Source organism: Megascapheus bottae, chromosome 19 (genome assembly GCF_031878675.1).
Source record: "Megascapheus bottae isolate mThoBot1 chromosome 19, mThoBot2.hap1, whole genome shotgun sequence".
Classification (NCBI taxonomy): Eukaryota; Metazoa; Chordata; class Mammalia; order Rodentia; family Geomyidae; genus Megascapheus; species Megascapheus bottae.
The window spans coordinates 8,793,827-9,057,374 of NC_143527.1; the positions used below are offsets into that span (position 1 = coordinate 8,793,827).

At 39.1% G+C, this 263,548-nt stretch overlaps 1 protein-coding gene and 1 long non-coding RNA gene across 3 annotated transcripts; both read right to left on the reverse strand.

Annotated features, from left to right (window-relative positions):
• Nucleotides 1-45,355: 45,355 nt before the first annotated feature.
• Phlpp1 (PH domain and leucine rich repeat protein phosphatase 1) lies at nt 45,356-213,444 on the reverse strand. Of its 2 annotated transcripts, XM_090352998.1 has the most exons (18): nt 211,734-213,444; nt 139,987-140,183; nt 134,636-134,761; nt 109,153-109,319; nt 89,419-89,565; nt 88,095-88,325; nt 81,138-81,340; nt 79,582-79,642; nt 77,926-78,021; nt 75,490-75,645; nt 63,541-63,741; nt 60,071-60,233; nt 56,697-56,827; nt 54,777-54,881; nt 51,783-51,977; nt 49,160-49,388; nt 46,930-47,412; nt 45,356-46,806 (listed from the first exon to the last, which is right to left on the reverse strand). In XM_090352998.1, the coding sequence occupies exons 1-18, from the start codon at nt 213,238-213,240 to the stop codon at nt 46,243-46,245; spliced, it is 4,962 nt and encodes a 1,653-aa protein (XP_090209124.1). In that variant the 5' UTR covers nt 213,241-213,444; the 3' UTR covers nt 45,356-46,242. The 2 variants fall into 2 exon arrangements, with proteins under 2 accessions (XP_090209124.1, XP_090209123.1); XM_090352997.1 differs by having other exon boundaries at nt 45,356-47,412.
• Nucleotides 213,445-224,746: 11,302 nt separating this feature from the next.
• Nucleotides 224,747-237,795, reverse strand: LOC150049606 (uncharacterized). Its single transcript, XR_016538810.1, has 3 exons — nt 237,694-237,795; nt 235,423-235,609; nt 224,747-224,875 (listed from the first exon to the last, which is right to left on the reverse strand). It is a non-coding gene; the product is annotated as an uncharacterized LOC150049606 (long non-coding RNA).
• Nucleotides 237,796-263,548: the final 25,753 nt, after the last annotated feature.

The window sequence follows — 263,548 nt, forward strand, 5'->3', positions numbered from 1 at the left end:
TGTAGACACACACCTGTCATTCACAGCTGTGCCACAGGGTGCCACTCTTGTGGCTTTGCTATAATACACTTTTACTCCAACTGAGGTGAAAAAAAGAGTAAAAGGCAATCTATTTTTTTAATAGTCTCATGTAATTAGTTAAGGCTTAGTATCAATTCTTATCTAGTTATATATGACTAATTTTGAATATTAAATATTGAAATTATCTGAGTCTTTTATTAGTGACATTCTAGTACCAAAACAAAGCAGTATTTGGAGATAGTTTTAAAAGTCTGAGTTTAAGATGTTCAAAACAAAGTCCACTGCCAGTTAAATTCTCACACGAACACTCTGTGTCTCTGTGTGAAGCTACTTTCTATATTTATAGAGTCATGAGAAGTCTGTAAGGAAGCTTTTGCTGAGACTGATAAATAATGTATTCATGACTATTTGTACCTCTTTAAAATGATGTGTTTTTAATGGTGACATTCTATTTTTGAAATGAGAGTGTTGGGTAAATCACGTTTTACTTCATCTTTGATTTACCCGAAGACACTTAATTTGTATTTCTAATTGAATCACAACTGAGAATTATCCTTGGCACTTGAATGTTTCTAACCATTCCTAGAATACCCTCCCCCAGCAAGTAATTACATTTTTATAAATGAACAACTATGGATTTTTAAAAATCTGCTATGAAAAGGATAGCATTCTGTCTTTTGAATAAATATGATAGAAAAACATCTCAAAGGGATAAAATATTTAAAAAGTGACCATGTTCTTGACTTCCTAGTGTATGCAAACAGGAAACGAATAAATGATAAGATCTCAACAGGACTGCACTGCAGTTAGGGACACACAGCACATTCACATGAAAAAGACAACACTTCAGTGAAGACTGTGAGGAACAAAACATGCAGAAATACTTAGATCTATGGAGGGCCTACCAGGAAGGCCAGGTGCCTTTGGAGGAGGCAGGAAGTGTGTCCTGAAGGCCTCTGTCAGCTCCTCCATGGTTCACCTGTCCTCCCTAAACTCAATCAGCTGTCTCTTTCCACTCGGCCAAAAGACTTCCATAGTTTCAAGCAGATTTTTAGCTATGAGCCTCAGAAACTGTTCATTCATATACTTATCCAACAGAGACTGGCAGCTGGCAAATGCTAGCAAATAAGACCAGCATGGCCTACTAAATACATTATATTTACGGGTTCACTCTCCGGCCTCCCCCAGACATGAACTACTCACTCAGAGCACAGGCCTAACATTGTGAACAAAGGTTGCATGAATAAATGATGTGCCATGGGGGAGGGGGAGGCAGGAAGGCCAGAAATGCACACTCTTGTCTCCCGTTGTCACCTCCAGTTGTTGTGCTGAGACCGAGGAGAGAGTGATGGGAGCACTGATGGGAGGCAAGGGACACTAAATAAGATCAAAGGTCAACAGGACCTCAAGTTCCAGCAAGAAGCTGGCGAGTCCCCAGCCAAAAACAATTCCAAGGATGGCTTCATGAAGTGAGTTTGCTTTCCTTCCTAACTTGTGTACTGTTAGCTGAATGTTTATGCTCCCATACCCTAGAATTCCTAGGGTGGCATTATTAAGATTAATGTTATAAAGAGAATCAAGGTTCAAAGGCACCCTGGGAAGACAAATCTGAGGGATTCTTATCTCCAGTTGGTCAGAAAAAAAAAGCTGGAAATGGAGGTGTGACTTAAATAGCAGAGCCGAGCCCCAGTTATAAATGAAAAATGACAAAAACCCTGAAATTAAGCCTCAGTATCTGCCAAATAAAAATAGAAAGAAGGAAGGAAGGGAGGGAAGAAAGAAAGGAAAGAAAAGAAAAAAAGAGGTAGGGCCTTTGGGAAATGACCAAGTCTCATGAGGACCTAATGAGACGACGATGTCTGTGAACCAGAAAGTGGGCCCTCACCACATGCAGAATCTCCCTTAGTCTTGAACTCTTCTAAACTTTGTAAAATAGATGCCTATTGTTCTATACACTCATGCTATTAGCTATATTTTGCTTCCTAATAATCCAGAGGAACCCGAGAACATACAGGGATGGGATATTCACCAAATAGACAAGGTCTCTTGGCACTGACACACCTTTTCTGCTGCATTTATTAGCCTGTTTCTGCAGTTACTGAGACAAAACTCACATATTCTCTAGCAAATAATGAGTGGCAAATAATGAGCAGGGTTCATCATGAGGCCCACATGGGGTGAAAGGAAGACCCCCAAACCATTCTACCTGCAAGGAAACAAGCACTGTGAGCTTCTGACTCTCAGTACCCCTGCCCCAGCGCTTGACGTTCAACCCAGGGCCCAGGTCAGCATCTGAGTGAGGTCAACTCACGGGAAGATGGACTAAGTGGTTAAGAGGTCATCTGCAAACTTAACTAAAACAACCAGAGTCTTAATTCAGGATATTGGTTTCCTAAGCAACAGAGAGATTAAAACCACAATAAATTATGGTCAGTCTTATCAAAACAGAGCAGTTACTGTTTTACAACAGGGAATTAGCACCCTCGTTGTGGGCTGCCAAACACAAGTTAGCATGGAAAAACCATCAAGCCTTTATCAAAGGAAAACAGAAAACCTCAACCAGAGTCCAAGGTCCAAGAAGACTGGGGTCCCAATTTCTGAGTGCAGAGAACAGGAGACCTCACATCCCCACCTCAGCTCAAATCTGTCTTCCAGGCAGCTCACTTTACCACTGCACCTTGGATTGAACCCTTCGTAAGGGAAACGTGAGGCTCTCCCAACAACATGCCAGGATGCATCGCTACTGGGTTCTTTGTCTGCCTTTAGTTAGACTCCTAGATCTTTGCAGAAGGCCAAGGAGTTTATTGCTATTCACCTCCCAAGATCAGAGACTCCACCAACACTGGCTAGAAAAGGAAGAGGCCGATTAAGAAGATGGTAAAAGGCTGGGTGCGGTGGCTCACGCCTGTAATCCTAGCTACTCAGGAGACTGAGACTGAGGATCATGGTTCAAAGCCAGCTTAGACACTAAAAGACCATGAGACTTATCTCCAATTAACCTCTAGGAAATGGGAAGTGGGGTGTGGTTCCTGGGTTAGGGTGGTAGCTTTGAGCTGAAGAGCTCAGGGACAGTGTCCAGGCCCAGATTTTAAGCTCTATGACCAACAACACCAGAAACAACAAAAATGATGGTAAAAAAGAAAATGGAGACCCTGAGCTCTTGAACTCCTGATATACTCCCCCAGAACTAGCACAGTACTAATCCCCAGACATGCCTTTTGATATAAACACATGAAGTGTGTGTGTGTGTGTGTGTGTGTGTGTTTTAAATTTGGTCTATCATGAAGAAGAGCTGATGTTGCAATCATGCATACATCTTACATGTATGGATTAATACACAGGAAAAAAAATGCCTGCATCTGGGCCAGGAGTTTGGCCTAGTGGTACAGTGCTTGCCTAGCATGCACAAAGACCTGGGTTCGATTCCTCAGTACCATATACATAGAAAAAAGCCAGAAGTGGTGCTGAGGCTCGAGTGGTAGAGCTCTAGACTTGAGAAAGTCCAAGGACAGTGCTCAGGCCCTGAGCTCAAGCCAAGGACTGGCAAAAAAAAAAAATGCCTGCATCTGATGTTACATGAATGTTTAACTTTCTAAGAAATTGTCAACTGGTTTCCCCAAAACTTTCATACATTCTCAATAGCAAAACTGAGAGCTCTGACTACCATCCATTGTGAAAATCTAGGGCTGTCTCTTTTATAGGGTTGTTCTGCTTTTAGCTTGCTTGTTCTTGCTATTTAAAGCCAGTCTGGCAGGTATGATGGCATCTCTGTGGTTTTTATTTGTGTGACAACTGATAGTGACAAAGGATGCTTTTCTCTTGGTTTTCATGGCCTCCAACAACCCTTGGTGTCCCTTGGCTTATAGATACATGGTTCTAATCTCTGCTCCTTCACTTGGTCCTCTTCCATTTATGCCTCTGTGTATATTCATCTGCACTTCATGTAAAGATATCAATTGCTGAATCGGAGACATACTGCAATCCAGAATGACTTCATCTTAACTAATTATCCATGTGAAAGTCCTATTTCCAAAGAGTGTCATGTTTTTCTTTTTGTCAGTGGTGGGACTTAAACTCTGGGCCCAGCTGGGCGCTGTCCCTGAGCTCTTCAGCTCAGGGCTACTGCTCTACCACATTGAGCCACAGCACCACTTCTAGTTTTCTGATAGTTAATTGGAGATAAGAGTCTCATGGACTTCTGTGCCCGGGCTAGCTTTGAACCATGATCCTCAGATCTCAGCCACCTGAGTAGCTAGGATTACAGGTGTGAGGCACCAGTGTCCAGCCAAGTGTCATATTTTATAGTTCTAAGTTGACATGAATTTTGGAGAGAGGACAATATTTAACTCAGTACATCACCTCCCAACAAATAATATTTTGTACTTACTTTACTTATTTTCTAGACCCTCTCTCCATGCAAATGCTCTGCTATAAAGTATGTGAAAACTGGGGTATTCCATCTTTCTTTCTTTCCCTTCTTTTTCTTTTGTCTTTCTTGTTTTTTTTCTAGAAAGAAATATGGAATCATCTGGAATATGTTAAGGTTCACCTTTTATATCAATTTTATTTAACTTATTTGGCTTATCTACTAATTCATTCATGAACTTAATCCTGGGCAAAGTTGAATATCACAAATTACTACTTTATAGTAAAGCAACTCAGAGCAATGTCTGGCACTTAGGAGTCACTCAGCATATATTCATTTAACTTATATGTAAGTAGAACATGGAATAAGTGAGAGGTGAAGACACAATCTGGTGTGAGGGTATCTGGAAGTGGGTGAAGGGAGAGCATAACTAGATTGGAACTCTGGAATATGCCAAGCTGGGAAAGAAGGAGACAGGGCAGAGTATGTAAAGAGAATGAGCAGTCTAGCAAGCAAGCAGGGAACTGAGAACTAATGCTGTTCTAGAAACTGAGCAAGGGATGTATTTCAAGGGGGAAAAGGTTGTCTTGTGTCTGCTGGATACACCAAGTGGAACAAGACTGACACTTCGGCCACATGAAATCCAGAACCAAACTGACGGAGTTTGGGGCATGAAAGTTAGATCTAACGTACAAAATTCCTCATCTGGCTGGAAATACACTAAGACAAATACAGTGGCTCCTGCTGGGTGGCTGGAAACCCTGGTACTTTCTACCACTGCTTCTTCTACAGTTCATCTTTTAGGAAAGGAATAGATGCCATTTTAATTTAAAAGAAAAATACCTGTCATCATAAACCATATGTAAATCAAGTAGGAAAAAATCATCTGGACTTTGTTAAGGTTCACCTTTTTTTCAAATTTATTTTTAACTTTTTTCGGTTATCTGCTAATTCATTCATGATGATTTAATATTGGGCAAAGTTGAATATCGCAAATTACTACTTCAAATTTTTTCTTTACTTTTTAGGTATAGGATTGTTTTTACTATGCGTGGAACCAACTCCTTTTTATTCACTTCAGGTTTTTTTTCCAACTGAACTATTGTGGAATAGTTTGACTCATTTCCATTTGGCCCTAACAAGCCAACACCAGAGCACTGATAAAACCAAGCACTGGGTGAAATGAACTGGTAGAGCTAGAATGATTGGATAAAAATAGATTATACACAGAGAGTAGGAGGGAAAACAGAGGGAAATAACTGAGGAAATTCTTGGAAACTGCACAAAAAATGTAAAGGAACTATTTCTTAAAACATTTCTTCATACACAATCTTGGGCATCTATCTGGAACATCATAACCCACGATATGATAAGGTCATCTGCTCAGCCATGCTCATCAACCCAGATGCCCTACTGCAGATGAATGGATACAAAACTTGTGATATATATATATATATATATATACATAAAATGGAATTCTACATAGCCAACAGACAAGACAAAATAATGGCATTCACTGGGAGTGGATGAATCTAGAGCAAATCATGTTGCGTAAGATAAGTCAAGACCAAAGGACAAAAGGCGCATGGTATCCTTAATTTGTGGATATTAGATCCAAACAGTACAAGAGCGATGACTCAATATTTGGGTACCCAATGTTATGGACATGGTCTTGGAGATATAAACATAACTACATACACATAAAAATCTATGATGGGCTGTATACTCTATAGACATAATGTTTTATTACATAAATTAATACGTATCTATGACATACAAACCCTCAGCTTAATTTTAATTATGTTCTAAAACCTAAGTGCCAGTGATTGTATATAGAGATTCCCTTCTTGAATACTTGTTTGTTAAACATGACATTTGAAATATGATGTAAAAATCAGTGTTAATAAATTCTTTAATAAAAAACCATTTCTTCATACAAAAAATTATCAGTGTTTGCAATACAAAAACCAACAGCTAGAGGCTATTCATTTTCATTTAGTTGGTTTTGTTTTTAAAACTCAGTGGTTAATAACTCAGTTGTTTCAATGAAATTGTGAGTACTTCCTTTCTACCTGGGAGCAACCTGGGATGTATATCCATCCAGTTGTATGAATTAAGCACTTTCAAAACTTTAATGCTTGCATTAAACTTTTATCCAACCCAGCGCGTTTTCCTCAAACCTCAGGTCTGGCAAAAATTCTGGTATAATCAATCTTGAAGTAAATCACCAGTGGTGCAACCAAAGAGTTTCGATTCACACTCATCACTCAAATTCAGCATCTGAGAGAGAAAGTTCTGTCCTTTCACCTCCATATTAATCCCACCAGGATTCAGAGTGGTCTGTGCAGAGAGAGAAGTCCCAGGGAATCTGGGCCATTGCAGTCCACAAATGCCTAGAACACAACAGAAATGGAGAACCACTTCAAAACCAATTTGTTTCCTGCCTCTCCAGTCCCATCCTCGAATACTAAGAGAGCTCTTCATTATCTTCAAATGGATATGAGTTTCAATGGCCAAGGCTCTTGTCAAAGCCTCTGTCCCATTGGTTTTCCCTTTGATTAGACTTAACCCTATTTCTTCTGGTGCTCAGAAACACGAGCAGTTCTTGTTTCTGATGGGGGGGGGGGAACACAAGGCCCAGGCACACACTTGTCATAAAGCCACAATTCAAGTTCTCATTTCTAGGGAGGGCAAACCCCCTTCTGGCACATAAAGTTGCTGGTCTGATTCTTTAGAGTCACAGCATTAAGTTTATTCTGAGGTATGAAGAAAACCTCAAGCAGTTCTTTTCTATCCAGAAAACAAGGTGAGAATTCAATCCAGGCAAGTACTTTAAAACACACTCTTTTCTGTAAGAAAGTGTAGCCTGCTTTATTTCTTCCTGATTACCAGTGTGTGTGTGTGCGTGTGTGTGTGTGTGTGTGTGTGTGTGTGTGTGTGTGTGTGTGTTGGTTGAAGCACAACATTAACTTCATAAGATCTAATGTAAGAGCCCAATATTCACATTTACGCAAGAGTCTTCAAAGTATGGAGTTAAACATTTTAATATGAAGTTGAAGTTGGGGCTGATATATTTTCTGATTTTTGTTTCTTCTAATGTAGAAGAATTCCCTGACTGTTTTATTTTGTACACATCTTGAAGGGTTTTTGTTTTTCATCTTTAAGTCTTTCCCAATTGCCTTTTTGATTCTCTCCTTCATCCTCGATTTGTCTGCTTATTTGGTGTAGATAAGACCAAGGTTAAGCATTTGGCATGTGAATATCACACAGATGACGGCAGGTATTTACAGCATCGTATCAGAGTATGTTACATGTCCATATGTTATAATTGATCATTCTGTAGCCAATTTTTCTTGATGGCAGTACTGCAACTTGAATCCAGGTCTGGATGCTGTCTACTAGCTTTTTCACTCGAGGCTAGAACTCTACTACTTGAGCGATACTTCCACTTCTGGCATTTTAGTAATAATTGGAAATAAGATCTCCAAGACATTCCCTCCTGAGCTGGTGTCAGATCAAGATCCCCAGATCTCAGACTCCTCTGTATGCCTCTAGTACTTGGTCATTACCCTTTTAAATAAAATTAACAAATCAGTGACCAAATCTGTATTTTCAAATTGCTTCCATGTGTTCAAGCACAAAAGCTTTTGTAATTTCTTAGTTTTGTTATAAGCAACATCCCGGGGAAGAGAATACTTTAAAAAGCCTGTTCTGAAATCACTTGCAAAGAAAAAAAAAAAAAACCTCAGCCTTCACAAACTCTGAGTTTACAAACTGTGAGAGGAGGCAGCAAGGTTGCAAGGAAAGGCCTCTTTCCTTATTTGGAAGTCATTAGAGCCCTGGTTCAAGTACAAGTCACGCAAGTGAAGATTGAATTTTGCCTCACTACAGATCAGGCCCAACCAGAAGTCTTAAGGTTGGGGGCAGGGCAGGGGGGTTTGTGGCGGGGGAGAAGTTGCTGTTTATATTTAGGAATCACATCAACACCTCTGAACAGGGAATGTCATATTGCATAACCCCAGTGGAGCAGAATGAGGGACGAGCCCCTTGGGTTGGGAACAAGTGAGTTTTCAACTAGTTGGGAAGATTAAGGGACGGAAAGGAGAAAGGGATCTCCTGAATGTAACTCATAACGGTTATAATCGCTTCCATGTTGACATTTTAGATCGACAGAATACTTTTCATGGAAAAGTACTAACTTGTCTGAGTAAATCTTAAGCTTGTCAAGTGGATCAGGCATTGTTATGATCAGCTGTTAAGTATGGGCTGCTTTTGCCTGTGAGCCATTTCCAGCCTCCTGAAGTTTTCCTACATGGAGTCTCAGTTCTTTCCAGCTTTATGGATATGTCAGTGAACATGGCTCCTTATCACTATGTCCGGGTTGCTGATAAACAAGTGAGATGAGTATTCAATCGATGTGAGTTACATAGGTAATTATGAGTTATATAAGTAAAACTGCTCTTAAGTGAACTGTATTATCAGCCTCTGGCAATAGCAAACAGAGCAAATACTTCTTAGGGGAAAGACCCTAACCAGTATTAAATGCGAAAAGTTTTGTGAATTTGAGGGATGACAAGAAATCATGAAAGATTGACCTTAATGAAAATCTGTTTCTCAGCTGCCATTTTTGTTTGCCAAGGAATAAACTGTCCTCATCACTGAATCTGAGATTCATCCCTTGATGATACATGCAGGTGGGTAAATGTGATCTGATAAGTGGTTGGATTCAAAGAAAGACACACATGGTTCCAGTGTCTGTAGATGTAAAAATCTGCCCTTTCTATGAAAATCTCCATGGCAGTGGCCAAGAACATACCAGTCTCCAAGCAGGTCATGGCTGTGCCTAGGAAGGGAGAACGAGTAGGGTAAAGGGAGGAGGTCCCCTTTGATTTAAGAAAACACCCCTGGTGTTTTGCACTACATGGTCTTTATGTGACAAAGCAAATTAAAGGGAAGGCCTGTGTTCTTTCTCCTCAGCTTTGACTCTGAGGGACAATCCATTGAGTGGTCTAAATAACGATGTAATTGAGATTGTCTTGCTGTGGACTACCTTACCAGGGGCTTGCTTTGTAGAGGCTTCAGATTTATTGAGACAGATTACACCCCAGTGTGTAAATCACTTTGTGAAAGTAAATCAGACAGTTTTCTATAATTCTTTCAGGCCTCTAGGGTACAATTTAATACACTAAAACAATAATTTACTATTAAGTGAGGCCCTTGGGGTGGCTTTTTCGTAAGAAATCGTCTTCTCATTGGGAGACTGATTCATTATGCTACAATAAAAGAAACCTCCTTATTTTTCTGTCTGCTCTTGTCATTCCTTGTTTATACACCCAAAGGAAAATGTTCAGGCTTCAGGTTCAGGAGGTTGAAGGTCAATTCCTGCGTTCCTGGCGGAGAGAAGGAGTTATCTGCTCTGAGGATAATGAGCACACACAGTCCCGCTGCTTCAGCGAAGTTCTCCCCCTTCTGCCATCCAAGCTTCATCCGATGCTTTGAAGAAGTCAGCCTTGTATCCTGGTACCCCACTTCCTGACAGCCTTGTGAATACCAAACCTTGCTTCTCTAAAACATATAGCTTGCATCCTCCTTTGATTTATAATGTGGCCATCTTTTAAATGTTCTCAGATTTCCCCTTTGCAAAAAAAAAATCATCATAACCCAGAAGGGACTTAATCTCCAAGATGAAGAACTGGGACTTGGAAGGATAATATTTCAATATTTACAAAAGTGTATTGAAATAAAGGAGACCCGTTTGAGAATGAGTAGCTTACATTTATTGAAAAAATTAATTGCTTTTAGCCTTTGTAATTTTGTTCCTCTTTCATAGATAAGGCAAGAATTTCACCCACAATGCCTCTCCATGGAACTTAATATTTAAGAGAAGATTTTAGATGGTTTGAGATGGAATTAAATCTCATCCTTTGGTAGGCTGCATTATTAGTGACCTCCAAGCTACATTCTTGGATTTCCCAGTTTCTAGTTTCCTTTTGTGTCATGATGCTAACCTGTCCTTTCCTGCCCCGCTGAAGGCCTGAGAGCTCTGTAACCTCTCTTTCACACTCCTCTACACATTTCTATTTCATGATCAAGTGAACAGGATTTAGATAATCTTTCTCCTTGCGCCTCTTTTTCCCTTTTCATGGCTCTTGGGTTCTGCTTTCAGATTTAATTTCTTTTTTTTTTTCTTGAGCAGTTTCTCATCAGGGGCAATAAGAAAGGGCTGCGGAGTACAGTATGCCATGTTTATACATAACCAGAATTCAGAGTCTCCTTAAATAGCCTAGATGAATGCCATAATACAGAAGTAACTTCCTAGGACTTATTGTCCTGTGTTGCTTTAGAAAATTGGTTTGATGATAATAGAGATCTTTTAAAAGTAGATAAAGTCAAACCATATGTAAATTAAGATTTGATTTTAAAATTTCCCCAAGTATTTTTTCTGCCTAGTGATATATAAAAATTTAGATCCAACCTATCCCTTCTTTTTTCTGAAAAACTGAATGTTCTGTATATACTATTGATAGCTGGCTTTAAAAAAGACTTACCGGTATACTGTCAACATTTCTGCACATTATTATAAATGCTTTATAACACCTTTTCAGGGTTACCTATTATTCCATTTTATAGATGGCCTGTCATTTTTTTTTCAGGTCTTCTTATTTGGACCTAGGAATACTGTGATATATGTATTTGTGTGCTTACATAAGCACTTTCTTTCCTGGCTTTCTGATTTCTTTCTGTATTTTGTAAGGTGAAGGTGTCATCTGAAAGACATGTTGCTTAGATGAGCCAACTATGTGGTTTCTTTCACCAACGGATGACTCAGCCACAGACATACTCTCAGGAATCCTCAAGCATTAAGGTCACTTATTTTTCAGATGCAACCAAACTCAAGAAGTTTGCAAAAAGCCTCCTAGGGAGTTCACAAGCACAGGGTAAAACCAGAATGCCTGCACCCCGGATCCATGTTCTTCCTGTCCTGCTCCCTCGGCTCTGTGCACCCTGAAAACTCCCTTTGAAACCACGCAGAAACAAGGCACATGTTTTGACTGTAAACTCTCTCTCTCATTGTTATTCTAATTTATGATGAATTAATAAAATATACAAGTATATTGTTAGTTACTTGAAAAAACAACCTCATCATAATATTTTACAGATCTGACTGCAATGTTCCATATAATGCGACATAATTCTAGGCTTATCATTCATGTCCTTGAAAAGTTTCCAGATGAGTCAGACAGAGGTACAGGCTGGAAAGTAAATCCCCATGTCTCCAGGGGGCTGAGGTCATGCAGGGAGCCGTCTTGCCCCATGTTAAATGCAGTGGAGGTACCTGGATCTGGTGTCCAAGTGCTCACTTGTATTTCCTCCTTTCCCTTCTCACATCAGTCCTTGAAGGATGTTCGTCGGAAACCAGTGAAGCCATGAAGCCATCGAGTCATCCCGTCTTTTCCCAAGTGCTTCTTCTGTCCCAGGCACACAGCCAGATACTAAAATGATAATCGCATCACTGCCATGCTACTGGTGCTTCAGACCCAGAAAGGCCAAGACCCAAGCAAGCTGCTGGAGACCAGGCTTCTGCGAGGGCATCTTAGAGCCCTTCCAGTGATTCTGAACAGTGAGGGGCCTTGGCTCGAGCATTTCCCAAGTCATTCCACTTGCCTTTATATCCCCTTTTGGCTCTGTGTGATGGATAACCAGTATCAACATGTGTTCTATGAGACAGAATCACTTGATGATATCACTTGGTTGGTGTCAGTTAGAGATTTGTCATGTTGCTGCTTTGGGAAAATAAATGAGCACTTACCAACTTAGAGTAGACAGAGTCATGAAAGTCTGTGTTGCTTTTAGATCCCGGCAAATAGTTGTTGTAAGCCTGGTATATTTCAAAACCCTAATAATACAGTTGTACTTTACATAATTGCCTTCCCTACCATTTGTAGAAAACTATAAATAGCCCTCTTAATATGCAGAGAAGCGCTTATCCTCCAGATGTTCCCATGGTGAGGGGACTCGAGCTATAATTTCCACCTATTTCCTTAGAGCTCTGAGACATGGAAACTTGACAAGTACATTCTTTCCTATTCCCTCCTACAGCTTCTCACCAGCCCGGTCCCCAAGCCATGCTCAAGACAACTCCATGGATAACACAGGATACCCACAGATATATTCCTGGGCATTTCTAGCCCCTCCACTAGAACTCTCAGGAGAAACGGAGATTTTTGCTCTATCTTGTGTCCCATATAAAGGCTTATGGCTGGGAGTTGAAACAGTGGCTTCCTGGGTTTATTGTTAGGGTGTACTTCTCAGGTGACTGTGCTTTTATGCTGACTTAAAAAACAAAACAGGACAGTTTCCATCCTTTGGATTTGAATCTTGACCAAATAATTAGTTTTGCTGTTTTAGGCTGAACTAAAATTAGCACTGTTTCCATAGACTCATTGTTTCCCCCGATCGGAATCCGATTTTATTTAAAGCATTTTAGTCCTGAATTGCACCTTCATTCCCAAAGATCATCTTCAGAGCACCCATGGAAGTCATTCCTTCTAATCCTAAGCCTGTGTAAGAGAGGGAATACACTCTTACATATTTGAACTTGCTCTTACACATTTTTACACACAACAGATACATGAAAACTCAAAAATGAAGCACTTTAATACACTATTACACACTTGCACATGCCCTTACATACTTATACATCCCCACACACTCATGCATGTGCCTACACGCACACTCAAATGCATCACGACATACAAACACAATCTTTCATGCTTGCATATCTTTTGCACACTCATGCATTTTTACACACTTAAACATACTGTTACATAGTCTTACATATTCATATACATGCCAAGCATAAAATGCCAAGATTCCCCCACAAAAGTTAGGGGTATGGGAATGGATTTATGTTAGCTCAGATCTCTGTACCTCTCCTGGAAGATTTTGGATCTTTGTACCATCAGGCACTCTAGAGCTAGGTTTGTGCAAATGGATTTCCAAGGTCTATAACTTACTTGGGAGTCCTTTGTGAAGTTCTTGGGCTAAGTTTCACCAAGACCCCTTCCCTCCTCCCTTTCAGACATACCCTTCTTTCTCCTTACAAAAGGAAAATGCACTTGTGCCCTAGAATAAGAAAATGAGAGTACTACGCAAACAGCTAAGAGTCAGAAAATTGCTGTCCTACATAATTCATGAAAGGAAAGCCCCTTTTTGTAAGTTGGGCTCTTTAGACCAAGATAGGTACTGAACTATTTTAATCATCTTTTGCCTCCCAATTACTAATAGTCTTTGCCTCTCAAGAAAAAGCAAGTCAAGCTGTATGGTGTGCCAGCCTCTATGCCTTGTGTCCACTGTTCTCTGGAGGTAGATGTGGCCCAGGGACCATGCTGGTTAAGTCCAGGATGCAAAGCAGATTTTTTTTCAAATACAGAGCCCAAATCCAGTTCAGTTGAATGTTATGACAACAATGATTGGCTTCTTATTTTTTTATCAATTTGTTTACATAAAAGATATTTTCCATTAGTTAACTGAACTTAATCAGTAGCCCCAATGTCATCCTAAGGATATAAGAGCCTTCGTTAGGTAATGCCAAAAAGAAAACGAAACGCTATTGCCAAAGGTATACTGAAATGAAAAGTATTTAAATTTTCTCATTCTTCTTGGTAATATTGGGTGAAATAGCATGCCTAAATGAAATAATAAGTCAGTATAACTAATCATCATTTATACTTTGATACAAATTGTTTGTGTCATATTATCCCCAAACAGAATTTCAGTGACTGTGGTAACTGAAAAACACATCCTTTTCTGTTTCAGGAGGTTGGCATGGCTGTTGATGAATATGAATGAGGACCTAATTAACTTCAGTTGTCAGCTCTCTATAATTTTTCATTATGGATTGTTGAGTAATTTGCGAGATATTCATTGGGAGAGATGGAAGAATTGAGTATCATGATTGTGATAAAATGCCTGCAAGAATAGAACTAGAAATAAAACTAAGCTGAACTTTTTCTGTTCTAGCAATAAGCAATAATCAATTATGGACAAATTTTTCCTTTTATGAGAATCGATTTCAACAGTGTTTACTTTTGTCCAAAACAGTTATGTAAGAACATTTGAAATACATTTATGTTATTTTGATCAACTGTGAAATCATAATAATTACAGTGATTAATCAACCCAGATAAAAATCAACGCCTCGCCTTTGTGGTCACTGGCTAGTTAAACAGTTTAAAAATTCTAATTTATATGCATATTTTTGTGGCAGAGAAACACATGGGTAACCAAAGATTACTTTGAAGCTTGAGATATTATAATGGGAAAATGTTCCGTGGGAAAAGTAGAATGGAAATGTGGGTTCTCAAAGGAGAAGGAACAACACAGAAGTTCTGAGACTTTAGCAAAAGCACAGTTCACATCCTTTATAAATGAACAACAGTGGTTTTCAACTCTTGTGGTATTTTCAACTTCATTATTTATACTTGAAAGAGTTCAATTTATAACGTTTATTTTTTAAATGTCAATATTTACAGCACATTAAAAAGAATACTTTTTGTGACTATCTCAACTCATGATGAAAAATTTAAATGTCAACTGAAAAGCATGGGGAGAGGTGTCTTGCTTTGTTTTGTTTTAATTGTATATAAGCCACAAGAGAAAAACTTGAAGTTCACTACTTGGGATGCTTCTGGTTTTCTAATTCTAGATAGTGTGGTTTTCCCCCTCACCTGCATATCTCCCCCACGGACATTTGGATGGTCTCTTTCCTGTTGTTACGCTTACATACGTATGGTCCCTTTAAAAGGAAAGTGTCTTATGGACCCCAACTATTGATTTAAATTATTTCTATAGGAATGCTAGAGCCAGGTGTAGTAGGCTATTCTCCTGCAATCCCAGCACTTAGGAGGTTGAGACAGGAGAATTGCAAAGTTCCAGACCAGTCTTATGTACAGAGTGAGTCCCTGGCTAAAAACAAACTAAAACAAACAACAAATACATGCTCCTTTAAAAGTACAAAGCTCTATATTTAACCCATTATAGTTAGAGATTTTATAGACTGAATTATAACAACAAATTTCCAAATAAAAAATAAACAATAAAACCCATGAAATTAATTCTGTTTATCTAACACTGCCATGGATATTGCTTGCTGATTCTATATGGCTACTTTCCATGAAGATGAGTATTTCAGCAGCCAGGTTTGCATTCTGCTTGAGTGAATAGGCCTAGGTTCGCTGGAGGAGGGAGGACAATGACTTAATAATTCCCTCACCTTTACTTGAATCAAATACCCCTGAACCTTTGTGGACAGTGGTCTTAGTTGTTGTACTGGATTTCACTCAGTGGCATCTCCTGTTTTAGACCCCACTGTGTTTATCTCAGTTGCCTGAAACAATTATCTGCCTCTTGGTGATAAAAAGATTATAAACACACAGTCATGCACCTTAATGCTGGAGGAGGAGTCTGTTTTTTTCTTTTAAGTTTTTTTTTAGTTTTTTATTGTCAGGGTAATGTATAGAGAACAGTTATATTCGCCAGATAGTAGATGCATTAGTTCTCACACATTAATACCCCTTCTCATGTTTTTGTCTTCATTTCCCTCCAATTACCCCCTCATAGGAGTTACTTTTAGAGTCATCTACAAATTATCTCAGACGCATTTTGTCCTGTAGGCTTTTTGCTCAAGGCAAAAAAGGCTCTACTACTTGAGCCACAACTCCTCTTAGGGCTTTTTGGTGGTGAATTGGAGATAAGAGTCTCCTGGATCTTTCTGCACTGATTGGCTCTGAAGCATGATCTTCAGATATCATTCTCCAGATCAGCTAGGATTACAGTCATGAGCCACCGGCACTGACTTTTTTTGTTCTGCTGTGTTTAAGATCCTTCATGTATGCAGTTTGTAAAGCATTTCATACTTAAAATATATGCTGTAAATGGACATATTTATTTCTAAACTCCTCCCTTCTGTACAAATTGTACATTTGTAATAAATAATATATAATAGAATAAGAAATAAAAGTTTTATATGCCATCTGTGAACATAATAAGAAAATCATATGATGTCTAAGAAATTTGAATGGAAGTGTAAAGGATGTAATTCATTCTCTGTAACTTCAAGTCCACTTGGCTCTTTCTCAGACACAAGACAGGGCCATACACACACATCCATACAGTGTCTCCAGAAACCAGAGCAGTAGGCGTGGGTCCTGCCATTCATCCAGGAAACTCTTACCCGATGATGTCTACTCTTCACCTGAGAATGCCTTGAAATAAAACACAGCTTCTTGTGTGGGACTCAAGCTTGCTTGCTCAACTTGCTCACTTGAGTCTTAAAAATTACAAATAGGCAAAAGCTGAAGTTATCTCCTGATTTTCTAATTTTAAAATTACAGAATACCCACAAGATTCTGGACTGGAACCTCTATATTCTAGGAGGACAAACTGGGGGGAGCACTAGATGCAGGCTTCAGCACCACCACGGCCTGGCTGGCTGATCTAAAACTCACTGTGCCACGCTGAGCCTATATTCCTATCAAATAAGAGGGTTTTCTACATAAAAGTCCACAGTTCTAAGGTCTCACTGTATGATTTATCATATCATATTATTATTTTTAATGTTGAGAAGGAACGCAGAAAGAAAGGTATGCAGCTTCTGATCCAGGACCTCTGATTAGAAGAGAAATTTCATACTGTGGACCCATAAAATTCTCAGTCCTATTTCATGACTACTTTCTGATTCATGTGGCTATGAATTTTTGTTGGCATCACTCATTTATTCATTCATTCATTCACTCCCAGGACTGATGGGCCCTGCCAGCCCAGTCTCTTTTTTGAAGAGCTATGTGGGGGCATAAGAGATGCACACAGATGCTTTCCAAAAGCAGGTCTCTGCTCACTGAGAGAAGATCCACCCCACAACAGTTTGGAGCTTAGTGCACCAGAGAAGGAGTGAATGACTCAAATGGCCAACAGGATCAACTGTGTGGTTGCATGATCATGACCATACTTCTCTTCTAGGGAGACTTCCCCCTTGAACACATCACCCCAGATTCGGCTGCATCTCCTCCCCTCCACCCCCGTAGCTTTTACTACACTGCAGACATCTTCCTTCAGCTTTTTCTTCTTTAAATCAAAGTCATATATACACAGAGTTACAAACCAGATTGTATCTGAAGGCTAGCAATAAATTACAGCAATCCCTTCCCTATATTCTCATCTTTATTCTTCTAAGGGAAGCCACCTTGAACTCTCAGATATTGCCTTTGGCCAATGCCTTCCGTTATTATGTAATGTGCTTATGTGACTAGTTCTGGATTCATGCCTTTAAGATAGCATCTACTGCCTGCCAGGATGGGTCACTATTTTAGATTATAATATTTTGACTAGGAATATATTACTCTTTTATTTCAAACACTTTGACAGCTCTGCCATTCTTTATCTTGGCCAGATTTTGAACTCCTGCAGATCATTAGTAATCTACCCCCCCCCCAACCCTCTCTCTGAGCCGTGCTTCTATTTGACCTGCTGTTCTTTGTGCCTCTGAAATGTCTCTTCTGGTTCCAAGTTTCCCTCCATTCTTTCTTTCACCCTAGTGTTGTCCCTTTCATGGATTGTGTCTTGACAAAATCCAGAATGTAGACCCTTTTATTTTCTGGGATGGAACGAATGACAGCAGAGTATCAGAGTCCTGGTATATCTAAATCAGTTCTGCCTAGTGTTTGAGTTCAGCTGAATGTCAAATCCAGAGTGAATTCTTTTCTCTCAGCATACAGAAGACATGGCTCCACTATCTTTGGCTGCCCACATGGAGTTACCAGGTGCCAAGCTATGTTCTTTCTGTTCTGGAGCTTTTTGGAACGTTTCTTTCTTTCTGTTGGCCACAGTAATGTAATCTGATGTGGATCTTTCGCTGTTGTCATGATAGTTTCTCAACATGGGATTTGTGTTTCAGTTTGGTGAATTTCTTTCTCTGTCCATATTCTCTGTTTTCTCATTCTGAAACTCCTAATAATCTGGACCTTCAGACGAAACTTCCCATGCCTTTTAGCCACGAATGGTGACTGATACCTGTAATCCTAGCTACTCAGGAGGCTGCAATCAGAGGACTATAGTTTGAGGCCAGCCAGGTACAAGAGTTCACAAGACCTCCTTCTCAATCCATAACTGATAGTTAAATGTGCCTTTCATCCATCCTCATCAAGAGGAACCCAGTTTTAGAGCAGTATAGGCAGCAAACTGTTACAACCCCCCACCCCACACATCTCAACAAAAGAAGCTCGGTATGGAGGTGCATAGGTATATGCAATTAAATATGCATATTTAATTTTATCATTCAGATTTTCACTGGACTCTCTTCTTCTCTGATGTTCTTTAAATTTGTTGTCCTTAGAGTTTGGTTTCTTTTTTTTTTTTTTTTTTTTTTTTTGCCAGTCCTGGGGCATTTGGATTTTCTTAAGGCTAGAGCTCTACCAGAGCTACTGTACCACTTCGAGCTTTTTTCTATGTATGTGGTACCCAGGGCTTCTTGCACACTATGCAAGCACTCTACCACTAGGCCGAACTCCCAGCCTAGAGTGTGGTTTATTATTCCTTCTTTACTGCCAATTATAGTTTGAATATGAAATGTCTTCTCACAGGCCCATGTATTAAATGCTTGGCTGTCCACACATAGTGCTATTTCAGGAAGTTCTGGAAACTGTAGGAGATGGGGAAGGAATGGGGCAGAGTTTGGAAGGCTGTATCTGGTTTCCCTTCTATTCCTCTCCCTACTTCCTGTCTACCAGGAAAGCTCCACCAAACACACATTCACACACACACTCAGCTTCCTATCCACCAGGTGGTGAACAGGCTCCTCCACACACTCATACTCTGACTTCCCATCTACCATGATTTGAGCAGGCTCCTCCACACATTGAGAGTTTTGCTTCCCGTTCATCATGAGATAAAGCATCTCTTCCACACACGCAAACTGCTACTTTTCTCTGAACAAGGTCCTTTACACACTCACACTCCGGTGGCTGTGTCATTGTGAGGCTAGACTCAAGAGTTGAGAACTTTGGACTAAAATCATGAGCCAAAAGAAATACATTTTTTTCTCTTAGGGCAAAAATGTTACTAACAAACCATAATTTTATGCGCAATGTGACAAAGAAGATGTGATGGATACTTGTGTTGATGGAGCCAGCTCAGCCTCTGATTTCCTTACAGCAAATCTTGCTAATGAATGACAGACCCTACTGCGTCTTTGAGGAAGGCCTTTCTTGGTGGCTTTCTGGTTTCCATTTAGGGATAAATCCTCCCAGCTATTTGTATTGTGACTCTTTTCTTTGATTCTATTGTCTTTTGTCACTTATATTCTGAGTTCAATTTGCACAGTTTTCCTGCACAGGCATTTGCTTTCCTTCCTCTGCATGTTCCAGGGAAGCCCCCTAAAGAGCATAGATTGCACCCAGGACTCACACTGGGCTTGCTCAGGGCCATCTTCTGGGACATCAGACTTCAAGTCTGACAACATTGTGCAACTGAGATCTAGAGCTTGCCTCTTCCCCCACCCCAGGGAAACTGAGTGTTTCTTACTGCAGTATTGCTGTGGAGCAGAAAATGAGCCCAGTAGATTGGTTTACAGGCTCTTCTATTTCCTTGCATCCATGGAAAGTCATTTCCCATGTGAAAGGAATCTACTCACACCATCATAAGTGACCACTGGGGTTCCATGACCAAGGAGAAATTTCCAGAAAACTGTTCTCAGTAGCTGAGTACTTTGAGTACTGGCTCTGAGACTCTCTATGGGGCTTGTTGTACTAAGGTCTTGTGTAGCTTCTTGTCTTGAGTGTTTACATTCTGAATGTATGGAATGCTTTCACTCTAGATGTGTTCTAATATTTGACAATTAGTCCATATATGTGCATAAATACATTTCCCTCTCTATCCCTGGGCTTAACTATTAAAGATGACAACCCCTATTACTGTTAGGAATTGTAAATGAAAGAAAATTCTCATTTTGTGCACTCAAGCAAATTCATTTAATCAAGTTCTCCCTGACTTACACAAAGGGAGTTTGAAGTTCAAGTTCATGCTGAAGAAGACTTTCTGTAGGACTTTTTTCTCCCACACTGCACATCAAACTGACTTTTTATTCAACTGCTAATGATGTTGGGATAATTAAGATAAGGCTCTGAAAGATTGCATGAAGACAAATAGAATTCCACTTATACAGTTGAAAGAGAAATTGTCAGAGTGGTTATTTCAAGGAATGCATTAAGTAATCACATATCATCCTAAGTCAATTATTGGATCTCACTGTGTCAATATCGCAGTTTTAATCCACACATTTTCCATAATGTAGTGTAGAGTGGCTCATCCAAACAGAACAAAACAAAAAACTAAAGAAAGCAAAAGGAACCTTAATTGTAGGTGTTCTCTTTGGGGAATGATGTCTTTTTAAGTTGCAGCCCTGTAGTAAAATTAGAGGGTGCTGGGCTTGTTTTCTGTTATTTCCTTTGTGCTGAAAGGTTATTTAAGGTTTTAGCTCTACTGAATCTTAGCTTTACTATATCTGGGTGCCGTGGGAAGTAATTTAGAAATAGGAGTGAGTGGGAAAAAAAGCAGCATAGAATACAGGACAGATCTGCATAACAGACAGCCACCTGGGGCAGCCTATCGGCCCTGTCCCTCAAATGTGGGCAGCTTCCCCATCAATGTTGGAGATGCAGATTCCCAGGTCCCACCTCAGAACCTGTGGATGAAATCCCCATTTCAGCACTTGTGAGACATATTGCTTTAAGGGCCATTTGGAGATTAGAGTTGAAATAACTACTTTACGAAGGAGAAAATGGCTGCTGGGTACCAGTGGCATGTCTGTGTTTGTCTACTCAGGAAGCTAGGATGGTGGTTCAAAACCAGCCCAGGCAGAACAGTCTGTGAGACTCTTATCTCACTTGCCTATAAAAATCCAGAAGTAGATCTGTGGCTCAAGTAGTATAGCACCAGCCTTGAATGCAAAAGCTAAGGGATAGTACATAGGCTCTGAGTTCAAGCCCCCAAACAAAAACAAACAAACAAAACAAACAAATAAATAATGAGACAATGGACTTCTTTGTCACTGAATGGCAATCTTAGTAGGCCCTCTTATTCATCTGTCTAATCTCTGTAGCAGCTGTAGTTTCAATTTGCCTGTGATGAAATTCCTATATTTTTAATTAAAAACATTTTTTGTTTGACATTACCAGATGACTTTTTTGGCTTCTTTTCTTAAAAAAAAAGAATAATGCTTGGTTTTTTTCTATTCTCTAATAGATAAACATTTCATATTAGCAATTGCTTTGACCTTTACTGGTTTTCTTTTTATCTTTGAGCTTGCTCTGTTCTTTTTTTCCGATTCAGTTAGCTCTCTAATTTTAGTTTAACTCTTTTAGCTTCTTACTATGAATATCTAAGGCTATAAATTGTTCTCTAGGTATACTTTTAGCTGTAACTGACACTTTTTATACCTAATTTTCAGTTACTGTTTATTTCTATTACGATTTCATGTAGAGTATATCCACAAAATTAGTATATATATAAAATTTATTAAATTATAGATGTATATTTGTTAGTTATCCTTTTTATTTGGAGTTTGATTGAATTATGGTAAAACATTTTAGCATATTACAATTGATATTATTCAGAGGCTGAGAATCATGCTTTGAAGCCAGCCTAAACAGGCAAGTCCATAGGACTCTTATTTCCAATTAATTACCAAAGTGGGGCGGGTCTGAAAGTGGAGCTATGGTTCAAGTGGTACAGCACTAACTTAGAGTAAAAAGCGAGAGTGTTCAAAACCTGAGGTCAATCCCCAGAACCAACATAAAAAAATTTCCATGCATTTGGATAAGTTGGTAGTTTCTCATGTAATGCTGTTAATTTTTGTTCTGTATATATTTGACACATTGTAATCAGTCAATCAATCAATCAGTTTAATACAACTTATTCTTCATCCTTCTTATTTTCTACTTTTGGACTCTGATTACACACATTAAAATTCTTATTCCAAACATTATGACTATAAATCTTGCTACACATGCTCTACTTGCTTTTCAGATCCATCATCCACTTAATTTTCCAGTTCAGGTGTGCCTAATCAGTGTGTCAACCCATTTAAAAATGTATATTTGTTGCAATTTCTATTTATTGAAATTCTCTTGAGTTTGATTCAGTCTCAAAGAATATTCTCTGCTGATGTTTTTAGACTTCCCTGCCAGGTTGAAAAACATTAGATGCAGTCAATATATCCTCAGTATCTGAAAATGTCAACTTTTAAAAGAATGTCTATCATTTGGGCAAATGCATCCATCTCTACTCATTTTGCAGCCAAATTCTTTCATCATTTGTTTGGAATCTAGTAACACCGCAACTAGCTAATTGAATGCTGTATACTACTGTTTGTGTGTTTTTAATTTCACTTCTCAGACACCATTCTATTTTTATTCACAAGGATGGCACTTCATCTGACCAATGCCAGTCAGAGAAGGATTACAAGAGAGAACACAGTCAAAGCTGAAATCTGAGGGCCTCATTATACAATAACAAATCCTTGTTGAAAAATTACCCTGTGTAAACACTGGATTGGTATCTATTGACTACTCACCATATGTAAATGATAATGGTCTATGAAACTGACATTCTAATGGAGAAACACTGACAGAAATATGTTAAGAAATGGATACAGTGCAAGGGGGAGAAGGGGCCTGTAAGCCTACTGTGAGCATGATGCAATAGTGGACCATGGAAACATGTAGGGAGACAAATGAGGCCACAAAAAATAATATATAGTTGGGTTCTTAGCTCCTTCTGGCTCCACATCACCTTTGTGCAGAAATAAACATTTTGTAATAACCCCTTTGAAATTTCAAGATGGAAGTCTTATGTAAAATATTTGCCCAAGTGCATGATCTCTTAAAACTGTATATATTGGGCCTACTTATAATATGAATATAGATAATAAAATTCTAAGCATTGTTTATCAATCTATGTCCCATCAAGAAAAAAAAAAAAACACTTTAGGGACCTCAACAGAGGTTACCGGAAATGGGGAAATGATGACACAGGTTTTGGAAAGGCTGGAAGAGCAAGCTGAGGAAGCTGAGGATTTTCCAGGATTTAGAACTACCTCCAGATACTGAAGAAGCAAAGGGGAAATTTGTATCGCCTAGAGCCCCTGATGGCCAGTCTACTGTGACTGCCATTTACACCAGGAGGAACTTAGAAGTTGGAGGAAATGTTTCCTGTAATCCTCTGCAACCCCCACCCCAGGACATCCTCTTGGCAGATCACCAAAGGAAGACAGATGGGGAGGAATCTGGAAACTGGAATTCAGAAGTTTCCAGCCCCAAAGGTATAGAGTTTAGAAGGAGTGCACTGAGCCAAGAGATAATTGTTTCAATTTGCAATTCTTAAGCATAACACTTTGAAGATATAATAAAGAAGCCAGATGATCGAATCTGCATTCAAATAAATTGGGCTTTTGTAGAAGGAAGACAGTGTTCCAGTAAATATTGTAGATACTTTTTTTCATCTGACATTTGGCAACTAAAAGGCGAAATAGCTGTCACTGAATTGTCTTTGCTGGTGAGATTTTCCAAATGGTTCAGTCAACATTTCAGAGTAAAATGTCTGAACAAACTCAAGTAAGCTGTTAGAAAATGCAGTAGATGTTAAAAACAGGTCAAAAGGCTTTGTGCTTGCATGTAAAATGGAGTTTGACGTTTAGGCTCAAATCATTGTCAACAGCTTTATTTCTTCCTTGTAAGTATCCAGCAGAATGTTCAAAATCGAAGCTACACTGACTGGGGCTACATCTAAATTCCTGGTCCCATTATTTCCGTAATTTGCATACCTCACACATCATCATTTCCACCCAGTTTAATTATGACAACCAATAATATCCTCACACATCTTTAATCTCCCCACAATGGGCAGTGCTGCTCTATGTTAAGCTTACTGAAATAGTCACATACTGTGAAAAGGAAATTTATATGATGTGTTAAATAAAAGCCAGGTGAAAAAGTAATATTACAGAATTATTGCCTTTATTACTAAAGAAAAAAATAATTTATAAGCCAGGTGCTAATGGCTCAGGCCTGTAATCTTATCTACTCAGGAAGCTTAGATCTGAGATCCCAGTTTGAAGCCAACCTGGGCAGATGATCCTGAGACACTCAGCTCCAATTAACCAGCAAAAGCTGGAAGTGGAGATGTGGCCCAAATGTTAGAATGCCAGCAGTGAGTGGAAAAACAATGCAAGAGAAGGTCCTAAGTTCAAACACTCCTGCTAACACACACATAGAAATGCTTACACACTCCTAAGAGAATAGCTTTTGCAGTTGTCTTCATCCATCCATGCTGCTATAACAGAATCTCATTGGCTGAGTAACTTACAAGCAACAGAAATTTATTTCTCATAGTAGAGGCCAAGATTTCCCTGTGATTAAGGCGCCAGCAGATCTGATGTCTGCTTAGGACCCATTGGTTTAAAGACAATGTTTTTTTCTCTGTAATTTTGATGGTAGAAGGGGCAAGAAAGACATCTAGCATATTTGTAGGGGGGGGTAATATTGGAGTTTGAACTCAGGGTCTTGCACTTTGCTAGATGCTCTACCACTTGAACTATTGTCTAGGCCTTATTTTGCCTTATTACTTTTTGGATAATGTCTTTTTTTTCTTTCAATTTTTGCCTCAAATCACAATCATTCTGTGTATAAGGTCTCCTATAGCTATGACTATAGACATGCATGACCACACCTAGTCTCTGAGAGCCAATCACATAACTGAGGTTCCTGCCTCATGACCCAATCACCTTCCTTGGGTCTACCTGCCATTATACTAGCAGTGTGGTTTAGGGCATAGGTGGATGAATTTGGAGATAGGAGACACACATGTTCTACCAGTTGTAGCACTATTCAAACTCAGGTTCACAGTGGGTATCTCTGAAGGTAGGTCTTTGAAAAATTATTTTTTTCCATTTTACCTGTTCCTTTAAAGCTATTTATTAGGGAAATTTTAAAGTTTATTCCTGGGAAAAGACAGCTATAACAGTAAGCACAGGATCTCTTCTACCTAGGGTTGGCTATTTGACACCAGATCTTGAGAAGCATTTTCTCAAAGCCTCTCTGGACAGGTGTTGCTGGACTGAAGTAAAAGATGCCGTATTTTTTCTCTTTGTGGCACAGATTTTTTTCCTTAAGATTAGGAGTCCTTAAAACTTTATGAGGTAAAAAATTTCATCAGTAAGCTTGTATATCAGCCGCACCCCTTCTCCTCTAAACAAGGTACCTGGTCCAGAGCAGAACAATCATTTCACATCCACAGGCCAAACCAAGAAGAAAGTACCAGCAAGATGGAGAGAGGAAAGGAGATGCTTGCGATCAAACAGGTATTGTCAGCCCTGCTAAGGAAAACTAAGGAGAAGGATACTGGCCGAAGTTCTCAGCCCTTGTCCAGTGACTGCCTACTGAGATTTACCCAACCCTGCTGTCTCCAAACCCATCAGAAGACTCCAAGACTTTGGCCCTTGGATAAACTAGTGAGGGTGTGGTTGTACCTGAATATACATCTCTTAAGTCTGAACCAAGCCTGGGCCAAGACCAGGGATCATTTCCAGATGTGGACTTCACATCTGGGCCAGCCATCAGAAGCTGGCTAATTCGAACAAAGACTGTAAGCACTCAAACAGCCCCAAGGTCCAAAAAAGGCTGCCAAGACCTGGTGAGCAGATGAGTGTAGAAGAGACCTAATTCATGGATTGAGGAGGGATAGATATTCCCAGGTCCACACATGCACACGTTATTTTTCTCTCCCAGGCCTGGGAGCTGCTTCACCCCACGGCTGAAGAAGCATGGCTCCAGGATGAGCAGAGCTCTGGCCTAGGCACTGCCATCTGCTTTTACCATCCCAGCTCCAGTGCTCTCCCCATCCATTGCTATTTTCTGGAATACAGCATTTTTATGACTGTATGGTTTAGCAGACCATGGTAGCCCATTTAACCCCAGAGTATTTTTCCTTTAGTACATGACAATGTTACTTGAGTACTTCCCCCACATAAAAAGAGACAAATGAAGAGGATTCATAAGCAGTCATCTTTGAAAGACGTCAAAACAGCTGAGACTGGGAGCAGAGTCCTGCTTGCCAACAAAAAGGAAACTGTGCTTCTCTGCTGAGCAGTTATAAGCCAAATTGAACCCCTCCTCCCTCATACCCGTGGGCTGAAGTCCTTCCCCTCAGTGCAATGTGGAGACAGGGAGAAGGCGGCCGTCTGCAAGCCAAGGGGCAGGCCTTGGAAGAAACCTAGCCTGCCAGCACCTTGACCTTGGACTTGCAGTCTCTTGAGAAAATCCATTTCTAACCTCTAAGCTACCCAGACCCTATTGCGGTGTTATAGCAACCCAAGGAGATCATCCAAGACCTGCTCAATCTGGGAGTCCTACCCTGGTGGGTACCAACCCAGATGGGTGCCTGGGCATGGTTGAGGCAGATCAGCTGCTCACCATATTGGAAAACTGGGGATCCAGCTGGTTGCAAGGCTGTGGTGGCCCCACAAGAAGCTCTGGCTGTGGGCTGCGCCCAAAGATAATTGTAATTTATGTTCTGTTTGTTTTCTTGTCTTCATGGCAGGTGAGTCACTACCAAATGTCACTGCCTGGCCTCTGCTCTGCCATGGTATCTTAAGGATGATGGTGTAGTCATGGAAGAACCACTGGCTTTCCTTCACATACAGAATAACCCAGTTATTCTACCCCTCTCCCAAATGCAGAGGGGAGCGGCCCACCTATCCTACCGCAGTACCCTGGCCTCATGAGTATAGCTGGTGGGAAGTGTGGGACTTCTAGTTTTCCTCCTGTGAAGCTGGGATGGTCTTACTTCATATAACTGGAGGGACATGTGGAATAAAAATTTTTCTAGCCATGTTACCTTAGAAAAGGTACTTAAACTCTTTAGTCCTAATCTTTCTTCTTGTTGTTATTTGTTTGTAAAATAAAGATGGTTGTTGTAAAGATTAAATGAACCAATTTATGAAAAGACTTTAGCACTTTGTGATTTATGAAGTATTTATTGAGCATCTACTATGTGTTGGTGTTACACTGTGAAGCTATAGAGAAGGAGGAAGAAGAGAGAGAGAAGGAAGGAGGGAGGAATATACAGAGAAAGTAAGGAAGAAGAAGGAAGAGAAGGAGAAGGAGGAAGGAAGGTAGGAAAGAAAGAAAGAGCCCATATTCTAGAGAGAAGATAATAAAGACAACAAAGTATGGCATTCTAGAAGGAAATAACAATTCACAGTGTCATATGCCACGTGTTTTACACATTCACAAGGCCAGACTTTGTATCTGAGTGAGGCAGAACTACAGGTGAACTCAGTACCTAGGAAGACACTGAAAAGACAACCAGGAGAGGAGGCTGGAAAGATCCTGCTCATTGGCCCTGAGAAAGGATTAGGAAGTTTGTTTACAGCCAGGATCCTGAGGAGGGAGTTGAGGGGGCGGGGATGGGGGAATCTACTTAAAAACAAAAGGAGTTTGGCAGTTCTTCAAGAAGTTAAGCATAGAACTACCAAATGATCTAGACTTCTACCCCAAGGCAGATAGATAGTCCAAACAATGCAAAGCAGGGCCCAAGCAGCCGCTATGCATGCACAGTCACAGCCAAAAGGTGGAAAGAACCCCTGCATCCATCACTGGCTGAATAGCAGATAAACACCACATGGTCCAACCTGTGTATCATGGAATATTGCTCAACTCTTGAAGGAATGGTACTCTGATACATGCCAGACCTGGCCATGGGATGCCAAATAAAGTAAGGCAGCCACAGAGGGACACACATTGGAGAATTCCACCCGTATGAGGTGGAAGCAAACTTGCAGAGACAACGTACAATGGGGTTTTCTGGGGTATGGGGAGTGGAGAGCTAGTTATTCTCCTAATCAGTACCCACTTTCTGCTTGGGGTGATGAAAAAGTCCTCAACGTGGAGAGTAGTGATGAGGGAAATATTATTGACCGTGTAGCATTTATTTTACCATGGGAAGGGAGAAAAGAAAAGGAAGGAAGAAGAAAGTAATTTAGCCACAATCTAGAGCAGGGAGCAAAGTGCTCTGGTTGGCCTTCCACTTCTCACATTGCTTTCCCCATCTCTGCCTCTTGCCTGTGTGTCCCATCTTGCTGTCAGCCTCCTTCTGCTTCTTTGCCTTCGAGCAGTAAAGAATGAGACCACACTAATGTCAGGAGCGGGGAGGGCTGGATGTGGGTATCCCACCCAGGACACGTGGTTCTGAAGCCCTCTGGTCCTGCTTTCCCTCCATGAGAGGGGATGGCAGGATTCATTTAGGAGATTGTGGTGAAGACAGAGTGAAGGGAAGGGCGACACCAAGTGATAGGTGGGTGTTGTATTGTTAGCCCTGGGGGACCAGAAAGCTGCATGGTGCCCAAACCTTCTAGAATGTTGTCTGGGCAGGTGAGAATGATAGGGCACAGTGAGACATGTGGCCTGGATGCAGCATTCCTTTCTCACTAGCATCAATGGCTCTCAGTTTCTCTATGACAAAGTCCTGTGCTGATTAATGTAAAACACATGAAGTTATTCTAACAGTCCATGCACAGATCTAAAGCCTTTGCCCATCACCCAGCAGCGTAGTCCACTCTGGTCAGCCATACACAGCGGCCCTGAGGGCTGGGGGAGGGAGGGGCAGGGTGACTCCTAAGCACTAGCCCATAGTTTCCTGACAAGTGCAATCGTAATTCTGGTCTCTCCGGAACAGATGTGTGGGGTCTGTGTTGTACTCTGTTCCCATGAAACAAGGCTTAGCAAAAGAAAAGCCAAGGCCAATCGGCTCTGCTAACCCAAGGCACAGCTGATTTCAGGAGCATCCCGAGGGCAGGTGTGCCAAAGCATCATCTTCCGGGGGAAAGAAAAAGCAAGGGAGGAAAGGGAGAAGGCAGAAGGAAAGAGGGTGGTTCCATTTGAGATGGATATAGATGAACCAAAGAGCAGGTGGGATAGAGATCAAGTGGTTATCTGGTCAAATATGATGGAACAATGGACAGATGAGCAAAAATATACATTAGTGGATAGACTAGGAAGGCAAGATAGATAGATGGTGCTGGAGTTTGAGTTCAGGTCCTTGCTTAGCCAGGCAAAACCACACCTCCAGGCCCAAAGCTGAAAATGGTATGAACGTATAATCCAACTCTTTCAGAAGTGGAGAAGCTACTGACACAATTCTCTTCTTTTCTAGGAAGGGAAGACTTACCACAGCTTCTCTTAAAGCAGTGTCATGAACAGCTGCCAAGACGGATGCAGGGCCTTCCTGAGGGCAGACGAAGCTGAAATGAAGAGGAGTCAGAGTTAGCATCTTTATTTTACAGATCAATAGACCATTCCTTGCAAATAAGGAATGCCTAAACTCTTGAAGACATTATAAAATACAACTGTGGACCCTCAAGAGGAACCAAAGAAGAGAAAGAATAGGCTTCTTAAAGTCATTCTTTGGGAAGAGACAGATTACATCACACCGCCTGCCAAGGCTAAATTACAGTGTGCGATGCCATCTGCCCCTGTGTTCTTCCTGTCACCCCCTAAATGTTTTATTCCCATTTATTTTAGGAATGCCAAAAGGTGTATTTCTAATTTTATACCTCTGTAGATCTTTTTATAGTAACTCAAATCTTGGAAAATATCAACACTATAAAAGTGCCGCTGCTGTCAGCACCACCACTGTCACCTCTGCTTCCGCCACCTCTGCCTCCGCCTCCTCTCCTCCTCCTCCTCCTCCTCTCCTCCTCCTCCTCCTCTCCTCCTCCTTCTCTCCTCCTCTCCTCCTCCTCCTCCTCCTTCTTCTTTCTTCTTCTTCTTCTTCTTCTTCTTCTTCTTCTTCTTCTTCTTCTTCTTCTTCTTCTTCTTCTTCTTCATGATTTTTTTCAGCAACAGGTTGAAGCCTCCCTATTTCCTGTTCTGAGTGCACCAGCTGGTATGTCAGTGCCAGCGACACCTGTGTGGTTTGAAGATGACTGTCCAGGTCTGAACTGCCCACCAGGCCATTAGTGGTGTTTTTCAAGTCTATCATTGAAATGACAGGGGAAAGTCCTCTCAATGTCTGCTACAGAACTGGAATTGAAGGTCAGGTGCCCTGTGAACAGAAGGCTCTAAACCATTCTTTATCTGTGAAGAAGACAGTTGGCATTGAGTTTGTTGGGGGTCATTTTTGTGAAAAGGAAATTCTTCTAAGGAACCAAAATAAAGTGGTCAGCAGATACTGCCAGCTCCTGGTCCACATGCTGAACCACCCTCTCTTCAATGCTCACCAGGTCCAGTGCCAACTGCCAGCTCTCCAAGTCTTGGTTTGTGGACATTTTCTTCCTCTGAAGCTCCCTTTGACATCTGGCACCGCTGACAGCAGCCTCCCGCTGATGTTGGACAGAAGTTTTGAGTCTACAACAATCAGTTCATTCTACGTTCTCTCTGGAAATTCCTGTTAGGAACAGGATAGGGGATAGCGGTTATTCTTTCCTCTGGGCTTCTTAAGCTCCCCTTAACATTCCCTATCTCTTCACTCTATCCTCAAGTCCTTTCTTTAGCTGTGTCTAAGAAGCTGCTTGGCTTCATCCACTGAGGGCTTGATTTAAATATTCAAATGATCCCCTTTTCCTTTCTATGAGGTCTATTTTATTCTTCATATCCACCTGGTCCTATTTATTAATTAGTCTCCCCCTCTCTCCCTCCCTCCCTCCCCCCTCTCTCTCTGTTTAAACATATATACTCTTTTTATCTGAGTGATACTGGTGTTTGAACTCAGGGCTTTGCACTTGCTAGGTAGACTTATCACTTCAGCCAGATTCTCTGCTCAAACATAAATACTCTTCTTTATGTATTTTACTATCTGAAAGCTACAACATTTGGTGTGACAGCTTATTTACAGTCAGTGTTGGGTAATTTTTGTTTTTGTAAGCTTGTGTTCCTTGGGGATGCCCTTGTTTTTCTCTGGTTTTCTCATGCAGCTTGAGTCGCATCACAGAAGTGTACGTACAGAAGCTCAATTTTGCTGTTGTTGTCAGACGCCTGTAGAGAGTCAAGGCAACTGAAAAGCTACCACCTCTGCAGCTTCCTCTGGTCTTTTTCTATCACCTGAGCCCTGGAACCTTTTCTCTGTATCACACAAACATGTGGTACCTCAGTCCACATTGTGTTCTGAAGCTTGTGTCTATTTCTATGAATCCCTTGTCAGTCTTCAAGTTTAGCACAGAGGTCATAACTATTTGCTGAAAGACTGAAGCTGAAGAATAAATTCTGAAACCTCAGCTTCTTTGAGAGGGATGCTGTCCTTGATCTTTATCCTGCAGGATATGGGCATATTCGTAAGTACTAGTCAAAGGGTGCACAGGTTCAGTGCACAGGAAAAGTACCTCAAATACTTAGTTCCCTAAGGAAAATGGCAGTGCTTTCCCACTGCACCTGGCAGCTAGATTACATGGAAAAAGATTACAAGATCACATGGAAAAATGCAATGGAGAAGACCCATCAGAGAGTAAACAGTTCAAACATTCCTGAGGCCAGAACAGGGGTGATTTCCTTGGGCATATACCCTGGACTTGATATTCTTCAACATCAAATGACACAACATTCTGTCATTTAAAGTCTGCTGTTTCTCACTGTCCCATCTTAATCAAGCACTATTGGAGAGCAATGAGTATAACATGTATTTGCATATTTGTCCACAAATTTACATATGTACTTACATGTTCATTTGCTTACTCCTATGGCCAAACAGCATAATGATAAGTAGTAGATTCTAATTAAATTTTAACCTTTAAGTTTCAAGTTAAAAGTAGAGCTACACTTGACACTCGGCACCCTCAATGTAAAATATAAGCTATTTTACAATACTAGAAAACTTTTAGATTAATAAAAGTAAAAGTTTTTACCCATTTTTTTGTTCAAGCATTGTGTGTGTGTGTGTGTGTGTGTGTGTGTGTGTGTGTGTGTGTGTGTGTGTGTAAATAAAGACTAGGTTTGCTATGCTTTTGGTGACTCTAAATAGCTATCTTCCCCTGCCCTCTAGTGGATTCATGACAAATGATCAGAACCTTCAATCTCAAAGGTGGTTTTCCTCTTTTCTCTACCTGTATTCTTCTCTGCTTTTACTGTTATTTCTGACAAAAGATTTTCTTAAGCTTACATAATTCATGATTTCCCCATGCTAAAAAATAAAATAAAGGATGCATTTCCCCTCATCCCAGATCACTAAGGAGACACCATGGTTTGATATTCTTCATGTACCAGGTGCTTATAGTAGCTCAATTCCTAATGAGAGAAAATAGAATTGTGAGAGAAGGGGGATGATAATTATTGTTTCCTCAACATAGTGTAATTTCAGTTTTGGAAGATGAAAAAGTTCTGGAGATAAAACAGTTTACAGTTTAGATGGCAAATGTTAATGCTTTATATACTTTACAATCTTTTCTTTTTTAAAAAATGACTTGTTATCAACTAAGATGGCATGAAAAAACATATAACTAAATTGACTAATCACCTGATTACTGATGACAGTGGGGACGAGGCAGTACAATTAGGAAAAGACTGATCTTTTTTTGCCAGACCTGGGGCTTATACTCAGGGCCTGAGCACTATTCTTGAGTTTTCTCAAGGCTAGAGCTCTACCACAGCATCACTTCCAACTTTCTCTCTATATGTGATACCAATGAATCAAACCCAGGTCTTCATGCATGCTAGGCAAGCATTCAATCACTAGACCAAACTCCTGGCCCTAGACTGGTCATTTTAATAAGTGATGATGAATCAATTGAGCAACCTCATGAGAAGGGGGAAAAAACTTTTACAACTAAGTGACACTTGTGATATATATATATATATGTCAATCCCAGATTAGTTATAATGTAAATGTCAAACTCAGATACTGAGTCATGGGGGCAGGGGAGGGAGAGAAGAGGGGAACCATTAAAGAAGGTTTAAAAAGTACTAACTCTAAGGAAACATAATGGTCAATACATCTTAGTCAAGAACTTTTGTCCAAAAGCTTAGTAAGAATGATAAATGAAAATGAAGAGGACATATATAAGCACTAGAATAAATTCAGAGAATAGAAATAAACTGCTGAATGAAATAAGAAAAACAGGCAGTATATTAAGGAAGGAATTCAAAGAAGATATAGGAATTCTGAAAAGAAACAAAAAAACCCTCCAGAAAATTCAAATTGAAATTTAATAAATGAAAAGCTCATTAACTCAAATAAAAATCTCAGTTGAAATCCTAATAGAACAAGTTGAAAGTAGAGTATCAAGGATTAAAGATAAAGTAAGGAAATTAGTTCAATCAGACAGAGACAAAGAAAAATACTAAGAAAATATGAGTGAAAAATGCAGAACCTCTGAGAAACAACCCAGACAAAGCCTACAAACCATAGGAGGAGGAAGAGGAGGAGGAGGAAACACAAGTTACAGGCATAAAAAACCATATTCAACAAAATAATAGCAGACAGCTTCCCCAATCTTAAGAAAAGGCTTTTTAGAACACCAACCAGTAAAAATTAGAAAATAAATACCCTCGGTACATTACAGTTACAACATTAATCAGAATGAGGAAAGAATATTGAGCACTGAAGGAGAGAAGCAACAAGTCACCCATGAAGGAAAACCCATCAGAATAGCAGCAACATTTTCAACAGAAACTCTAAAATCCAGGGAGGAACAGGATGATATATTCCAAATCCAGAAAAAAATAACTACAAAGGAGGGGGGTGGACAATTGTCAACCTAGATTCATATCTCCAAAAGAGCTTTTCTTTATCATTGAAAGAAATAAAAACTCTCACAATAAACAAAAATTAAAGAAAAGAATGATTGTTGAGCAGTGAAGAAGATACTAAAAGAATCCTATAAACAGAAGAGAAATATAAACACATCCAGGATCGTAGAGGAAAGAATAAATTCCACTAGATGAGTAGATCAGTAAATAAATCTTAGAAAAAAAAGTAAATATGTATTTTTTAAAATGGCAGGAAAAAGCCAGCACTGTGGTTCATGCCTGTAATCCTAGCTACCCAGGAGGCTGAGATATTAGGCTCAAGGTTCAAAACCAGGCTGGGTACAAAAGGACTGAGACTCTTATCTCCAGTTAACCTCTAGAAAACAGGATGTGGGGCGTGGCTCAAAGGTAGGGCAGTAGCCTTGAACTGAAGAGCTCAGGACAACACCCAGGCCAAGTTCAAGCCCCATCACACACACACACACACACACACACACACACACACACACACACACACACACACACACACGGCAGGAAATACTACATTCCCACATTTGCTTTTAAACATTAACATTGAATGGTAATAGCGTCAATTCTCTAATTTAAAAATATAGGATATTTTGGATTCAAAAGTATAACTTGGCCATTTGTTGCCTAAAGAAACACATCATACGGACAAAGACAAACATTGGTTTAGGCTGAAAAGACAGGAAAAGATTTTCTAAATAAATGGACTCCAGAGGCAGGCAAGAGTAGTTATCTGATAAAAATTGAAATAGCACCTATATTCTATCAGACAATAATAGAATTAAACTTGAAATTGTCAACTACAGAAATTATGGAAAAGGCTGGGAGTTTGGCCTACTGGTTAAAGTGCTTGCCTAGCATGCATGGAGACCCGGGTTTGATTCCTCGGAACCACATACATAGAAAAAAGCTGGAAGTGGTGCTGAGGCTCAAGTGGTAGAGCTCTAGCCTTGAGAAAGAGTCCAAGGACAGTGCTCAGGCCCTGAGCTCAAGCCCAGGACTGGCAAAAAAAAAAAAAAGAAATTATGGAAAATATTCAGTTATATAGAGATTAATCAATACATTGTTGAGTGATGAGTGAGTCATCCAAGAAATAAAAAAATGAAATTAATAAAAATATTAGAACCTAATGAAAATAAAAATACAACTTACCAGGACTTCTGAGGTACAGCAATAGCAGTACTGTGATGAAAGTTTGTAGTTGAGTGCTTCCATTAAAAAGAGATTTAAAAACTAGCCTAATGATGGACCTCAAACTTCTGGGGGAAAAAGAACAAGTTAAACCCCAAATTAGCAAATGGATAGAGGTAATAAAATTATGATAAAAATTTAAACAGACGGGGCCGGGAGTTTGGCCTAGTGGTAGAGTGCTTGCCTAGCATGCACAAAGACCTGGGTTCAATTCCTCAGTACCACATATACCAAAAATCCAGAAGTGGTGCTATGGCTCAAGTGGTAGAGCCCTAGCCTTGAGAAAATCCAGGGACAGTGCTCAATCCCTGAGCCCAAGCCCAGGACTGGGAAAAAAAAATTTAAACAGACTTAAAAAATACAAAGAATTGATGAACAAATGTTGATTCTTTCAAGAAAAACCTTAACCAAACTGATCAAAAGAAAGTAAAAGACACAAATTAACCAAATAGGAGATACCATAAAAATTTCAATGAAACTGATAAACATATATGTTAAGAAACTGGAAAACTCAATGGATGCATTTGTTCTCCCAAAATTAAACCAAAAGAATATAAACTACTTAGGCAGATCTGAAGAGCATGTGCAACAGTAACAAAAAACTCAAATGGATTCCCTGCCAAATTCTACCAGACCTTTAAGGGAGAACTAATACCATGTTCCTTAAACTATTCAGTGAAATAGACAGAAAAGGAATGCTACCAAATTCATTCTATGAAAGCCGTATCAATCTAGTACCCAAACCTAGACAAAGATACACAATAAAATAAACTTATAGACTGATTTTCACATGGACTGATGAGCATCCATATGTAAAATTTTCAAACAAAATATTCTCAGACCTATTTTGACCCTTGTCAGAGAGATGGGGTAATCTCAACTTTTTATTAGGGAAGAGGAACACATGTAGATGTACAAAGAAATGTAGATGACATTAATATATATTAAGCAGTTGGTGAAACCTCTAAGGAAAAGACTTTTAGTATCTTTTAAATGCAAACACAGGAGACCAGTCTCTTAAACATGACCAAAGAGAAAAGGACTAGGAACCATGAGAGACCAAAAGTCTCTCATGGCTGGTGAACTAGAGATGAGAAGCACTGGGAATCCAAGAGTACAAAAGTGGCTAGAGCTTCAGGTTCATTTGCATCTGTCTTCAGAATTGAATGATTTGATAAGATGGTACACAGGGGCATGCTTCATAAACTGCACAGCATGACACGTTGCCACTTCTACAGTGCCTCTATCTTTTAATTTGGTGAAAAAGAACCCCTTTGCTTTCCTATGGTATCACTCCAAGCCAATTGTGGCATTCTGAATGGCTCCTGCTCTTATGTTTGATCTAAATGCATAAGAAACTGTGCCCAAAGGAAGAATGTATGGTGTGGGGGGAGGGAGAGACAGCTGCGAGCTGAGAGACCTCAAGAAGGGCAGTGCCTGCCTGCACTCCGAGGTGGTAAAATGTGAAGTGATTAACCTTTGGGAAGTCTGTGAGAACCCTTGGTATTTTCTTACCAGCTGCAGCAGAAAGGTTAATTCGTTTGCCCCAGTAGAATTGACAGATTCAGGGACTGCTTGGGCACCCCGTCTTCCCATTTCTAAGCACAAGTCCCTCTCCATTTGGGTGTCACCTATTCAAGGAAACAGCCCATACCAGGCCTTCCCTCGTCCCTTAGTCCTCCTTGGGGTCCTCCCAAGGCCTTGTATTGCCCTAATGGAGGCACCTCTGCACTCTACCCTGGGCTACCACTTGCCCTTTTAGTGAGCTGCCCTTCTGACTCTGGTGACATTTTCAGGCTCTTGCCATGTCAGTGTCACTTCCTTCCTTGGCAGACACGTGCTGAGACCTCGATCTGGCCCATGCTCCTCTCCCTCAGGGCAGCTACCTCCAGACCTGGCAGCCCAACTTGGGAAGCACCAGAGGTAAGCATGTCAGTCAGAGCTGTGGCTGTTCTGTCCTGTTTTAGGTGCAGTGTTCAGCAGAGTGGCCAAGTCCTTTCCTTACCCCAAGTGATTTTCGCTGCTTGCCCCTCCATCCCCTGTGATTTTTCTACCCTGAGCAGCATCACGAAGGTCCCAGGGAGTCTGTACAGAATTGCATCTCTTTCTCCTGTGGCAAAGCCAGCTGTGGTTCTTCTCTGCAGCTCCTCTTCTGTCTCACCGTTCAGGATGACCAATGGTGCCTCTTCTTGAGTTCACAAAATCACACCTTTCCCCCTGCTTTCTGATCACATGGGCCTCTTCTGCCATCGAATGTTCTGGAAATGGCCTAGCCATTGTTGGTTGGAGGAACAAAACCCTGAAAAGGGTTGGGCCTTAGTTTCCTCTGCTCCACCAGTCCTGTGCCCTGTCCCCTTGCAGGTATCAACATCTTCTTCCTCAGGACACTCAATTTTCCAGGCTCCTCCATTGCTGCTAAAACCCAAGATAGTTCAACTATTTTTCTCTTGGATCTGCCCACCTCTGGGGCTTGTGAGAGCCCTGGACACTCCTTGTCCTCCTAGAGGAAAAGTGTGTGGAGTCCAAGCATCTCTGCAGGGGCCCGAGTGCCAGGGTAAGCTCTAGCAGATCCTACTCGGCATCTCCACTGCCAGTGCTTCCTAACTGTCCGTTTGGAGTCAATTCCCTAAAAAGCATATCCAAGGTTTTGCCACTGGAGACAAAAGATCTCGTAATAATTGTTAGGACCCGGTAAACTAATATAGTCTTATTCAACAAAAATAACCAAACTCCTAGAATGGAGTCTTAGCCAGGGCATCAGCTGTGTGTGTGTGTGTGTGTGTGTGTGTGTGTGTGTGTGTGTGTGTGTGTGTGTGTGTGTATGTTACAATCTAATGAGCCTTTGGTAAAATATCTGGAATCTTCCTTTGAACAGTAATTTTTCAATGTTTTTTTTTCCCAATTTATTCCCCTAGCATTGACCTCATAACTTATCCAGGTAGGAAAACATTGGAGTCAGAGCATCCCCTGACATGAGTTCATCACAGAACCAAAACAATGATTAGTTCTGGCCAATCACCTGGTGTACACACACACACACACACACACACACACACACACACACACACACACACACGCTCACATTCTGGGTAATTATTATGAGTCCAAAGAACCTAGGGATTTCCCAGATGTTGTTGCAGTGGGAACCATAGATTCTTCCTTGCTTCCTTCGCACATCTCCATCCCTGGACAACTAATGTCACAAGGTATCTTAGGTGTTTAGTTCAAGTCTACTGATGTGTGGTAGGTACATGTTTTCACAAGCTGGGAGTGTGCTGAGTAACTGTATGTCTATAAGGAAATCCTAACATGATGTGCTTTTATGTGACAGTCTTGAATCTCTGACATAAATTCTGCCAACAATGCCTTCATTCTTGTTCCTAATATTTACTTGAAATGCACTGTGGTTGCAGAGAGCCTATTGAGACTGAAAAACTGATATGTAAAAAAAAAATAAAGCGGAAAATCTATCCTTTGTGGTTAATAATAATCTTTCACAGGATTTTCTTCCCAAAGGGAAGCCTGCCAAGAGCCAAAGAGGAGGTGGCGATGAGGATGAAAGTGACTCACCGGATCAGCAGCCACAAGAGGTGGGAAGGAGACAGAAGTAGCCTTGGTGTTTGGCGTGGAGTAGATTCTGGAGTCTGGCTTAGGCTGGAGACCATTCCGAGACCATTTGTATCACAGGAGGGAGGGAGGGCAGGAAGTCTTTGAGGCCAGGCAGTGGTGCAAGGGCCATCCCTAGAAGGAAGGAACCCCACCCTCCCTGCAACACACACACACACTGGGGGGACATCAGGGTGCCTTCCTCCTTCTGGATTAGATTCCTGACCAGAAGTAACATTTCCAGGTTCCCTTGAATCAGTGACCTTTCTAAATCCAGACTATTCTGGGTTCTCTACAGACCTGGGCCTGTGGGGTCACTCACCTGGACCTCTCCCCTACCCCTACCCCCACAGTTCAACAGACTACAAAGGCTAAGGCTGAAAGACAATACCAAAAGGGAACGCCACAGGGGCCAGGAGTTTGGCCTAGTGGTAGAGTGCTTGCCTCTACACACACACACACACACACACACACACACACACACACACACACACGAATAACACACTCTCATCTGTCCTGGAGTCTCCGGATGCAGGCTCATCCTGAGGAAGGTGTTGTTAGGGGACTCCAGAACAGCATGAACAGCATACAATATATAACAGCATACAATATACAGTGTCCCTAGGCAATACTGTCTTCTGGAACCACCTTCTGTGACGGAAACGTCCTTCCCAAGCATGTTCCATGGCTGTGGTTATGTTCTGGAATAATGCCAAGCATTACTGTGATGTCCTCATCCCCCACTCCCTGACCTTTCAAAAACCCCTGTAAAGGAGAAGGAAGTTATTCATGTATACAATCCGTATTTGTTGTCACTATTTGTTGTTTTAGGGACCTGAGACAGACAAGGCTTTTAGAAAGCCCACGGCAAAGGGGGAGACAGTGGCCAAACAGATAAAGCCACTCATCTGGATTAGGAGGGAGGGATGTGCAGAGACTGAAGGAGTCCTTTGGTTAGGTACTTACCTCTGAGCCTAGGTGAGAAAAGAGGGGAGCCAGACAAGAGATAGCTTAAGCAGCAGCCTCAAGTGAGGAAAGCACAGACTCACAGCTCTAAACAGGAAAGAAATCTGGTTTGTTCAGCAGGAAGGAAGCCAGCGAGACTGATTGGTGGTGGTCATCTGGGAGTAACTTTTCAAACCAGGGGTTTTGGGTAATGTCTGGAGCCATCTTTGTTGTCACAAATCTGGAAGGATGCTACTGGAAGCTAGTGGGGAGCGACTAGGGATGGCTCTAAACATTCTCCAAGGCATAGGACAGCCACCACCACAGAGGATGATCTGGACTAAATTGTCACTTGTGCAAAGTCCAGAAATCCTGGGATAGAAGGTACGAGGCAGGGGTAGGAAATGATCTAGAGGTGGGGTGTGGGTGAGTTGTATGGAACCATGAAAGTTCTATGAGGAACTAAGTTTTCTATTGTGTGTGTGTGTGTGTGTGTGTGTGTGTGTGTGTGTGTGTATGTCTGTCTGTCTGTCTGTCTGTGTGGTTCATGGGCTGGAACTTGGTCTGGGCGCTATCCTTGAGCTCTTGAGTTCAAAGCTCCTGCCCTACCCCTGGACCTGGGCCTTGTCCCTGAGCATTTCAGCTCAAGACTACCATCCTACTCTTGAGTCAGGCCCCACTTCCCATTTTCTAGAGGTTAATTGGAGATAAGAGTCTCAAGTTCTTTTGTGCCTGGGCTGGCTTTGAACTTTGATCCTCAGATCTCAGCCTTCTGAGTAGCTAGGTTGTTTTACAGGTATGAGCCACCATGCCTGGCTTGTTTTCTATTTTTGTCCCAATACTAGGTCTCAAACTCAGGACCTAGGCACTGCCCCTTAGCTTATTCTGCCCAAGGTTGGCACTGTACTGTTCACTGGCTCTTTGGTGATTCATTGCAGGTAACAATCCCTTGGATTTTCCTGCCTAGGCTGGCTGTGAACCTAAGATCTCCCCTCCTCAGAGCTAGGGTTATAGGCATGAGCAACTGGTACCTGGCTGGAGTTTTACTTTTAATTTTTTGGGGCCTGAACTCAGGGCCTAGGTACTCTTCCTGAGCTGTCAAGCTCAAGGCTAGTGCTTGAGCCACAGTTTACTTCTGAGTTTTTGGCGGTCAATTGGAGATAAGAATGTCATAGACTTTCCCATCTTGCTGGCTTTGAATTGTGATCCTCAGATCTCAGTCTCCAAAGTAGCTAGAATTATAGGCATGAGGCATTGGGCCTGGCAGGGTCTAACCCATTGATATACTCTAATAAGGTATTATAAACCATGAGACAAATGAAAGGTTGATTTTTGTGTTTGATGTATTCTTGGCTTACATGGTAATTTCTATTAAAAGTGGTTTCAGAACCTCCAAAGAGGCTAACACCAGTGGCTCACACTTGTAATCTTAGCTACTTAGGAGGCTAAGATCCAAGAATCTCAGAAAAGACTCAGAAAAACAAGTGACTATGGATGAGCTTAGGGAAAACGAAGGTCTGGAGATGGCATAATATTCCGGAAAACCATCTCAGTTGACATTCTGACTTCCTATCAATAAGTTGGGCTGCTCATTAGAACAAAGCATAAGTTTATTGGAAAAAGATAAAAGTAGTAATGCCTAGAAAGAAATTTCAGTGCAAAAGAAATTTAGTTCATGTCCTTAGAAAACGACAGGAATAACACCAGGAGTAATTCTAGTCATAAGCAGATGGAAGAAAAATTCTCCAAGTGTTCTGCTGCACTCCCTCCCCATCCCCTTAAAACACAAGAACACCATGTTCTGATTTAAAATAAAATGAAGAGACGAATGAACCAAAGGCAAATAAACACAGTACTTCTTTATGGGTGAATGCAGGGCAGGAGATGTGGTAGCCACACAGCCCAGTACATGGAAGGTAGTCTTAGGGATCATTTCCTTTTGACAAGTGTTCAATCAGTCTTCTAGGAAGGAGCAGGCCTGCAAGAACTCTGCTGTATCTTTTGACATTTGTGTGTTCTATAGCTCACCAGCAGGCTGCCTCAGACCCTCAAGTCCTCTCAAGACCAGCCTAGCCACTGCCACATCCAGCCAAGCATTAAGGGCCCATGATAGTGACCACAGCTGGACAAGAAGTTTTCTTGGTCACTGCTGAGTTGACCCAGTGAATCAGGTGGTGTGGATGTCATAGCACCCCCATCATAAGCACAGAGCTCTGCTTACTAGAAGTAATGTCTACTTTCACTTACTGATTATGACAACAGATTTGCCAAACTAAGTACCAATCTTGGTACTGGGTGAGGTGAGCTCTATTAAAACAAAAACAAAAACTTGAGAGAGTTGGTTTTCAAACACACAGCAGTAATAATCAACACCTAACAGATGGTCAGTAATAACAAAAACAAAGTTTTCCTAGACTCATTTGCACAAAGTAAGTTAGGGTGGTGAATTAAAGAAGTGAAACGCAATGGCAAGGAAAGGGAAAAGCCCACTTTCTACCAGCACCTCATCTTCTCCAACAGCTGTTTCTCTTGACAGTTTGCCACATAACACAGGACTTTTGCTGTGTTCTCAAGCCACTCTCAGTTCTATAGCAATGATGCTTAAATATGCTTCACTGCTTAGGAATCATTTCAAATACACCCCTCCATTTGATCACTGGGAGGTGGGTAGATAGGGCAGACAGCACAGCCCCTATTTCTTATACAAACTTTGTCTTCTAATGTCTCAGGAATTAAAAATACCCATAAAAGAGCAGTCAGATGTAATTCAATGTAATTTAAGTAGTAATGATTCACTTTCTACCTACTGGTCAGTGCCAAGATTCAGGTGTATTTTTTTTTAAATCCTGGGGACAGGGGAGTTGGGAAATAGATGGATATTAGAGAGAAAATTTCTTACATTTTTAGTTAATATCTATAACATGCCAATGGGAAACAGTACTATCATAAGAACCAGTAATCAATTATACTTTCTTCTTCTTCTTCCTATTATTATTATTATTATTATTATTATTATTATTATTATTATTATGATGTGTTGATTCTGGGGCTTGAATCCACGGCCAGGGCACTATCCCTTTTTTTACTCAAGGGTAGTGGTGCACTACCACTTGAGCCACAGCTCCATTTTGGCCTTTTGGTAGTTAATTGGAGATAAAGGACTATGGACTTTCCTGCCCAAACTAGCCTCAAATCTTGATCCTTAGATTGCAGCTTCCTGAGTAGCTAGGATTATAGGAGTGAGCTACTAGCACTTGGTTTAAACACACCACCTTATAAAGCAGAACAAAACACATGTGCACTAACATAAATCCATATTCTCATTAAATGTAATATGGTCATATTTAACATCTGTCCCATTGCTTTTTATCTATTCTAGGAAACATTTTAGGAACACCATCAGAAAAATTGTTTCTTTGGAACGAGAGGAAACTTCACCAGCAGGTGGTGCTATGACAAAAGCAATTGAGAAACCAGAGGGTGGGGCTCTGGAACCCCTCACCAAAACCAGTACTGTGTGAACAGTGGCCAAGGGACACACATGGCACACACATGGCAGTATGTGGCTAATTCAAGTGGCAAATCCAACACCAATCAGTGTGTAGACAATCAGGATCTTTTATTCTATTAGGTTGTAAGCCTCACAAGAGGTTCTAAGCTTCTGCTCTTCTTCTCTCCTTGAACCCTTCTCTAGTTGTATAGATTTCCGTGTAGGAAACAAGAAATATAGAAAGGAGGGCGAAATACAACCCTTCTCCCCAGTACATGCCCTGTAAAGACCATGGCCACTCCTCAGCCATGCCTTTTGTGGGTTATTATGGAGGTGGATTCAACTTTTCTATTCAGATTGGATTCAGTTACATCATAGTTTTATATAGGCAGTTCCATAGTGACTGTAAGATACTATCTTGGTAAACAACAACAACAACAACAAACTCCTCAGAAAGTAACTGGGATGCTCATACACAAGAGCATGGAAACTTTACTACGTTTATTCTTTGATCATCAAACATGTGTTCAATGGAATCATTTGTCTATCTCAATGTCCTATGTACCCCAAGTTCCCAAAGGGAAAGTCTTATTGTCACCTTCACAGTGTGCTGTAGACAGTGTGCACACTTAGGATACAATGGACAAAGGCCAGCGCTCAGAATACCACCTTTCAGTCTCCTGTTCCTGTTTTCTTCAGCCACAGAAGCCAGGAAACAAATCTCCATGAGACCATGCTGTTCCTGAGGCTGCCCTTGGTACACTAGTGGCCATGGGATTACACCTACTGGCTTACACTGGCCACATTATACAGGTTCTAATCCCTCTAGGTGTTAGCAGCAGTAACAGCAGCACCACACTGCTGGTCTAGGTCTGCGCCAAAGGTAACAGGTAAACACTGCCCAGAGGGAGATCTAAGAGCTGAAGAAGTCTGTGTTTAGTTTACTTCTCCAAAGGGCATCATTGGGAAAGTACCTGAAGCCTTCCGTGTCTGCTCTGAGCCACGTGGAATGGGGCAGACTGAGGGGGGCAGAGCTCCTGACATGGCTCCATTTCCACTCTGAAGCTGATGCATCTGGGAAGGTCAGGGCCTTTGGTCATTGGGTCCTTCACTGGGTAGAATGAGTGAATTCTTCTGTGGCTGCAGTGGTACCTCAAGAATCCTGTGTGCATACTTGCATAGAAATGAAGCTATTCTCCTGGCCTATGAATGCCTACCATCCACCTACAAGTCATGATATGAACTGACATCACAGAGCTAGGCTGATTGTTGGGAGTAAACCTCAAGGTTGACATGGAAAGTTGGCTCATCCGAGACAGAGAAACCAAGAGTGTCTTCACTGTGTGGTGCAGTGTGGAGAGGGTGAGAGGCCTGGAGTCTGTGAAGGGCCTGCAGAGCCAGCTTGGAACCCACAGGCACCCACGACGCCCACACTTGTTTCTGCTAGTAGTGGAGCTTCTGATTTTCACGGCTCCTACGCAAGGAATGATGACCTGTTTATGTGATGATCTAGGGGATCCTGGGAGAACTGAAAACAAACTTGGCTTTATGAGATCAGAACACTTCTGGGGATCTCCTCTACCTATTTCCCCTTTTAACATCTACCCAACATAATAAAAGTAAGAATAAGAAAGGGTATAATACCAGCTATTAGTACTGTGAGCCATGTGGTCAATTTCAGTACTTTATCCATTGTAGCTTGCTAGGTGTATTTCTCTTAAGAAAACAACAGCAGCAGCACCACCATCAACACCAACAAAAATTCAAGACAATAAATATCTGACAGACCCCTAAGTTCCTACTATCTATTGCAAACCCAAGCTAGTGGGATCATCTGCAGGACATACCTGGCTGCTGAGACAAAAGCAGATGGATCTACTACTTGCAAATTTCATATTTATTACAATAAAAAATGATGACATGTCCATTTGTGCATTCTGCTTTAATATGACTCTGGGTATGTAAATGATCTACTAAGCTTTATACAGTCATGCTGATTGTGGCAGCAGTAAGGAACACAGTTAAAAAGTGTCTGCAAAGGTCAAGCGGCGTGGCTCAGGGGGAAAGGAAACAGGTTCCAGGGCCTAGGCAAAATGTTGCCCAGTAGCCTCAGAGCTGCCTTGTCTTATCCAAACAAAAATGGGCAGGGCAGGGGGGCTTCCCAGAGGAGGAATAAGAGAAGTCAGTAATTTAGGCTGTGTCCTTACACCAAGACTACAAAACATTTGAAGCATCACTATATAACACTAAGCTATTTACAATAGAAATGTCTCAATCAACTGTTCTCTCAGAGAAAATTAGTGAGTCCCAGTGACTTAAGTCACCTGACAAGAGTAAAGCAACTCCTAGGAGTTAGTCTCCATATTCTACAAATGTCTATCATTTTCATGACAAAAAAAGCCCCTCCCCTGCCAAGAAATACAGTATTACAATATTATTAAATCATTTAACAAAGGCAAGCTGCCTTCCAAACAAACAAGACGACAAAAAGCCATTTTAAAAAATATTACATTATCATTAACTGTTTTTCTGTAATATATTAAACCTTTTGTTCTTTGTCTTTACACATCTGATATGTTAGGGGAGAAAAGTTAACAAATTTAAATCATATTCATAAAGCATCACTAGAAGAAAAGTGGTAATTATTTTTCTTAAAAAAATAACCAACAGAAAGAGCCTACAGATTAGCTGCAGAGATAATGGGGCAGTGCCTGGAGGATGTGGCATAGAGCCCCTGGTTAACGCGAGCCTGGGAGACTGCTCGGTCTTTCTGGGTTAGTTTATTTTTATAGAGCAGTGCTTGGACCGGGTCATAGTGGTGTGTCGTAAAAGTCCGGCAGCTGGTCCATGTGGAACTGCCGCGGTGGTGGCGGCTGTGGCTGTGGCTGAGGCGGTGGTGGCTGCTGCTGCTGCTGCTCTTGGTGGTGTTTCATGATTTCCTTGACTTCCTCTTCCAGCTCTGGGGGGATTATAAACTGATCATCAGGGTCAGGCTGAGCCGGGGCAGCAAAGTAGCCCCCAGGCTTTCGGAGTGGGGCATCTGCGGCAACCTCTATCACGTTGTGGCTCCTTTCCTGGGGTGCCACAGAGCCATTTGCCCTGCGGCGCCCGATAGTCCCCACAGTAGAGAAGTCTGCCTTCCTAGACAGACCTGGCTCGTCCTCATTGGCACTGATGACGATGCCCTCGTCGCTAGCCTCGGCTGGCACATGAAGCAGGTGCTGCTGTCTCTCCTTCTCCTTGGCCCGGCTGCAGTGGATGTCTACTTCCACCTCTACCCGGCTGCCGTTGCTGAAGACCCCCTCGATGGGTTCTTCATCGTCACTGTCAAGGCCATTGTCAGAGAAGGCGCTGGAGAAAGTAGCGCTGGACAGCTGGCGTTGGAAGGAGTTGGAGAGGGAGACTGGGTGGAGCATGCAGCGGGGCTCACTGGGGTAGGCGGGGCTGCTCTCATTCAGGGTTCCCGATGGGGGCTCGTCAGAGGCGGTGGACCCTACCTCACTGCTCATCTCCGAGGTGGACAGCTCACTGCTGATCTCTGATGCCATGCCACTGCTGGAGGATGGCACACCCAGCCCATCGGAAGGTCGGTCCTTGATCACCATGTTGACAGAGGGAGGGAAGATGCCCGGGCTGGGTGGTGGCACGGTGCTGCTGGCACTGAGCTCACAGCAGCAGAAGCTGTCCTCCGTGACACTGAGCTGAACCACCACAGCGCTGATGCTGTCGTGGCAGCCGTAGCTCTGGGCTAGGGTGCAGAGCTTCTTAGCGGCGGCTCGGGCATCGGGCACATTGCGCACGGCCTCCACGGCCTCCCCCACGGACAGACTGTCCCACAGCCCCTTACTGCCCAGGATGAAAAACTCATCCTGCGGGGTAAGGAGGACAGACTGCACGTGGGGGCGAGGGACCACACTGGGGTGGAGGAAGGTGTAGCCCAAGATGCGCGTGGACTCTGTCACTCCATTCACCTTGCCGTCCTGGAAGAAGAAGGGTTTCCAAGAGATGAGTGAGCACAGAGCACCCCCGTCAACTGCATAACCACCCTCGGGTATCTGACTCCAGGGCCACAGGGAGGTGCTGGGAGGCCCATGATGGTGGACTGGTCACTCTCTAGGAAGTCTTTAGTACATAGGCCCGGGACGAGAGGAAAGTACTTCAGACATTCACTTTGCTGTGGTTGTGTTCATACTAAGCAGCAAGACCTATGTGTCTCCTAGGCAAGCCATCCATCCATCCATCCATCCTCTAGCTCAAGAAACACACAAACTGGGGATATTTCTACTCTCCCAACATAGGGAGCACCAGTGGACAGACAATGAAAGGTCTTAATTGGTGAAGAAAATACTATGTGATTAGCTGAGTCAGAATTCTCATGTTTAGAGAGGCAGATGCTAAAGGAGAAGTACTAATTCTTAAGATTTACTCAAACTTGATTTCTTAGGGCAAGTGGGGAAAGCAAACCTCCCAGATTTAGCTCAAATGAGATTATGCCTCTTATACAAGCAGCCAAAGTTCCAAACCATTTTCCAACAAACACTTTTTCAATACATATATCTGCTGGATTCTCTCCCAGTTCAATGATCTCAGGCCCACAAAATGCTTCTATGTGCTCCTCATTTGAACACTTCTTTCCACAGAAGGATCTGACTACTAGCATGTGTCTAGGTTGAGCAAGTCTCCCAGGGAACACCCCAATCTTCCCACTCCCTCCCTTGTCCTTGGGCTTTGCAAGGTGTTTGCTTGTTCTCAGGGTGCCTTCCCCTATTCCTCACACAATCTCACAGTGCCACCCTATGTGCAGGTAGCATTTTAGAAGATAAGGGAAATAGGACTTCTAGCATACTTTAAATGCTCTCTTTCTAGGGACATAAGCTATCCTTGCTATTTTGGCCACTCATTAGATTTTTCCCAGAAGAATCAATAGTGTTGTGTACTGTACGTATGTATGTGTGTTTTTAGGGTATGCCTTACAGTACCAAAATGGAAAACAAAACAAAATAAAACCCCTTTCCCCTATCAAGTGAGGAAGACGAAAGGCAAAGAAAACAACAGAAAAGGCCAATCTGCAAACTGTGATTCAGTTATATAGTAGAAAATCCTTAACCTTCAGACCATGTTGGGCATGTAGCAGTGATCACTTCAGTGCAATACATCCTGCATAATATCAGATTGTCTTTGCTTCCTAACATAGTCTTCAATCCATTTACATTCCCTTTGCTCCTAGAATAGACAGACTAAATTTACACACAAATGCATTTCCATGGGATCCCAGTGTATCTTCCATAGACACTCATAGTGCCCAGTCAAAGTAGCTTTGTAAGATGAGACAGATAGGATAGTATTCCTATTTATGGGTTAAAAAAGAAAATATGCAAAACCAGCACTAGGATTTCAGGAACAGAGCCTTCAACTATACAACCAGCACTGTGGACCAGTGGCTGTGGGGAATAAATGAGATGATGTCCATGAAGCACTCCTATATCTGAAAACTGGTAAGTATTAAATCGTCTTATATGCCATAATACCTTTACCATGAAACTGATAGGTATTTCACCATCCTACAGGTTATAATACTTTTATACACATCATGCAAGGAATTTACTGTGGAACACTATTGATTTGAAATACTAATTTTAAACCAATTAAAAAAATGTTCTTTGAAGGCAAATTTCTGCTAACTGGCTACTTGCTCTCTGCCATTTGAGGAAATCCCATTCTGCTCACCTCAGTGACAATGGCCTTGTGCTGCTTAATTCTCTTCAGCTCTTCTTCACAGCTCATGACGTAGGATCTGGACAGAGGCAATGGCTTCCCATTTCTACAGAGAACAGTTTGGCACTTGCCCACATTAGCTGAAGTCAAGGTAAAGGACCCTCCTGGGTCAACAGGGTCATGCTTGATATGACAAAGGACAGCAGCACCTCCAAGTTTCTGCCCTGCAGTTCCAAGTTTCCTGGAATTTAAAGAGATGGAGTGAGAAGTCAAGGAACCCATCATGTGTCAGCTCTGTGTCTCAATGGGAAGAGAGCCCCTAGAATCTGACATCACACATGTCTGCATTAGGAGGTATTGGAGAAAATGTCATTTTCCTCCTAAAATCCATGTGAGGTGGTCTGTAATGAAGGGGCCTTTGTTCTGCTGTGCCCAGCCTGCTGCTTGAAATTAATCGCACTGTCCTAGCAACACACTCCAAAGAGAGCAAGAAATTACCTCTTCGTGCTCCATCCACTTCTCCAAATCCTCTGTTCCTATGAGAGGAAAACTGAAGGGCCCACTTAAAACCAGAATAGGTGCAAATGCAGAATGGGTGCTCAGAGTAACCTGGCTGCCTCTTCTGAAGGATTGGACTGTGGCTATTTTTGACCTATAAAGTCAAGATTTTCTGGTAATCAAACACTGGGTGCTTATGATTTTATTCATGACCATTTTTCATAGCCTTACTATCTGAAGTACCTACAAATTCTTTTGGCCAAAAAGAAGCAAAGATGACTAACCACAATCTCCACAAATGACCATTTCTCTCAGGCCCCTGCAGTTTCTGGGTGGTACAAAGAGGAGGCAGTTATAGAAACAGCCTCCTTATCTCACAAGGGCAGGGAGACCCTCCAGCACTGCCAGCTCTTATCAGCTTCTAAGTCTAGCAACTGACAACAGCAGCAATGGCAACTGGGCACAAAGAACATGCAGACCCCATATCGACCAAAGTGCTCATCACGATCCTGTACCTTATTAACAGAGAAAGTAAAAGGTATGCCAAAGATCTTGGAGATGGGCCTATGCTTGGGGTCTCCAAATTTGAATTTCTAGATAGCCATGATCAGATTTGGCTTTAAGGCAGCAGTACTTTCTTTCAAATGCATAAAGATTTGTAAAGAGTACATATATCTACTAATCAGAGGAATCTGGAATTCTCAGACTTTGGTCTCTGGCCCCTTTTTGGGTGGTACTAGGTTAGAACTCAGGACTTCATACTTACTAGGGCTAGTACTTTACCATCTGCACTATGCAAAAGTCTAGCTCTTTTTTTTTTTTCTGTTTATGTTTAGAGATAGACTCTTGTGGACCTTTTTGTTCAGGCTGGCTTTAAAACAATGACTGTGAGTCTTCTGAGTAGGTAAGATTATAGGTGTGAGCAATGGGTATCCAGCCTTCATTTTGTAATTCTTACCTACTGCTTGAGGATAAAAAGTAGACCTCTTAGGAGGTTTTGAATTGTGAGTGTGTGTGTGTGTGTGTGTGTGTGTGTATGTGTGTGTACATGTTGCATCCATTTTTCTCTAGGAGAAAGTGGTAACTACGTGAGAAAAGCTAATATGACTGGTACTAAGTACAGAATCTAAAGTTGAAAGCTCACGGACAAACCCTGTTATATCACTTACCAGTTCCGAGGGCACTTTGTTTCACTTCTGTTTCATCTAAGAAATAATAGTACAATACCTGTCTCACTGGGGAAAATTTACAAGAGTGACTATACACAGGAAAAACTCACTATATATTAGTTAGCTCTTACAATTGTTCGATTGTAATGGTTCATGCCCCCTGACAGAGAGATCACGCTAGTTTCCAGGACTCCCACCAAATGACCTGCAAGACCACTTAAAGTCTCTGCAAGGGTAACAACTCATAGTACAGGCATGGCTCTGAAAACTGCAGAGGGCAGTACTGTAGCAGAAACTATGTACCCTGGTTACAAAACTAATTCCTCTGGCAGATTATCCAGACAGGAGAAGTAGATCGTCTCTGCTCCCATGACCCTTGGAGCCCAAGGTCATTCGTTACTATGGGTCCCTTACAGCAAGAGTTTGAAGTATGGTATTTATATACAGGTCAATTCTTTCAGTCCACAAAGCCCTTAAGATGGCAAAGGGATGAGCATACTTATTTTACCGAGGTGCTAGTAATAAATGCCAAATAATCCCAGATGACTCCCTAGTTCCTACAGTGAGTGGGGCTCTGTTGTGGGTGGAAGTGCCAGGCAGTAGCCTAGGAATCTGCTAGTGACACTGAATAAGGAAACACACATACAAAGAATGTTATAGGCTCTAGACTGAAATCTGACCATTTCAAAAAAGCTGACCAATTCCCAAAAGGTTTTTATAAGCTGGCCCTAATGGTTGAAGCCCTTAATCCTAGCTACTCAGGAGGGGCAGCAATCTAAGGAGTGGTTTTTAAGTAAGTATGGCAGAAAAGTCTAAGATTCTTATCTCTAATTAACCAACATGAGGATACTAGGGCCTTGAGTGCAAGCCCAGGTACATGTATACACACACACACACACACACACACACACACACACACACACACACAAGAGGGCAAGAAAACACACAGTAAGAGCTTCATGTTTTACCTTTGCATTACTATGAATGTGTTGACCATGTATTCTTCCTCGTTTTTGGTTTTCTGCAACTCTTCAGCTAAAATGTCACTCATGGTACATTGAAGAAGATAGGGAACCTCCACATTCCGGTCTCCATCAAAAACACCATACAGGGCCTCTCGGTTGTCACGGAAGTTATTCACAGACAGGGCTGCAACACACAGCCTGCAAAGGAAGAATTGTGATAAGTATACTCATCTTCACTTCCCTATGACCAACTCAACACTGTTTTCTCAAGGTTTGTCCCAGTGCTTCTTTCTTCAGGAATCTAGACAGATCAATAGGTAAACTGAGTCCAGACAACTTGTACTAACAAATTTCTATACACAGAGAAAAATGAATAACACTCATTATAATATGATTTACTACAATTAACAATGATTCCCTACCTTTCTCTTCTGATTTTTGTTGTTGTTGCTGTTGGTACCAGACTTTAAACACAGATCCTCATCTACTGCAATGAACCACACCCCAGTCATATATGGGTAATTTTCTAGAGGAGTTGTCTCATGAACTTTTCTGCCCAGAAAGGCATCAAACTGAAATTCTGTGGATTTCAGCCTCTTGACTAGCTGCAACAACAGGCCTGAGCCACTTGTGGCAGATACTTATTTTATTTAAGTAGTTTTAATTCAACAAGTCAGATTAACTGATTAAAAAACAAACAAACAAAAAAAAAACGAACAACAACAAACCCCAGAAAATAAAAACTAGAGGCCAACACAGGTTTCTGAACCAGTAAAAATAGTTTTAGAAAGTAAAGGTGAAATAATAAAGGCACTTCTACGAGGTGGAGATCTGGATCTCTTGGTAAGAATGTAGTCATCACAAATGACAGAGGGGTGGGGACAGGATGCAGAATGTTACTGTACCTGGTGAGTAGAGGCCTGGCGAGGCTGCAAAGCATCCTACAATCTACCTCCAAATTTCAATGGTACTTAAGAAACGCTATTTTAGAATACTAAAAGCACAACAACACTAAAAGCACAAGAAAAACACAGTAGTAATAGTAGTGATATTTGTAAGATGCTTATATTTGACATGATACAAAACTTCTTGGAGGTAAGCTGTGACAACTTAAACCCTAAGCAAGGATTTTTCCAAAAGAAAATCTTCCACTTCTTCTCTCTCAAACACATATAGAATGGAGAAGGAAAAAAAGAAATAACCAGCTCATGTAAAATATAAAAACTCTCCAAATTAAAAACAAAAATACCAAACATTCTCATTATTTCAGAAAATTCTGCTAGCAAAATAAAAGAAACCAGAGGAAATAAAGGACAAAGGTGGCTACAATCCTAGTGTGCTGTTCAGATTCTATTTCCCTGAGCAGATAGTGGTCTGCTATACACTACTAACACACTTCTCTAGATTCAGGTCATACTTTAATAAGACCTAAAAAGTTCAAGAAGTTAAAAAAGTAATTGTGCAAGAAGAATTATGCGGAACAAAACAAACTCAACTGATTAGTTGCTTAATCAGTACAGACAAGTAGGTAATGAAGTTTAATATCCAAACAGGTTCGGAACACTCATATTTCACCATAAGTGTTCTGAAATTGGAAAAATAAGTAGGGATTTATAAGATACGTGATCCTTTAGTCCAAAAGGTGATTGCCTCTAGAAAGGAAATTTGAGCACTGTAAAGAATACACAGCTAACCCAACAGTGTGCAGTGAAAACAACATGCTAATGAGGCAATACCTAGAACCATGGAGGAGCTGAGGCCAGCCTGCTTGGGTTTGCTGAGCAAAGGGAACAAAGGCTGAGATGCAGCCTGTCTCCCTCTAAGCAGCAGGATGCCAAATCACCCTGTAGGCAAAGTGGGAGGGATCACTGTGCCAGCTCCAGAACTAGAGTAGATGCTACTTCCTGTACCAAAGAAAAGCAGTCAGCATGGCAGCCACCTTTTACATTCTACAAGGGACTCAGCCAGTCAGCAATTCTCGTCCTAGACATTTTAGAATCACTTACTTGGGACTTGAAAACATTCAGATTCAATGAGTCTAGGCTGAATAATAGCTATATATGTTATATTGTACACAGTAAATAGATAATTTATATAAACATTAACATATATGCTTTGCTCCTTTAAGCCTGGGCCTCACTAAGTTCCACAAGCTGGCCTAATGCTGGAGTTACAGCATTAACTGCACTGCCACATCCAGTTGGGAATTTCTGTCAAGTTCTTTACTCAACTGGTTCTTTGTTTTTTTTCCAGTCAACTGGGTTCTAATGTGCACCTAATTGCTCCTGTGAGCTATTACTGGATCTCCCTCTACTTTCTGTTCTCCTACTCTCAATACTGTGCTGTTATACCTTAGCTAATAGAATTATTACTGCTAGATTCTTTACTTTCCTGGTATTGCTTATTAAAGGCATGTCCTCCTATAATGTAAGCATGCCTGTTAAGTTTGATTGCATTTCTCTGGGAAAAAAAATCAACATTTTTATCTAAGAGAGGGTTGGTTGGAGAAAGTATGCATAAAAAAGAAATTAAGGCAGAGAACTCTGTGACAACTGGTAGATACTATTACAAGGAGTTGCCAACCTAATTTAGATTGTAGAAATAGCTCTGGTCACCAATGTGAATTATCTTAAATATGGGCAATCAAAGCTACTTCTCCCTTAATGCTATCCCTGTTCTGCTTGGTAAACAAGCTTCAGAGAAAGATAAAGGGTCTTTTCAAAGGAGTAGGGATGCATTTCAATACTTATGCCTTTTCCAGACACTGGAGTCTTACATAGATATAGTGTGTCAGTTACACTGTATCCTAGCAACCTCTCTTACAAAAGGGGAATATGTGATGCCAAGCATTGCTCTAGCTTGGTGTACAAACAGATATCACAAGAGATCCTCACTCTGGAGAAACACACTCAAAGAAACTTTACAGGAGCCCTAGGTTTCTTTGTACCCTACTAAAGGAAGGGAACCGTTTTTGCTCCCAAGTTTCATTCAACTTACTTGTTTTTCACTCCTGAAGCTTCAGTGTAACCATGGCTCCACACTGCTGGGGCTCCAGATGCATCAACTGCTGAAGGCTGATCAATCTTGAAGCAGCGGATGTTACTAACAAGACAAAAAAGTAAAGAAGAATCAGTAAAAATCTGACAAAGTGTGAATTGCTACCTTTACCTGAGTAATCAAAAAAGTCTGCTAGGCAGTCTGTACTTAGAATTTTTTTCTTTCTTGTATTTATGATGTCTGAAATATTCACCAGCAACAAGAACTAGCAATGCTACTCATAATTAATATACAATATAAAATTTAGATTTTCTGGGCAGTATCATGCAGGTATTAGAGATTGTCATACTTTCCACACTAGTTATCAGCTCTTTCTTGGGAATGAACAGGACAGCTCTCACCCTTGGCATAAGAAAAACAAAATAAAGTATGAAGTTGGGTGTACTCAAATACCAGGCATACCTAGACTTGAAATGTATAAAGTGTATTGTTGTTAGGTGATACTGAAGAATTCTGAAAAATTCATCTTCTCTTCCAATTTCTGCCCATATCATCCTTTCAAATATTTAACAAACATTACTAAGGACCTGAATCATCCAGTTCTTTCCTTACTTGAGGAAGCTCTTTACATTAGGACTGTAAGCAGATTAAAAAGCAAATGTGGATAGCTTTAGTAAGTTACATGTTCACTGCATCTATTTAAACTAGGAGACTTAGATTCTTACCTGAGCTTTTAAATCGAGCCAATAGGACCAAAACAGAAATACTACTGTTTACAAATAACAATAAGCTTTCCAATGGAATTTTTTTTTAATGCAGCCCTTAGTGCCCCCATACAGAAGTCATGACAGTTGTGAAACATGTCTGTAGGGAGACTAGACACATGGGCAAGGCAGTCCTGCTATGTCTTGTAAACTGTCACTGAGTTTCCCCTCATCCTATTTAAACAAGAGAAAAAAATACATATCTCTTCATGTATAATGGAGGTACACACATACACACACACACACACACACACACACACACACACACACACACAATGTGGGCATAAAACTTCTACAGACCCCCACCTTAACCAATGGCTGGATACAATGCCAGACATCTGTCATCTCAAATTATAGACAGGTATGATATTGTGTGTTTGTCATTCCAGCTACGGAAATTGGGTCTTTCTGGGCTAGATTTGTATTTCAATCCTCCAAATCTCAGCCTTCTGAGAAGCAGTGGTATAAACCACTGGTGCTTGGCTTACATTTATTCTTGGTACATTTAATAAAAGGTATGTATAAAATATATGTATATATAGAAATAAATGTCAAAACTAATCTGTATATACTGATTTCTTGATACTTTCTTCCTTTCTTTTTAATAATAAAAAACCTATTTCTAGATTGTAAATATATTCAGATGATTTTATAGATATAAATTGGAAATAAGTATAAATAGCTAGTTTATAGATATAAATTGGAAACAACCATAAATAGCTAGTTTCATTCATCAACAACTTGACACAATTCTTAAACAATTCAGCTGGGTGGGGGTTAGTTTAATGGTAAAATGATTGCCTAGCATGCAAGAAGCCCTGGATTTGATTCCCTGGTACCAAATACACAGAAAAAGCCAGAAGTGGTGACTCAAGTGGTAGAGCACTAGACTTGAGCAAAAGAAAACAACTGGATACACACACACACACACACACACACACACACACACACACACACACACACATACATGTATCACTTCTTTTGTACTGATATCACCATAAGCAAACTTCAACATGATTCTGTTTGGAGCAGGAGTCATGCTAGCCAGGCAGGTACTATCTATTAGTTAAACCACAGCCCCAGAATTTTTGCTTTAGTTCTTTTGCAAAAGAACTGGTATGTGACCAGTAGTCCCGGTATTTTACAAAATACCTACTTGAGCAGCTCCAGGGTTTTGTGATCAAGGGTAAGGCGAGGGTTTCCAGTCAGATCTAGCTCTTGTAGTTTGGGAGGCAGGTTTTCAGGTAAGGTGACTTCGCTGAGCTCATTACAGCTCAGATCCACACACTGAGGGAAGAAAGGGAAATAGGAGATGATGAGTTCTTTCACACAGCTCTGGAGGCCAGTGAGCCTCACCGTTCACAGGTACACACAGGTCGGTACAGGAGAAGTAGCAAGTCTGCTGCAGATTTTCCCAAGGGTTTTTTTTTTATGATTATATTTGACTAATAGAAACTCCATGTTTAATTTTTCCATTTAAACTGAAAAAATCCTAAGGAGTTTTCCTTACTGCTTATAAATCTGTGTCTGTATGGCCACAAGAGCTACAGTTTCAACATTAGAATAAACTTTGGGAAGCATTATTAAAAAATTTTAAAACCATGTAAACTCGGGGAGAGGGGAAGGAGAGGAACATACACTGAAAGTGAGAAGCCACTTTAAAAGAAGATACATAAGAAAATGGCAAGACAGACTAGTAGGCTAGCCTGTCTACTAAGGAAAGAAAAGACGGCTGGGTCAAGTTTGGATCCTGTGCTCAAAGCAGCTAGCAAACATGTGGACTCTTCCCACAGGTATTGACTCATCTAACTTGGAAAGCAGCCACCAAAAGGGTCAGGTTAACAGAATCAGGGGCCAGGCATGGTAGTACATGCCTATAAATCTAGCTACTGGGGAAGCAAAGATAGGGAAGATCAAAGTTTAAGCAAAACAGAACAAAAAGTTAGTAGGACTATCTCAACAAACTGGGTATGGTGGTAAACACCTGTAATCCTAGAGTCAATGGTCTGAGGCAGCATAGGCAGAAAGTGTAGGGCCTTATGTAAAAAACAAAAAACCATTAAGAATAAAAAAAGAAGGGGGGGGGTGGGTGGGGAACTGAGCCCATAGCTTAAATCATAGTATGCCTGCCCAGTATGTGTTGGAGAGAAGAGATGCTTTCACTAAAAGGATAAACAAACAAACAGAGATTGATATACAATAAGACAATTGCTTATTGGATAGATAATTTTTTTTTTTTTTGGTTGTGGGGCTTGAACTCAGGGCCTGCGTACTATCCCCGAGCTCTTCAGCTTAAGGCTAACATTCTATCATGTGAGCCACAGTGCCACTTCTGGTTTTCTGGTAGTTCATTGGAGGTAAGAGTCTCATGGACTTTTTGTGCTTGAGCTGGCTTTGAACCAGGATCCTCAGATCTCAGCCACCAGTGCCTGCAGAGGAATAAATCTTATCTTATTATGAATCTGCAGGAATGGGAACTGAGATACAAGTACTTAGGCTCAGCCTGAAGTAAACAATATCACAAAACAGCGGATGCATTTTAGTTGTCACTGTTTAACTCGGCACGAGAATCCAGGAATTTTCACTAATGGCAGAGGACCATAGATGTTCCCTTTCACATTCCAGTACATGGAAGGCAGTTTGCACTTAAGAATTATAGCCCTCGCCTTACTCATAGTCACACAGCAAAGACATAGCTGAAAATCCGATACAAAATGCTTGGATCCAAAAGTGTTGCTGATTGTAGATTTGTTCTGAATCTAGAATATTTGATGAGACTTACTGAATATCTCTAAACTGAAAATCTAAAAATCTATTAATCTCACTACTGCTCAATCTATATTTCATATTATTTTTAATAGTCTTTAACACTAGCTATCAGTTATGGCATTCAAAATATTTGCTGGCTGACTAATAGCTACCACTAAAAAAAATATCTTCAAAATATTTGGGTGAAACAAGAGGGAAAAATAGTGCCACTAGATTTTATGTTGCATTTAATATGCATCTTTGTTGAATGAACTACAAGTTTCTAAAAACATGTTAAATATAATATGAAAGTTATCTTTTCCAAGTTTACTCTAGGACTCAGCTAATAACATTTGGTCTGCTACAAAAAAGTTGTTAAAAAATATCTCAAACAGAATTATTCAACCCTCAGAAAAAATTTGCTTCACAGTTTAAAAAGAAGTCATAGCCAGGTGTGGCTCATGCCTATAATCCTAGCTACTCAGAAGGCTGAGATCTGAGGACCAAGGTTCAAAGCCAGCCCGGGGAACAAAAGGACCTGAGACTCTTATCTCCAATTAACCTCTAGAAAATGGGAAGTAGGTCTTGGCTAAAGGGTAGAATGGTAGCCTAGAGCTGAACAGCTCAGGGATGATGCCCTTAGCTCACAGACAGCACCCAGGCCGAGTTCAAGATAAATAAATAAATAAAAGAAGTCACTATGTATAGGGAAAACTACTGAGATCATTTTCTGATGTATATTTTAAGTGTACTTATCCCAAAGTCCCAATGGGCCGCCCCCCACCCCTTTTTTTTGTAGCAGTCATGGACCTTAAACTCAGGGACTGGGTGCTGTCTCTGAGCTCTTCAGTTCAAAGCTAGCCAGCACTTTACCACTTCACTGTCAGCCACAACACCACTTCTGAGCAATTCATCATTATGGTATTTTGTCTACCATTACTGAAGCCAGACACGGTGGTACACACCTCTAATCCTAGCACTCCTGAGCCTGAGGCAGGAGGATTGTGAGTTTTGAGTTTGAGGCCAGGTTAGGATATATAACAAGGTAATACCTTTAAAAAATAAAAATGAAGGCACAATGTTGAAGCTTAAAAGTAAAATAAATTTCCAGTGTGTTTACTGCTCATGTTATTGTTTGCATTCTTGGCCACTCTAACTGGAGTGAAGTAGAGTCTTAGTGTTGTTTTGATTTACATTTTCTTTATGGTCAGAAATTTCTTTGTGTGTCTGTTAGCCATTTTTACTTCTTTTTCTGAGAAGTCTATTCAGCTCATTAGAACATTCATTAATTGTGTTGTTGATTCTTTGAGGGTTAGTCTTTTAAGCTCTCTGTATATTCTGGACATTAGGCCATTGTCTAGGCAACAATTTCCCGGTCAGGAATTTTATTTATGGGGAATTACCACTGGCTACTATGATAGTATATGTTATTTAAGCGCATGAGTTAGGGTAGGCAGTGGTACTATTAACTTTTTCAAACTGCTCACACTTGACTAGGCTGTCATTTGTGAATACCCTTGTGACTAAGGACTACTCGATAAGCAGAGCAGCAGTGGGTGACTAGAAGATTGTTATTCCAAGCCTTAGGAAAAAAGTCAAGGAATACAATTTCCTAAACATGTAATTCAGGGTTTTGTTTTTGTTTTGAACTCTATTGACCCAACAGGGTAGCCCTTTCAGGATGTAATACCTAGAGGCAGAAACATCTTGAGCTAATGAATTTGGAAAATGAACATTTTTTGCTGACTTTAAGCCTACAATGTATGGAGTCAACCCACATACCTTGATTTCTGGGAGCTGCATAACTTCTGGAAAGACTTCAAGGCAATTGGAGTGTGCAATCACAGTATGCATGCGTCTGCAATTCATGATAGTTGTTGGGATGGCTTTCAGCTTGTTCCCACTGATATCAATTTCTTCAAGTTCCTCCAGCTTTGCCATTTTACTAAAGAAAATCCATAGGGGGGGAGGGATATTAGAAACAAGATATTTTCCCCAGTTTTGAGTAGCAAAATATCTTAACCACCTCCTTCCTAATTACAGAACAAAAACTTGAAATGGACTCTTCAAACCACATCTCTGGTCATAAAAGAAATGCAAATCAAAACAACTCTAATATTCCACCTCACTCCAGTTAGAATGGCCAAGATCAAGAAAACTAATAACAACAGATGCTGGAGGGGATGTGGCCAGGAGAGATCACTACTACACTGTTAGTGGGAGTGCAAACTCGTTCAACCACTATGGAAAGCAGCATGGCAGTTCCTCAAAAGACTAAACATAGAGCTCTCTTATGACCCAGCAATTCCACTACTTGGCATTTACCCAATCATCCAGAAACAAAGACATACTAAATCCACCAGCACAACAATGTTCATTGCAGCACTATTTACCATAGCAAAGATATGGAACCAACCTAGATGTCCCTCAGTTGATGAGTGGATCAACAAGATGTAGTATTTGTACACAAAGGAATTCTATGCTGCTGTCAGAAAGAATGACATTGCCCCATTTGTTAGGAAATGGAAAGACTTAGAAAAAATCATATTGTGAAGTAAGCCAGACTCAAAGGAACATAGGCTCAATGGTTTCCCTCGTTTGTTATAATCAGTAGAAAGCTTGGGCTCTCCTAGCAGAGATTTGCAATAGAGCAAAACCTTGATACAAAAGTCCATACAGTAGGACGCTAAATGAAAGGATCTCTAGGATATAGAAACATAAGCCATACAATGAATGATTGTTGTTCTTAAGGTACTATGTTATTGCTCATCTCTTTTGCTGTCCCTTGGTTATCTCATATTGTTACAGTATCTCACTTTGTTACCTGATATAACGGATATATCTGTATTTGGTTATTTGAAATTGGATAGGGAAGGGGGGAAAACAAGATGAGGGGTGGGGGGGGAGGGAAATGGGGACCAAGACATGTGAAAGGGTATCAATGTATGGGAATTAATGCACCATCTATCTGCAAATATCATGTAACCCTTCTATTACAATAAAAATATATGAAAAAAATAGACAAGGAAAAAATGGTGGTTCTTTCACTCCTAAAATGTCTTTGTATCAATCAAGTTACTGGCAACAACCAGTTTATTAAGTAGTTAGTCTGAACTCCAACAGAAATCCTACTTAAATGGGTTAAAATCAGCATGAATCTAAAGCTTTAAGAGCATAGGATGAGCAGATGATTTCTTTGTACTGGCAACAAACTCTCAAGGTACACAGAAGACAAGTGGGCAATAGTTCCTATTATAATATGCTTTTCTCTAACTACATGCTCTAGGCTCCTCTGACACCACTTATGATTATGTGTATGTATGTGGCAAGGAGTAAGGATATCCTGAATCATTTGGTTCATTCTTTGGCTTTCTGGGAGAGCATGAACTCAAACTAAGCCCTGGTGATGTGGAACTCCAAGGAATAGAAGCATCCCAGTTAGTATAAGTCAAACTTATAACCTGAGTTAATATTTTTTCTGTTCATTGTAATTTCATTTACTGAAATATGCTTTTAAAAAGTCTGGTAGGCTAAGCATGTTAGCCTGCGTCTATAATCCCAACTATGTGAGAGGCAGAGGAGGAAAACAGAGGTCTTCAAGGAAAGTCTAGACAAGAGCATGATATGTTATCTAGCAAACTAAAATAGAAAGGACTGTGGATGTGGCTCAAATGACACAGTATTTGCCCAACAAACACAGGCCCTGAGTTCAATCCACAGTACTGCAAAAAAAAATTTAGCAAAAAGCTTATTTTACCTTGAAAATAAATATATGACTATCATATAACAAGACAAGTTTTTAAATCTGAAGCCAAAACAAAACTTTTTGTTATGTGAAAAATCCATGTTGTTGGATGTCAGGATACATTGTAAACATTATTCACATATTCACATACTGTGAAGAAATCCAAAATTCCTAAGATTATTTAAATATTGTGTTCTTCATATTTTCAAAGAAATATGGAGAAACTAATAGGTAATGGGGCACAAAAATGATGATAGGTATAGAAATCAGGCTCATAAAGAAACAAATTAAATGAAATTTCCATGTCTCAATACAGATGTGGCCAGATAATGAGTTGGTTGCTGGAGCATGTTTAAAATCATTTGTTGAGTGTCTACTTTGAAGGACCAAAAATTCCTGGGCAGCTCAGGTTTTCCAGGAGCCACTATATTATAATTCACAGGGAAATCACAACAAGATGAACAAAAACCTCTTCTCTAAGGCTACACAGTTATATCTCAGAGATAATGGATAGCTGCCATCGAAAACAGACAGGGAGCTATGTGACAGGGAGCATGTTTGTTTGCTGGTTAAGTATTATTTTTGCTTTCTTAAGTATTATTTCTACACTCCATAATGAAGTGTAAGTATATAGAAATGACAGTTTAACCATCAATACCAAATTAGGGGAAACACAGGGAGAAACTGTGGTAGCTAATTCAAAACAATGCCTCAAGCCAACACATACTTTTTCTGCAAGGGCTAAGACAGACTGGAAGGTAGTCCTGATGGCAACACAGAAAGGTTGGTCCCTATGCAAAGCTGCAGGTACTAGCAGAACACCAGAGGAGTCTGTATTTGCTTCACTGATGTATGAGTATGTGTTCCAAGTGTTAACTTATTAGTGATATGCATGCCAAATGAAATGGATATAGGAGACATTCTCAGCTCAGTGTGTGGTTCACACAAGGCTAGATACTATGCCACTTCCTCTTCCAAAATTAGAAATTCAAATAAAGACAAATTTTAAAAGAGATCTTTTGAAGGCATGATATGCAACAGATATAAACAGATAGATGCCTATCTGTTTGTATTTGGGGATAGAACCCAGGGCCTTGTGCAAGTAAGGAGGCTCTCTATCACTGAGTCTCATCCTTAGTGCTCCATTCCTTTCATATCATGAACATGAATACAATCAAGGCGCTGTACATTCTAATTCTCACACACCATATTAATTCTTTTTTAGTTTTGACTATATAGAAAAAAAAACATGTAACTAAAGTATTTCAAAATCCTAAGAATGTTCTAAGTGGCTGAGTCTCTAGATACATTCATGCTAAGAAAACCAATATGTTTCCCCTGAGGGGAACGTTTGCAGATCACAGCTTATACAAAAGACAACTATGAAAAAGAAAGCAAACAAGCTTTGTATTATCTGTGAAATAAACATTTTTAGCTTTGATCTTCCCTTCTACAAAATATATGTTTAGGAGTGCAACAATGATATCATTCTACAATCCTCCATTACCTTGCTGGAAAACTCTGAAGTCTGTTATAGGCCATATGAAGGATCTTCAGATGGGGGTGTCCAGTTAGTAAGGGCACACATTTATCAGTGAGGTTGTTATTTGTCAAATACAATTCCTGTAAGATACTGCTTGTCTCTTCTGAAAGCGTGGCTGGAGGAAGGCTTTCCAGTTTGTTTGCGGATGCATTCAAGAATCTGAGGCTACAATGAGAACATACAATAAATCACTACTAGTAGGCCATAGCTCTAATTCTGGACACTCAGCAAACTCAGAAGCTACCTGGCTGAATGCAGGCATATATGAAGTTGAGTTTAGAAACATGAGTGAAAAGACAGGTTCTGGCTTCAAGGAATTCCATGTAGCAGGCGCAAGGATCCCTGGCCCACTACCTGTGATTAATACAACAACTACTTACACCTATTACACATCAATAGCTATAAATTAACTTCCATGGAAGCACATAGGTAAGAAAATGATTTTTATAGCTGGCAGAATGGAAGGAAAGCAATAAAGTAAGGCTAATAATCTGATTTAAGGAAAAAAATAATTTGTTTGTCATTTTTTAGATGAAAAGGTTTTTATAGTCATACAACATTTAAGTACCAGATCACAATAAAAATAAATCATACAATGACCCAGTTTTCTGGATGATGTCTAAATCACATTTCACTGCCATATATTCACAGCTTCAAAATGTACTTCACTTTGCAGAAATTAATAGAACATGTAGCAATGAGAATGAAGAATTACAATATAGTACCAACAAGATAAACCTTAGCCAGGCACTGGTGGCTTACACTGTAGCTACTCTGGCTGGGATCTGGAGAATTGTGGTTCAAGGCCACCCTGTATAGAACTGTTCATTAGACTATTCAACATAGCTAGCAAAAAAAAAAAAACAGTGCTAGAAATGTGGCTCAAGTGGTACAACAGCAGCTTAGCAAGTGTAAGGCTCTAAGTTTAAAGTATAATGCCACTGCCAGGTGCTGGTGGTTCACACCTGTAATCCTAGCTCCTCAGACTGAGATCCAAGGATCACAGTTCAAAGCCACCCCAGCCAGGAAAGCCTCTGAATATCTTATCTTCAATTAACCATCCAAAAAAAAAATGCTGGAAATAGAGCTATAGTATAAGTGGTAGAGTGCTTAGCCTTGAGTACAGGGATAGCAGCTTAGCCTTGAGTACAGGGATAGCACCCACAACCCTAGGACAGGCACAAAACTATCAAACAAACAAACAAAGATGACTCTTACAAATATGTTGATATGCTAACTGAGAGAAATCAGGCATAATAGAATACACATCATGATTGTTTCACTAGTAAGTCCAAAAACAGAGCTGCAGTGATTTTTTTTTAATTAAAGAACTGTAGTGGTCAATCTTCAGTAGGGAGAAAGGCAGTATTTAATTTTATTATTTTGGTCTAAGCGCTGGTTACAGTATATCCACTTTGAGGAAATTATTCAGGTGTTACACTTATGATAGGCTACATTTCTGTATATTATACTTCAATAAAATTTAACCTAAAACCAACATGCTATAAAATATGTATTTTGACAGTTTTCAGATGACAGCGAATAATGGATAAAATTCAAAAAAGGAAAATTACAACTGTAAATGCACAAGTAAACTGCATAACTAGAGGCTTAAGGGATGCTTTGCTCAATCACTTTCCAAATCCAGAGGAATGGGAAGGCCAGGGCAGGAATGCACTGTGCCCAGTTCAGGAATCTCAGGTGACCTTCTTGTCATGAAAGCTGTGCAGCTGCAGCAGCTGGAAAGCTGGTGCTCAAATCATGGACTCACCAGTCCAGGGGCCAACTACTTACTATTCCAGTCACCCTTTTCACACACTACATTATTTTTTTGGTAGAATCCTCCATCTAGCAAAAATTAGCAGCTATCCTCTCATTGTTTAAGAAAAATATGGGGTTCTCTTTTTAAAAAATGCCAGTCTTGGGGCTTGAACTCAGGGATGGAATTTCATCTCACAGATTTTCTTTCCTGAGCTGGCTTCAACAGTGATCCTCAGATTTCAGCCTCCTAAGTAGCTAGTATAAGTGTGAGCCCCTGGTTCCCCGAAGGGAAAAAAATTTTTTTTTTCAGTTGGTCATGGGGTTTGAACTCTGGGCCTGGGTACTGTGCCTGAGCTCTTTATCTCAAGCTAGTGCTCTACCATTTTGAGTCATAGTACCACTTGTAGTTTTCTGGTGGTTAATGGAGATAAGAGTCTCATAGACTTTCATGCTCGGTCTGGCTTTTAACTGAAACCCTCAGATCTCAGCCTCCTGACTAGGTAGGATTACAGGTGTGAGAGCCACCAGCATCTGGCCAGAAAAAAGATTTCTAAAAGACTACAGTATGCCAGGTACAACTGGCACTTAATCCTGGGTTAAAAAGGCTTTCTGTTAGAGATCTTCCTGATAATTGTCATTTCAAGTTCTTAAATACTAATTTAATGCACTTCAATGTTGCATACTTCTTACACACTGACATCCCTCCCCCAACTCCATTATTTATTTGAAAAGCAGCTTCCTCAAAATAGAATATTTTCCATTAAAGAAACACGTATTCCTCTGACATTTAAAAAAAGGAAAAAAAGGAAGTTAGAGACAGGCTGTACAGACCATAAATAGTCATGGGAAATTATAGTCGTGTGTGCTATGAAGAAGAAAATAAAAGGTCATTCACGATGTTTCTGAAATGGTTTTGAATTAGGAAGAAAAGTAGTTTCAGCACTGTAATTCATTAAAGCATTTTTACAAGTCTGTTTCTTTATACTACCTAACTTAATATTCTTAATATCCTGATTAAGAATTTCTTCAGTGTGAAATAGAATAAAAATACAAAAAAATACACTTTTATTGCCCCCAAAATATTAAGGGTAAGGGCAGATGGAAAGCCATCTGATGATCTCATCTTATTCAGTTCTTTAGGAAATATGTAGTCAAAGATATATAAAAGAGAAGGATAGAAAGAATACCTGAACATTACTACATTTTTAGTTCAGCAGGAGAGTAAACGTTGTTTTGAAAACATTGATAAGTTACTGTTCACCTAGAAAGTCCCTCAAACATCTGAATAAAGGAAGAAATTATTTCCAAAAGGACTTCTTTCATTTGTTTTGAAAGTTGTCTGTACTTAAACTCCCTTACTCTTATTTTTGTGAAGAAATGTTCCATTTTTCAGGAGAAACTGTCAGGGGGAGGGAAAGTAGGAGAAAACCTGGGAAGGGGTAACAATGTTCAAGAAATATTGTACCCATTACTGTACGCATGTAACTGTAACTCCACTATACATCACTATGACAATAAAAGGATAACTTCAATAAATAAAGAATATGGATTTAAAAAGAGGCCATGAGGATTAACATGTGCCAGGCTGCCACAATGGGGCACAGAGCAGACATCAAGCTCAACGGCCTTACAGCTGACGCGCCAATGGGACAAGGTCCCCAGCATGCACGAGGAAATGCAGCCGTGCACAGCAATCCTAATGCTACACTGGAAATGACATGAGGCTCTGAGTAGTATAAATGAGGACGTGAGGACCCTCACAGAAGTTTCTTCCCACCTCCAACACACTGGGGAGATGATGCATTTACCTGGCAGAAAGTACCCAACATGACGATTCACCAGGACCTGCAGGACTCTGTAGACCCCACTTCCAATTCACAAACGCCCTGGGCCTGACAAATCCTTATCTGCAATGCCACCTCCATCTGGTACTTAAGTGTCAACATGGAGACTGAGTCCTGGGGAGACCTCTAGAACTGTATCCTAGGATGTGGCAGAAACTGGGCTCCACAGCTGGCAAGAACTCTCTGGTGCTACTACACAGAGGGACTGAGAAAACTTATGCTGCTCAGGAGCAGACAAGAACACTGTCACTGGGTGCCTTGTAGCTAGGATATCTGTCCATGCTGAAGCAGTTCGCAGCTGTGAGGGTGATCCTTGCTGTAGACTCTGGAAAGGAGATGTTAGGGCCCCAGGTGCCTGGTAAATCACTAGGCTCTTGCATTCTGACTCCTGCTTATTTTGATGCATAAACCTTAACTACTTTTTATGCAAAATTAAGAGGTGAAGAAAATTACAACATATTCACCAGGAAACACAATAAAGATAGTTGAAACCACACGAGCTGGTTCTAGAGGGCATCATTTTGACTGTCTTGTGATAAAATCATCTTGTTAATGGTCAAATGGCAAACAAGTGATTAAGACATTCACTGATAACAGCTTCAAAGAAATTAAATCCAAAACCCATCCTCTTAAAATAGTCTCTCCCCAACATCACAATCACATTATCTCTCCAGGAGACAAATTAAATTGTTTTAATGGTCTGGGTGTCATCTTTCCACTAGAATAGACAAAAATTCTCCAGTAGAGATAGCAGTGCACTCAAGAAATTGAATATAATAACCTCACTTTGTGCCTTCAGCCATGTAAGCAAGCTCCATTCCTGTAGCACTGAGCCCAATTGCAAATGATGTGGTAACCATTCTTAAGCTTCTTTCTTATACTTTTATAACTGTAAAAAAAGATGGTTTCACATGTTCACATATGTTTCATCCCTGTAATCCTCACTATGCAATCCTAATTAGAGAAAAAGCAGTAGAACAGTATCTCTGCTTTCTTTTCATTTGTAAGGTTCTTTGTAGAAGCCACAGCTCTTTCCCATTTTCTATCATCTCCTTTGATTTTACCATTGTCCCAGAGATTAGACACTAAAGTTAATAAAAACCAAATCACTTGGCAATGGTTAAATAGTAACTAGTGGTACAGTCAGAAATAAAACCTAGATCTCATTAGTCTCCACAGTCCAAACATATTTCTTGTTCTTTTTTTTTTTTTCCTTTTGGTCAGTTGAGAGGCTGGAACTCTGGGCCTGGGCACCATCCCTGAGCTCTTTAGCTGAAGGCTAGTGCTACCATTTGAGCCACAGCACCACTTCCCAAATGTATTTCTAACACATGTCTCCATAATTATACACTTACACACACACACACCCAAACAAAACTGGCTGAGTTTATAATCATGTTTATAAACTTGAGAGGCAGAGATTGGGAGAACTGTAATTTGAAACAACAACAACAAAAAAAGTTCTATCCAGGCCAGCCTGGACAAAAACTCAATATTCTATCTCACAAATAACTAGAGGAAGAAAGGTACGGTGTGTGGCTCAAGTACAGAGCACATGCCTCATAAGCAAGGCCTGATGACACAATCCCTGAGCTTTTTTTCCCTCAAGGCTAGTGCTCTACCACTCATGCCATAACTCTACTTCTGGCTTTTTGGGGAACTTCTCTACAGGCTGGCTTTGAGCCTTGATCCTGGGATCTCAGTCTCCTGAGGAGTTAGGATTATAGGAGTGAGCCACTGGCTGATGGTACAGGGCTCCGTATGATATGTTTCTTAGTTCATTGTGTCTTTACCTGGCTTTAACAGTAGTATCTATTTTCAAGGATTCCTGGCTCCTTTTCTGGAGAATAATATTCATATCAAGTTCCGGGTGTTAAGTTATACTCACCGGGACCAAACATTTCTATATCTAATTCATCTCAGCACAAAGAACAACAAAAATACTTGTTTAATTTGGTAAGATTTGGCTTCCCCTTGTCACTGTACTTTTTCAAGGTTTTCCTAGATATTCTTGTAAATTTCCTTTTTCCTAAGAACTGTAATATCAATTTGCAAAACTACACTACTGGGGCTTTTTTTTTAATTGTTGAATTTACAGAGTAACATAAAAAGCTTCTTACCTTAACATTACATCATTCTAGCCAAGAAAAATGGTCATCTTCTCATTTGTTCACTTTAGCGTTTACACATTTGCCAAGTTTATTCTTATCTTCCTTTATGTTGTTTTAAATGGGAAATGGGGGTAGGGTTGCTCTGAAGTAACATCCACCTTCTGTTTATTTCGAGGTGGGGTCTTATTTAGGCCCAGGGTGGCCTAAAACTCCCCCCCCCAAAAAAAGCTGCTGCATATAATTTTATAGCTTAATGAAGTGAAATGCTTTATTACTTGATTTTATCTCACTTCTATTGCACACTGCTTACCTTGCAGTGTATTATTTCTGATAGCTCAATTACCTCTTCTCACTACCTGTTTGTCCATTTTTATTCCTAGTATCTTTTTTATATTTCAAAATGTTATTTTGAGTATATTTAATTCTTTGGACTCAAAATAATTTGGAGAATATTTCAGGAGGTAAGCATGGCTGCAGAATCAGCAATAGATTTTTGTGTTTATTCTCTGTTCCATTTTTTTTTTTTGGTCAGTTGTGGGACTTGAACCCTGGGCCTGGACATTGTTCCTGAGCTTTTCAGCTCTAGGCTAGCACTCTACCACTTTAAGCCACAGTGTCACTTCAAGTTTTCTGGTGGGTTAATTGGAGATAAAGAGTCTCATGGACTTTGCTGCCCAGGCTGGCTTTGAACCATGATCCTCAGATCTCAAACTCCTGAGTAGTTAGGATTACAGTTGTGAGCCACTGGCGCCTGGCTTACCAAGTACTTTTTTTTTTGACAGTCCTGGGCTTGAGCTCAGGGCCTGAGTACTGTCCTTGGGTTTTCTCAAGGCTAGAGCTCTACCACTTGAGCCTCAGCACCACTTCCGGCTTTTTTCTATGTATGTGGTACAGAGGAATCGAACCCGGGTCTTCATGCATGCTAGGCAAGCACTTTAACCACTAGGCCAAACTCCCAGCCCTCAAGTACTTTTCATAAGACTCTTACATCAATGAGGCCACCTGTTAACAGCATCATAAAGATTAAATTTACTAAGAGAGTTCTATTTGGATTGAGTAAGAAAGGATTATCTCCCCTCCATGTTCTGGTTTACTACTATCTATCATGTATAACCTTTAGTTTTCCCACTCTGCATCTCTTTACTTATCCAAAGGCCAGGAGCTATGTTTTCTGCACGCTACCCTTCCAAACTACATGGTGGAGTAGAGGGCATTCAGCCTGTAGGCATATAAGGGTCATTAAATCATTCCAGTACATGATGAGTAAACACATGTTTCTCACCTGCCTTTATTGATAAGTTTGTAAGGCCGGAGAATGATGCTATAAATATCCAAATGGCCTTTGGCAGAAAAAAAGTTTTCTATCCCTGAATGGTAGCTGAAGACCGCCTTAGGCCAGTCTCTTCTCTTCCCTCAAGTCTCTCAGTCTGGTTGTATTTGACATACAGTCTCATTGTGAAGGGAGTGGAAGTATGTGAAATTGCTTGCTGAAATGTGGTGTCCGCTTCTCTTTTTATTCACTCTTTATTTAACTCTTGAGTTAAAGATTAAAGCCTGTCACACCCTGAGGCTGCCGAAGAAGAACGTGTCTCAGCCATCCACACTGTGACTGCCCCTTGGAATCAACTAGGGAGTGTTCATTAGTGAAATTTTTATGTCTAATTCTTAGTTTGTAAGTAGGTCATGGTAAGGCTTCAAAATGCATCTAAGAGAGTCATGGACAATCTTAGAATCATTACTATGAACAGCCACCTGTCCCAATACATTCTAATTTCCTGTGGACAGATAAGGGACTGCTACCAGTAGAATCAATTAGCCAATCTCTTTCATATTAAGAGCTTAGAGAAAAGCAGTGGGCAAAGATCATCAAGGCAGTCACTCTGCAGAGGCAGCACTATGGATGGTCCATTCCTGGCTCGATGTTCACAGCTGATCTAGTGCTTACAACCACTAGCTAAACAGCCTTGTTCTAGCTAACAATATATGCAGTCTGTCACTGCAACTCCAGCCCTGTCAAGGTCACATCATCAGCCACTCTCCAATGCTTCATACATCTTCTCCCAGAACCAAGGGGAATCTCAGGGAGCAGGAATAAAGGCAGTTGAAATTATCTTCATCATAGATTCTTACATCTCATTAAGTGATTTTTGGGGTCTTGAAACACTGACCAGTTAGTTACGGTGTTTAACAATCTTGAGTAACAACTGCTACTTTAAAGTATTTGAGAAACGCACTTACAAAAAGAAATGGAATATACTTAATATCCAGAAGTATTACTAGACCTGCACAATTTTCATATAAAGATTCTTTTATAAGAACATACTTGCCAGCAGTACCTGTGGTCACTGTTCACCTTCAGCACTGGAACTGGGGACAAAGTCTTGTTAAACATGTTCTACCAGGATCTCCCTCTAAAGTCTAAATGAGTAGCAATGAGACAATAGCTAGTAATCTACATGTTTGATAAGCTTTCTAGAGGATTCATATGATATGCTATAAGAAAACAGTCTTAAGTCTATCCTAGCCTAAAAAAAGAGCACTGTTCATTAAATATTTTCTCTCTTAAATATTCTCTCTCCCTCTCTCCCTGTTTCTCTCTCTTTCTCTCTCTCTCGTTCGCTCTCTCTCCTTTGTAAGCAATGTAGTTCTCCAAAATGCCAAAAATATCTGTCTTTGCCAAAAGGCACCAGTTGTCACAGTCAATTGATCACATGCTTCTAAAATTTTTGCTATCTTTTAAGTCTCTCTGATATTTACCATATTCTGTGCGAGTCATTAAAACTTATGGTCTATAATGTGACTAATACTTCTGGGGATATGTAACAAATACAAAGGAGTAATTATCATTAACCTCATTTGCACATATATATTGTTTTCTCACTCGTGACCTGAAAATGTCTTGTTATTCCAACCAGACATAAAAAACACATTTGGGTGGCCACCTAATCAGGGATCTGTAACTTTCTTCGCAAAGCAACCCTTTTGGTTGTATTAATCAGATTCATCCCATTGGGAGAAGCTGTCTGGCCATCAAACATATGTGCAGATGCAAGGTGGACAGGGAGTCAGTCACTAGAAGGAACAGAAGGATGGCAGTACCTCTGGCAGGCACTCATCCAGACTGCTGACCCATGGGAAATCACCTACCCTTCCCCTGCCCATCTGTTGATGACAAACAACTTTCTGAAACTTCTTAACCAAGAAAATCTGCAACTCAAGGAAATTCATCACCCAAAAAGTGGTGGAACGTGCCTGCAATTCCAGTACTAGGAAGTCAGAGGCAGGAGGGAGGATGCAAGAATTCAAGGCCAGCCTGGGCTAACAGGAAGACCTTATCCTCAACAAAACTCTCAACTCAAAGCAAAATCAAGTAATTGAGAAGTAAACTCCAGGTTAAAATATTTGCCAATTTAGCAAGGAGAACCAAATCTTCCCATATTTAAGATACAAAATTAGTCAATTTCATTACAATGTAACCACTAGTATGTTTCAGATCTGTCTGTAGTTCTGAGCTGCAAAGCTTATAACTTACTTTTATGTTTGAAACTTTTGTTTTGATCATATAAATGTGTATATTTATGTGATTACAGTATGACAATCCAGTGCATGTACACCCTGCTCAATCAGCTGCTGCTTTCTAAAAAGCAAGTCAAAATAAATAATACTCGAAAGATGAATATGTTAGAGTTAGGGTTAAAAGATGAATATGGAGAGTAATAGTAATAGGGTATAAAATTTTAGTAAATTGGCTCAAGTTTTCAAAGGAAAATTAAGAATTTACTAAAGTCATCTCACATTTGATTCATCTCTTATTTAATTACTACGTGCTTTCTGGCTAACAGGAACAGCAGATTAAGGCACACTATTCTAAAGCTGTAGTAGACAGTAGCATGTGATTAAAACTATGAGACTGTTTTTAGTGAGCAAGCTTCAGATAAAGTGAATACTCTCAAGACTGTACCCACTAGGATATTTTTGTTGTCAGTTCTCCCAAGAGACTTGTGCTTGAAAGAATGAAGTAAACCATTTTAACACTCAGGAACTTTCCTTTTAGTCCAAAGAAAACTGGTAACAGTAACTTATCACAAAAATATATGAAAAAGGAGCATTCTTTTTTTAAAGATTTATTTTATGGAGCAAACTCAGTGGAAGAAAATAAATTTGTTAAAGTCTGAAGATACTTACTGAGAAAACAGCATATTTTCTGTACTGTACAACAAAGGCTTTGTCATACCATTAACCTAGACTAACCTTATTTTCCAAGTCTTCTCTTTTATTTATTTATTTTATTTCAATGTACAGAGGAGGTACAGTTATATTAGCCAGTTAGAGGGTGCATTATTCACATATTGATATCCCTTCTTATGTTTTTGTCCCCATTTCCTCCCCCCACCTCCTCCCCTCATTATTCCCCTCCTATTTCAAATAAACAGGTAAACATCTATATAATAGTAACAAAGTGGGATACAGTATCAATATGAGATTAACCAAAAGGCAATACAAGAGAAGGGAGAAAAACATAAAACATAAAGAGAACCAAGTCTTCTCTTTTAAACCTATTTATTATGCCTTGAGTAGCTATTTCAAGCTCTGCATTACAGTGTAAGCTGGAGGGCAATAGCCATGTCACTCATCCTCAATGTTTTATTTCATCCAACAGATGACTTAACTAGATCAACAAGATGCTAGCTCTGCTGATGCATAAACTAACACAGATTACCACTGAAACCACTTGCAAGAAGCCATTTTCAAAGACTCTTTCCCTTAACGTTATTGTTAGTGTTATAAATGTCATATTTTCTGAGCCAACCTGCTTCAATTAAGGTCAGTACTATTTTATTCTTTCTCTAAAATTCATCAGATCAAATACATAATGACTGTACATTTTCTTGAATGTGAATTACGCCTAAATGAAAACTACACAATAAATTTTGGGTACATAAAACCTCCACTCCCAAGGTTGTTAAAAGAGATAAATAGACTCACTTTGTTATCTGATATATCAAATATAATTGTATTTGGTTATCTGAAATTGGATAGGGAACGGGGGAAAACAAGATGAGGGGTGGGGGAGGGGGGAAGGGAAATGGGGACCATGACATGTGAAAGGGTATCAATGTGTGGGAATTAAGGCACCATTTATCTGGCAAATATCATGTAACCCTTCTATTAATTACAATAAAAAATATATTTAAAAAAAGAGATAAATAGAAAAGCCATCCTCTTCAAGCATAAGTTTGGTAGAAATCCTTAGAAATGTCTGAGCTTTGTTGCTCTAGGCTAGTACTCTGCCACTTGAGGGACAGCTCCATTTCTGTGTTTGTTTGCTTTTGTTTTTGCCAGTCCTGGGGCTTGAACTTTGGGTCAGGGTATTGTCCCTGAACTCTTCAGCTCAAGGCTAGCGCTCTACCACTTGAGCCACAGCACCATTTTCGGTTTTCTGGTGATTAACTAGAGATAAGAGTCTCATAGACTTTTTGTGCCTGGGCTGGCTTTGAACTGTGATCCTCAGATCTCAGCCTCCTAAGTAGCTAGGATTATAGACATGAACCATCTGCTCCTGGCAAATGCAATGCTTTTTTCCCCCTTTTAGTAGTTCATGTTTTAATTTGTCTTTGTTGCATTACTAGAAATATTTCAGTTAATATAATCATTCTTTTTCTAATGTAAAGGTTCTATTTGAATAGTGTACAACATACACAAAATAAAATTACTCAAAAATGACAATTTTGAGAGGTAAAGGACTGGTGAAAGGACTGGTAAAAATAACTAAGCAAACAGGGAAATTCATCTCTGACACAGAGTCATAGTATGAGAAAAGAGGAATAGCAAGTACAAAGATAAGATAATTAATCTAAGCCTGGAATAGCCTATAAAGTTTCAACCAGAACTCCAGTCTACTTCTCATCCTTGTTGGTATACTAATATCCCATATAACACATACTTGTGCACAATGTAACCTCCTTTTCTGGCTAGAGAAGATTGAAACTGGTAAACAATATGCAATATGGCCCCAGTTTCATTTACTACAAATGGTAAGAGGAATGGCTGGCAAAACCACTTTCTTCATGGATCTAGGATAGGCAACTAAAACAGAAAATTCATACAAGTCGTCTTAGATTAGAGGAGACAAAAAATGGTAGGGACAACTCCTATAGAGATTCAAGATGACTACACCAGACAGACAAATCTCTTACCTGTCAGCCTTCATGAGCAGGTTAGGAGGTAGCTCAATGAGCTGGTTGTGTTGCACATCTAAGACCTCCACTGAGGTTCTTTCTAGTCTTTCAGGCAGCTTTGCCAATTGATTGTGCCCTGCTAGCAATTTCCGGAGACTGCTGTTACAAAATAAGCTGTACAAAGGACAAAAGACAGAAGGCAATTTACTTAAAACCAATTTGCGATTAAGATTTGAAAATGAATGGAATCCTTAAATTATTTCCTCTAAAATCATAGAGTCATTCAGAGCAACTAACAAATTTCATTTTAATATACGTTTGAGGATGTTTATATTTTAATATGTTCTACATTAAAATAAGAGGGTAGGATCCAAGAATTGGTAGCTCTAACTACCTGTATAACCTTAGCTACTCAGGAGGCTGAGATCTGAGGATCTCAATAGGTACAAGAAAGTCCAAGAGACTCTTATCTCAAACAACAACAACAACAAACAAACCAAAAAATGACTAACAAAGCCAAAAGTAGAGCTGTGGCTCAAATGGAAGGGCACCTAGAACAACAACAAAAAAAAACTGGCACAAAAGGAGGGGAGGGGAGAGAGGGGAGGATGAGGAAGAGAAAGTAAGTGTTGGGTGTATGACAGACACATACACACAGACACACAGACACACACACACACACAGGCATACACACACAGACACACACACACACACACTCACTCATACCAGTCCTCTCAATAATGATGACTACTTGCAAAGAAAAAAAAAAAAAACTTAGAAACTCAGAACATAGAATTCTAGGGCAGAAAACATTTCAAATTTACAAATACAACGTATGGCAAAAGAACAAAGAAAAGTTAATGGATCTTTTCAGGTACTGAAAAAGTAACCTGGATTTATTTCCTTTATGAGAACTATATTCTAATAATATTATTCAGCAGAAATATAATGCAAGCCACGTATGTAATTTTAAACTCTCTAGTAGCCTCATTAAAAAAGAAAAAAATTCTTATATTGCATTTTAGTTAACCCATTATATATAAAATAGTATTTTATGTGATTAATATATACCATTCATACATTGTAATGTAGTTGCATAGAGAACTAGTCACATTTCAGGTGCTCAATAGCTACTTGTAATGTATATTCTGTAATTATCAAGGAAGTATCATCATTCTTCCTTTCAGAAAACATGAGAGTAGTAATTGCATACCTGTAATGATTATGTAAAAGCAACCTAAAGTAAAAGTTCAGCTAAAGTAAAAAGGTTCAGCTAAGAAATTACAAAATGGTCACGTATGACTACCATATTTTTTTTTTTTTTTGCCAGTCCTGGGCTTGAGCTCAGGGCCTGAGCACTGTCCTTGGACTTTCTCAAGGCTAGAGCTCTACCACTTGAGCCTCAGCACCATTTCTGACTTTTTTCTATGTATGTGGTACTGAGGAATCGAACCCGGGTCTTCGTGCATGCTAGGCAAGCACTCTACCACTAGGCCAAACTCCCAGCCCCTGACTACCATATTTTCATTGAGATTTTTTGACTGTACACTGAAAAAATACCTGACTTTCTATTTTGCGACTGGCTAGAAATGTTCAAAAACGAAATCTGGATTAGGGAAGCCATTGCCATGCATGACCACCTAACATTGAACAAAGTTAAAATTCATATCCTTGATCACACCAGCTCTCTTTCTAATGCTCTCATGCTCAGTACCCACATGGGAATAAAGAACTTTAGTGAACATCACAGAGATGAACAATGAACAGTTTAGTCATCACTGAAGATGGCACAGGACAGCCGTGGTGGTTATTGACTGTTGGCTAGTTCAAGGGCCCAGTAATACTCTGTGCCACAACTAGTCAACCTGAAAATATGTTTTATACTGATGGGAACTAGAAGCCACCTTTCAGCTATTGCGAAATATTGCCATTAAAATGAAAATCATAAAGAGAAAATAACAAAGATTAAGAGAAAGAAGAGTAAAGAAAGTCTTGGATTTTCTACTCTAAATTTCAAAAACAAACTAAGGAGTATCTAGCTTGCTCTTTCAAAGACTGATGATCGAATGATCTCCCCATACCCCAACATCAAAGTTATACTCCAGGGAAAACCAAAATTACTTATGAGTAAATGAGGCATGTTAAATAAATAGAAGTAAAAGAAAGAACCTGGCAGTGAAACCATTTATATTGGTTGTTGAGTTTCTAAACATTTCTTTTGGCTTAAAATATTCCATCAAATAGCTTTGGCTGGCACAGTATTTAACCGTTTGTCTACCTGAAGTTAAGCTTCGCTGTACTCTTCACTCATGGAGACAAGACAACACAGAGTTAAAAAAAATACTAAACAAGTTTATAAATTGTGAATTCTTTTAGGGATTCATTATAACATTAAATTAGCATTTTTATTGTACATATATTTTCACATTTTCTCCCTTGATCTATAATACTCACCGGGCAGGAAGTTCACATATTTGATTATGGCCAATATCCAAAACTTCTAACTTTCGGCTTTCACATACCCACTCAGGCACATTTTCTAAGTGGTTCCTAAATGTAAGAAATATAAATTATTAATTAATTGTCTCAAGTATGGTCTTAAGCCCTAAATAATTACAAAAACCTAATAAAACTTTGAGTTCATGTATCAAAAATACATGCATTACTTTACAAACAAGATGAATTACAATAGGAAAAATAAACCAAGAAAAAAAAACCCATAACATACCATTTGCATCACCTTTCAAGCTTAAGAAAATTCTAGTTCCTAGAATGAGTTTGTAGACTCATGCAAGTTTAGAGAGTGATGTTCTCTATTGAAATAAATGGTCAAGCAAACAAAACCCACATATACTTCCAGCTAAGCTGAACAGTCACATGGGCTAAATGCAGTGGCTCAAGCCTATAATCTTAAGCTATGCTGTGACAGAGATCAAAGGTTGTGATTCAAGGTTACTCTTCCTCCACCCCCACAAGAGTTTCCAAGATCCCATTATGACTAATAAGTACTAAAAAAATAAATATAATTTATAATAAAATTAACCATAGTAGTAATTCTCCCAATAGTTAAATACTGTGCTACACAACTATGATTCAGTGTATTATTAAAATAGCTACAATTCATTGCATTATATAGCACAATACAGTTGTAATTACATTGTAGGGAGACAGTTAACAAACATACTGGAAATTCACACATTGGAATGACATCGTTGCTGCTTTGTAGGAGCCACAGACACTCACAAGTTCCAAAATTTTGGGTATTTCTAATTTACTTAAAATATGTTTCAATCTTAATGTGTTAATAATATTAAGGCTCAAATTGTATAAATACATGCTGTATACAAGAATTATATATTTGTGTCATTACAATAAATCTATTATAATATCTGTGGTCACTGGAATAAATATATTACAGAAGGTAAAGTGGTCTGTTTATTCAAAAGTGAGATAATGTAACTGAAAAGGCTTACATGGCAACTTTTAAGTGCTCTTGGCAAGGAAACAGATGCACAAAATAAGAAAGAGGGGTAATTCAACAAAATAATAGTATTTCAGGGAAGCACATAAGACATGACTAATACAATTAAAAAGCTATTGGGCCTTCAAGTCATGGTCCTCACCCCACTAGACTTTCAAACCAAAACTTGCCGTTCAAATTGGTCCCAGGGCTCAACGGCAGAACATATTCCTAGCATTCATGAGACCCTGGGTTCAAAGTCCAGCACAGGGGAAAAAAATATTGGTGTTCAACCTGACACCTTATTTCTTTAAACTACAGTGCACAATGCATTTTGATGAAAATGCACGAGGTATTTAGGAGAAGAGATGTGATGTAAGTAGTCTTATTAAATAGTTAAGAGTTTGTTTTATAGTGTTCCTGTGGATATAACATTCAGGTTTACCTTAAGGTGAATTTCTTTGCTAGTGAAATATGAAACTACTGGTCCTAAAAGTATATCCGTATTTTTAAAGAATAAGACCACTACATTTCACTTGTATAATTTACCTTTAAAGCCTAAAAAAAAACTTGCATATGTATATACTCAGAATCATTTAAATAATTTCTAGGTAGACTTGGAACTAATACTCTGAGACTTGTTTTCTTACCTTGAAACATCCATATAAGAAAGATAATTTGGAACTGGGTAAACATCAAGTTGGACAAGTTCTAAGGGGAAAAGAAAAACCCACAAAAACATTACTATCCAATTGATACTTTTTGCATGCAGAATATCACAATTGTGCCTTATCTACCATTGTGATTTATTTAGGAAGTACAATATATACAACTTTGAAACTGTAGGAAACTAAAGACAACTTCTACCTTTAATTAAAAGATTTTATTAAGGGTTCAAAATAAGCCACTCATTTCACTTTCCTATTCATTTACTATGTTTCTCTTTTTATGTATGCTAAACTATATCTCAAGGGTGGATCAAATTAGTATCATATTTTTTTTAACTCAGGGTTCCATCCATGAAAGCAAACAGATCTTGGCTTTTGCCTTCCTCACTCTACTGAAACAACACTCTCTGGAAAGCCACAAACTAGTTCTTCACTCAAATATGAAAACTCTTCTTCCAAACTTTATGCTTATTTTCATGGCTTCTATAATACCTACCTCAGGGTAAAGGAGCTGAAAGTCAGCATCTGTAACCCTGGCTATCATTCCCAGGAAACTCTCTCATTGACCTAAGCTATCGGACTAATGGTACTTTCACTTTTTTCCCACAGTATGCATCTGTGCACTGCTCTCACTTTAGCAGTCTATCATTTCCATTACATACCTCCTCCTAAGAATGTTGTCTATGTCTTTGTAGCTTACTGTACTAAGGTTGGTATTTCACCATCTAACTCTTAAGCCATACATTCTAAAATTACACCTACTAATTTCTGTAGAGTCACAACTCTGTCCTTTCTCAACTGCTGAATAAGTGACATTCAGATTTTTTTCCTCCCATTTCATATGCCCTAGTCCTATAAGTTCATATGCCTAAGTTCTATAAGTTTTGGCAAAACATTAAAGTCTGGCTAATTTTTTTCAATGACAGTAAGAATTTTTTTTTAAATCCTGCATCTTTTAGAACCCATGAACTATCCTATGCATAGCATAGTTAACAAATCTTAATCAATTACAACTTGTATAATAAATACATGTTTTTATTCAGTTTGTTAATTGAAGGACACTGAGTTTTTCACCTTAGCAAATATGTTCCATATGATATTTGTTCTTTTTTTTTTTCGGAAGCATTACAATACTTAAATACTGAGGAAGACATCTTATTAAATGATTACTTTAAGGTATGTTCTATTTGTGAATGGAACATAAAACTGTAGGTCCTGAGCAGAGTCCATAACAGGTTTTTCTTTTACCTTCCAATATTAAATCAAGGTTATATGCTACTATCTTAAAAAGGTAGCCCCCCAAATATCTCATTATACTCCCTTTTAAGAAAGAAACAAGTCATTGTGAGTGATTTATCTAAATACCATAGTATTAAAAAAAAGGCACAGTAAAAAATCTTCCTTTTTATCTCTTTAAATACTAACATGATTTTTACCATGGATAAAACTGACATTTTTAATAAAGTGATCTTTAAAACTAAAGTTGAAGTAATGGCCATGAGAAAATAGACCTGCTTTGATGTTGTCATGTTACATACCATTAGAGGAGGCATACAGTGCTTTTAGGAAATAGCCACAAACGTTTAATGTCTCCAATTGATTCCTTTCACAGTGCAGAACTTCAATGTTGTTGAAAATCATCACATCTAGATCACCAAGTTTATTGTCTCGTAGGTCTAGCTGAGTGACATGTTGCAGAAACTCCACTTCATCTGATACAAGCTTCTTAATTATGTTCAGTCTTGGAGGGTGAGGGGAGAGGACATAAATAGAAACTATAATTAACTGCATGCTATAAACAAATTTCCACACTCTAATATGCTGGGATAATGAGAAAGGATTCAGTTTCACTGTATTAGTTTTTCTTAACTTCTTTAATTTCAGCATATGGCCTTTGTTTAACTAGCAAGATTCACTGGTTATTTTTAGTTACAATTCCAAAAGGTCTAAGACTTCACAACATATTAAGCCATGAAGGCTGAAAGAGGAACAAGCATACTGACTACATCTTAATTCATTTTCAGAAGGAAAATAAAAATTCATTTAGGCATCTACCTTTAAAAAATTCAGTTGTAAAATTACTGATTCTGTACTGGAAAGGACAAAGGAAATAAAAGATACTAAACATATTACAATTACATTGAATATTTATGGAAGGAGAGAGAACAGTCAAGAGCACAGAATTAAAAGGTCAATACGGAAACAAATAATGAATGAGTCCTACAAGGACAGGCAACATCAGAGATGGAGTTAGGACAAGATACAGGCCCAACAACAAAAGTTAACTGTATTTGTGAAATACTAAATAAAAGAGAAATACTGAAAGAGAAAAGAATAGGAAATATTGAAAATGGGTGTTTGGGATTCACTAAAATGAAAGACACCAATTAGGATCAACAATTCTAAGAAAACCAGTGAATTGACTTGATGTGGTGACCTGTCTCAAGCCAACTAGTAACAGGGACTAGGAATATATACATATACATACATATATATATATATAACAAAGATAAAATATTAGCTTAAAATTTTTCTTTAGAAAAAAGAGAAAACTTCAATGCTTTGTTGAGCAGACTATGACTAAATTTTATAAAGATAATTTTATAGTTATTAATAAGATGTTAATAATAAGAGGGGTTATAATTTAATAATTCAGGTAATGTATGTTTCTTTTTTGGACGTCACCCCTTTCTTCACTTTCTCCCAGGTTCCCCCTCGCATCCCTGTCCACAATTTGCACAGTTCATTTTCCACATACTGTATACTGAATACCATGATTGTATTTGTTAATACTTCCTCCCTCCCTTTCTGTGATTTCCCCTTTGCCCTCCCTAAAAAGCCAAAAAAAGGGAGGGGGGACAAAAAAAAGGACATACAAACAGCAACACCACCACCAAGATAAATAGCGCATATTTCCATATCCTGGAATTCGCCTTAATAAATAGTACTTTAAATGTTCAGGGGAGTTATAAATTTGGGTTCCATCCCTACTGGTATCCTCCTTTGGTATCATTAAATTTAAAATTGAAGAAAAAAAACATGAATAACAACAAACCTCCCTCTACTTTTCATTATAAAGCCTATAAAATGTTAAGATCATATAACTGATTACAAGAGCTGGGTGGAGTTTAGAAAAAGAATAAACATTCTCTGCTGTGAATTTCTATCCTTCAAAAAATAAAACAATGTAAATAAATTATTGAGAGTAGTATAATAAAACACAAGCTTGAGTGATGGATGAGTGACAGCATAGAGCTAGGATCTGCCAACATCTTCAAATGTCCACGAGATTATGTTTTTTTCTGGCTCTTTCTTTGTTCCAGGCTGGAAGACTTAAAAATTGGCCTCAACCCAGAAATTTGCCTATTTCCAAATGCTCACTAGATTACTAGAATGTGAATAAAGAAGGAAAAAAAGGAATTTCATTTTGGAGACAATACACCGTAGGAACTGTTCCATATTTTCCTCTTAAACTATACTTTGAATAATCTTCCTAAATGGTATTGCCATCTTCATTTAAAATATAATCTATTCACACAATTCCACTGTATGATAATAAAAGGAAGGGTCTAGGGGCCGGGAGTTTGGCCTAGTGGTAGAGTGCTTGCCTAGCATGCATAAAGATCTAGGTTCGATCCGTAGGTACCACATACATAGAAAAAAGTTGGAAGTGGTACTGAGGCTCATATGGTAGAGCACCAGCCTTGAGAAAGCCCAAGGACAGTGCTCAGGCCCTGTGTTCAAGCCCAAGACTGGCAAAAAAAAAAAAGTAATGATCTAAGCAGGAGACAAAATAAAACGTAAGATAAAAGGAGTTATCTCCATACTGCTTACCTTAGATTGCCAACACTTAAACATCACAGATTTTGGAATACAGTCATGATACACCCATTTGGGGTAAGGTGGGAGGGCAATCAAGATCTCACATGTGCCAGGTGGGCACTCTACAATCAAGACACACAACCCTTTTGGGATTGGCTACTTTTTAAGATAGGGTCTTGTTTTTATGCTTGGATCAATCTAGAATTTGGCTCACATATTTATATTTGCCAGCATTGTTGGAATGACAAACATGTGACATCTCATCCAGCCATTGATGAGAACTGAGACTCTAAAAGTTAATTTTTTTTGGGGGGAAGGGTGGTCCTGGGGCTTGAACAGGGCCCAGGCTCTGTTCCACAGCTCCTTTTGCTCAAGGTTAGCACTCTACCACTTGAGCTATAGTTCCATTTCTAGCTTTTTCTGTGATTAACTGGAAAAAAGAATCTCACAGACTATCCTACCCAGGCTGGCTGTGAACAGGGATCCTCATATCTCAGCCACTGAATAGTAAGATTACAGGCGTGAGCCACAGGCAGGGTTTTGGCTGTTTGTAATCTTGATTCTTCATCTCTGTCTCCCAAACAACTAAGATTACATGCTTACGCCATAGTGATTGGCTTATGATAAACTTTTAAAAATCTGGTTAAAACTCACTTCCAATAACATCATCAGTTAGTAATACAGCATTTAAGTTCATTCACAGAGGCAGTATTGGTATGCAGAATAGCATATTAGGTTCCAGCCCCAACAATGCTTAACAATGCAGAGTTGACCATGCCCAAGCCATCACCGAGCCTCATTCTCATGTGCCCAGTGTGGAAAATGTTCAAAAATGAAACGTCTGAATTCCTCAGGTAAACAGAATTTAAGATATAATGGGAAAAGAAAAGCAGTCCACAGAAAACAGCAGGGTGGCATCTGCACTGAAGAGAAGAGCACAGGAAGAGTTTGAAGCCAAAGTGCAGGATTAAGTGGAGAGGTCAAATGGTGGGGAAGGCAGAGTACTTATCAAGGACTATATCTACAAAGTGCTAGGACTGGGGGCTCAAGGATAAAGGAGGAATGCTCAAATTATCTATGGTGATGGATCTATTTTCTGAACTTCTAATTTGTCACAGACTTCCATATGTTTCTGTGGCACAGGGCTGTACACAGGTTACATTACATATGACTCACCATGTAAGTCTAAGAATATTGACATTAGTAGGTTCCCTATAGAAGGAGACGAATCTGCTAAAAAGCAGTGGGATTCTGTGACAATGTCAAGTCATAATACTTCTCTAAAACATGAATCCGACTTCTACAGTGTGAAGTGCCGGCGCTAGGCTGGACGACCAGACTTGAGGCATCCTGAGACAGAGCCTCACTCTTGTATGCTAATGAGCTGGAACCAGCTGTGTAAGCTTGTATGCTAGAGAACTACAGTTCTGAGCAAAAATGTGCCTGCCTGAGAGGCTGTGAAAGGAAGTAAATGGCTTAAGGCAGATGACAACAGCAGCAATGGGAATGGAAAAGATGAGATGAGAAAAACTAGTATGCAAATAATTGAATCTTGTAGTAGATACGATATAGCCCAAAGTCCTATGCCTGGATAACCATGAAATGATGTTACTATCAGCAAAAAAGAAAACTGGCTGCGTAAAGACAAAAACTGGGCTGTGTTTCACATGTATTTGGTTAAATGTGTCAACAGGGAAAAGGCAAGGAGAACTGCTCCAGCTGGCTGGATCAGCTGAAATGAAATTGGTCCCAAAAAGATAAAGAAGAGCTAATGGAAATACTGAGGAATGATTAGCATCAAGACCAAAGATGAGAGATGAAGACCCGGAGAACACGCAACCATGAAGGCAGAAAATATAGATCAAAAGAGAAGAGGCTAGGGAGAGAAGATTGGGATTTGCACTGCAGATGATAGCTAATAATGCCAAAGAAGAAATAACACACTCAAAGAACATCAAAGTAAGGAAAAGAACAAAAGAAAAATAATCACTTTTAATCTGTTGAAGGAAACTCAATCAATAACACTTAGTAACACTAAGTAAAACTATCCCTTAAGTAACTTCCACTAGTTTCAATTTAGAGTACTTGAGCAGAATTATAGGCAAAACTGATCAGACTTTTTCCCCTCCTTAGCTTTCCAGCTTTCTCACAATCACTCAACATTTATAGAATGTTTGATGTCTATTTTGATACTTACAGATCCTATATCTAATGTTATTTTAAAAGACTCAAGTTAGAACTAGGAACCTGAAGATTTTCTAAAGCTTTTTTTTTATAAGAATTATTACTTCTAGACATACAAGATTAAGCTAAGCCAGATGAGGAAGAATGATTGTATTCTTATATTCAATAAGTATCTTATAGCAGAAATCATTTCATCCTTGTACCTGAGATCACTGTAGCTTATTACCCTGGGCTCTTGATTTAAATTTTAGACTATGATAGGTTTTAAAATCCAAGTGACTCAGAGGTAAATCGTGTTAACAGTTTTGAAAGAAAATTAACAAGACAAAGTGCTGGCTCCTATTCTGAAAGATCTTCAAAGTTAGATAAATGATAGTAATTATACTTCCCCAAAGTAAGATTTCTGTATCTGAAAAATTTGCTAACATTCTCCTAAGTGAGACAAGCTTGGTTCATTTAATCTGTGTAAAGGCAAAGTCATACCACTTTTTGTTGTTGTTGGGACTAATATGTGTGAGTTCCACAGGGTAAGCCACAGTGAGGGATAAGAAAGGAGAGTAAGGATGCTACTTTATGTTAATGAGTCTGGAAAAGCATGAGTGAGGGCTTGTAGTTAGCCACAGAAAGGACAGTGGATAGTGAAGCAAGGACAGACCCACATTTGACTAACAGTGTCAAGTTGCCAAGAAGGTCAGCTAAGCAGGTTCCAGAGAGGGGAAGAGTTCTCAGTCAGGTAGTAGTAATAGTAGGATATAACACTTGCTGGAGTGCTAACCAATTTAACTCCATTTCTCCACAACTCTGTAAACTAGGTTCTGCTATTAACCATAATTTATAGATGAGAACACAGGCACAAAAGTTCAAACAACTTGCCCAAGACTTTAACATGGCATCTATTTTTGGTGGGAGGGGGGGTGGGAATTAGTTTGGTTGAAAAAGTATCAAATTGGGGCTGGGAGTTTGACCTAGTGGTAGAGTGCTTGCCTAGCTTGCACAACGACCTGGGTTCGATTCCTCGGTACCACATACGTTGAAAAATGCTGGAAATGGTGCTGTAGCTCAAGTGATAGAGCTCCAGCCTTGAGAAACCCAAGGAGAGCGCTCAGGCACTGAGTTCAAGTCCTAGGACTGACAAAAAAAAGTATCAGATTGGACTAGATAGAATTGAGGGCAACCTATTAATGCTGTTCTGTAAGAATTTTTAGTAGTGATAGGCTCTTATTTACTTAGAAAGAGAAATATTAAAAGCTTCCTTCTGTAATGGCTCTCTATGCATTAGAAACTAAGCCTAATCTTTCCTTGTAGTTGGGGATAATTGTGATCATATTCAAAATACAAGACTTCTGCTTTTGCAAGGAGGCTTCTGATTGGAGGCTGTAGCCAAATTTTAGATTGAGAGATTATGTGTTTTATATTTTTGTAAAGAATAGTAAAACTAAGGCTAAAGCCACTAAAAGAGTAAGAAAATGAAAATAAGTAAAATAAAATTAATTTAATTGATATATTAAGAAAATAGAGGAAGAAAATCAATGATGCTGAATTCCTCAGAGAAGCCACAATTAAGAAAGACTAAGAGAAGAATTTTCACCTTGCTCCAATGAAACCATTTGCTTTTTTTCATTTTACATAATTTTTAAAATTTTTTATTGTCAGGGTAATGTATAGGGGATTAGTTACATTTGCCAGGTAGTAGGTGCATTACTTCTCACACATTGATACCAGCTCCCATGTTTCTGTTTTCATTTCCTTGTGCCCACCCCCTCCTAATCATTTTATTCCCCTCTTCCCTTTCCTATTTCAAATAAACAAACATATACAATATACCAGGTAACAAAGTCAGATACAGTAACAATATGAGATTAGCCAAAGGGCCAAAAAAGAGAAAAGAAATAACATAGTACACTAAGAACAACAATCACAAAATATCCTTTCATTTAGTCTCCAATGATACCATTCAGTAGTCTCTAATGATACCATTTTCGTTCCCTATGAATAGTGCTGATTCAATGGCCTTATCCACTCATGTAAATTAAAACTAAGCTTAAAAAAAGTCCTCAAGACATAGGACATTTATCAATGACAGTTTTTCACAAAGAGTTTCATGGTAGCTCAAATCTTAATATTATTCATTTTTTTTCCCTCTGAATGGAATTAGACTAGACACCAGTTCAACTAACCAGCTCCATTTCCTTTGACTACTCACACCAAAAGGGATATAAACAAATATAAGCCAACTATTCTGATGGGATACATATCTCAAAAATACTTACCTCATGGGCCAGGAGTGAGGCCTAGTGGTAGAGTGCTTGTCTATCATGCATGAAGCCCTGGTTTTGATTCCTCAGTACCACATACACAGAAAAATCCAGAAGTGGCTTAGTGGCTCAATGGTAGAGTGCTAGCCTTGAGCAAAAGAAGCTCAAGGACAGTGCCCAGGCTCTGAGTTCAAGCCCCAGGACCAAGAAAACAAAACAAAACAAAAAACTTACCTTAGATCCACATGTTTAACGTGAGGCATTCTTCTTAAAGCCTGTAGCCTAAGGGTCTCCATACAGTTTCCAGACATACAAAGTTTATCCATAGCAGTCAACTTCTCCAGTACCTCTGGAATGTCAGTGAATTCATTGAAAGAAAGACCAAGGTAACTGAGTTGGTGCATGTTCTCCAACTCAGTAGGAAGGGCCTGGAGAAAGTTTCCATCCAACAAAAATGTCTGCAAGCTATTAAAGAAAATTTAAGAATTACACAGAGAAGTATACATTTTTATTATCTACACTGCCACAAAGATCCTATTACTCAAAATATGAACAACATTTTATAGAATGCATAAAGATAAGGCTGGAAGCAATAATAGACACATAAAAAGAGATGTGAATTAAATTTTTTAATTTTATTTATTTTATTTATTTATTTATTTTTGCCAGTCCAGGCTTAAGCTCAGGGCCTGAACACTGTCCTTGGATTTTTCTCAAGGCTGGAACCCTACCACTTGAGCCTCAACACTACTTCTGGCTTTTTCTAAGTATGTAGTATCAAGGAATCGAACTCGGGTCTTCGTGCATGCTAGGCGAGCACTCTACCATTAGGCCAAACTCCCAGCCCTGAATTAAATATCTTAACCTTTTACTAGAAATGGAAATTATGACCAATTTTCTCAACTTGTATAGGACAAATGAAAGCAACATTAGTAAACTGCAGTGAGAAGCAGCCCAAATATCTATCTTTCCTTATTATTTCTTAAAATTAACTTCTAAGTCTTAAAATTCAATCTAACTCAGAAAATGAGAAAGTAATTCTTTCTCTCATGCTTAGATACACTCATCCATAGAGAACTTCAATTCAAAACAAGAATATTGGCGTATTTATTTTTTGATGTTTTGGGTTTCTGTTGTTGTTTTTGTTTTGTTGCAGGTAATAGGGCATAAACTCTGGGCATGGGCACTGTCCCTGAGCTTCTTTTATTAAAGGCTATCAATCTACCACTTGAGCTACAGCTCCAATTCCAACTTTTTCTGTAATTAATTGGAGATAAGACTTCCTGCTCTAGCTGGCTTCTAACCATGATCCTCAAATATCAACCTCCTGAGTATCTAGGATTAAAGGTGTGAGCCACTGGCACCTGGCTCAAACAAGATAAGAGTCTAAACTCTAACAAAAATGAACTTTCAACATACACTACAGGGTGCTTGGTGGCTAGGTTTGAGGCAACGATTGACACGATCAACAAAAAAGGTTAACTAATGTATTATGATCCAATACATCTTTCCTAAGGTTTCTGTAGAGCTCCCCCACAATGCAATTTAAATTACCCACTTGTGCATAGCTCCAACAGCTGCTGGGACTGTTCGCAGGGCATTGCAAGATACATTCAGCTCTGCCAGTGTTGGAATACTGCAGACTGCCAATGGGAAGTCCCCTAGGTGATTATTGGAAAGGTTCAGACTCTTCAACTTGGTGAACCTATCACAATAAAACAAAAACAGACGCAAAACAGGAAGAAGAAGAAGGAGGAGGGGGGGGGGAGGGGGAAACAAATGTCAGATGCATAACATCACATAAGAGATCATCTACCAAACTGTACTTTTGACACCATGACCAGTGTTGTATGTAAAATAGAAATAAATTACAAATAAACTTATTTTTCTCTAAGGTTAAGTATCTGAAGAGGCAACTTCAGCTGGAGTAACTTTTTTGATGTATCTCAGTTTCACATAATTAACACTCAGGTAAATGACAGTAGTGAGGAGACCACAGAGTAAGCAGAACTGTGAAGTTGGCACTTTGATACTGCGATTTCAAAAACTTGCAGGGGGAGTGGGGGAGAGGCGCAGGCATGCACAATGTAAACTACCTCATCTTTTTTTTTTTTTTTTGGTCATTCACAGGGCTTGAACTGTGGGCCCGGGCATTGTCTCTGAGCTTTTCAGCTCAAGGCTAGTGCTCTACCACTTAAGCCACAGCGACACTTCCACTATCTCATTTTTTTAAAGGGGCACTTTTATATACTGGATTAAAAGAAAAATTATTAAAACTACTTTCACCTGTATCTTTTTCCTTTTTTTTCTAACATGGATCCCAGAAAACTTAAATTTACTTAAGTGGCTTGCCTTGTTCCATTAAAAAAATGCTTTTGCCATCGTATTAAGTGAAGTAAGCCAGACTCAAAGGAACATAGGCTCAATGGTTTCCCTCATTTGTCATAATCAGTAGAAACCTTGGGCTCTCCTAGCAGAGATTTGCAACAGAGCAAAACCTAGATACATAAGGCCATACAGTATGATGCTAAATGAAAGGACCTCCAGGATATAGAAACAAAAGCCATATAATGAGTGATTGTTGTCCTTAATGTACTATGTTATCTCTCATCTCTTTTGCTGTCCCTTGGTTATCTCATATTGCTACAGTATTTCACCTTGTTATCTGATATATTGTATATATGCGTATTTGGTTATTTGAAATCAGATAGGGAATGGGGGAAAACAAGATGAGGGGCTGGGGTGGGGGGAGGGAAATGGGGACCAAACCATGAGAAAGGGTATCAATGTTTGTGAAGTAATATACCTTCTATCAGGTGAATACAATGTAACCCTTCTATTAATTATAATAAAAATATATGAAAAATGTTTTTGCCATATTAGAAGTATGCAGAACCCTGGAATTCTCCATCCAACCAATCTACCATCTGTTTCCAGGGTGTCTTCCTAGGGTCTATCCTTCAGGCTATGAATATGGTCATAGGTCTGAAGAGTACATAGCTTAAGACAAATAGGACATGAATGGAAAGATAGAACATGAACACTTGGGAGTATTTGTATCTAAACCTGCATAATCCAATACTCCCCAAGTCAGTCTGAAAAGACTGGCCTCCTTTTCCAGAGTAAATAAGCAGTTTTCTTTACTGAAAAATATAGCATATCCTCTTGCCCTACAACAGAGCTCAGAGGAAAAGGCCATATTATGCAAAGCCTAATCATCATCTTAGTTAACCATTAAAATGAAGTTGTAAGACACAGTATTACAGAATTTCATACAGCTAACAGCAGTAAGCATAGCAGCAGGCATTCCTGGGTGTTCAGACTCAGATTCAACTTACGCCAAAACTCCAAGGCACACTTGCTTTTTAATACTGGCACAGACAAGTTTATGTCCCCAAATAGACTGGACAACTTACAGAACCTGTAACTGAAGTCTGTTTTATAAGCAAAGCCTGAGGTCCCTTCCAAACTAGGTCTATGTTCCTCATACCAAAGTGAATGATTGTTGCCAGGAATGAGACAGAGACTGAAGTAAAAAAAATGAGGACAGGAAAAAAGATTGAAGAATGGAGACAGTAATAAAAATAGTAGCCAAATTAATATTACTTTAATTTGCAACTGATATTCTGTTTACAATGAAACAATTATATTTACAATAATATTATATCTAGACATGGAGTATCAAAATTATCTATGTGTGTGATCTAGCAATGGTTTTACCTGTTCCCTTCTCTGACTTCACAGATGTATCTCTAAACAGTTTATCCATAATAAATATTTTATATGCACAGTCCTTTCATATTAAGCTATACAAAATGATATGTAATGTTTAGGAAATAAAACCAAATAAATGATAGGATGGCAGAGTAAATAAATATTAACAATAGAAGCAAAATTAAGCATGTCTTATGATTATGACATGCCTAGAAGGATAAGGGAGGACTGCAAAGTAGGATACACACTCCTTAAAACTGTTGATCAAGATGCATTGTACTCATAGACTGAGGTTCTGAATTAACCCCTTTGTATAATAATAATGATTTTAGAAACTACTACTGAGGAAACAGAACGTTAATTTTGTCCCAATGTTTGTCTAGCTTTCCTTTCAGTCTAACTATATGCCACATATGTGGTTTTGTTTGTTTTCAGCTTTAAACTTTTTCTCACCCTCAAATACTACATTTTAAGACATAATTCCCAACTTGTAACCTTCAGCAAATTATTTTACCCTACCAAAAGGAATACTGAAGTTACTTAAATTAATCAGAAGTTAAAACATACCAAATTATACATCCAACTTTTTTACCTTTATCAGTTATATAGAAATGTTTCAAAACTAGGTTAACCACAATTCTATATGCGTATTTCATGTCGATACTTAAAAAAATTACTTAGGAACAAATGTTCCTTATTAAATAAAGGGAACCATTTTTATACAAGGACAGCAAAGGGAAAAAAAACGACTGTGTTCTAGTATCAAAGCTGAGAGAAAGAAATATTCAAACACTGTCAAATCCTCCTATACCATTTCTTCTGGACTTGTCATCATCAAGACATGCTTAATTTTTCTCTCTTCCTTAGTATTTTTTTTTACTCAATCTATTCACAATCAAAAATTTATGTACCTTTTACACTGAGTAATACAAGATGACCATATATATGTGTGTGTATATAGGTGCTTATAATATATATTAACACATAAATTATAATGTATATTATATATGTATAATATTTGTGTGTGCATGTGTGTTTAGGTAATATAACCAAAATGACTATGTGAAAACAGTCTCCTTAATGGCTTGGAAAAGTAATTAAATTGTAAATATTTAGTAATTTTCCTTCCATGAACTATGGCTATTTAGGCATACCTGAAAAATTCAATTGTAAAGTATGATGGAAGTAGTTGTGGCCTTATGTAATGGGGAGTTGTCAGGCTTGTGCTCTTAAGATGAATTCACTATTTTGTTTTTGTTTGTTTGTTTATGCCAGTGGTAAGGCCTGAACTCAGGGCCTGGGGGATAAGAGCCTTGTTACTCAAGATTAGTGTGCCGCTACTTAAGCCACAGCTCCACTTCTAGATTTTTGGTAGTTAATTGGAGGTAAATCTCTTCTACTTTTCTTGCCCAGGCTGACTCTGAACCATGATCTCAGAACTTTGCCTCCTGAGAAGCTAAGAGTACAGGAGTAAGTGACCAGTGCCCAGTTTTATATTTGTTTTTAAAACAAAGATTTTACTTTTATTACCAAAATAACACATGCAAATTTTAGCTGGTAAAAACATAACTCTAAAAATTCTCTCTACATTCTTCTAAAACCTATCCTCCTGAGGTAACTAGTGTCAATGATATGGAACTGATATTTAAAGACATAATAAACATTGCCTACTAATCTATCTATAATTCTGAACTCTCAAAGGTTCTGCAAAATAAAAGATCTTGCGCCACGTTACATAGTAGCAATGTCTGAAATGACTACACATCTATTAGTTTTCTCTTGAAATAGAAAAAACAATGTGCTTACTTACATGAGGTACTATGTGATTCACAGTACATGTAATATATATATATATATATATACATATATATATCTTTGTATAATGTGAAAACACTGAGAACTGAAATGTAATGGCATCAAAGTTCTGGATAAGAGATTCTGATCTTGCATTTCTTTTTATTTTTTTACTTTTTTGTCAGTTATGGGGCTTAGACTCTGGGACTAGGTGCTGTTCATGACCTCTTCAGCTCAAAGCTCCCACCCTACTCCTGGGCTTGGGTGTTGAGCTCTTCAGCTCAAGGTTACTGCCCTATCCCTTGAGCCAGAGCATCACTTCTGGTTTTCTAGAGGTTAATTGGAGTAAGAGTCTCACAGTCCTTAGTCCTGAGGGCTGGCTTTGAACCACAATCCTTAGATCTCAGCCTCATAAGTAGCTAGGATTACAGGCATGAGCCATGATCTTGCATTTCTAAAAGTGTAACTGGATAGGCCCAAAGTGTATGTACAATTTAAATTTTATGTTACAAAACTATAAAAGTAAGTTGTACAAATTAATCCTCCCCATCAGTCATTTAAAACAAGTTCCATTTCCTTATGCATCTCCCCTAACATTTAGTGTTAGCATCCTTACAACTGTGGCTATTTTCACAAGCAAAAAGTAAGGAAGAATCCTTCACTTATACTTTTTAGTGAAGGCAGGCTTTTTGCAAAGGGGAACTGATGTGTATTTTTTAGAAGCACACATTTGTATCCACTGACTATTATATACATTTTTCTGCCAGTTTGTCTTCCATTCATCAACTTGAAGGTACGCGCACAGATCTCAAATGCATTTATTGTCATATGTTACATATATTCCCCTGCCAGATTACTGCTTATTCTTCTCACTGCTAATTAGTATGACTTTTGCCATACACTAATTTTTAATTTTGCCTGGCCCAAGTGTGGTCATATTTCCTTTCATGAGAGTCATATAAAGTTATATACCTTGCTTGAGAAATTCCTCTCTAACTCAAAAGTGTTGCAGCCATTCACATCTCCTTCTAACACTTTTTTAAAATAACTTACATTTTATCCTGATTGTTCTTATTATTTTTTTGCATATAAGATTAGGGGGAACTCTATTTTCTTTCTGGCAGCTTATTTAATTAGCACCACTTCCTATATGAACCACCATTTGTGATGTTCAATTAAAACACACACATAATAAAAAATAAAAGAGAATCCAATAGAAAATAGAGAATACAAAAAAGAGGGGAAGTGTAGTTATACTTTAGTGAAACAAACATTTGAGTAAAAACAAATTAATTTACTTTGTGCTGCTCCTTCTTTTTCATAAGAGAATTTACAAAACAAAATGCATACTGCTGTACTTCCTAACAGCTCACCTTGTGACTTAAGCAAGCAAACTGCTTCAATAAGACCACTGGCTTCATGGAGTAATTTTTCCCTTTAATCTTTACAAGAACCAGTTTCCAGAAGGTATCAAATTCTTTTAAAAAGGTTTATTAAGCACAGTTGCCTTTTAGAGACAAGAAATGAATAGAAATCATGAATCAGTAACTTCCTTAATATAATTTTCCATGTTTTCTTCCAAATTATGACTCCCTCAGTAAAATGCTTTATTGGCATGTTTTAATATTTTTGTCCCCATCCAGGTATGATATACAGGAACTGGCATATGCTATAGAAATTACATAAGAAAGTTATCTGAGACTAATCCCCAAGACATCTGAGATCAGACCTGTTGGATACAAAAGAAAAGGGAAAAAACAAAGCAACAACAAAAACCCAAAACATACCCCCCCAAAAAAAACCAGCTTGCCTCATGTTGTTCTTATAATATCTGTGGCTGTGATGACAGAAGGAACAGAACTGTTGGTTACTCCTATCCCTCAGAAGGCATGACTCAACTCCTTTGGCTCATCTAATGCTCTCCACACACCCAAACTCTACTGCCCTGAAATTGAACTATCAATCTCTTCACTTTTTGGTATAGCATGTCTCCTATTGTCCCCTTATGACTTCTGAAGTGAATTCACATGAATTTATATATGTCCTTCTGTTTCAAGATTCTAGCAACACTATCAGCTGGCTTCCAGGAGAACACCTACCATATTTGTCTGGGAGGCTCAGCAGCACATGAATGCTAATGTGGCATGTGACAAGCTTCCAAACACTAGAGCCAGTATAAACAGAAACCACCCTATCTGAATTTTCATCATCATAAATGACTCTTGTTACAAGCAAAATAAGCCAGTTACCTCATAGGACTAGAAAAAAAATATACAAGCATTACTTTACTCAGATAAATATTAAAATTTACAGCTATGAAAAGATCTGATCAAAATTTGAGCCAAAGAATTGCTGCAGATGTAAAAAATCCAATTCACAAATGTTGGAGGTATATAGCTTAGGAGAATGCATGCTTTACTATACCAGGCCTTGAACTTGATCCTCGACATCAAAACATTCACAATCTTTAAAACAAAAACTGAAGTGCACATAGTATTGACAACAATTACAATGAACATATTGCTACACAAAATTAAATCATTCTCTAAAGAGAATTTTTTAAAATTTTAATCTCTCTAAAAATAATTCAAGGAGTCAGGAGTATGGCCTAGAGGTACAGTGCTTGCCTACAAGGTATGATGCCCTGGGTTGATTCCTCAGAAACACATAAACAGAAAAGGCTGGAAGTGATACTGTAGCTCAAATGGTAGAGCATCAACCTTGAGAAAGCCCAAAGCCAGCCCAGGCCCTGAGTTAAAGCCTCAGGACTGGCAAAAGGAAAGAAAAAAGAAAGACAGGAAAAAAAGAAAAAAATTCAAGCACTTGTAATCCTAGCTACTCAGGAGGCTGAGATCTGAGAACCACAGTTCGAAGCCAGCCCGGGCAGGAAAGTCTGTGAGAATCTTATCTCGTATAAACTAACTTTTTAAGATAAAAATAGAAGAGGCTGGAAGTGGCAATGTGGCTCATAGTGGTAAAGCACTAGTCTTAAGCTGAAGAGCTCGAGGACAGTGCTCAGACCCAGAGTTCAAATTCCATGACTGACCCCCCCCCCAAAAAAAAAAACAGTAAAGAAAAAAAAAAGATGTAAGTGAAACTGTGGCTCAAGCAGTAGAGTCTAGCCTTGAGCACAAAGAGGGTCAGAGACAGTGCCCAGGCCTAGAGTTCAAGCCCAAAGAAATAATTTCAAGGATGGGTGCATGAATCAAGTGGAAGAATGCCTGCTTAGCAAGTGTGAGGCCCTGAGTTTAAATGTCACCACTGACTCCCTCCCTGTACACATACACACACGTGTACACACACACACACACACACACACACACACACACACAATGCAAGTAAGTAGTACTTACTGGTTACTTTCTAGAAATCTTAGGCTAGGTTAACCCTACAGATGTAATGGTGAACAAAGCAGAGGCCCCATAAGACAGGGGAAGTATATGTTAAAAGAGGATTCCATAAACTGAATAAATGTTATCTTTTGCTTCTTTTATAAATTGGCAGTATAGGAAGCAAAAGACAAACAAGAAATACGTTATCACAGTTAAACATACCTCACCTACTAGATGGTTTCTTAATGTAGCCATAACTATATTCTGTTACTTCTCATCAATGTAATTGCCCGTGTTATTTGGGAGTTTAATATTAACCCTCATACTAGCATGATAAAAGAAGAGCTCTGTGCAAGTCAAATTTTTACTTCTTAAATCGAAGACATGAAGATCCACAGTATGCTAGCATAAAACACAGTTGAATCCACAGAACACATTAAAATGAGAATCAGACAGTTTCTACATCAAAGATATCATATTATCAAAGGGATAAGAAGAGGTGAGAGGAGGGAAACTAGGACAAAAACATGAGAAGGGGCATCAATGTGTGAGAAGTAATGAACCTACTATCTGGTGAATGTAACTGTAACCCCTCTATATATTACTTCAACAATAGGAGGAGGAGGAGGAGGAGGAGAAGATGGTGGTAGTGGAGGAGGAGAAAGGAGAGGAGGAATGTTTGCAGGTGAAAACACCAGAGAGAATAGCTATGTCATGAATAGAAATGAGTAGCTTAAGCTCAGTATCACAAACAAACCAAGTGTATCTCCTACTGAATCCAAAGAAAAATGTACTAGATATATTTACTAGATACAGTACAAGGCTAATGCTGAAACTGAACCATTCAACCACTACACATTTACTGAATTCTTAACATGACCTCTGGGACATAAAACTTGAGTTAGAAGCCAGACATGGCAACTCACACCTACACCCACCTTTGATAGATAGGCTGAGATCATAGTTCTAGGTCAGACTAAGTAAAAAGTTGGTGAGATCTCATCTTAGCAGAAAAGGCCTGATTGTTGAAGAAAGAGAACCTTCTATGGTTGTAAAAGTAGTACTCTGAAATGGAAACACTGGTCTATCCTAGGACACGGATTTCTATATCACAGAATTTTTATCTCCCTTCCCACTGTTGCATGATAGACAAACATATACACACATGATAGAGTCACAAGTATTTCATTCTGACAGGAAAATTTAAAATAGCAGGAAAAGAACAACTATTTAAAAAATAAAGCTTCCCTAGAAGATTATTCATATCAATATCTTCCCAGCTCTATAGTCATTATCTTAATCTACCAGGGGAAATAACACCACAAGAGACTCTCTCTGACACACACACTCTCTCTCTCTCTCTCTCTCTCTCTCTCTCTCTCTCTCTCTCTCTCTCTCTCTCTCTCTCTCTCTCTCTCTCTCTCTCTCTCTCTCTCTCCCTCTCCCCTCTCCCCTCTCCCCTCTCCCTTCTCCCTTCTCCCTCTCCCTCTCCTCTCTATCTGCCATGGGGCTTTAACTCTGGACCTGCTCACTATCCCTGAGCTCTTCAACTCAAGGATAGTGCTCTACCACTTGGAGCCACAGTAGTACTTCCGGTTTTCTGGTGGTTAATTGGAGAGAAGAGTCTCATGGAGTCATGAACTATTTTATGCACAGGCTGGCTTTTGAACTACAATCCTCAAATCTCAGCCTCCTGAGTACCTAGGATTATAGGCGTAAGCTACTGGCTCCCAGCTATATGACACTTTCAAAGCTCCACTACTACAGACCATGGTGAGTGACATTAAAATCATGGTTACTCAAAAAAAAACAAACTCTTGTAGCTTGTTAGCTTACAAAAGTTACATTGTGTGTTGTTAAGTTGTCTCAATTTTGTGGTATTTTGTTTGGGATAAGGAAAAGGAGAAAATGTTATTGTTCCAGCAGTGTTCTCATACTGCTTACCAGAAAATCATTTCAGAAGCTGTTAGTATTGATGTTAATCATGCTCCCCTCCTAATTTCTGATAACATTCATCACTGATAACCACAGAGTCCTCTTAAAATCACATTCATCACTGTGCACCAGGACTACACAGAGGGAAAGGTTGATTAACACTGAGAACATACATGTACAAACTCTGTTTTGCATTATTAGGCTAACGCTAAGAAAGTATAGTGAAAAGCCTGACTAAAACCACAGGAGGAGGAAACTGGGCAGGATATAAGTAAGAAATCAATTGGAATCCGGCCAAGGTTTTAAAGCTCTCTTTACTATTTAAAGTGGGGGAAAAAGTTAAAGAACATCTTAAATGATCCCAAGAAGTCAGTGGGACAAAGTGTAATATAGTACAGCCCGGCTAATAAATAAAATCTTCTGCTTCCCTTTAACCTCCTCTTCAAAATGTGCTGTCTGAATGAAAAAGAAAATGGGTCATTATTGCCAGAAATGAGGTTGGCAGCAGAAGACCAAAGGCTATACAGTCTCAGAGCTCCGAATACCCTGGGGAAGGCTTTCCTTTGATCAAATGCTCAGGGAAGGAAAATGGGAATCCTGTGAAATGCAAATCTTCCCAAGAGAACCAGAATTCCATCTATAAAGCAAACCTATACTGAAAGGAACTTCCAGTGCTGGGAACAGTTAAGTGGAAGAAAGGAAAAAAAATTCATATATTCTAAGAAATTCCTTCCATACTTGGCAAGCCTCCCCAAACTCCCATAGTGGAAATTCCTTTTCAAGATTTGCTCATCTTCTGTGCAGCACTTGGGCTACATGCTTTCTTCTTTAGCTATAAACAATGGATCGACATGTTTCAAAGAAACTGAACTTGTTCTCACTACTATAAGTTTGGAAATGGGCTGTAAAACGATTTTAGCATGTCACTCCTTATTCCATTATGCTAACAATTTATCACTACTTCCACTAAAAGGAGTTTTCAGAAATTACTGAGAAAACAAAACCTAAAATCCCTCTTTCAACAAAAACCTGAAAATGTGAATGTCTAATAAGGAATATTAACACTAAAAAACTTTCTATCTCAAAATAACGAGATCCCAAAGAATAGAATAAGAAATAAGGTCATTTGTTTTCTACTCTATGAGAACTAAAAATATCAAGATTTGAGCCAAGAAGACATAATTGTGAGAAACTCATAATTTTTCTGTAAGTTTCATTCTATTACAGACCCCACATCCTTGCACCTTTGACTCAACTTCATTTTATCTCTCCTATTGTTTTCCCACTTAATAAAGTCCCTTCCATCCATCTCTCCTATTCCTTTCAACTGAAACAAATCACATCTAATTGGGGGCTGAATCACTTTGTTCCTGCGAATCATTCATTCACTCCCTCCTTTACCCAAAGGTAATCTTTACCTTATTAGGTAACATCATAACACATTTATAATGAATCCTCTAAGATACAGATCTGGTTCAAGGAAATTGATTAAATGTCAAGATGTGTGCTGTTATCAATCATACATGACTTCTGTTGACTTAACATAGTCACTTAAGTGCCACATATATTTACATATAATATATATATTATAATTATATATATGGTAGTGTTCATGGCTCATACTTGTAATCTTAGTTGCTAAGGAGATCAGAGAATCTGAACAAGCAGAAAGTTTCTAGCTCAAATTAATCAGTGAAATGCCAGACCTGAGGCATGGCTCGAGTGGCAAAGTACCATGTGAGTAAGACTATGCCAGGCAATGAGGTCAAATCCTTGTAAGGGAGTAAGGTGTTGATGTACTAATTTTTTAAAAGCTAACAATCAGAAGTGGAAAAGGACACCTGGAATTGGAAATATACCAAAAGCTTTAAGGAAGAGAACTCCTTGCAATTATGCTTTGAAAGGAAGACAGTATTCACTAGCTTAGCTCTCACACTGATAGTGGTAAAGGGGCACTAGGGGTGGCACATTCTTGCAAGGAGAGAGACAAGAAAATAGAAGGCATTTTTTACAGAAAGGTGAGTATATATCAATGGGTTTTATTTTTCAGAAAGTCTAGTATCACATTGTCTTCCTTTTCCAACAATCAATCCTTTGCTATAATCTTTCTGCACATAGTATTTTCTAAATTATTTAACTCTGCTCACTGTCTTCTCATAATGCCTTCCACAACAAAGAAAAATAAGATAAATTACCAGCCTTACTTACTTCTACAAGTTGCTACCTTTGACAAAGAAGTGGAGTATCAATAATACATATGTGAATAACTAACAATTCCCACCCTCTCATGTGTTCCTTCAATTATAATGTACATTTAATGTTTTACCTCATCAAAGTAACCATCTCTTAAGTAGACCTGATTCCCTCCCTTTAGGAATCAAAAGCGAAACACAGCCAACAGGATATAAACAGACAAAATAGTTAAATAACAAAATTAACAACATTAGTTAGATTTATGGGATCTACTAAATGTATTAACAGTCTTGTAAGTAACAAAGGTAACAAAAAGTTACTTCCTATGTGCTCTACATTGTAAGTCACTAAATGTAATCAAGTCTTTTAGAATTAGGCAATTCTGTTATTCTTATGATTATAACATCTTTACCAAAGAGTGTATTTTAAATTGTTGCATAGAATTTTGTGAACATGGGAGGAGACAATGGCAACAAACAGCAAAATTTAGTGTTCAAACAAAAATAATTTTAAAATGAAAGCTGTTGGCTTTCTTTGGTGTATATATCTCACTGTTGTGTATGGTAAAAAAAAAAATCACACTAATAACTCACACACATTTTCTAGTCATTTAAAGTACCAAAATTTCCAGAAATTAAAAGTTATTACTATCCCTAGAAAAGTAGCTGAGCTCCTAGAAAGTCAGGTGCCTTTACTATGCTGTTTCTTTCTCATACCTATTTATCGACAACTAGTTAGAGCTACAAAACAGATTCATTTCCTTTGTTAATAGAATATAAAACTGTAAAACATTTTTTAAAAATCTACAATAATTTCTATTTATGAAGTGATTTATAATTTGTCTGATTTCACACATACAGAGTTAAACAATTTAAATGCACTTCAAGGAGATTCAATTTAATATTTATTAAACCTAGGCTTATCTCCAAATGAGGCAGATAGAAATGATTAAAGTGCCAAACATTTACGTTTTACTACTTCATTGAGTCTTCATTTTTCCTGAGGTATCCCTCATTTATATATATGTACGTAACCCCCCCCACACACAAACACACAACCCCCCCACACACACATTTTACCCAATTACTATGTCTTATAGCAGTAACAGCTGACAGGTGACAATTCTTAAGAGGGACAAGGTTAAAAAAAAAAAGTTCCCTGTTGGGTGTCTGTAATTTTAGCTACTAAGGGAAATAACAACAAAGAAGGATAAGATCTCAGGATCAAGGTTCAAAGCCAGCCATGGCAGGAAAGTACATGAGACTCATCTCTAGCTAATCACCAAAAAATGAAGAAGTGGAGCAGTGGCTCAAGTGGTAGAGCACTAGGCTTTGAGAAAAAGCATTCAAGGACAGAGCCCAGGACCCTAGTTTAAGCCAGGACCACACAAACAAAAGTTCTGCTTCCTCACCGCTCATGAACTCTAGATCCTTCAGTGATCCTACCCATGAGATGTTTAAAAAATGATAAATAAATAATTATAAACATGAAAGAACTAAATAAATCAGTAAGATAAAATGTTTGAACAAAAGAATAACTCCAGCACAATGAAAGAAATACAATACAAATTTAAAGGAGCTAATCTGTATAATAAAATGTTTGAAGCCATTTATAACAGTATGGTTATGTTCATAATACTTTGCTATTACATTGTGAACAGTAAAACTACAACATAGAGAAAAGTTATAGTCCTTGATTTAAATCAGCAGAAAGCTGTCCTGCACCTCACTGATTCTACAAGGAAATAATCTATTCTATTAAAACCATTATTTATGGAAAACAGTAACAATCTTGTATTAAGACTACATCTGTAAACACAGATGTAGTTTCTTATATGTAAGATAAAATCTATTAATAAAAGATTAATATACTGTAATTTTAGTGACTAATAAAGAAGCCATTAAACATCCAAATTATTACTCTCATGTTTGTCTCTTCTCTATATTTTGAACACTGACTTGAAGAGTTTTTATGTCAATAAAGAAAAAACAAACAGTAGTAGTTCCAAGAACAATGTTTTTCCTCTGAAATTGCTGAACTGTGTGTGTACATCAGCATGTCATCTTTCTAGATTTAGACCACAGGAGCACATACCAATTTAAACGTTCTGTGAAAACAGCTCATTTGTTTAAGGTAAAAAATTACAGTTAGAAGGAAAAATAACAGAATATGTGCTTACACTTAAAGATCTTTCTACCTAGTATAACTGTAATATTCTTAAAAATTTCTCCTCAGAAATTTGTTCTAACACTAACAATCAATTCTTTGATACTTAGGTAAAAATATAAAAATAAATTATCTGCTGGTATATCTCCAAAGTTTCTTATGAAATAGACAGACACTAAAGAATTATTAGAATAAAATTTTTTACGTCTACAAACAATAAGCAATTACTATGTGACATATCTCAAAACCTCCACACTAACTATATAAACATTTGAAAAGTACACTGAGGCTTCCTAAAGTACAAATATGACTTTCTTAAAATTAATGCCAGGATTTAAAACTGCAATTTTCTGTCTGTATGTATATGTGTGTACATATACACATATATATGCATATGATATATGTGATGTATATGGTAATTATATACATTTATATTTATATACATTTATATTTAATTATATACATGTATATTTACTATATACATTTATTTTGTTATACAAAAAAAAGTAAAAGATTTTCTAAAGATTATTTAAGGAAGAGTTAGACCCATCTCTCAAAGAATCCAAACCATATTGGCTCAATGATTAAGCATTATAAAAACCAGTAGATCTGTGAAAGGGTATCAATGTATGTGAATTAATGCACCTTCTATCTGGCAAATATCATGTAACCCTTTTACTAATTACAATAAAAAAAATAAAGCAAAAAAAAAAAACCCAGTAGATCTCTATTACACAATAAAGTACCAGTTCATTGGTCATCAGAATCAGTTGTTTCAAGTGCACCTTATTAACAAAAGTATCTGTTAATCTAGTGCAAAATTTTATAGCACTAAATGACAGGCCTAGCTGTGAATTTTGTTATGTATCCTAAGTAAAATTATAATAATAAAATTATAATAATGTATGTACTTTTGTGAACTATGAATTTTCTAATTAAATTTTACATGCCAAACATGATTTTTACCTGAATGATACTTTGTCTAAACTATCAAATGTCAATATTTTATTACAACTTTATTATAAAATGTACATTATCACTAAATGAAGTTTGATTTTAAAAATTAAATTAGCTTTAGTTTTGTATTATTTTTTACAAATAAACAGATATGCAAAAAAAAGAACCCAAACTAGAAAATCCCTAACTCAAAGGCATGAGTTTTAAAAACAGGCATAATTTTAAAAACACTTTTGAAAACAGAGATTAAATTATAATTTGCACACAAAACCTCAAGATTGCAGCTGTTTCCCTACTCAGTTCCCCAAATTTTGGCATGCAATCAATGCCTCAGAAGACCAAAGGATTCCTTTCAAGTAAAACTGACACACCCAAGGGAAAAAATGCACAAAAATGTCTTTGCCATGTAGAGTGCAAAGGAGCAAATACCTATACTGACTTCAGAAAGGTTGCCAAAAAGACACTATTGCAATCAATGCTGGGGGCAAAGCTTACAAATAGAAAATAAAAAAATACATACAATTGGAAGACAGAGGCTACCATCAAGTCTGTACAGGAAGGGAATAATCACTGTGAATACAGTTCCTGCTCATAATAATGGAAACAGTGAATTCTGGCACTACTAAAACTTGATATCTGTATACTGAGATGAGGCTTTCAACAAGTTATGCAGTCAGGGTTCAAGCCACACAAGAGCTAAATCCTTATTACCTATGGCAGTATATCGATATATGATGTCTAGAGATGAAAAATCAAAGCACAACAGAATAAACATAAAATTTAGGAAGATGAACAAATAAAGGAGTAAGCCAAAAGACTCAAGAGTGGTTTCACTGGAGAGCAGGGCTTGGAAGGGAGGACAAACTGAAACTGCTGGCGACTATTTCTTACTATAAACCTTGTTGTTCACTAACATTATTTTAGTGGAAAAAGCCTCGACTTTTTAAAAACAAAACTAAAATAAAACCAATAAATTTAGCAAAAAAAAAAAGTAGGCAATAACAACAGAGAGGCTAAGCTGAACTGGGGGTAAATAGCAAAATAATATGTTTCCAAAGTATTCAGTAGTCCAGGTGCTGAGAAGGGCTGTTACAGTGGCAGTGGAAAAATGGTGCATGTGTTAGAGGATGGACAATGGAAGGAAAATATACAGATTCAGAGACAACAGATATGGGGAAGCGATTAGGTGACCCTGAAAGAGCGTTAGGCAGGACCTGAACCCTACTGAAGTCAAAAGTCCATGCCCCAAATATCTTCTTGTCTTTGCTGTCCCTTGGATATCTCATATTGTTACAGTATCTCACTTTGTTATCTGATATATTGAATTTATTTGTATTTGGTTATTTGAAATTTGATAGGGAAGGGGAAAACCAAGACAGGGGGTGGGTGGTGGGTGGGGGGGGAGAGGGTAATGGGTACCAAGACATGTGAAAGGGTATCAATGTATGTGAATTAATGCACCTTCTATCTGGCAAATATCATGTAACCCTTTTATTAATTACAATAAAAAATATAAAAAAAATATTCTAGCCAGGTACTGGTGGTTCACGCCTATAATCCTAGCTGCTGAGGAGACTGTGATCTGAGGATCACAGTTCAAAGCCACTCTAGGGAAGAAAAGTCCATGAGACTCTTATCTCCAATTAACCACCAGAAAACCAGAAGTGGCGCAGTGGCTCAATGTGACAGTGCCCAGGCCCAGAGTTCAAGTCCCATGACTGATCAGAAAAAAAAAAAAATCCATAAACACTGTCACTTTGAGAGCATTTGTCCATGTGACAAGAAGCATTTAAAAATTAGGTATTATGATATACTCAAATACAAAAATATAAAAAAAATAGTAATCATTCAAATACTACTCTTTCTTCAAATATTAATATTTTGCCATATTTGCCTCTCATTTTTTAAAAATAAATAAACATTACAGGCACAGTTGAAACACTATTCTAATCACTATCTAATATGCCAGACCCCTTGACTTTCTCTCTAGAAGACAGCCACTAACCTGCATTTAGCATTTAATATCCCTATAGACCTAAAAAGTAAACATTAGCTCAGACAAATTTCATGCTCCTTTCTGTTCCATGACAACAGCATCTGGTGGTATGGTAAAAAGTTCTTGATACTCTGTAACAGAACTGCATGGGTCTACAGTGCTGACATACAACTACTTCAAAACAATGATATTCCCCTTTAATTAAAAAAAAGTTATTAACTTTATTGTGGAAATGTCAGTATAAACATTAACATCAATATATAAAAGCTGAAGCTCAGGAATTCTGCAACAGTTTGCTTTCTACAATTGTTTGCTTTCATAGGAAACATCAGCTAGAAGCAAGAGAAACTGCACAGGAGCAGTGGTCTTTCTGGGTGTCTACTGTCTACATAATTAGTTCACTGCAGCACCACACCACCCAGCTGCTACTTTATTTTTCTCTACCAAACAATCACTGTAAAAATTTCCTTCAAAAATTTGTAATGAGAGTTCTACTTAAAAATAATCTAGCATGCCGAGAGTTTGGCCTAGTGGTAGAGTACTTGCATGCACAAAAATCTGGGTTCGATTCCTTGGTACCACATACATAGAAAAAAGCCAGAAGTGGTGCTGTGGTTCAAGTGGTAGAGCAATAGCCTTGAGGAAAGCCCATAGACAGTGCTTAGGCCCTGAGTTCAAGCCCCATGACTGGCCAAAAATAATAATAATAATAACAAATAAAAATAATCTAGCTACTCAGGAGGCAGGAATAGGAGGGTAACTACAACAGCCCAGGGCAACAAAGAAGAAAACAAACTCAAAACAAAAGAGTGTGGCTCAAGTAGTCTCTTGCCTAGCAAGTAAGACCTTAAAATTCCCAGAACCAAAAAGAAAATTAAAAAAAAAAGTTCCGTGATGTGCCAAAAGTTATTATAACTCCGCTGTTAAATACATATCTTTTTAAATTTGTAGAACAATAAGTCCAGACATACAAAAAAGCATTTGTGATACATATTCATTGGTGATGGTTATCTCAAGGAATATATAAATGATTTGAATCACTATTTTCTTAAAATATCACTTTTACTTGAGAGAACAGCTGACAAATCAGCTATTAATTCTTGGGTATTTGGCAGATACTTTCTCAAAAATGAAGCAAGATGGTTGCTTTCAAGAAAAACAACTGATGGTATTTGTTGTCAATGAGTCTCTAAGCTTTCAAGTGAAAATTAAAATTTTAGAAAACTTGTTTCTGCAGCACTCTTGACAATTTTCCAGTGCTTTTCTGGTCAGGTCAGTACTGATATTAATAAATGTGAATTCTTGAAATTGAATAATGAAATGTGTTAATATTTAGAACAAACCAGAATTTCCCAAACAGCCAATACTTAATAAAATGATGTATGAGTGAACATTCACTTAAAGTGCAAATAATCTAATGAATCTTAAAAGTATTTCAACAAGTCACTGACTACGGAGTTTTTTCCATATCGCACCCAACATTTAAGATACAACCACCTGGGAAAAACAAAAACACCCTGCCACTTCAGAAACAAGATAGCAATCACAGCCTTCTCCTTCCTAACCTATCTTTTAATGAAGTAAGTTTCCTGCAGATTTTTTTTTCTTAGTGTAGTCTTGCCACCCAAGTTTGCATTCCAAGACAGCAAATATTTAACTTATAAAGGCATAATTTCATTGAAATTGTATCTCTTAACAGACAGATGTATATTCCTAGACAGCAAATCTTAACAATGCTTTTCAAAATGTTTTACTAGGCTTCTTTCTTAATTGGACTAATAAGGGATGTCCACGGAACTGATTGACTAGATTAAGACCTAAATATATTTGTGTGGGTTTTTTTTTTTGCTAGGGCTTGAATTCAGGGCAAGGTCTCACTTGGCTTTTTCAGTCAAGACTAGTGTTTTACCTTTTGAACTATGCCTCCACTTCTTGCTTTTACTGGTTAACTGGAGATAAGAGTCTGCTCAGAATTTCCTGCCTTGGCTGGCTTTGAACTCTGACCCTCAGGTCTCATCCTTCTGACTAGCTAGGACCAAAGGCTTACACCACCAGTGCCCAACGTAAGAGCTAATTATATTTTTAAGGAAAAAAATTACTCATATAAAAAGTATGTATAACTTAAGATCCACGAAAATGAACCATGAATAAACAAGTTGGATTGGTAATAAAAAAAAAAAAGATACAACCACCTGTTAAATTCTGGTATAGTATCAAGGAATATTCATAATTATCTGAAAATACAATTAAACTATCCCTATTTTCAATTGTATATACATTTTACAATATGAAATGACTTATCTACAAACTTTACAATAAGCAATTATTCACGTTGGCTCATGCCTATAATCCTAGCTACTCAGGAGGCTGAGATCTGAGGATCACAGTTCAAAGTCAACCCAGGGACTAAAAGACCATGAGACTCTCATCTCCAGTTAACCACCAGAAAACTGGAAGTGGCACTATGGCTCAAGGGGTAGGGCAGTAACCTTGAGCTGAAGAGCTCAGGGACAACACCCAGGCCCAAAGTTCAAGTCCCATGACAGACAAAAGAAAAAGAAAAAGAAAAAGAAAACATAAACACAATAATCACAATGGTTAATTACCATACAGTTGTCTGTAACCATCTTGATCAAGTAAAAGAAAATGAACTTCTAATTATTCATTTAAAACAGAGTCTGTTGTAATCATGGTCTCATATACTTGAAATAAATATGTAACTATTGGGTGTTTAATTTAGCACAGAATCAAGATTAATCACTATTCCAAAGAGGAAACCTCTTAAATCTGCTTTAGAGATATGCAAGCCATTTCTCTCTAGTTATAGACAAAGATTCTATTTACTTCATATGAAGGAAAAAAAAACCCTAATCTTATATAAACTTCAAAAGAAATAACTTAATATGAACAAATTTATGAAGCTAGGAGAAGCATATCAGCTGTTACTAGCTTTTCAGCTAGCTGTAGGAATAAAAGTGATTTAAAGAGCATTATATAAATCTACACAGTAAGTAACCACAAACCATTAATTCCAAAGGCAGGGACTTTGTGAAACTTTTTCAGAAGAACTGATAAGTCTTATTTACCTGTCCTCCAAGAGAGAAAGTTCTTACATTAGCCTTTTTTCCATCAGAACATTCAAGGGGTAACACCAGCAATCAGTCTTTACTCCTTCTCAAGAGTGCCAGCATTCATTCAGACTCACCTTTGCAGTTCACCTAGACCTCTGGCAGCTGGGAGGCTGGGATTTTGCCTTAGAAAGTTTTGTTTTAAATTGAGATGAGTGAGGTCTTGGCTATAGAAGAGATTGGCAGGCAGATGTTCCAGGCTACAACATGAAAGATCCACTGAGCTTATACGCTGGGATGCAACCTAAAAGGAGATTAAAAAAAAAGAATAAATCTAATTTGAATATCATCCATTTATCTTATACTCTAGAAACAGAAACAAGATAATGCCATTTGGGAAGACATAGTATGTGAATAACACCTTTAGTTCAAATAACAGACAAAAATGAATTCACTTATCACATAAATGAACCAAGTGTGACAAAACCAGAAAACAGCATCTCTGTTAGAGGATTCACACAGTAATCTCACCTAGGAGGTGAGTTCTAAAGAGCACAGACTACCATAGTCTCCTCCAATGTAGGAGATTTTATTCCTGAAATATCTGTGTATGTAAATTCTCAGAAAACTAAAACAAGAATTCAGAGGAAATACAGAGTTGAGAGACAGATACTGAGCTCTAATGGAAACTTTTGAAAGAGTTAATATATTGATGAGAAAGAACACAAAGTGTTCTTGATCATCTTCTACACATAGTAATAGTAATATATCACATTGCATCTTGTAATTAGATTGTATTGTCTACCTGCTATAAAATTCTCAGGTACCCTCAGTTTTAGTAAGCTTCATTCATGTAGGTGTTCTATGTAAAACTTACTTTGCACTTAAATGTTTATTCAGATGTTCAGATGCCATTCTGATTAAATATGTGCTGAGCCAAGCGCTGGTGGCTCAGTCTTATAATCCTATCTACTCAGGAAGCTGAGACCTTAGTAAGAATCACCACTGGAAACCATCTAAGGCAGGAAAGGTTATAAGACTGACTCCAACAAGCTACTCAGAAAAAGCCAGAAGTAGCACTGTGGCTCAAATAGTAGAGTGCTTGCCTTGAGCAAAAGAGGATAAAGCCCAAAATTTAAGCCCTAGAAACATGGAAACAAACAAACAAAAAACCAAAAAAACGTGCTGAGCATCTATTTCAGACTCTGTATTTCCTGAAACTTAACAGTAAAACAGGTCAGACAGAGTGTAGTAAAGATACTACATGACAAATAATAAAGTACAAGGGCCCAAAACATAACCAGATCAGAAAAGGCCAGGCTCAAACCTGAAGTAGCACAAGCAGAAATCTGATTTTTGTGAATTCTAGATCTCATATCCCCATTTTCCTTAATCATACATTACTCTGAGGAGAGATGCAAAGTATCTTAACCCTCTGGCTATCGGGAAGACATGAGCTCCTGACTTTCACAGTCCTGGTGATGACATGGGACCAAGCTAGGCAAATCAGGGCTTTCCTAGGATTTACATACTCTGAAGCCAGGATAGAGAGAAAACCAGAATTTTGAGTAAAGTGAATGACTACAGGTGTATCCATTTGAATTGACTGAAAATGCAAACAATAGCATGTTGCATAATATACATATACTATATATGTATGTGTGTATACATGTATAGTACTTATATACACCATTTCTGAAAGATATTTTTAGCTCTAACACATATACCTCCATATATTATATATTAATGATTGTGATTGTTTCCAGATAGAAAACAATGGAAGTGGAAATCAGAAATGGAGGATGAGAGATTTTGAGTTTACTTCCAATGTTTGCTTCTTTATAAGGACAAAAGAAAATACAAAGCAACTATGAATGAGTTAACTGTAGGGGCCAGCACATGGAAATCTGAGTGTGTCTGTGCACGTGTGGATTTAACTTGAAAGCAATTATGTGATCCCAAATAAAAATTTCCATAAAAATAAGAAAAACGATGAGTAGCCTATTCGATTCCCATCAGCATTCCTCTAAGTCTTACACCAGGGATGATTCTTCCCCCTCTGTTTCAAACATTCCTTTTATGTAGAGGGCAAATGATGATCTCCAAAACATCCATTCATGTTCTAATCCTTGGATCTACCTCATATAGCAAAAGAGCAAATATTACCTTATATGCCAAGAGATGTGATTTAGTTAATGATCTGAGAGAAGATATTTATTATGGAGAATTCAGGTGAGCCCTAATTACAAATAGAGATATTCTTAGAGACAAAAGAAAAGGTGATATGACTGTAGAAGCAGTGACTGGAGTGCATGAAGAAAGCTGGAGCCACTATATGCTGGAAAAGGAAAGGCAGATTCTTCCTTGAGCCTTTGGAGTGCTGACATCTTAAATTTGGACTTCTGGCTTGCAAAACTCTAAGTGAACAAATTTTGGGCTTCTTTTTTCCCCCTAAGCCACCAAGTTTTTGTTAATTTGGAATAGCAGTCATAGGAAACAAATCCAAACTTTAAATATCCTACATTACTATTCAATTTTATTTATTCATGCTTACTGAACACTAAGTGCCTAATATTCTTCTGAGAACTTAATATAGGAAACAAGGAGAAGATCTCTGCCCCCATTAAACTTACTGTATATATATATATATATAACAGATATATATTAAAGATTGGTAAATAATATGAAAAATAGTGTGCAGGATTGTTGGGAATGTGAGAGATTATAACTTTTAAAAAATTTGTATTGTTATATAAAAGTAATATACGAGGAGAGGGGGAAGATTGTAATATAAATAGGTTGATCAAGACTTATTAAGAAAGCCACATTTATACAGGAGCAAGTAAGTTAGCTAGCAAAAAAAAAAATTATCTAGAAGAACATTCCAGGCAGAGGAAATAGCCAGACAGTAACTGACAATCAGGTCAGAACACAAGGTGCTGAGGCTGGCACCAGGGGCCTTATTTTAGGCTAATATAAGACCTCTGCCTTTAATATGAGTGAAACTAGAAGCATGGAAAAGTTCTAAGAAGTTATATAGTATTTAACTTGTTATTGATTCTTCTCTAAACTTTATGATCCCTACATAAAAGTTTCTCTATCTTGTTTACTGACATAACCTTAAGCTTAGCACTGGGTGTGGCCCTCAGGAGGTTTGGCTGGAAGGAGGGCTACTGGTCTGCTCACAATTCTTCCTTTCTTTCTCATCATCTGCCTCTCACCTATCTAGTGCATTCTTCCATCAGGAGACTTCTCTGTACAAACCAATTCTATTTTAACCAAGGAATCATTTAAATACTTCCTTGGGACAACTAAGAGAAAATGATTAAACATCAAGTTGTATTTGTTCCATTCCTCATTCTGGACCACACCTGGAAGCGGAGAAGCTGGATTAATAAATTAGGCCATAAGCAGCTAGCGTGGACTCATAAGAGCCACTGCAAAAGTAGGAACATCTAGAGTTAAGACCATAAATTTAACGTGTCATCATACTTATGGAGCAGTGAGCTGCCAAGGTGACCATTCGACACCTCCTCTGCTTAGTACCCTGGTCTGGAGCCTAAAGTGACTATGTAACTGCTTCCCCTCAAGACTAATGCAGATCCAGCAGGCCTCCAACAAAGACAAAAGAGAAGAACACTACCCGGAAGGTTTGCCAGATTCCAAATGAAAAATCTACCAGCTGGGTGGTCCTAAGAAACTGGGCCCAGCCATTAAAATGAAAATCCTTCTCAAAATGACAGACCTACATACATGATATAGATTAATAGTAAAGTCACCAGGAAACAGCTCTGAGTGGTCTAGTTTTTTTTTTTAAGTAGTACTACTAATAATAATTGCTTACATGTAGGAACTGCTGCCCTTATTATAGTTACTGAGAGTTGAAGAAGTAATATGTAAGTTTTATTCTCATCTCAAAGGTAAATCAGAATGAGCCTGAAGCCACATGGTTAAAGTTGCAGCAGGACCACAGTCTAAAGAGAACCTGCACAATGAACTCCATCCATCTGGTAAGGGCCTAAACCATAATCAAGAGCTCACCAGAACAGACCCTCTCTAACTTCCATGCAAAATGCTCATGTAAATAAAACAAAAGTAGTTCCTAGGAGAAGCTGAAGAAAAGGTCGTATCAGAGAGTGAGTGAACCTCCACAGCAAGGCAACCAGCTGCAGACTTTGTCATCAGCTCTCACCAAGTCTCACAGTTTGTCCAACTTGGCAGTGTTAATGTGCCCCCCAACATCTAATCAAACCTTAAAGGTTTCAGGAAAAATGTAAAAGGTTACAAAAGAAATCAGAGAAGAAAAAGAAACTGGCATTTAAGAAATGCTTCAAATCTTACTGAAAGGGCTTCTAAAGTAGCTATTTCATAATTAGCAATACATAATCCTTTAGGCAAACACTATTGTATTTCTGCTATATCCATAAACATCAAGATAGTAGAAGACTCAAGAGGTTAAGGGCTAAGGGAAAAATTTAACTATACACAGAATTTATAATGATAGTTTTAAACTACTTCTTGGCTATATGGCTTGATCCAGTCAATCTGTCTTTCAGTTTTCTTACCTTTAAAGTAAAATAAATAAAGCATGCCTCAAGTCAAGTTCTAGCAAAAATAATACCTCTCTCCTTTCTTTTTCTCTCTCATCTCTCTCCCCTTCCTTAATCCTCTCTATTTTGTACTGATCCTGGTACTTGAACTCAGGCCTAAGAGCTATCCCTGAGCCTTTTTTGCTCAAGTCTAGTTGTTCTGCCAAATTGAGCTATGGGGATAAAAATCTTAGGGACTTTCCTGCCTAGCCTGGCTTTGAACTCTAATCCTCCCAGCTCTCAGCTTTCTGAGTAACTAGGATTACAAGCATGAGCCAGGGATGTCTGAAGTACTTTTCGCATTAAAAAAAAAAAAAATCAAGAGAGGTTCTGCAGAATAAGTATCCCTAGATCAACCACCACAGTTACCAAAAATACAAACCTATAAACAAGGGTATACTGTACAGGCTACTGTGCTTGCCACTTGAACTGTTATTTCAGTACAATCAATAAAGCCAACCATGAGTTGACTACATATGAATATTCAAATTTTAGATCAGTCCAAGGTAACTATGGCTTAGGAGATCTATTATAGTCTGAACTAACAACAATAATAACAATAAAACCATAGTCATGAAGAAGTTAGACTGATACATACTCTGGGAGTATGAATCCCAGCCACCTACTCAGGCAGTCTTCCTTTCCAAATGACTTGATAGCCTTAATTCACATCTTCATACTTTCAAAACTATCACCTTCCCACGCAACAGGACTACACTCTGCACTACTCACATGGTGCTTGAAAGCTCGTTTAGTGGATAACTGTCCCTCCTAGGTAAAGGTGAGTACAGTAACTCCCAGGGAATATTTCCTATATTTCTATTTGAATAAAGCTGCATTTATATTTTATGTTCATAGTATACTCAAAGTTAACATGAAATGACACTGAAGGGCTTGGTCAAAGCAGTTAAAATAGCACAAATAATTCTCTTGTAAAACCTACAGGATTTCTGCTAACTGGTATTCTGAGTCATTAATTGCTCTGGCTAGCCTTCAGTGACTTGGGCAATTATGTCCCTCACTAAAAGTATAGTCTTCTCTGGAGTCGACAAGGCTTCAGTAAACAATTCTTAACTTCAACTGACCCAGTTTGAACTTTTATCCCTCCCTGTCCCCCAAAATTACTTAGGAAAGGCTTGTGTTTATTGATATTATCAGTCAAGCAATTAATAACTTCCTTTCTTTCAACTTCATATCAACACACAAAAAATTTATTTTAATTTCCATTGCTTCATACAGTAATTTACTATTTTTTTAAAAATCTTCCAAACTGCTTTAGATTGGACCTTTTTCCATAGTTTTTTCCACAATCTAATCCTTATATGAATTATCATTTTATAAAATCTGGTTAAAAGATATAGAAAAACTCTCCTATAAAATTAAAATACATTAATAATGTCCTAATTAGAACATATCAATTTATCATTTTAGTATCTTAATGTGTCTTTTTCTTAAAAGTTTAGCTGGGTGCAGTGGCTTACTCCTGTAATCCTCACTACTCAGCAGGCTGAGATCTGAGGATCAGGGTTCAAAGCCAGCCGGGGCACAACAGGACCTGAGACTCTTATCTCCAATTAACCTCTAGAAAATGGGAAATGGGGCTTGGCTCAAGGGTAGGGTAGTAGCCTTGAGCTGAAGAGGCCAGGGACAATGCCCAGGCCCAGGGGTAGGGCAGTAGTCCTGAGCTGAAGAGCTCAGCCACAGTGTTCATGCCCAGAGTTCAAGCCCCATGACCCACAAAAAAAAAAAAGGTTAAATGACTGGGGAAACTATTAAATAGTAAAAATATGTTGTATCTATAACTTTAAATTAGAAACAGTGGAATGGATTGTAAATCAATTAAGGCAATGTGAAAATCTAGAGAGCTTTCAATGCCAACCAAAAATCAGAAATGGAAGTCTATAGGAACAAGAGCACAGGTGGGGAGCTATAATTTTAGGATCATGAAGTACCAGCTAAAATACAGCAAAGGACACCAAAAACAAAAGTATTCAACAGAACTCCGAGCTAAAGAACAAACAGAACACTTGTATCATTGTTAAAGCACTAGCCTGTAACAATATAGAAAGAGATGCTCCTTGATATTTTGACCTCTTTCTTTGCAGGAGAGGAGGGGATGCAGCAGATGGACGGTTGGCATCATCCCATATAGATTCAGCTTCAGCCCTCTGCAAACCAGGTACTGTATGTGATACAGAAGTAGTATTACACTTGAGATGCACTCTTCATCTTCAAGGGCTTAGCCTCTTGAGAGCACAGAAATGTAAACTACAATTCAATACCATCTGTATAAGGATTCATGAAAGCACGAATGAAGGCTATAGACCTTTGAGCCTCAAGTCAACTGTACCAGCTACCAACAGGAGGCCTCTTCACTCACAAAACAGTCCTAGCATTCACAGGCACTTCTGTGTTGTCCAGTGAACTTTACTGAGTAGCCTGAACTGGAACTATAGACCTGGTACCTCACTGTTTATAAGTCAGAACCAAATGAACAGGGTCATTGGAAATGGCACCAACAGCCTTTCAAAATTACAAGAGTGTCAATCTAAGAGTTATCTCCACCCCACACACATAAACACCATTGTGCTTTTCAGTAACAATAAAGAAAACAAAGCACGACTTGGGTGGAGATAGAATCTGAACTCAAAGTTCCTTGCTCATTTCCTTATTGGCAAAATATGGGTAAACAATGTCTTGAGAATGTTACTACCTGAAAATGTTTCTGAAAGTCATAGCAGGCATTCTTCAGAAGGTGTTACATTCACACACACACACACACACACACACACACACACACACACACACACAATGGTTATAGGGTTAAATGATTCAAGTGTTAGAAATAAACTACTTGTTTTATATTTAGTATATTAAGATGGTTTAAGTTCCTAACCTACCATATAAGGTCAAGCATGAACAGTAGAGATTTCCGGTCTTATTTTTTCACTGTTTCCTAACTTACAAAATTATAAATTAGATCAGTACATAGAAGAATTAACTCCATCACAATAGTTGGATTTAAAATACTGGGAACTCCCAAGATAAAAAAGTATTGGGAATTAGAACTTTCAAATGTCTATTTTTTTAATTAAACACTTAGATGAAAAGAATTCAACTTCAAAATATAAAATGGCCAGATACAGAAATCTGGTTAATCCCATATGTTAAGCTCCTACTATCTTCCTATTGGACCAGTTTTCAAATAATCAGACAACAGTATGTCCCTGTTTTCAACACTGAAAACATTTCATTTGCCTTTATTCATCATGAGTCAAAGCTACAGGGAAAAGACTTCAACTTACTTAAAAGAAAGAAACCTTCTATCTGGCAAATATCATGTAACCCTTTTATTAATTACAATAAAAATATTAAAAAAAGAAACAACAGTCTTATCATACTCTGTAGGCATCTGAAACACTGTAAATAATCTGGCAGGAGATGGGGAATGTCTACCGAGTTCAACATTAAAGAATGCTTAACATTGCTGGGTGAGGTAGCTCACGCCTGCAATCCTAGCTACTCAGGAGGCTGAGATCTGAGGATCAAGGTTCAAAGCCAGCCCAGGCACAAAAGGACCTGAGATTCTTATCTCCAATTAACTTCTAGAAAATGGAAAGTAGAGACTGGCTCAAGGGTAGGGCAGTAGCCTTGAGCTGAAGAGCTCAGGGACAACACCAAGGTAAGTTCAAGCCCCATGACCACCCCCCCAAAAGAAAGAATACTTAACATTGCAGTTATTATATTCAATATATGTTGTATAAAAAATTAACTATGCAACTTAAGGCTAGGGACTAGAAAGAAAAATGGAGAACAGAGGAAGTGGTGATACTAGCCAAGAAGCATTTTACTCATAGCTGAACTTATAGAATTGTAACACCTCTGTACAACAATTTAGTAATAGCAATTTAAAATGTAAAAAGAAAAAAAAAAGAACGTGTACAAAGCCAAGCACAGTGGCTTCAAACCTGGAAAGTAGATACGGGCTAGATAAGTTTCTAAATCAGACTAAGCAAAAAAATTAAAGATACCTCATTGTGAAGAATAAACTGGATGAGGTGATATAACACCTCTAAAACCAGCTATGAGGAGCCTTAGATAGGAGTATCAGATGACCAGTCTAGGCTGGTCCAGACAAGAGACATAAGACCCTAAGTGAAAAATAATTAAATGTAAAAAGGGCTAGAGATATGGCTCAAGTGGTAAGAGTTTTGTCTATTAAGTGTGAGTTTAATCCCCAGTAGTGTAAAAAAAGCAGGGGGGGGAAGGCTAATTGTTAGGGCAATTATTCCAGAGAGCTACAATTAATATTACTTTACTTTCTTGGCAACTTCCTTACAATCTTATAATACCTTCCCAATTTTACAATAACATGTTATTACTTTAAAATATAGCTTTAAGTTCCTTGCTTGAAACCTAGAATTTGTTTCATTAAAGATAACATTATGTAGACAAAATCCACATATATTTAAAGTATTAATTATAGTAATGCAGATCCCAACCAATTTTCTTTAATATTTCTATGGAAAACTGTTTCGAGAGTCCCACCAGGAACAAGAGGAACATGTTTTTTCACTTGTTCAAGTACTGACAATTCAAGTGGATGCTAGAATAGCACCAGGTTCAAAGGAAAAGATACTCCTTTCTTTCCTCAGCAGGAAAAAAGATCAAAAAGAAAGCAAGGAGAACAGAAGACTCTAGGGGAAGGAAGATGACAGAACATGAGGTGAGTTTTAAACAGGGAGAGCCTAAATACAAATAGGTACTGCATACTTCTTTTGTTATAAGATGGTAAGGCCAGATACTGTGCTCTTTGTACAAAAGGGAATTGTAAAAATTCAGAAAAAAATAGCTAAAACATTTTAAACTGAATTAGCTCAGAAGTGAAGTGAAAAATCTCTTCTTCAGGACATATTAACTAGGATTTCAGAAACAATAGTCACCACAGGAAAAAAGAAAGGATCAGCAGTGTGGAAACAGGAGTTGATGATGTTCACTGACAGCTATAATGAGAACATTCTATTATTTCATTAACTTAATCACAGCTTTACAAATAGAAAACAAAATTTAACAGAATCAAAACAACTTTTTCTTATTTTTTGGTGGGTCATGGGGCTTGAACTCTGGGTGCTGTCACCCAGCTCAAGGCTACCACTCTACCCCTAGGCCTGGGTGTTGTCCTTGTGCTCTACAACTCAAGGATACCGCCCTATTCTTGAGCCAAGCCCCACTTCCCATTTTCTAGAGGTTAACTGGAGATAAAAGTCTCTGGTCCTTTGGTGCCCAGGCTGGCTTTGAACCTTGATCCTCAGATCTCAGCCTCCTGAGTAGCTACGGTTACAGAAGTGAGCCACCCATGCCTGGCTAATCCAGACAATTTTATCTTCGGCCTAAATTCAAAATGAAATGTCTCTTTTTTCTTTTGAATTTCTCCTTTGGTTGGAAGAGGAGGGTGGTACTGGGATTTGAACACAGGCCCTTGCACTGGAAGGCAGGCACTCTACAATTGAGCTATGCCAACCCTTCTTGCCCCTTTATCAATTTTCAGATACTACTTTTGTCTGGGGCCAGTCTCAAGTGAATATTCTGTCTCTCCTATGTAGCTGAGATTAAATATATACACTACCAAGCTTGTCTCAAAGAAACATTTCTAAATGCCTTAATTCCTAATACTATAGCTGTAATAATGAGATTCTATAATATAAATTTTTAATAGTCATTATGTTGAAAAGTTAACTATAATATTTGACAAATCCATCAAATTTTCATGAGATAATGAAATAAAATTGGCAAGAAATATTCTATATTAGTTATAGTCATTTTATTTTTCTAGCTTCCGTGATATCTTACTTTGTCTTACAGAAACTTCTGTGGCATACCTGCATCTGATGTGGCTATGCCTCTGCACTCATTTCACAACTCCTTAAAATGAGCTTTCCTCATTTTTTGCAGTGAACTTCTAATTATCCTTGAAAACTCCTTTCCTCATTGTTTTCCTACACCCAAATATCATATACTAAATCTCCAATCTTTTCCACATTATTACTATAGAATTAGTATAAAAGCAATCTTCTCAAATTAGATAATCCTGTTTTATAAGCAAAAAAATTCATGCCACTCAGACCATATGTTCCACTTCAGATTCTACCAGAAGCTTGGTAGACTGTCTATGGTCAAAGGGCCCTTAGATCTCTAACCATAATCAGTTTAAGAGGTGAAGGAAAGGTTTCCAGAAAAGCCTTGGCTCAGGAAAATGGTTCTGACAAGACTATTCACCATTACGAGCTAGTATAACGAAGTAGCACAATCGCTAAAGGACAAGTGACACACTCTTAAACTACATTCAAGTTGAGGCAAAATACAGATAAAACATAACTAAGTTGTATGAAAGACTCCACTGCAACTACCTCTAATTACATGAATCTTCCTTGATTCTATTACAGTAGAATGACTGACTCATGTTCAATAGAATATTGTTTGAATTAATTATGGACAGTAAACACTGTACACACAACACAAAAGTTCAATTGTGATTCACTCTGTATCGCATTCCTACATAAGGAATGGTATTTACACCTAGCTTTATATGACTTTCATTCAACGTGAGATCAGGCCAATGACTTTCTTTTTGTCAATGTTGAAAAATTAAAATAGTTTGTTGCACAGCAAAAGAAATGACAACTACCTTAACACAGACACAGATATAATCTTGGGTTGATACTCGCTCTGTTTTAACTAAGCTGGCCTGGATGATATCCTAAGTCCTTGGAAGAGAACATGCTGAGTCTCCTTTTCCCCTACTGTAGAGCAATAAGCAATAGGGCAGGAGGCTATTTTTAGTAAGTACACATCAAACTGCCTCTATCTGAAAATCTGAAATTCAAAGTGCCCCAAATCCCAAAATTTTTGAGTGATGCCTCAAATGGAAAATTCCATATCTGACATTTATGTGATGAGTCACAGCTAAAAATGAAGGTAACTAAATATGTAGTATAAAATTGCCTTCAGGCTATGTATATTATGTGTATATGACACATAAATTTTGACTTTGGTCTTAGGTCCCATCTGCAAAATATCATATTACGCTTGGGTAAATATTTCAAAATCAGAAAAAAAATCAAATCCAACATATCTCGGTCTTTAGTACCTCAGATAAAAGTTAGACAATTTATATTCCTAACTACAGGGCTTCACATTTGATTTAGTAATTTTACTATACAAATTCAAAATGGTAACCTTGAAAACATGCCAAATAGCAAACTGTTTTCAGCTTCATTTGGCTAATCCATACTTGAAAACATTCAGTATGATAAAAGAAGAATACACCAAAGACAGAGGGAAACAGAGACAGGAAGATCACTAATTAGAGGCCCTATCTGACAACTAAAACTGAAAAGCAAATAGACCTAAGTATGTGGTTCAAGTGGTACAGCACTTGCCTAGCTAGCTCAGGGCCCTAAGTTCAAATCTTAGTAGTATCAAAAACGTTTTTCAAATTAGTCAGAAGAGTAATTTATAATTATGACCTTTCCACAATTTCTGTGTATTCTCTTTGGTATCATAGTTAACATTATTTCAGGATTAAGACACTCTCTCTAGTCTCCACAATATGAACTGAAGATGTGGGTTTTCTTTAATAGAAAAAATAAAACATAGATAATAGAGCTGTGGTTTTATCTTTTAAGTTTAGTCTTGTAAGATGAGTTCTCATGGTCTAGTTATACACAGACACACAAACACACACATATGTATAATACGTGTCTTAGATCTGCTACATCATGAAGACAGAGAGATGAAATGTACATAGAACACCACTGACCATGAGACGATAACAGAGGAAGCTGGGTCAACACTATGTAAATATACTCTTATTGCTGCTTTTAAATATTTGGCATTTTCTTTCCTATTTTTTTTTTTTTTTTTTTTTGGTCATGGGGCTTGAACTTTGTCTGGGCGCTGTCCCTGAGCTCTTCAGCTCAAGGCTACTCTACCACCCTACCCCTGGGCCTAGGCATAGTCCCAGAGCTCTTCAGCTCAAGGCTACTGCCCTACCCCTGAGCCAAGCCCCACAAGCCTCACTTCCGTTTTCTAGAGGTTAATTGGAGATAAGAGTCTTAAGGTCCTTTTGTGCCTAGGCTGCCTTTGAACCTTGATCCTCAGATCTCAGCCTCCTGAGTAGCTAACAGGCATGAGCCATCACACCTGGCTATATTTGGCATATAGGTAGGTGGCTCTACGTGCTGGTAGCTCAGGCCTGAAGTTATAAAATGTGAGACTCAAGATGAGAAGCCAGACACACTAGAAAAGCCTATAGAACTCTTATCTCGAAGAATTAACCACCAAAAAACTTGAGCTGTGGCTCAAGGGATAGGTAGAGTCCCAGCCTTGAATGAAAAAGCCAATAGAGTGAGAAGTCTCAAAGTTCCTGTGCTGGTGCGGCTCACGTGTACACACAGAGTTAAAAACAATAAACAATATTTACAACATTAAATCAGCAGATCTAAATCCATTTTTTCCTTTTCTTTTTTTTTTTTCTTTGCTGGTGCTAGGCTTGGGCACTATTCTTGAGACTCTTTTTGTGCAAGGGCTGGGGCTCTACCACTTAAATCACAGTGTCATCTCTGGATTTTTTTTTTTTTTTTTTTTTGCCAGTCCTGGGCTTGAGCTCAGGGCCTGAGCACTGTCCTTGGACTTTCTCAAGGCTAGCACTCTACCACTTGAGCCTCAGCACCACTTCTGGCTTTTTGCTATGTATGTGGGGTACCGAGGAATCGAACCCGGGTCTTCGTGCATGCTAGGCAAGCACTCTACCACTAGGCCAAACTCCTGGCCCCAAAGTCCTGTGAGACTCTTTTTTTTTTGCCAGTCGTGGACTTGATCTCAGGGCCTGACCACTGTCCTTGGACTTTCTCAAGGCTAGAGCTCTACCACTTGAGCCTCAGCACCATTTCTGGCTTTTTTTCTATGTATGTGGTACCAAGGAATCGAACCCGGGTCTTCACACATGCTAGGCAAGCACTCTACCACTAGGCCAAACTCCCGGCCCCATTCGTCTCTGGATTTTTAACTAGTTCATTAGAGATAAGATTCTCACAAACTTTCCTGCCTGGGTTGGCTTTGAACCACAATCCTCAGATCTCAGCCTCCTGAGTAGCTAGGGTTACAGGAATGAGCCACTGGAGCATGCACCAGGCCTGAATCTATTTTTAAACTGTGAATTAAAGAAATAATTTTAATTCAATGTCATAGAAGTAATATAAAGATTCACATCAAAGACTACATTTGAAAAGAAGTCACAGGATCAATCACTACTGTCTAAAGCAAAGACACTAAAAAGCAGGCCCTAATATGGAAATCTAGGGCAGTATTTCCTTAATGATACCCCCACCCCATTAACAGATTGCCTGCAATTCCTGTTCTCTTCTCCACTGCCACTCTTAGCCTTTTTATATAACTACCTCTCTAACAACTTGGAAAACATAGTAGACACGTGTTTGTTGAACAAGTAACTCTTCTTTGACACATTACACATGAGAATATTTACTAAATTTTTAAAGCATGTTGCTCATTCATATTTTAGGGATGACTTCAAAACCAATCCTGTAATTGTCCCAAAGGAGTTTCTCCTCAGGTTCTACCACTAGCATACACCCAACATAAAAACTTTTAAGGGAATGCCTTGGGTTTTATTTTGGCAAGCAATATTAAATACTAAGTTTCAGCTTTAAAAATTAGCTTATTTCAGTAAGACATATTCAATAAAACACACATTAATAATCTTTTTAATTTTCCCAAAACCAATTGAAATAAAAGATTTTGTTGCTAAAATACAAAAATATAAACTGAAAATAAAAAACTCTGCTTTTTCAGTAATTTAATTTGATAATTTTTGACTTAAAAGTAATTGTAGTTTGGTCCTTCCAGTATTCTTAATGTCAGTGGAGTGATAATGGTCATTAAAAATAAAAAACTCAGGATTTTTCTTTCGGCTGTTGATTTGGTTTTCTCTTAGACCTTCATCAGGATGAATCCTCACTTAAACATCAGGATGTAAAGACAATCTAGTCTGTGAATGTTTTGTTGCTCAATATGAGGAAAAGAAAACGTTTCCATAGAGATATTGAGTATGATTAAATTATAGAACTTCCTTATACCTACATATGAGGAAAAGCAGATGACAATCAGATGCTAAAAGTAGAAAGGGCTTATAATATTCAGCCATATCTACTCTAAATCCCTGTAGGCATATATTCTGAAGCACTGTGACATTTTCACCCACTGTTTGGCAGTCTCAACCTACTTTGCCTTGGTGCTGGGTTAAAGAAAAATAAGCTTAAAGCAAAGATAACAATCTTGCTATCATAAAAGATTATCCTCAATAGAGTGCTTGCCTAGCATGCATGAAGGCCTGGGTTCGATTCCTTGGTACCACATACGTAGAAAAAAAGCCAAGAGTGGTGCTGAGGCTCAAGTGGTAGAGCTCTAGCCTTGAGAAAGTCCAAGGACAGTGCTCAGGCCCTGAGCTCAAGCCTAGGACTGGCAAAAAAAAAAAAAAAGATTATCCTCAATTTAGGAAGTTTAAACAACGATATAGCCACATTTTGTATTTGATTCCTACCCAAATGAGTTTTCATTTTTTTCTTATCTTTTCAGTCAGCCCCCTTATAGCTCATTTATCATTTTTAATGAGAAATAATATAGTACATTAAGAACAACTATCATACATTATATAGCTCTTGTTTCCATATCCCTGAGGTCCTTTCATTTAGCCTCATCCTATATGGCCTTATGTATCTAGGGTTTTTTCCCATATATTTTTAATTGTAATTAATAGAGGAGTTACAGTTTTATTCGCCAGATAGAAGGTGCATTACTTCACACATATTGATACTGCTTCTTATGTTTTTGTCCCCATATCCCTTCCCCCATCTTGTTTTCCCCTTTCCCTATCCTATTTCAAATAAACATATATATACATATGTGTATATATACGTATATATATATACGTATATATATATATATATATATATATATATATAGAGAGAGAGAGAGAGAGAGAGAGAGAGAGAGAGAGAGAGAGAGAAGAGAGAGAGAGAGCTCATTTTGGTTTTTGTTGTGGTGGTAGTGGTGGTGGTGGTGGTAGTGTTTGTTTTTTTTTGTTGTTGTTGTTGTTTTACACCAGTCCTGGGGCTTGTACTCAGGGCCTGAATACTGTCTTTGAGCTTTCTCAAGGCTAGAGCTCTACCACTTGAGTCACAACACCACTTCTGGCTTTTTTTTTTTTTTTTATGTATATGGTACTGAGGAATCGAACCCGGATCTTCATGCATTCTAAGCAAGCACTCTACCACTAGGCCAAACTTCCAGCCCCTGTTTTTGTTTTTTGCCAGTCCTGGGCTTGAGCTCAGGACCTAAGCACTGTCCTTGGACTTTCTCAAGGCTAAAGCTCTACCACTTGAACCTCAGCACCACTTCCAGCTTTTTTCTATGTATGTGGTACTGAGGAATCGAACCCAGGTCTTCGTGCATGCTAGGCAAGCACTCTTACCAGTAGGCCAAACTCCTGGCTCTGTTTTTGTTTTTTTAAAGACAGGTTGCTTCATTCTGCCTCAGACTCAGTGTTGGAATTACAAACATACACCACTACTCTCTGCTTAATTTGTCTTTTAATTCAGTTACATAATAACTACTAAATTTTGCTAGATCCCTAGCACAATGAAAAGATCCCTAGATCTAGATCTAATGATCTATGACTTCACACAACTAGGCAAATGATCTACCACAAATTTAAATATACTCTAGTCATTCAGAAAATTTTTGAAATCCTATGTAGTTTTTAAGATTAGGGAAAGACATTGCATTTAAATTTTAACTTTTTTTTTTTTTTTTTTTGGCCAGTCTTGGGGCTTAAACTCAGGCTCTAGGCTCTATCCTTGAGTTTCCTTTATTCAGGGGTAGCACTTTACCACTTGAGCTACACTGCCACTTCAAGGTTTTTCTGTTTATGTAGTACTGAAGACTAGAACCCAGGGCTTTGTGTATGCTAGGCAAGCACACTACCACTAAGTCATATTCCCAGCCCAAAATTTTAACATTTTAATAAAATATTTTCTCTCTTCTCTATCCATGTCTTTTCAGGAGAAAAATCATTATTAGTTTCCCTTAAGAAGTTGCTATGCAAGTTAATAAAACAGAATGTACCTTATTCAGATAAATAAGTGCCCTTTTAATTGTACTCTTATCTGCTGAAAACAGCCATATAAATGAGGCAATACTTAAAAAGACTGTGGCCAAACACAGGTGGCTCACACCTGTAATCTTAGCCACAGCTCTCAGGATTGAGGTTCAAAGCTAGGCTGGGCAGGGATGTCTGTGTATCTTCACTTAACAACCAAAAATTATGAAAAATGAGCTATGGCTTGTTCAAGTAGTAGAACAAAACTACTCAGGGATAGCACCTAGGTCCTAAGTTCAAGCCCCAAGACTGGCACAAACAAAAATAACAACAACAACAAAAAAACCCATTACCTATGACCAATTACTGATGAATGACAGGAATGAGATACAATTACTTATTTCTTCTGTCATTCACAAATACACAAACCCGCATCTAATATTTACTATACGCTATAACATGCACATTCCACATACACCCTGAGTTAAATATAATTCCCTTTATCAGATGAAAAAGCGTAAAATCTAAGGTAATTAAATTGAAGTCTTTCTTCTCTCATGAACATTCCTACTTGTATAAATGTGTTCTATAAATGTTCAAATTCCTATGTTTATATGTATATGGGTATAAGTTTGGTGGCTAGATGAGGATATTCTAGTATTCCATGACTATTCCAGTAGACATCTTCAGTCTACTGGAGATAAAATTAATAATCACTGGAAAAGGAAACTAGGAGATGCATCCTCTCTCCCCACCATCTTGCCACCCTCATGTTCTCATCTGTCATCATCTTCAATGCAGTGATCCCTCACCCAGAGATCCCAGTGACAGGTAAAAATCTGCAAAGTAGAAGAGTTAGATGGTTCTCCCTCACTAGATTGAGGTTCACTTATGGCTACACTGTGGTCACAAAAGGGAACTCCCATGAGTTAACCTGCAATACAGTGAAGCTACGATAAGTCAATCATGATTTAGTGAGGGCCGACTATGACTCCCACTGAAGAAGTCTGTGACCAAATAACTGACAGAAATAATTTATAGGAAAAATAAATTATTTAGGTATTTCAGTCCATCTTTGCAAGGAGGGCATGACATCATGGGGGCCACAAAACAGAAAGAGATACAGGAAGGGACAGAACAGAAACAGACCCTAATATCACATCCACAATTACCTATTTGCTCCACCCAGGCCCTGTCTCCTACCTATCACCACCTCCCAATGCTTCATTACATTATGAATCCATCAAAGGATTAACCCATTGACTAGATTAGACCTCATGATCTAATCCTTCTGTTAACACCTTCACACATTCAGAAGTGTACTTTACTAATCTTCTAAGCATTTCTTAATGCAATCAAATTGACCAATAAGGTTGATGATCACAAAGTCTGATGTCTTAATCTATTCATCATTTATGGAGTAATCAAAGTGTCAGACTCCTGATGGGTGGACTACTACACAGAAATGACACACTAGCCAATTAGGAATAAGAAACAGTATTAATCAGACTAATATTTGACATTTAGAATCACCAATAACAGAAGTTATTATTTTGACATTCTATTTAATAATAGTTTAGCCCAGGTGTTATGGCTCATACCTATAATCCTAGTTACTCAAGATACAGAGTATAGAGATCAGAAAGATCATTTACCCTAAGCAAAAAGTTCATTTGACCTTCATTTCACCTCTCCCAAAAAAAGATCTGGGTATCATGATATGTATCTCACAGGGAAGTACAGATAGGAAGACCATTGCTCAGGGACACCTGGGCAAGAAGTGAGATTCTATTTGAAAATAATGAAAGAAAAAAAAAGTTGAAGCCATTCTGGAAAGCAGTATGGTGGTTCCTCAAAAAGCTAAACATAGAGCTAAGCTCCCCTATGACATAGCAATTCCACTCCTGGGCATTTACCTCCATGCCCATAAAAGAGGACATACTAAAGCTACCAGCACAACCATGTTCACTACAGCATTAATTACCATGCCTAAGATATGGAACCAACCCAGATGTCCCTCATTAGATGAACAGATCAAAAAAATGTGGCATACACAATGGAATTCAATGCTGCCATGAGAAAAAAATGGCATAGCCCATTTGTAAGGAAATGGAAAGACTTGAGAAAAAATTACATTAAGTGAAGTAAGCCAGATCCAAAGAAACATAGGCTCCATGGTTTCCCTCATTAGTAATAATTAGTATACATCTAGGATTTCCCTAGCAGAGGATCACAATAGCTCAAAAGCTAAGTGCATATGGCCATATAGGATGAAGCTAAGTGAAATGAACTCCAGGATACATAAGCAAGAGGCTTATATTTGTGGTTGTTGTTTTTAATACTATGTAAAGTTATTTCTTACCTCTTGTTTTCCCATATGGTTTATCCCATTATTATTGTATCTGACTTTGGTACCTGGTATATTATATATGCATTTATTTGTTTATTTGAAATAGGGTAGGGGAAAAACAAGATGACTGGAACAGGATGTGGGGAGGGAAAGTGGGAGAAAAGCATAGGAAGGGATATCAATATTCAAGAATGTAATGTACCTACTACTTGACAAATGTAACTGCAACACCTCTATACATCACACCGACAATAAGAAAAAATAATAAATAGAAAGAAAAAAGGGCTGAAGATGTGACTAAAGTGGCAGAGCACCTACCAAGCAAGTGCAGTTCCTGAATATAAATGCCAGTACCACCTAAGGGGAATGAAGGGAGTAAAGAGGAGAGGAAGTAGGGAGGAAGGGGAATGGGGAAGAGAAGGAAAAGAAGGAGAGAGCAAGGGAGGGGATTTATCATCTCTTATGCTTTCTCTTTCTACCCTCTTTTGGAACAAAAGCTCTCAAGTTCAAAGCTATATTTTGCTAGTTTAAATTAGTAGTATCAGTTTCAGCTAAGCCTGCAATCTACCCAGTAATTAAAAGTAAAATCTAGAAGCTAGTCTTCATTTCTTTCTTTCCTTTTTGTTCTGTGTTATGTATCAGTAATGCTGTCACTCAATCTCTATAAACCTGCATTGTGAAACCACCATCACTTCATGCCTGGATCAGCCACAAAACTATAAAGAACCAGGTCCCCTGGTTATATTCTTGTTCTCTACAGTCCAGTTACCATACATGCCAGATTAAGCAAATAAGCTAGGAGCTCTTTTCATGGTATGCTATTACATTAATAATAAAATCCAAACTTTTCACTTTGTTCTGTAACAGCAGACTCCTGACTATCTTAACATTCCACCTTGTAACACTCTGACTATTGCCATCTTAGGGCCTTCCTATCTTTACCTCTGTCTGAAAAGTTTGTCTTACTAAATCTTCAAATAATCATATTCTTCCTTCACCCAAGTTTCACTTAAATGTCTACTCCTCAGAAAGATATATGCTGCTGCCCCCATTGTTCTATCACCCTACACATTACAATTACTTGCTATTTTATTTTTATTTTTTTGCCAGTCCTAGGACTTGAACTCGGCCTGAACACTATCTTTGGGCTTTCCTCCTCAAAGCTAGTGCTCTACCACTTGAGCATAGCACCACTTCCAGCTTTTCTATGTATGCAGTACTGAGGAATCGAACCTAGGTCTTCATGCATGCTAAGGAAGCACTCTACCACTCCGCCAAACTCCCAGCCCGATTTCTTATCGGTTTACTTACTAATCATTTGTCTCTCCCAGGATAACTAGTGAGGAGGAATAGAACTTGTTTTCCACTTGTTTATTTCCTAGGGAAATAAAACCCAGTCTTGACTATTAGAAGGTGTTTGGTAAATGTCTGACAGATTGACAACAGTAAGTTAGCAACTAAGTACATGTTTAACATACAAAACTGTGTTGAACCTGTTTCAAATAATCTGCTGTGGTATGCTTGCTCATTTATGAATATTCTTACATCTTTAGCCATATCTCTGACTTAACTTCAGAAAGAATGTGAAGCAGCTGACAACTGCTCTAAAATGTATTACTCTTTAATTTTGTCTTAAAGATCACCATATCCTCTCATTGAACATTCTATACAATTCCTGAAAAATGTCATAAAAAAAAAAAAACAAGGGGCCAGGAGTTTGGCCTAGTGGTTAAAGTGCTTGCCTAGCATGCATGAAGACCCGGGTTCGATTCCTCGGTACCACATACATTGAAAAAAGCCAGAAGTGGTGCTGAGGCTCAAGTGGTAGAGCTCTAGCCTTGAGAAAGTCCAAGGACAGTGCTCAGGCCCTGAGCTCAAGCCCAGGACTGGCAAAAAAAAAAAAAAAAAAAAAAAAAAGGACTAAAAACCTGTTACAGATCACAGGACATAAGGTAGACACAAGATGCAATATGGTACCTTGGATTAGAAATCAGAACCAAAAGGGCCTATGGAACAACTAGTGAAACATGAAGCCTGAAAGAGAGTTTAGAGGAATGCACTAGCAATGTCTGTGTCTTAGTTTTGACAAGTATTTCAGGTAATGTGTTTAGGAAACAATGTACAACACATAGAAACTAGATTCTGCAACTTTCCTTTAAAATGAAAAAATTATCCAAAGTATCTAAATAAGAAGATTCTTTTTGAAATTCACTATCTCCATATAGTAAGCAATTTTCTATGCTTCAATTAAAGCAGAAAGTCAGCAATGGATTTCCTGCTTTGGACTATTTAATTATGATACATAGGACAGCACAAAAAAATGACACAATCGGGGGCCGGGAGTTTGGCCTAGTGGTAGAGTGCTTGATTCAATTCCTCGGTACCATATGCATAGAGAAAAAGCTGGAAGTGGTACTGAGGCTCAAGTGGTAGAGCTCTAGCCTCGAGAAAGTCCAAGGACAGGGCTCAGGCCCTAAGCTCAAACCCAGGACTGGCGGAAAATAAAAAAAGACACAACCACTTAGATACAAAAAGCATATTATTTAATACTTGGCTTTCATATTTGCAATCACAAAGTAACTGTAAAACAACTAGACAGGTGTACTGATATGTCACATTAATCCCTCATGGAAATCTAAAGATAAAAGTGTTGCCTTTTGCATTTTCACCAGTAGGGGTGCTAAATTACACAGACAGAGCCTTCATTTATCTACTAAGTTAGAATCTTCTATGTGCAATCAATCAAAAACTTGCTTATTGCCTTCTCCAGGAAAGGGAAAAACTAATGTTCCTAAATGATGAAACATCACCAGAGAACAGTTTTTAATCTGATAATTCAAATGGAGTGTTGCAGAAAGACTTTCTAGACATACTCTGGCTTTCTGTTAAATGATTTACAAATTTATTTTCTTACTCATTCACTGGCAAGTAATTATATCACATAGCAAATATGACTCATACTGAACTTGAACAACAAATTGGACTCTAAATTCAAAAACATGAAAGTAAATTATGTCCTTATGGTCCTAGAGGATGTATTGTCTCAAAAACATATCAAACCGAAGCACTAGAGCACAGTCACTTCATCAGACATTTATCATTGTATTTATAATGTTGTTCTGGTTTATACTGTGGGGAGCCGGATGGCACCTGTTTCCTGCCTCGCTCCTTGTAACTTATTTGGTATGTGAGTGCGAGGCCTTTACTCGTTACTAAGTATCAAGTTGCTCTTCAGTCTGCGCATGACGAAATAGGGCGTGACCAATCCCGAGTCTCAAAACGGCCTTAGCAACAGAGTAGCCAATGGTAGAGAGCCCCTTGTTCCTTGAATGTATATAAGCAGCTGCATTTCCCTGCCCAGCCCTTTTTCGCTTCCTGCTCTCCCTTCAACCAAAAGGCTCTCCATTAAAGTATGATTTGAGAAGAATCCTCGAGTGGTGGTCGTTCTTCCTCGCTGGTCGAGGAGCTCACCACAACTGGTGCCGAAACCCGGGACCTTGGGAAGACAGGGCGACAAGCGAAAAGGCCGAGGAGGATTCAGAACTCAACATACGGAGAGGAGACGTCGGTAAGAATCAGCCTGATCAGCTGAGATCCCCAGGCATGCTGTTTCTTTGGGTACAATTCTGGGTGCTTGCTGTTGTCCTTCCTTTGTGTGTGCTGCTGGTGTGTTTTTATTGCATTTGTCTGCGTTGCGGCAGCTCACAGATTAAGAGAGCCAGTAGGACATTGAGGAAGCACCAGGATAGTCTCTCCGAGGCAGAATCAAATGGGGAGGAAAAAGGTAGGCCAAAGAGAAAAGGGAAAGAAAATAAAAAAGGGAGATTTTATGTCAAAGAACAGAGGGTGGACGCACCCTTTCAAGATACCGGGCAGGAGGGAGATAAGGAGGACCAAGGCATAAGAACAATGGAGCCGCCCCCAGGGCAGTCTTACCCGGACCCGGGCAGGTTTCAACATTTACAAATAAGGGAGTCTAGAGATGAGGAGCTAAACGATTCAAATGAGGAGTTAAGCAACTCAGATGAGGAAGTGACTAACAATTCAGATGAGGAACAGGACCCGAAAGAGGGAAAAGGCTTGGAGGAGGCGGCTGCTAGGTATAAGGAGGATAGGTATGGAGTTCAACGACCCCTTCTGGCCGGAGTGTCTAAAGGAAATGAGCAAGAGAGAGCCATGCCCTCTGCGCCCCCGCCTTATCCTGTGGCGGCGGGAAAAAGTCATTTCATAAAAGGAAGCACGTGGTCCCGCCTGGCGGCTGCGTTCCCAGTTTTTGAGAGCCTAGTTACCCAGGAAAGGACCTTTGAACCAGTCTCCTATAAACAGTTAAAGGATTTGATGGAGGCAGTACGTAATTATGGAGTTGCGGCCAATTATACCACTGCCTTGCTTAGAAGACTAACTGTTAATGCTATGACACCTAATGATTGGTATGAGGTCGCGCGGACATGCCTCGATTATGGACAGTTCCTTGAGTTCAGGTCTATAGTTATGGACAGAGCTCAGGCTCAATATAGAGTAAATGTACAAGAAGGGCGGCCCGAGTGGACTGTGGACATGCTCCTAGGGCAAGGACAATGGGCTGCTGATCAGACAAATTTCCCCTGGGATGTTTATAAGCAAATAAATGAGGTTTTTTACAAGTCCTGGAGGGCAATCCCAAACAAAGGCCAGGTCACTGGCAGCCTCACCAAAGTAAATTTTTTAATTTTAAATAGTGATGATAAGTCAGCAGCAGATAGACATGCTGCCCAAAACCCTAAAATTATAACTGAGATGGTTAAATGGAAGGATGTTATTACAAATAATTGGTGCGGACCGGATCCCGTAGTAAGGAGATCCAGGGGAGCTGTTTGTGTTTTTCCACAGGAGCAGGAAACACCGCTTTGGGTCCCATTGCGATTGACGCGAAAGGTGGAAGGAGAACCCGAGAAAGGCCCTGACGATGAAGATTATTCTCATGTTGGTGGCAATACTAGCAGATCCAGTGATGGCCCAGGAGAGGATTTTGTGGGCGCTGATGAAGACCTTTCCATTACCAATGCCCGTGACTAATGCTTCTAGGACAATGGACTGATTAGTTTGAAAATCTAACCACTCAATTAAGATCAGAAATTATGTTAGTTGATAGGACCAGGATCACAATAACAGCAGAACAAGTTTTGGACTGGGTAAAAAAAATTCCCTGTCGTTTGTAAAGGAGTGGGCTGGGCTGGGAGTGTTTGTTGCAGCCTGTTGTGGGCTCTGTATTTTTGCCTCTGGTTGCTCTGTCGCATGAGATCTCGCAATAGAAGGGATAGAGTACTAATTGCTCATGCACTCACTGCCTTGTAGCAAGGACACTCTCCCCAAAATTTGGCTTGCAGCTTTAAAAACCAACTAAAAGGTGTCCTGTACTGCCTTTGCACCCTCGAGACCTTAGTCTATTGCACGAGGAATAGGAGTACAGGCAGCCAAGAGTTGTGAAATGTTGGACAAAGTACCACTCCTGACCCTAACAGGTTAGGGAGAGCATGTGCGTCAGCATATGGGTCTGCGCCCCTAGCCCATCTCCACAAAGGGGATAGAGGGCCTGGAGGGGAGGGATCCAGGGTTGGCCGCCTGGGTCACTCCTCTAGAATGGGACCTCAAGTTTTACTTTGGAGGACAGCACCTCTACTCTCTTCACAACAGGTATGTTGACTTGCTGCAACAAAACAAGAAAGGGGGAGATGTGGGGAGCCGGATGGCACCTGTTTCCTGCCTCGCTCCTTGTAACTTATTTGGTATGTGAGTGCGAGGCCTTTACTCGTTACTAAGTATCAAGTTGCTCTTCAGTCTGCGCATGACGAAATAGGGCGTGACCAATCCCGAGTCTCAAAACGGCCTTAGCAACAGAGTAGCCAATGGTAGAGAGCCCCTTGTTCCTTGAATGTATATAAGCAGCTGCATTTCCCTGCCCAGCCCTTTTTCGCTTCCTGCTCTCCCTTCAACCAAAAGGCTCTCCATTAAAGTATGATTTGAGAAGAATCCTCGAGTGGTGGTCGTTCTTCCTCGCTGGTCGAGGAGCTCACCACATTATACTATACACACAAAGATACATTACTTAATGTGACAAAATGGGGAATATGAAGTTGTCAAAATAAGATGAAAAAACTCAGTCACTCAAATGGTACAACAAAGATCTAAAAAGGAATGTAGCACACAATTAGACTACATGAAAATATAGGGAGAGGAAGTGGGAAATGTGTAATAATTGTCTGAGTATTCTGTGTTTTGCCCTGGGATAATCCCATATATATTTTTAATTTCAGGTTTTATTTATAGACATACCAGTCTACCCACTCAAGTAAAAAGACTACATAAAATCAATTTTTAATAAGCTATTTTTCAGTTACAGCTTAAAAGAGCTAAAATTTCCAAACCATTGCTTGTATCTGGGAAAAACAAAGTGTATACAGCTATGTTTTATATATACCTATAGGTGAAACCGAAGAAATCTTGATTCGTGGGCGAATGATGCTTACCTTGGAGACTTGCCTCAGCCACCTTAAATACTCAGTGAAAGTATCAAAGCAAATGTAGTAAGTCTGGCTTTGAGGTCCAGAGGAGCTAAATGCTAAACAGTGCTGGTGCTTCTTCACTTCTTCTACCTATAAAACAAAGAAAGACAAAAACAATTAAGACAACAGATCTGATAACTTATTTCCTAAACCACACATTGGGCCACTAAGTATACAAAGATCTGTGCTTTTTCTCCCACATATCCTCATTACTCATAACAGCCACAGCCTTGCAGCTGATGAACCAATGTGAAATACAAGGAAAGGATGGTGGGGAGAGGGGTGAGAGTTTCATCTTCGTTAGATAATCTTTCCCTTCTGTTTAAGAGTGGTACAGACTTATTTCACTATTCCCTCACAATAAAACTTTGGGGCTCTTACGTCCTCCTTAGGAAGATATTTTCTTATGGGACTGACTCATCTTTAAAGAGACTTACTTCTTTTTAAAGTTTTTAAACCTTTAATGAAAAAGTAAGATTAACCTGAAATAAATCCTCTTAGAAGAGTTTTCAAATCCTAATAGTGTAGTCAAAATAATCGAATTTGCACTCATAGGAGGAAATATTTAAACAATAAAGCAATGTGATATTATATTCTGTATTCCCTTTACAGAAATGACCATAAGCCAAGTCATACAGAACATATGAAAGAATATAAGATAGCCATTATCTCAGACTATAATCTCAAACAAAAAACCAATTAAGTTAGAAATCAATTATTTACATATATGCTTAAAAAATTAATAACATTTCTAAATAAAACATCCAACATCTCACAGGTTAAAAAGATCATAACCTAAAACAAATTATAACTTAAAAATTCTTAAAAACTAACCAATCATTAAATATTAAACAACAGTCTACGGAATACACCAAAAGAATCTAGAGGGAAATTTGTACATCCTAAATACTCACATTGGAAAAGAAAACAGAAATTAATATGTTTAGCATGCGTCTTAAGAATTTGGGGGAGTAAAAGCAAAACCCAAAAATGAATAAATCCAGGACTGAATGGAAGTGATGTTTATAAAAATAGAAATGGCTAACATGAGCCAGGCAGTGGCTCACGCCTGTAACCCTAGCTACTCAGGAGGCTGAGATCTGAGGATCAAAGTTCAAAGCCAGTCTGGGCACAAAAGGACAATTAACCTCTACAAAATGAGAAGTGGGGCTTGGCTCAAGGGTAGGGTGGTAACCTTGAACTGAAGAGTTCAGGGACAACATCCAGGCCCAGAGGTAGGGCGGTAGCCTTGAGCTGAAGAGCTCAGGGACAGCGCCCAGGCAGAGATCAAGCCCCATGACCCACCAAAAAAAAAAAATAATAATAATAATAAATAATAATAAACACGCATATGCCCCACAACTCAGTAACTATACTTTAATATAAATACCCAAGAACTGCATCCTCAAGGAGATAACTATAGGACATAGGGCTGAATGCTCTTCATTGTATACAGTGGGGGCATGTAAGCTTTTGTATAATATTCTGCCCTCAAAACTTCTGCCTGCCCAGTCAATGCCAAGAGCACCCCTTGAAACAAAAACAGTAGTAAGCCTGGGTATTAACTTCTTCATCTCATTTCCTAGACCTTTACAAAGAGAACCATTTCTAGCTAACAGGTCGTTGGTAGAGTAGCATGTGTCACTTTTCTTTCCCTGTCTATAAGAGCCAGTGAATGAAAGTCTAGTTACCTCATCCCCTGTCATATTTCACAAATGTTAAATTATAAAAGAAGGAGCTTCTATTAGGCTTGTCCTTCTACAATGTGTAAAAATAGAAACTTCCACCCATCCTCCACAATGTCACCCGTTCACAGTGGAGTGAGAAATAATTACAACTCACTAAGATTTCAGAGGTTTTGTTACCATGGAATAACTTAGGCCTGAACTAACTGACATGTTAACTGTAATCTTTTGACCATCAAAACACTCCCACATACTGCCAGATGTCCCTGAGGCACAGTAATTCTATTGCCAACAATTGCCCTAAAAAAATACTTGCATACCAGGAGACATTATCACCAAAAGATTATGCCAACAGCACAGTTTATGACAACAAAATCCTGGAAGCAACCCATCAGCAGGAAAATTACTTAAGAAATTATAGCTACTATGTAATGTTTACATAGTAGAACATTATGCAGAAATGAAAACCATATAAGCAACATGAAATCTTAGTGTAAAACAGTGGGTGAAAAAATTGTTTTATATACTCCAAAAGCTAATTTCAAAAAAGAACAATTAAAATTATGGCCACTCATTCAGTGAATACCTCCAAATCTATGACAACCAACATGACAGATGTAAAGAGAACACAGACAAAAAGACATTAGCATTACTACAATTCCCAATTGACTGAGACAGCTTAACAGTTAGCAAATTTATTTGCTCAATTATAAAACATATTCAAATTCATTTTAACAATTTACTATTTAAACATTTATGCTAGATTCCAGTCAAATTAACTACAGCACAGCTGAACCATAAATAAAATGCAACTTTATTAATTATTAATTAAACAAATATTTTTCACAACTAAACTTTAAAAGCTTTACTTAAAAGTCCTTTATTATGAGTTTATCCATACTTGAGTGACATATGAACTTGATAACATAGCAATTACTGCTATGGTTTTGGCTCCACCTTAATTCTGGCTATTCTATATATATAAATTATAAGAAATTATAAATATAAAAAAGGCTCTTCTATTTACTAAGTTTTTCCTTTAACAATGGGGAAAAAAGTAACGAACACTAATAGAAGTTTAGATTACAAAAAAAGTGGATTGTTCTTTCCCTAACTGGGTCAACAGGTTTTAAAGGCTCAGTATTTCAGTGTACTCAATTATTTTTAAAGACATAATGCAAAACAGGTTTTACAAGGTTTGCTAGTGAAAAAAGGAAGCTATTAACTTTCAACTCACTCAATAGAAGAAGTCCATCCAATAACAGGCCTGGGAAACAGGACAGGGCTCCAGTGCTAAATGAAAATGCTAATTATAACTGGACTTTTCTAACCTTACCTGAACATTCCACATACTTTCCTGTCTTGGCCTCTCTCAATATGACAATCTTTCTCACCATCTCCTTTATTTGTCAGCAGATTTTTCACCCTTCAAGTTCTATTATTAGTTGCTACTTCTTTCATTATAATATCCTCCTCTACAAATGCAATCTCTCCCTCAATTAATCTCCCACAGTACTTTTTTTTTTTTTTTTACCTCACTTAACAGCAAATATCTCCTGACAGGAAATTAGAAACTAACATGGTGAGTTACCCACCTTGGTATTTGGGGGGCACCTCACACAGTGTCTCTACTAAGAAGACACTTAATAGCTATATTACATTTGCCTATTAAAAAAAACACCTATCATCATAGAGACAATAGTGAACTAAGATACCATCAAACATTAAAATATGTATTGAAGTAACTTAAAATAGTGACTAATGATTGATATTTTAGTAACCCATCCAAAGCACAAATAACTAATGAGTCTCCATCACTGATTCTTACATGCAAAAGTTCATGGGGGCTGGGAAAGAGTGAGATAAAGGGGTGACATTGCCCAAAAAGAAATGTACTCATTACCTGACTTATGTAAGTGAAACTTCTGTGGACATTTCCTTTATAATAACAATAAAAAGAAAATATTTTTTTAAAGCCAGTCACAGTGGCTCATGCCTGTAATCCTTGCTACTCAGGAAGCTGAGATCTGAGGATCGTGGTTTAAAGCCAGTCCAGACACTAAAATCTGTGAGATTCTTACCTACAATTAACCACCAGAAAACCAAAAGTGGCTCTGTGGCTCAAGGGGTAGAGCAGTAGCCTTGAGCTGAAGAGCTCAGGGACAATGCCCAGGCCCCATAAATGACCAAAAAAAAAAAAAAAAGTAATGGGATGGACAGGGGGAAAACAATGGAAAGAATAATATTAAAATGCACTGTACTCACAATCTAACTTGTAGAACTGAAATCCCTTTGAATACTATTTTTCTTTTTAAAGAAGCAATGGTTTTAAAAATGAAAGCAGGGGCTGGAAGTTTGGCCTTGTGGTACAGTGCTTTCCTAGCATGCACTAAGACCGGGGTTTGATTTCTCAGTACCACATACATAGAAAAAGGCCAGAAGTGGTGCTGTGGCTCAAGTGGTAGAATGCTAACCCTGAGGAAAAAACCCAAGGAGAGTGCTCAGGCTCTGAGTTCAAGGCCAAGACTGGTAAAAAATAAATAAATAAAAATGAAAGCAGGGGCTGGGAGTTTGGCCTAGTGGTAGAACGTTTGCCTAGCATGCACAAAGACCTGGGTTCAATTCCTTGGTACCACATACATAGAAAAGGCCAGAAGTGGTGTTGTTGCTCAAGTGGTAGGGTTCTAGCCTTGAGAAAGCCCAAGGACAATGCACAGGCCCTGAGTTCAAGCCCCAGGACTGGCAAAAAAATAAATAAATAAAATTAATTAAAATTAAAAATGAAAGCATAAAATGGATCTAACTGTACCTTCTACTCTGGTCTACTTGTGAAGATGATCAAGTACTAGCTTTCTTAGGATAGACGATTCAGTAGTACAGGAGAAAAAAAAACAATATAGACTAGAGTCTAGTTTAAATTTAGAAATGAAGAATGAGCTTGCTACATAGCAACTGAACAATAAAACAATTGTTACAATCCACAGTCTTATTCTAATTCTCTATCACTAGAGCCAACTAAAGTTTAAAACTGGAACAAAAATGGACTTATTTTTCCTCTCATCACACTGCTGTCTTCTCTCTCCTACCTATTTCAAGGGAGAAAATCAGTAAAAAAAAAAATATATATATATATATATATATGTTCCATATGTCCTTAATTTTTCACCAACTTGTTTTTTCATCTACTCCCTTCCTATTAACAGATTATATCATTCAAAGATCAAGACATATTGACACATAATTATGATAATGCTATCCTACCAACACATCATTATAAACAAATCTGGTTCTATTTTATAAATAGGCATAAAATAGTTAACATATTAAATGTATGGCCAGCCATAGCACTAATTATTGCACTGCTCAATAAACATAAATAGAGGTAAGAGGTAAAGTGTGATTAAAGACTTGGATGATAATAGCTTTAAGCTACTGGAATGTTCCTAAGACCCTTCAAAGGACAGTATTAGGTACAGTTGACCAATATTTTCAGCAACTTCATTAATCAATAATACCCATTGGTAGAGTGGTACTATTGAGCAAAAGAAGCTCAGCAACAGTGCCCAGGCCCTGAGTTCAAGCAACAGGACTGGCAAAAGTAAATAAATACATTTAAAAATAAAAACTTACTTTCCCACCAATCAGTGGCAGAACATGCATTTTTCCGGTCAGGCTGTCTTTCACAGATGATACTATCAGGCAGGTTCCACACAAGATAACTTGGCGTCGTGTCCACCGGTTCACAGGCAACTGCATCTTGCCTTTGCGAACATTGTACATTCCTGAGAGTTGAATACGTTCAGAACTACCAGTGCTGTGAGGCTTCCCTAAAACGAACACAAACATGTTATTCTTTTTAAATGAACATTTTCCTCAGCTAAATACCAGCTAAATCAGACAAACAAAAGTGAAACAAATGTGAAAATATGACAGCTCCAGAAACAAAATTATGGTAAGAACTGCCATAGTTATTCCACTGGTGCATTTTAATATCAGGTGGTAAACAGCCTTTTCTTAAAAGTCAAGGAAAAGACCACATTAATGCCTGTTTTTCGTTTTTGTTTTTATTCTCAGGGTAATGTACAGAGGGGTTACATTCGTTAGGTAGTAGGTACGTTATTTCTTACACATTGATACCCCTTCTCATGTTTTTGTCTCCATTTCCCGCTCCCCCATCCCTTCCCAATCATCTTGTTCCCCTCTTTCCTTCCCTATTTCAAATAAACAAATAAATGTGTATATAGTATACCAAGTAACAAAGCCAGACACAGTAACCATATGAGATTAACCATAAGGGGGAAAAAAGAGAAAAGAAGTAACAGTACATTAAGAATAACAATCACAAAGATAAACCTCTTGTTTCCATATCCTAGGGTTCATTTTGTTTAGTCTCATCCTATATGACCACATATATATAGCTTTTGAGCTATTGTGATCCTCTGCTAGGAGAATCCTAGATGTGTACTAATTATTACAAATGAGGGAAAATATGGAGTCTATGTTCCTTTGGGTCTGGCTAAGCATATACCTTATTATGGCTTAACACCTAGATACACTTTTCTTTTTCTCTACACCCCCCCAAAAAAAAGCTGCAATGTAATTTATATACCATATAGGTAACTTTTTGAAGTAGAATAACTAGTCTTTTCTTAAAAGTTATGGAAAAGACCACATTAATGACTTTTTTTAATATATATTTCTATTATCTTTAAGTGGTTATACAAATGAGTTAACATGTCCATTTATGAGTACAATGCATTTTGACCAAAGTTCTCCATTTAATTCCCATTTTATTTTCATGTATATTCTTAAATTTTAATTTTACATCAAAGCAGATGAATTCAAGATTTTGACGAATGGTTAAAGTAATCTTTAAAGAAGAAAATACTACAGATCATGATAGAAAAAAATCACCAAATATTTAATGAAACAGATTTAGTTGGGTTTTTTCGTTAGTTTGGGTTTTTTTGGTCAGGTGTGGGACTTGAACTTTGGGCCTGGGCACTAGCCCTGAGCTATTCAGCTCAAGGCTACCACCCTACCCCTTAAGCCACAGCACCACTTCCACTTTTTGGTGTTGGATGAGTCTCATGGATTGAACTGCAATCCTCAGATCTCAGTCTCCTGAGTAGCTAAGATTACAGGCATGAGCCACTGCGCCAGGCCAGATTTAGTTTTTAAGAGTTTAAAGACATTTGTTAACCTGTCACATTTATTTAGATTTAGAGACTGGAAAATAAGCAAATAGAGTAAGTAACCAGGACAATTCTCCAACTCCATATATGTACCACAGAAAGCCCTACTACAAATCATCATGCAGAATGAACTTTTGTCAGAGGGATCTTTACAACTATGAGACTGGCTTTCTAATCCTTTTTTATTCCAAGAGTACCAAATAATCTTGGAGCTCAACATTAACAGCACTCTATCCTCGGGAAATTCTAAACATCCCAGGCTGGATCAAACCTATCTGGTGTTGCTCTGAGTGAATTTCAGTATACTTCTTGTCAGTTCTCTCCCTGAGTGTTCCAGATTAGACACACCCTTTGGACTTGGCTATTTACCATGGGACTCTGAGGAATAATGGAGATGAATGAGGTAATATACACCTATGCAATCACCCAGATACACTCTCCTTTGTCTTAAGACTACCTATTCTATGACATAAGGAACTATTTTAGCTCTCCCTATCAATTCTCAAAATTCTCAGTTCAGAGGCATTCCAAAACATTCTAATAAATGCTGACAACACCAAAGGAACCAAATGCCTACCAGTTTAAAACCAGGCCAGCTGTAAATCTTACTTTAGAAATGTTATTCTAATTTCTTGCATGCTCAAGAAAAATTTACATGATTCAGAAGAGACAGAAAAAACAGACATTTCTGAAGCTAAGATAGACATGATTACAACAGATTTTTCTCTCGCATTTCTCACTTGGTATGTGGAAGATAAGATCTACAGTCATCTACTTAAAAAAAAAAGATACTGTCCCTCCAGGTTGTACAGCTGATTACTCAGTATTCCTGAAATGAGTAACACTGTATTATGATGCTAAAGGATTACGCTAAGGTTTCTGGGTCTTCATTATTTACTGAAGACCCCTCTCCAACACTAAAATAGTCATTTCTGTTGTAAGATATGAAATGTGTACTATAAGCTTAGTCCTATTATAAATGCTGGGCATATCAAGCTGAGTGCAAGTGGTTCACATCTGTAAATCCCAGTTTATGTTTGCAACCACAATCTGAAGATCATGGTTTGTATCCAACCTGGACAGAAAAATATGAACACTCTTATCGCTCCAACTGACCACACACACACACACACACACACACACACACACACACACACACACAGAAGTGGAGCTGTGGCGCAAGTGGTAGAACACCAGTCTCAGGCAAAAAAAGCTAAGGGACAGTGTCCCTGAGTTTGCTGCCTAAATCAGCTACTTTAATATTTTTGTATAACATAAAGATACCTGAAAACAATCATGGAATCTATGAGGAGGGGAGACATAAATATGCTCAAACATCAAATTTGGCAGGTATGTGTGGTGCACTTATGTGACCATTTTTAACAATCATTTAAGAATGATAGTTGCTGAATATCAAGAGTCTGTTTCCATTTCTACAAATAATATTCCTAATGCTGATGATTTTACTATAAACAGTCATTCTTTATAAAATAATTTTAAAAGAAAGTCTTCTGTACTTATTTCCCATATTGTTCTTTCCTTTACATAGATGCAGTCTGGCTGGTATTATTTTCTTTTGTCTCAATGTTTGTTTGGTTTTTTAAAAACATTTGTTACAGTGCAAGTGTCCTGTGATGATGAAGTCTGAATACTTGTGCCTCTGAATACCTGAGAAAGCCTTTTCCTGTGCTTAAACCGTATTTTACTGTGTACAGAATTCTAGATTAACAGTTCTTTCAGTATTCTGAAGATGATCTTCAGTGTCTTCTAGTATGTACTGTTCTGTTCTACCACTTAGGTCTCTATGCAGAGCATAGTTCTCAACACCTGTTTGAGATTTTCCTTATATTGTTGGTTTTATGCAATTTGCTGTGTGATAATTTGTGTGTCCATTAATTAATGTTTGTGTTACTTCTGAGATTCATGGTCCAAGCTGAAAAACTGTCAGCAATGTACTGCTTCAAATTCTTTTTCTGATCTCACAAAGGCCTTTTCTTTTTTTCTCCAGCAGCATAGAAAATGGTTTATGTAGCATAGACAAGTAGGATTATTTCAGGAATGCATCAATGAAATACAACATATCAATAGGATAAAGGACAAAAACTACATGACAACCTTTATAGATACAGAAGAAGCAGTTGACAAAATCCAATACCCATTTTGATTCTTTTTGTTTGTTTTCCACAAGGCCTTTTCTGTGACTCCAATTGTATGCACATAGATCATTTGAAGTTATCTAACAACTCACTGACATTCTATTCTCCCTCTCCTTTTCATTATTATTTCATTTTGTGCAATTATAGTATGAGTTCTTCATCTTTTCTTTTCTAGTAAATCCAGCCAGTATACTTTCATCTCTAAAAGTTCAAATTCAGTATATGTCCATACATACATATATATACATATCAACAGACATATCATTTATTTTGATTTAGTTTTAATCAAATTTTCTCCTTACTATGCATATTTTTATAACACTGGTAATTTTGGTTTAAGTGCCATCCATTATGATTTGGCATTATGAGCATGAATATTTGTATTTCTATAAATATTACAGTTTTTCTCTAGGACAGTTACTTAGAAACAATTTAGTTCTTATAAGGCTTGCTTCTAAAATGTGTTATGCTGGATGACAGAGGCCTTAAATCTAAATTAATATCAGCAAGCAATATCCTACTGAGAACTTTATCTTATACATGTAAATTATAAGGTTTTCTATTCCTGCTAGAAGGAACATGAACTATTCCTGGTCTTGTATAAGCTTCTTTTCATTGTGTTTCCTCCAGCCTTGTATACTTTTCTCTCATATGAGAACTGATTTGTACTCAGCTTAAAGCTAAGTGGTGACCCCATGCTTATTTCCAGAACTCCACATCTCAGAGTTGCTCTTTGCTCTCCAGCACCCTACCCCCCTACTAAACCAAGTTACTTCTCCTCTTGCTCTTTAAAAAGACCACTAAAACAACACAAAAACAGGTACACATTTGTTGTCAATTAAATGTCTCTGCTAAATATTCCCTAGGGCCTGTCTATCTTTAAAACTATGTTTACAAATTCTTCTAAATTCTCCCCTGTAAAAGGCAGAGCCTCCTTCCATTCCCCTTATGTATGGACTACACTTAGTGGTCACTTCTAACAAATAAAATGTGGTAGAGCCATCAGTGACAGTCTGTGACTCCTGAAAGTAGGTCATAAAAGGCATTAGAGCTTCCTCATTGCTCACTCTCTCTAGGATCATTCTCTCTGGGGAGGCCAGCTGCCACAGTGAGGGCACTCGCACAACCCTAGGAATAGACCAAGAAGCGAAGAATAGAAACTGTTTACCAATGGCTAGCAACTTACCCCAACTGCCATATGAGTGAATCTTAATAGAGGCAAATCCTGAAGGCACTGTTGAAACCAGAGAACAATAATCCCTGGGACATCCTGATACAAACCTCAGGGTAGATTCCCAAGCCAGAACACTCAACTAAGCCATTCCAGAATTCCTAATTCACAAAATCATAATAGGATAAATATTTTCTGTTTTGAGCCACTAAGTTTTAGGGTATTAGCTAAAATATAACCTGATATTAATATGGTGGTGTCACTTAGTTGTATTCATTAATCATAGTGACACGTGATTAAAATTTATTTTCCTAAAGTAAGTCACTAAATTGTTTCTAGTACTCTGCAGAAAAAAAACCAGTGGGTGAGGGTCCACTATAGCCAGAACTCCTCAAAAACAAGAATAAATTACAGGGGCCAGGAGTTTGGCCTAGTGGTTAAAGTGCTTGCCTAGCATGCATGAAGACCCAGGTTTGATTCCTCAGTACCACATATATAGAAAAAGCCGGAAGTAGTGCTGAGGCTCAAGTGGTAGAGGTCTAGCCTTGAGAAAGTTCAAGGACAGTGCTCAGGCCCTGAGCTCAAGCCCAGGACTGGCAAAAAAAAAAAAAAAAAGGAACAAATTACAATAAAAAATATATGAAAAAAAAAAGAATGGCTGGCACACTGAGCTAGTACAACAAACCCCAAATCATGAGAGTAAAGAACTCAGGTTAATGCAGCATCAAAAACGAAGAGAGTGTGGTCAGCATAAGAAGTTGATGGAAGAATTTACCATGTTCGTGGGACTAAAAATGGTCTGGAATGAATGAAAACACTCAACAATCATCCCATCTGCTCTATCTTTGGAGCTTAGACTGATAAACTCTGAAGTATGTTTCTTTATTGCATATAAATCTCTAAATCCTTTTTGACTACTTACAGTGATAGAATGAATTAAATTACTTGCCTAGGGTCATTTCAAGAGCCAACAGAAGATTGAAATGATTCTGTAAGAGATCCAGAGACCTGAGCATTAAACTGTATCTGGGGAATTTTGTCTAGAGGGAAGAGCTAAAAAAGCAACTCAAGAAGTGCTGACAGGAGCTCTGAAAGAGATTTAAAACTTGTCGTTCTTTAACTAATGGAAATGACAACCAGCTGCTAAATACATTGGGCAGAGTTAATTTATGCACCACATCAAGACGTGTAAAGTCAACTGCCCAGTAAATGTTGCTTCTTTCTGACAGTTACTTCATTTGATTATATTTATACCTCCTAACTTTTTATGGACCCTTATACTTGACAAATGTCAAGACTTGAGCCTTTTTTCCAATCCTAAAATTCTTCAATAGATTGCAACTACCTTTATAATACTCATTAAATAACTAAAACAGTAAGCAACCCTTCATGTCCTTAAAGATTCATATATGTATGCCTAATTAAAAAGAAGGGTATATCTACCCTAATAAGCTGCCATATAAACTATATCATAATTAGATATGAATTTTAAAAATATATAAAGTCAAAATAATGAAAATTATTACTATGACTATACTTTTGGGTAGTGCATACCAGAAGATAATAAATACTAAAGACAATGCCAAATGTATGATGCTAAATGAAAGAACCTCTAGGATATAGAAACAAAAGCCATATAATGAGTGATTGTTGTCCTTAATGTACTATGTTATCTCTCATCTCTTTTGCTGTCCCTTGGTTATCTCATATTGTTACAGTATCCCACTTTGTTATCTGATATATTGGATATATTTGTATTTGGTTATTTGAAATTGGATAGGGAAGGGGGGAAAACAAGATGAGGGGTGGGAGTGTGAGGGGAGGGAAATGCGGACCAAGACATGAGAAAGGGTATCAATGTATGTGAAGTAATGTACCTTCTATCTGGCAAATATAATGTAACCCTTCTATTAATTACAATAAAAAATATATGGGAAAAATGCGTATGAAATAATGTACCTTCTACCTGGCAAATATAACTGTAACCCTTCTATTAATTACAATAAAAAAAGAAAAAAAAAGATAATGCCAAATGGAGACCAATTACACCAAAAAGTCTCAAACTTTCAAATTCACTTTGCATGCTTGCTAATAAAATATAGCTTACAGGGTTCTATCTCAGAGTTTCTGATTCAATAGTTCTGTGTGCTGCTGGACACAGAACCACATTTTGTGATCTATCAAATTACAGAATTAGGTTGCCAATGACTGGAAGGCACATGAGCACTTGGTTAACCTCAACCAGAGAGGCTAGTGAACATGGCTGGAGACAAGAGGAGCAATACAACTGTAAGCTAGACAGCCTAGTAAGCAGGTGCTGCCTTGTCCACTCCACTCTCTACTCTCCCTTCCTTTCTTCAAACTTCCTCCATTTCATTATTCTATGACAGATAAGAATTATGCTGCTGGCCTCCACACAGGATATCCAAAAGTCTCTTTACAAGTGAGAGTTCCATCACATTTTTGTCTTCACAAACTATAACCCTTCCCCATTTCAAAGAGCTTCTTTGACTTTTCTTATCAACTAAGGAGGAAAAAAAAAAAAAACTGTGAAAAAAAATTCTAATCAGCCTTCATTTGTCAATCCAATGTCTTTACCATGTTACTTCCCAGAAATGGTAGTCTCATGTTCCCTGTGCATCACTTCAAACAATATCTGAAGTATTCTTCCATATTTGATGAGTCATTTTACCAACAACTTCTATTATTTTATTAAAAGACTGTTCACTTTGGTAAATTTCATCATCAACCTTTCCAAGTACCTTTGGTACTTCATCAAGGATGTCACCAAGCCACAAGGAAAACATATAAAATGTCAGAAATGAGGCACTTTATATTTTCTCAACTCACTGAACTGATGAGGCTGATACAGCAAGCGGCCTCAGAAAGGCTTCATTCAAATTTGGGCTTCTGAAAATTCAAAAATTAGTATCTATCATGAAGCCAGTAGAGACCCCATCATAACTAAATCTTAAATCTGAGTCTACCTAAAATCCAGTATACACCTATCCACTACATTAACTGCTCTAAAATAAACAACATACTAAACACTCTCCTTCAGATAAAAACGGTGACTGCAACCAACATGATGGATTCTGCCATGGATGCAGGAAGCTTCACTGTTACAACCGAGTCACGTTATTGAGTCTCCATGGTGTGATGTGCCATCACATAAAAATTCTGATGCCTAAGCATAAATGTCTTTGGGATCATGCACATTTTTCTTCCTCTTAAAACATAGTGGAGGAAAACAGGCTGCCCTTTCAATTTTCATTGCCAAGGAGAATTCAGCCAAAATGAATTCAGAGATTATAGGAACCAATGTACATACAATCACATAAAGTCACAACATAATTGCAAATTCTTTTCCACAGAGGTTCTGAAAGGGCTATAGTTTGTTTTCTATAATACAAATAATATTGAAATTGACATTTATAAATAAAAATGAAGATTCCAAGAGAAGCATAATTTCCTAAAAACTTAATGTCTGCTGCTCTATTGCATTACAGTATTTCATTAAGTGCTATTTTCCCCTACAAAGCTGAAAAATAGCAACAAGAATAGAACAAAAGGTCTAAAAGTGACCACCTTCTACATTCATATGACTTATCGATAGGATATATCAGGAATACTATTTTTAAGCCTTTCCAGAACCTCATACAAAAGTACACAGTTTACATTTAAATATTTTCTAATTAGTATAATTAAAAAACAGCCCCATCATCAAGAGCTTAAGTTTTTTTTTTGAATTTACAATATTGTAAAAGTTGTGGGATTTGGGTTATTTCTTAAAATCTGCATACTGTATTATACCAAGACAATAAACAATTTATGTTTTATGGCCTTCAAATTATATCACATATGATTTTCCAAGTTGTCAGTCTCTATATCTTAAACACTTACAAAATATATAAATCATCTGTTTCTACTTGACAGTTGTTTCTGATTTTTTTTTTATGAACTAGGTCAAAGAACATAATTTTTTTTTAATAGTTCCAGATTTTTCTTTCATGTAAGCAGTTTTTTCTAGGCACTAGCTATAGGTCAAAATGAACAAAAAAGCAAGAATGCTTCCAGTTTTGAAAATTTTCCCCTACAGGAATGATCCCTTTCCAGACATTCAAAGAGCATATAGGAGGAGATCCCAATATACTTCACTACATTATTGATTAAAATTAACTAAACGCTACTACCACAATGGATAAATGCATTGTTTAGACTGCTGATGACAGTAGCTGCATTTAAATAAGACAAGTCACTGCTCTCTAAACAATGGGTTTTTGTTTGTTTGTTTTGTGGCCAGTCCTGGGGCTTTAACTAAGGACCTGGTCACTGTCTTTGGACACTTCTTGTTCAAGGTAGTAGTCTGTCACTTGAGACACCCTGCCATTTCCAGCTTTTTCTGTGTATGTGGAACCGAGGTAGAGTGCTACTACCATTAGACTATGCTCTCGGCCCTAAACAATGTTTAAAACAGCAAACAATCAAGCAAGCAAGCAAGCAAGCAAGCAAGAAAGACAGACTATAATTTTTCTAGTGAAGGCTTTTATATTTGTATTTAAATACTTTTCTAATTTTACTGAGCACCCTATATTGAATTCTGTGGTCACAATCTCCTGATCCTCAAAGAGCTTACATTTTACAAATTAAAAAAAGGATGAGAAAAAGTTTAGAAGTTATGGCCATAAGAACACTCATTATTCATGACTATAAAGAACAGGAACAAACAACTCTGAATAAAAAATATTTCCAGCTGGCACCAGGGGCTTACATTTATACGCCTAGGGACTCAGGAGGCTAAGATGTTAGGGTCAGGTTTTCCAATTAACCACCAAAAAGCCAGAAGTAGCACCAGAGTTCAAGTGGTAGATTCCTAGCCTTGAGCAAAAGAGGTCAAGATAACACCTAGGGTCTGAATTCAAGCTCCAAGATAAGCACCAACAATTAAATTAAATTAAATTTACTGACAACAGAAGAGATTAGGGATTCTCTGCTAGTTCATTCTTCAGACAACAAATAAAGTAATCAAAAGACAAAATTTATAGAAGAACATGAGTTTCCAGGTATTGTAAAACCTTACATTTGAAATTTAAAAACAAATCTTTTCTTCACTATAATTTAGAATAGCAGTATTATAATGCTATATTGGAAATCATACCTTTTACTCCTAAATTATAAGAAAGAGGGTTTTTTTATGACAAATTAGTATTTGTTTTCATCTACAAATGTGTGCGGAATGATTTAGAACATCCGACTGGAAACTTATATTTCCCTTCCAAAACAAGCTTCATGAGGCAAAAATATATGTAAACAATTTCATATGAATACACTAAATTCCAAAGATTCTATTTTGGTAGAGTCTGGCTAGATATTTATCAAATTCATTTTATATTCCCTTGTCACACATAATAATTACATTTTGTCACCTCTCCTGAGAAACAGGCCTGAGCCACATGCTTGATGGGGGCTAACAAAATGTAAGCAGCAGTATCTAGGCCACTTCTAGATATGTCTATACCCTGAGCCCTGTTATGTTCATGCAGGCTTCCCTCATGCCTCAGAAGAATGAAGTCTGACCAGAAGATTCTGAAAGGCTCTAGGGAATGAGTATACCACAAGAAGGAGGGAGCGGGCCTGGAGTTTAGCCTAGTGGTAGAGTGTTTGCCTAATATGCATGAAGACCTGGGTTCAACTGCTCAGTACCACATACATAGGGAAAAAAAAAAACAGAAATGGTGCTGTGGTTCAAGTGGTAGAGCTCTACCCTTGAGAAACCCAAGGACAGTGCCCAGGCCCTGAGTTCAAGGCCCAGAATGGGCAAAAAAATAAAAATAAAAAACAAAAGAAAGAGGGAACATCCACAGGGATGCAGCTGCCTTCCTACAGATATCAGCATGGACTAGTCATGAGGAAAAAGAACCTTGTATCATGTTAAGCCACTAGATTTGCACAGTTGCAAGATTTCTATAGCATATTATTCAAGTTAAAACTTCACACTTATTGAAACAAATAAACTGTCACATACTAAAAAACAACTTCCTACAGTCAGCATAATGGGCATTTTCACTCAAAGCTGGTGCTTCCACTTATCAGCATCTTCAATTTCACTTGAGCCTTTCAGCTTGGAGAGAAAAATTTCCCAATTCTAGCGTAAGAACAAACATTGTTCATCCCTGAAAGTGAATATGCGCCCGGACAACCTAGTGTGTTCTCTTAACGGAGATCTGTCTCCACTCTACGGGACTCACCCACCTTCTTCTCAACCCACTCAGAATACATAGGCTGCATCAGTGAAGCAACTATGTCTAAATACTTAGAACAGTTCATAAGTATAAATGTCTTAATCTTACTGTGATTTAAAAGCTATGAGAATACAAAGATATGGTCTTCTTTATTTATGCTTCTATCCCCAAAATCATAAACCACAGAACAAATGGCCAACATACAAATACGAAATTTAATTAAAATTTGAGAGCATTCTTCTAATTTTATCAATACAACAAAAAACAAAATAACAGTGAGCCGGGCATGGTGGCTCACCCCTGTAATCCTAGCTACTCAGGAGGCTGAGATCTGAGGATAGCAGTTCAAAGCCAGCCCAGGAAATAAAAAGTCCATGAGATTCTTATCTCCAATTAATCACCAGAAAATCAGAAGTAGCGCTATAGCTCAAGGGGTAGGACAGTAGCCTTGAACTGAAGAGCTCAGAGACAGCACCGAGGCCCAGAGTTCAAGTCCCACAACCGACAAAAATAATAATAATAACAACAACAGTGAACAAACTCCAAAATAATTATGTAATAAATGTGAATTTTTATTTTCTGTTCCCTATAATAAAGAAAAAAAACTGTTAGTTTGAATTTGAAATACCCCAAAAAGCTCAAATGCTGAATGAAGCACTGACTCCTGGTACAAGGTTCACAGACAAAGCCTTTGTTAAGTTAATGGATCATGAGGGTTCTAATTCAATCAATGGACTAATCTTATTGCTGGACTCCTACTAAATGGGGTATGGGAGGTGGTAGAAACTTCAAGAGATGAAGCCTAGTTGGAGGAAATAGATCACTGGTAACATGCCCTTGAAGAAGGTATATGGTCCTTGACTACTACTGTCCTTCTCTCTGCCTTTACTATGGGAAGAAGCTCTGTTCCACCAGGAATTCCCATCATAATACTCTGAGTTATCACAAACCTAGACTTTAAATTATATGGATTGAAACATCTGAAACCTCTTAGGTGTTTTGTCTCAGCAGTAGAAAACAGTTATCTTAAGATCATATAATACAATATTCTCTTATTAGCGGGAGAAAAGAAAGCCCAATTAATAGTCCAATCTTACACTAAATCAGATGCTTTTTGGTAAAAAATAGAGGGCTCAACTTTCTTTATAATGAGTTTTAGCAAAAAGCTGACAAATATTTAGTAGGTAATATGCTGATATAAACTAATTTCTGATAAGCTGAGCATTCATGTCAAGGTTATTTCTTGGTTTCCTCAAACCATTAGGAGTCTATAGCCTTATCTCTTATAGACATTTTAACTCATAAATACACCAAACAAATTTAAATGGAAAACGAAATGGTATTTAAGAGCGTTAGAACTGCTAGATATAATCTCATTCTAAATCTGAGGACAGAAAATTATGAATCTCAAAACAGATGTCAAGTTAAGTCTCCTAAGGTATTATTTCAACATTGCAAATATTTCATTTTCTTAATTTTCCTCTTCATTTCTTAATCTTCATTTTCTTAATTTTCATCTTCACTTTTTAAAAATTGTTTGCCTTGGAACTATGATGTATCTTTCAGAAGAAAACAGTTTCCTTAATATATTAGGAATAAAAAATAAAACAAAATAACAAGCCATCCTGAAAGTATACCTTTTATGCATTCCATTGCCATAATAATTTCTATGTCTTATACTTTTGAAGACAAGTAGAATAAGCAGAAGAAAATGCATAAAAATTAGTATTAGAAGGAAGTAACACAGAAGGTTTTCATTCCTCCTTAATCTATAAATAAATTCTTCCTGGAATCACAACAAGAAATCAGCCTAAAAAGAAGAAATAAAAGCCAAGCTTTCCTCATAAATTAACCTAAATTGTAACTACATGCACAAAGATACACAATAATGAACTCAGAGAGAATATTTGTGGTCAAGATAAAAAACATGACTTGTCAGCATGAAGACACTATATAAAATATCTGTCAGGTTTTTTTTTTTAATATTTTTCTCTATAGACAAAAGAGGAGTCCATGGAAGGCAGTAAACCCAATTGATATGCAAACTAGAGTACTATAAACAGAAACAAACCATTATTTCTACTAAGAGAGTTTTAAAAGTCATTTAAAAGGAGGCAATTACATAATCTATTTTGAAGTGCCCATAAACTGAATTCTTTTTTTTTTTTTTTTTTTTTTTGGCCAGTCCTGGGCTTGAGCTCAGGGCTTGAGCACTGTCCTTGGACTTTCTCAAGGCTAGAGCTCTACCACTTGAGCCTCAGCACCACTTCTGGCTTTTTTCAATGTATGTGGTACCGAGGAATCGAACCTGGGTCTTCATGCATGCTAGGCAAGCACTTTTAACCACTAGGCCAAACTCCCGGCCCATAAACTGAATTCTTACTGTCTCTCTCCCTATCCCATTTTACTTAGCAGTATGATGTCCTAGAGACAGGAACACAGTAATTGTGTTGTTTACAATAGTTTTAATCATCAAAGTATTCCTTTTGGAAGAACATTAACTCCTATGTGCTCAGGCTTTACTTTGCTCCCTTCTGTGGAATCAAACCTACCCTTTTGCCCAATGCCCAAATGCCACTCCTTCCTTTGCTCATTGAGTTGTTTCATGATCTGTTGCTCAAACTTGGCTTGAGATCTGGTAGACTTGTTGCTTCCCTTCTGCCTGGAAACACATTTCTTTCCCATTGGTGATCTAACCTTTACTTTTTTCTGGGTATCTCTCTTTAGATAGAAAAAAGGGGAGGGGCCAGGAACGTGGCCTAGTAGTAGAGTACTTGCCTAGCATGCATGAAGACCCAGGCTCAATTCCTTGGTACTACACAAGCTTAGAAAAAAAGCTGGAAGTGGTGCTGTGGCTCAGGGAGTAGAGCTCTAGCTTTGAGAGAAAAGCCCAAGGACAATACTCAGTACTAAATACTCCTTCTGGATGCTCACATACACACACACTGACCAATGAAGAAAGCTAAGCAAAAAAATGAGAAGGAAATTGAACAGAAAACAAAGAAAAGTAAAAATGGAAGAGGAGGGGGAGAGAGAAAATATAAAATTAAGTGATATTGGACATAAACAAAGCAACATAAAGTCAAGCATATTCCTGGGCACTAATAGCCATACTGTTTGTATATACTAGTGTGACTGACATAATAAATATAAAAAGCAGATATGGAAAACAAAAAATAAGTGAGAAAATGTGTTTAAAATGCTAAAGAGACAAAAGGCAAATACCAAAGATTGAATAAGAACAAAAGGAAAGCATGGATAGAAGAGCAAATGAAGGGGAAGGAGCAGTGCAGACAATGCAGATAAGACTTCTCAAGTTCAAATTCCAGTTCTGTCCTAGTAGAGCCTGTGCTACTTTGGGCGATTTCCTTAAAAAAAAAAAAATCCTTATCTCCAAAACTGATTTGTTTGAATATTTATATTATGTTACAACATCTAGAACAATGTTGTAGTATAAACAGAATACCTATTGAATAAATGAATACATTTAACTTCTTTAACTGAAATTTCCTATGAAGATTCCACCAAACAAGGCTGTTGTGAAAATTATGTTAAACATGATTTACTGTAAAGCAATATCAAGTACCACACAAAGTATTCAATAAAGTGAGGGGTTTTTTTTTATTAGATAAGGTTAGACAACAGCTACAAAAACAGCAAAAAGTAGGTGTACAGAGTGGCTCAAGTCACAGAGGGCCTGTCAGGCAAGCAAAACAAACATCAGGTGCTTTCTGAGTTGTTCTAACTCCAGTACTTGTGGGGAAGAGATTTGGAGGGAATAAATGAGAAGATCTTTTACAATAGCAGTAGATTTTTCCTTTTTTAAATATGCTCCCCTAACGGAAATGTCTCATTCTCGAGCCACCCTCCCCCTTGAGACTAATTTCAGCTGCATACTGTGAAAGATGTATGTCAGTTTGTATGCGTTTCTATGCACTATATATGATTCTACCTCCAGAACTAAGATTACAACAGTATATTTACCTAATTTTAAAAAGAGATCATGTTTAAAGCATGCAAAAAAGACTCTACTTGCTAAAATAAACCACAATACTATAAAAACAGTTCAAATAATTCATATTTTACAGTAAGGTACCAGTGCCTCATACCTGTAATCCTAAATGCTTGGAAGGCTGAGAACAGGAAGACAGTGGTTCAAGGCCAGTCTGGAGAAGAAAACTTCATGAGACCCCTTTTGAAGTTCTCTCAAGGTACAAGAAAGAATACTAAAGGCTTTTCCTCCCCTTCTCCAACTGAGGTTTGAGGTGATAACAGCTCCTTCCCTGCTAATCTTGAGCATTTAACACTACACACCACACCTTGCAGTTTCCATGTACACTGTACATATTCTCTTTAAATTCTTCTGGTTTTAAGTTGCCATCTCTTTTTCCTGTGGCAATCTTATTTGTCCACAGAGGGGAAATGTTTTAGGGAATATTTATGAAATACATTATTATAATAGGTTCTTTTGTATGTTTTGAGACACAAATAATAAAATTCTCAACTGTATTTCCTATATAAATTGTATCAATGAGGTAAGGTCAAAGACTTTAATAGAGTTCCACTTCACATATGCTGAGACTCCTCATAATTTCATCCTACCAAGAAGCTTCATGTCTGAGGCCTTAAGTGAAGTTGAGATCAAAGTTAATTATTGGTCAAAAAGATCAGATATCTCTATTATACTTGGTCAACATTCATAAATAGCCTAGCTAAATATAGAATTCTAAGAAATGGCAATTTAGACTTGGATTACAAAAGGAACCCCAAAATAGAATGTCTTCCAAAGCCAATTAACAATCCAGATGACAATATGCAATCCAGAAACAAAAAATTAATCAACACTTTTTTGAAACAACTGGGAATTCATAACAAGTTCCTTTCTATCTTCCAGCAGATGGCTGACAAAAGCAGTGTTTTGTTGATATTTTTAACAAATTTTTGCGCAATGAATAATCATGCTCAAATGCTTTCTCTTGCCTTTTGTGTATATGGAGTCACTGGCACATTTTATCTGAAGGCACCAACCTGATTGCACTCAAAAAACAAGAGCACTATTTCCATTCTCACAGCCTTCAACTCTTTACTATTTCAAAGGTTCAAACACTTCCATCTACAAAGTTTAGCCAAATCCACAAACTAGCCAAATGGATAAAAAACAACAAACAAAAAGGCCTGGGACCTTGGCAGGGAAGGAAATGAAGGTTAAAGCTATGTTTGCAGTATTTTTCAATTCACTATGGAGGCAATGTAGCAGGGCAGTTTAAAACATGGCTTCCAAAGGCAGAAAACTTAGATCTATTTTACTCCCACTAGTCACCTTTCTCAGTTGGTTTCCTGACTACATAAGAGTATAAACAATAGCATCTCTCCTTAGTTTATAAAGACTAAGCAAGCAAACATGTGGGCTATAAAGCCCAATGACAGATACTTAGTACTTACCCTTAAGTCTGAGAGCTTCTGAATACAATCTCTAAGTTCTAGAGGTGTGAAACTTACTTATAAATTATAGATTTGTCAAGGAATTAAAACAAAAATCTAGGGCCGGGAGTTTGGCCTAGTGATAGAGTGCTTGCCTAGCATGCACGAAGACCTGGGTTCGATTCCCCGATACCACATACATAGATAAAAGCCAGAAGTGGTGCTGAGGCTCAAGTGGTAGCCTTGAGAAAGTCCAAGGATAGAATTCAGGCTCTGAGCTCAAGCCCAGGACTGGCAAAAAAAAAAAAAAAAGAAAAAAAACATCTGCTATGTAAACTGTAGGCTCACAGACAAAAGTGAAGAGAAAATACTTGCTATATTAGCCTTTCAAAAGTTACAATAAGCTGGGCACCAGAGATTCACAGATGTAACTCTAGCTACTCAAAAAGCTGAGATATGAGAATCATGATTCATAATCAGCCCAGGCAGAGATGTCCTTAAGGCTGCTATCTCAAAAATAACTATTCTGCCCCCATTCCCACGAAAAAAGCCAGAAGTGAAGCTGTGGTTCAAATGGTGGAGTGCTAGTCTTAAGCATCGCCCAAGCCCTGAATTCAGACCCCAGGACTGGCAAAAATAAATAAGTAAACAAACATATATGCATGCATAAACACATATACATACATAGTTGGAAGTGGGGAACTCTTGTCTCTGAATCTTAGTTCTACCTCTCCCTAACAGTATCAGCTTATTCATCTGTAAAACAGATAAAACTATCATCTAAATCACAAATCTGCAGTATCTGGCAGAATCCTGGATAAGTAAGCATGCAATAACTGTTAGTATTATAATGGTCATGGTTATTATGGAAAGGATGAACAGCAAGCTATTTATTGATTGATTGGACAAAACACTACTCTGTGTCAAAAATGGCCACTGTTAAACAATCAGCAGACCAGTGTGAGGTTGGCAATTAAAATGAGATAATTTAAACAAGCATATAAACTGACATGAAGGTGAATCAAACCTGGGTGGTAAAAACCCAGCTTTTAAAATTATTTTTATTTTATTTTATTTTATTAATCAAAAACAGAATAATTTTTCAGAATTGACATTTCATGAAACATCCAAGTAATTTGCTGCTTATTAGCCCTTATACTGAGTTCCTAATAGAACTGTTTTTAACATTTTTCCATATCATAAATTTTATTCTTATCTGCAAAGCAATTTATTTGTGTACCACTCACAAATATAGGAGAAATTTCCTTTTTTTCTTTTTTGCAGAAAGGCATAAAATAGACTTTAATGAACAGGATACTATTCTAAGTTGTAACAGTATATATTCAGTAATTTTAAAAAAAAAGCTGGGCAGGGTGGCTCATGCCTCTAATCCTAGCAACTGAGGAGGCTAAGGTATGTGGATCATTGTACAAAGCCAACCTGGGCACTAAGGTACAAAGCCAGCTCAGGCACTAAAGTCCGTGAGACTCTTATCTCCAATTACCCACCAGAAAAATGGGAAGTGGTGCTGTGGTTCAATGTGGTAATGGGCTAGCCTTGAGCTGAAGAGCTCAGGGATAGCACCCAGGCCAAGAGTTCAAGCCCCACAACAGACCAGTGGAATTCTATGCTGCTGTCAGAAGGAACGACGTCGTCCCATTTGTAAGGAAATGGAAAGACAGAAAAAAATCGTATTAAGTGAAGTAAGCCATACTCAAAGGAACATAGGCTCAATGGTTTCCCTCATTTGTCATAATCAGTAGAAACCTTGGGCTCTCCTAGCAGAGATTTACAATAGCGCAAAACCTACTTACATAAGGCCATATAGTATGATGCTAAATGAAAGGACCTCCAGGATATAGAAACAAAAGCCACATAATGAGTGATTGTTGTCCTTAATGTACTATGTTATCTCTCATCTCTTTTGCTGTCCCTTGGTTATCTCATATTGTTACAGTATTTCACCTTGTTATCTGATATATTGTATATATGCATATTTGGTTATTTGAAATCGGACAGGTAAGGGGTAAAACAAGAGGAGGGGCAGGGGTGGGAAAAGGGAAATGGAGACCAAGCCATGAGAAAGAGTATCAATGTTTGTGAAGTAATATATCTTCTATCTGGTGAATATAATGTACCCCTTCTTTTAATTACAATAAAAAAAAATGGGAAAAACGGAAAAAAAAAAAACAAACCATGGCTAATCTTGCATGAATGAATTTAATTGGAAGAAAAATTTGATGTCTTATCACTGAAAAGCCATAAATATAGCATATTATATAATAAGCACTATATACATTACATAATATATAGCATATATTATATACACTTTTATACTTATATATATATGGATTATGTAATGTTATATAAGTGTATCATTTATTATAAATATATACCTTTATATTTCTGTATATGCACATATCTTCATATTTTATACATAACTTTAGCTTTCCCCAGTATTTCATCATAGTGATCTCTGATAAAAAAAAAAAAAAAGAAGAAAAATAAAAACAGACTATGCAGTTGGGTTGATTTGCTCCAACGTTGTAGAAAATTTTATCTCACATGCCGAGGAAGTCAAGCAATCACATGCTACCTTGAATCAGTCCTTTGTACCTATATATCTAAACTACCCATTTATCAATTTCCTCAATGAAATCTTGGCTCTACCACATCCCAGTTATATCTCTTACTAGGACTAATCTGTTTTAATATTTAGACCTGACCATTTTCTATTTTCAAAAGAGAAAACAGAAAGAAAATCAATTGTAAAGGAAAATGGGGTGAGGGAGGTTGTTGAATTACTTCAAAACTTTTCAATTCAAACTAAAGAGTTGGAGAGTAAAAAAGAAGTGACTTTAAAACCATCTATCAGCAGGGTTCTCCTTTACATGAAATTTGGGAAGCACTGTTTTTTTTGGGGGGGGGGCAGAAGATGAGGCAATACTAGTGACAGAATACCTACATGGGCTATACCCCCAGACCTTTATTTGTATTTTGTTTTTGAGACACCTCTGTCTAACTTTTCCTGAGCTACATTCAAATTCACAATTCTGTTTTTGCTTCCCAAGGCAAGGATGACAACTGGGATTACAGACATATCCCAGTATGCCCAGCAAAGAAGCAAATGTGTTGAGCAACAGTTATCAGAACTGACAGATAAGGTGTAGAGGAATAGAAACACAGAAATGTAAGTGGTCAGAAAGGGTAGCAAAATCAGAATTTATCTTTCCCCAAGGAAAAGTGATGCCACATAACCCCCCCCAAAAAAAATCATTTATCCTAGAAGGGAATAAAACATTTATTCAAGTGTTTCATAGAGCACAAATAAGACAGCAAATTACACTTTCACTCTGAAAAATAATCATTAGAGATTCAATGTCATGAAAAAAAAATACTTCTTTCCAAACTGCCTTTCAGCTCAGTATTTTGAAATATGGGAAAAGTTAGGAAATGGAAAGACTTAGAAAAAATCATATTAAGTGAAGTAAGCCAGACTCAAAGGAACTTAAGCTCAATGGTTTCCCTCATTTGTCATAATCAGTAGAAACCTTGGGCTCTACTAGCAGAGATCTGCAACAGAGCAAAATCTTGATACATAAGGCCATATAATGTGAAGCTAATTGAAAGGACCTCCAGGATATTGAAACAAAAGCCATATAATGAATGATTGTTGTCCTTAATGTACTATGTTGTCTCTCATCTCCTTTGCTGTCCCTTGGTTATCTCATATTGGTATAGTATCTCACTTTGTTATCTGATATATTGAATTTATTTGTATTTGGATATTTGAAATTTGATAGGGAAGGGGGGAAAACCAAGATGGGTGGGGGGTGTGGCGGGGGGAGGGAAATGGGTACCAAGACATGTGAAAGGGTATCAATGTATGTGAATTAATGCACCTTCTATCTGGCAAATATCATGTAACCCTTTTACTAATTACAATAAAAATAAATAAATAAATAAATAAATAAATAAATAAATAAATAAATAAAAAAGAAAATTCAGTTGACCAGAGACAATTGGAAGTATTGCTAAATAAAAATCATCCATTAGAATGAAAAAAAAAAGAAATACATTTTAGTCAGTATCATGAACTCCTCTGGAGTTTAGGTTTCTATTTCTCTGGCATTCACAAAGAAAAGATAGTTAAGAACAAAAAGAGCAATTTGATGTATTCTCTGACGAGAAAAAAAATATGTTTACATTTATAGTAAATGTATTTACTGTAAATCTTGATTGGAAGAATTCAGGCTGACTATATTCAGACTAAAAACAGAAGATTTATTTTGTTATTTCTTTATTCAGAAAGAGAAAATGTTCCATTCCAGGAAAAAAAATACATGATCATTTTAGCAGAATAGTGGAGTTATAAAACAGAAAAAGGTATTAATTCAATCATCTCAGGTTGCCTTGCTCAAGTCATTATTAACCCAATGGATTCAATCCTCCAATGACAGTATTTTTCATTATTAATATTAATATTTCCATTATTATTAGTCATTCCAATGACGGGCATTACTTCTTATAAAGAGCAAAATTTTCAGTCACTTTAGAAGTTGGAAAGTCATCTATTAATCAGTTCCAAAAAAATGAAGCTGTTTTTCTACCAACATTTAATGCTTGTTTAATTTAAAATATGTCTATAAATCAAGGAAACAACAGCAAGATTCAAAGATGTGGCATCAAAAGCAGTGTTCAAATACGTCAAGCGCAAACTATGCCCATGAAGAAGCAAGAAGTCCAGCAAAACTCAAGAAATGCAGGGAGAAACTTTTCATTTGGAACTGATGGTAATTATTAATACTTTCATATCTTTAAAACAAGCATTGTGGAGTTAAATGGTGATTTTTCAAGAGACAACATGCTTCACAATGATGTCAGCTAGCAGGCCTGCCTCGGCTTCTGCTCCCCTTCAAGCACATGAGCAGGGCTCAATACTGACATCCTACTTGTAAGTAAAAACTAGGTATCTGAACAAAGTTCATTTTCAAGCAAATCCAGTTACCCCACAAAATTCAAAAGAACTATAAACCAACCAATAATTATTAAGCATTTCCAAGAGCAACAATAAAAGCATGCCTGTCTCTGCTTGCCTTGAGAGCTGAGAGACAAGCCACCAGGTCCAAGCTTTGCCAGATCTCTTACCAGCTCAACTCAGTACCTCAAAAACACAGCTAGTTTTCTTCTCTGTTGTTTCTCCCATTTCTGCAATGATAGCATTCTCCCAGACTCAGAGTCATTTTCTTTCTCATCCCCCCTTTTTATCTCCAGTTTATCTTACAGAATTTTTCCAGCAAGGTTTGTATCCACCCTCTGTCCCTAAGCTTGGGCTTTTTGCTCCATATGTACCCCTCAGCGACAGACACCTTGCTTGCTACTTTTCTTGTTTGTTTTCTCTGTAGTAATTTCCACTATCACCATACATACCATCTTCCTTTGTCCGATTTAAGTTTATGACTTTTCCTGAAACATTTTAAATTATTATAGGTGTTGAGAATACCTAAGAGGTCCTAAGTTTGTAGTTCATTTATTATTCTAGACTGTTGAGCTTTATAGATGCCCATGTAATAACTACAATTTCAATAATTTTGAATACCCTATGCCTTATCACAAATCAAATAAGCAGTGAATACTTTTTTAGGGCCATGGGTCATCATCATTACAAAAGTATGTAAGAATAAATGAAATTCATAAAAATGTCCATAACTAGCTTTTCTTTTCCTGTCTTCTTTCCTTTCCTTTCCTTTCCTTCTCCCCCACACCGCGACCCTTTTTTCCTCCCTCCAAACCTTCCTGTGTGTGTTACTCAAGTTTGAACTTAGAGCCTCACATCTAGCTCTTTTTGGTGCTAGTTGTTTTTGAGATAGAATCTGATTTCCTGCACAAGAGTGGCCTATTTTATACTTCCTGTCAAAGGACGGGTGACAGGTATATATGGCCAGCTATTAGTTGAGAGAGGTCTCCTGTGTTTGTCCATCCTAGGCTCAAACTCTATGTGCTCATTGTTAGCCTTGCAAGTAGCTAGGAATATGGGCATCAGCCATGGGGTCCTGGCTTACTAACCTTATTTATAAAGTCTTGCCTTTCCAACTTCTATGAAAATGTATGGAAGACAGTGAATTTCTTTTAATAAAGCTCTATTACCTGTCATTTCTAGGCTACTGCTACCTTATAACATATGAACTCACTAGCCTCACAGAGAATTCACTTTTAAAAGTTAGCAAGCAAATGTGCTTATAAACACAATTTCAAGTACAATAAATACCATATTAAAGTTGTTGTTATGAAAGCCCCAAAGGTTTCATTTTCTATTTCATTCATTCATTCATTCAACCTCAGTTCTACTACTTGAACCACACCCCTAGTCCTTTTTTTCCCTAGGTGTCCATACCCTTAGTGCCTGAAATTACAGGTAAGAGATTATTGGCTTCTAGTATAGCCTAGAATATTTACTTCAATAAAACACGAAAATACTCCATTCCAAATCAGCATCTGTAGCACAAACGAAGTGGAAACTTTTTGGTAAAAACTATGCTACCTCAAACTAGCCCTCACAAGGGCAGAAGGTTTTATGCTGTCTAAAAGGCTTCCACCTCTGCTGCTGGACTTTCCTAGCACTACACCTACAACACTATTGCCAAGAGCAAGACCAATATTCACTTATGGGGAAAAACCTGGACTAGATTGTAGCTCAGTGACAAAGCACTTGCCTATCAACTACAAGGCACTGGATTCCACCTCCAGTACCAAAAAAGAAAAGAGGGAAGAAGGAGAGAGAGATGGCAGTTTGGCAGGCAAAATCCACCCAGAAAATTGTGATAGAAAATTCATTATTATGGGCCAGGTTTGGCCTAGTGGTACAGTGCTTACCTAGTATACACGAAGACCTGGGTTCTATTCCTCGGTACCACATATACATAGAAAAAGCCAGAAATGGTGCTGTGGCTCAAGTGGTAGAGCACTAGCCTTGAGAAAGCCCAAGGATGGTGCTCAAGCCTTGGTTTCAAGGCCCAGGACTGGCAAAAAAAAAAATCATTATTATTACAAAATCTGAGCTGTATTTTGTTCTTCTAAAATGAAAATATTATTTTACTATTACTCAATAACAATAAAAATCTGTCCTCTGATTAATATAAATACACACACGTCTTTGAGATTTTTTTAAACAATAATGCTATCTACTTAACATGGAAATGTTCACTTGATATTGTTTGCTTCCATAAAAACAATAACCAAAAAGTCTTACATATACTTAAGTCTTACTAATACTTAAAGAAACAAAATCACAGTATAGCTGGAACTGCTATAATATTTCAGTTCAGCTTGCTCTCCACTTCAGCTATGGTAATAGTAGGACTCTCCCTTCTGGTTTGTTGTTTTGACACAGAGCCTTGATGTGGCTTTAATTCAGTTTTATGAGCTTCCATGTCATAATATCAATATCTCCAAACATGGGAAATAAAGCAAGCCACCTTCGTAGCAAGTTAAAGCTGCTTTTATACTCTTCCATTATTTATAAACACAAAAATGGAAGGGCCTGGTAGAACTTTTTCTTTCATTAAAAAAATGGACATATAAATGTAACACAAACACACACACACACACACACACACATACATATGTATGTGTGTATCTATGTATATATCAAAAGTTAGGCATGCCATTAAAGATGTTACAAAAGGAAATAAAATTCTAAAATTCTAAAATTAATCATTTTCAATACACTGTGATTTTTCTGAAGACTAGACTAGGCCATGAAGATAAACAGAAACTAACGACTGACTGCAAGCTAAGATTTGAGGGCAACATGGATGGCAGTGACGAAAATATCCTGGAACTTTCTGTTTGCCTATTATTATATACAGAAGCAGAACTAACCATATTTCAAAACTTGCAAGCAATCTCCTAAGCCAAAAAGCACAAGGAAGCCTCTGTTTTAGGCTTCTCCAACCATATAACAAATATACACCATGCATTATCAAGCAAGGGCTAGTTATTATTTTAGATTCAAGATGGGCATAATGTTTTATTACATAGATTAATATGTATCTATAATATACAAACTCTTACCCTAATTTTGATTATGTTCTAAAATCTAAGTGCCAGTGATTGTATATAGAGATTCCCTTCTTGAATGCTTGTTTGTTAAACGTGTCATTTGAAATATGATGTAAAAATCAATGTTAATAAATTATTTAATAAAAAATGTAAAAAAAAACCCAAAAGATGAAACAAATGCCAATTATAATGTTTGGTAACCACAGCTCCACAGACTAAAAGGAATTAAAGTTACTAGGATTAATTTTTTTTTATTTTAAATTTTAAAAAGTTCTTACTATCCATGTTAGTTTTTGTTGTTTTATTTGGAGGGAAAGGAGGCGTTGGCAGTGCTGGGGATTGAACCCAGGGCCTGAGGCTTGCTTCTCAAGTGTTCTTCCACTTGTGCCATGCCCCCAATTCCTCCATCTAGTTTTGAAAGCACTCAAATCACATAAAAAGATGTTCTGGGCGGGTGCCAGTGGCTTACACCTGTAATCGTAGCTACTCAGGAGGCTGAGAACTGAGGATCATGGTTCAAAGCCAGCCTGGACAAGGAAGTCTGTGAGACTCTTATCTCCAATTAACCACCAGAAAACCAGAAGTAGCACTGTGGCCCAGGTGGTAGTGCGCTAGCTTTGAGCTGAAGAGCTCAAGGACAGCACCCAGGCCCAGAGTTCAAGCCCCACGACAAAAAAAAAATGTTGTCATAAGTAGCATACAAAAGAAAAAGACATGAAAGACAGCTATCTTTTGCCAAAAGGCACAATTGCAATATAAACTGAGAAGAGAACCATAGCTTTGACAGTGTGATTGCAGTTGCTCTACAGGTCCTGCTGGGCCCAGGCTGTCCATCCTCCATCTTCCTACCCTCCTAGTTCCTGAATTACTACCTGGGCTCCTTGTACTTCTAAAAGTCAGCTGATAAAAGAAAAATGCAAATGTGTCAAGCTGTATAAGACCTGGATAGTGCATGGCAATCATCTTTTAGAGCTATTGTTAACCAATCCAAGAGAAAAAATTTTTAAATAAACACAAAAGGGCCTCTCTCAATACCCAGAAGACCAAAGCCTCAAACAGAAAATGCTATGCATTGATGTCGCCTCTTCACTGTCATGTTACTTTTTTTAAATCAAGTAACACAAGCAGATATTCAATGTTTATGATGGGAGAATAGTGGAGGCAAACTGTGTCACTGAGGTCTGATAGAACTAGAAACACTCTCCTAAAAGACTTGACAAAGACTCTGAAGAGATGGATGGATGGATGGATGGAAGGAAGGAAGGAAGGAAGGAAGGAAGGAAGGAAGGAAGGAAGGAAGGAAGGGAGGGAGGGAGGGAGGGAGGGAGGGAGGGAGGGAGAAATGGAGGGAGGGAGGGAGGGAGGGAAAGGAAAGAATTGCTGCTCTCTGCTCCTCTGAATTCTTTAAAATAATGCTTTAACAGTACCTTTCTGGCTTTATATAAAGTATAGGATCAGATATGTATTTTTAAAAAATACCTTAAACAGGTCATACCTTGTTTAACAAGCTTTTCAACTTAACCAACTCTAGTCAGATTAGTTAAATTTTACCCTAAATAAACAGTACAAAACATTTAAAGGCATGGAGAAGACCCATTCCTGCCATACCACAGGGTGACATGACTTGCTCATCTCCGAATTAAAACTGTCAAGCAACATCTTGCTTTCTTTCTTAGGTCCTAAACTCTAGCAGGAAAAAAGTAACTGGAGGGTGGGAAGGGCAGGGGTGAGGAATGGCAAATTCTTACCTAAGGAGCCCAGTGAGGAGCATTTCAAAATTATTTGGTTTCCCACATGTTTGAGGAAGCCTTATTTTTCCCCATTCAAGGATCTAATTTTGCCATGTTCCTTCCCCAAAGGGATGTTACTAATCTATAAATGGTATTAAAATTTATAGTTGCATTTGGCAGTCTTACCCAATGCATATACTATGTGGGTATGCATATATAGCCAAGCATAGAAAAAGTTAGAAAGCAGAATCATTTTCTATATTTCATCCCTAAAGTGCTGCTGGCTTCTGCTCTAACAAACAGGGTAACCACTTCCATTGTAAACAGCATTTTCTCTTTTCCAGGATGATGTTAAGCATGATTTGCAAGTTACAAATAATTAAATGTTGTAAACATTTCATTTAAAGCAACAGAACTGAGGAACACAGTAGGAATCAACACAGCTTCCAACTTCACAACTTGATTATAAAGAGCCTTAAATGGCTCTTTATCTGCTGTCTATGACATCACCACTGGCAGCGCTGCACTGTAATTGTTCTGGGGAGAAGCGCTGAACATCTCTGAGTGCTATCACATGCATTCTCCATCCCTCCCTGTATCATCCAACACTGTATTTAGTGAACAATATAAACAATACATCAATTTAGAAGCCTTTAAAACTGAAAGTCAAACAGAAAAACATACCAATTATCCTGTTTTCTATGTTGTACAACACTATAATTTGTAGCTATAATTTGCCTTAAAAGTTATAAATAAATGGGTTTTAATCCCCATATCTTTACATTTGATATCTTAATCTTTTCTCACAAATATCTACTATAACTCAGTTTCCCTGAACGGATCAATTTCTCAGTTATAGATAACCACATTAAAAAAAAAAAAAACATGATCACTAAATTCAAGAAAAAGGACCTTATAAACTTATTTTGTTAGTGGAAATAGACATGTGTTATGATCCAATTCATTCTCCAAAAGTACAATTTGTATTAAATGAAACAACAGGAAAACACATGTCCAACATGCAGAAACTAAGTACTATTTTGCAAACTAAGTAAGGGTTTATTAGTAATGATTCCATCATTTTGTCAGCACACACTGCTGCTTTAGCAGTTTGTGAGTTTGCACCACTCATATAAAGCAAGGCACCCTGCACTGAAACTAACTTACTCCCTGAACTTCTGTTCTTTCTAAAGATAAAGAGTATAGATAAGACCACAAAACTTGCCAAGAATTCTCACAGTACATCAGCTTCACATTAAGTAAGGCAGTAACTCAAATAGTAATTCCTTGCTTCCTTTTCTGAAACCTCTTTTCATGGCAAAAATATTATACTAGAAGCCTTTGCATCTCTCTGTTCCTTGATTCAGGAAAATAATGCTTTCATATTGTTTGCCAACCTTGGCACTACTAAAATTTGAGTAAAAAAAAAATTTCTTGTTTTGAGGGTCTAATCAAGGGATTGTACGGTGTATTGTTGCGCAATGACAAAGAAGTAAGGATGATCCTTCTAGTTTTGACTACTAAGAATATCTTCATATCCCTTGAGAGTAGAAATCAATGCAAATATGAACAACTGCTTCAGAGACAGTGTACCGTCTGGCTCTTCACAAAGCCTAAGAGGAGAAAAGTGGATTCAAAGCACCACAGTACATTCAAAATTCTTCCCATTGTTTCAACCAGCAATCCTGAAGACCATCAACCTGAAGTATTCTCAGCCCTAGCCCAGTTGCTTCAGCTTTTTACTATGATCATCAATCCTTGACATTCTCAGGCCCTTAAATAAGAGATAAGGCCAAAACTGAAAGAGTATAAGCATCCTGAAGGACAATTCAAAAAATTCTTAATTCTTTTTTTTATTTTTAATTTACATTATGGGGACTGCTGTGTCTTTTCACTTCACTCTACATGCAAGGCAATTTAACTAAACCAACATACAAATTATTGGGTGTGATTTCAAACTGCTAGCTGCTCTAAAAGAGGAGAAAAAATGTATCAAGAAGTGCCAAAGAGGCCAGATATAATAGCACATAATATCTTAGCTACTCAGGAAGTATAGGTAGGAAGATCACAAGTACAGGGCCACGCCAAGAAGTTAGTGAGACTTTCTCAAAAGCAAAAAATAAAAACAAAACAGCTAAGGCCATAGCCCAAGTGGTAGTTCAAGGCCCAAGGTTCTAACCCATTCTAGGGGTAGGGAAATGTTTTTCTCACTGTGATCTTGATAGTGGGGCTATTCATGAACCAGAAAAAAAAAATATCAATTTCAGGAGAGCAACACAATAGCTTCTTAATGCAATAATCACTACAATAAAGCACTTATCTAAAACCTTGTCAACAAAATCAAAAATCTAATAAATTTGGTGAGCACTTTAAAAATAAAACCTTCTGAAACAAGCAGTTAAAACTCATCAAGGTTTATTAGCATGAGTATCGTTGATGGGTACCATTTCCATTTTCTACAAGAATAATGCTTTACTGAGCTCTAAGCCATTTTAATAAAGATTCTAATCACCTTTCATTAAAGCTATTTACTCAAACTACAGTTATGTGTTAACATTATAAATGTGAAGAAATTGTTTTAACCTCAACACAAACAAACATCAAAAAGCAGACCACTGGGAGTCAAAAACCAAATTGTTTTTTGCTCTAAACACATTGATGCTTGTCAGTTAAAAATGAACTACATTTTTTTCATTGTTATACCATTTTGAATAAGAGCACTATCATTATTCCTTACTAAATCTCTTACCTTCCCAAATTATATAGCAAAGTTGTATCTTACTCAATGACAGCCATTTAAATAAAGAAGATATAATAACATATAACTGAAATTACTTTTGTAAATTTCCTTGTGTATAAATTCTTTCTCATATACAGTATTTACAGCTAATACAAAAGCTGGAGCACCTATATCCAAATTCACATTCATTTGTATGAGACATGTGTACTCTGCATTAAAGAATTTCTAAGCGAGACTATAAATGGCAACTCCATTATTTACTACATTATTTATTACTGTTCATATCCACACATTCTATAGTTAGGACTTCTGCACCCACAAAGATTCAACTTACTGAATGGGAAAGAGGTTGGGGAGGGTAGGTGCTAAGCATATACATGCTTCTTTTGCCATTATCCTCCAAGCAATACAGTGTAACAACTGTTTATATAGCATGTACACTGTATAGGTATATTTTAAATATCTACAGATGATTCAAAGTCAAATGCCAAACCAGATTATTTTATTTTAATGTAGGAAGAGTGTCCTTGTTGCAATAACCTTTCAATAACAGGCGAGAACTGTTTTCAGTCTTTCACAGTATCCCATTTTCCATGAGACTTACTTGGTCTAGAATATGAGGCTTCCACATGTTCATAAATGCAAACAAAAATCCTGTTTAGAAGACAACTGCTCAAGAAACAAATTCATATATATTGCTGAGACTCTCCAATGAAGCCAAATGAGTCCTAAATGAATTGAAATGCACTAGGAAATAAACTGCTTAACAAAATGTAACAAAAACAAAAATGCTCTTTGACATCTGAAAAGCATGAAATCATAAGAATTGCTGAAAATGTGTGATACAATAGATCTTAGGACAAAAGAAAATTCAGTCATAAAAAAATTAAGATAACAATGACAAGCCATTGAATCTTCTACTGCCACCAAGCATAATCTGTGATGAGACTAACTGGCACTTTTTCATAACTAAAATCCGGTGATTATAAGTACAACACAGTGACCTGAAGTTCTCTTCTAATGAACATCCAAGAATACTAGAACTTAAAAAGCAGAAAAAAAGCTCATCATTTTAATCTAATGACACTGAAATCACACGCATTTTGAAAAACATACTAAATTTAAAGCTTAACATTACATTTTGAGAGCCATGCATGTTAGGATACACATGTATCCCAAAAGGGAGCTGTGCCATGACAACTGCTAAATCAAGCGCAACTTGTGCTACACAGGGAGCTTGCTTTGAAAAAAAAAAAGAAAAAAAAAAAGTCATCCTATCCCATCTCTAACCACACGTTAGCACGTAGCATCAGAAGAAAAGGAAAAAACCACTTTGGAACATGGTAAAGATTGGAGTTAGACAAACAGGTCACAACAGGTTATCTGAGTAAGAAGGGCTGCCTGATCCAGGAGCAAAGCTAATGCAGAGGGATACAGAGCCAGGTTGGGCAGGAACAAAACATAGCATTTCCAAACAAGTAGCAGAAGCAGGCACTATGAGAACATACAAGACTCCTAGCTGCCTGCTGCCCATCAGTACGCCAGAAAGGTTAGGAGAGCAAGATATTAATGCTCACAGAGTACAACTGTCCAAAACTACATCACAGTTTATAACCACAGGCTCACAAGTTTTTCTAAAGCCACCAGTTGTTAAGTAGCAAGAAGTAAGTTATAGATCTTATCAAATTTGACTAAATCTTCAAAAAAAAATCCTAGCAAATATTACCAACTCCGTTCCAAACAAAAGAAAACTAAACTCAAATAGTGATGGAGCTAGGGTCTTTTTTGGCTGGAGATATAGTTTAATGATGTAATGTCTGACTAGCAAACCAATGCCTTGAGTTCCAACTCTAGAACGACCCCCACCCCACAAAAAAAGCCAGGGTTCTCAAAATAACAAAATTCCTATCAGTTTTAAATGCACATTTGTTTTTTAAGTAAGCACATAATCCAGAAATCTCTGGCAGCATCTTTGTTTTTATGATGACATTTGTTTGTTTGTTCGTTTGGTCCCGGTCCGGGGCCTTGAACTCAAAGCTTGAGTGTGTCTCTGAGCTTTTCATGTTCAAAGCTAGCACTCTACCATGTTAGCCACAGCTCCACTTTGAGCTTTTTTTTTTTTCCCCTAGTTAATTGGAGATTAAGTCTTATGGACTTTGCTGCCTGGGCGGCTTCAAACCATGATCCTCAGATCTCAGCTAAGATTACAGGCATGAGAGTTATACAGCCACTACCACCCCATGACATTTTTTAAATGCTAGAAAGGATTATGAAGAAATCCTACCACAACATGGTAAACTGATTAGCACACTTTAGTTGAGATATATCTATATACAACCTGTGGGATCCTAAACTATTTTGGATGGAAACACTGACAGCTCGTGCAAATTTGAAAATAATACTAATAATTTGACAGTAACTATGGCAATAGTGCTCAGGGCTTGGGTTTCAGATCAGCAACATCAAAATAACCTATGACACTTGTGAGAAGGCAAGTCCTCAGACCTACACTGAATCAGAAACAGGATAGGGTTCAACAATCTGTGTTTAATCAGGTCCTAAAGGTGATTCTGATGACCATACTGAAGTATGGCAGCGACTGAACTACAGAATACAGACTGGAAACATACTATCCTATAATATTTGTTAAAGCTGACATGTATCTAGTGTCAATTTTAGTCTAAATAAAATTGATGTTAATTTAAGTCACATAAGACAAAGTACATTTCTACAATTCTTTTTTTTGCTTTTTTTTTTTTGGTCTGTTGTGGAGCTTGAACTCTGGGCCTGAGTACTGTCCCTTGAGCTCTTCAGCTCAAGGTTACCACCCTACCACTTCCAGTTTTCTAGTAATTAACTGGAGACAAGAGTCTCAAAGTCTTTAGTGCTTGGGCTGGCTTTGAACTGTGATCCTCAGATCTCAGCCTCCTGAATAACTAGGATTACAGGTGTGAGCCACCACGCCCAGCTTTCATTACTACAATTCTTAAATAATTTTTCAAACAAGAAAGATTAGCATCCTTAAATTGATGCTAAGGTTAAAATTGGTAGCCTGAAGATAGCTTTTTAGCGTTCACTTTAATGATTCTATTTATTTAAAATCAGCATCTCCAATAAATCATGTATAGCATTTTTTATAGTAACTACTACCCCCCCCCCAAAAAAAGTGATATGAGAAACCATATCAGGGGCCGGGAGTTTGGCCTAGTGGTAAGAGTGCTTGCCTTTCATGCACAAAAACCCAGGATCAATTCCTCGGTACCACATCATAGAAAAAAAAAAAGCCAGAAGTGGTGCTGTGGCTCAAGTAGTCGAACTCTATCCTTGAGAAAGTCCAAGGACAGTGCTCAGGCTCTGAGTTCAAGCCCCAAGACTGGCCAAAAAAACAAAACAAAACCCACTTCATATTCTTCAGATGTTTTAGTGTTCGGTTTGGTAAAACAATTTTGACTTTTCATTATTGCAAAAGTTAAATAATACGCAGACAACTACATATCCATACATACATACACACATATCCATCTAGCCCATGAAACATTCCAAAATATAATAACTAGTTTATTCAACATTACATAACTATATACACTGCTAAAAGACAGGCAATTATGATCATTTCACAACCCTAATATTTTATAAATTAAGAAACTGAGAGGCAATTGAGAGAAGAGTTGGTTACTGGTAGAAATACAAGGGACAGGCACAGTGGCTCACACCTCTAATCCTACTATAATCCTAAACTACTCAGGAAGCTAAGATCTGACATTCTGGCTCAAAGCCAGCCAGGGCACTAAATACCGGTGGAAAACTTGGCCTGGACTGTTCCTGAGCTCTTCAGCTCAAGGCTACTGCCCTACCCTTTAGCCCCACTTCCCATTTTCCAGTTATCTAGAGGTTAATTGGAGATAAGAGTCTCAGGTCCTTTGGTGCTCATGCTCACTTTAACCTTGATCCTCAGATCTCAGCCTCCTGAGTAGCTAAGATTACAGGTGTGAGCCACCACTTTGGGCTTGATGGTGAGACTCTTATCTCCAATTAACCACTAGAAAACTGGAAGTGGCACTGTGGCTCAAGGGGTAGAACGGTAGCCTTGAGCTGAAGAGCTCATGGACAGTGCCCAAGCCCAGAGTCCAAGCCCCACAACCCCCCCCCCAAAAAAAATGAAGTGTCTGAGTTTTCCAATGTCCAGTTTCAATGCTCTCAACCTACCACCCTCTCTTGCCAGTATTTAACTTAAAACAGAAGAGGAAGAAGTAGAGAAGGAGGAGGAAAAGGAAGAGAACCAAGGACAGTTTAGCAAGTTCCAAATGCCACTGTAATTAAAATAAACTTTTCTTAAAAGGTAATTATTATCCAGATCTGTCATAAAGTAGAAGAGGAATAATGACCCGACAAATTGAATACAAGGCAGGATCTTATATCTGCATACCAGCTCCAGCCATGAGACAGTATCTGTTTTTACCATAATTGAATTCTGTACTATGTAATGAAAAGAGAACCCAATTATTGAGTAAATAGGCAATTGTATGACTTAGTACCTGTTTAGTCACAAGTTATTTTTAAGTAATCACTTGACTTCAGTGAGGATAATTATGAAAATGACATTCAACTCTGAACACTTACAATACACCCAGCATGTAAGTCCAGCAGAGGACACAGCAGTACGTGGAACCAACAGCAAGGCAAAACTATCTTGAGAATTACAGGCCAAAGAAAGGGGCAGAGAAGCACAAGATGGAGGCAACAAAAGCAGTGTAATGAGAGAGCTGTCTAGAGATAAAGGGAAACTGATATAGACCTCTGTGGAAGGTGACAACAATCTGAGACCTGAAAAGGGCATTTGGAGGTTTGTAAAAGGATTCGAGACAGAGGGAGAGCAGGTAGAAAGGACTAAAGCAGAAGTGGACTTTCCTGCTCAGAGGCACAGTGACTGAAGCAAGGCTATCAAGAAAAGAGGGAATAAAACTGACAGCTGGTAGAAACAGGCCTACTTGGTAGGGTGCTTGGACTTCATTCCAAGTGCAATGGGAAACCCCAGGAAGGTTTTAAATAGAAGCACAACAGGATCTAATTACATATGAATACAACAAAATCACTACAAATTCCAAACAGACTAGGAGTTTTCACCATCAGCAACTGTCATTCTTTGAATTAAAGATGTACAAGCCACAGCTAAAAGCTCATGGGACTACCGAACTGAGAATATTTAATGTAAAATATTTCCATAACATTGGGCCAGGAGTTTAGCCTAGCATGCACAAAGACCCAGGTTCAATTCCTCGGTACCTCATACATGGAAAAGGCTGGAAGTGGTGCTATGGCTCAAGTGGAAGAGTGCTAGCTTTGAGAAAGCTCAAGGACACTGCCCAGGTCCTGAGTTCAAGCCCCAGGACTGGCAAAAAAAAAAAAAAATCCATAATATAGTATAAGCAAAGGAATGGCTCTAAATTATAATATTTATTACCAAGCTATAAACATTAAATCAATGAACCACTTGTTGGATTACTCTCTTTTGGATAGTAGTTGGCCTGTGTGCTATATAGAATAGCAGTAATAAAAGTATTTTAAAGCTCTCCCAAAAAACAATCTGAACAAAGGCTGGTAAATATGTAATCTTGTTTTAAAACCTCTATCTCAAAGCAAAACAAGGCCCTAACAGAACCACCACAGTATGCAAAAATCAAAATAATCCATGATACCCTTTACACCATTCTCAATAATTCTTATATTTCCAGTTCAACAAGTTATTTATAAGAATTTATAAACAGTGTAAAGAACTCTTTCAATGTAATAATTAAAAAAAAAATTAACTGGGCACTGTTGGCACACACCTGTAATCCTAGCTACTCAGAAGGCCAAGATCTAAGGATTGAGATTCAAAGCCAGCCCAGGCTGCAAAGTTCCTAAGACCCTTATCTCCAGCCAATCATAGAAAAAAGCCAGAAGTGGTGCTGTGGCTCAAGTGGTAGAGCACTAGCCTTGGGCAAAAAGGAGCTCAGGGACAAAGCCCAGGCCCAGAGTTTGAGCCTCAGGACCAGCAAAAAAAAAACCAAAAGATGACACCCATTCATATCACAAAAAGGAACTATTTTCCAGGACACCAGTGGCTAATGCCTATAATCCTAGGTACTCAGGAGGCAAAGATCTGTGGATTGTGGTTTGAAGCCAGCCTAGACAAGAAAATCTATGAGAGTCTTATTTCAATTAATCATCAAAAATAAAAAACCAAAGTAGAGATGTGGCTCAAGTGATAGAGTACTAACCTTGAACAAAAAAGTTCAGGGACAATACCCAGTCCCTAAGTTCAAGGCCCAAGACCTGCCCCCCCCCCCCAAAAAAAGACATCTTAATAGCAAATAAGTATACAAAAAGATGCTGAAAATCTGAGTCTGGTATTGAAATACAAATCTATTTTCCAAGAACTCAGAAAGCTGAAACAGCATGGAAATATGGGAAGGGGTAACAATGTTGGAGGTGTAGTCACTACTTTACGAATGTAAATGTAACCCCCCCCCATATATCACTCTGATAATAAAACATTTTAAATGTAGGAGACTTATGTTCAAAGATAATGAAATTTGATCAAGGTACAGTTTAGTGATATCAATTTAGGAAATTTACAGTCTCTTAGCATGTTTTCTCAGTTTCTTTTTCCTATTCCAGATAGATACGATTATTGCACAGCCTTTCACTGCATTAGTGTGTTGTTTGTAGGATAATGTAATTATTACACTAATATTTCTGAGAGTTATAAAACAGCCTGCTCCACTGCCAGTCAATGATATCATTGTTGAGCTGTTTTCAGTGTAAGTTCATGCTGCACTTCCTGCCTCACAAGTCAGGTCTGGCTCCACTCTGGATCCTCTCCACTGTGTTCAATCTCTGATTTTCAAGGTACCTAACTCATGGTTCTATGCTTAGGGAATAAGAGATAATGCTGGTTTTAAAGGGTTTAAAATTTTCTTGAATACCTTCTAAAAATTTGAATGTCATGAAAACAAATTTACAGAACAGAAATTTTTGGCAACACTCCCTCTGCCTTCCCTTTCAGAAGAGCTCTGAGATAACTTTCACACTTTTTTACAGTCTATACAGCTAATGTATACCAGACAAATACTATATATTAGTATCTTTCATTCCAGACAACTTTGTGGATAAATACAGCAGGAATGAAATAGGCCACTTTCAATTACGTTTCTGCTATAGTACTCTATTAAAGGAGTGGGGGGAGGGCTAATTTCTGTAATGTAAAAGCAGCAAACTATCTTCTCTCTTTAAATACATGTCATTACCAGATCCAAACAACTGTTACCTATTTATCCATTCAGAAATGCAATTAAACACAAATATTTTTAGAGACAGTTCAGTACCTGTGGTCTAAAACAGTGCTAATTCCCATGAGTCATTACCTAAGATTTCTTGCCTATGCCACAAATGAGTCAGCCTCCAAACTATTAAATCGTTTCATTTAAAGTTCTCAAAACCTGTACTAGGGCTTGACCATGTATGGGCTGTATTTTTTCATACAAACAGGAAAGGATCAAATCCAACAGAAAATAGAATGGTCTTCTTTTTCATTTTATAGAATAGTGAGTATATTCATGCCAAATTCTAGAACTTTCTTAAATAGAATTGTGGGTTTGGGCTCTCAATACATTGCAATCACCAGCATTATTATTTGATTTTCCCCATTCCTGTTGGAAAATGAATTTTATTGATCTTATTTATATCTCCTTTGTTTCCATATTCTGTGGTATTATAATATAGCCTGTTTATGTCCGAAGTGCCTTTGTTTCAGTTCAGTTTGGTTCAGTTCTCAGTTCTGCAGACTGAAATCTACAGCCACAATTATGTATGCAAGCACTGTACAACTACCTTCTAATCCTAGTCACAAGATGTTTTGCCTTCTCTATATCTACTTACCACCAACACAGTCCCCCTTCTCCTGTAATCCAAGGGGTTGTTGGAGGAGCTAGGATTAAATCTGTGGATAATAACAAAACTTCTCTCCTGGATGAGCTAACTTTGAAAAGCTACTAAGAGAACACTATACACACACACACACACACACATACATATGAAAAGAATGATAGCTGAGGGGCCGGGAGTTTGGCCTAGTGGTTAAAGTGCTTGCCTAGCATGCATAAAGACCCGGGTTCGATTCCTTGGTACCACATACATAGAAAAAAGCCGGAAGTGGTGCTGAGGCTCAAGTGGTAGAGTTCTAGCCTTGAGAAAGTCCAAGGACAGTGCTCAGGCCCTGAGCTCAAGCCCAGGACTGGCAAAAAAAAAAAAAAAAAAAAAAAAAAAAAAAAAGAATGATAGCTGAGAGATGGGATCGTATTGACAGTCTCTTTAAGCTTCATTCTGCCCAAAAGCATGGATGAGAAGGACAGTGATTTAATGCATACTGCAAAAGGCTAAAACATGCACATGACTTCCTCCATAAAAGATGTAGGAACTTGTCTAAAAGCAATTAGCGAATGTCTTTTCTACTGGTAGCATTTGCTCCTTCCAGAATTTCAAGTGACAGAGAGCAGATTCAGGCCTTTTCACTGTCATTATCTCAAAGCAGTTACAAAAAGAAAACAATGTTCAGAGGTGAGACAAATTAGCACACTACTTTAACTGCACTACTGACCATGGCTGACCGTGAGGCAGCAGTGCTCCTTGGCAATACAGACCTCAGGTATCTCCAGAAGGCACAAACAATTATTAGAAATTTTAAAACAAAAACAAAAATCTCAGTAACGAAGTCACTCTGGGAAATTTTCTTGGAAAACAAAATCTTAATTAGCTAGATGGATCACTGGACTGGTGTATTTTGTGAATTTAGCTATAAAGTGATGTTAAAAGTAATAACTGTATCCTAGGATACCATATTTTATAAATCCAGCAATAGAAATAGTAACATTGACACTTCTGTCAAAACCATGGGTAAAATTAGAAAAAGTAACCACTTTAAAGTGTGATATAGGTATTTCCTTTGAGCAATTTATAGCCTAACTGAAGTACTCATTAAACTCAAGCTCATAAAATTAAGTAATTATTGTATTTTAAATTAAATTCTAAACATAAACTCAACTAAAAATCATGCTAATATCAAAAGACAAAAAAATGTTCTTGAACTCTCAGTAGGGATTTTTTTTAAGATTTTTGTTTGTTTGTTTTAAAGAGTAATGAAAAGATTATAGACTGAATGTAAAAAGATCCTGATGATAGGATCAGTGAGGACCTAATCACATCATTCCCTCCTAAAGACTTCCTCTTCAACTATAAATGTGTAAATGGAAGGACTATCCTTATACAGTTTTACAAATGCAGATAACATCTATAACTGAATCAGGATTCTGTCTAGCTAGACAGTGTGGAATAATTAAAATACTTGTAAGTGTGGGGCTAGCAATTTATAACTGTGGGGCTAGCAATATAGCTCACTGTTAAGAATGCAAAAGGCCCTGAGTTTGTTGATGCCCAGCTCCAGGAAGAAGGGCACACCAAAGGTGCATGTCCCAGTGTCACCACAGTGTCGGCTTCTTTTCAGAAGACATTAGAAAATGCTCTTCTACTAAAGTAATAAATGTTTGTCGGCCACTAGCATCTGGCCTCTGTAAATGCCAGGTCCCAATCACCAGTACTGGAAACAATATAATCATTTCTAATACAAGTTGAAATAGCCAAGTGTGAAACCCAAAGAGCAAACAGGAACAGATCCAAGAAGGGACGGAAAAATCATAAAATTAGAAAATTATATATGTTTAAGCTAAAATTATTAGCTTTATGTTTCATTCTTAGGATTTTTTGGGTTTTTAGTTTTTCAACGTTAAAGAAACAAAAGAAGGAGTTACAACATAGTATTAATTTTTTTATGACAAATACAAATCTTTAGACTTACTCAAGCCAACAGTCACAGAAACTATAACAGCAGCAATTCTGGACAAGATCAACTTTTTTATTAGTCCTTGATTTTAGCAAAGTATAGCTAAGGGAAAGTAAATGTATTAAGTGTGGTTACATTTCAAGCAAGATCTTAAAATTAAAATTTTCATCTGTTCAAGAGATTTTGCCAGAAATGATTTAAGCCAAAGATGCAATTGAGCACAAATCTAGTACAGCTAACTCTTCACACCTTTCCATGTTTTCTCCCTTATAGTTTCTAGGAATATAGTTTATGAATAGATGTAGCTTCAAATAAAACAGAGTCTCTGAAAATAAAAAGTGATCTAAAATTGAAATAAAGTTTTTGTTTTACAGGTGAGTTGTAATTTTTAAAGCTTTCAAAGAGTCTTCCAAAAATTTTACCTAAGTCCTCAAAGTACTGTTTTTTACCTATACCCTTTCTGCAGCAATCTTACCCATAAATGAGATAACATCTGACACCTGTCACAATACCACAGGCACTCAGATCACTTTAAGTATACTCTACCGCAACTCTTTGTGTCATTTTACTTATTTTTGTTTTGTTTTTGGCCAGTCCTAGGGCTTGAACTCAGGGCCTCGCCCCTAGGCACCATCCTTGAACACATTTGCTCAAGACAAGCACTCTGTCACATGAGCCACAGCACCACTTCCAGCTTTTTCTGAGTATGTGGTACCAAGGAATTGAACCCAGGACTTCATGCATGGTAGGCGAGCACCCTACCATTAGGCTATGCTCCTGGCCCTATTTATAAGATTTTTTTTTAAGTAGTTTTAGATCTTCAGGAGTGTTCTTACAATATTTCCCACAAAGTAGACTCAGATTCAACAAATAAACATTTCCATATGAATCTTGTTTTTATACTCAATCACCACAGATGGTTCTATAAACATTACTGAGAAGTCAGACAAAATTCTCCCTTTTCCTTGGTTTAGAAAGACTTGAATTCACCAAGAATCTTCATTCTGCACAAGAATTTAATCTCACGACCTTCCCAACACTAAAATCACCAATGAAAAGAAGCTAATTTGCATTTCATTAAAAGAAGAAATTTTTCAAAAAATCTTAAGGAACTAGTTCACTATGGCAGCACAGGTTTTCTATATGAAAAAGTAAAGTCAGTCAGATTTTCTTTACTGGGAAAAGCTAACAAGAGGGTGTCTCATCTCTGCCTCAGAGTAATTCATTTAAAAGTACCTAAAATATTAACGTGCCAGAAACTCTTTCTTTACCTCAGCAAAAAGAATCTAATATTATTTTTTCTATAATTATGTGTTTTCTCTGACTACCCGGAAATATATTGAAGAAAATAAGTTGCACTTTTATCTTTAGAAAACAAATTCGAAAATTTCATCACCAGGCTAAAAAAATTAAATTTGTGGAGATAATGCATATAGTTCCAGCCTTCTTTTAATTTAACTGTACCAACAAAGAAAGCAAGGTGATAGTGGCTCATATCTGTAAGCCCAGCTGTAATCCCAAGTGATAGTACACCAACAAACCAGTCAATTGGAGCAAGCAAGCGGAATAAGAATGAGGCAAGAAAGAGGGGGGGGAGGAGAGGGAGAGGAAAAGGGAGAGGAAAGGAGGGAGGGAGGCAAAGTAGAAAGGAAGAAAGGAGGGAGAAGAGAGAGAGGTGGGGGAAGAGAGAAATGGGAGGGCTGGAATGGGAGAGAAGAAGAGAGGAATAAAGGGAGAAAAAGGAAGGGAGAGGGAGGGAGGGAAGGAACATAAAAAATGGCAATAAGCTATTCAGAAGTAGAGGAATAGAAGGAAAAGCAAAAGCTAAAGGAATGGAGTAGCAAGAGAATAAACAGTGTTATACACTAGCTGGTCACAAATGGATATTTACTCTCTAGCTGAATAATAGTGATCAAATTACTTAGCCTCTCTATGCCTAGTTCCTCATCTTGGAAATGTCAGTTCACCACCCTGGATGAAGTGTTTCCTTTTTCTCCTGTTTAAACAAATAAACAGGATGGCTGTGTTATTAATTACTGGATGCCAAGAATATGATTTGCTTTGATATTCATCCCTGAAAGTATTGAAGATTGAAAAGGAAAAAAAGGGGAGGGAAGGAGAGGTTACAATGACATCAAGCATATTTCTACTCTGAATAACAATGAACTTTGTGTTGATAATTTTGCAAGTACTTGGAAAAAAAAGTGGCTTACACTTGTGGAAACTCTTCATGCAGTTAAAGTGCCAGTTGTTGTTACCACATTATAATTATGAAGTTGTATTCAAAAGTATCCACAACTTGGAGCTTCACAGATGAAAATTCAAACCCCAAATGTACAAATGAAAAGATCTTTGCTCATAAAACTAATAAACACCTTAAGGGTCCAGAGCCAAATGGGCAAGATGCAAAGGCTTCTGCATGAAAAGAAGTTGATTTGTTCATACATGTCTGTAACCACATTAGAAAGCAAGCCACAAAAAGAGCTCAAAGCTAAAAAGCAAAACTAGAAAACAGCATCAGGGCAGCCCAAGTTAAGCAAGCATCAAACCATTCTCTTTCAGGTATTCTCTGCCAGCTAAGCACGACAAGGGTCCTGCTAAGACATAAGCATTTTTCACTTCTAGAAGCAAATACTTTGAACATTCACACTAATAAATATGGCAAATGTGGTTGGTGGTTCATTCTACAGTCCTCATCTTCCCCCACCCACCCCCACCCTGGCAGTACTGGGATTTGAACTCTGGGCCTCAAGCTTGCTTTACCTAGCATTCTGCTGGTTATTTTGGAGACTCTGTACAGGCTGGCTGCAAATTACAATCCTCTAGATCTCAACCTCCTAATGCCTAGCTCTGTATTCTTCAATGTTTGTTAAAGTATCTATTGCTGAATGCACTGCCATGTGTTACCAAGCAAAGTCAGTCCTGATTTTTTTTATTAGAGAATTTATTAACGTTGATTTTTACATCATATTTTAAATGACAAGTTTATCAGTCTTGATTTTAACTCCAACAAGTAGATTTGATTTCTGAACCAATCATAGTTGATTTAAAATGGCTACATGACAATTCTTCCCACTGAAACATGAGAAATCTAATTTGGGGGGCCTTCTAGGAAAGATTTAAGAAAAAAAAAAACACAAAAAACAGCAGTTTCTCCCTGTATGCCTTGTCTCTAAACATCATCTTTTCTGAAAATGCAATTTCAGAAACGGTATCTGCAATTGCGAGGCAGCTTGTGAACATGAAGGGAGCCTGCCTCAGAGCAAAGCTGTAAGTCATAGATGGCAGAGCTAAGACAAGGGAGGGCCTTCATGACATCACTAAGTTCCTGTTCATACCACACACCGTATGGATCCAACAACTTCTGAGTTTTCATTATTTAAGCTTGCTTGGTTTTTATCCATTACTTGTAGCCAAAACCATTCTAAATCACCTACACTGTGGTATGAGTCTCTTTTCCTTCTGGGTACATTACCCTTCCTGGCTCTTTGAGAGTGGTGAGACCATGACACTTCCGCCAAGTAAGCGGAAATACTCCAGAACTCTCTTCTGGTGCCTTCTAAGTAGGCCTTAAATACTCAAAGAGCTGAGTGATTCTCTCCAACCTTCTTTATTAAAAACACTAACCCCGGGGGCCGGGAGTTTGGCCTAGTGGTAGAGTGCTTGCCTAGCATGCATGAAGACCCGGGTTCAATTCCTCGGTACCCCACATACATAGCAAAAAGCCAGAAGTGGTGCTGAGACTCAAGTGGTAGAGCTCTAGCCTTGAGAAAGTCCAAGGACAGTGCTCAGGCCCTGAGCTCAAGCCCAGGACTGGCAAAAAAAAAAAAAACCACTAATCCCATTCTGGATTAAAGAAGGAATGGGTGGAGTCCTCATGACCTAATTACCTCCCCAGGAGTCTACCTCCTAATATTATCCCCTTGGGGTAATTTCAATACTTGAAACTTGAGGAGATGCATCACTATCTAAACTTCCTCCCCTTCCTTCCCAATAGAAATATGAGGGAAAGGAGTTACTGGTATTGACTGACAGAGCATAAGGTCAGGTTTGGATATTTCTGTTAGAAGTGCTTCTTAACATTGACAAAGCAATATATTAATCTAGATTATATAGTAATTTATCTAGGAGACAGCAAAACAAAAAGAACTTAATATTTTACATACTACCAAAAAAAATAATTAGCTTATCTACATGGCCAACTCAAAACAAATATCTCTCCGTGTTAATTTCAAGAAGCTTACTATGTGAGAAGGGGTGGGGGAAGGGAAAAGGGGACAAAAACATGAGAAGGGTTATATCAAGGTTGGAGAAGTAATACACCCACTACCTGATGAATGTAACTGTAACTCTATACATTACCCTGACAATAAAATACAATTAAAAAAAGGGGGGGGGCATAGGAGAGCATAGCCTAGTGGTAGAGTGCTTGCCTAGCATGCACGAAGACCTGAGTTCGATTCCTTGGTATAGTGTGTGGCTCAAGTGGTAGAGCGCTAGCCTTGAGGAAAGCCCAAGGACAGTGCTTAGGCCCTGAGTCCAAGCCCCAGGACTGGCAAAAAAAAAAAAAAAAAAAAAAAAAAAGCCTACTATGGTCCTGGAAACACACATTAGGTTCCTAGAAAGGCTATACAATTTGACGGTTTTCGTTACCCAGTCAATACATTTAACTCCAATTCATACTTTTCTTTCTTGATTCACATGTGAAATTAAGTATATCGCATGTTACTACATTACATTACAGCAAATCACAAGAGAAAACAATGACTTCTATGATACACTGATAATGTAACTGAGTGGCCCTGCCTTCTGATATTTCTGTCAGGAAGGCACTACACTTGTCAGTCCAGGCTCAAAGTATACTAAGCTTTCTCAAACACCTTTCAGTCCCTTCTGTCATACCTCTCAAAACACCAAACCTCCCTCAGCATAGCTGCAAGATGCAACCTACTCAACTTCTCATCAGAAAGCCTTTTGAGACAAAAAACATATTTTGTGACATTGGTTTTAAAAAAAAAAGTTCAGAAAATTAAGTTTGAAGCAACCTCCATACCCCAGTGGTCAAACTTGTAGCCAGTCTATCTATTCCTGTGCACACAGAGACAAGCACTGTTGCTATTCCCAACATTCATATTCAACCACCTCAGTGTACCAGAGTGACAAGACAGGTGATAGGGAATGCCCGTCACAAGAGTTCAAAAGGAATTCCACAGCAGAATAGGACAGCTGAGCAAAAACTTAGGCACAACTGAGAAGCCAAAAGCTAAGACAAGGCACAACAGACACGCTCGCCTCACTCTGGAAAAGGGAAGCTGGTACAGCAGTGCAGAGGAACAACTGCAGAGTCCAACCAAGATCAGAAGGGAAAGGGGGAGGGAGAAAGGTGCAAACTGAAGGGATAAACACTCAACTTCAGTAAAATGCTTTACTGGGAATCAGAAATAGGTGACAGCTCAAGGAAATAATCAATCCAGCTCTAAAGGGATTGTCTCCAAGAAAAAGCCAGGCATTGGAGGCCCTAGCCTATAATCCTAGGGGGGTAAATCTCTCCCTTTGAAGGTAGATCCAATGGGCAAGTTAGAGACATGACTCAAGTGATAGAGCACCAAAAAAAAAAATAAAAGTTACTGTAATTTCTTTCTCCCTCCTCCTCAGTAAGAAATAGTTAAAATCAATTTATTCATATTTGTAGATCAAAAAAAATACTAAACACTTAAAAGTGTAACCCTGAGGAAAATACAAATTTATCAGCCTAATTTGCTGCAAAGTACATCAACCACAATCACTCATAACCTGAGTGACAACAGAGAAATTAATTAGAGGTTCCTATTTCTATGTTTATGCTATCAACAGTAATTAATGAGTTTCTAAAATCCCACTACTTAGCAAAACCCTGAATGTACCTGCCCCCATCTTCAAGGTCTGAATATGAAGTGTCCTCCACAGTCTCAGCACTACTGCCATGGTCTCCACTAGGTTTGGTCTCTGGTGCTAGAAAGTTTAGTTGATGGATGATAGTATGACTTGAGGGTCTATACCCAATCTTGTGGGGGCCCCTTCCTGTCTCTCTGCTTCATGCCTTCCTTGAAGTGAACTCCTTTGTTCCTCGTGCCCTTCAGTCATGACATTCTGCCTCATGCCACCCAGAAACAACACAACTGAAACCTCTGAAACTGTGAATCAAAATCTTTTCTTTTTTTAAGTTTTCTTTTGCCAGTCCCAAGGCTTGAACTCAATGACTAGGCAAGTGCTCAAGGCTAGTGCTCTACCACTTGAGCCACAGTAACACTTCCCCAGCTTTTTCTGTGTATGTGGTACCAAGGAACCAAACCCAGGACTGCAAACATGCTAGGCAAGAACTTTACCATTGGGCCCTCTTCTTTCTTTTGAAATTGATTTTCCCAGGCATTTAGCATAATGATGTAGATTCTAACATTCATCTTTTGATAGTGAACAGGTCAAATTCTCAGTAGCAATTAAAAAATGAATTCAAACATCTGCTAGGAGAAAAGATATATATTAAAAAAGATATGTATATATATATATATATACATGCCAAGAATATTTACTAAGTACCTAAGCAGCTTAGAGATGTTATTTGGGTCCAATAAATGTTATTATAATTACTATTACTACAATGAACCCTCATTTTCCTCTAATCGAATTTTCTATAATATACCGTATTTAACATGATGTACATAAACTCAATTGACTCATCAGATAAGAGTCCATTAAAATAATAAAACATTCAGAATACGAACATAAATACCTTAAACAATTGCATTTTAATATAAAATGTAAGTATATATTAACTTGTCAACATTCTGATGCAGACAACATGTAAACTCGCGGTTCTGCATAAAATATGCAACCTATCCTCTAAATTATTTGGCTTCTGTCTTTAAAAAACAAAAAAATAACGATTCACTTGTTTACCAAACTCTGACCGCTCACTGCAAGCCAAGCAGGACTCTGGTTTCTACTCTTCAGTTTTACAAGGACCTTGTTGGCTTAGAGGGATTTATAACCAACTCAGGTAAGAGATGACAGGGCCAGGTCACTGGTGTAGAGGCTGTTCTTCACATTGAGAGATGATTAGCTGCATCACTTACTATGCACCAGATGACAACAGTTCACCCACATTAGCTGTGTCAACCAGTAGGTCTCTAAGTACCACCAAATGTCCCCAGCATAAAAAATGACTTCTGGTCAAAAATCACTGTTCTAGAGGATGTACCTGAAAAATTACAAAACAGTCCTATTAAATTGAAAACTGTAAATCACTAAGACAAAAATCATAACTTCAGTTAGATGAAATAAAAAGAGATCTGGCATTACTATAAAGTCAATCTTGGGGCCGCGAGTTTGGCCTAGTGGTTAAAGTGCTTGCCTAGCATGCATGAAGACCCGGGCTCGATTCCTCGGTACCACATACATAGAAAAAAGCTGAAAGTGGTGCTAAGGCTCAAGTGGTAGAGCTCTAGCCTTGAGAAAGTCCAAGGACAGTGCTCAGGCCCTGAGCTCAAGCCCAGGACTGGCAAAAAAATAAAAAAATAAAAAATAAAAATCAATCTGTTCAAAATGGTAGAAAACATTTTCTTTCTTCTATTTCTCAAGTGCCTGGGTTGATCTCAGGGCTCGAACTCAGGGCCTAGGCATTGTCCCTGAGCTTTTCTGATCAAGTCTAGCACTCTACCACTTTGTGTCACAGCTCCACTTCTGATTTTTTGGTAGTTAACTGGAGATAAGAGTTGCATAGACTATGGGCCGGGAGTTTGGCCTAGTGGTTAAAGTGCTTGCCTAGCATGCATGAAGACCCAGGTTCGATTCCTCGGTACCACATACATAGAAAAAAGCCGGAAGTGGTGCTGAGGCTCAAGTGGTAGAGCTCTAGCCTTGAGAAAGTCCAAGGACAGTGCTCAGGCCCTGAGCTCAAGCCCAGGACTGGCAAAAAAAAAAAAAAAAAAAGAGTTGCACAGACTTTCCTGAATGGGCCTCTTTGAACCATGATCATCAGATCTCAACTTCTAGAGTAGCAATTACAGGTGTGCGTCACTAGCACCTTGCTTGAATTGAAAACAATTTTACATCCATTGGGAAAACGTCATATATTCTAAAGTAAACCTAAAATAATAGTTTTTAAAACTGGGAAAGAGGGGGAAACTGCATTTGTTGGTGCTTTTTCCCCTCTTTTTGATTTTATGGTCTTACTAGAACCTCTGCTTCTACGAAATTCCTGCTAATACAACCTTAAAGGCTATTTTTACTCAAAATTAAAAACACAAAAACAAAAAGCCTTAAAATTAGTTGAAGAATATAAATCGTTTGGAGAACATTACCATCTATTCTTCCAATGCCTCCTACCTCATCTGACCTGAAATGCTTCTTCTAGGTGTTTTGTATGTTTTGTAAATAATGCTAAAAAACAGACACATTTTCTGTTATTCACCAGAACTTATCAATCTACTGAGTTACTTGAGTGTCTTCTTTATAGCTATCTTTCTGAGTTTGCTTTTTTTTTTTTGAGGCTTGTTTTTAAGGGACAGAGCAAGAAATGAAAGGAGAGAAAAGATCCACACAGTCCTGCCTCCCTCCCATCATTCCCCTCCCCCTCAAGCTACCCCAAATGACTGTGAGAACTTCCTGCAATGAGAACACTATGAATAGGGCCTGGCATGCAGACAGGAAAGATAGTGCAAAACTAGGACTGCTCTGAATAAAGCTTCTATGCAACCACGAAATTAAGGGGATTCAGGAGCCACACAAAGGGCCTGGCTATTTAATGGATTCAGTCTTTTATTTTACAGTATAATTAGGCAGCATACAAATGAAAGCCTTTTCCAAGGAGCTGGATTGGACTAACAAGGCCAGATAAGTCTTCTCTCATGTTAGCCATCTTCCCCTTGAGTTGATGTTGTTCTTACTCTTAGCCAAACATTTCAGAGAATTGGCCAGATTCAATAATTTAATCCACTCTTTTAAGAAATATAAATTACATCTTACCTAGATGTCAAATGCTGAAGCACCTTCACGTTTGCCACACAATTTATTTTAGATAGTGTTCCACCCACAAACATTCTATATGCTTCAAATTTTTGGAGTATTAATACTAAAAAACGTTAATGATCCTATGTGGAAAATGAACTATTCAACTTGCAGGCAGGGACAGAGGGGGAAAACTGAAGTAAAGCGAAGAAAGAGGTAATGTCAAAAAAGAATGTACTTATTGCCTGACTTATGAAATTGTAACTCCTCCCCCCTACAATACCTAGTAACTATAACAGTAAGATTATATTTTACAAAAATGTTGGTGATCAGCTGTGCCCAATGGACTTATGAATAAGAAAAACTAGGATATTTCTTAGATATGGAGCTGCTTCAAGAAATTCACTCTAGATCACTGACATCTCATCTGCAGTTATTAAAAAATGTCCACACTTTTTGTTTCATTTTGTTTTGATATAACTCTCGTGCCAGGTATCAGAGGAATCAGAGGTACCTAAGAAACATAAAGTGAACACAGAAACAAATTCTCCTTGACTCCAATGTGCTTAAACTCTCATTTTCTCTTTCTTCTTCAAAAAAAATTATTTTCTTTTCATTCTCCATTCAAAAAGAGATAATTTGATATCTAAAACTCAAAGGGGATCTGTTCTTTTAAGATGCAGAAAAAATGCAATGTATTAAAGAATAATGTATTAATTACAGGAAAAAAAAGTAGAGATTCTAGTAATTTGTAAAAGTCACCTTACATTAAAACTGTAAAATAAAGTCTTCCCAGAATATCAGTAGTTCACACAAGAAAAAATTAAAGAGCAATAAATACAAAAGCCAAAAATTCAACAGAAAGGTATCAGGACAAGTTGGATCCATGCTGAACATTAAAACAAATAAAAAAACCTGTAAGGTCAAACACCAGCAGCTTACCCCTATAATCCTAGCTACTCAGGAGGCTGAGATCTAGGGACAGTGGTTCAAAGCCAGCCAGGGCAGCAAAGTCCATGAGACTCTTACCTCTAATTAAGCACCAAAAAAACAGAAATGAAGCTGGGTGATTCAAACAACAGAACTCTAGCCTTAAGCAAAAAAGCCCAGAGCCCAAACACTGAATTCAAGCCCCAAGATTGGTATGTGCATACACAAATACAGGAACCCAACAACATAACAATAAAAACTTAAGTGCCAGGCCAGGAGTTTGGCCTAGTGGTAGAGTGCTTGCCTAGCATGCACAAAGACCCAGGTTCCATTCCTGGGTATCACATACATAGAAGAAAATCAATCAGAAGTGGTGCTGTGGCTCAAATGGTAGAGCTCTAGCCTAGAAAAAAACCCAAGAACAGTGCTCAGACCCTGAGCTCAAGCCCAGGCCTGGAAAAAAGAAAAAAAAAAAAAACAAAAAACCCTAAGTGCCAGGTTTTCAAGACTATTAATAATCCCAAAACACTAGTAAACACAAATAGGAAGATCACAGTTCAAGCCCAAGAGGCATAAAGCAAGACCCAAGTAAGAAAGTTCAAGCCCCAATCCCAACACACATCACACACACACACACACACACACACACACACACACACACACACACACACACACACACACACACACAAAGGGCTAGTGGAATGGCTCAGTAATAGAACACTTCCTAGCAAGTACGAATCCTTTAAATCCTCAGTAGCAAAAAAGAAACAGTACTTAAGCTTCCTTTCCAGCTAGTTCACTCTGCTATTTAAATATATAAAACAATTCATATGCTATGCATTTTTTTCTTCCTCTTAGGGGCCCTACGAAAATCAGTAGTCAGCTATCTCAAACTATTACCTCTGACCCAGTCTGTCTGGCAAATCTGCAGCCCTTCTTAGCAATACTCCACACAACTCACTATTACATATACTATATTATCTCAACCTACCTGAAAAGTAAAAAGGGGTAAAAAAAGGAACAAGCATTCAACTTTATCACAGTTGTTGACACTGCTGACAGTACCAAGGTCTGAACTCAAAGCCTGGTCCTGGCTCAGCTTTCACTTGCTAGGCTGGTACTCTATTATCTTGCTAGTTTGGTGATCTACCACTTAAACCATACCTCCAATCAGCATTTTGTTCATTATATTTTGGAGATGGAGCCTCATGGGCTTTTCTGCCTAGGCTAGCTTCTTATCACTATCCTCTGGATTTCAGCCTCCTGAGTAGTTAGGATTACAGGCATGAACTGCTCAACTAGTGTTGAGCCACCAGTCCCCAACTCCAATTTTAATGTTTGGATGGTATGCATAAAGATAACACAAATAAGATTATTAAAACACAAGCCTGGCGCAGTGGCTCACGCCTGTAATCCTAGCTACTCAGGAGGCTGAGAGCTGAGAATCAGGTTCAAAGCCAGCTGGGCATTAAAGGATGAGACTCTTATCTCCAATTAACCACTAGAAAAGGGGAAGTGGGGCTATGGCTCAAGGGGTAGGGTGGTAGCCTTGAGCTGAAGAGCTCAGGGACAGTGCCCAGGTCCAGAGTTCAAGACCCATGACCCACCCAAAAATAAATAAATAAATAATATATATATATATATATATTAAACCCAAAATAAAATAGTACTTTCCAATGATATTTAATTGCTACATTTAAAAACATAATGTATGCAGATGTAACCATGGCATCCTCCCCTGTATAACTAATACAAGCTAAAAAAAAAACATAATACATTTTAAAAATACTAAGTTAGTAAAATAAAAACATGACTAAGCCAGTTTCAGTGTTACATACCTGCTATGCCAGTTCCATACAAACCTGAGTGACTAGCAAAACCTGAATCAATTAATCAATAAATTAATCAATAAAAAATTACATCAGGCCTATTTCCTAAACTATGTTCAAGTCTGTGAGCCTGGTCTATGTCCATAGTTCTTCCTTGTTCACATTTGTAGAAGGTCCTGGTTAACATGGGACATAATTCAAATGGAGGAATTCAAACTCACCTCCTTATCACTCTACTATCCTTAATTTCACATGCATACATCTTAATCAGAATAATCCTCTGTGTTGCTCTTTCCCTATCATCTCTCCAGCTCTGTACTGTGTAACAGTTTTCAGTGAGAGTTTTATGCCATCTTTATAAACAAAATGTATTTCAATACTATTAACCGTACACCATTTTTTCCATCTCCCATTCTCCTCCAGCACTTATATTTACAATCAAAAGCCCTGTCTGTCTCTCTGTCTCTCTCTCCTCTGTGTGTGTGTGTGTGTGTGTGGTTAAAGTCTAGGTTCCAGGTATTACAGGAAGAGGTGACAATGTCTAAATGTAGTCTTTACCTGAGTTTGTAATTGTAACCCCTCTGTATAATACCTTCAATTAAAAAAAAATTATAAAAGAGAAAGAAAAAAATAGTTTAGATTCCACAAATGAACAAAATTATGCAATATTTGACTTTTTGTACAAAAACTACTGCTAATATTATACAGCATTATACTGATGACACACTCTGATTACAATGCAAATGGAAGAAGTAGGTGTACTAACTACTGAATCTGAAACATGAATGTGCATTACATATTTTTCCCTTCCTATGATTTAGCTGGTAGTTGGCTTATTGCTTCCTTTCCTTATTCAATAAGAATCTGAGTACCTATCAACCAAGTATTCTGTTAAGAACTAAAAATATAAACACCAATTTCCAGAGTCCAAATGGAGAAGAGCATTAGAATAAATCATACCATGTATTGAGTATGTCTTTTGACAGATGTATAAAGCACAAGAAGGAACACCAGCTGGCATTCTGACTACTGTCTGAATAAAAAGCAGTTCTTACAGAGTAAAAACCACATCTTGGAGGGGAAAAAAAATTTTTAAAAAGGAAAATTACCATGTACGAAATTCAAGGTAAACCATACAATGTAATCATTTCACATGCTCTAGGCTGTAGTTCATAAATCCTGCTGGCCCAGCATACTGGAACCAAGCAAGATAATCCTAAAAATTTTAAGCAGTAGAATCTTAGATGGAGCATGAAGGGCAGGCACCACTGCCTGGCTACACCCAGAACAATTGCCACCTAAACCTTATGGGACCAGACCTTCTGAGTTTTAAAAATTACAAATGCTGTTTTTTGATCCTCACAGAAATTAAACTCATGGAAATCCATTTTAAAATATTTCAGTGTTCACAAAATAAAACAGGTCTGTGGCCAGATGTGGCTTCTGGGTACCAGTTTTTGGCCTCTGGTCTAAGTCCTCCAAAAGAATAACAATGTAACTCTCTTTATTATGTTTCTAAGAAGTATGTTCAACTCAAAATGTACAGAAGGACCAAGCAGCTGTCTGGGAGGAAGAGACTAGGAGCATCCATGGTTTTGTTCCAGTTTAGGCCAGCCCTGGCAAAAAGTTAGCAAGACCCATTTCAACAAACAAGCCTTAGTGTTGATGTGCACCTAAAATACCAGCTACTGAGACAGATGTGGGAAGATCAGTCTGAGGCTGGCCCTAGGCAAAAAATGTGATACCCTACCTGAAAAATAAAGCCAGAAAGGGGCTAAAGGTGTGGATCAAATAGTGAAGTGCTGCCTAGGAAACACAAGACCCTAAGTATGGCAAAATCAAATCACCAAAGAATATGCTCAAACTCTTGAGTGATTTTGTTAAATACCACTTCAGAAATATAGTCCCAAAACAAACCAAACAACTAGGTCTTTTCAACTAGTAAAGTAATGGCAAGGAAGTAGGGCAAGGGAGAGAGGAAGATAAAAAAGGGATAGGAAAGAGAAAGGAAAACTTAACTCAAAAGATACAGAAATTATCAAACCACACGATACAAATCATATTTGGTTCATAATTCAGACCAAAAATTTTAAACAGTAGAATCCTGAACACTATCTAGGATATTTGTTGGAAAACGGTAATTAGGTTTAATTTTTAAACAAAATTTTTGGTAACTTATAAATACTTCAGTTTAAAGTATTGATGGACAAAATGTTATAAGGTCTGAGAATTACTTCAAAATCTATTACAGAAGCAAGGCACAGGTGTCTCATACCTATGATCCTAGCTACTTAAGAGGCTCAGATCTGAAGATCATCAAAGCCATCTTGGATAAGAAAGTCTGTAAGATTCTTGTCTCTAATAAACTACCCTACAAAACAGAAATGTGACTCAAGGGGCACAGTGCTCATCTTGAGCACAAAAGAAGAAAAGCACTAAAAAAAAAAATCTAGACAGAAGAAAGGGAATAGAGGCAAATGAAGGCATTCAATGACTTGGTTATTGTTGATGCTGGGCAAATTATTATGTAAGAGTTTATTTTACCACCTACTTTTGTAAATTTTCCTCAATGAAAAGATTGGTTTTTTAATGTTTTGCCACTTTCTGGTAACTATCAGTTGATCTCTTCAAAAATAGTGAGGGAAATGATTCAAAGGATTAAGGAAAACCAAGAAAGGGAAAAAGAACACAGTAATGATTTCAATAATAACTACAAAGAAACTAATTAAGCCGCCCCTTAATATAAAAAAATAACTGACCATGCACAAATGACTGCAGAATTTCTCTTGTTTATAGATAAAAAGTATTAAAAAATTCTAAACAGATATAATTTAATTTAATGCCTCCCTAAAAGGACATAAAAATTTTAATGTTGTATTCCAACATCATTAAAATGAGAGCTGGCTGCTAAACTGCCAGAAGAATACACTGAATTGGAGATTTTTAATATCCTCAGTCAAACAGGCGTGATGTTCAGCACAGTATTATTATTTAGCTGGGGGTGAGTTGAGGAAGCCAGAGTACACTACAGGGGATATTTATATACTCATTCATTAAGAGGTACTAATTTTTTCTGAGAAAGGGAAAATGAGTGTGCAGAAAGGGGGCAAAAGGCAGGTAAAACAGAGCTTCTATAAAGTGAATGTGAAGCTAGTAAAAGGGCTACATATACCTAAATTTTCAGAACATGGACCTTGTAATTTGTAGGCATCCCTAAAAATCTCAAAAGCCAATGTAGCTTGGCAAAAAGTTAGATGACTAGGAAAGGCTAGAAAGATGGAGTAAGCCATATGTATGGCTATTCTCAGCATGTATTGGGTTCAGTAAACTGAGCAACGAAGTTGTTTAATCCTCCTTCTATCCCAATTATTGATGAGCCACAGTGACACCTGCCCTTGAAAAAGAAAATAGAATGGATTCCTTTTTTTGTTTTTTGGTCAGTCATGGGGCTTGAACTCAGAGCTTAGCTGTCCCTGAGCTCTTTTGCTCAAGACACTCTACCACTTTGAGCCAATGCCACTTCTGGTTTTCTGATGCTTAATTGAAGTTTTATAAAAAGTCTCACATACTTTTCTGCCCCAGTTGGCTTCAAACCTGGCTTTGAATCACAATCCTTAGATCTTAGCCTCCTGAGCAGCTAGGATTACAAGTGTGAGCCACCAATGTCCAGCGATGGCTGGACAGCAGTAGACAGAAAATGTATACCTACGTTATTTCGCATTAATTTAAAGGAGGGCGGTAGAGGAGCCAAGACCAACAACATACTCTGTAGACAAGGATGGCCCCAGATCACACACTCACCACAGCGCCTTAGGATTCCCTGCTATTTTCCATCTGGTTGACTACACTATGCTCACACTCCCAATTTGCTGGGCTTCAACTTCAGCTTGCTGGGCTGTCTGCCACAGGGCTTCATACATATTGCTCCCTCATCTGAAACACTCTTCCAAGTAACCTATACTCCAAGCACTACTCAAGGTTGTGTAACCTTAGCTTACACAACAAGGATTCATTGCATACTATTTGATATGTTTCCCCAGTGGCACAGGCACACATCACAATCACAACTATGTAATTATTTGGTCAGTTTTCTCCTTATGTTTCTTCATGTGAAATAAGGAGAGCAGGGACATTACTATTTGATTAAAGGTAGAATAAGCATACAGTTCAATTGTAAGGAAGGAAAAGAGACAATTCTGATTGTACTTACTCTCCACTATTTGATGATACTCATGTGTCCTTGTGTAATTTGGCTTAATCTTCTGAAAAAGGCAGACTCATCTTTTTCTTTAACCTCCAAAGCACCTGATACCACCTTGGAAGGCAAGTACTCTATTATTTGAAATAAGTAGATTAGGTAGCAAAAAACAAAAGATGTACTTCATATATAAAAAGTTTCTGTTAACCACTGATCAGTGACTTTTGAACACAAACAAAACCAAGTGTTAGCAACTGCTAGCCCAGTAAATACACAAAGTTCCTGAATAAATAAACAAGAACAAGAAAACTACAATCACTACATCAGACCATATCAGTATGTTAGGCCTTGTGGTAAAATGAACAACAGACCATTTTCCCCCAGTTTCTATTTGGCAATTTATACAGTTTGATACAAAGAATTAACAATAATAGTTCTCGAAGGATTTCTATTTTAGTCCTAAACATCTTTATTTTATAGAAACCAATCAATTGCCAAATGACCCAAGCACTTTGGTAAATACCTGGAGAATTACATTCTTAAAAACAACCAAAGTAATATGAACGCTACTATTTGAAATGTCAGCATCTATCCCTGTACTGAACATAAAATACAAATTCACTGGGAGAGAGCAAGGGAAGGGGTGACAAGAAATGTATTCAGTACCCCTCTGTACATCATCTTTCAAATAAAAAAATTAAAAAGAACATACAGAAAAACACAAATTTAATGCTTACTAAAATTAACAAGAAGAAAAATGATTGTATTATTGTTTTCTTAATAGTATTTATCATATACAAAACAATAATTGTCCTTTAAGCCATGTGATTTATATCTAAATTTACATTTTGCCATGTCTTTCTGCTCATTTTATAAAGATTTAAATCTTACATCATTTTGATCATCTACAACTAGAGGGAAATATACTATCAAAACTTTTTTTCAGGGGCCGGGAGTTTGGCCTAGTGGTTAAAATGCTTGCCTAGCATGCATGAAGACCCGGGTTCAATTCCTCGGTACCACATACATAGAAAAAAGCCGGAAATGGTGCTGAGGCTCAAGTGGTAGAGCTCTAGCCTTGAGAAAATCCAAGGACAGTGCTCAGGCCCTGAGCTCAAGCCCAGGACTGGCCAAAAAAAAAAAAAACAAAACTATTTCAGCAGTAATCCAAAAGTGATTTTACAAACAGAAAGGAATCTGTAATATTAACAGAAGGCACAATCTCAGTTTTGTCATCTACCATTAGCTGTGACTTCCGTGGAGGCTTTCCTGACCATTTCTGTTTCCCTATCAATTCTTTCTCACCACATAACCCCTAAGATTAAGAGGAAAGAACCACAAACTATGCTATCAAAACAAACCTGCCCAATGCAAGCACTGCCAAACCTATAAAAACACATTTGGTAATCAGTTCCTTCACCTCTAATTTATCCAGTGCAATAAAGTACTTAGAACAGCACAAAAAAAAGGACCAATAACTCAGCATAGATTGAAATCAAGAGTTAAGAATTTTCAATAGTTGTATATTCATTACAATTACTTGGTCAATTCATTCAAGAAAAAATAATACACAGAGACTCTACTTTTCCTTACCTGCCTGTTCACTAACAGAACTGAATGAAGCTAATTAAAGCCTAACCCTCAGAATTCGTAAAAACAAGCTTTACACTGTCACTTCTCTAAGAGAAATAAAACCCTAATGTCCACATAACTTCTCCAAAAAAAAAAAAAAAGAATCTTTATAATCTTTACCTTTACCCTTCCTTCCTACTAGCCTCAAAAAAAAAAAAAAAAAAAAAACAGCTAACCCTCTTCTCACCCAAGGCTAACTCCAAAGACACTGACCATTGCATCTCCTTATTTCTTCCAGGACTTTCCCCCATTTGTGTTTCTTCTCCATTCTTTCACCCATTATTCTTAGCTTCTATTTCTCTCTTTTCCTTGTCCCTCAAAACAAAAACATTTCAATTTCCTCCTTCCAGATTTCTTTCTTTTTTCCACTGAGGTATACCTTTCACCTAATCAAGGACATAAACTGGAGAATACAGTTTGACAGTTTTCATCCCAGAAAAACAAATCTCATATCAATACAAAGAATATTTCCATGAATATTTCTATAAAAAGTAACCACAATTGTGATCATCAGAAATTAGTTTTCCTTGTTAATTAACCTTCATATCACAAATAACTCATTACTACTTTTAAAATAAAAGTATTCTACAGATTTGCTTCCCCTATCCCCACTTCTCACTCTTTCAATTTCATTCAATCCAAAGGCTTCAACTACTACCTGAATACAGAACTTTCCTTTAATTCTTCAGATATACCTTGATGGCCTTCCCAGAACCCCAAATTTAACACATCCAAATTCGAACTCATCATCTCTCCCCTATACCCTAAAGAATTCAGTTGATCAGAAATTAGAAACCACCAACCTGACATACAAAACCTTGTTAGTATTGTTCAGGACAATACTAACCTTGTTAGTATTGAAAGACAGAGTAGAAATTGGCTCAGGAATAAATACAAAATTCTCAACTTTTCTTCCCCCAGTCACACATAGAGACACACATATAATCATTCACAAAAACCCAACGATTCCATATCCTGAACAGTTCTCTGAATTTCATGGTTCTTATTTGTCCTAACCTAACCTCATGTATCCATTCAGACCAACTAGGTAAGCCAGGCATGTCCTTTCCTATCTACTTCTACTCTGGTCTACTCTTTCTAAACTTCAAAATTATCTCCACCTATTCTTCCCCCAACCATCACAGAAGTACAACAGGGTATTGAATAAACCTCAAGAGTGGGTATACTGCAATTCTTTCACCCCTAGTCGACTAAACCCCTTGAGGCAAGGATAGCATACTATCATTTCCTTGATTCTCCAGCTTTGTGTGAAAGTTTTTACAGAAAGAATTTCATTGAGTCTTTGTTATGTGAGCCTACAAGTCCCTAGTAACTTCCTGTCCAATACATCCTCTAGCCAGCTCCCAGTTAACACCCCAAATACAAATCTAATCATGTCATTACTCACTTTATTGCTTATTGATGAGGCTTAGCATGATTAGCATGAGGTTTTTCATCATGTGGCCCAAACATCCCTTTTAGTTTCATCTCTTATAATCCCATTGCCTAATACTTCACCACCCCAAATAACTTGCCATCCCTCATGCACATCATACACTTACGTTCATATTTCAGCATCTCACATGCCCATTTCCTCCAGTGCCAACTGCCAATTCACACAAGCAATCCTTCCCAAGAAGAATATACAGAGCTTTCCAACCAAGGAGTTGGTTTGTCAGCTTTCCGTATACCCCTGGCATTATTTAAATACCTCTATTAAAGTGTTTTGAGGTTCATTATAATAGTTTCCATAAATCCTGATCCCACTAGATAGTAAAGCATTAGCAAACAAAAGTAATAAATCCTGAAGCTTCATAAATTTCCTATAAATACTCTTCAGACCTCATTCCTGATGTCCCGTTAGCATCAAGTACTTGTTTTATATATGAAAAAAAAAAACAAAAAACAAAAAAACAAAGCCTTTAAAAGAAAACAAGGTAAAAATAGTTCCTTCCCAAGAGCTACCATACATATGGTAAGTGTAGCAAAGCAATGAAGTTCCATTAAGATTTGGAAGCTGGGTGGCAGGCCAGGTCTATTTACCAGCTGACAGCTACAGTCAGCTTAATACATATTCATATTTCAAACTCATGCTTCAGGAAAATCAGCACTCTAATATCTAATTAGTAAATACGAAGGAGACACACCTGCATCCATTATGTCACCAACTCCTAATTCCAGTGCCTGGTCCTCAAGGTTTACTGACTGAATTAATGGTATTTGTATATATTCTGTTGCTTCTTGCTTTCATAAACTGATCCACAATTCTCCCATCACTCAAACCACAAACATCATCTTTGAGCTTTTATCATTAAAACTGTCAATTAGCTACTGGGTTTTGTTGTCTCTTCTGCCTCCCACTACTCTTTGGTAGGTTTTGCTAGGTTTAACTTGAACCACCTAACAGTTCGCCTCCTCCAATTCTTAATCTGTCCCACTTCTAATTAACCAGTACTACCACTTCTCAAACTATGATGTAAATGAAATTCCTGGGAGCTTTGAAAATGCTAAGGTTTTGTACAGCCTGAGAGTCTGTATTTCTAGTAAGGTGCCAGAAAGTACTTTATTAATAAAGCTGGTCCAAAGCTAACCTTTCAAGAGAGCATTATTTCCATATTGCTTCCTACAATGCCAGCTTATGACAATTTAGAAGCCAGATGATCATCAGTCAGGAACATTCTAACCATGGGTTCCCCAGGACAAGGAAGAAACTAGCCAGGATGTCCTCCAGTCCCATCCAGGACTGCACTGTGTGGGGAGATGAGGTTTGTCACTCATTTTACACATGGAAAACCTTAGTAAGCTGTACATTAGCAGGTATCTTTCTACTTCAATTAGTGTATTCAACAGGTTCTCTCTTAGAAATTACAGACAACCCCAGTTTTACAAGTATTTTGAAATGATAAAGAGGGTACTATGTTGATGGATACCATAATGGATTAACTAAAGTCTCCAAAATGATGGTAGAAAACTGTATACTGGCAGGCAACTAGCCTCACTGCAAATCACTTTGAGTCATTTGAAATAGAAGCCTGATTTGGGATGTGAAATTTTTTTTATGGCATCTGTCATAATTTTAAAACATAAATAGCAAACTAAAGCACTTTTTCCAGGACTGTGAGCTATACAACACAAAACAATATTTGCAAAAGTAATTTGCCAACTACCTAAGAAATCATGATAGCTTATTAGTAAAAATTTTACTTATCATATGCATAGAACTTATATACATCGATAAAAGAGCTAAAAAGCTAGCTTTGCTTATGTGTGTTTTATTTGTTTTGTTTTTTGCTTCTCCCCCCCCCCCCCAGTCCTGGAGCTTGAACTCAGAGCCTGAGTGTTATCCCTGAGCTTCTTTTGCTCAAAGCTATCACTCTTACCACTTACGCCACAGTGCTAATTCTGGCTTTTTCTGAGTAGTTTATTGAAAGTAAAAGTCTCCTAGACTTTCTTGCCCAGGCTGGCTTTGAACCCCAATCCTCAGATCTCAGCTTCCTAGTAGCTAGGATTATGAGTGTGTGCCACTGACGCCCAGCACTGTATGTTTCTTCTTAATTAACCTAAGTTCTTAAAAATCCACTCATCTGAGATCAGGTTACAGATTTTCAGGGTTTAAAAAAAAAAAAAAACTTCCAAGTTATGAACAAATTAGCTATCCTTCATATTTTACTTTAATGTGCTCTACACATGACACTAAAATATCTGCCTTCAGAAGCCGTACACAGAATTTGTCATAAATTTCATTTACCCATAGAAACACAAAATGTCATGGACCTTAAAAAAAAAGAGAGAGAAAATAGCTTCCAGAACACCATGGGCATACAGACAGGCCTCAATGCACCTCAAATGTGGATATCTGCATTTTCTTTACAAAGAAAAAAAATTACTAGATGCTAAACCCAAAACCTAGATAATCACGAACTACTGACACCAACTGAAGCCTAAAATTATTCAAATGAATTAAAAATATATATATATAGATGTCTCAAGAGTACCTGATGAAATTTAAAGATTCTATACCCTAAACTTGGTCTGACTGGGCTTTTGAATCAAAAATGTGAGGCTGTTTCTAAAATAACTCGAGATCCTAGAATAAGGCAAGCTATACTCCTCAGGTCCTTAAGAACTCAAGCTTTCTGGCAATGTTTACAGTGATGTGAGAAAGCCTTCTCTCCTCTTCTGCACTATAGTGATCTGTGAATTGTATACCTTATTAGGTTACTTTTTACCTTTTTATATATTTGCTTACATTTTCAAATCTGTGTTTCAGGCATCATAGACATTGCATATTAATTACTTTTAAATAAAAAGTACCTTTGAGGGCCGGGAGTTTGGCCTAGTGGTAGAGTGCCTGCCTAGCATGCACAAAGACCTGGGTTTGATTCCTCGGTGCACATATATAGAAAAAAACCGGAAGTGGTGCTGAGGCTCAAGTGGTAGAGCTCTAGCCATGAGAAAGTCCAAGGACAGGGCTCAGGCCCTGAGTTCAAGCCCAGGACTGGCCAAAAAACACACACACGCGTGCACACACACACACACACACACCTTTGACATATCACTCACAGTAATTGCTGACTGGATGAATGAATGAATGAATGTGTACTGTCTTCTGTGTAACTAAGCATCAGTGCCCTATAACACTATATCCCACCTTCCTTAATAAACCCTAATCAACACTAACATCTGTGGCAATTTACTGTTGCTAAAAATAAAACCATGTTATATATAACACCTCAGAGTTTACAGAGCACTTCCATGTATATCATCAAATTTGAATCTCATGAAGTTCCTTCAGATACTTTTTTAAATCACCTGTTTTCCTTTTCTAATTGATGAGGCTGAGGGAGGTTAGGAATGCATGCTATCTCAAAGAAGCCCACACACACTCACAGGTCTGTAGTTTCTCCCTCAGTGCTCTTTCCAACCCTAGAAGTGGATAGCACATACCCCAGAGTGGGTAGAGATTGATTTTTAACACTAACAATACTGGTCCTTAAACCTTTAGCTACCACATTTGATCTTCTCAACAACCTTGTTGTTTAGGTCAGTATGAAGAGAGGATGAACTTGAGCCCTTGGCTCAGAGGTAAAGCTAAAACCCAAGTACAGAATCTTAACTAGTTCAAAGTCTGTGCATCCCAAATGCTTCACAAAAGAAGATCACTGTTTATTTAATATGAAGCAAGGCAATGGGGGTGGGGGGACTAGAGAACCAGTTAGCTCTGGCATCAGATATCCCAGACACTTTGCTCACTACACAAATCCAGACAAGTTACCAAACTGCTTTATAATTCAGTTTGTCTTTTTGCGATACTGAAGAATCCACTACTTCATACTATGGAACAGTAAATCATAACTGATCATGAAATATCTTTAAACAAACAAATTAATAAATAAAGCAAGCTGGGCACTGGGATCCAAGAGCGTAGCTTAGTGGTAGAGTGCTTGCCTAGCATGTACAAAGTCCTGGGTTCAATTCCTCAGTACCACATACACAGAAAAAGCCAAAAGTGGTACTGTGGCTCCAGTGGTAGGACATTAGCCTTAAGAAAGTCCAAGGACAGTGCCCAGGCCCTGAGTTCAAGCCTCAGAACTGGCAAAAAAAAATAAAAATAAAAAAGCTGGGAACTTGTGGCTCATACTTGTAATCCTAGCTATTCAGGAGACTGAGATCTGAGGATGGTAGTTTGAAACCAGCCCAGGCAGAAAAGTCTGTGAGACTCTTATCTCCAATAAACTACTCAGAAAAAGCCAGGAACTGGCACTGTCATGAAAGCGCTAGCCTTGATCAGGGAGAGTCCCTGAGTTCAAGCACCAAGGCCCGCACAAAAAAATAAAATAATAAATACTGAATTTGTGATATATGTTTGGATGAGAATTTTTTATCTATTTCTTAATTTCTTCTCCCAATTAATTTTTTTAAGTACAATGACTTCTTTTCCCAACACCTGGCAATATCAATTTCAAAGAACTAGACCAGCCCATGAACTATCATTGTTCCTCTTTTTAGGCACCTGTTACAAGTCCTACCATAAATCCCCCCAAGGGTAACTCACTAATGAAAACCATTTTTCTGCTGTGCAACTGAATATCCAGCTGCTCTCTCCTTACAATCTGCCACCTTGATATGCAACCTTCCCAAAGCACTGATTAGAATGAATGAAATCAGAAAAACTCTGAAATAATAGAGAAAGCACCAAATATATAAAGCATCACCTTCTGAATGTTACTTTGAGCATACATGCTCATTGGAGAGCGCACCAATATCCTATGAGCCCAAATTCTGAAGCATATCTACATCAATGATCCTGGACCACATACTTCCTTGTCTATAAAAATACAGATGTTGCTAGGCACTAGTGCTCACACCTATAATCCTAGCTACTCAGGGAGCTGAGATCTGATGATCGAGATTCAAAAACAGGGCAAAAAAGTCTATGAAACTCTTAACTGAGAAACTGAACTGTGGCTCAGGCGGTAGAGCACTTGCTTTGGGCATAAAATATGAAACTAAATTCTGTGGGATCCTAAATTCAATAATCTAATCAAATTAGTGAAAAACTTCCATTTTCTTTTAGTGTTTTTTCTTCCACTAATTCTAGGTGCCAGGACAGGCACAGGGCTCATAATGAATTAAAACTAATTGACCAGCATTTGGATCCCACTAAAGAAAAAAAAAAAAATGGGGGGGGGGGGGTCGGTCATGGGTCTTGAACTTGGGCCTGGGCATTGTCCCTAAGTTCTTCAGCTCAAGGCTACTGCCCTATCTCTTGAGAGCCATGGCACCACTTCCAGTTTTCTGTTGATTAACTGGAGAGAAGAGTCTCACCAACTTTAGTGCCCGGACTGGCTTTGAACTTCGATCCTCAGATCTCAGCCTCCTGAGAAGCTAGGATTACAGACATGAGCCACCACACCCAGTAGTAGGCTATTAAACTGGATTATGAAGATAACTAATTTTATAAATCAAGTCAAGAAAATAATCTTACTTTTAACTTAAAAGGTGTATTTAAGTCCTTTTCAACACATAGACTGCTACTACAAAAAGTAGGGCTGACCAAGAGAAAGTAAAGCAAATATTCTTCATTTGTCTACAGTTCCTATCTCTTACAAAAAGGAAGTCTGATTCCAAATCTTAGATTGTCATACACACACACACACATAATCTTTCTTACTTCAGAAGAAAACAGGGATTTGACAACTTCCACTCCATTATTTTATACAGATGAGAAAAACCCCAACTCAGGAGAGGCAAGTAGATCTCAAATGCCGTGTGGTATACAGCACTTTGTCTCAAAATACTGACAGTCGGGACAGTGGTTGCTAGCATACCCAAGGCTTTGGATTCAATCCCCAGAACTGCTCCCTCTCCCCTGTACCCCTGTGTCCTAAAAGCACCAAGTCATATCACATTTCCCGACTCTCAGACTAATTTTAAGTGTCAGTACGCGTAAGAAGTAACTTTTTCTCAAAATTGTTATTAATTTCACTTAATACCACCTCCTACATACACATATATCAAACTCATAAACTGTAAAATATAGTTTCAACAACTAAGATACATGACGAGCTCTAAAAATACATTCCTTAGGAATATGCTTCTCATAACACAGCCATGATCAAAAACTGGTTCTATACATAAAATTTCAATCTTTTGGGCCGCAGTTTGGCCTAGTGGTAGAGTGCTTGCCTAGCATGCACGAAGACCCAGGTTCAATTCCTCGGTACCACATGCACAGAAAAAAAGCCAGAAGTGATGCTGAGGCTCAAGTGGTAGAGCTCTGGCCTTGAGAAAGTCCAAGGACAGTGCTCAGACCCTGAGCTCAAGCCCAGGACTGGCAAAAAAAAAAAAAAAATTCAATTTTTCAATGTTTTAGGAGTCAGCTGTCTACATTGTTAATTTACAACAAAAACAGCTGTATACTGGTGGCTCATGCCTATAATCCTAGCTACTCAGAGGGCTGAGATCTAAGAATCTCACTGGAACCCACCCCAAACAGAAAAAATTGTGATCTTGTCTCCAATAAACCATCTAAGCCTAGTGTGAGCGAGAGATTCTCCTACTCTGGTCTGGAGGAAGTAAGTGGCCATGTGTTAGGGGTACTATGAACCACCTCAAACAGTAAGAAAAAGCTGGGCACCAAGGGCTTATACGTGTAATCCTAGCTACTCAGGAGGCTGAGATCTGAGGATCTCAGTTCAAAGTCAGCCTAGGCAATACAAAGCTGTGAGACTCTTGTTTCCAACTAATCACTAGAAAATGGGAAGTGGGGATATGGCTCAAGGGTAGGGCCACAGTCTTGAGCTGAAGAGCTCAGGGACAGCCCCCAGGCACAGGAGTAAGGCAGTAGCCTTGAGCTGAAGAGCGCAGGCCCTGAGTTCAAGCCCCATAATCCGCCCCCCACTCAAAAAAAACATCTAAGAGCTGGAACCACAGCTATGGCTCAAGTGGCAGAGTGCCAGCCTTGAATGAAAAAAGCCAGCAGAGAGCACTATGTCCTGAGTTCAAGTCCATTTTTTTTTCAAGTCCATTTTTTTAAATAATATATTACAATGAAAATAAGTACAGATCATATTATACTTTTATTTGAAATCATGCCTGGTACCTGAGAAAATCCCAACATTTGCACCCATCTATTAACTGAGGAAGGTATATGCAAAGATCCATTTTCCAACTGCTCTTCACCAAGTAAGAGTCAGATGAAATATCAAAATCTCTTCCAGCTTAACACAAATGAAAAACAATCTTAAAAGAAAAAGAACTAATTCAAATTATCTCAAATTTGAAGTTTCTAAATAGATGTTTCATGTATTGTTGAAAATCAAGTTATTTCAAATGTTATCCACTCTTGTAATTGAATGTTTTTCACATAGATGGAAATGAAACCAGTCTACTTTTAGTCAAGCATCAGTGAAAAAGAACTAATTCAAATTATCTCAAATTTGAAGTTTCTAAATAGGTGTTTCATGTATTATTAAAAATCGTTCAAAATTAAGTTATTTCAAATGTTATCCACTCTTGTAATTGAATGTTTTCACATAGATGGAAATGAGACCAATCTACTTTTAGTCAAGCATCAGTGAAGAAAGTATATATACCAATAATTCTAGGTGTTTTTCTATTTCCTACTAAAGTATTGATATTTGCAAACTCCTAAAATATATACAGGATACAACTAAAGTATGCCCAATTTTCAATACAACATCTTACATTACCAATGCAGAGGCCAAAAAAGACAATCATTAAATATGTTTAACAGTGTGTAATAACAATCCCAACTATAAAAATACAAAAAGGAAAAATTATTTCATCATGAATGTGGCATTATGGTATAATTATGCTTGTTTCATTTAACATCGACAGGTACATCAGGTCGCCTCATGGTAAAATAGTCATTCCATCTATAAAATTTAAGTGTAACATTACTTTACTAATCAGTAACTACAATTAGGGTTGATTTTTTTTAAATACAGTATCGTACAACTTGAAAGATGTATTTCAGTTAGCCAAATAACCTATCATTAAGGTTTATTTAATCCAGATCTTTGGGTTTCAATTTTTCTAAATATTCCATATCCTAAAATTTGCAAATACAAACACAGTCAGTCATATAGTTAGATTATAAATCTCTAATATACCTAAAGAATCCATATTTTTAAAATTATATTTTAGAAAACCAAAGGTGAGTATAAAAAAGAAAGTTTTCCCTAGAAGCAACAATAACAATAGGTCAATTCCAAACCCCTTCATTACCAGTGCTTTACCAGCTAAGGGGATGTACTGGGTTTTTTGGAAGGTAGGATTTTTTTTAAAGTGGGGGAGTGTCTTTATTTTCCCAGTCTTCTTCAGATATTTTGAAAAAAAAATATTTTTTTCTCTTTTACAAAATGTCAGGTGCTTTTAAAGGAATAGTTTTCTACTGAGTGAGCCAGGGTTTCTCAACTTTCAAAGTACAATTGAACCCTTCTCCTGCCCAGATAAACTGAACTGTGGCGCATAACAAAATTGTTAAAACTAAGATGCTTCATTTGACAGATGTTTCATTAAATTCATCTCAAACATGAAGTTAGGAGATGCCTTGGGAAGGGAGAAGGACGTTAACTTTAAGAAAACTTTGAGAGAGAATGCTCTAAGTTCACTAAGTTCATTCACATGAAAGAGAGCATATTAATAATATGTAGCACATCTCAAATCTCCTGCCAAGGGAAAACTGCCCGTATGTGTGTTTAGCACATCCCAAGACACCCGAACAGGATGATGGAAAGCTAAAGAATCAGAGTACACACCACCAGCTGCCGCACAAAGTTTAATGAATTCAACAAATGTTATACAAATATGTCCTATTTTCTACCAGGCTTGGATTTTATACAGTATCACTGAATATTATATTACTAATAAGTCAAAGATTAAATATGGGGTTCTATGATAAAGAAAAATGACAAGTAAGCATGTATTACACTAAAAAATTAATCATCACCTCAGAATTACTAATCATTTAGATAGTTAATTTCACAAGTTGTATGTATGCAGCGAGGTGTGTATGGATGTTTTAATAGGGTTTGAACCCAGGATCCCATACATGCTTAACCATGTACTCTACCACTAAGTTAAATCCCTGCACCATTTTACAGCAAAAAAAAAAGTTATACCGGGGCCGGGAGTTTGGCCTAGTGGTTAAAGTGCTTGCCTAGCATGCATGAAGACCTGGGTTCGATTCCTCGGTACCACATACATAGAAAAAAGCCGGAAGTGGTGCTGAGGCTCAAGTGGTAGAGCTCTAGGCTTGAGAAAGTCCAAGGACAGTGCTCAGGCCCTGAGCTCAAGCCCAGGACTGGCAAAAAAAAAAAAAAAAGTTATACCTCTTGAAATTTTATCCAAACTCATTTATACCTATCTCCTCTCTACAATTATTGTAATGAGTACAAATGACATTATTTGGGGAATGAAATTCAGGGAGAATTTACTCCGTAACATGGATTATAAAAATGGTACAAGAGCATATATAGCAATACCAATAAAGCATTACTTATCATTACTTTTCTTTACCAAGTACAGATAATCCTTTTTTAAAATAAAAGGCAAGTTCGACTTTTTAATAATGGTATTTTCAGTATTTTAGAGGAATCAGACTATCACCTCTTAGGTGAAATATTCTTTACTTTTCAACGAAGATTTACTGCTTAAAGAATAAGACAACCTTAAGGAAAAGAATAAAGAACCATTAGTTAAACATTTCATTTCAACCCAAAGTACAGCTAGTTTTGTAAGCAGATATTTACATCACTTCAGTACTTTCTGTATTAGCTGCTTTTTTGCCAGTGTTTGTTATATTTTTAAAGGTAGTATGATAAAAATAGAACTACTCAGATTTTACAAGGAATACCACTCAGGACTGCAGGATAATAGCACCTCATTACCAACAAACATAGCGTATTTTCTGAATGCTTTCAACCAAGTGAAAATTTTAAGTGTAAATGAAATTCAGCATCAATTCATGGAAAGTGATATGAATTGCAAAGCAGAACATCTAGCTGTCTATTCTCAGCTCTATCAAGGACTGTAAAAACATAAGCCAAATTTCTCTGTGCATTTATTTCTCCATCTAAAAAGGACTTACACTAACCCCTCCCTAATAATGTTTCTGAAAGAGCAAATGAGATAATTTATATGAAAATCCTGTAAGATTTTTGAAGACAACAAAATCCAATGTATAACAAACGTTATCAAGCCACAGTTAAAAGACATCATGTACTTTACATCAAAAAAATCAAATATATAAATATGACAAAATGTAAAATATAAAAAACAAAATAAATTTAAACATTTTGTACTTAAAAGGACTACTGGAGCATACACTGAGGGTCACATGTTCAAAATACGTTATTCAATACTGCTGTAATTACAGTAATAAGAACCTGCCAGTCAATACTACAGCTTAATGCTCAACCACTCCTCTTGGTTTCCATGTGGGAAACCATATAAGGATTAATCATTCCCAGAAGAGAAAAAGAGAAGAAATATGAGATGGGTAAAGAAACTGTTCTACCACGCTATCCCAAGGATTCACATAAAAAAACCATCTTGTCAAGATGCACTAAGTGCAGTGTATGTATTCTTCATTCTGTAAGTGCCCTCTCTATTATTATAACCTGAACTGAAACAGGCAGAATATCAGATCTAAAAGGTTAAACAAACAAAAACCAACAAGAGTTAAAAGTATAATACTGCCCTTGCTCAGTAACACAGACTTCCCGTGGAGTCCAAAACAGGAGCTCATTCGTGTTTAGGAGTCTATAAAATTTATGCCAAGCAACCTAAACTCTTTTATTTTAAGCTAAAATTATTTCAGGCAAAATTTAAGATGTCTAGATGTCTAATTTTTTAAATGTCCATTAAAAATTTCTCTTATTTTAGAACAGCTAAGAGGATCATCGTATGATCAATGCAACAATAAGTTTCCATCTAAATTTTCATTATTTCTGAAATGACATGGTACTTTCTATCCAAAGTCTTTTACTTCATTGAAGACTTTCATTTCTACCTTACCCAAATAAATAACTTCAAAGCAACCACAAATGGCTTTCAAACACTTTCAAGAACAACCTGGACACTAAACTTCATTGAAAAGAACAAAATTCTTCCCTGGAAAAGAACTTGTTGAACAATGACACTAAGTGAGAAACTAAAAGAAACAGGTAGAAAAATCACAGACAATAAATAATGAGCTCAGCTTAAGGCTGGAAAATATTCAGAAGGCCTCAAAGGTAACTTTCTGGCTATCCTTAACTCTCCTACAAATAAAGACATGCAACAAGAAAGGCAAATTATATATAATGATAAAATAAATAAGGTATTGAATTTTCCACGATGACCTTTAAGGCTGTCATTCAAAACAAATATTGCTTTCTTAAAGAAAACAAGTATCAAGATACAACATCCTTGTAACTTGTCCTATATTCCACTGGAGCACCAGAAATAGTATTTCTAGGAATCTCTTCAGCCCAGTGTAAACCTTCACTATATATGAAATCCTGACAATATCTCAGGAAGTGAGTTGTATCAAGACTAAACTTCCATGTGAAAGTTCAAGTGGATTCACTAGATACTAAACTTTGTCCTAAGGCAAATGAATGTCAGTACAGAGTTGTAATATCAACCTTGATTTAAAATAAGCTCAACATTGTTTAAATACAAAACAAGCAATCAGACATCTTAATTACCTCATATTTCCTTTCTAAAACTTTGTGTGTACTCCAACTTCATATTCAAGAACAGGATGGATAATTCGGAGTGACATCCCCACTTTACTAGTCCTTTTTATGAGCTTATACACAGATGTATATATGTATTTATGCTGTGCACATAAATAAGGTCAGAGTGAGATAACAATTATTGTTTTTCATAAAGAATAAAAGTATTTAAATGATTATACCAGAAATTGAAGATTTAACAAAAGGACTTGTCATTTTACATATACTGAAATTCATTAGGAAAAAAAGTGCTTATCATTCACTTGGATATTGTAGACACTCTTAAGTCAATCCAAGCGAATCAAAGATTTGAAGTTTATGACTGTGATACCCAAAACCTTCCCTGTGGACATGCATCAGGATCAACATCTATTGTGAACAAAACAAGGGTCGAAAATCTCCTTCCTTCCATATAAAAGTGTTCAAATATTGTTCATTTTCTATATCCTTTTTTATATCTACTACCCTTTGTGTTAAAGAACATGTATCATGTCAGCAAAATATTCTCTTTTTTAAGTGTGCTTCCTCCCTTGAAAGCTGTCATAAACTATTATTTTACAAATTACATGAGCTGTAGGAAAAAGGGACAGAGGGGTTACTTCGTAAAATAAAATTTTAAAAGTCACCCATTTTCTGGGCCAAAATTTTTAAGACCCATCACTCAGTTGAGATATTATCTCCAGTACTACAAATGCTATAGTATTGAGGTCTGGTTTCCTTTATAAGCAAAAATTCATCAGAAATCCATTTGAGCATTTCAGAAAAATTGCAATAAAACTTGAGAGGAATATCTCAACCAGGATGTTGCCTGACTTAAATATTTCAACACAATTTAAATTTTTATTTATTCAACTTAACTAACAGCAACTAGGATATATATTCAACCAAATGCATTATATCTAAAAGAATAGGTACCAATTAATGGAGTTGACAGTATGATTACTTTTGACATAACCTAAAACCTAGAGTTGGCAAATATTTAATTCTCATGATTTAGTTCTTCTATTCTAACTTTCTTAAAGTTTCTTAACAGCAAAGAACTTTTGCTCAAACCAGAGGAGGGAAAGGACGAAAACTTACAGAGTTCAAACGCAGTAACCCAGGACCTATAGCTCCCTAATTTAGAACCAGCCAGGTCTTTAGCCAAAAGACACACACTACAATTTCTCCTCAACGCTTGTTAAGAATTTGATCTGGTACTGGAAAGACAGGAGGATCTGGGATCCGCCCCAAAAAAAGAAAAAGCAAAACTACTTAAATTATTACTATGGAACCAAGTGCAAGTGCTACATTTCAATGGTCTTGACCAGAAAGCTGGAAGCAGACTCATTTTTGCGCATGATTCAAATTTGCAGAAAGAAACTGAAGTAAGTGGGGAGGGGGGGATTCACTAAACTACAACAAGAGCAATATGTCCAGTGTCCAAGAGGAATGTAAGAACAGCAGCACGAAACAAACAAAGGCGTCAGTTGACAAGGCACAAGTGGCCCTCAGTGGCCCATACCGTGCTCCCAGTCCAGGAACGGTGAACTTGGGACAGTCAGAGGCAGGGAAGGTGATCATTCCTGAGGATTAGGGCCGTTTACCTGCAATCCCCAACTGCCTGCAAGCCAGCGAGCCCTAGCAGAGACCAGGAGGAGGCACCTTCTGTGTGAAAGGTGTCGCTGCGGACCGTGTGCTGCCCGCACTTCCTGGGTGGCCGGGCTGCCACTTCCCCCTGGCCTTCCTACCTGCTCCCAGGAGTGACCAAAACTGCCATCTTCACACCGCTCCGCTTAGCATTTGGCAGACTACACAGGGAAAACGGCACCCAAATATCAAAGACCCGGCAGCTCCACAATCACTTTGGGGCTGGGCCCCGTGGACCGCGTTTGGGGGTGGGGGGAGCGGAGCGCTGGCTGCCAGGTTGAGGGGGACACATGGGGGGGGACACACGCCAACGTGCAGGTGGCTTTCTTACCTGCATAGAAGCGGATGAGGCAGCCGACCTCGGAGTCCATGCCTTCTTCCTGCACCCTCCACAGTTCCCCGAATCCCAGTTGGAAGAGGTAGTCATTTTGGATCTGCAGGGGCTTCTCGTCCGCCTCCAGGCGCCGGGTGGTCTCTCCGTGGAGCTGCACGTACAGGGTGGGCGGTGGGGGCGCCTTCTCCACCATCATCTCCCCGCTCCTCCCCGTGGGGGACAGGAGGCGTCCCGGGGCCACCGCCACCACCGTGTCCCCCCGAGATCCCTCGCGGGCCGCCCCGCCGGGGGGTTTCTGTGGCGGCGGTGGAGGTGGGGTGGCCGTCTGGGGCTGCACGGGGAGGCCCGGGCGACGAGGCTGGGCCGGATCGGTCTCCAGCTCTTCCGACGACGAGGAGCCGCCGCCGCCAACGCCGCCGCCGCCGCCGCTGCTGTAGGGATCGAGGCGATCGGAGACGCTCTCGGCACTGGGGCTCAGGCTGAAGCTCTCGGTGTCAGAGGCCGGACCCGCGGGGGCGCCGTCCAGATGTCGCGGGGCTCCGGGCGGGGAGGCCGGGCCTCCCGGGAACGTCTCGCCGGGGCTGGAGTCCGAGGGCGTGGGGCTGGAGCGGGAGGCGCGGCGTGGCCATCCGCCCGCGGGCAGCGGCAGGTCGCCAGGGGGGGCGCGCGGCAGACCCCCGACGGCGCCCGGGGCAGCGACCCTGACCGAGGGCGAATCCGGGGGCGCGAGCCTCGCGCCGGCGTCGGGGGGCAGCTCCGCGCCCGTCGGGGCGTCCTCGGCAGCGCCCGGCGCCCGGCCCGGCACCTTCACCACCCCGCCGCCTTTGTGGCCCAGCTGCAGGAGGCGGGCGGCCACCTCGCCCGCCGTGGTGTCCAGCGTGCAGAGCACCGGGCGCAGGTAGCCGGAGGCCAGGTGGCGGTCGAAGACGTGCACGCAGCCCCGCCGGAGCTGGTGCCTCACCCAGTCCCGGTCCGACGGCTGCAGCGGCAGCATCTGCCGGTGCTTCAGGAGCAGCGTCTTCCGGTCCAGGCTCCGAGTGCACAACGCCGCCGAGGCCGAGCAGGAGGCGGGGAGGCCGGCGGCGCCCGGGGACTGCGCGGCGGGCCCGGCGGAGGACGAGGACGACGACGACGACGACGAGGAGGACGACGACGAGGCGGCGGCGGCCGCGGCGGACAGATTCCTCTTCAGCCTCCCTCTCCTAAGCAGGAGCGAGTTGGCGCCGCCGCCGGCCCCGGACGCCGGGGCGATGCCGCCGGCGGGGGGCTGCGGAGCCCCACGCCGCCGCCGGCGCCCCGTGGCCCCGGCCCGGCCCGGCGGCGCCTCGCGGGGGGCCTCCGCCCGCGCCCCGCCACCGCCGTTCCCGCCGCTCGCGGGCGCCGCGGTCAGCGCGGGCTTCGGGCTCCGGCCGCCCCCGGGTGCCGCCGCCGCCGCCGCCGCCGCCCGGTCCTCCCGGCCGGGGTCGGGGAGTCGCTGCGCCGGGGCCGCGGCGGCGGGCTCCATCGCCGTGGGGTTTCGCGTTTCCCCCCCAGCTCGGGCGGCGACGGGCGGAGAGGGAGGCGGTGAGGCGAAGGTGGGAGACGGCGGCGGCGGCGGCCGCGCGCCGACAAGGGAGAAGCCAATGGCGCTCGGCGCGGCCGTTCCAGGGGATTATGTGGCAATTCGGAGCATTCCGTCGGTGTCTCGGTGTTCCATCCCGCGAGCCCGCCGGGCCGCACCGCACCCCCCCACCCCCTGCCACACGCGCCCTCCCCGCCGGGTCCAGGGCTCCCCCGGCGCTAGGCCCCGCCCGCTCCGCCCGCCTCACCCCGGCGAGCCAGCCGCCGAGCGTGGCTCATTGAATATTAATCACGCGCGCGGGAAGGCGGGCGGCGGGCCTCATGAATATGCATCGCTCACATGACGCCATTTGGGGGCGGAGCGTAGGGAAGGGAAGGACGGACGGGGCGGGACCTCAGGGTAAATAAACGTGACGCCTGCGTGGGAGGGCGGGGCCGTTCCTGGGCGGCTCCTGAGTCCACCAGTGGCGGAGGGGGCGCGCGGCGCAGGAGACGCGCGGTTCTCCTTGGGAGTTGTAGTTTTCTTCTCGACGGGGCATGGGGAAGAGGGTGGTGGCCAACTACAAGCCCCAGCGACCCTCAGGAGTTCGGCCGTTTCTATAGAGCCAGCTGCTAGCCGTAGCTGGTGGGCATTGTGCCCTCTACTGTTGAACTCCTTGCCTGGGGCTGTTCTTTTGCCTTACTCGGCCATTCCTGCTTGCAGATGACTTCTTTTCACTGCTAATTCCAAGTGAGGGTTTTCAGGGACTCTTTCACGGTGCGGACACCCTGGTACCCCCCTGCCCGTGGTGTACGATACAGTAAGTACACAGCCAGGGCACCCCCGGCCCCCTGGCCGGCCGCTGGGCCCTCCACTCCCTCCACCTCCCGCTTCCTCAAGGTCGGGGAAGACACGCAGTGGCTGGGAATTCTAACTTAGATGATCCTGTGTGCTGGGAATTAGCCAAACCTGACTCCATCTTTTCCCATTCGCCTTTTAGCAGGGAAAAAAATTTTTTAAAAAAGTGGAAAAGGGCCTGATGTTGAACTTTGAAGTAGTTTAATCACACCGAATGGAGGGGAAATGGAAGAAACGTTCGAATGGACACAGATGTGAAATAAGTTCTTTCTGGGGTTTTTTTTGGGGGGGGGGCTTGGTTTTTTTTTCTTAAGGGGGAGAGATTTATTTATTTAGTCTATTAATGTATTTTTTTGGCAAGATCTCACTGTGTAGCTCAGGCAAACTTCAAACTGACCATCCTGGTCTGAAAAGTGAATTTTTTTTTTTTATAATTTACTAAACCTTTTTAAAAAAAAAAAAAACATTGGTTTCTTTAGTATATTTTATTAGCATACATTAATTCTACCAGAGGGTTTCATAGAGAGCACCATAAAGATGCTTATGGAAGGCTTGACACATGTGTACCCATTTTATTTTCTTAACCTCCCTTTCTCATCTGCCTCCCCCCACCTTTCCAAAGTATTTGGTGGATCTAATTATGCTATCTTATCTGTCAAGCTATAATGTACTTCCATCTTCTTGGTACCCCCAATATCCTCTCTTTTCCTCTTTTCCACTGATTCCTCCCCCTCACTCTCACACACAATCCCCTTTCACACTCATTACCATTGTTACCATAAAGACTAGATTCACAAATAAATGAGAACATATGATACCTGACTTATCTCCCTCAACAGTATGATCTCCACATCTATCCATATTCCTGAAAAACCTTTAATATTAAATTAACATTTTTATTGAATATCCTTGATTGCTTATAAATCTGAGTTGTTACCTCTAAGACCTTTTTTTTTTTTTTGCCAGTCCTGGGACTTGAACTCAGGGCCTGAGTTCTGTCCTTGGGCTTTTTAAAAGCTAGCACTCTACCATTTGAGCCACAGAACCATTTCCAGCTTTTTTTTTCTATGTTTGTGGTACCAAGGAATTGACCCCAGGTCTTCATGCATGCTAGGCAAACACTCTACCATTAGACCACGCTCCTTTCCCCTGTAAGACTTTAAAATATTTTTAACTACATGTTATCCAGGACTTAACTTGAATAAAGTTTCTAGACTTAAGGTGAGACAAGAGAGAGCAAGCAACTGAAATTGCCCCCAAGAAAAGCCTTTAGTTTTTCAAAAAGAAATGGAGAACACTACCAGGATAAAAATAACTTTCAGTGAATCTTGAAATTCCTAAAATTTCTCCCAAGAAGTATGTCTTATATTTTTTTAAGGATTTACCCTTTCGTAAGCTAATTTTTATTACATTGACCGCAATTGCAGCATTTTAAAAATTAGGGCTTCCCATAAGAAAGATGCAGATTCAATTAAGTTAGCAAACTGCTAGAGACATGTACATCAATCATGTGCTCAGCAATGGAATGACTCAGTACAAAGAAAAAAGGAAGAGAGGTGAAGGACAAAGAGAAGATGAAAGGAGAGGAAAGGGGAGAATTTAGTAGCCAAAATATTGGAATTAGGAGGGGCAGTTAGGGAGCCATCATATACTTCTGACAAAGAAGAAGTTGCTGTAAGAGATACCTAATACTAAATTGCAGGTAGAAGCGGTAATAAATAATGTGAAACTATCAGTATTAAAAAAGGAAATATATTACCAGCTCAAAACAAAAGAGAAAAAGAAAACAGAAATAGACTGGATACCAGTGTCTCAGTCCTATATTCCTATCTAATTGGGAGGCCAAGATTAGAGGATCTCAGTTCCAAGCCAGCCCAAGCAGAAAAGTCCTAGAGCTGCCATCTTCAAGTAGCTAGCAAAAACCTACAGTGGAAGTATGGTCCAAGTAAACAGCACCAGCCATAAGCAAACAAGTGAGAGCACTGAGTTCCAGACTTTGAACTGTGAAAAAAAAAAAAGTAAAGAATTTATTTTTCCCCAGTTCATGAGAACAGTCTCTAATTTGGAAGATAATATATCTCATTGTGGTCAGAATAAGAAAAATCAGTGCAGGGTAAAAAAAGATCTGCTGTATAATCCAAAACCTGGGCAAATCTATGCAATCCTAAGGCTTCACAAAGTACAAAACTTGTGTATCGAAAGAAAGAGGAAGAAAATGAATTCCTAAAGAAAAGATAATCCTTGGAATGCCACATCAGCCAGAACATTGCAGTTGAAATAACAGATTGATGAAGGGCCATGAAACTTGTACTTAGAGCTTATTGGCATTGTGGGACAACACCCAGACCATCTGCACCAACCCACACTGTCAAATTTCTCTGAATAGGGAAAAGTTTTGGATAAAAGGCAAGTGGTTTTCCAGGAACTCATGGAATTGCAACTTCTTCCACTTAGAAAGTATAGCAGGGAGAAGTGGTGCTGTGGCTCAAGAGGTAGAATGCTAGCCTTGAGCTGAAGAGCTCAGGGACAGAGCCCAGGCCCAGAGTTCAAGCCCACGACCAACACACACACACAGAGAGAGAAAAAAAAGTATAGCACGGGTCTAGGATGTAGCTCAGTGGTAGATCACTTGATGTGGACCTGGGTCTGATCTCCAGAACTGCAAAAAACAAAAGCAAAATATGAAGCACTTGATTTCTGTTTCTCTTACAATTGCCAGATGTGAGTAACTCATGCTTGTAATCCTATCTATATAGAAGGCTGAGATCTGAGGATCACAGTTTAAAGACAGCCAGGGCAAGAAAGTCTCTGAGACCCTCATCTCCAGCTAACCACCAAAAAAGCCAGATGCAGAGAGCTATGGCTCAAATACCAGTACTGAGTGAAAAGCTAAGGGACAGTGCCCAGGCCCTGAGCTCAAATTCTAGTAACACACACACACACAGAGCAAAGAATATGCAAATACATGAGACCCTTCCCTTTACAGTATTCTAAGCATACATATAAATCCTCTGTCGCCTTTCAGACTGGCCACACTACTTACAGTATCTTATTTTCAAATACCAAAAGATAATCCTGCAAAGAAACATCAGAGAGAAAAGTTGTAAACCCTGATACCAACTTGTAAAAATATTTTCACAGCTTAAGTTTGGAGATAGAGAATATTATTTTCTATTTTGTTCCACAGCTCCTTTCTGCTGCATGATTTGCAACTGACTTGATGTGTAACTAGGCTAATCCAGTGTGCATCCTTGAATCTAAGATAAAAGAAAACATCTTTGGAATTTTTCCTAATATAAGCAGTTGGAATTTTAATAGTGGCATCAGTTGATAGCTGGGATGGTTTTAATCCGAATTGCTGAGGGCTCAGCTGTGTCCAGAAATACACACAGAAAGATACAATATACAATTTAATACATTTAGTTAGTACATTATAAACAAGGGATCTAATTATAGTTTCACATCTTTATAAACCCTGAGCTACTAGTGGTTTACTTAAATTGCTTACTGTTTACTCAATCTTTTTTTTTTTAAACTGTGAGGGACCCATTTACCAAATTACTGTTCTAGTGAGTCTCAGGTGAGTAAACTGAATTAATATGTTCTCTGTTCACTGGCAAAATGAGACCTTCCGGTCTCTCTCAAATCTTACCCCATCCTTCATAAAACTTCCAATTTGAATTTGATCAAGAGTTTAGATGACTGCTCTCATTTTACACAGTCTATTTTATAGCTGGAGCTTGATTTTCAGATTTTAGTATTCTCTTTGTAATCCATTATTGCTTTATCTTTTCCTCGGTTTTCACTTTCTGCCTCATCCAAATAAACAGATGTTCTGGATGTGACAACAATGAAGCTTTACACTGGACCCAGGCCTTCCTCCTAGTAATATAAGGACCTTATCCTTTTACTTGTAAAAAGATATATACATGTATAGGCACCTTTACCCTAGGTAAACAACTGTATAGGCAAAAATACCTGATGCCAGTCAAGCTCATATATGGGAAATGATAATTTTTTGTCATTAAATTCAGTCTTCTCTCATTGATTTGGACAAATAAGGAAATCTAGATATAAACTTACATATGAATATAAACGTTTTGTCCCATAGTATTTCTTCCCTTACAAATGAGTTTGTCATACGATTGTTTAAAATACTTTTATAATAGCAGTACATTAAAAATGTATTCTTTGGGGCAATGTAATGTTACCTAGCTACTCAAGAGGCTGAGATCCAGAGGATCATGGTTCCAGGCCAGCTCAGCAAAAAATGTATTTGACACTACATTTCAACCAATCAGTGGTACCATGGTCCTCTCCTTTTATCTCAGCTATGAGGGATGCTGAAATCAGGAGGCTAGAGGCTGATATCATCCTGAGAAAAAGTTTGCAAGACCCCACCATAATAGAAAAGGCTAGATGTGGTTGTTTATATCCATCATCCCTGCTATAGATTGCCTGCGTAGGCAAACAAGCAAGACCCTATCTTAAAAATAACCAGAGCAAGAAGGCCTGGAGGTATGGCACAAATAGAACACGTACCTAGCCAGCATGAAGCCCTGAGTTTAAATACCAGTTCCATCCCACACCAAAAGATACATTAATTTAGAAATTGATTTATACCCCACTTCAATTTTTTTTCTCAGAACAGCTTCCTGGGCATGGTGCCTGTCATCTTAGCTACTTGGGGCCTGCGATCAAGTCATCATAATTTGAAGCCAGCGGGGAAGAAAGTCTCTAAGACTCTTATCACTAATTAACTAGAAGCTAGAAGTGGAGATGTGGCCCAAGTGGTAGAGCACTAGCCTTGGGTAAAGAAACTCATGGGCAGTGCCCAGGCCCTGAATTCAAGCCCCAGAGCTGGCACAAGTTGTGTGTGTGTGTGTGAGTTCTTATCTGACCCAAGTATCTAATACCATCAAGATTCATCAAGATTCATCTCTGCCACATATCCTTCCTACAGCATCCCAAGCAGTTCTTCTGATTATCTGAAAACTAAAAACAGAAAAATATTCTCTAGCTAATGACTCCCCTACAACTAGTGTTTTTTCTGTTCCCCTGGTACGGTGATGACAGGAAATACCCTCTATTCCTTTTCCCTCTGCCTCCCTCCACATCCAATGTCCAGGATTCTTCTCTGTGTTCATGCTTTTGTTCTGATTTTTTTGGCAGTACTGATATTTGAACTGTCTCACACTTGCTAAGCAGGTTCTATACCACTTGAGCCATGCCTTTGGTCCTTTGTGTATTGATTATCTTCAAGATAGGGTCTTGCTTTATGCTCGGGCTGGCCTAGACTGTGATCTTCATCTTTTAGATCACTGGAATGACAGGCATCATGCCACTTTGCTCAGCCACTGGTTGAGATGGAATCTTGAGAACTTTGATCCTCTAATTTCAATAACCTGAACTTAAAATATCAAAAATTCATTCTTTTACAACTATGGAACTTAGAAATCCAGAATAAAGATGTTCACAAGGCCATTATCTCTCTAGTGTCTCTAGACTAGATTCCTCCGATTCTTCCATGCTTTCTCAGATTTCTAGTGCTTGCCAGCATTTATTGGCTTCTAGCTGCATCTCCTCAGTCTCTGCTTCTCCTATCTGTCATCACATAGAATCAGGGAGACTTGCCTTCTCCCCACATATATGTGTCTTAAGTTATCCACTACTAAGGACTCCAGTCACTGAGCCAGGTGCTACACTGACCCATTCTGCCTTCATCTTAGCTTGATTGCATCTACAAAAATTCTGTTTCCTGAGGTTCTTGGTAAAAGTAAATTTGAGAGGAATGTTTCAATCTCAATACAAGAGATAATTGGCACGCAACACAGTAGTGCCAATCTGAAAGTCATTAGACTTTCACACTAAGATTTTGTAACCTTCCATGTACAAACACAATTAGTAACGAAACAAGGTTTACAAACTGTTTTACTGTTTAAGTATTCATTGATTCTGCTATACACCAGTCATGATACAAGGAAATGATTATGTGATAGTAAATAAAACACTTCCAGTCATTGCCCAGCAAACCATTTCAAAACATAAATATCACAAACACATCATTTTGAAAAGGACACTTTAACTCCAATAAACAAGGTAGAAAGGCTAAATCTCAGCAGAAACCCTGGTCCTTTCAAAGAAAACCAAATGAATCTTATGAGAAACTCATCAACTTGCCCTTTCTTTTTTTCCCCTGGTGCTACCAAGAAAAATGTCATCTCAAGCCAGTACCAGATCTCAGACTGGCCTTTGGAAATCACATTGCAGTGCTCCCAAAGTGGCTGCTTCTGGCACTCTGCTATTAGATGCCCATGAACAGAGAGTTATAGTAAATAGAAGTGCAACTTAAAAAAAAATCACCAGTGAGAGGGAGGACAGCTAATAGGGTGAATGAGGTTGAATAGGGTCCGTGTTCTTCATTGGCATGGATGAAAGTAGAACAATTGTCAGGTGCTGGTGGCTTAGACCTGTCTTAGCTACTCAGGAGGCTAAGGTTTGAGGATCCAAGTTCAAAGCCAGCCAGGGGAAGAAAGTCCATAGAACTCGTATCTCCAATGAATCTTCTAAAACGAAAAGCCAAATGTGGAGCTATAGCTTAGGTGATAGATGCCAGCCTTGAACAAAAAATGTTAAGAGGCAACACTCAGGCCCAAGTTCAGTGCATGCACAAATGAACAGAGAAAGGAAGAAAGGGAGAGAGAGGGGGGATGGGAGAAGGAAGGAAGGAAGGAAGGAAGGAAGGAAGGAAGGAAGGAAGGAAGGAATTCTAAAAAGGGGACTGGAGGAGGGAGAGTGATACAGAGGATTGAGGTAGATTGGGACACATTGTTTAAGTATGTGGAAATGTCACAATGAAATCCCCATTGTACAACTAATGGATGCTAATAAAAAGGTCATGCTATAGATCCCTATTGCCATATGTGTATCATATCAAGATGAAACATGGTCACTGTACCATTGCCACATCCTCTGTGAGACCTTGCTATATTTCTCTGCTGTAACAGTAAGCAGAGGGCTCACACTCCAAGCCAGTACATTAACAAACCCAAAAGAACGATGGTGACAATAGAAGACTGACACTGTCTCTAACACATATGGAGGTTTGAAAGCCATAGAATACCCCTGAGAAAGCTTCTAAAGATGTGGTTTGAAGCCAGAAAGTTCTGAGTCTGAAATGTAACCTTGGGAAGACATCTGACCTCAAGGAGCCTTCAAGAAGGCTTCACCCACCAATTCATGAACGGAAGGGGTTAAGTCAAGCAGCGTCTCTAAAATCTCTTCTGGGCTCAAAGAGATTTCTGACTCTGACAAGCAAACTCATCCAATTTGGGATTTTGGCAAATGTTTCTGTGAGTCACAAAGCAGAGACCTTCACATTTAGATGTTATTAATTTGAAATAAAAAAGACTTTTCAAGCTGATTCTTGCCATTTAAAAGAATTTTAAATGCATTTTTTGAGTAACAGCAGGTTTCTTTGACATTTAAGAAAACTGGGTTTTCAGTCCTTTGAAATATGAGTTTGTCATGAATAAAGAACCAGTTCATGACAATACTTTTCCCAGCTTCTGGTTCCCAAGCTCTGAGGTCTTCATTAGCTCTCCAGTTATGGTCATGGATGGGTATAAATCTTATTAGCACAAAGTAAAGTAATTCACAGAGTCCCAGACATCGGCTGCACTAGGGTAGAGTACCAGAACACTTAGGTCTTCACCTGAGAGTGGGAACAGCAGTTTCCCAAGCCTGGAATCAATCTGGTGTCCAGCAATGTGCAATGCATAAAGTATTATATATATATATACATTCACATATATATAGAATACATATATATATATATATGCATGTTGAGTGGGAGCAAAAAGTCAAGCAACAGAAACTGAGTGTCTGTGGTTGTCAGTGGTATTACTCCAAATAATAAATTTGACAACGGTGTGAATGTAGTAGATATATTTGCTAGAAACCATGCTTGCAATCTTGAACTTGGCTCTTTCCCCAGGCTAACGATACACGGTGTAATCTCTTCTTGAGATAACTGGACACTGGCAGCCAGCCTCTGCCCTCCACCGGCCACATGGTGGACAGGAAAGCAAGCAACATTGTACAGTGTACAAGGTTATCTTAGGATATGCTATTCAGTTATGTGATATTTTCACCATAAAATGGGTTTATCTGAGTACAACTCTGTGGCGTACATACTTCACCACATATAAGGAGCAAGACCTTTGAGGAAGGTGGAGCTCATCCCTCTTGTCCTGTATTGAAATGCTGAGACCCCACACCAAGCACCAGTGTGATGTGGAATTTAGATGTGAATATGAAAGATGAACTTTCTTGAGATAGGAGTAACTGGTAAATTAAGCTTTGGGGATATTAAATACTTGTTTCTGGGTACTTTGGCTCGTCCCCTGTAATCTTAGCTACTCATGAGGCTGAGATATAGAGGATCATAATTTGAAGCTAGCCTGGACAGAAAAGTCCATGAGACTTCAGATGAAGGTATGGCAGAGAATAAGCCACCTAAGCTCTAAGCCCTGAGTCTAAACCCCAGTACTGGCACAAACCAAACCAAAACAGCATTAAGTACTTATCAAAAGATATCAAGAAGAGAATGAAAACAAAAGCCACCAGACCACTTGGTGACAAGGAACTAGTATAGTATTCAGAATGTATAAAGAACTACAAAAGGCAATACTTTCAAGACAGGAATGGGTGGCTTACACCTGTTATCCTAGTTGAGATGTGAGGATCTCCTACCAGCATGCCTGTTATTCTGAGATCTGAAGATCATGTTTCAAAGCCAGCCCAAACAGGAAAGTCCTTGGTCCTCTTACCTTCAATTACCCACCAGAAAGCTGGGAATGGAACTCTGGCTCGAAGTGACAGAAGCGAGCTTTGAGCACAAAAGCTCCAGAGACAACGTCCAGTCCCTGAGCTCAAACCCCAAGACAGGCACACACAAAAAAATGATAATCCTTTCAAAAATAACAGGTAAAACAAATATTAAAACAGGGACTTCACAAAAGAAAATATCAGTTGATGGTGGAGTACACACCTATAATCTCAGTTCTTAGCAGGCTGAGCAGGAGAATTTAAAGTTTAAAACCAACCTGGGCAACAAACAAAACTGTCTCAGATGGAATAAGCAAAACGCATCTATTGTGTAAAAAGGAAATAAAAAGCTCATTATCATCGTTCTTTCTCATCAGGAAACATAGGAGAATTTCAGAATGCTGGAGATGTAGCTCAGTAGTTGAGAACTTGTGTAGCATGCATAAGACTCCAAATTTCATCCTCACCACTACAAACTCAAATAGTCATGACAATACAGCACCAGATACCTCACACATCTTAGAAGGTGATAGAGGCAATATAGTAGTTTGAACTCTTATGCATTCCACTGGAAATATGTCAGGAACTACTACATATGCCTGCCTGATAATCCAGAAATTATACTGTCAGGTATAATACTCAAGAGAAATGAGTGAATATATCCACCACAATATGGTTGTAAAGCCATGAATAAGCAGAGAAGCTTCATTCAATAACCCCAAATGGAAGGCCAAACTGTTCATCAAGAGAATGGAAAATAAATTGTAGCTGTGAATTAATTTCTGTGTTGGATGGCTGAACTAGCTTGCTCTATTCATATATAAGAGGGAGTTGGGGTATAATAGCTCAGCAACAGAGCCCATATCTAGCATGTTGGAGGTCCTGAGTTTAATTTCTAGTACTAAAAACATTAAAAGTTCAAAACAATGGTTGGAGGGCTTGGAAGATAGCTTAGTGGTACAGTGCCTGCCTAGCATGCATGAAGCCCTAGGTTTGATTCCTCAGTACCACATAAACAGAAAAAGCCAGAAATGGCATTATGGCTCAAGTGGCAGAGTGCTAGCCTTGAGCAAAAGAAGCTCAGTGTCCAGGACCTGAATTCAAATCCCAGGACTGGTAAAAATTAAAAAAGAAAATAGTTGAAGAACAGGAAAAACATTTTCCAATAATTTTTTTGCCAGTACTAGAGTTTAAACTCAAACTCAAGTGCTTGAGCTGTTGCTAGAGGTATGGCTCAGGTGGTAAAGTGTTTGGTCATGTAGCAAGTGCAAGGCTCTGAGTTCATACCCAAGTACTACCAAAAATTAAATTGAATTAATATATAGAATAAAATGTACATATAAATTTTATGTAATTTATATATAACATATGTAGTTTATAATTATGTAATTATGTAATTTATATATAAATTTTATGGTCAGGATATGGTTGAAGTAGTGGCTCTGGGTTCAAACCCCATTACTGGAAGAAAGAAAGAAAAGCCTGTTTTTTTTTTTTTAAAAAAACTATTTAGGAAGAAACTGAATTATTGAATCTAAAATGTCTTTTACCTTGTGTGAAACAGATTGCTCTTCTGAGTTTATTTTCTGGACAAAGGAGACAGAGAGTAAGTTCTGGGATGGGGGATACTGAGCATGATGGAGGTTAGGGTTACTGTACTAAAGACAGGATCATAATCTGCCCAGTTCCTTACCCATCCTCCAGTCCCAAAGCCACTGAGTATAGATTAGAGCCACTAGGGCACCTGGTCTAAGGGTGGATGGGGCTGAAATCCAGTGCCTCTCCTAACAGCATGTGCCTTGGTGCTGGTTATGCCCTGAGGAGGGGGCACAATTTCCTCATTCTCCAGAAGATATAGGTAGATGGCTTGCTGAACTCCTGAAGGGTGCCTCCCTCAGAAGAGGTGCCTTTCCTAGGGGAAGAGAAAGGAGATTAAAAGACACAGCACTGGAGTGTCACAGGAAGAAGAAAAGTCAAGCATTTTAGCCCATCTTCATGGAACACACATGAGATTACATTTAAATAGAGGAAGAATAGGAGTACAGGGTGGGAGAGATACACGATCATTACACATTCCCAGTCACCATGGAAGCTGGTGGTCACAGATGCACTGAGGCTGGACATCATCTCAGGATTAGTCACCATGAGAGAGTCATGGTTGCCTACGGGGTTGTTTCCACTCTTGACACATGTTGTTTACTCCTTAGTCCTGTCTACCTGGAATGCAGTGTGATCTCAGAGCTCAATGGCTCAGAGCAAAAGGACACATATCCAAAAGGGAGGAAGAGAAGAATAGGTTGTTCTCCAGTCCTCAGTTTCCCTTTGGATAGTTGCAGGCCTGAGTGAAAAGTAAGTGCTCTTAGCAAAAGCGGCTTGTAAGTCGATATTATCCACAACCCCTCCCTTGTGTTTATGTAGCTCTCAGTCTGCATCAGAAAGTATCAGCCAATCTGGATTTGTAGATGTCTGAGCTGGTGATAAATGTGTAAACAGGAGGAGACAGGTTGTAAGAGCTAAAGTATATAAGCCAAAAGAGCCAGTGTAAGCCTTAAAGTAGAAACATCACTATGAAACAATGTAAGATAGAATCTGAGGCAAAAGATAATCAAAAACTTGTGGGGCCAGGAGTTTGATCTAGTGATGGAGTGTTTGCCTGGTATGCACGAAGACCCAGGTTCGATTCCTCGGTACCATACACATAGAAAAAAGCTGAACGTTGTTCTGTGGCTCAAGTGGTAGAGCTCTGGCCTTGAGAAAACCCAAGGACAGTGCTCAGGCCCTGACTTCAAGACCCAGGACTGGCAAAAAACAAAACCCCCCAAAACATTGTGTATTTGTTGTTATCATTGTATTGTGTTAATAACTTTGTGAGTATGGAATTACAAAAATCAAAACAATATGTCCAAAGTCAGTAGAAATAGGGCTTTCCCTAAGTTCTAAGTTCATCTCCTGCCAAGTTACCTGCAAGGGCGCCAGTGTGTAAGGACCCTTTCTCTATAACATCTTACCTCTAGATACTTTTAGAAGGGTGACCACATTGTTCTCATTAACTTTTTGGAGACAGGGTGTTGTCCAAGCTAGCCCACCATGACCCCTTGCTTTTGGGTCCTAAGCACTGGGATTATAGACATGAACGGCCATGCATAACTTCCTTTTCTAGTCTTGAACTAGCATGAACTTACAAAGCTCTGCCTGGGACCCTGGCGGCCATACTTAGAGTCTTCATAAAAGATTCTTCCCACGGTGTATAATAACTCCCCTGTCCCCATAACATACCCAACAGCCTAGCCCACAGCTAGAAAGTGTGAAAACCTACGCAGCTGAGCATCAAATCTAAGGACAGCTGAAACAAGCTAACAAAGGGCCACTGAAAGGAAGTTGACTTTGAAAACCTACTCCATTGTCCTCAGAAAAGAGGACATGAAACAATAACAAAATAATAACAAAGATACAGATTCAGAAATGAATCTCTCTGAAAATGAAATAAGAAAAGATAAAAAATTTCAATAGGAAGTTTGAGATGAAGCTAAGGAAATAGAAAAAAATAATAGCAAACAGTGAATATCCAGATATCAGAAAACAAATAATTAAAGACAAGTATCTAGAATTAAAGATTACAAATATCTAGGTTGTTAATACTGAAATATCAAGTACTCCAAAGAGCAGATTAAAAATAAGTCTAAATCAAGGCACATATTATGAAATATTAGAATGCAAAGATAAAATAAAAAAAATTCTCACATTTTCATCTAGGGGAAAACAAAAAGGTCGATAAGGAATCATAATTTCTTGGAATTCTTTTCTTTTTTGCTTGAACTGTCCTTGGGCCTGAGTACTGTCCTTGGGCTTTCTCAAGGCTACAGCTCTACCACTTGCGCCACTGCACCACTTCCTGCTTTCTCTATGTATGTGGTGCCGAAGAATGGAACCCGGGCTGGGTCTTTCTGCATTCTAGGCAAGCACTCTACCACTAGGTCAAACTCCCAGCTATCTTCCTGGAATTCTTTTTTTTTTTTTTTTTTGGCCCCTTTCTCTTTCTGGCCCCGCTCGCTCCGGCCCTGCTCGCTCCGGCCCGGCTAGGCCCCCTTTCTAGCTCAGGCCCCGCTCGCTCAGGCCCCGCTCGCTCCAGCTTGCTCCTGGCTCTGCTCGCTCCGGCCCCTTCTCGCTCTGGCCCCGCTCGCTCCGGCCTCGCTGGCTCTGGCTCGGCTCGCTCCCGCACGCTCCTGTCCTGCTCGCTCCGGCCCCGCCCGCTCCGGCCACCACTCGGTTGGGCTCTGTTCACTTCAGCTCAGCTCAGTCTTCTTTCGCTCTCTGTCGCCGTCGCAGTCTCGTCTCTGCCACTTCCGGCTTGGTTGTGTATGTGGGATACCGAGGAATCGAACCCGGGTCTTTGTGCATGCTAGTCAAGCACTTTAACCGCTAGGCCAAACTCCCGGGCCCCCTGGAATTCTTAAAACCAATAGACAATGACACACTCTCTCATATTTCTAAGGTAAATGATTGGGATATAATAGAATTCAGCACTTGGTCAAAAAATAATGATGTTGGAAAAAAAAAGAATGAATAAATGAGAACAAATGAAAAAATACTTAATGGTAGAATAAGAAAACTTTCTTGGTTATACAAAGTCTCCCAAACTTTACTTGCCATATCCCATTTTTTTGAAATGCTGCCTCCAAAGAAATGGAGGGCTATGCTAAAACACACACACACACCCCAGAAAGTTAAATAGAGGATGTCAAAAACACAGACATGAACTGAAGAACAGGGAAGATAATACTCAAGTCTAAAGTGAAGGACTTTTTGAACCTCTGAAATGGGAAGCTGGGCCTTTCAGGACAGAGAAGACCCCAAGGCTCCTCTTTGTCATCTCCACAGATAAAATGGATCCAACCCCTGCTGTGGGAGTAGAGTCTAAGGAAAGCTATCTGCCCTTCCAGTGAAGAGTGGGGCTTACTAAGCAATAAGAACATCGGCAACCAGGTGAAAAATGAAGGTAACTATTAACTTAAGAAAAAAAACAAGTTGGGTTGGGAGTTTGGCCTAGTGGTAGAGTGCTTGCCTATCACGCATGAAGACCCAGGTTCAGTTCCTTAGTACCACATACATAGAAAAAAGCCAGAAGTGGTGCTGTGGCTCAAGTGGTAGAGCCCTAGCCTTGAGAAAATCCAGAATCAGTGCTCAGACTCTGAGCTCATGCCCAGAACTGTCAATAAAAGAAAAAAGAAAAAAACAAGTTTTAAAAGAAAGAAAATGCAATCATGAAAATTCTCTACTCAAGACTGAGAGAATGTGTGCCGAGCATACACAAAGCCCCAGGCTCCATTCCTCAGTACCACATACACAGAAAAAGCCAGAAATGATGCTGTGGTGCAAGTGGTAGAGCTCTAGCCATAAGAAAGCTCAGGACAGTCCTCAGGCCCTGAGTTCAAGCCCCAGGACTAGAAACAAATAAATAAATTTATTACTTGGCAAAATCATTGCTGAATATTCATTTAGCTGAAATTGTGACCTAACTAAGGGGTAGCATCAAAATGAGGGAGGCCTAAAATGGAGAAGAGCAAGAAATATCAACATGGATAGGTTATTTGAGCTGGGAAGAATATCCTGAAATGGTTAAAAGGCCAGCACTTTAACACTTGGAGCTACAGCACTACTTCTACTTTTCTGGTGTTAATTGGAGATAAAAATTTTCCAGACTTTTCTGCCTGGGCTGGTATTGAACTTTGATCCTCAGATCTCAGCTTCCTGAATAGCTAGGGTTATAAGTGTGAGTCACCAGTGCCCAGCTCAAACAACGGTATTTTTGTTGGAAGAGAAAACACAGGTTGGCTTTAAACTCAAGTTTCATGTACAGAAGATTTTCAGGTGATCAGAAATAGAAAGCCAGGGCTGCAGGAGGCAAGGCACAGTTTGGGATGGAGATTTGTCACTATTAAAATATCTCTACAGGAAAAATCATGTTAAAAAATAAGAGAAGGCTGGAAAACAAACATTTATAAGTATCACTTGAAGTGTTGGGAGAAAAGGAGAATCTTTTAACGAGTCGTCCAGAAAAATAGAACTCATGGAAGTTTCAGGAAGGGGATAAAGATAGTGATCCAGGTCATGTGCTGGGGCTAAAAGGACCAACATCCTTACAACAAACATTGTAAACAAGGTCTCAACAGAGTATTCTACTCCAAGGCCTAAGTTCCTATCCTTTAATGAGCCTCATATTAAAAATAAATAAATAAATAAACAAGATGTTGGATTTGGGTTTTGGAGTGATTGTGTGTTTTTCCAGGACATCACGCAATGCCTGTGACCCCGTTCTCAGAAAGTACACAGTTTGTCTTTCATGGGCCAGTCCTACAAACCCCACATTAAAAGAGGGAATCTTAAGGCAGATTGTCATTACAGTCCCATACAAAGCACTGTCCCTGCTCTCTGGCCACACAAGGGAGGGTATTGTCCATCTGAGATGAACATTTGAACTGAATTTCATGGCTTGGCTAGAACCTTCCTTCCTCTTGGCTGCGTTTCCCCAGGGATCAGCTGCCTGTCACAGGCTTTGGCGCACCACTGACACCCTAAACAAGAAGAAAACCTACAACAACAAACAAGAAGCTGCTTTCCTTGCTACTTGCAAAATACCAATCTTTCATCTTCAGATGAAAGCGAACTTAAAGAAGCACGGGTCATATCATTTTGCTAATTGGGTTTCAGAACCCAAAGCATCATGGAAATGTTGCCTCATCTCTCTATGCGATCTTTTCTCTTTTATTGTGTGTGTGTGTGTGTGTGTGTGTGTGTGTGTGCACATGTGCACACCAGTACTAGGATTTGAAGTTAAAGCTTGAGTGCTATTCCTTAATTTTGTTGCTCAAGGCCAGCCTCTACCATTTAAGCCACGGCTCACTTCCTGCTTCTTGGTGGTTAATTGGAGCTAAGAGTCCAATAAATTTGCCTGCCCAGGAAATTTGCCTGCCTCAGTCTCCTGAGTAGCTGGGATTACAGGAATGACAACCAGTTCAGCTTTCTTTTGGTCTTTTTCCCTTTCTAGCTTTGTGCTGCACACATTCGTATCCTCCAAACACATGCAAAAGGGACAGGCCAGACCAGTTGGTATTCTTTTAAAACCCTTACTATTTAATGTTCAGTTTTTCCATTTGCCCTCTAAGTTATTGCTGCCTTCCAGACAATTCTCTCAGAGAGAAGGACAGAAAGCTAAAAGACTGGCCTCAATATGGAATTCACAAAGTTCCTACGGGTCCACGAACAACAACCCCAGACTGCCTGCCTGGCAAGCATCTTTTGTGCCAGTATATGTCACAGTTTCTGTTACTGAATAGTAATGTAAGCATCTAGCTGATATAATGGCAATATTGTTTAAAGAAAGAGCAATGGGTATAAAACATTTCTTTTTCTGCTAGATAGGCTAGCAAGTACTCAAACATATGAATAGGACCTCCCACCCACATCCCAATAACAGCTGTTAATTTAACAATTTAATGTTTATGTACTTTCTTCCCCTGGAATAATTTGCACAGAGGACTATTTTCCAGCTTCTCCTTCCTAAAGGAGGCCAAGTAGAAAAAAGCAGTCTCAGATCTCGGGTCTCACACATGGCTCTATTATAGAACCTTGTACCCTTCTGGAACTGGTCTTGTTGCTGGAGGGGCAGATGCTGCTAGTAGTACTCAAGGGTAAATGTTGAATCTGTCCATCAACAGGTACGCAAGAAGGCTGTGTGGACACAGGTTTTCATGTTACCTATGGAATGGAACGGCTAAGTCTGCATTTACCTTCTGGGATACTGAAGACTTTTTCAAGTAACAGCATCATTTTACAGCCTTTCAAGAAATGAGTAGGCAACTGTGGGGTCTTCATGTTGGCAACTGGAAGTGGGCTTTGCCTTGAAGTTAGATTGGTATTGGGCCTATTAAGGGTAGATTGTGTCACCACCAGAAATATATGAGTCGTAAATTCCAGTTCTTGTGGATATGAATTTATCTGGAAAAAAAGGAATCTAATTAGATATTCCAGTCAAGATAAACACATTAGAGAAAGCTCTAATCCATGAATGAAAATGAGATTGGAGCCTCATAGTTCCAGGCTAGACTGAGCAGAAAAGTCTGCGGCCTTTTGCAAGACTCTATTTTGTTTTGTATCCGTTCTAGGACTTGAACTCAAGGCATCCCACTCTCCCTTACCTTTTTTTTCATATATTTTTATTGTAATTAATAGAAGGGTTAAATTGTATTTGCCAGATAGAAGGTGCATTAATTCACATACATTGATACCCTTTTCCATGTCTTGGTCCCATTTCCCTCCCCCACTCTCCCTTACCTTTTTAACTCAAGACTGCTGTTCTATTCCTTGAGCTCTACCTCCACTCCTGACTTTTTGCTAATTAATTGAAGGTAAGTGTCTAATTTGTCTGTCTAAGCTGGATTCAAACCTTTATCTTTAGATCTTAGTCCCCTGAGAATATAAGATTATAGACATGAGCCACCAGTACCTGGAATAAGACTCTACAGAAAGAAGCTGTTCATGGTAAAATGTGTCTGTCATTCCAGCTATGAGGGGAAGCCTGAAATAGGCAGATAGCTGTCCAGGCACAGACCTGGGAAGGACTTAAGACCTGTCTCAAGATAACGAATGCAAAAAAAAAAGTTCTAGAGCCTCAGTGATAGATCACCTGACTAGCAAGCACAAACCTTAAGTTCAAATACTAGTACCATCAAAGAAATCTACCAGAATTATAAGATGATATATCTCCATTGTTAAAGCATTACTGGTACTTTGTTAGGGCAGTGTAACAAATTATGTTCAACATATTTTTAACTCCCACTATAAAATAAGACATAGGTTATTTAAACAAGTCACTCTTATCAGAGCAATGAATAGATTGTATCTTTCAGGAAATAACTCAGAAGACATGACAGCAAACCATTCCTACAGGCAAATTATTCCTAGACACCATCTCATTACTCCATTAACTATAGAGCTGTCTGACTTATGGCCTGCTATATCGCAGGAAGGGACTCTTTCTAGACCCTGGCAAATGCTGGGGCCCCGAGTGGGAAAAGCAAGTTATGCAGAGAGAGACTTTGATCAGCCTACTTACCAGGGCACAAAGTCACTAGTTAAGCCATTTCCATTTTTAGGAGACTGGAGACTGATTTTGTTCCACCCTGGAACCTAAAACTTCAAGTATTACCTGGTTTTTCCTTTTGCTGTCCCTTATATAATAACATGCTGAAACCCTCCTCTTACTCTTCTAGCTGGTCTGGGAACACGCCAGTTCCCCTCCAGATCTGCCCTCTCCTAGGCCTCAAGGAGCTGTGCTCAAGTGGTAGAGCACTAACTTTGAGCAAAAAGCTAAAGGACAGTGCCCAGGCTTTAAGTTCAAGCTCCAGTATGCCCCCCTCACACACACACACACACACACACACACACACACACACACACACACACACACACAGAGTAAACACTCAGTTCATCACCATAAGACCAAGAATTTGCCAATATACTGGTACACTTAGAAGAGAACCACCGATTCCAGAAGGGAATGCAATTTGGCCAACATCTAAGTTATAGCCTCGGGAGACCAAAGAAGGCTCAGCTAAGCAAAGGGAAGGCATCATTAACTGAACCTGAAGAGAGTTCAATTGACCCAAGCCATGGCCCAAAGTGATAGCCTGAGTGGAGGGGCCAGTGACCTTGAAGGCCCTGACCTTGATCTTGTCCTCTCCTCTGCTCACTAGCAAGGCATCTACTGTGACCTGGCCCAGTGCATCAGGGAGGGACCAGTCGGAGAATCTCTCACTCCATTTAGATAAAGCAGAGAGTCTTTATAATGTGACTTAACCACAGGATCAAGTCACACTAAGAAAATAAAAACAGGTGCTGAGAGCATAGCCTAGTGGTGGAGTGCTTGCCTGGCATGCACAAAGCCCTGAATTCAATTCCTTGGTATCACATACTCAGAAAAAGCCAAAAGTGGTGCTATGGCTCAAGAGGCAGAGCGCTAGCCTTGAGCAAAAAGTGTCCAAAGACAGTGTCCAGGCCCTGAGTTCAAGCCCCAGGACTAGTAAAAAAAGAAAAGAAAAAAACAAAGTGGCTGTGGGTGCATAGAGCTTGCCTAGCAGGTGCAAGCCTTTGCAAGCCACACAAAAGGAGTTGTGAAACTCCCTGGGGGTCTTCTTAGAATTCTCCCACCCCAGGGTGGGAAGTTGGCTTACTGTTTCTAGTCCCTTGAGCCTGCACACCCCTGCCTATGCCTTTCAACTGTCCCACCATTAAAATCTCAGATCACCCTCATTGGAGGGTTCCGTCTGTTCCTATATGGACATGCATTGCTCAGATATTTCCAGAGGCTTCTCTGAGATTTGTACTAGCGGGTGGCAGGAATTTAGAGAGCTCAGGCTGATCTGCTGTGTTCAGAGCACATGAAGGCAAAGGTGGCAATGGTTTCTGCTTGGTTCCAAGCAGGGCAGGAATAAGGGAAGCAGGAGGCTAAGTAGCCAGAGGCAAGCTCAGAAACCCAAGAACAAATCACCGCAAGTACTTTGGAGGGATATGCCTGTGAGACACAGCTTACACCCCTCCACGGGTCACCAGATGGGTATTTCACATCTGCCTCAGGTGGCCTGTCTGGGAACATGAAGGAAAAGAGAGCTTGTTTTGAAGTCCAATTACACAGAAAACCAAGGTGCCTGCCTTGGTACACCCCTCGTTCCTCTTTCTTTGCTATTCCTGGAGAACTAGATATCACCCTTCCTCTTTCTTCTGGCTAAAGAACAAAATAGTTTGTCTGTCATATCCCTTCCTTTTTCTACCTCCTTGCTTTAGAAGAACAATACAGAGATTTATCTCCTTAAAATGCAAAATCCCATCCAGTTTGTTAGACATTTAGTGATAATTAACAAGTCCATCTGTTCTATGTAAATGGACCTAATTTAATTTTTTTTAAAGATGGTTCTTGCAACCTCTAACAATTAAAATGCTTAACCACTAGCCATTGGCGGTTCATGGCTGTAATTGCAGCTTATTTGGGGAGGCTAAATTCGGGAGGGTGGATATGCAAGGCCAGCATGGGAGGGCCTTGCCCTGGCTAAGTAGGTAGCCTTTTTCTCCACACTGAGACTTGGTGAGATTAGATAACATTTTAGGTTATACTTTTAGGTTAGCTGTTGCTCAAGGCTAGCTCTCCACCACTTTGAGCCTCAGCTCTACTCAGATCTCAGCCTCCTGAGTGGCTAGGATTACAAGTGTGAGCCACCAACAACCTCTGCTGCTAGAATTTTGAATGCCTATTAAACATCAGGGAGGAAGCTGGGTTTAATTTCTTTTGGGAGGTTAATGCTGTGGTTTGACCTTTTCCCTTGCTTGGCAGATTTTCTACAACTTGAGCTCAGGTCCTCTTTATGCTTTAGTTATTACTATTTTTAATAGTTTTTGCTTTTTATGTTCAGGGCAGCCCAGACTCTGATCCTCCTATTTATAACTCCCATGCAGCTGGGATGAGAAGTATGTACCACCATGCCCAGATTTTTATAGTTTGAGATGGCATCTCAAGAACTTTTTGCCCTTGCTGGCAAAAAAAGAAAGAAAGAAAGAAAGAAAAACTCTCTAGTAGCTAAGATTGCAGGCATGAGTCACTGTGCTGAGCCTGATTTATATGTTCTTAAATGGGAAAGCACTTAACACCTCAGCAGATAGGATTCTTTTTAGTTTATGATGATAATTCCTTGAGGAAATTTAACTCAACCTTCCTATAGCCCTGGCATTACTTGGCCTACCTTGTTTATTGGAAAGTTAAGGCATAAAATGTACTAAATGTCTTCCCAATTTATTTTGCAGAGCTGAGAGCCCCGGTACTCTGGGTCATCCCTTGCTTCTGTCTTAAGACATACTTCTAATGCAGAGAACACAAATGAGAAAATAGTGCCAAGGGTCACGGAGGTCTGCTGGGCGAACTGACCAGAATAGTTGAACTTCCTCTCTGGTCTCAACACATGCCAGTTGAAGGGTTTAATGAGAGCCTAGGATGACTGTGAACTGCAAAGGACAGGAAGAGCGGCATGCTGTCTTGTCCCCAAAAGTGGATTAAGTGGTCTCCCTAAAGCTGTATCCAGTTCTGACTCCCAACACACGTGGCTTTTCCATATTTGTAAAAAGGCGCTTTGTAGGGCCGGGAGTTTGGCCTAGTGGTAGAGTGCTTGCCTAGCATGCACGAAGACCTGGGTTCGATGCCTTGGTACCACATACTTAGAAAAAGCCGGAAGTGGTGCTAAGGTTCAAGTGGTAGAGCTCTAGCCTTGAGAAAAAAATCCAAGGACAATGCTCAGGCCCTGAGCTCAAGCCCAGGACTGGCAAAAAAAAAGGCGCTTTGTAGATAATATCATGTTAAAGATCCATATATGAGATTATGAGATCATCTTGGCTTTACAATGTCCTTAAATCCAATACCTGGTGTTCTTGTAAGTGAGACACTTGAGTTGGAGATAACACTGAGAAGGCCAGGAGCAGATGGTGATAGAGACTGGACGGATGCGTCCACAAGACTGGAGAGAAAAGTATGGAGCTGCTCTTCCCTCTGAGCTGCATGACGGAACCCACTATGTACACACTTTTGATTTCAGACTCCTGGCAGCACCTAGAGAGAAGGGATTCATCTTATTTTAGACCTCCTAATGGTGCGATTGTTATCTATTAGCCACTGTTCTTTTACATCACCTGCAGAATTGGCCACAGTTCAGAAATATTAAATGGAAAACTGCAGAAATCAACAGTGTTTAGGTTTGAAATTGTACCCCATTCTGAGATCATTGAAAAGAGAAGGGTGGGGCCGGGAGTTTGGCCTAGTGGTAGAGTGCTTGCCTAGCACGCACGAAGACCCGGGTTCAATTCCTTGGTATCACATACATAGCAAAAAGCCAGAAGTGATGCTGTGGCTCAAGTGGTAGAGCCCTAGCCTTGAGAAAATATAGGGACAGTGCTCAGGCCCTGAGCCCAAGCCCAGGACTGGCAAAAAAAAAAAAAGAGAGAAGGATGATAGAAAGAATGCCACCTTCTGCATTACTGAACAGTTAATTCAGTTCCTTGCCTTAGTTCCATGTTCTATCTCAGTTCCTGAACTTGGCTTTCTCTTATTATTTTGAGATATTTTTTTGTCACTTTACTCTATCTACCTTGCCTGAAACAGCAGTCATTTATTACACCAGCTAGTGGAGCCAATAGGCACAAGTCACCTGCTCTAATAAACACATGAAAGAGAAGAGAGGATTGTTGGCATTGCCTGAACCTTCAACTGAAGGTTAACCCAACATTCAGCCAGAGACTCGATGATCAGGGATGGTGCCTTCTGGATGTACAGTGGTTTAGGCTCAGTTCATTTACTGGGCAGAAGGCAACAGGCCTCTTTGACCTTCCATAACACTGACTCCCTGCTCTTCCCTCACACAGCAAGATTCCTACGCCAGGCATCTGATCCCAAGAATTTGTCTCCCCTGGGCAGTCACACCATGGTGAGTGAAGATTGGCGAGTGTGCTGGATTGCCATGATGACTCATCACTGCATAGCTTTATCTCCTTCCCTGAGCCAACTCCGTGAATTCCTCAGTTTAACTAGCTCTGGAGCAAGGAACACATAACTCAAGAACCAACTGTTTTCCTGTGGTTTATTTTAAGCTCCAATTAAATATCCCTTGAGTAGGTTTTGCTTATTCAAAAGGATAGAAGTATTACATATGCCCAGCATTGCAGCTGCATGGCTGTCAGGCTGTGTTGAGCCTCAAACTCTGGCCTAGATTCTGGTTAAATTATCAAGAAGCTTCTAGAATTTAAGATGGCAGCTCTCTTGTTAAGTTCTTTGATAATTAGCAGAGAAATAATTTGTAGCCAGGAGGCAGATAGGATCATAATATCTATTTGGTTTCTCGGGGCTGGGGGGAGGCAGGTATTGGGAGATAAATAAATGAACAAAATAATGAAACAATTTCTGAGCATAAAGTGAAAAAGTAACTGCATAGAAATTTTTTTCACTCTTCCATGATTACAGAAGATCTAGAAAATTCAGAATGAAGACCACCCAAGCAAACCCACATTTGATCCCCTTAACAAAATTTTTAGAATGGACAAGAGATAAATGTATAATCAAAATGAATGATTAATATGGCTATAATTATTATAATTAACCAACTAAATTAGGATTTTCTCTAGCTCTTATCCTAGATCAAGTTGCCAAGTACTTCATTCCAAAAAGATCCCTATAAACACAGAGGGCTTCATTAAAGATGACTGACTGTGTTAACTCAGAATAGGAGATTCTTCTAATATCTCACAGGGATGAAACAAGGTCTGTAATTCCACAAGGTCTGAGGTTCACAGTAACAGGAGCAGTCTAATGATGGGGAAAGGACACGGATTCTTTAGAGAAATTGTCCCTATTTGGACATGAAAACCCCTCTGCAGATGGCTCTCAGCTGTCCTTAGCCTGCTCATTCTAGTCTTTCTATCTTGTTAAGCACAGGATCTAGGGGACTTCTATCCCTTGGTTGTGAATCATCTGCTATTCCAGGAGCTTTCTGGTTCAGTGACAAATGCCATTCCTTTCTTTTAAGTGACATAGGTTAGTGCAAAGCCATAGGTATGAGCAATAGCCAACCAGTCTCTACTTTTCTAACACTATGGTGCTGCCCTGGCCACCCCTGCCCCCCACCCCTTGCTCACACTCCTGACCTCCACAGGCTCTGGAGTGCCACGGTTCCTGTGGTGATAGTCAGTGGTCCTCCGGGCCTTGTGGGCTAGCCGACACATCTACTTTCCATGACTCACATTATTTCTGTGGGATAGTAGTGTCTGAGTTTTAACCAACAATTTACAATTCCATCTGAGTATTTAGGTTGCTTTTATTATGCTTCTTAGAATTCTGTGGGAATGAATGTTCCTATGATCAGAATGAACCAGTAAATACTCTAGTTAAGATTAGGGCTGCAAAGTACTTTTTTTTTTTTTGCCACTCCTGGGCTTGATCTCAGGGCCTGAGCACTGTCCTTGGACTTTCTCAATGCTAGAGCTCTACCACTTGAGCTTCAGCACCACGTCTGGCTTTTTTTTTCTATGTATGTGGTGCTGAGGAATCGAACCCGGGTCTTCGTGCATGCTAGGCAAGCACTCTACCACTAGCCCAAACTCCTGGCCCCTGCAAAGTACTTTTAAATCTTTTTGTTGTTGTTGTTTGTTTGTTTTGTTTTGCAATGGTGGTGGTAAGGTAAAGTCCTGGGTTTGAAAATCAGGACTCTGTGATTGTGAAGGAGGCAGTCTACCATGTCTACTATTTTAGACCTACCTCTAGACCTATTTGTTTTTGTTTTTCAGCCTGGGACCAGACTTGATGACTTAAGATTTTTCCATCCATTGGTTTCCTACACGGCGTTGGCTACAGGTATAAACTACCACAGTAGGTCTTCGGTTGACATGAGGTCTCTTTATCTTTTCACTCAGGCCAGCCTCTAATCAGAAGCCTCTTGATGCCCACCTCCCCCGTAGCTGGGATTACAGGTGTGAGCCACAGTACCTGGCTTTCAAAATATTATAAAACATAAAATCAGTACATTGGTAATTCATTATGGAGAACAATTAGATATGAGATCAATCAAATACCTTCATTTTTTTCTCATCTGCAAAATGTGACTGCAAGGGACAAATGAGTTCATGTGAGTATGCTGTAGGCACTGGAGCATGATAAACACAAGTACTGTTATGAGTAGTTTATTCATCAGAGCAGACACTAGGGAGGATCTTCCTTGATTCAACTCCTAGCTTTTAATGATTCTATCTTACTTGAGCTATTGAACATTCTCATTTATTTGAACTATTGCTGTTGTGTGAATCTGTATAAGTTCCTTAAACTGCTCTATGCTTGTCCTATTATCCTCCTGAGAACATCAATGGCAAGGGTTGGATATAATGGTTGTAGGAATTAAAATGTTAGAACAATGTAAAGTGCTTGTGCTAAGTGTAGGCGTCAGCCACCATCATCAGCCCATCACCACCATCATTATAAGGAATAATGATCGATCGGTCATCCATTTTCAAAGCTAGGTATCTAACCAGACTCTGAAGAATTACTAGGAGCTTGCTTACATAGTGGCAAAGTTCATGAACCTAGAAAGTCTCCAAGCAAACACAGTGTCAGAGAGGCACCAATTGACAAGCAAGAACAAAGGGAATAGCAAAGAAAGAAAAACTGAGAAGGGAGTCAAAGGGGCACTCTTACAAGAAAAGAGTGGAACTTGGGTGATGTCAAGACAGATTGTTCACCTCAAAGTACTTAGCCAGTGAGGAACTGGGAGCAGAGGCTGTGCATGAGGAGAATGCTCTAGATGTGCCTGCCCGCCTACCAGATTCCAGATTCCTGATCGTGCAAGGAGGTCATTGAAGTCTTGCTTTTACTGTAGTCCATGTCTCCGGGTGTATTCTTTGAGTTTGAATAGATGAGTGTGTTTCTCACTATTACCATCATCATAATCACCATTACTATGGACATTCCTATCACGATCATAACCATCGTCATCATCAGGAGCAGCTACAGGTAGGAAAAGCAGCATAGCCCAAAGAGGAGAGAATGTCCTGGAAAGACAAAGGGATGAGAGTGGAGGAGGTGGTTATTTTTCCCATAATAATTTATATGCAGTTGATCTGCTAGTCACTTGAAGAAACTTGGTAGCTATTTTAGACATTTGTTTATATCAACATTTCTAGATAAAATTATGAAGCAAATGAATGCTTTTCACTATGACTTGATGTCCTCTCCTCTCCTGGCATCTCTTCTCCCTTCTCCTCCCCTTCTATCCCCTCACCTCCCCTTTCTTCTCCCTTTCCTTTCTTCTCTTTTAAGAGTACATGCTGCTGTGATTCCCAGCCTGAGGATGCTCAGTTAGATGCTGGCCAACAACCACCTAGGTTTTCCTTCTAGAATTTGAATCCTCTGGTTACCATGGAAGATGGAAGACATATCAACCCTTTATCTCCCTTCCTACACCTACTAGGATGGCCAGCCATTAAGGAATAAACAGGAAGATGTGTATGTGTGACTGTGGTGATGAAAAAGACTTCAGTGCTATTTGGAAAGAGTTACAGTGTTTCACAAAGTCATCTAATTTCCTTTCAGCTTTTTCTATTCTGCTAAGTGTTTACATCTGGAGATGCCCACATAAAGCAGATTGAGTCCATGGTGAATCCTCCAAAGGCTCAGGAATTGGAAGTACCTAGACATTTCTGAATGCCCAGAATATATATGGGGCAGAAAAGAAGAAGATTCATTCCAAGTTGGTATCAAACAAAGCCAGATCTTCAGCATAGCTTCTGACTATGATCATGTCCATCCAGCGGATGACAGAGGGCTTGCTCTTTCAAGTGGGTGAAGGAGAAATGTTCTGATCCAGGGAATATGGGGCACCCAGATGGCAAGAATGCAAAGCCTGAGAGAGACCTGAAGCAACATGTGACAGCCACTGTCTACAACCCACCACCCCCTCCCCCTCCAGCCCCAAGACACTGCTCTGGTGCTCTGCTTCTGTTCAAGGAGACTGCGCGGCAGAACTCTGGGGAACCATCAGAGCATAGACCACATTGTGAGTGTACATTTAGGCAGGAAGTAAGGCAACCTGATGGCTCAGAACAATGGCTCAGATGTGTATTAAAATAAAAACCACAACCGGACTGCTGACATCAATGGAACAGCCCTCTCACAAACAGCAGGGATTTCCTCACCTGCAGGTTCTGCAGCCCCTGGAAAATGACAGTCCCACTTTGACTCTCTGAGGCCCAAAACTCCCCTGCCAGTGTGTGGGAGGAGTTAAGGACACACAGTCTAGTTTCTAGCCATGAGAACCCCATGCCAGGAAACCTTAATAAAACCTTGATGTATTAGGGATCCTTAACACAGTCACTTATTCTCTCCTTTCAGAGTGTGTTTTAACTTTTGCCTGGCATCAGTAAACCTGTTCATGCTGAAGTTTCCTGTGTCTGTTCTTGAATTCTTTCTCTGACAAGACCAAGAATCTAATAAAAAAAAAAAAAGGCAGTGCTCAAGTGATAGAGCACTAATCGTGATCAAGAAAGCAAAGGGAAGCAAAGGCCTTGAGTTCAAGCTCCAGTCCAAAAAAGAAAAAGACAAAAAGAAAGATACATTTTATGTGTGGTAAGGACGCTCAATCACAAAAGAACTAGTCTGACTTCCTCGATTTTAAAAGATCCACTGAGTATCTAGAACAAAGAATGAAATAAATCTACAGGCCATAATGTTGTAAAAACCTAAGAACACCACAGAAAGCTTTCAGAGAGAACAAGCAGCTCGCCTACAAGGAACCAGAATCACCATGTATCAGTCACAGCACTAAAAGCTAGCAGCACTGAGAGGGAAATTTATTTTCATTTGAAAATCCTACATCCAGCCAAGCTATCAAGAAAGCAAAGGAAGAGCAAAAGCACTTCCAGACAGGTAAGGTGGCCTGATAACTCTTACCTCCCTTCTGCCCTATGGAAAGGAAGGGGGTAGAGGAATCCATTCCTTTCACCCAAATGAATATAAAAATGAAAAGCAAGGGAGACAGAAAATAGAGGATTCAGCATTGGGAAGAGCAGAAGGGATTCACAGGGTGGCAGCCACAGGCAAGTTCTAAAACAAGAGCTCCATGGTTGACTAGAGATGGTGACTTTCACTCTGGTTTGCTAAGAAAGGCTTGATTCATGACTGCAGCCCTAGTGCCCTTGTTAGTTAAGCTTTTGTTTTCTGAATCCCCCTCCCACCTTTTTTTGGTCAGTCATGGGATTTGAACTCAGGGCCTGAGCACTGTCCTTGAGCTTTTCTTGCTCAAAGCTAACATTCTACCAGTTGAGCCACACACAGTGCCATTTCATAGCTTTACTCTGAGTGGTTTACTGGAAATAAGAATCTCACGGACTTTGATATTGATGCTGAGGTCATTTGGAAGTACTTGTTAGTTATTCACACTCAGCTCCTCTGTCTACTTTAAAGTGAGATTATTCACCTTAATTTTACATATTTCTGATATATTTTGTAATATTAATCTTTTATTAGGTGAATGGCCTTATCTGGCTTTGATATTAGCATAATACTCGTCTCTTAAAATAAGTATAAATAGGGGCTGGGAGTTTGGCCTAATGGTTAAAGTGCTTGCCTAGCATGCATGAGGACCCGGGTTTGATTCCTCGGTACCACATACATAGAAAAAAGCTGGAAGTGGTGCTGAGGCTCAAGTGGTAGAGCTCTAGCCTTGAGAAAGTCCAAGGACAGTGCTCAGGCCCTGAGCTCAAGCCCAGGACTGGCAAAAAAAAAATAAGTATAAATATAGGTTCCCTCTTCAATTATTTGAAAGTTTGAAGAGAATTTGTGTCAGTATAGTTTAAAATATTTTGTTAAATTCATCAGCTAAGCCATCTGCTCCTGGAATTTTCCTTGTGATATTTTGATCACTGCTAAAATGCCCTTATCTGTTATTATTCTGTTATGATCTATTTCTTCAAGATTCTCTCAGTAGGGTTTATATTTCTAAGGATGTTCTACTCTCAAACTGATTTGTTGCTATATAGTTTAGCGATACAAAGCAGTCTCTAACGATCATTTGTATTTCTGTGTTATTAATTGCAATAACTCCTCTTTCATTTATAAATTTACTTATTTGAATATGTGAGGGAAAAAAAGAATCTTATACACTTTACTTTCTAGGCTGTCTTTGAACCACAATCCTCAGATCTCAGCTTTCTGTGTAGCTAGGATTACAGGCATTAGCTACCAGTATCTTTCATTTAAAAAAGACAAAAAACAAAAACAATTTTATCAACTGAGGCTACCAAAGAGCCAGGACAAGCTAGGAAGATCTTTACAGCATCTCCTCAGCCTCTGCCGCTATGAGTTTAGCAGGGTGAGAGACATGTACTGCTGGAATTTCTGTTTTAACATGTGGCTGATCAGAGTTCCTCATTTTTTTCTTTTGCTTTTACTGATGCTTTATTACATGCAAGCATTAATAATAACATCAGCTGCACTTAGAGACGAATATTTCAAGAGAGTTTCTCTTTCCAGTTTCAGGGGACAGCAGAGGAACCAGCCAAGAAGCCAGTCATGCACAGCCCTAATCAGCTACACAGACACCCGTGCCAAAGCATAAATCAGTGCTCCATGAATGAGCCAGACCAGAAATGTGTAAAGTTCAATTTATCTGAACCATATGCATAAACTAGATGGCCTCATTTGGGCATGTTTGCTTATTTGTTTTTTGAGGCAGGATCTCTCTGTGTAGTTCAGGTTGGCCTCAAACTTGCCACTCTTCTACGTCATTGCTGGGGAGAATAGGCCTGCACTTACCACATCTGGCTCATTTTGACTTCAGAATTTTTTCTTTTTAAATTGCTTTGAAATTCATTTTTTGCCATAAACTATCATTAGCAGTAAGCTAAAAGAATTAAATAAATGCATGCTGCCGTAAAACTAAAGACAAAATGTCTACATGTCTTAAAGTTGTGAAAGAATGGGTAATTTGGTATAAAGGATTGGTGTTAGATATCCTTAAAACTAACTAACACTCAAAACTAACATTCCATCACAAACATATAAAAACACAGGAGGCATAAACTTGAAGAAATAGTGGCATCACTGTCAAAATCAGTATTCTCAATAATTCAGTTTTATCTCTTTGTTATTTTTGTGTGCATTTGTCTTTTGGTTTATATCAAATAATTCTTTGATATATACTAAAACATATTCTTTATATACGTATATTATTTCAAATTATAATTCTCTAATTTCAGGACTGGGATAGCTCAAGCAGAAGGATTGCAATTTTGAGACCAACCTGAGTTATTACTGATTCTTTGCCTCAAAAGGCAAACAACAAAAACAAAAATGCCTAAAAAACAAACAATAAGAAAAAACTGTTCTTCTAAGATAATTTGATTTTTAAATGCCTCACTCTTGCCTGGGATTCTTGCTCATGGTTGATACTCTACCACTTGAGCTAAACCTCTCTCTAGGCTAGCTTTTTGGTGATTAATTCAGGATGGCGTCTTCTGGACTTTTCTACCAGGGCTAGCTTCATGCCAGGTCTCAGCTTCCTGAGTAGCTAGGATTACAGGTATGAGCCACCAATGTCTGGCTTACTTTCTTATTTGTCATTTTCTTGCAGATGTTACAAAATGAGATGTTTATGCTGGCTCCATTGTCAGTGGCAGAACTTCACATGTGGTTAATGACTGTGGTTTGATGATGTCATCAGATGTTTCCAAAGGACAGCCATTGTTCCCAGTTAGGCTGCCTCACCCCATGAGCCCCAACCCCACCCAATGTAGCCCAAGAAGTCAGTGTAAACAGGAGTGCATTCTACCTTGGGTGAAATAACTGATACTATTACTAGTTCCATTGTCAATTCAGTTTTCAAAGTCACTATTAAAATATCTTTGTAGAAATAACAATACATATATATATATGTATATGTATATGTAGTTTGAGGCAGAGCACTGCACTGTAGGAAAAGGAACATACTCTGAAGAAACCAAATGGTCAGAAATGGAAAAACAAGATGATTGGAATGGGATGGGAAGAGGGAAAGGAGAAAAATATGGGAAGGGGTATCAATGTTCAAGAAGTAATGTACATACATACCATCTAACGAATATAACTGTAACCCTCTATATATCACCCTGACAATAAAACAAATTTTAGGAAAAGAATTCAAGAAAGCAAAAAGAGAGAGAAAGAAACCAAATGGTCATGGTGACACATTCTTGAATATGACACCAGAAAGCACAAGCAGTGAAAGAAAAATGGACACGTCAACACCATCAGACCAAAGAGCTGTCAGACAGAGCAAACATTCACCCGACTGAGTGAAAAGGCCACCTATGGAAGGAGGTACAGAAGGGGAAGGGGTCATGTCTTCAGGGCATGTACCTGTCAAAAATACATAAATAAGTCCTGGAGGTCACGAGGGAAAATAATAAGCAGATAAAGATATAATCCAGTTCTTAATTGTGCCAAGTACTTGAGTTAGACATTTCGCCAAAGGCATGCAGATGGACAAGTATGCAAGCACATTTTAACATCACTAATCTTCAGGGAAATGTAAATCAAAACTAAGAACTACTATTTCACTCATGTTAGGAGGACTGTAATGGGAAGGGGGGATAGGGAAAAGGGGAAGAGAGAGGAGTAAGGGAGGTGAGAAGGAGGGACAAAGGGAGAAAAGGTGGGAGAAAGGAAGAGTCTTATCTCCAATTAACCACCAAAAAAGCCAGAAGTGGAGCTGTGGCTCAAGTGGTAGAGCACCATACTTGAGCAAAATAAGTGAGGGCAGGAGTCCCTGAATTTAAGCACCTACTACTGGCATAAAAGAGAGAAAGAGACAGAGGTAGACAGATGACAGAGAGATAGGGAGATCCTGTAGTAAATAGTCTAGGGCTGGTTTTCCTCATGTAAGATGGAATGGCCTGCCCACAGCTGGCTATCAGCTGAACACCTCAGGGTGGGAGGCGTGGCTTAAGTGGTAGAGTACACATGTGAGGTGCTGGATGATGCCAGGCTCAGTCCCTGGCAGAACCAGGCCCTTTACCGACTCAGAAGTCTCTACATGACACCCGAAGGTGCCTGTTAGACCAGATACCACCTATGCAGGAAGCTCACAGGTCACCTGAAGCAGTTGAGGATGAAAAACAAAGAGTCAGGTGACATTGCCTTCAAAGCTAGGCCAGACAGAACAAGTCCCAGGAGGCCACATTGATGTTTTCTAAGTTAATTAAATTTATTTAATCAGTTGTTTCAGAGTTAGTTTTCCCTTCAGGATTTGTAGCCCGTGACAACAACCAGAAGACAGCTGAACCAGGAAGCAATGTGGATAGGGTTCTGTACAGTTTATGAGGTTCAAGGAATCTGGTTACCCCTTTATTTTCCATAAAATATACAATTCTGTCCCCCTTTCTTGAGCAGCGCTAGTTATGTGCCTTGGAGATTGCTTTTCTCCCATCCTTTTCATCTTCCCTGTGTCCCATATGGTTGCACTAAAGACTTGCGATACACTGGTGCATTCACACTCATTTTACCAGTCAAGAGACCTAGCTGAGGTTTCACTCTGTCTGGCGCTGGACTGGCTGCCTCTTAGGTGGCTTTCGTTCCCTTGACACTCTTTCTCAGGTTTTAGCCTCCACTCAACTTCTCACCCAGCTTCCATTCTCCTATCATGTTCATGCCTACCTCACCAGAGCTGACAGCCTTGCAGCAATGTTCCTGATGCAGTCCTGAGCACAGTGTGATTCCCTTCTCCTCTCCACCTCAGCCTCTGAGTGTTCAGCAAGGACCTATCGTGCTAAGCAGAACTGGAAAACAGGTCTTTCCCTTCCCTCTGAACCATGGATCTGTTTGTTACTTGCCTACCTGTGCATCTTAGAATGCCCTGAATGGAGAATGAGTCTTGATTGAGCTTCTTCATCATCCTGTCCCTCTCTGCATCTCCCTTGGTCATTGCCCTATCTCACCTTCAAGATTTGGCTTCCCACGAGCACCTAAAGTATGCTGTCTTCTCTCCCTGTTTTCCACTGCCTACGGCTATTCCCGTTAGCACAAACATGCCACAAAAGTCCATATCAGGTGTTAGGGTAGCATGTATTGATTCTACTTTGTTTATTATTATTATTATTATTATTTTATTATTATTGCTTATTATTGATAGTGGTATTGGAGCCAAGTGCTCTACCACTTGAGGCATGCCCTGATAACTGTTTTTGCTTTAGCTATTTTTTTAGTTAAGACCTAGACCATTTCAGTTGTGGCCAGCCTCTGGACATAATTCCTCTATCTGTTTCTCCCACATAAATGGGATTCTAGATACTGCCACTTAGGTCAGCTTTGTTTGCTGAGATGGGGTTTCACTAACTTTGAGGGGCTAGCCTCAAATTGAAATAGTCTAGATTGCTGCTATGTGAGTAGCTGGGATTACAGGTATGTAACCCCATATCCAACCATTTGTTATGTAGTCAGTATTTGCCATATGATAGCTTCTCCACAAATAATTCCTTAGGAGTCCCTTATAGCAAAAGGATGAGAAAAAGTATAGAAAAACAACCCCTCATCCCTTAAGAAGAGAGTACATTCTAAGGGAAAAGTCATCAGGTGATTGTGCCTTTGTATGAAGACATAGACACCATACATTTCCATAAACACAGATGGCAGCAGTCACTTCATGCATGGGATGTGGTCAAAAAAAAATGTGTGTGGAGTTGTAGTACTGTACTGTAAAACAGTATTTTACAGTAATGTTTAGAGGAAAAAATAGTATCAAGGCACTAGTCACTCACATTTATAATCCTAGCTACTCAGGAAACTGAGATCCGGAAGATTAGAGTCCAAAGGCAAATAGAAAAGTCCAGATAGAAAAGACCTCAAGACTCCATCTCCAGTAGCCAAAAGCCAGACTGGAGGTATGGTACAAGTGGTAGACTGTCAGCTATGAGTATGAAAGCCAAATGATCACAAGGCCCTCAAGGTCAGTAAAATAAGTAAATAAGTACCTAAATAAATAAATGTCATAGGACTACACTATAAAATAGAGATGAAGTTAGAGCACAACGAACACATAACCCAGCAATGTAGTCATTTGATGTCATTACCAAGCAGTATGCATTGCATGCACTCGTGCACTGTTTCTGACTGGCAGCAGCACCATAGGGCTACTGATATCAGTCTTGAGGGATTTTGCCAGTTTACAAAATGAATGTGTACATTACTTGGTCAGGATTGTCTGCACAAGGGAGGAATGGTTCCTTCTGGCAGTGAATGCTGAGAGGACGTCATGAGGACCACAATGCACACATGGAGGGAAAAATGTTCCAGTCACATCCCCTCCAGACCCGCCAAAATTCAGGCATAATGTGTGCAAGCCTGTGGCACGTATCATCTATTCCAAAGCAACTTTGAAATGAAGGAAGATTATTTTTTCCCATGCAGGTTGACTTTCCAGGAGATATATAAATATATCTCAATTGCAACAGTTCCAGCTTTAAATATTAGAAATGGAGATGCATGAAAAATTGGAGAGAGTGGAGATAAAATGTCAAAACCAGAGGTGTTCCCAACCCTGTCAAGAAATTGGGGAAACTCAGTTAATCCTCACCATGTGATTATGTCATCTAAGTCTTTCTTCCCCGCCCCCCTTTTAATCACATTTGGAATTGGATGCTGATAGCTCACATCTGAAATCTTAGCCACTCTGGGAGACTGAAAATGGGAGGAGCTCAATTTGAAGCCCTCCCAGGGAGAAAAGCTCAGATGCCTTTGAAACACATAGCTAGGTACAGTGATAAGCATCTGTCCCGCAAAACTTTGTGAAGGCTGAGAACAAACAAATCTGCTGGTTAACCTGAGTCAAAAAGCCTGAAAGACTCCATTTCCATGGAAGGAAGCTGGAAGAGGGACCATGTTCTTTCTGTGACTCAAGCAACATTGGAAGCTTGAAAGTAGGAGTGTCACAGCTCAGGCACTTGGGGGGAAATGAGACAATATCATAAAACTAGCCAGTGAGGCTGGAGGCCTAGTTCAGCAGTATAGCACCAGCCACAGCAGTGTGAAGTGCTGTGTTTGAACCCAAGTACCACCAAAAAGAAATGTCACATCTGGCTCAAAAAGTACATGCGTACGTGACATATTACAATTTAAAATTATAAAACATTCTGCAACTGGGGGGAGAGCTAACACCACAGTAAACCCCTTCCTCTCACTTATCTGTGTGTCCTCACCACATTCTTAACTTCTTCCCCCTAAACTAGCCGCTGAGAGGCACAGCCTTTGCATATAAATCTTCTTAGTGCTAGATATTAGTTCTGTGTCTTTTGCTATTCACAGGTATAAGTGTGAATGAATCAATAATTTATCCAGACTTTTATTTACTTATTACTATGATTATTATTATTACTATTATTTTGTCAACCTTGATATCATATCTGATATTATATCAACCTTGATAATCATATTTCAATTTTGTGATTGCTGGGATTATGTAAGTGTGCTATTTTACTTGACCTGAACATTTCTAAAGACTGAAAAAACAGTATTAGGATTAAAAGAATACATTATTATCATCACCATCATTTCCAAAACAGCAAGTAAAAAAATAAGTGCTAAAAATATGGAGGCACCTTAGCTAATTGTGTTAACACATTATTGAGACAGACATTGGGACTCTGAGAGTCCATTTTGCTATTTAGCCAAGGAAGTCAGTGAATGATTACAATGTTCAGCTTGCTATGAATACTTGAGAGAATTGAATAAGAAAGAAAATATAGGGCCGGGAGTTTGGCCTAGTGGTTAAAGTGCTTGCCTAGCATGCATGAAGACCCGGGTTCGATTCCTTGGTACCACATACGTAGAAAAAAGCCGGAAGTGGTGCTGAGGCTCAAGTGGTAGAGCTCTAGCCTTGAGAAAGTCCAAGGACAGTGCTCAGGCCCTGAGCTCAAGCCCAGGACTGGCAAAAAAAAAAAGAAAGAAAATATACTGCCATTTTCATTTAGAAACAACTTATCCCCACAAGGACAGATTTGATGTTGAAGTAATGGGTCATTTTTATTACTTGTTTTACGGAGGAGAAGGGAGGACTTCCAGTGTCCACAGTCTGCCATTGAATCCACTAATGAATCAGTGGTTATTCTTGTTATGAATCCCTATTTGCCGATTCTGAGATATTAAAAGAGGGACACAGGGAACATTCTAAACTAACATCAGAAGCCTTAATGTGATGTCTAAGGCACCAGGCCAGAAAAGCTTTCTTGAGAACACTCTTTCAGATGGCCACTGTTACTTAAAACTTCCTATTATGTACATGACTCCTTGCTTTCACAGCTGGTGTTCAACATGATAGGAGCTGCTAGCAGATTTGAGAGCTGCTGACAGTCGCTTACCTATGAAATGACTTGACTACAGATTTTGTCCTGAAAAGAACCTTATTTCGAAAAAGATTCAAGAGCTGAAATGTGGGTCAGAGGCCACTTATGATAGGGAGGGAAACTCTTAAGAAACTCTGGCTTACATGACAGTTTGGTCTAAGGACTGTATCACCAACAAATCTTGAAAAACAGGTAAATATGAAGTCTTTTGACACAAAGGTTGTGGAACAACATGCCTTTCCTTAAGATGATAATATGAACTAGGCATAAACAAGGAAAAGGATGAGTCTCCTTGACTGCCCTGTGCAGAACATGATGGACCCCGAAGCCTCCAGAGGAAATCAGGCCTAAGAGCTGGAGAGGAAGGCAGCAGCATCTGCACTAAGGATAGCATTACAGGCTGAGACCCTCTGATGGGAATTCCTCTCAGAGTCAGCTGAGTTTGTTGTTGTTGTTGTTTTAATGCCTCACTGGAGCTTAGGCCGGGGGCCTTGCACTCTTATTTGGCTTTTCAATTAAGGCTAGTACTCTACCACTTCCATACCTCCACTTCTGGCTTCAGGCTAGTTAATTGGAGATAAGAGCCTAACAGGCTTTTCTGCCCAGGTTGGCTTTGACCCACAGTCTTCAGATCTCAGCACAAGGATAACAGGTATGAACCACCAGAGCCCAAAGAGTGTGTGTGTGTGTGTGTGTGTGTGTGTGTGTGTGTGTGGTTACTAGAGTTGGCCACTTGGGTGTGAAGCAAAAATCTCCATTTCCTGGTGATGGTCATTCTCAAACTTGCCTTTCATTAAGCAGCTTGGGACTGAATGTTGGGATTCTTAGTCATCAGGTGCCCAGCCCAGTGAGGATAACCTTGTGCCCCTTATTCCCTGAGGGGGGGGGGTCTGTGCCACACCCCAGAGTAACACAGTTCTCACTTACAACACACCAAGGAATCTTTTTTTTCTGGGTTTTTTTTTTTTGACCTTAGACTTGTAAAACAGCCCCAACTCCCTTAAAATTCCTTCTTGAAAGGCTTCTGTTATGTGAGGTAGCACCTGCTCCACCCTCAGGCCTGCCTCCTGCCAGGCTATTTAGAAAGCTATGAGCAGTGAGCTCTTCTAGCCATTATTCACCTTTGAAAGGTACCTAGATGGAATGTCTTTCCTCCCCATACCCTATTGTTCAATTTTTGTGGAGAACCACTCTGGATAGATATTGCCCAAAGAAGCCAAGAACCCAAAACAAACAAAAATTTTCCCCAAGTCCTTGTTTAGATCATCTTATTTTCTATGGCTCTCACTGCTAAGTTATTGCATAGGGTTAGACTCTATTAATAATAATAATAATAATAATAATAATAATAATATGGGTGTATGCCAGTATCAATGCTTAAGCTCAGGACCTTGGTGTTGTCCTCAGCTTTTTATTTATTTATTTGGCTTGAACTCAGGGACTGAGCACTGCCTTTGAACTTTTTCAAGGCTAGAGCTCTACCACTTGAGCCACAGCACCACTTCTAGCTTTTTCTGTGTATGTGGTACCAAGGAATCAAACCCAGAGCTTTGTGAATATTAGTTTCCTATTGTCCTTGTAGCAAATTAACACAAATTTAGTGGCTTAAAATAGCAGATTCCTTCTCATTGTTCTAAGGGTCAGAAATGTAAAACAGGTGTGCGGGACTGTATATAGATACAAAAAAAATAACATGTCCTTGGCTCAGGAACTTTCTCCACCTTCTGTGAAAGCTGTTTCCATTCTTACTTCCTGAAGGACTTGCCTCTCTCCCCTCTCAGCCCAATCTTTTCATGTATCTAAAGATGGAATATGATGGATTGAATCCTGTCTTATTTCCCAGGGCCAGGCAAAGCACCAGGTACCCGCTCAGCTGCTTATTCACTGGAAGGTCATTCTGACCTTGGCCCCAAGAGACAATAGCCGCCAGACCCCAGGTAAAGCATTCCACCCTAGGCTCCAAAGAAACCATAGCCCATTTTGATTTTCTGCTTCCTTGATAATCCCTGTATAAGCCCACTCTGAAATCCATCCCCCGCACAATCTCCAAACCTGCAGGAAGGTCTGTGCCCCTCACACAGATGATCAAGTCCAGACCATTCCTTTCTGTTCTCCATTTTTCTAACACCTCTACTTTTCTCCTTCCTGTGTCCCTCATGAAAGGTTCCTCGTGGTGATAGTGGAACATTTGTATTATACAGAATAACCTCCCATTTCAACATCCTAAACTTAATTACATCTACAAAGACCATTTTGCCATGTCCAGAAATATATTCCCAGGGCCAGGAGCCTAGTGGTAGAGTGCTCACCTAACACGCACGAAGCCCTGGGTTCAATTCCTCCATACCACGTACTCAGAAACAGCAAGAAGTGGCTCTGTGGTTCAAGTGGCAGAGTACTAGCCTTGAGAAAAAAGTGTCCAAGGACAGTGCCCAGGCCCTGAGTTCAAACCCCTGGACTGGCCATATCTAGATAGATTGATTGATTTACAGTTTCTAGGGAATTGGGCATTACTTTAGGGGTCATTCTTAAGTGTACCACAAAATATTCTAAGAAGCTGTAAATAAGGTTCCAGGGGCAAGTACTTGCCCACCAAGAGTGAGACAACAAGAATGAGACCCAAGATTCAAACCCTGTTCTCCCTGTCCAAAATTCTTTTATCAGCTTTTATAAGGTATGAAAAAAAAAAACTTGGCTGTGTCACTAAAACTTGCATATTTACAGGTACAACTTTTTTCCCCACAATGTCCTCATTTTAAATGAAAAGCTTAATGGTGATATTCTTTTAAATTTCTTCTCTATGGCAAAAAGATAAGACAACTTATCATTTTGGTATTTTGCTGATTCTCTTTCAGTTGTAGATTTACTTTCTATCTTACTGGTATACTGGTTCCTGATTTGTTTTGGGGTTTGTTTGTGCTTGTACTGGGGGCTTGAACTCAGGGCCTTACGTTCTTGCTTGGCTTACTCACTCAAGGCTAGTACCATCTGAGCTACACATCCATTTATGGCTTTTCACTAATTGGCTGGAAACAAAAATCTCAAGATTTTTTCTGCCCAGGCTCAGGCTCCTGAATAGCCGAGATTACAGGCATAAGCCACTGCACCCAGTCTTTTCTCCTTTTTAGAGAGATTTGGGCTTGATTTGGATTTAGATTTTGGATTTGATTTTCTGATTGTTTATAAATGTTTGCTTAGATGGATTCTTAGGTCATGGTTTCCAGCCATTTTTATTTCCCTTTCCCTTATTTCATTTTTTTGACCAGTCCTGGGCCTTGAACTCAAGGCCTGAGCATCGTCCTTGGGTTTTTCTCAAGGCTACAGCTCTACCACTTGAGCCATAGCACCACTTCTGGCTTTTTTCTATGTATGTGGAACCCAGGACTTTGTACATGCTAGGCAAGCACTTCTACCACTGGGCCAAACTTCTGAGCGCCCCCTCCCCCATTTGCATTTTAAATCTGTAAATTTCCTTCTGGGCCTGAGCTTTAATACATCTCACAAGTTTTGAAATGTAGAAATTTAATTATGACCTAATTCAAAACACTTTCTAATTTGTATTGCTATTTCTCCTGGATTTTGAGCCATTCTAAGAGTATTGCACAATTTCCAAACTTAGGGAGGATTTTCTCCTTAACATTGTGTTATTTATTTCTACCTTGATTTCACTATGGCTGGAGAAAACACTTTAATTTGGATATTGCAAATTCTCACTACCTTGGTAGCTCTCCAATGACTAAAAGATGTTTTTATATTTAGTTCAGCTTTCTACTTGTTTTCAGAAATGAGTTTTGATACAAAGTGACCTATTCAGCTGTCGCCAGGAGCATAGCTACCCACAGTGGATAAGACCCATAACCCATAGATCACCAGTACCCAATAATCAAAGCACAACTCAGAGGAGGGGGAGAGATGTAGCTCAAGTGGTAGAGTTCCTACCCAGCAAGATCCTGAGTTCAAATTCTAGTACTTCACCACAAAATAGATAAAGGAAGGGAGGGAGGGAAGAAAAGAGGGAGGGAGGGAGAGAGGAAGGGAGGAAGAAAGGGAAGAAGGAAGAAAGGAAGGAAGAAAAGGAAGGAAGGAAGGAAGGAAGGAAGGAAGGAAGGAAGGAAGGAAGGAAGGAAGGAAGGAAGGGAGGGAGGGAGGGAGGGAGGGAGGGAGGGAGGGAGGGAGAGAAAGATGCAGAGAGGGGGGGAGAGGGAGAGGGGGAGAGAGAGAGCTGTTAGGTACTTATTGCTCAGACCTGCCATCCTAGCTACTCAGAGGGCTGCAGTTGGAAGCCATCCCAGGCAGGAAAGGCCATCAGACTCTTACCTCCAATTAACCACCAGAAAACCAGAGATGCAACTGTGACTCAAAGTGGTAGAGTCCTAGCCTTGAATAAAAGAGTTCAGGGATGTTGCCCAGGCCCTGAGTTCAAACTCCAAGATTGATTTTTTAAAAAGACAGAGAAGAAAAGAAAAGGAAAAAGCCATTCATGATTAGATAATTTAACATTTCAGTCTTCTAATTCAATACCAGAAAGTCTATGTATTATTACTGGCACCCATATATTAGGTCACTGCTTTTCAAGAGCTTCCCCATCAGACTCCACATTATCTTTTCTTTTCTTTTTTTGGGGTGTGTGTGTGTGTGTGTGTGTGTGTGTGTGTGTGTGCGTGGTACTGGAGTTTGAACTCAGGGCCTTGAGCTTGGGAGGCCAATGCAATACCACTGAGGCATGTCCCTAGCCCTTTCATCAGTTTAGTTTTAGAATCTGGTGCAGCTTCTCCCCTTCGCTCTGCCCCTCCCCCCAGCACATGCCTAAAGCTCAGTATGCCTATTTTTTTTTAATTTTTATTTTTTAGCTTTCCTCACCAGGATCACAGACATGCACCACCACATCCAGCTTCTCTTCATGAAGACAGATTGCCATGAACTTTTCTACCTAGGATGGTCTGGCACTGTGATCCTCCTTATCGCAGCCTCCCCTGTAGTCTGAGGTGACAGTCTGTGGTGGGTCTCATGAATGTTTTTTTCTGCACTGGCCTTGAACCACAATCCTCCTGTTCTCAGCCTCTCAAATAGCTAGAATGACAGATGCGAGCTACCACATTCATATCAGACAGCACAGTTTCTGTGGAAATGTGTCTCCCATATCTTTCTTGGTCCCTTTGCTATCCTTCTTACCTAGGCTTCTCCCTCTTATTGACAAATAGAAAATACGCAGCCTGCCCCTTTTTTCCTGTCATTCTCAGCCTCTCGTCACTCCTTTTTGATCTTTCTACACTTTCATTATTTTTGTCTGATATGTAAGAAAAGACATATTTAAGTATTAAAGTAAAGATGAGGTCATCTGTCGATCACTGACATCAGCAGTGGCATGTGTCACTCTTTTGGAGACTCAGCTGCTGTGGGAGCAGGGGTTTCCTTCTCCTGCTGGTGGGGTTTGGAGTTTGGGGGTGCACAGAGGTGCCCAGTGACCTGCTGACCATATGACATGGTCTCTATAATTCTTCATGGTCCAAAATTCTCATTCTAATTGCAGACACTCATAAAGAGCCTGAAACTAGAAACCTGCCTTGCAATTACTGCTGGTACTGGGGTTTGAACTCAGGATCTCATGTTTACTGAGCAGGTGCTTTATCCCGTGAGCTATACTCCAGCCCATTTGAAGAGGTATCTAAAGAGTAATGTCTACTACCCCAAGCTGACCAAAATCTATCATATTAAGTATTTAACGTGTAAATCTATTCTATGGAATGCTAACTCTTTAAGCTTGTTAGGGAAAGGCTGTTCAGGCTCAAGGTCTGTAATCCTCATTTCTCAGGACGGGAAGATCAGGCAGATATCACACTTTAAAGCCAGCCCCAGTAAAACTGTCACAAAGCTGCTCTTTAAAAAAAATTGATTCTCAACCAATATAAGAAGTCGGGCAGGTGTGTCATCTCAATTATGTGAGAGGCTGAGATAGGAAAGATTATGATGCTGAACAGTCTGGTCAAAAAAAGTGGCATCCTATCTTGAAAATAGCCAGAGCAAGTGGGACTGAAGGCAAGACTCAAATAAAGGTTCCTGTCTAATGATTCTAAAGCCCTGTTCAATCCCCAATACCACAAAAATAAAGAAGAGGAAGAAAAACAGAAAGGGAGGAATGTGAACCCAGAGAAATACAGAGAAAGAAAACAAGGGGGAAGGAAATAAGAGGTCACTCATTCCACCAAGTTGCTAGAGTCACCCATTCTGGATCTCAGTACCTCGGCTGCAGCCTAAGGCCTATTTCCTACCCACCTTTCCTTAGAGGAAAGGTGGCCACTAAGTTATTAGACATCACAGTGCCTGACCTGTTCCTTAGCCTTCTCTCCTATAATCCCTGCTCCATGAACCTTTCTTCGCTGGCCCCAAGTGTCAACCTAACCCCAATGACCACGAGTGTTCTCTGGACAGAACTGAAGGTGGTGTTGGAGCACAACAGTGAGATGAAGCAGGGTGCTACTCTACCCTAGCACTGCACTCTGCTGAGAAACCTTTACCTTGATTTCAGAAGTGTTTCACTACAATGGAGAGAGCCTACTCCTGCTAGCCAAGACGTGATATCCCACAGAGGCCAACACCAAGACGTCACACCCAGGGGAGGACTTTGCATAGCAGAAACCCAGGCAGATAAAGACAGGGCAGCCTCAGAGTCTCACCAGCCAAACCAGTCGTAAACACACAGAGAAATGGGGCTTTCTGCTCAATGGCAGGTCCAGGGAAGCCGGGAGGTAGTATACTCATCTCTGGGGTCCATGAAACATCCCTGCATGACCAGCAAATGTACCACTTCACAATCGGAGAGAATTTCCACAGCAGCTTTCCCCTATGTGAGTGTGAAGCCACTTGATCAGACACAGAGGAGATGATGTACCCAAGCCTTCCCCTTGGTTCCTAATTTCTGTCAGGGTCTTTGAGAGTCACTTCCCCACCACCACCACACACACCCCAACAGATTACACTCCATCCCTGCAAATTCCATGAGCCCACTGAGAAACCAAAGAAAGGCAGCAGTGAGACAACAGTAACCCCTGAGGTAGGCGGATGTTGAAGATGTAGCTTGGATTTGTAAACAAATAAAGCTCCTAGTATGGAGTCCCCTTCATAGTAGCCTGGACGACAGCCATCTCCTATTCTGTGCCACCCCTCAGCCCTGCCCTGCCCCCAACCACACCCCAACTTATGCCCTGTCCTGGCAGGGTAGCTTCAAGGAGAGAACAGAGAGCCCCTCATGCTAGTGTGGTCTCTTTAAATTCCCTGCCAGCCAATCACTCAAACTTCTCTGTGTAGAAGGAAAGAGAAGCCTGAGCACTACATAAACAGGGCCCCTCCCTCTCCCTGAGGAGTCATCACTTGTGGGAGACGAGTCCAGATCCTCCCTCCTTACCACCACTCAATCTCCAACCGGTAACCCCATAACCATGCTTAGCAAAACTCACCTTTCACAGGTGGGTGTGCATGTGTGTTGTATGTACCTGTGTGCACAGTGTACATGAGTGTGCATGCACATATGTGCATACATGGGTGAGATGGCTGTGTGTACATGTGTGTGAATGTGGACATGGGCTTGTGTGTAGACACAAGATGTATACAAACATGTAAATTGTGAGCTTGTGTGGGTGGGTATCCATGAATATGTACAGGTGTACAGGGATAGGGGTGTGTGTGTGTGTGCGCGCCTCAACATGCACATGTGTATGTTAGTATATGTACATCAATGTGTCTGCTTTGGAACTACTCTTCCTGTCCATATTTGAGCAGATCTATTTCTACAGACACTCCTGATTACCTACAGTTACCAGGGACTGTGGTGGTAATGGAGAATGTCACAGTCCTTCAGATGCACACAGCTTACAAGCCAGTAGGAAAAACAGATATGGAAGCAACTATGTGCAAAGAAAGGCAAAAGATGCTAGATGCTGGCAGGGCTCTAAGACGAGTTCTTGTGATCTGCAGGATGGCAGGACTAGCTGAAAGCAGTGAGGGGAGAGAGAAGGTAACACTCCGGGCAAAGGACTCATGAGCTCAGGACAGAGGGAGAAAAGCATCAGGCCTGCTAAGCCATGGATCCTTGGTTGTGCCAGGCACACAATTAAAGGAGTACTGCAACATTGGGTTAGGTCAGGGGAAAGGCCAGAGCTTTCAGTACCAGGCTTTAGGGGGTGCATGGTGGTGAGAGGTGGGAGATGGGTAATAGTGAAGATGGCTGTACTTTCTCCACATTAGCTGGGGAGGGGAAAGGTGGATCCAAAGATAGGGCTTTATTACCCTGGTTTGGATGAAACAGAACGAGGGCCTGAGCCAGCTGATGGAAGACAGGGGTGACGTGGGGACACTCAGCACTGTTCTATTTGGGTGACAGAATCTCCCAAATCTGGTCACTGGCAATGTAATGTCACCAACAGGGATAAGTGTTCTCCCTTAGAAACAGGGTGGGGTGAGGAAAGTGAAGGGATTTTGTTTTACGATCCTGGGGCTTCTACTCAGGACCTGGGAACTATCCTGGAGCTTCTTTTTGCTCAAGGCTAGCACTCTACCACGTGAGCCATCGCATCACTTCTGTTTTTCCATTTATGTGGTACTGAGGAATCAAACCCAGGGCTTCATGCATGGTAGGCAAGCACTCTGTCACTCAGCCACATTCCCAGCCCCCAGGTGAAGAGGTTGTAAGCCACTGCCTGTCCTCTAACTTTCTGAACCCCAGCACCCATGGAGATGTTGACTTTTGGGACTTACGTCTTCTTGCTAGCTAGACTTCAACAAATGGTGTTTCTCATGTCGCCAGCCTCATCTTCTAGAGAACATTGCTCACTTGTTTTGGCAGAAGCCAATTCCTCTTCCATCTGGAGCCTTTCATCTCTAAGACATTCCAGCTCTGACTCAAGGAACAACACCTCTGTGCGAGTCCTTAGGGGGAGCTGTGACTTGGCTCTGCTTTGAAGACATAGGAGAGATGATTCGTGCAGTCAGCACATGAAGCAGGCATGTCTAGGGGTGGATGACTAATGATGGGACTCAAAGCCACGTCTGCATGTCAAGGCACATGTTCAGGGAAGAGTCATGTTCATGAGAAGACAGACCTCAGGATGCTCCAGCCAAAAGGTAGTGCTCTCTTAGGGAAGTTAGGAGACTGGGACTAAGCAATATGGCAATATGCCTTGTCCTTATAGCCATCCTGGTGCCTTGCTGGGTGGAGGGGGATTTCCACCCAGCGCTGAAAAGCCTAGAGATAAGAGAGGCCATTCACGGAATGGCAGATGTCATACTGTTTAGCCCTTGGAAAGCTTTGCTACAGAGAATGCTCCATTCCTGCCTTGATTTTCTTCATAAATGCACTTGCTTCCGAGTATCTTTCTAATATGGAAAGTTTGAGGCATATCCCCTATATGGAAAGTTTAAGCTGACCCCTGAGTTACTTCCTTAGATGGAAAGTCCTGCTTGCATCTGCATATTCCCATAGAAGGTCTGCTTTTGTTAAGGCTTGGTCTCTACCCCAACTTGTAGTTTTTATCTTTAAAAGCTTTGTGCTAGCTCTGTTCTAGCTGCTGGTCTTTGAGACAAGAGTCCTCCTGCAGACATCAGCTCTCCCATAAAGACTCTCAAGTCAACCTCTCCAAATGTAGCTTCTCTGTGTTTTGTGACCGAGTTCTTGTACAACACCAGGACATCCAGACATCAACATGCCCTGCCTGCCTAGATGGTCTTGGACTGAAGAATTCAACAGAATCAGAGGCTAAAATCAGGATAAAGTTGGAATGGTGATGACAATGGCAACTGAAGTCGATTCCAAAAGTGGAGAACAGTTAGAAATACGTCAGGATCCACAAAGCTGAAAGCCAACACAAGAACGAATTCTCAAAGAGCTGAAAGAAATTGACAAAAAGGATCAAAGGTAAAATTATACAAAAACTCATAGAGAAGAGCTATCTGTGACTCTAAGAGATCAAATACAATCTCCAAAGGAATTTCAGTTCCCTTAACTTAAAGAAAAATGAGCAGCTAGTGATTCATAAACTACTAAGAAGCAGAGATTACAAATACAGTGTCTTTGATGAGTCAGTAACCAATTGATATTGGTTGATTGATCGCTTATTGAATCTCTTAATGATACCATGGAATAGCTTTGATTTTCTAGTTTCTCTCCCTCCCCTTTTCTCCTCCCACCCTCACCTCTGGCAGCTGCCCCTGCTTCAGCAAACAAGCTGGTGCTATTTCAGTCTCATGGCTGCAGAGGACATCAGAGCATCTTTGTGTCAAGTTGAGTGAGCTTATCCAGATTAATTCTTTAGATGTTCAGAGTCATTTCCACTAAAGTCACCTTTGGTCCAAGGAAAAAGCAGATAACTCACTTTATCTGTTTAACCTTTTTTTTTATCTTGTTGACAAACCAAAATTCTCATCCATTCCAGTTTTCATGGCAACTCCAAGAAATTGCTAGAAGAAATGTGCCCTAGGGAAAGTCCTATTGAATGTGTACTTTGCTGTCCACTGTGGATCAGTTGAGTGTCTCAGCAACCTTGGAATTTCTGATCAGTTCCTTGGGGAGTCTAAAAGCAAGGGGATTCATAAGTTCTCTAAGCCTCTCCCTGCTTTTAAAGAAGCCAGCTGTTTTCTACTTCTTTTTATATAACATTCTAGAATGAACTCCAGAAGCCTAGGATCCAAGAAGACAGAAAATCTTCCTGTTTGAGAGAACATTTATATCACATCATTGACATCCACCTTCAATGGGTAAACTGAGGTTTGGAGAAGCGTGACCATTCAGCTAAGTAAATTTGGAGTGATTTCAATGCAACATCACCCGAGGTCATGTTGCCTCAGCTGCAGAAATAGTGGCTGTGCATCCAGATATTCTAAAGGAATGCAAAAGAAAGTGGGGTGAGAGGGAGGGGTAGGGGAAGGTGAGGAGGAGAAACCAATTAGAACAGAAAGCAAAGGACAAATGCAAAAAAAAAAACAAAGAAAAGAAAAGAAAATCTAAAACAAAACAAAAATGCTTACAGTATTTGTTCTCTAGCCCAAGCAACAGTTTTGCTCAGCACATCCATAAGACACAGAACTCATAAGCTGTCTAAAATTGTGCCTCTCCAAAGGTTCTGTATTATTCTTTTCCCCCTCTCCAAAAATGACAAGCAGTTAGAATCCCTTTCTGAACAAGCAATGACAAACCCTGGCATCTAACATTATGAAAATTCAGGTACAGAAGTTTAGCCTTCATCACTCTCAGTTTTTATTCCCCAGAACAAAGAGAAATAATAGGCATTGTGCTGACGGTGGAAGTTTAAGCTTTTTCTCCACTCTTTGGTTTTTCGTTGCTAGGGTATAAGATCACGTGGGCCATAAAACTCTCTCCCCTCTGGCTGGTTTTGGGGAACTTCTCTGGGACCCAGTTTTTACAGTTGAGCAATTAATTTTCTTGAACACTTGGGAGCTGTAGAAATAAAGGAGATTTCAGAAAGAAGTTCATGACCTTTTTTTTCTCCTTTTTGCCTTTGTGTGTTTTACTGAGAACTGACCGCCTGTATTTATTAGAGAGAAAAAAAATCTATTAAAATCTCTTGGGTGAATACTTCAACAGGATGATTTCATCCTGAAACTAATTATTTGCGCATTTAGAAGATGTGATAAATGAAGTCATCTCAAATATTAATATTAGTGAACAATAAGATTTTCACTGAGATCCAATAGTTTTATTACAGCATCTCAATAATTCTACCAGACCATTAACATTTGAAGTCTGGTAAAATGCCAGGGAGGACAACAACATGTTTGCTATAATTGAATAAATATCATCCTAACTGTAAAGTATGTTATTAACCTACAAATAAAATTTTAAAAATTTAAAAAGTTTTTATTCTAGTAAAAGTTATAAACAACTAGCCAAGTTAACAGAAATGTATGAAGCCAGTTTAAGAATAGGCCAGCACAGCACAAAATGGGTGTAAACTGTCATTCAATGGCTGTCTTTGTCAGTATCCTTGTCACCAAAAGCTCAAGATGTCCTTAAATTAGAAAAACAGGGGCTGGGTGTGGGGGGAGGTTGGCCTAGTGGTAGAGTGCTTGCCTAGCCTGCACAAATACCCGGGTTCAATTCCTCAGTTCCACATACATAGAAAAAAAAAGCTGGAAATGGTGCTGGAAGTGGTAGAGCTCTAGCCTTGCAAAAAAGCCCAAGGATAGTGTTTAGACCCTGAGTTCAAGCCCCAGGACAAGAAAGAAAGAAAGAAAGAAGAGAGAGAGAGAGAGAGAGAGAGAGAGAGAGAGAGAGAGAGAGAGAGAGAGAGAGAGAGAGAGAGAGAGAAAGAAAGAAAGAAAGAAAGAAAGAAAGAAAGAAAGAAAAAGTAAAATTTACAAAGAGCCTGGAACTTCTGAGAAAGAGAAGCAAAATCTAGTTGAGTACCAGTGGCTCATGCCTGTAATCCTAACTACTCAGGAGGCTGAGGTCTGAGGATTAAGATTCAAAGGCAAAATTCCATGTAACTCTTTTAATTAATCAGCAAAAAGCTAGAAGTGGAGTAATGACTCAAGGTAGCATATCAGCCTGAAGGAAAAAAGCCGGGTGTGGAAGGCCCTGAGTTTAAACCCCAGTATCACATGCACATGCACACACACACACAAAGAGACACACACACACACACACACTATGTAGAACAATTCAACTGACTGGAATTTTAAATAAAGAATGTTTGCCTTGGCTTTGACTGGACCACTTTAGTAAGTCCAGCTACCACAGTGTAAGAATGCTGTTTTCATGAAGTGGCTGGACATTAGTGGAATCCTGCACCAGTCTCAGGCAAAGAGTGGAGAATGAAGTTGGGTCCCTTAGTCTGTTGAAGCAGTCATAGAATCATGTAATTTTTCTCCCTCTATTGAAAGTTCTACTATTCAGCTGTGCTGCAAGGCACTGTTTCTAAATGTGAGTATTCCTCAGGATCAACCAAGCAACAGGCTCACCTTGCCTGTACATCACTCTGTGGAAGAGCCTGATTGGGGAGCCAGGAACTGGCCATCTTTCTCCCTATCACAGTAAGGCTTCAGTTCAGGCAAACAGGCACAAGGAAAAGCATCTGCTCCACAACAGATGGGTAGTAGCACAAAGAATCCTGGAGCTGGAATCTTGGCAAAGTGTTTTGCCCATCCTTTTAATTCTTGAGCCACACCTAAGTTCTTAAAGCCCTCAGGAATTTACTGTGTGGACAATTTCCAAGGACAATGGCTGATCCATCTTAGAAACTCATTCGAGTGTCTAAGAATACTTAATGTCAGGAAATTTGGCTTTGTGAGTAAATTTGGGTTCTCTCCCACCCATTTCCTCCAGCTCTGATCTTGGGTGGGGACGGAGCAGGGCTGGATGCAGATGCCCACATGCTCAGTGAGCACACATGAAGGTTACTACCAGAATAGCTGCTGTCCATCCCATCCGGTGAAGACATCCTAGTTCTTTTGATCTCTCCTCTCTTCATAGGTCCATTCTCTGAACATAGACCCACCTGTTCCTCACTGAACTGTCATCCAATAAAGGCTGATCACCTGTTTGCCAGGGACTGCTCAGCAATGATGCTTAGATGTGGTACTTTCCAGATGATTTGGCCAATCTGACTTTCTGGGGAATAGATGGTCCCATTGGAAG

Coding starts and splice junctions, on each gene's coding strand:
- Phlpp1 (XM_090352997.1), bottom strand. CDS start 213,240: ATGGAGCCCGCCGCCGCGGCCCCGGCGCAGCGACTCCCCGACCCCGGC. Junction 140,184..211,733: donor CCTCATCCGCTTCTATGCAG/GTAAGAAAGCCA, acceptor TGTTCGTTTTAG/GGAAGCCTCACAGCACTGGT. Junction 54,882..56,696: donor AAAACCCTGGAGCTGCTCAA/GTAGGTATTTTG, acceptor TTGTCTTGTTAG/TAACATCCGCTGCTTCAAGA.